The sequence below is a fragment of the Watersipora subatra genome, chromosome 8 (assembly GCF_963576615.1).
Source record: "Watersipora subatra chromosome 8, tzWatSuba1.1, whole genome shotgun sequence".
NCBI lineage: Eukaryota > Metazoa > Bryozoa > Gymnolaemata > Cheilostomatida > Watersiporidae > Watersipora > Watersipora subatra.
The window spans coordinates 49,734,455-49,982,095 of NC_088715.1; the positions used below are offsets into that span (position 1 = coordinate 49,734,455).

The following is a 247,641-nucleotide window of genomic DNA, read 5'->3' on the forward strand; positions in this document are numbered from 1 at the left end:
CACAAGGTTCAAGCGCTTGACTCTAAAAGTGGTTTGTCTGATAATATTCACTGTAAAAAGAGATCTATCCCTTTCTCTGAAGCCACGGTTGAAGCAATAGAAAAAGATTTCATCATACGATATTTGAACTCGCGGCAGTCGATTAGGCAGCCTGTTGCTTTAGCAACTACACTAATCCTTCACCTTTCAGTTGTTATTGTCATAACAACTAATGATTTTGCTTGGTCACTAAACTGCTGATGTTACATACATGTAGTTTCAATCAACACTTTTAATTACAATATATGCTCATGACTTTGCACCATTTGATCCTTGACAAATTATTACTCAAATATGTCACTTCAAAAGTGGCATTGGTTGTCGCTGCTACATCATTAAGTGGTTGTCACATCGAACTGTATCTGACATCTGAAGCTTTGATTGGAAGCAACCAAAATGAAACTTGCAGATAAATGGCTTTGATCTTTGTCACTTTAGTTCCATCAAATACAAGAAAACTTACTAGTGAATCCATTCATGTACCTTATTTCTTGACAATAGGGTTCGGAAAACTGCATAAGAAATCACGTCACAGTAGGAAATCAAATTTTCGGAAGAACACTAAGTTTCTGAATTCTGTTAATATCTGCGCAAAAATGTTATGCAAAGTTCCTTAGCTTTGGTTTAGATATGCTGATTTTGCTTGAAATCAGCTGCCGCATGGCCACATCATTCAAGCACATTATTATATATCACAACTGGCACCGTCACTATGTTTCCATGGTGCGCATGATGCGTGTTTGAAGTTGTGTGCACATGAAATTACCATGTGATAAGTGTTTCAATAAACAGTAGAATGTTACTGATTAATGCAGGAGCTGTATTAATAAAGACGAGAAACATTCTTCACCAGAGGTCATAGCGGTGTTCTTCTGTCTCGTAAAATTGAAAAACCGATCAACTGATGTGTGGAAAATGTTTAGAATGGAATAACTTTGGTGAAATTTTTTTGTGCATCATTCGCAAGAACAGTTATCATCTTTCGTAAGCGTAACCGTGTCATAGAATCATAGCGAATGGTAAATTTGTTCTGTAAGATACTTATCAAGCACAACAAGATGTAGGTGATCAGAATTAAGAACTGAAATTAAGAAATGATATATAATAAATGTACACTATCGAATGAACTCAAAAAATCAATGAGTTCATTGTATGGTGTAATGTATATCATGAGCAACCATTTCATAATTTAGTTTATGCCAAAACCAATCTTAGATTTGTCTCCCCTGATTTGCTTTTAGCATTTGATTTCCAAGAGTTCAAAATATATTTGCAATTATTTTAATTTGTGTTAACGAATCTTTGCATGAAGCTAAGAAATAGCCAAGACAACCAAAACATAGCATATTTAGCGAACTGTTTAGAATGTTAAACAAGTGATGCACATCTGCTACACCATTTAAATGGATAAATCGTTATTCAATCCCGCATGAAGTAAACAGAAAATCTCCAAAACAACTGCTTCTAGCTTGTATAGATACGTTTATTTGGTGTAAAGGATGTCGTCGCTCAAACCTTATTAACTACTAGAAAAAGTGGAGCTTTCCACATTTCTTGAATGGGTGAGTATGGCTGACTATTACGTACTTCGTTTACCCGCATTAAAAATGGATAACCGACGAACCAAGCTAAAAAATAGAATGAAGAATATAGCGACCTTCTTAACACACGCGACGTCGTAGAAGCATAATGGCTTGGAGTTTTCCTTATACGGTAGACCTCCGTCATATGATTTTAATTCATTCCGGTGTTGGCATTGTAAGGCGATAATGTCGTATAGAGGGGTATAAAAGGCTATAGTAATTATTTAATGAAGGTGCCCATGGTAAAAAAATCCAAATGTTATATACGTACTGTAACTTTATATATTAAAAATTAGTGTGTGTGCCATCATAAGGCGAAAAAGCCGTATAACAGAGATATCACAACCGGGGGTGTACTGTACCTCAAATTTCTCGTACACCGGATGACACTTGTACCTCAAGCTATTACTGTAGTAATATATAATATGTATGTAGAAATATGCTATGGTAAACACAAGGACATCTTATAGTATATTATGAATGAATGGCATAGGTAAAGCAGTCCCCATGGTATAATCATCTCCCAGTCAAAACATATGGGTAAGTTTCAAATCAAATCTTGATCAGCAATACAAGTATGTAAGGACTGTTATAGTAATTAATATGAGAAAACGTACAGACTTATGTTTCCATGATGCAGTTAATCCACAAGTTTACGTCATCCACAAGATGGAAACAGCGAAAGCCCGCGAGTCAAGTAAGTTTTGTCACTCGCATATTTTAATCAAATGTTTCATGCTTGCAAAAGATGGAAACGACACTTACGAATGATGCACAAAAAGCAGTGCAAGTCAGACATGAGTGCTCCGCTATGACTTCTGGTGTAGAATTCCTTACCTTTTTTAACAAAGCGCTTGCATTAATCTGCAACGTTAATTGTCAGACGGTACAGAAAGGTAGTTAAGTTTGAATGTATTATAACAACACTATTAATGATTATATTCAATGACTAGCAGTAAGCCTGGCAGTGCACAGGATATCTTCCATTTTCAATCAGATAGCCTGCAGGTCGGTATTTAAGAGGCTGCTTCTCAACAACCAGAGGGAGTTTGAAACCAAATATTTTTTTCAACCTAGCGGAAGACAGGGAGCGAATGCGTGTAATGTTTTGATGAAACCGCCAAAAATGTGTAAATAAATAGCATTTATGCAGACTAACAGACAGCCATACCATGAGACAGATTAACAGACATACAGACGGACTAACGAACACACAGACTAACGGACAGCCATACTATGAGACAAACAGACAGACAAATGGAAAGACAAACATACAGACTAACGGAGAGCCATACTATGAGACAAACAGACTAACAGACAGACAAATGGACAGACAAACACACAGACTAACGGAGAGCCATACTATGAGACAGACTAACGGACAGCCATACTATGAGACAGACTAACGGACAGCCATACTATGAGACAAACAGACTAACAGACAGACAAATGGAAGACAAACATACAGACTAACGGAGAGCCATACTATGAGACAAACAGACTAACAGACAGACAAATGGACAGACAAACACACAGACTAATGGAGAGCCATACTATGAGACAAACAGACTAACAGACAGACAAATGGACAGACAAACACACAGACTAACGGAGAGCCATACTATGAGACAAACGGACTAACAGACAGACAAATGGACAGACAAACACACAGACTAACGGAGAGCCATACTATGAGACAGACTAACGGACAGCCATACTATGAGACAGACTAACGGACAGCCATACTATGAGACAAACAGACAGACAAACGGACAGACTAACAGACAGATGACTAACGAACATACAGACTACTGGACAGACTCACACACAATGACAAAGTGGGATTTACTAATACAGATATACCAAAATTACCATTATTTTACAATTGCAATATTACATACATCATATACATGTAGATGCTCCATATACATTATATGCAGAGAATTGACACCCATATTATATACATGTATAGGAGATCCCTCAGCCATGTTGCAGCACCTGTTGCATGCTGCTGCATAGCTGTTTGGGTAAAAGGTTACCGAGTATGTAATACAGCTGTTTCAAAGTTATCCTAAATGATATACGGATATTATATCTGATCATTTATTTCCATGTTGGTAATTTCAGAATCTCGTATTTGATTTTATTATAGCAAATTAGAAATACATCAAAGAATAGTTTCAGCTAACAGCACCTGAGCTTTTCATAAGAGCGTGAAAAATGAAGCAATAATAGGGATAATATGAAGACATAGCTGAATCATGTTGGATCCACTAGAGACATCAATGCGCACTAGAGACATCAATGTACATAGCCGAAGAAGATAAAAATATGGCACTAGACATAATTTGCTGGAGCAATGTGTTAAATAACACCAGTTTACCATTAGCTGCTCATTCCTGAGAAGGAAAGTTCTAGAATATACTAGTTATCTGACACAATGTTATTTAATCGCAAACGACAGATTTTAAGCACCTCTTCAATTCCGGTCTCCACTTCAGAATGTCTGTCATTGAGAAGACGTTCTGCCATTCCTTTCAGTATCGCGTTTTTCTTGTTCTCTCGAGCACAAATGACAAACGGGAACCCAAACTTAGCTTTATATCTACAAATATCATTAGGAGTTATCCTGCCATCTCCACAAAATACAAAAAGTCATAGCGCAAGCTATTAGATGTTCATAAAATCATATAGTGAAATTAGTTTAAAATACATCGTCCTTGAAATAAACTTCAAGCTTTGTCAGCAGATGTGTAATACAGAACCGACAGACCTCCGAACTACTGTCAAACCTAAACATATGAAGTCAACTTATTCCTAGATCTGCTTTTTATGTTAAAACCGTCCATAATCTATGGCCAAAGTAAATGTAATTCAACAAGTAAGTTAAATTAGTAAATAAGCAATGTAAAGTAAGTTGGTGCGATGTGAGCCGCGTGAAACAGTGTACGCTTCACAAGGTAAGAAATGTTATGTATACTTCCAATGATGAACATAACACTGAGACTAGTAATTAAAGAATCTGCTGAGATATTAGAGTTGGAGTTGCATCCCCTTAACATGCCTCTCACAACTACAGCCATTTGCAAGGAGCATAAGAACAACGCATTTGCTAGTTTCTAGAGATAAGTTCGCTGAGGCATCAGAATCTGCTAGAGTAGGCAAAGGTCAACTGTAGGTCATGACTAGAATTGGACCACAACAAAATGGCTAGTCACTTTTTACATGACCCATGAAACTATGACCCTTGACTATATGAATTTAATAAAGAAATTTAACTCTTTCGCAATGTTAAACCTTTATAACGGCTCATTTTAGTACCAATACAAAAAAAAAAGTTGAGTGTTGGTAATCTAATAGTATTGCGGAGAAGTCGGAATAGTGAACTGAAGATTGTAGTAACGGAAAGTTTATAATTTGAAACATATGATGTGGTAAGGTGGTGCCAGAAAATGAAAAACAAACTGTCACGGAGAAGTGTTAAAGTTAATTTTTGCAAAGAGCACCTATTCAATTCGGTGCATCTGCCCTATATGAGACACAAATCAGCTTTTCTGCTCAGTCCGCCTACAGTATACAAGTATTCAGACAAGTTCTCTAGCAGTATTGCAAATTTCAACTCATGTAATTGATTTATTACTCTGCTGAATAAAAAACTTATTTTGTTATGTTTCGTTTTACAACTATTTTTACTGGTTTTTTATTGTTTGTTGAGATTGAAATAACTCAGATGGGCGTAAACTCGTTCACACACTGATTCGAAGCTCTAAAACGTTTATCGATGATGATCAGAATTTTCTTCACTAGCGGCGTACGAAGTACTAGCATCTGGAGAAGCAATTTTTATTGCTTGCCAAAATCCGTTTTCAAACTCCAAACTTCTTCGGCATTTGCTCAAAACTCTGAAAGCAACACGCTCAAGATAGGTAAGAATTCCATCAATCTAATATGTACTTGATAAAATTGTCCCTTGTTTATCTCCGTCTGACGCTTCGACGTGTATGAAAAACTGATGCGAAAAAAATGCTTAAGTAGGCAAAATTCATATCGCTATGCTTGAAACTGTTCATTATTTTTTCGATAAACTTTGAAAATAACATGATTGAGCAAAGTAAAAACTATATCACTCTAATATATTTTGCACAAAATAGTTTTTTGCTTGTCTCGGTCTGATGCTTCGATGTATATGAAAAACTGATTTTGATAAATGCTAACACAAGCGACATAAATGACGCTCTGCCAGTGAGAGAGTGCATATATAGGCAGCATAATTGTCACTACGCATGGCACAGGGTGATTGTACAAGCCAAAATAACTTAGATAACAAGTAATCTAATAAACAGAAATGCAGAATACTTAGAATATATGATACAATGTATATGTCATTTGTTAATTAAGAAATAGGAGTAGTGTGAAGTAGGCAGCACTGTACTGGGCATTGAGCTGATCCATGGTAACTTTTTCTTCATCTGTAATGTCATCTAGTCCAGCAGCCTTCTGCTCCTCTGTTGACTCTGTGGTCAGCTGACCAAGCGCTGCGATTTTTCCAGCCAAGTCCGGATGGCATCTTAAGATTCCAATTTGACCTACCAATGTTCGAATAGAACTGTATTCATATTAAGGAAAACCTGTTCATAATTTTTTTTGAAATAATTCGCACATTTGTTTTAGAATAATCAGAATTTTGCTGCACTGCCACCTGGTAGCTTAGCGATGCTATCAAGACTAGATTTCTACGAAATCCTGAGAACGCAGCAAGTTCCATTCATGTTTCGGCAAATGCGACGTAAAGAACTATCCAAATGTATTGGAGAGCTACCGCTCTGTAAACAAAATTCATGGATTGATTATAGCCAAAAACCTCTGCGAGAAAGTCCATGAGGGTTTCTAATAAGGTTGGTCTACAGACTTTGGACGGATTTTGCACACGATCTATAAGTTCTAGCGTGGCATCTGTAAGTGGATGCCCTTCATAACGCCACCAATGGTCCTCGGGTGACTTGGACACCGGTCTACTGATTATAAATCGGCGTGCCAATCACTGAACCACTAAATTGTAGTAATCACGAAAAGTATGGTACACGACAGTTTATTAATTAAATCTTGCTAGCACAACCTTCTTTTCAATTTATCATATTCACACATTTGCATCAATCTCATCAAATTGTTGGATCTTCATTTGCATCAATCTAGTCAAATTGTTGGGTCTTTATTAGCACATACAACGGTCAACCTGGAGTTAAGTGAGGGTGTAATTTTTCAATCGGTGTCACATGAAAGTCATATAAAACCGCTCAATCTGACTTAAGTAAGACCAAGAAACTAATTTAAATTAGTATTTTCAATTTTGACTTGAGTAATTTAGAATATTGTCGCATGTAAAAAGTGTAAAAAAGCTAACAATTGATGCCGCAACTTGCTGAAGTGGATGTAGGATTTTTATGTAAGCATTACTGCAAACCTTAAGAGCTTTCATTTATCAAAACATTAAGCTATCTCGCAATACATAAAGATCACACTCCATCTCTCCTCGCGATGAGTTGATCATACCATTCGGGAAAAGAGTTGATCCAGAGTTGAGATTACTCAGCACAAAATGCTGATTTGCAGCGCAAGGTTTACGCTGAAGATTTGCAGCACAAAGTTGAGATTGTCAACACAAAGTGTTGAAAGTGTTGTGTTGAAAATGTATTGTGTTGAGATTCAATACACTACTTTCAACCAATTTTTCCGATGTTGCTTTCGACAATGATCCATGAACAGGTTCATTGAAGGCAATTGTTCTTGATGCATGAGAAGACGAATTCTTGGGTTTCAGATCAGAGAGGTGATCTGAAACGTTAAAAAAGCTTGTTCTCGAAACCAGACGAAGTTCTGAAACAAAATATTCTTAGTGACCTGGCGGAAGGCACGGCATCTGCGAGCGAAGTTTGGATGAAATCAGCAACAAAGTGCATAGCGGATACACAGGCTAACACAAACATGCCACACGCATAGACAAAGTTGGATTTATTAAAGATTTCAGTACATATGTGTTAAATGATGCTGCTAGAAAACATTTTAAAGTTTCTTCATGAAAAGCTATTTATTTTTTTTCACAATCAATCGAATTCCCTGATGCAAATAGGAATTGTCAACTAAACTCGATTGTTTTCATCTATTTGTCATGTTTTAGCATTCTTCCCTTCAGTTTCTATACCTCCATATCTTTTTAACTGGGCTTTGTAACCCTTTCCTTCAAGCAAATGAGTTGTGCTCTGATTAAAGATTTTATAACCCTTAGTGCAACATGCATAAATTTCAATTTAAATATGGAAAGCGTATCACAAATTTCAAATAGTCAGTGTTAAACTTTTACCACAGCCCATCAAAATTGTGCGGTAACAAATTTCAATGAGCAACATCAAAGCAATGTAAATGTTTTTTTTCAATAATTGTTAAAGAACTGCATTGTGCAACACTAAATTTTATAGACAAACTTAATTTAAGCCGCTAAATTTTGTTCAACTATAAGCAAAGTGTGAAACCTTACAGCTGAAAGGATTGAAAAACACTGGGAATTTTGCAGTTTTGTTCATTTTTTTGTTGTGTGCGACAAGAACAAACTCATGGCATGATTGAAAGTTCACAAAAGCCAAAATAATCAACAAAAGAGTCTTTTAGATCATCACAAAAATAGTTTCTGCTCAATTTTGAAAGTGCGGTGGTTGAGTAGAGATGCCACAGATGAACTTTACATGTATATTCACCCTACATGACATAAAATAATTTAAACTTAAGTTAACAATCATTTCAAGGGGATGTAACTCCAACTCTCTAGTAGATTTTGGTCTTCCAACAAACTTATCACGAAACAGCAAACCTGTTAGTCTTATGCTCCTTGCCCATGGCTGTGAATGGGAAACCCATTTTGAGGGAAAGCAACTCCAGCTCTCATATCTTTGTGATCTGATCCTCTAACTATTGGCCTTATTGTTGTTTGTATACTTAGAGAGTATAAATAACACCTCTTACCTTGTGAAGCACACACGTGTCATGCTACTTCCATCTAGCTACCTTGATACTTATTAAACAAAATATAGTAAATAACATCTTTACGGTAATTTTCACCATAGATTATGAATAGTTTTAGCATAAAAAGCAAATCTAGGAACGATTGATTTAAAATGTAGAGGTTCAACTGTAGTTCTGAGGTATGTTGGTTCTGTGTTACACACCAGCTGGCTAGACTTGAGGTTTATTTCAAGGATGATATATTTAAAACTAATTTCACTAAATGATTATTTCACAGACATCTTATAGCTTGCTCTCTAGCTTTTCATATTTTGTGGGAATAGCAGGACAACTCCTTCTAAGGGTATTTGTAAATATAAAGCTAAGTTTGGGTTCTCGTTTGTCATTCGTGCTTGAGAGAATAAAAAGGACGCAATACTAAAAGGAATGGCGAATCATCTTCTGAACGACAGACATTTTGAAGTTGAGACTGGAATTGAAGAGATGCTTAAAATCTGTCAAAATTCAATTAAATAACATCGTGTTAGATAACTATAATTTTCTAAATCGTTCCTTCTTAAAAATGAGCACCTAATGGTAAACGGGTGTCATTTAAAGCATTGCTTCCACAAATTACAGTATATCTAGTGCCAATTTTTTCACTTGTTGTTCGGCTGTGCACATTGATGTCTCTAGATGTCTGTGCACATTGATGTCTCTAGTGGATTCAACATGATTCAGCTATATGGCTCAATATTATCCATATTATTGCTTTCATTTTTCAAGGTCTAAAGAGAGGTTTAACCACAATTACTCGTGCGCAAATCTGGTCACGTCATTGGCGACTAAACCAGCTTCCCTATCTGTGCTCTAGTGTGGATGAAGAGGGTGGCTAGCAACCCTGCAGGACTAAAATCAAAACCTCGCAAATGGCGGAGGAGCTTCTCTGCAAGTAACAGCCAGTTTGCTACAAATGCTGTCTAATGAAAACACCAAACAGAAGGCAATGGCAAACCGCTGTTCAAAACTGCCAAGAAAATTCATGGTTACAGGAAGTAGGGAAGAACCATGATCTACCGTGCCTACTTTCTTGCAGGACATGATACTTAAAGGGAAAATGAGAGGTGCCACTAGCTGAGACTATTCCATGACATCATGACCAATACTTACACAAAATGACAAATCCTTTTTGTCATTTTGTGTAAGTCTGTTTTTCAGTATGCGTAAAAGTTAAATGCATGCAATCTTTCCTTATCTTCTAGTACATGTCTTTGCGGATTTTCTTCTTTTCCTTGAGTCAAGTCATAAGCTAAGGTAATACTAGCTTGGTGAAGAATTGGTTCCTTCATAGTTGATGAGCTGGAAAACTGGTCAAGCATCAAGGACAACCCTGCTCGTAAAGCATGTATGTTAATTGGTTGAAACTAAGTTTAATTTTTTCTTTTAGTAAACTTGACATGCCAAGCGTAGGCTCACCTAATAGGGAGAGAACTGTTACCATCTTGGCACAGTACAACTATGAACATAATTTTACTATTTGAACAAAAGGGAGAGCTCATCCGGTCAGCATTGCCAAAATGTGTAAACTCAAATCTCCCCCAGGTTCAAATTAGCTTCTTACGGTTCTCTACATATGTGGCTAAAGTAAATATTAATGCCTATGATGATTAACAAAAACTGTAATATGGTAGGCTACCAAGCCATACAACTAAATATTGACTTCTGATAAACCAATAGTAAAAAATTCTCAAAAGTTGTGCAGACAACTCTAACCAACTGTCTGCATTACATTAGACAACTTAGACTCTTTGATTAAGACGAACCACTTGCATGATTGCTAAAATTATTTTCTCCTAGGAAATCAGCAATAACAAATCATTTGATTCTCATGAAGTAAAACGTGTGCTAGTGGTCTTGTTTGTTTGAAGACAAATAACTACTGTCAGATTGCGTGACATGGGCGTGAGATGCGTGAGGCATGGAGCAATTGCGTGTTTCTCACGTCCAATGCGCGAGAGTTGGCAGGCCTGTTCGATGTAGCTTCATCATCGATCGTTCTCTTTTATAATGACCATAGTAGGAATATATAAATTGTCTGCAAAATGGAAGATTTAAGTAAAACCTTGTTTCAAATTTTGAACACCCTAGTAAATTATCTGCCAAAAAAAGCTTACCATATGTGAATTGGAATATCTATCATATGCGTAGTAGGATTAGGTCTGTCATTTATAATTGTTGTAGCGCTGACTCACACTCCATCATCTATTAAAGTATTCACGATATGTTTTCATCATTAGTTAGTCTTGCCTAAGGTATGTTATGGTATGTTATTATAAAGCAATTATGATGTGGTTTTCGTAGCTGTTTTTGCTGTTGAGGAGTTATGCTAGGAGCATTGTGTTGCTGGAGTTAGTAAGCTATGTATGCTTGGTGAATAAAGGAGAGTATCACAACAGAGCTGAAGTTGAGAGGCATTTAGTAAGATTAGTAGACCAAGATTCAGAACTTACAAGCTATTTCGGCTAAACAATGGCATCAGTAAAGCTGTCAGATATAATCACTAAGTATGAGGACAGCTCCAGTGGAGAATTCAGTGAGTGGTTGGATAAGCTAGAACTGGTTGGAAAATTACAAAAGATTACAGATCTTCAAACATTTCTGCCCTTGTTTCTTGCTGGAGCAGCCTTCGCAGTGTATAAACAACTGCCGGACAGTGAAAAAGAGGATTCTGATAAGCTAAAATCTGCATTGCTGATGGCTTTTGGAGTTAATTGTTATGCAGCTTATGAGCAACTGCAAAAAAGTGTGCTGCAAGAAGGTGAGCCAGTTGATGTTTATCTGGCTTACATCAGAAGGTTAGTAGCGTTAGTGGGGCAAAATGATGCAGAACCAATCATGAAATGTGCTTTCATGGCAGGGCTGCCAATAGATATTTCTATTCAGCTAAAATGCATGGCATCAGTAGAAAAATTGGGCTTGAGTGAACTTGTAGCTCGAGCAAGAATGATGCTGAGCACCAAAGCATCTGAGATGGCATGCGCAGCAGGTGCGATGATGAAGCACAAACGAGGTTGTTTTACTTGTGGAGGCTCAAATCATTTTGCTCGTGATTGTCCCGGTAATACTACTCCTAGGCAACAGATAAGAAAGCCCCGGGTATGTTACACATGTGGTGAGCCAGGCCATCTGGCAAAGCACTGTGCAGTTGGCAAGGAGACTGCACAACAGGGAAATGGTCAGGGGGAGCGTCAGCACCGGATGTTCCTCCACAACGTCAGTAATCAGTCAGGTGCTGCCATTTATCACCATCAAAATACAAGATTGCATAATAAAAACTCTAGTGGACACTGGATGTCAACAGTCTGTGCTTATAAGTCAGCTTTGTCAAGAGTTGGGCTTGTCAAAACGTGGACCACAAAAGGTAGTAAAAATGCTAAATGGTGAAAGTACAAGATGCTGTGGTGAAGTATTAGTACATTTGTTGGTGAATAATACAAATGTAACAGCTAGATGCCTGGTTGCCCCACAGCTTGTGTGTGATGCCCAGATGATTATTGGAATGGACATTATAACCATGCTGGGAGGAATGTATGTTGGAACTAATAATGATGTGCGGTTCGGAGGACAGCATTGTGCAGTGACAGAAAATGATCCAGAGCAATTGAAGATTGATGAAAGTGACTTTACAGCTGTGTTTGATGGTGTAAAGTGGACGATAGAGTGGAAATGGGAAAATGGTGAACCTACAATGGCAAACCAGTGCAGTGAATATGCAGTGCCCAATGATTGTAGAGAGATCTTTGATGATGAAGTAAGTCAATGGATAAGCAATGGATGGCTTGAACAGTTTAACCCCCATGTTCATGGCAAAGCAGATGGTGTTATACCGTTAATGGCTGCACGGCAGCCAAACAAGCCAAAAAAGGTCAGACCGGTCATGGATTATCGACAGCTCAACACTTTTATAAAGAGTAACCCTAGAATTGATGTGGCAGTGTGCCAAGAAAAACTATGGGCATGGCGTAAAAGAGACAATCAGGCTTCAATTTTGGACTTGAGAAAAGCATACCTACAAATACACGTGTCAGAACAATTGCAAAGATTTCAACTTGTGAAGTTCAAAGGACAACTATATGTGATGAAAAGAATGGGTTTTGGCTTGAGTGTTGCCCCTAAAGTAATGTCAAAGATAATTGCAAAGGTTCTCGCCCAAGACAGCCGCATATCAGAGGGAACTGATCACTATATAGATGAAATTTGGGTGAACGAAAGTGTCGTTACAGCTGAAGAAGTCAGATGGCTCTTGTCAAAGTATGGCTTGGAGACAAAAGAGCCTGTGCTGTTGACCAACTCCCGTGTGCTAGGCCTGAGAGTAATCAAAGATCCAGATAACCAGTACAAATGGTACAGAGATGGTGTAGTTCCCATATTACAGGAGATTCCAACAAAACGTGAGTTATTCTCTGTGTTTGGGAAGTTGATTGGTCATTACCCAGTGGCAGGATGGCTGAGACCTGCCTGCAGTTGCCTGAAACGACAAACTAATGAGATAAGATGGGATGAAGAGATTCAAGTTCCTGTCAGAGTGTTTGCCAAGGAAGTCATGAAGAGAATCTCGCAGCATGATTCAGTCACTGGGCGTTGGAGTGTGAGCAATGTTTTAGAAGGTGTTGTGTAGTGTGATGCAAGCAGTTTGGCAGTTGGTTGTTGTTTGGAGATAGATGGAAATATCGTGGAAGATGCTACATGGCTTAGGAAAGTTCATGGGTCACATATCAATGTCGCTGAGTTGGAAGCAGTGATAAAAGGGCTGAATATTGCCCTGCGCTGGGGGATTGCTAAACTGAAAATCGTAACTGATTCTGCTAGTGTATACGGCTGGGTGCGGTCAATATTAGTGGATAGTAAAATACCTAAGGTCAGTGGCCTGAGTGAGACGGTGATCAAGAAAAGACTCGGGATCATTTCCCAATTGGTAATAGAGTATCACATCAAAATGACTATTCAGTTGGTGCCTTCAACATCTAACAAGGCAGATGTGCTAACCAGGGCATCACAGAAGTAGCTGAACAGCCCGTGCCTAGCTGTAGTGACATTAGATGATAAAACCAAGGAAATAACAAAGCTTCATGATAAGCATCATTTGGGAGTCAAGAAGACCCTGTATTTGGCCAAGAGGATGTGTGGACAAAATGTGGATGAGAAGGTCGTGAAACAGGTGGTAGATTCTTGCAATCAGTGTCGGCGAGTGGATCCCGTCTCAATTAAATGGAATCACGGATGGCTGTCGATTGACAAAGTATGGCAGAGGGTGGCAATGGACATTGCGTATGTTAATAAAAGAGCTTTCCTGACTCTGATTGACTGCTGACCAAGTCGCTTTGTTATGTGGAGAAGACTGCCAAATGAAACTGCTTCCACAGTAGCCAAGGAGTTGAATAAAATATTCTTGGAACGAGGAGCTCCAGACGAGGTGCTATGTGACAATGGGCCATGCTTCAGAAGCTCTGAGATGACTCAATTTTTCAAAGAGTGGGGGATAATGCAGGTGTTCTGTTGTGCGTATAAACATTCAGAAAACCGCGTAATAGAGCGCAACCACCGTACAATTAAAAGAATGGTTGCCCGAACTGGTGGTCGGGTGGAAGACATGGTCTACTGGTACAACAACTCACCCAACTTTGACAATATAGTTCCTGCAGCTAATGTGTATCAGTATGAGGCCAGGCTATTAGGAGCGCCCAAGGCTATTGGGTTACCAGGAGAATTGCGGGATACAAAAGCTAGTCCCTATCAGGCGGGCGATGTGGTTTATGTAAAACCGAGGAATATGCAAACTGATACGACATGGAAGCAAGCTAAAATGACAAGAGTGGTAGCAGATCATGTAATCGAAGTGGAAGGTATAAATAGACACGTGGCCGATGTAAGACCTGTTATAGCTGACTCACAAATATCACAGAGTTGTGACCGCCTGGTGACCAATGGAACTGTAGAATATTGCGTAGAGAATAGTGATGACCAAATCAGTGACTTTGATGTTAGTGAGCCCAGCAATGATACTGACAATAGTGAGAGCAATAGTGACAGTGATTTACGTGAGAACGATACTTTACCCCTAGGGAGAGACAGAAGGTTACCTCCTTACTTGAATGATATTGTTCTTTACTGACATTGCAGGTACATTAATATGATCTAGAGATCAGGGGAGAGTGTGAATTGGAATACCTATCATATGCGTAGTAGGATTAGGTCTGTCATTTATAATTGTTTTAGCGCTGACTCACACTCCATCATCTATTAAAGTAATCACGATATGTTTTCGTCATTAGTTAGTCTTGCCTAAGGTATGTTATGGTATGTTATTGTAAAGCAATTATGCTGTGGTTTTCGTAGCTGTTTTTGCTGTTGATGAGTTATGCTAGGAGCATTGTGTTGCTGGAGTTAGTAAGCTACGTATGCTTGGTGAATAAAGGAGAGTATCACAACAGAGCTGAAGTTGAGAGGCATTTAGTAAGATTAGTACAACAAGATTCAGAACTTACATCATATAATATATTTCGTGCGTCTTTAGCATGAAGCTAATGTACTTTAACTAAACCGAAGCATTACCTTTTTGACAAAGATTTTTTACAAACGTCGTGATAGATTTGTGAAACGTGTCAACACTTTCAAACGGTCGATCATCATATACTCCCGCCACCACAACAGGGCACTTTTCTACGACATTCTCAAATGTGGCCACAAAATCGCCAAAATCTAATTGACTGGCTTCTGAAATGGTTAACATGATCATCTCTAAAATTGTGGGCGTGGTGTCACACCAAATGGTCTCAGAAAATGTGGCATCATATAATAAAAAGCATCTTACAAAAGTGGCTGACACTATTGAATTATACGTTTTCGGTGTGGCCAAATATGCTAACGTATTTTTGTTATTGTTACAACATCATCTTACACACTTCGGGTTATACGTTGACGTCTCGCAAATAAAGGTGAGAAGATTCACCCGGAAACAGCTGGCGCTGGTACTAAGAAAGGCGAAGGCCATCGACAATGTTCTTGCGGGCGTATTGTGGGCGATCGTGAAAACGCTAAAAGGACGTACATGTATAATATGTTGTTCATTTTTAAAAGGTAACATAACGAGCCAAGATTGTAAATTGGATAAATGCAAATAATTTTGTTTAAAGGTAAGATCTCAAACAGGTTTATCGTAAATGGGCAAACTTGTCCTAATCTTTTGTGTCATATATCAATAATAATTGTAAACAATTATATACATTTAGCAATACACAATGGTCTTTTGTTTAAAACAACCTTCTGTGTTTACAAATATGGGTGATTCAATAGAAATACTATAGTTTGTATCTTAGTTGTAAAACAGTATTGGCAAATTTAGCGTAAATAATTACGACCAACAGTTAATGCGAAGTCACAGCTGGATATATACATATATATATGTTAAAACATCTTATACGAAATTGTCCTTCAACTTTTCATTTCTTTAGGCTTTTTATAGAAATACCCAGTTTTTATTTGAATATGTTAAACAACACAATTGTAGTTAGTATGATGATGGTCCCTGTTCTTGTCTTTCAAGTTCAACATTGTAGAGCTTCTTCACTCTCATGGTGTCTGACGCTGTGTATTTCTCTGCGTTAGAAAAATAAGAGCTTATCAAACTGTACGAATATAACTCGTTGTTTTCTGTGGGACATTTGCTGGTTTTCATATTTTTAAAATTAGTTTAGCTGTGTTGTCATAACATTTAAAAACTCTTTTGTGTTGCTAGATGTTTTTTATTCCTCTAAGGTAAGAGCTTTGGAGTTCATCAGTTAAAAAACAGGTAAAATTTTTTAATGACATTTGCTGCTTATTTCAAAATTGTAATTTTACTGCAAAGCTTTACATTTAAATAAACACAACACGAGACAGTTTGAAACACAAACAATCATTTGCTGGTTTCTTTTAGCATAAATTTGGGATGAAGAAAGAACAATCCTTTTATCCTATAAAGCATTCAAGGCAGGAAAGCTGACAGAAAGCTGTTGCTTATAAGATTATGTTTCCAATATTTTTACTTGGATTTTTATCTGGAGTTGCTTGTGCATTGGCCATCTTGCTTGCACTCATTGTGCATCTGACCAATGATTACCAGGGCTTCAATTTACGCACCCCCTTGAACATTAACCAGTTTTCTCCCTCCATCATACCAAAGGTAAGCCTATATATTTGTACTTCAGGGTTCTGTTCGTAGTGCCAGCTTTTTTAGAATGTAGAATTTAGAATTAAATTAACATTGGCTCACTTTGACCTTAGATCTTTACTTTCAACTCACAAATGATAAATAATGTTGGTGTTTAGCGGCTTCAACTATATAGTCAGTAATTTTTCCTACCTTTTTAGTTGCTTCTAGTTTCAAAATTCTCATTGTATAGGCTCATATAGTGGCTTAGGAGAATTTTCCATTTGCTTGTATGTTTGAAGGGAAACCAAATTTTTTATTTTAAAGCAGTGTAATGTTCAGATAGAAGGTTAAGACTTTGTTCTACTGTTTTACAACTAAATGAGATCCATATATAATGTATTTCTTTCTATGTGATGATTTCAGACTCTTAAAGATTTCTATGCTGCCAGAAATGAGAAACCGGAACGAGCATGTCTCGGCATCAATGTACTACTTATGTTTTTATTCCAGGAGCTCAAAAACTCTGACAGCTTGCGCAGGTGTGTGTTTATGCTTCCTTAAGACTATGACTCTCAGATCATTTTCTTTTCAGTGAAATCTTTAGTGTGTTAAAATCCATTAAACTCACAATGTGTTAATTACAATTGAAAAGGCTCAGAACCTCAAAAGAAATTCTGTTGGACACTGAACAGTATTAAGCTTGATGTTTAGCGCAAATTCTTAGCATGTTCAATTTGTAATGCATATACTCAAGAAATCTTATTTGACATCTCTATTTTATATTGATTTGCGACCTTAATTGAGCATCAACTTCTGCTGACAAGTGTGATATTAACAATCACATACCTTCTTCAAATTGGTCTGAATTCATGACAGCATCCATTGGCTGAGATCAAATATCAATAGACCAGTGAAACAAAATGGACATCTGTAGGTGTTGCCAGATGTCATTGGCTTTTATATCATTAGTGAGTTTTGTATTTTGATAAAAACTTTACTTGCAATTCTAATGTGCTCAAAGAATCATGGTATAAAAAGCTGACATATTGAACACTGCATTTTCACGCTGCTACTATATTCTCCATCGACGTCAATATTTTTTTACAAAAGATGAAATGTAACCAAGTTTTATGGTTTCTTGTTGTTTGTCTTGCTGAAACTAAAGGTTGTTGCCTAGCTATAAAACTGCTGATCATATGATTGTGGAAATATTCTATGGATTTTTAGTATTGTATCTAAGGTGTAGCAATATTTAGTTTTTTGGGTTTCAGTTTAAAATTAAAGACAAGTTAGACTAATTTTTTGATGTAGAACTGAAAGTCTGGCTACACACACCACAAAACATGTTTTTTGTGACATCGGTACTGAGTTGTTGACACATCACGTGGAAATGAACATGTTGGTCTTCGTCAGCAAAAATAAAGCTGATGCATTTGTGGATGGTTGAAATCGTCTATTATAGTGATCTCAATTCAATTTTATTCCTTTCCAATATGAGCGTTGGAATACGTTGCATTCAAGATTGGCTTTCAAACAATGTTAACAACAGGACTTAGGACAAACAGCAAGGATCTTTTCACTTTTAACATATATAAAAAAATCACGAGCATATGTTTTATATGTTTATAAAACATTTCAGGTAATCTCTTGTGGTAATTAAATGTCATAATCTTTTTTCTATAGTTTTGCTTATGTCATGAACTTGAATATTTTCATGCTTGGTTATTTTCATTGTTAATGTCTGTCATGTGGTTGGCAAAATATTGTATTGTTAATAGCCACCTTTTTTCGCTCTCGCTACCACTAATTGTTGATCCATGTTACAATACAAATATCATGTCCATATTTCAAGAACGCTGGTAGGAAATTGAACAAGGATGTCACGGCCTTCACACAACTGCGGTTAATTCTCATTGGTCAATCTATTTGCCGACGCGATGCATTGTTTAGTAGCGCTGGTGTGTAGCCACTGCAAGTATCTACTTTACCTTACAACGTGCAATCTTGAACACGAGTCATACATTACTCACTGCTTTCCGAGATCTTTTAAGAATAGCATTTTTCAAAGGATCTGTTGAATAAACGTCATAGTAAGAAATTCCTCTTTTAAAGGTCAAATTTTTGTATTCATGTACAACTGCATGCACAACAGCACGCACATTTTAGGGCGCATATTTCACCCAACTCTAATTGGGTATCTCTGCTTGACGGTATAGAGAAGCAGTTAGGTAATATCTTCTCAGGATTTGTTTGGATATGGGATTTGATGGTTTGTCTCAGATTACCTCATCATCAGTTGCCCAGTTTATTTCTTGCCTTGGACACTGATGATATGTGTAGAGTAGAATTGGGTCACTAGAGCAGTTGTTCTAGAAGTTACAGACAATGAACACTGGCATATACCGCATATCCATTATTTATATTTGCATAAGGCTGTCTATACAATAGACTTGCATAACTCTGTTGGTACTGCATGCTCTTTCCTTGTTGCATTGAAAATATCCTTCCAAACATTCAGAGCATTTCGAATTTGATTTAGTTCAAAGTCTAGAAGTTTGCGCTTCATAAAACCATCTTCCTAAACTGGAACTTATGCAACGTGTTAATTGATTTTATCAGAGATTGTCGACATTTTTCTATCATTTGCGATTGTTTCTGATGTTTGAGGTGATCTGACTGCCAGGATGTTTCAAGATTAAAATCGGTAAAACTTGATCTCGGTTAAGATTCTCAGATCAAGCCAAAGTGCGATTAAGACGTCTATAGTGGCAAAGAGACCGACAGAACAGAGACTTGTAACACTGCAACTTGAGAGCAATAGCTGATATCAAGTATCGCAATGATAACAACTAGTGACACAATTTCACAAACTTTTTTATTCTAAGCATTTTAATTGTGATGAAGTTTTGTTGATTTTAATCTTGAAACATCCTGCAGTTAATCCTGACAATTTCAAATAACAGAAAAGTATCAATAATTTCTGATAAAATCTACTAATATATTGTGTAAGTTCATTTTTAATAAGACTGTAAGAAAGTATATGAAGTCTAATTATAAAATATAAATCAGGAAAATATTGGTAATGTTAAATGTAAGCTATCATTAATTTTCAAGCAAGCTATGTGAAGGGCACAAAGCTGTTCTGGTAAATATTAGGCTATACTGGTGAATACACAATAGCTTTTTCATTATACTCACATAACATCACCATCTGCATTATTTTTGGCTACCTGATAGTTTAGGCATCTGTATTTGCCCGAGCCAGATGGCTTTCCTTACTCTAGGAGCATTCCAGAAAAAAATTTTTTTAGCTAGTCACATGGTGATCACCCATGTAGTGATGATATGTATTTGTTGCTAAATGCGACCACTCGTGTCATAGTGTCATTATGTTTCCATGACATGGTTACTCCACAAGTCTGGTTACTCCACAAGTCTGGTTACTCCACAAGTCTGGTTACTCCACAAGTCTGGTTACTCCGCAAGTCTGGTTACTCCGCAAGTCTGGTTACTCTACAAGTCTGGTTACTCCACAAGTCTGGTTACTCCACAAGTCTGGTTACTCCGCAAGTCTGGTTACTCCGCAAGTCTGGTTACTCCGCAAGTCTGGTTACTCCGCAAGTCTGGTTACTCCGCAAGTCTGGTTACTCCGCAAGTCTGGTTACTCCGCAAGTCTGGTTACTCCGCAAGTCTGGTTACTCCGCAAGTCTGGTTACTCCGCAAGTCTGGTTACTCCACAAGTCTGGTTACTCCACAAGTCTGGTTACTCCGCAAGTCTGGTTACTCCACAAGTCTGGTTACTCCACAAATCTGGTTACTCCACAAGTCTGGTTACTCCACAAGTCTGGTTACTCCACAAATCTGGTTACTCCGCAAGTCTGGTTACTCCGCAAGTCTGGTTACTCCACAATCTGGTTACTCCACAAGTCTGGTTACTCCACAAGTCTGGTTACTCCGCAAGTCTGGTTACTCCGCAAGTCTGGTTACTCCGCAAGTCTGGTTACTCCGCAAGTCTGGTTACTCCGCAAGTCTGGTTACTCCGCAAGTCTGGTTACTCCGCAAGTCTGGTTACTCCGCAAGTCTGGTTACTCCACAAGTCTGGTTACTCCACAAGTCTGGTTACTCCGCAAGTCTGGTTACTCCGCAAGTCTGGTTACTCCGCAAGTCTGGTTACTCCACAAGTCTGGTTACTCCACAAGTCTGGTTACTCCGCAAGTCTGGTTACTCCACAAGTCTGGTTACTCCGCAAGTCTGGTTACTCCGCAAGTCTGGTTACTCCGCAAGTCTGGTTACTCCACAAGTCTGGTTACTCCACAAGTCCGGTTACTCCACAAGTATGGTTACTCCACAATCTGGTTACTCCGCAAGTCTGGTTACTCCACAAGTCTGCGTCATCCATGAAAAGGAAACGGCGCTAATCTACAAGTCAAGCATGTTTTGCTACTCGCAAACTTTTACCAAATGCCTGCGAAAAATAGACATGGAACTTGCAAATGATGCGCAAAATAATGTCGCGCAAGCTATTCCATTTTAAACATTTTCTACACTTCATTCGTTCTTATTTCGATTTAGGCAGTTCCAAATGCGCCACTATGACTTCTTGCCTAGAAATAAATATCTTTTTTAACAAAGCGCTGACATTAATCTGCAACATGCAAATTTTCAATGAAACACTTATTACATAGCAACTCAATGTGTGCACAATTCCAAATCCGCATCCTCCACACAATAGAAACATGCACAAGTGTGACACGCTATGAAGTTTTGTCGTATTTTTCATCTTCGTAGCATGTAAATGGTTTAAGTCGTTGAATCTTTAATTCTTCGAAGCGATTCAAACCTTCATTTCAAGAGGGGTATCTTTGAAAACATCGTATCAACTACGAAGTACTTCGTATGATGTAAACATCAATATTCGTATTATTGCACAAATCTTTGCGATCGGAGGTTGGATTTTCATCGTCTTTATTAGTGATGTCCTTGCAGCATCCCTACGCAGCTCTGTGTTTAATGCATGTGTCTTAAAAGGATTATCTCCAAATTAAAAAATGTTAACGCCGAATTTTAAAGAAAAATTTCTTACACGCTTTGACATGGACATTTGACTTTAGACGCATTTTATGAGTGTCAGACGCGATATAAAATATGCGCCCCGTTGTAAATAAAAGCGCAACAGACTAATATAGAAAACACCGAGTTGTCTGACAATTTCTTTGTAGCGTGTAAACTCGTCAGCTACGAATAATTGCGAGTTGTGCGACCACTCCTGCGTATCATGTAAAGTCGTCCTCCTCATTCTTACGATCAAAACCACAACTTCGAGGCTCAAAAATTCGTAGGTGTAACACTTTCAATTCGAAGCGACGTGTATCTTTTCGAATTGAACATTACTGTCATGAAGCTCAGCATTTTGTTGCTAGGTTTTAGTGAGTTAGTAAACAAGATTACCTATATGACATAATCGTAACCCGAGGGGCACTGTATGACATAATCGAATGAGTGGTAATGCCTCAAGGGATTAGTCCCTCTACGCAATTGCAGCGTCTTTCAATACTGTTGTTTCTTGATCCAAAAGTTTCTGGTTCAACTGACTGGCACATTCTTTTTTATTATAAAATATAAAACATTTTGTCATAGAACAACAGCTTTTTGACAATCTGTTACTCTTTCACTTTGCAGCAATCAATAGGCTCATTCTGTCAATGATTTAAAGCACTCCCTCATAATCTTTTCATTTGCTCTAATAAAGTCTGTCATCCTTGAACTAAGATAAGTACAGAACTAAAAATTCTAACAAATAATTTTTTCTTTGAATAATGTTGTCTTTTGTAAAAAGCGCTCAGTTCTTCACTGAGAATTAAAGGTTTGCTGCCCCATTGGTTTACGGATTCCCAGGCCATCAACAACCTTTAAAGGCTTGTATACCCAAACACTTCCATAAATGAAAGCTGATTGCTGTACACATACCTCGTACATTTACCTCATACTATTACCTCATTTGCATACATCATACACGTACATCATACATGTACCTCATACACATAGGCCTGTTATCACAGAGATTTTGAACATACCGCTAAAGTTAAAACTAGTGTTGCTACAGTATTTTGACAAACACAATCCTAAGACGCTAGTTTCAACACATTACATTCAGTTTGTATTTAATAACTATATTAGCTATTACATCATCCTTATATCGACCTTAGTGGTTTGAAAAGCCTAACAATAAGTTCAATTAACCAGTGATCAATGCTTTTACTCTTTGATAGCTGGTTTCGTAAGAAGGTTGAGATAGAGTTACGAGACCTGAAGAAGCATGCCGCCCTCCGTCTAGTGCTGAGAGATCTCAAACTACGCAGCTTCAACCTTGGCAAAAGCCTTCCAACTATTCACATTGTTAAGGTTAACACGGAACCTAAAGTTGATTCTCAAGGTCAACTTGAGGTGAGTTTTTAGAACAAGAGTTATTCTTACAGCCCAAAAGCATTGCTTTTACGATTTATGCAGACCATATCAAGTATGAACGTTTGCTATTGCAATTCTAGCTTTTTACTTTAGTTGAAGGCTTGGAATAAGTTGTTTTTATTAATACGTTGAACCGCTGTTCATGACTCATGTCAAATTACCGAAGGGTCGATTTATTAAAAGGTCAGGCAAAATATATCTGAGTGCTGAGAACATGCCTGCAAAGATCGGTAAGCATTTGTACATACTATGCATCTGTAGCATACTATTGTTGCTATACCGTTTTAATTGTCGATACTGTTGAGTAAATGCAAAAAATTTGACTTTGAAATTGGAATCTTGTCGTTGTCCAAGATGCAGAGCAGTAAATGACGTTATTACCGTACTTTTCGGACTATTAATCGCACCCCTATATAAGCCGCATCTGCTTTATTTAAAAAGACGATAATCAAACAATACTTAAGCTGCACCTTTGTATAGGCCGCATAACTCAGGACGGGGCTTTTTAATACAGCAGCAACTGTGCTAGTTAAAACGGAGCATTGCCGTTAGGCACTGTTCCGTATTAATCGATGCTTTTTAACCCAGTGCCTAACGACACAGTACCGTAAGGCATTGTTTCATTTTTTTCTTTCACCGTTAGAGGCGCACTAACCGGAGATTCTGGTTAATGCGCCCTAGCGGTGATAGAAGAAACCACAGAATAACCACACGTTTATATAAGCCGCATGGCTCAAAACATCAGAAAAAAGTAGTGGCTAATAGTCCGAAAAGTACGGTATATATTTCAAATAACCAGACATTTTGTAAATGATGGAACGAAAAAAGATAAAGAAAAATGCATAGTATTCAAATTTTGGCTTCTACAATGATGCGTTATAAGTTGAAACATAAACAGACTGCCTTTTTGAGTCTGACTTAACAAATATCATGGGTTTACCATTTAGCTAAGTCGCTCAATTATTATGTCGATCTATTTTGGGTCATGGACAGCGGATGGAAGATATAAGAACATTAATTAGGGTTTATCTCCCTTGACTTGAGTCAGTTTAATTCAATGTAAATCCTAACACTACATGCTTGTATAAACGATTCAGGCGTGCAATAATTATGGACACTCTTTGTGTAAAGCATCCATCAGTCTTTTTCATTGACCTCATTGTATCAACTTTTGTTGATTATGACTAACTTTAGTTAAAGGTTGACTTGCAACAAAATTCACATTACAGTTATTTGGAATCAGTTTATTTCTCTGACGTTGTCATTACATTTGGTTATCGTTTTGTCATGTGATGTTCTCACGCGAATTGAAAGGTCAATAAAAGACTCGGTATAAAATTTCTCGTAGCACTAGTTTATGACAAACACTTCGGGTTTTACCGAAGACCCCGTGTATCAAATATAGATGCTTGCTACTTTACAGTTTTGTTTTGACTTGGTCTAATTGTCTAGTCGTAATCTGATCATGTGACTCAATACTTCGCAAATAATTTCTGCAGCACTTTTCGAATATCACAGGTGACTAACAGGCTCGTCATGATTATCAGACAATGGGATGTACTCCTTCAAGCTAAGGTTAAAAAATTAAACGAATTTTTACGGTAAGTTACGAGATATCAGTGCTAAAAATGACAGCATTACAATGATGATAAAACAGACGCGTAAGAACAATAGACATGGTTTTATTGAATGCGTGAAGTATATTTGTGAAAAAATTTCGACGAATGAGGTTGCATGAAAATGTAAACAGAAACCATCTTGTACAACTACATCCCATTTGAGCCATTTTGAAAAGAGATTCTAATCTACGGCGGTTTTGTGATGGAGACGATTAACTGTTTGTTTTTGAGCTTTTAGGAGCTTGTAATCACATTTCCACATAATTTGTTTCTACAACACAACAGAGTAAAATATGGTGAATCTTTTGATACCAAATAACTGTAATGTGAATGTTGTTGCAAGTCAACCTTTAAGAAAGTGCAGTTGTGATCCAATTTGGCTGTCACAAGATAGCAGACATGTTAGACTGTACTAGTTGATTCTAGCTAACGGTTAGATTATTATTGATTGGTTATGGCCAGTAGTTGTTGGGCCATTGGTCAAATTTAAGCTAGTAGCTGAAATGTTATTGGTCGATTAGTACCTCTGTATGCAATGCCATTGGTCGATTGTGGCAGTTGAAATATCATAAAGGAGTTTTATTCGGTAGTTGTAAATGGTATTGCAATTGTAGATGCTATACCATTGGTTGATTATAGACCACAGATGTGTTCCAATTCGCTGTTTATAGAAAAAATACAGTGTTATGTTGTACATTGCTTAGTTGCATAGCTTGTTCACGCTTTTTACATATTTTATAAGCTTTCGTACAGACGGTAGGTACATCAGCAAAATGGCGTTGCGCTTTCTTTTGCACTCATCAGTACATAATGTCGATGTGATGAACTTGTCAAATTGTATCTTCAATTTTAATTGCATTACTATAAGTAAACATAAAGGACCACGTAATAGGCACAATTAGGGTATTTTCATTTACAGACCTGTAGGATTATATTCCAACTTCGTTCATTTTTCCCTCATTATCACAGTATATATTGCTGTGATGCATACACTCGCTGAAATAGAAAAAAAAGAAATATTCACCGTCATCTGTATTTTGAAAACCATCTAGAAATACTATTGGTCAATCGTTAATTGTAGATGGCCTGTCATTGGTCATCTTCAGATAATGCTGCCAGACCATAAATCGATTACAGATTTGTCATAACACTGAGGGCTATGAACAGATGCTATACTACTGTTCAGTTACGTAGTATGTAAGTGTGCTATGTTGTTGGTTCATTGCAGACGGTAGATGTTACCTTAGACGTCTCGTACGATGGAGAGCTCGAGATGTCTCTTGAAGCTCTAGTCTCTTTTGACAAAAGCGTCATGATAACATGCAAGCTCCGCTCGCTCATCGGCCGAAGTCGACTTCTCTTCACAAGACGTCCTTACACCAACTGGTCCTTCAGTTTTACCTCTGTATGTACCTCTTTTGTGCTAAGATGAATTTACATCAAGTTTTAGTCGATATTTTGCCATCATTAGCTGTTGTTTTTTGATGTTTGAGGTGGTCTGACTGCCAGGATGTTTCAAGATTATAATCGACAAAGCCAATTCCCAATTAAAATGCTGTTTTGATACCATTGGGATATTGCATCATTCACAGAATTGAAAAAAACAATTTATGTATACACAAATGTTTTAATCGCCTCAATGGTGAGCCAATGCTTGAATAATGTTAGCCGGCAGGAAATCCCAGATTCCGGATTTATCACCCTTGCCATCGCTACAAGCATTTATATTTCAAACGTAAACGAAATGTAATCAGATTTTTCTTTTTCATATGCCAGGTATGTGTTTATATTGTCAAATTCATGAACTTTAATGAGAAAATTCATCGCATGCAGTTTCAGTTTGCCTGCCAGCGTTAAAAAACTCTGTCATGATCATCACGAAGACTTATATGAGACCAAAGAATTGCAATATCGCCACCAAGAAGTTTTTAATACTTTTGCATTGAATCACCAATATTGGAATCACAAGCGTGCACACACACTTGAGGTGACTGTGGTAGCACAAGCAGGGGTCAATGCATTTTTTCCATGACAAGGCCTGGGGTGTGCGTGTGAAATCAAAAGTTTCCCAAGTTAATAAACAAATTTTGTGTAAATTAACTCGACTGTCATTGTGATTTTTATTATAGCAAATTACTATCATGGCCAGAGTAGCAGTTGCAGTGTCTAGATCATTCGCTGAAGCCTGCAGTTTTATTAAGTATTTGAGCCATATATTTTATTTTGATATCTAAAATAAAAATGTAAAAACATAATGTTTGTGAGAGATCAACATGGCAAGCATTTGAAAAACGACGAGAATGCTGAGTTCAAGTGCAAAATAAAAAATGCCAAGATTTTACATCTGCTCATTTACAAACAATTTGCTGGTAGTTTACCTTTTTTACTACTACGCAAAAATTGCTATTCTGACCAAATTAATCAAACGGATTTTCAAAACATCAATATACCGCTAGTATTTATGCAATATGTCAAGAATTAATGCAGATACTGTTTTAGTGTAAAATGCATCATATTCAGAACAGAATTTGCTACAAGATAGGTATAAAATCGTTTAGTGAATCCTACTCTCGCAAAAATTCTGACGCTTCCTTTGCATTGAACAAACGCAGTGAGTTTCTTATTGCCATGACGATAGCGATCTGGTTGTCCCGTCTTGAAAAATAATTAGAAATGGAACTACTTAGCAAAAAAGATTTTCGATTGGTTGCACGTGATTAGCAACAAGGTTGTTTCGTTAGACACAAAATTTGATTGGTCTAGCTAACACGTAAGCTTCATGAATAAAAAAAAGTGAAACCCTATTGATAAGCCGCCGATACATCGGCTTCTCAATAGCGAAAGTTAATAAAAAGCAAAAATCCTTGTAAATTGATATTGAAGGTTTACACCCCCCTTAACCTATTGTGAAAGTACCGTAGTCATGGACCCTAAAATAAGTGAAAGTGATAAGAACTTGACATCGAGGTGAGGTGCGGGGTGGGAGCCCTAATTGAACAACATATATATTTTATTCAATGCACAATAAAGCACCCACAAGTGAAATCACTTTGATTTTGAATGTTACTGTATATCAAATGATGGTATGCAAAACCAGCCTTTCAAGACGCTGTGATAGTCTTTTGTCATCGGTTAGCACTGCCTAGGAATAACCTATGTCATAACTCTGGCATATTTATAATACAGTTGTGGTCACTTATGAGCTCAGTGTCTTCAAGGTGCCTGCGTTTTATAATCATGTATTTGAATAATAGCTTTGGTTCAAAGCACACTGACCATTTTTGCTTTTTGTTGTAAAGCCTTTTCGTGTTTCACCTTAGCTTTGTTTGCCCATTTATTGATTCAGAGAAAGCAAATGTCAAAGAGGTTACTCTCCCCAAGAACCTGTTAGAATGAACTTCATTTGAACCCAGTAATGATGAGAACCTGTCACCTGGTAAAAAATTGGCATAGCAGAAGTACACAAGTACAATAGAACTAATAAAAGTGCACAATAAGTTTTCATTTTCGCTGACTTTTTGCTAATTTTTGTTTCGCTCGCGCAATATCAAGCATTTACGAAACACAAAAAATGCTGAACTGTGAAAGAGTGAGAGCGAGAGCGAGCATCGATCTCTCTCAGGCGTTGTGGGAGTTAATCAGGTGAATAGCATATCAGCATTTTCATTATTCTGCACACCGATTGTCAAATTTAGTTCGAGATTTTCGTTGATGTCGTATGGCGGAAAAAACCTGTAACAAGGAGACGAAAAACATCGTGTTCGACACTGGAAGGCGAAAAAACTGTAGAACAGGGACGTCATAACTCGGGAGGTGCACTGTGTAGGGATTTTAGGTTATACGAACAGTGAAGTATCTGTAAATTGCCTAATCCATTCCAAGATCCTCCTAAACTCACCCTATTGGCCCTTCAAAAACAAAAAAATTATACACAACTTCTTGATTCAATGTCTGCCATAACTGTAGTATTATTGGTTTGTAACGACAACTTTTCTCCTTCATCTTACTACTTTTTCACAGTTAATGGTCCATAATTAAGGTAATTTTACAAAAAATTAAGAGGAGTGCACACATTCAGTGTCAATTTACATCAATCTTTGATTGGTAAACTTCTACTAGCAAATTGTTTGTAAATGAACAGATATCAATACTTGGCTAAACTGTGCAGCCAATTGACATTGTGATGACGTAAAATGATCAGGGAGGGATTAAAATAAGAACTTTGACAACTTTATGCTTTTGTCCAATTATGTAACATTGGCATCCATTGGATTCTGTAACCTTGGAATTTATTGGATCGTTGTGGATTCTGTAATGTTGGAAATCATTGGATCACTGTCACGTCTGTAACAGTCGACTTCATTGGATCACTGTCAATTCTGTAACATTAGAATCTATTGGATATCATAACTATCAGCGTGGTAACTAATGTCAAAATGGTCTGTGACGAGATTGCTCAAAGATCACAAATTACCCAATAGGAGAATACTGGTGTTCAGCTAACATGCATAACGGTATCGCCACCTTCACAGCTTCTATTAATATCCATTAAAGGTTGACTTGCAACCAAATTCACGTTACAGTTATTTGGTATCAAAAGATTCGCCATGTCTTACTCTGTTGTGTTGTAGGTGCCAAATATGTGGAAATGTGATTACAAGCTCTTAAAAGCTAAAGAACGAAAAGCCACCGTAGATTAGAATCTCTTTATTTCGATGACGTAACCACGGAATTTGGTTATCGTCTTGTCACGTATGTTCTCACGTGAATTGAAAGGCCACAACAGCTCAATATAAAACTTATCGTAGTACTAGTTTATGACAAACATTTCGGGTTTTACCGAAGACCCCGTATCAAATATAGATGCTCGCTACTTTACAGTTTTGTTTCGGCCTGGTCTTATCGGCAAGTCGTAATCTGATCATGTGACCCAATACTTCGCAAATAATTTTTGCAGCACTTTTCGATTATCACAGGTGACCAACAGGCTCGTCATGATTATCAGACAATGATATGTACTCCTTCGAGCTTAGGTTGAAATGTTTAATGAATTTTTATGGTAAGTTATAAGATATCACCGCTAAAAGTGATAGCATTACGATGACGATAAAACAGACGCGTAGGAACAATAGACATAGTTTTATTGAATGCGTGAAGTATATTTGTGAAAATATTTCGACGAATAAGATTGCATGAAAGTGTAAACAGAAACCATCTCTCACAACTACATCACATTTGAGCCGTTTTGGAAAGGGAATCCAAACTAGGGCGGTCTCGTGTGGCTGCGATTTTCTGTTCGTTTTTGAGCTTTTAAGAGCTTGTAATCACCTTTCCACATATTTTGCACTTACAACACAACAGAGTAAGACATGGTGAATCTTTTGATATCAAATAACTGTAATGTGAATTTTGTTGCAAGTCAACCTTTAACCTAATGAAACACTTGCTCCTACTTATCCCGCTGTTAACTCCTGGCCACCTACCAAGTGAAAGTGAGTCATGCCTTATTATTACTGTAGCCTGGTAGAACGCTTGACCTAGTTCATCTGTCAAGACTAGTCTCAATGATGACAGGCGGTCCTGTCAGAATATGCCCCTATTTTATTCCTTAATTTGGTTGAGCAGTCCATTCATTGTAAGAAAGTGCGGGTTAAATAGTGGAATTTTGGACTCGGCTGTCTTCATCAGCTGTCTCGTCATGAACATTCACTTTTACTGCAGAGTCAGTATATGTAGCTTCACTAACCATCAAGACCTTCCTTTATAGATGGAGGGTTTGTGCCTTTTATCTAAGCAAATTTTTGTTAACACCCCCTCCCCACGTTGATAACTCATGCGCAACTGTTCTGGTTTACCATTTGAAATGTTTAATTTTGGAGAAGCTCTACTACCACCTGTCATTAAAGGTATTGTGGCTGTAAAGTGACAGATACCTACCATGTAGATATTTATGATTGTTTGGTTTCCCTCCGAAGGTTCATAAAAAAGATATGAAATAGCATCATGTGAACTTAACAGCAACTTTCTTGCTCTGCACAAAATTCTGTTAGAAAAAACTGGGTCAGATTCTATTATGAACTCATGCAAATATTAGCCTTCTGGTTTACTACAAGTGTGCTACTGTTCAATATTGAGTATAACTAGTTCTTTAGATGCACCAGAGCATATCCTCAGGCCTCTTATGGAAGGAATGTTAACAAGTCTTGGTCCACGTTTAGAAGCATTTTATCAGCTACGCTACTCATGTTATAGCCTATTTGCTTGATAAAAAAAGTTTTTCCATTCATTATTACATTAAAAGAATAAAACTCTGTCTTGAAATAAGTTACATTTTGCAACGTTTAGTGGAATTCTGTTGCACCTGTTACCAGTGAGTGTCCTTATTGCAGGAGCCATGCATTGTCCTTGATTTGAAGAGCAATATCAATGGCCTGAATGTCCCGCAGATCGTCATTCCGGTATTGACAAATCAGGCAAGTTGTTGTTATCAGTTGAGGTCAGCTCGTGCTACTAACCAGCCAATCAATATTTCAAATGATTTCAACTAATCAATATTTCTATATCGGTTGTAGAGTGACTTGTTTTTATTTGTCAGTTGGATAGGTTTTATTTCTTATACCACTTGCTAGGATTGCTTCTGCTATCCACAAATAATAAAGATTTTCTGAATGGAGCAATTAAATATTGATGTCACAATCTTATGGACAGCGGAATCTAATTGTGTGTCACTCACACCTGTCATGGAATGTTGTGCAATCATGATGATGATGATCTGATGACATGGCAGGTGTAGCCAAGCTGTTGATCATTCTCTTTAGATCACTGCGTTGCCAATGAGACCTTGATGCGAATTTGGAATTGTGCGCACATTGAGTTACAGTGAAATAAGTGTTTCATTGGATATTCGTATGTGGTGGGGTAACACGGGCGCTTTGTTAAAAAAAGCAAGAACGTCTATGCCAGAGGCATAGCGGTGCACTCCTGTATCGCTTAGCAGCACATTTTTGAAATAGGAACAACTGAAGTGTGGATAAGGTTTAAAATGGAATAGCTAGCGAAGGATTTTAATCGTAATCGCTTTTGTAATCGTGAAGCATTCGATCAAAAGTTGCGAATAACAAAACTTGCTTGTCCTGCGGGTTTTTGCCGTTTTCATGTTACAGATGACTTATATTTGTGTTGATCAACCACATCATTGAGACATAGTAATATACAGGTAGTTCTCAGTCGGTAACTGGTTCGCTTAACAACGGCTCTGAGTTGCGATGGCATGCTAAAAATGTGGTTGAAGAAGCTAAATGAAGAAAAAAATGCATTTCTTAATATCGTTAAAGTAACCATGAATGTATAGATGTTGCACATGCACATTAGCCATGACGTTGTTTCTATGCACATGGAGCATCAGGTGTTAGGCTAATATCAACCATCGTTGTAGCATTATGAAAAAGACTTATGTTACATACAAGTACTAAATTCACGCAGAAATTCCAAAAAAAATAAACGAAAAGAATAAATAGGTAAAATATGTAAAATCTACTTCAATGTACTCTACGCTAGCTTAACATTTGTTCATGTGCAGAAACTAATGGACAAGAAAAAGTTGAGATTTAATGTGTTTGCTAAAAACATACTTATATTACAAAATCCAAGAAGACCGATGGATAGTAGAAGCAGAGAAAGGATAAAGGAGTAACGTACAGGGTAAATAATGTATATGTATGTAAAAAGGAAGATGCAGTTATTTAACAATGGAATCACTTAATGACCCGGAGTTCAGAAGGTAACCCGTACCTAGCTGTATTTGAGGACTACCAGTGTTTGAAATTATTAAGGATGTGGTTGCGTCAAAAAATTCGATTTAATGAAATTAAGACCCATAAAAGGCTAAAACATCAGCTACAATTTGATGCCATTTTTGTCTTTGTAGACCAACCCTGTCCAGAGATATATGCGTTTGAATGGGGCCCTCTTTTAAAAAGCTCACGTTCCAGCGGGTGCTTCTTTCGTGACGTCACAAGCAATATATCTGAAAAGAAACCACGAGCGATAAATATGAGGTCGCTTCCTTAGCCAATCATCAGCGCGAAATTTTTATATAGGCCATAATAAATGTTATCACTCGTAAGACGCGTTGGCTGTGATCTCAAATTTAGGAATTTTACTCTATTATTAAATCGCATGGACATCGATATTTACTAAATTAATTAACATCGTTACTTTAATGAATTACTCGATCGACACGTTTTATTGGCGAACAACATAATTGTAAAAATTGCTGCGAAGGTGACTCCGCGTTTTCTTGGCATCAGGTAGTAAAAGTTCTACGGAGGAAGATCGGAGAATGGAGGTAAATTTATCTTTTACTATGAGTCTCTTATAGAGTTTCCTGTTGAGTTTACATTCAGATTATATTTCCATGTTTGAGGCTAAAATGTAATTTCCTGCGCGTGCGAGATACGTATGTACAGTGAGTTCTTGATGGCTTCTTTTTAATCTTTAGCATCTAGCAATACAATGGCTTAGATTGATGATTATACTAAAGGTAATATTTTAGTACTCATTAATACATGTACTAATTAATAAAATTATAACTTTTTGCTATCACTAATCATCGTTTTATGGTTTTTTATCGGTTCTCCTAGCTACATTTGCTTCAAATTTTCTGTGGCAGTTTTATCTAGTAAATTAGATTTGAAGTAATCTAGTAAATGATTTGACTTTAGATGTTCACTTTTCACTTGTAGAAAGTGAAGAAAATCGATTGATCAATGCAAATCTTTAATTTCCAGAACCAAAGCTCCGAATCGTTGGCTTGGCGTACTTGTGCCTTTGTTAAACGTTTATTCGTTTTTAAAATTACACTCGCAATCTATCAAACTCCCAATTTGAAAGCTTTCAGTAGATACGCTTTAGAGTGACATATCTATGAATGACATATATTTATTGCATTTGTTTTACTGATTACAGGATGTTTATGTCGTCCAACCAGCCGAAGCAGCTTTGTCAGTGTGGAAACTGCCATAAAGGGGAAAGAGAGATTTGCATGTGTGCTGCATAAACCATGTTCTGTTTGAGTTTCCTGCAGTAGATGAATTTGTTTTATTGTATCAGCTAAAACTATGTGAGTGGCCACGACTTCATGAATATTTTTAATAAAAGCTTTATGCCGGGATGAAAATCTTTTGCTTGTAAAAATTATATAATAAAATGATATTGTTGAAGATAATGCAAAACATGATTTGCAGAATATTGTAGTGAATTGAATACGGTATATGGATGTCCGCAGAACTGGAGAATGTGAGTTCAAATCCAGTTTGCAGCAGACTTCTCATCCTTAAAACTCTATCCCTATGTATATTATTTTCAAAGGTAGTAAGAAACTAGTTTTCAGTGTTGGCAATGATATACAGCCTCGCCCCAAGGATAGGCGACGGACATAATGTGGGTGGGGCTTTTGGGAGGCTGTATATCGTTAATGTGGGTAGCGGCAGAAGTGTGCTGATACAAAGACCTTATTCTACAGTTAACTTGACAGAGTTACCGTAGGCCGGTAGAATTGGTAGTCGGTACTCAAATGTTTACACAGCATTTAGAGAAAGTAAGTAAGACAAATTTTCAATTTTCGTTATTTGAGGCCTTTTAAACATTCATAATAATGTATCTGTAGTAGGGTTTACAATTTTATTCTAACCAACATGAGCAAATACAAAATAAAATATATGCCAATAGAGCCGCGTAGAACTAAACTTTTATCGCAAGTAGCCGATGTGAATACGAGATATATTGACAGATAAATTCACTCATGACATCATTTTGGGCAAGTCTGGGCATGTTTTTTTGGCCTGAGCGTTTTTACGGCGACCAGATTTTTTCGATTTTAATCTTCAAATATCTTGGCAATGAGATTGCCTAACACTACAAACAACATATCAACTGATAGAAAAAAAAAATTCTTTCTTTTAAGATCAACTCAAATTTGACGCAATCACATCTTTAATGAAGGAATTCAATTCTCAAATATAGGAAGTGTTAATGCTGCTGTCACCAAAAGGCATTTTAAACTTTGTCGTTTTGGAATACTAGTATAAAAAAGAGTATGAATCGATCTATTCAGAACTTCTTCAGATTTATGCCGACCTTAATACATCCTTAATATAGCCTTAGGTGTTTTACTATGCTAACACTCTATTAACAGCAGAATTTAGGAACAACAAACAATATGGAAGTATGTAATTTGGTAACGCATTAATGTCTGAAAGGTTTCAAATTATCACGGATAAAAATATGTTCAATTGACTTTTATAAGTTTTATTCGCAAATCGGATTAGCTGTTTTAATAATTTATTAAATGTATCATAGCAAATAAGTCTAGTAAATTTTTTTTAACTAAGGGAGCCATCATAATGAATAACATAATAAAAATGGTGTTGAGATAAAAACATTGATAAAGGTATACCATTTTGTTCATCCCATTTCATCTCAAATTATCAAAGCGTAAAGCTCAAATATGCATGTTGTTATAAGGTTTTTGGTAAGAGTGTTTTGGCCGCACGTATAAAAATAAGAATCTAGCGCGCTGTGTGAGATCGTCAGGTATCAAAATGTAAGAAGGTGATTCATTGGCGCAGTTGTTACGGTGTCTGTTTACCTTCCTGATAGGTGCGAGTTCTCATCTAGTACGATACAGTCTTTTTCCAACCACCAACAGCGGCTTGGGTCAAACGGATGAACACGGTTTTTATTATAGCAAAGATTAGCATACTGACAGTCTCATGTGCTGTTAGAGGTTGTCGTGTGTAATAACTAGAGATGCCCTGATTCTAAATTCACCAGCCAATTCAGATACCGATTCTCATTGAAAAACAATCCAATTTAGATATTTTGTGTTGCATACATAATTGTTTATTTTATTATAAAAAATATAAATATCGATTTATTTATTTCTTTGCATTTATTTACGGGAAAAGAAATATATATATATATATATTCCAATACTGATGTCCCGTGCATGTATTAACAAAACAGTTCATGTTTCTTGTAATTTGTAATTATTAAAGGTAATTACTGTTGGTGGTACAGCTTTCTCTGCGAGGATGAGGTCTCTCTTTTATTGCTGAACGAACTGCTGTGCCTGTACAAGTTTACAGCAAATCAATGTTTCTTTTAATTACTGTTAGTGGTTCAGTTCTCTCAGTGAGGAGTCTTTTTCTTCTGTCACTATCAATGTAGGAAACGCACTGAAAAGAAACTCACTTGCCACAGATGATTGAGGACAAGCTAAATACCGATAAGCCATGGGGTTTATTTTGTACGATACAATCGATACATAGTATCGTCAGGATCAAGAGAGAGATGGATAACATTATGCATCGTCTGCTCAAATTACTTTCGTAATGCTAGTAAATAGAAATATTACACTGCTTTCTTGTTTCCTTTCTTTGTTATCTTGTTCGTGATTGGGTGCAATAAATCCTATCGCTGTAATTGGAAATACCATACTTTTTGATTACGTCCTAGCTAAAAAGTTTCCTTCGCTGTGTTGATGTGGCCATAGACATAAAATAAATTGTGTGGCAGACCCAAAATTCATTAAGTAAAAGGAAAAAGCTTACAGCTGATGATTTTTTATTAGTGTAGCAGGCTAAAATACTGTTTTCTGCGAAATAGTTGATCTTTAAAAAATATCTGAAATTTCAGATTTTTAAAGAAAAGATCGGCCGATACCGATTTTTTTCAGCGCTCTTACCGTGGGTGTCGGTCTACCATCCTGAAAGCCACTAGTTCGAATCCCGAATCCCGCACAATTCAATCTTTTTTCTCAACCTCCAACTGTTCCTTTGGACAGACGTACAGACACGGCTCTTACTATAGTAAAGATTGTTCATTTGCATTCAGTGTCTTAGCAAGGTTGCTCCACAGTCTGTAAGCCACAGTGTTCATCATATTATAGGGTTACCTTCTTGTACTGCAGATCAGAAGGGTGATCAGGCGCAAGCACACCTTGCCCGCGTACAAGATGCGCGTCAAGCCGTTTTTCACAGACTTGGCTTACACAGAAAAATCGAAGGAGTCAGTGACGGCCATACAGAACCTACAAGTGACTGTGGTGTCTTGCAGCAGATTGGTCATAGACCCGGAGAACAGCTCTGGGCTCTTCTGCATAATATCTACAGGTTAGCCACATTTATATATCAAACACAATATATCAAACTCGATTCTCAAATTTCGATCTAAATCTCCCACAATCTTCCCGTACAGGCCATCGCAGGTGAATTACCAACAGGCCAACAGGGCCATAGAGAAGGTGACCAGTTTCAAGAAAAAACTTAAATTACATCTTTTAAGAAGTGAATAAAACCTAATTACCCATAAAAATTTGACCTTGATTACATGATGAAGACAAGCCCAACGCCACGACTAGCTATGCTAATGCGTATTATGGGCTTCATCACTTTTTCAGCTTTTTTCTTTTGTTTAAACCATAACTGTCACATACAACTGTTATCGTATTTACTAGGTAAATCAGACATGCTGATTCCGATTTTGTACTCAAAATAAAGATTAGTCCAGTAACTTGCAGAGTAATGAAGGCTTTTTTACAACGTTTTAATATCGGTCTCGAAAACAACACGATCGGCACAACAAGCTTCGCCCATAAATACGTGACGTAACCTAGCTTTTTAGGAACAGAAGTTACGTAGGGATGTTTAGACCGATTTAGAATAATAGATATGGGTGTTTTAAAATTCATTAATATCTAAATTCGGCCTTAAAAATAATCTGTCTTTTCTGAAAGGCGGATAAGCTATTTAACATTGCATATTGAAAACAGCGCGATAACAACGCTAGCTTGTGATAAAATCTTGCTTTAGTGAGTTCATTTTTCTCGGTGTTCATCCTATTTAAACATCATGTAACAAGCTACTAGCAATTTTAAATAGTTTATATACCTTTCATAAAAGACTGAGATTATTTTAAAGGCTGGATTTAGATAATAATGGGTTTTAAGACACCCATCCCTATTCTTCTAAATCGGACTAAACATTCCTAAATTCCATTCCTGAAAAAGCTAGGTTTCGTCACATATTTATGGGCGGAAATTGTAACGCCGTTTGTTTTGTTTTCGAAACGGATATTGAAACGCTTTAAAAAAGCCTAAATGACTTTGAAGGTTAGTGGACCAATCATTATTTTGGGTACAAAATCAGAATCAGCGTGGCTGATTTACCTAGAAAATACGAAAAGAGTTGTAGGTGAAGGTTATGGTTTAATTACTATTGTTGATGAAAATGAATCAAAAATTAAAAAACCAAATCACTTCTGTGTTTCTAATGGGAAATCTCCAAATAATTTTGTTGCTATAAATGAAGGGAGATTGTGCCTACTTTGATTTACTGTTCTGCTGCCAGGCAGCTATCTTTAACACATACAGGATGCTGTTGTTATAGTCATAATAAATTATATCCGCTAGTTCATCCATGTCGTGGAAGTTCGTCTGTTTGATGGTGGTTTTTGGCATTTTTCGGATGCTTTTCAAGTTGCCAAAAAATTTGCCATGTAGGTCTATGAAAATGATCAACTGTTAACTAATATTACTAACAATGAGTGAGAGTAGTACTGGTGGATGCTGAATGCTGATTGTGATAAGGCAATCAGCATTATGCCTATATAGTCGCAAAATAGTTCTTTTCAGGTATGTCAAAACGGTCCTATCAGGTTGCAAAAGTTTTTATGAACACACACTTGATTTCATTTAATTTGTCTTACAAATCTTTAAAACGAATGTTTTAACTATGTTAGAAAACTAAATTTAAACAACTAAATTATATGTAGGAAAATATAACAACACAATAAGTATGAAAAGGTTTTATTGTCAGCTCATGTTTATATTAAAGGCAAGCGAATATTGATGTAACCTTAGCAACGGAGCAAACAGGCTGTGTATAAGTAGGTAGAGAGGTTTCCATAGAGCTACAGAGCTGGTCTAACTGGGACTATGAGAACTGCAACAAATTACAGAGTATTTTTATGCAAATCTTTTAGCTTATTAATAAGAACGGGATAAAATAGCTTCATGTGTGCGCTCACTATCCGAATTACGACTTCAATCGGTTCTGACTAGCTATTCGCATGTTGATGACGCGGTCGTACCTCATACTGTACGCAATTAAGGTATACAAGGATATGCTATGCAGAGCTCAAGCTCAGCTCAAAATTGTTTGTGGCCTCGTTATAGAACATTCTGAATGTACCAATACTCTTTGACATATACTAAATAATAAAGCATTAATAAATTAGCAGGATAGGGTAAAAAAGAAAAAAACGAGATTTTTATTGGAAACTAAAAATACCAAGTTGACAAAAATATGTAAAAAATAAAAAATATGCATGTAAAAAACAAAAAAATTATTATCCACTTTTTGGTTAGCTACCCTTTTGAAAGAAAGAAGGAATAACAATAGAAACAATGATTCATCACTATAATAAAGTTCACATCTCTAAAGACAGGTTTACTGAAGGTAAATTGAGGATTCATTCTTTAGGTCAAACCTTCTGGGGAAATGCCCATGAAGTTGAGCTCACAACTTCTCAATTATCACTTATTTGAGAACTTTTAGAGTTCATAGAGTTCAATAGCAATAAGCTAACACAAAATACTAAGTAATTATATGAAGTTTAAGCAGCTAGCAAAGAAAACAGATAATATTAAGCATTTTAAATAATTTATTCACACCATTTTGTATCCTCTATCTGAACTGACCTCACATGTAACAGGTAGTCGTAACTCAATATTACCTGATGAATATTTTAGTCCATATTTTGTTCTTTGTACACGTATTAGTCTTAACAGTACATGTAATTCTTCAGATAATTAAAACTGCAATCAAATACGAAATATATAAGGAAATGGCTATATTTTAATGCTAAAATTAGAAATTTGTGAGCCGAATACGGATACTTTTTGTTATTGGACAACTGCTGTTCAAATTTATATTATTCAGAATGCGTTGATGACACGCTTTAGAAGCAGGTGTGTTTTGTTCATGCGTGATATAACCATAGTAGGGAATTCAGGTGGTAAAGTCACCTTATCCTTCGTTTTTTCGTGACGTCATTTTATCGTTGTCGGCCATCTTTATAGACAATATTTTCGTTAGAAACACGAAGCTTTTGCAATGATAATTTGAAAACGATGTTTTTGTTTGCAATTTTTTTATAATAGTATCAAAACAACATTTAAAAGTACTAATAAATCAAAGAAAAACGATCGTTTTCTACAAAAATGGCGGCGATTTCGTGAACGAGCGCATGTGCAAACGACTTGATGTAAAAAAAAACGATGGAAAGCCTACAAATCTTTTTGTTTAGATCTGACTGACCAGCTGGGTGTAATTTAGCACTAGTTATTTGTGTTGTTGCTACGTATTTGATGAAAGATAGTGACGTGGTGACTTTCTGTTCGCTATTTTTCTATTGTGTGGGTGATGCGGATTTGGAGTCGTGTGCCCATTTCGAGTTACCGTGCGATAACTGTTTCAAAGAATATTGGCATACCGTTGATTAATGCAGGTACTTTGTTAAAAAAATAAGGAATTCTATGCCCGAGGTCATGCGCTCTTGTCTTGTAAATTTGAAATAGTAGCGGCTCCAGTACGAAAAATGTTCAAAATGGAATAGCTAAAGTGGAATGTTAAAAATGGAAATACTAATCAATCCCAAGTGACATTTCCGTGTTTCATAAGCATAAAACGTATGATAAAAATTGGCGAGGAACACAACTCTCTTAACTTGAGGGCTTTTGCAGTTTCCATCTTGCGAATGATGCATTCTTGTGGGTTAACCTCGTCATGGAAACAGTGAGGTAGGGCTGATTACTTAGGCTGTCTTTGAAACCATTTCTTAAGCCATGTTGAGCTTCATTAGATCATTTATGATAAGCGCATAAACCAACATCAGTGCCTCAGTGGGAAGATGACAGCTGTGCAGCTGCCTGCTGTAGGCTACGTAACCAGGTAATATCACATCAATCTCGGCACCAAACAAACTCGAGTATTTTTAGTTTGTCATGGCTACGACTGGGTGTGGCATCACTTACCGTAAAACCGTTATTTGAACCCCTTGCTGCTCTATTTTTCAACCCTTCCTCTATAGTGGCATTTTATTAAAGGTGGCGTTCAAATACAGGGTGGCACTGTATTTTTCAGCTAGATTATCAGAATTTTTGGAAAATAAATTTAACCTCTTTACAGGTGAAAAGATGCTAATGTCACCCATATTTTTCACTCTTCTTCAGCTGTATCGACATTAATGCCGTACGGTGTCAGAATTTTAGCACGTAATTCAATTCGAGATTTTACGGTAACCGAATTTGGACAAGGTCGTCTTTCTGATTATCATAAATAATTAAAAGCCGAAGCAAATGCTGACACATCGAGGCTAGAGGAAGAGAGTAGCTGCTCAGCTTTCTCATCTCCTCATCTTGACCCTGCAACACAGTCTTTTGAAATAACATATTCTTACTAACACTGCTCCCCTTAACCTTTTGAGCCCTAATGGCCAGTTTTCCAGCCTTCCCATGGCTCTTTTTACAAAAGCTGATTCTAAGTAACAGCATAAACCGATCAAATTAATTTGTTCATAGGATGCTAGACCAGAAATTTCACTTCCATTTGTAACAGTTTTCAAATATCTTTACCTACTTCCTTCATTTTAATAATAAATTTTATTAGAACGAGATCGCGAAAAAATTTATATGACTCATTTGTTAGTAGGTCATGAATGATTCTGATGCAAATAAATAATTTTATGATACTAATTATAATGTTTCAGTGTGTTTTGAGTCACGAAATGGTGATAAACAAGTGCATAATGAATATGCTGCTACTGTAAATGCTCAATGAATATGCTGCTACTGTAAATGCATAATGACTATGCTGCTACTGTAAATGCTCAATGAATATGCTGCTACTGTAAAGGCTCAATGAATATGCTGCTACTGTAAATGCATAATGAATATGATGCTACTGTAAATACACAATGAATATGCTGCTACTGTAAATGCATAATGAATATGATGCTACTGTAAATGCATAATGAATATGATGCTACTGTAAATGCATAATGAATATGATGCTACTGTAAATGCATAATGAATGTGATGCTACTGTAAAAGGACAATGAATATGCTGCTACTGTAAATGCACAATGAATATGCTGCTACTGTAAATGTTTTTACTAGTTTTGTAAAATCGTACGAACGTTTATTGTTATAGCCCGAATAATGGTGAAGCACTGTTTTTTTCAGTTTGATGACATTTGCTGTGGGTTGCCCGACTTTTTTACTAGTGTTTTATCAAATATCATTGTATTATGAGCAAATTTAGATATATTTTATAAAGGTTTAAAAACTTCGGATCGTTGGAAAGATTGCCCAAGGTTACTGACACGCATTGACAAAAGCGGCCAGGGTTCCAAGGGTTAAGACCAGTTCCCGTATAGGTTACACGTTCTGATGACATTGTGTGATGGACAGTGCGTGGCGTGGCCGCAGGCGTGATGACAGTGCATAGCAATACGTGACGGACTATCATGAACAGAAATCAGATCTAGCGATTCTTCGACAAAACTTTCAGAAAATGCGCTGAACAGGTAAAATTAGGCACAGAATTGATGTTCGAATATCACAGCTGTTGTGGGAATCATGCTTATCAACTTTTCTCGTCTTTTGAGAACAGCCAATTTCTAAATAACCTTAACTTCCACTAGCAACCTTGCCATATGGTTGCTGACAACCTGGTCGTATGATCGCTGACAACCTGGCCATATGATCGCTGACAACCTGGCAGTACGATCGCTGACAACCTGGCCGTACGATCGCTGACAACCTGGCCGTATGATCGCTGACAACCTGGCCATGTGATCGCTGACAACCTGGCCATACGATCGCTGACAACCTGGCCGTACGATCGCTGACAACCTGGCCATATGATCGCTGACAACCTGGCCGTACGATCGCTGACAACCTGGCCGTATGATCGCTGACAACTTTGTTTTAAAGATGAACTTTCACAAAAACTTAGTAGATTTCTTCAGAAAGTATCAGTATTTTTCATTAGCAATATTTTTTATGTTTGAGGTGGTCTGACTGCCAAGATGTTTTAAGATTAAAATCGACAAAACTCGATCGCTGTTAAAACACTCAAATCAAGTGAAAGTGTGATTGTGACATCTATAGTCGCGAAGAGGCCGACAAAATAGAGATGCGTAACCATGTAACTTGAACTGTAACTTGAACGCAATAGCCGATATTAAAGGTTGCCTTGCAACAAAATTCACATTACAGTTATTTGGAATCAAAAGATTCACCATGTCTTACTCTGTTGTGTTGTAAGTGCCAAATATGTGGAAATGTGATTACAAGCTCTTAAAAGCTCAAAAACGAAAAGCGGCCGTAGATTAGAATCTCTTTATTTCGATGACGTAACCACGTAATTTGGTCATCGTCTTGTCGCGTATGTTCTCACGTGAATTGAAAGGCCAATAAAAAGCTCAATATAAAACTTATCGTAGTACTAGTTTATGACAAACACTTCGGGTTTTACCGAAGACCCCGGTATCAAATATAGATGCTCGCTACTTTACACTTTTATTTCGGCATTATTCAATCGTCGAGTCGTATTCTGATCATTTGACCCATCACTTCGCAAATAATTTTTGCAGCACTTTTCGATTATAACAGGTGACCAACAGGCTCGTCATGATTATCAGACAATGATATGTACTCTTTCGAGCTAAGGTTAAAAAGTTTAACGATTTTTTATGGTAAGTTATAAGATATCAGTTCTAAAAGTGACAGCATTGTAATGACGATAAAATAGACGCGTAAGAACAATGGACATAATTTTATTGAATGCGTGAAGTATATTTGTGAAAATATTTCGACGAATAAGGTTGCAAGAAAGTGTAAACAGAAACCATCTCTCACAACTACATCACATTTGAGCCGTTTTGGAAAGGGAATCCAAACTACGGCGGTCTCGAGTGGCTGCGATTTTCTGTTCGTTTTTGAGCTTTTAAGAGCTTGTAATCACCTTTCCACATATTTTGCACCTACAACACAACAGAGTAAGACATGGTGAATCTTTTGTTACCAAATAACGGTATTGTGAATTTTGTTGCAAGTCAACCTTTAACTATAGCAAAGATAGCAACTAGTGACATCATTTTTCATGTATTTTTTATCGGAGCGTTTTAACCGCGATCAAGTTTTTTCAATTTTAACCTTGAAGCATCAGTCAGTCAAATTACCTCAAACATCAAAAACAAATGCAGGTGATAGAAACAAATACAGATACTTTCTGATAAAGTCAACTAAAACTTTGTGAATGTTAACCTTCAAGTGAATACGAGCCAGTTAAGCCTGGTTTTCATATCGATTGCGAGACCCCGGCGGTAACCTTGCACAGCAACACGCTTGCGACTCTAGGCTCGGCGACTTCTGTTCCCATAAAGCTGCAATGCTGATCACCTTATAAAAAATGTTCACTCGCCATGCCGTTTCGATAATGGTGACCTTCGCCTGTACAGTGCATTTCGGGAAGGTTTTGCCTACGGCTCTTTGCGAAATTTGAACAGCGTTAAACTCTGCATTGACAGCCGGCAACTACCGGTAGTACTCGGCAGTACCCGGCGTGTAGGTTCACATTTCACCGCTGATAGCCTGCGGTGCTGTCGCCGGTGCTTTGTGGCATAACGCATATGGGAACCAGGCTTTAGCCTCATGTCGCATAAGATTGCTGCTGGGCTCTCGTGGCTGACAAGGGAACCACCCTTCACCATACACACCACCATACACTTCACCATACACTTCACCATACACTTCACCATACACTTCACCATACACGACACAACACTGATCCATACTCCTCAATAATTTCACTAAGCCACTCAACATTAGCTATCATCTTAGTATTACACACACTCTTTGTTCATGGTCAATGGCCATCACGAATCTACTTAGTGGCCATTTGCATTCATGTTTATGGAAAATTCATGCGTGGGCACTACTCTGATGGGGATGACCGAGCGTAGGACGGCTGTAATGTATGTAGTTCACCTGAGGTAACCACAATTCCATGGCTATGGGTTTATGTGAGAAGCTTTGTTTTTGGATGATAATCACTGTTTCCATGTTGCGCAGTACTGCGAAGCAGCACCCTTCGAAGTCGAGGGGATTGTACGTTTCCATGCTGCGCAGTGGTTTTCAGCAAATTAGCCAGAGAAGAGAAGTTGTATAAATCGAATCGCCTGATGGAGAAATAGAATCGATCACGGATACCGAACGTCATAAACGGTCTTTTTATGATTCTGTCGTCAATATACTTTTATTTACAATACACATTCACAGGGTTTTACAAACCTTAACACACTTTTTACAAAGTAATATATTTTTAATAAGTATTTCTAAGTAATATATTATTTAAACGTTAATTTAGGACTTGCCACCTATTTTTCGAAAAGTGTTGGCACTTATAACAAAGTCCAGGAAAGTAATCAGCTCATCATCCTCGTGAATGCTTACCATAATTAAATTTAGGTGAAAGAAGATCGGAAGAATAGAAAAAAACAAGATTAGCAGGACAACCTTTGTACTAGTTTATGGCCCTCGAAGAATCCGTCTCCACGGCATGAGAGCTATGTGCAGCCACTGCGCAGTCGCTGTTTCCTTGCTGCGAATTTTCACTGGCTTCGCACTGATCAGTGCGCAGTGATTTCAGTGCGAAGACGCCGTTTCCATGATTCGGAGATAGCGCAACTCCGAAGCACTGCGCATCATGGAAACATAGTGTATCTAGCGATGCCCCGATTTGAAAAAAGTTCAGCCAATCTCCTGATCATAACTAATCACTAATTCTATAAAGATACCATTTCAGACCATTCGAGATTTTTGATTCACTAGTGTTACATGCTACGAGTTTTTGAGCTTCGAAGTTATGGTTTTGATCACAGGAATGAATAGGACATATTTACATGATACGCAGGAGTAGTCGCACAACTCCCAATTGTTCGTAGCTGACGAGTTTACATGCTACGAAGAAATTGTCGCACATCTCGGCATTTTCTATATTAGTCTGTTGCTCTTTTATCTACAACGGGGCGCATATTTTATATCGCGTCTGACACTCCTAATATGCGTCTAAAGTCAAATGTTAATCTCAAAGCGTGTAAGAAATTTTTATTTCAAATTCGGAATTAGTATTTTGTATTTCGGAGATAATATTTTTAAAACATGTGCATTAAAATCAGAGCTGCGTAGGGATGCTGTAAGGACGTCACTAATGAAGATGATGAAAATCCAACCTCCGATCGCAAAGATTTGCGCAATAATACGAATATTGATGTTTACATCATACGCAGTACTTCATTGTTAATACACTGTTTTTAAAAATACTCCCCCCTTGAAAAGAAGGTTTGAATCGCTTCAAAGAATTAAAGATTCAACGTTTTAAACCATTTATATGCTACGAAGACGACAACTACTACTACATAACTTCGTAGCATGTAACACTAGTGATTGATTAGGGTCCATGTTTACCACTTGAGTTACTTCGGTTACTCGAAATGTTTCTAGAAAATTCATCCCTTTGGTTATTGATGGTCCAATTTTTATGCAAATAAAAAGGTCGTAAAACTTCAGGGTTGGATTCTAGCACAGGCTGTTCGACTATATCATTAAGTTAGATTGTATAACCTGATTGAATGTCATGGGAAAGCACTATTGAATTTTACGCTCGGAAAAAATTTATCTATAAAAACTAAGCTATACATCTATGAATTTAGCTGTTTGTTGAAAAAGTATTGTGGGCCTTTTACTCTTTCGCTTCTGCGCTAAAATCGCTATACTGAAATTCAAACAGATTTCTGGAAATTCAATATACCGCTAGTATTTATGCAATATCTCAAGAATAAATGCAGATTTTTTTTACTGTGAAATGCATCTTATTCAGAACAAAATTGTCTACAAGAAAAGTGAAAAATTATTTAGTGAATCCCACTCTCGCAAAATTTCTGATGCTTCCTTTGCATTGAGCGAACGCGGTGAATTTCTTATTGCTATGACGATAGCGATCTGGTTTTCTCATTTTGAACAATGATTAGAAATGGAATTGCTTAGTAAAAAGAGTTTTGATTGGTTGCACGTGATTGTCAACAAAGTTGTTTCGCTGGAGACATAATTTGTTTGGTCTAGCTAGCATGTAGGTTTTGTAATGAAAAGAAAAGTGAAACCCTATTGATAAGCCGATACATCGGCTTATGGTCTGTACTTCTATTACCGCGACAGCCGATGTATCGGCTTACGGTAGCGAAAGAGTTAAGTGCAATTAGTGCAAACACGGTAAATTAACATTTCTTGTGAGTATACACAATTGCCCTTCATTGATAAAACTATTGCTCTCTGGGTGCGTCACCTGCCTACTCGTCACCTGCCTAACCATCTGACTAGTTTCCATGATTTCATCAGGAAGTTACACAACAGAATCCAGCTTTCCAATGTTATGTGGTGGGACAAGTTTGGTGTAACTTTCTAAATTTTACTTTGTGTAAGAGTTTATAGCATCTTGAAGTTAAGTTTAGTCAAAAGGACATTAACAGAATGAAGATGATGATCATGAAGTTTTGCCAGCATACCCGCTCTCATTGGCTTCAATGCTGTTGTGGGGTACCTGTATGTAAGGTTTCTTTTGAATTCCCAACACATACGTAAGAGGTACATGTGGCAATATAGAACAAACTTCTATAATGTAATGGCTATATATGATGATTCATTTAGTCCAATATATATATATATATAAACTTGGATTTATCCTCTACTTGCCACTTTCAGTGATATCCGATCCACATAGTAATTACTCTATTGATGGCCTGCAAAAAAATTCAATGAAATATTTTTACGAGCACATCTGTTATAAATATCAAGTAAATGTTCCGTTGTCGTAGCCTAAAAACATTGAAATATATCTGAAGATGGTGGGTGAAGGCTCTTGCTAATGCATCAGCATGTGTGTGCTATACCCTGTCGATGGACTCTACCAACTCAGTTTTCATCTACCATTGCGTACCCCATCAAGGCAAGGACTACTATATTTCTTGTATAAATTATGTGGAGGAATTAAAATGCAAATTAGTAAATTGATTAGAATTCAAGCACTTCACATGTGTCCAGGCCCGTATTCCCTGGGGCGGCTGGCCGGCTGAGCCGCCCCAACTTTTTAGGAATTTTTGGCGGCTAAGTACAGTCAAACTCGGATAACTCACCCTCGGATAAAATGTAAAAAATTTTCACGAACACAAGGTTAACTTGAACGGATTGGTTTGGTCCGTTCCTACGCAATGATAAATTGCTTTAGATAACTCGACATCAACACCATTAACTCGAGCCGTTATTTGCCCAACGGCTACGAGAACGGTTTTTATTACTTAATTCCAAGCCATAGAGATATGGGTATCTCTTCTTGGGCATCATTATTATCATCATCGGCAAAATATTCTTGTTAATGATTTTTATAAAGGTTTTGCAAAAGGTAAAGTTTTAACAAATATCCGCTTGGCAATGGCCCAACGAAAGCGTAGAAACCTTCGGATGCACTTAGAATAAAATCAGCAAAATTGATCTTTGATAAAACGCTCCAAAAAAAGATGTCTTTTTTTCTGAGCATTTTAACTGCAGTCAAGTTTAGCCTATTTTAATCTGAAGACGTCCTGGCAGTCACATCACCTAAAACAAACAAATCTCAAATATTAGAAAAAATGTTTATACTTTCCGATAAAAAATTTTAAAACTTTACTTGAGATGCCCGGTTGAGGCCCTACATGAAAGAAATCTGTTGGGGGGCTTACACCGCCCCCTCCAAACCCCCAGATTCTCATAACTAGTCGCCTAACATTAGCCGCCCCAACTTGCAACCAAGGAAGTAAACACGATAAGTATTAGAAATTTCCTGGCAATCTGATAATTCATGTTTCTATTTACGATTATTCGAGTAGTTTCCATCCTATGCACATTATTTAGGTTCAACAAAAGGGATAGAGCAACCATACTCAGTTGAAGGGTTGCTAAATTCTCACTGATGATATTGTCATGGGGAGATAATCGACATGGACACTGTTTTACAAATAGATTACTATACAGCCACGCTAGGGAAATCACATCAGATAGGCCTAAGGCTAGAACACTGTAAAGATCAAATAGAAGGCTATAACCAGTATCAACTTTGCGCCTTACCCAACGGAGGGGTACACGCAGGCCGCCCGCACCATTCAAGATTTTTATGATTTAAGGCTTGCCTGTTTAAATGCTAGTTGGTGCAGGTTCAAACCTACCTCTCAACTGTTGTACTAGCCAATTCCTTTGTGAAATATACTGAAGGTGAAAATCCTTTGTCCTTGACATTTTCCCGCCCAAATGTGATAAGCAAGGTTTGTCATATACATGTAATTTTTTAATTGTTATTTACGTTGAGTTACTATAGCCTATATGGTTTTGGCATTTTAAAATCATTTTTTTCAGTGACTTAGATTTCATCATAAAGCACTCACCGACAATTAGAAGCCTGTTGTAACTGAAGAGCAGGCATAAGTTAACCTCTATTTTGTTTACTATCGCCCTAGCTGTGACTCCAACACTTGAGATGCAGTATTTCTCAAATGTCCTGAACGTTAGAGGGTCAAGAGACGCTTAGCACTTGACTGTTTTTACTCTTTTATTCAAAGATTAGCGTGATGAATCATTACGTAACAGTAATCCTAGAATTATATTTAATTGGATTAACTATAATTGACTTGCAGGCTGTTGAAATCCCGTACATGAATGTGGCACAAATCACTATCACAGGAATAATCATCCGCCTCTTAAACATAGTCCCAGCTATGTTTAAGAGGCGGATGATTATTTTAAGCCAAAAATTAATTTAAGCGGATATTAATTTAAGCCAAAAACCTCCGACAAGGCAATTTTAGGATGGACCTAGTATCATGACATTGAGAGTATGTGTCGAAGACATCTGCGATTCCTTCTGTGCCAAGCATTCTCTTGTGTCGTCACTACATTAGATCAGCGTGTGAAGTACACGTTTAAGATGCGCCAGTTTACCAGAATACATGTTTTCTGCGCCAGAGGTCATAACGGCGCACTCTTGTCTTGTCATATCGAAACAGGAATGGCTTAGGTAGCAACAATTGAAAATTGAATAGCTAAAATGGAATGTTAAAAATGGAGATCACCAAATTACTTAGGCTGTCATTAAAACCCTTAAAGGTTGACTTGCAACAAAATTCACATTACAGTTATTTGGTATCAAAAGATTCACCATGTCTTACTCTGTTGTGTTGTAGGTGCCACATATGTGGAAATCTGATTACAAGCTCTTAAAAGCTCAAAAACAAACAGTTAATCGCAGCCACACGAGACCGCCGTAGGTTGGAGACCTTTTCAAAGCGGCTCAAATGTGACGTAATTGTGAAAAATGGTTTCTATTCACACTTTCATGCTTAATATGCTGATATATACTGGTTACACAATGCCTAAAGCCTAGAAAGGTTATCATTTTCAGTAGTAGATAATTGTTATTTTATGATTTTACATCCTTGAGTAGCTGGTGAGGTGGCCTCATGCATCCGGGCTCAGTGTTTACTTCTAATAATTTTTATACCTACAATATTTATGTCTACTTAAAGTAAGATAAATGTAACAACAATATGTAATAATATGTAATAATGTGTAATAATATGTAATAATATGTAATAACATGTAATAGTTGTGTGAGTTGACACTTCCTATCACTAAAGTACTATTAATAGTCTGTTTATATTGTTGAACTTATTTTATCTGGATAATATCTAAAATGAATTGTTTCACAGCCATGTTGTGCCTTCATTTTGGAGTACTGTATATCCCCGCATATAAGCCTATTTTGCACATAAGCTGGCCTTGGAAAACAGCCCTGGAATCATGGAATTTATAAGAATTCGCATACAAGCCGAACCTAAATATCGTAATGCGCCGTAGGCCTACATTCCTCGCAAAGCAAAATGTTGTGAAAATGGAGCAGTTTTTGCAGTTTGTTGCAGTTTTGTTGTTACAAAAACATTTCTGATTGGTGAGTCGTTGTATAATTAGCCAATCGTGTCCCCGCTTAGTCAAAAGGAAACTATCATTTGTTTGCGTTGAGCCAATGGAAAACATGCTTGCATCTCACGCTGACCTTTGTTTTGTAAAAACACATTATTATAGCTATTTCTTCTTCGCAATGATCAGATGCTTTGTAACTATCTATGCTTCACAAATTGTAGATTAATGTACGTCTCATGATTATCTATTAGGTAATAGTGGTAGTTACAGTGAGTATTTATTTTTAACAGTAGTAATAATGCCTTGTCAACCATGATGGTATGAAGAGAATGAAAAATGTCTGAATTCGTTCTGCAACACATTTATGGCATTTTCATGGCATCAGAAAATGTAAAATTTTAGGCTTATCAGTTTAATCAAATTTTATGACAACTTATATGCGCCCGATGTTAACTGTTGCACTTTTATTAATAAAGTTGAGTTAATAAAGTTTCGAGTTGTAGTTGTTGAAATTAAGTTAGCATAATGTTATTTTGTTTGCTTTCAATCAGAGTTACGCACATATTAGCTGGACAGATTAGTTTGGTAAATTTTTATGCGTTCTAGAATTGGCTTATATGCGGAAATATACGGTGTATTTCAGCTGTTTTGATACCTTCAGTTTGTAGAAGTCATATTACTGCTCTCCCTTCCATGCTTCAGCACTTTTTCTGTTTGGCAGCCATGTTGAATTTTCAAAAATTAAAGAAGTTGAACTACTGCGTTGACGTATTTTTGTGCATGAAATTGTAACTCTGCAATTATCGGGTGTTTCAAATCTGAACATCCCGCAGTGTTGTGACAAAATTATTTTACAAAAATGTTATGACAAAGGATATTTTTGACTGATCCTTCTACATAAAAGCCTGTTTCATTCATGTTTATAAGCTGCTAGCTGTGCTACCCGGCGTTGCCTGGGTAATATAAAGTCTTTGGACAGAAAATTAATTTGTATTTAACATATGACAACATTTGCCATTATAACTTTCAAACTACATATCATGAGAGAAGTGTTTTGTTTAGTTGAAATATATTAAGAAAGAAAATAAAAACAACTGTAAAAGTTTTCAAACTTTGTTAAACAACTGTAACTTTCAAGCTATTAGCCATTGCCCCATTGCCATTGCCTGCATTGTTGACCAGCTACAGCTATTCTAATAATACCTATAGCCGGAATGACAGACAGACATACGACATACAGACAAACTTTGAGAAATATATATATAGATAAGAAGGTGAATCTACTGAAGAATGTCTAATGTGAATCACAACAGGCTTCTGAATGTTTAAAACCTTTTAAATAACTCCCTATATATTAATACAGGTGACTAGCATGTTTATTTCGACTAACATATTAGGGTGACTAGTTATGGGTGAACGATTCCTCTCCGATTCAAACCTCAGATTCTCATGAGTTTTATTCGCACAGGATGCAAGACCTTTCTTATCTAGCTCACGAGAATGTAGTTTGTGTCACCTTTGTTCCCAGCAGTTAATGGATGACTGCTCTGTTCATAACCTTGTATGAAACTCAATTCTCTTGTCATTAGCCTTTGGTCAGTCATTCTATTGACCATCTGTCCCTGTAATAACTTGTTAGCTGATTATATAATCGTTTTAACTCCCTGATACAGTCTGACAGTTTTATTTATCAAATGTTGCAAGCTGACTCGCTCGCTACTTTTAGATTTTTTTATGCTTACATTCGGAATTTTCTCAACACGAAAATTATATCTTCTGTACTATCAAGCATTTTGTTTGCAATCGCTCTATGAGTGTAACATCATTTGTGATTAATCGTATAATTGTTCAAGGGAAGAGGCAATTTTGTATGAGTATACCATTTCCAAGCCCTGTATTCCTTCATGAGTCTATAATTAATATATAATTAACATAATGGTTGCATTGCGTAGTATGGTAGATTGTCTGGAGTGACCTAGATTGGTATGAGCCACTGAGAGTGGCATATGAAAAGAGTTTTCTAGAACACTTTTGAAGCATGGTCGTCATTTGGTTCGTCTTATCCGTGTGAAAAAAGTTAGTCAGTTTTTCTTTAGATTATGAAGACATGTTGTCTATTGCCGCATACCACAATCACGAAACCTGAAATTTCGCTAGCCGAATGAGCTCGTAACAACTAACAGTAAGGACGCTTCATTATTAGGATAGAAAACAAGCCAAGCTTCATGAATATAAGCCCAAGGCCCTTATAGATAGTTAATGTTTTGAGGCTACTAGAATCTAATATTAGCCATACAAAAAGTCTTCTGTGCATACTAAAATGTTTCCACTGAATTCTCACACGTCATTCTGTTATCAGTAGAGTAATTGTTGTCACATTCTGGTGACAGCTACGTGTAGAACCACATGTGTTAACTCCAAAGTTGTTGATACACGTAAGTTTAAAAAGTTAATTGACAAAATATTATTGGATTAACAATAGCAAGTGAAATAGTAGATGTGAGCTTGAGTAATATGTTTGTGTAATTTCAACCTAACACCAGGTTTCTTGTCAACAGTTTGAAGTTGTAAAGAAGGACAGAAAAGATTTGCGATCTTTGCAAAATATCGACCAGAAACAGCTTTGATCTAGATAATTGTATTAAAATCGCTGGGTTTTTGACAAGATTATCCAAAAATACAGTCGTTTAATCATTATTCGTGAAAGAAGAGCAGGTTTAACAGGTTTCAAATAGATGATTTCCGATAAAAGCTAATTTTTACAATGATTCTGTTATTAACCATCAAGTCTAGTTCAAGAGCGGAAAGAAATTATACCGGTGTGTGGCGGTAGATCAGGTATCTACTTGCTGTAGGTGCCTACTGCTATACATGCTCGCTCTATCGCCTATGAACGCTCTCTTTCTGACTTTAGATAGTTGCAAGTACACACCAAAGCCTCCATATGAGGAGAATTCATTCACCACCACGCTGGCAGGAGCTGCCAGTCAGCGGATGTACGGCCTTTCTCTTAAGAGACTACGACACGCCCTCCTGAGAAAAGATGTCGTATTTATAGAGAAGGTAAAGCCAGGCAGTCCTGCTTCTCTCGCTGGCCTCGCTAAGGTGAGTTGATTCGTGCTATCATCTGCTATGTGCTTAGTCTAATGGGTCGCACCTGCCTTGTTAAATAACGAAGCTTAGACTAAAGGTATGGCCACATGTGCTGATTTTTTCGTTTGTTCTGACCGAAATCACGAAATGAACGAAAAATACAGAATTATTTGGCCCAAATTCACAGAATTGGCAGAGCTGTGCCTGCACACCGAAGTCGCCGATAAAATGCTGTTAATTGGCTAAAGAAAATATCAGCGAGCGCGATTTTAGCAGCTTTTGCAATCGGTATAGTCCAAGACACATATTACGACACACAATAAAAGTACCAGTGCAATTCAACATAGTGCATGCGATGCAACTGCTTAGATTGCGCTGTTGTTTGGTTTTTTATCGTCTGAACACTATGACTACTAATCGTTTCTTTTTTAATAATAACAATTTTTATTTTAGCAGCAAAAGTTCCGTTGTAAAAGGAGTTGCCATTTTTAGCGCAATCAAGTCAGTTGCATCGTATTTACTATCGCCAATTGCGTCAGTATTTTTCTTGCGTGTCGCGTTATGTGTTTCGGACTATATAGGTCGCAAAAACTGGTAGAGTCAGGCTCGCTAATACTTGTTTAGCCGATTAAAATTGTTTCGTTGACGATTTCGGTGTGCATACACACCTCTAACATTTCTGTGAATTTTGGCCAAATAATTTTGTTTTTCGTTCACTTCGTGATTCCGGTCTGAACCAACGAAAAACTCAGTTCGCGCGGCTGTACCTGTATACTATTGTTTGTTTGTCATGTGACAGTTTTTGGCAGCGATGTTTATTACTGGTCTCTTTTATTGCCAATAGTTATTGCAAGGCAAACAAATGCTTTATTTCTTTTTCTAATTTGCTCTGCATGGCATGCTAACATTCCACGTTGCTTACAGGGGGACATAATTACGCATGTCAATGGAGAGGCAGTTAAGTCTGTCGACATATCCCATATTCGCTACCTTCTTGTCAATCCAACTGCTGATTGGTGAGTAGGTGGGAAACGGCAGCGCTGATTGGCATGCTACTTCAACATAAATCATTCACTGCGTTTCCATGATTCGGTTGGGTTTGGAGTTGCCCACCGCTGATATATTTGCATCCTTCCATCCCATTGTTTCAATGATTTAGAGTTGCATTTTGTAGATCTTTCCAAGATTTGCGACGTATCACTTGAAACATAACTTGTTAAATTAGATACAATAGCGCACAAATTTAGTGAAGTGAAATAGTGTAGAATGCATTCAGACTTTACTGCTTTTATGATGCGGTGTGGAAGCAACTCCAAACCTATTCGAAGCGCGTAAACGCGCACTAACTACTGATTATTATCTCAGTGGTTCCTGTCAGTTTTTATTTCGTGGAAGACTTCTAACAACGCTCAACCAAGGTCGTCTGACTTCAGTCAGCCAGCAGTCATGGAACCGTTCAGTGAGTGGAGCGTAGCCATAACCGCTCCAGTCAGTGAAGCCTTTATGACTACTCTAATGGCTCCATTATCAAGCCTCTTTTTACTATAATTAGGGTGCACCGCATGTGGATATTATTAATTTGTGAGCGGATGATTTGCTAAGAGCATTTACAATTACCCTTAGCCTGTAAAATGCTATTCATAATGGTGTCTGCAAACAGATACATAGTGTAAACAGATACATAGTGTAAACAGATACATAGTGTAAACAGATACATAGTGTAAACAGGTACATAGTGTAAACAGATACATAGTGTAAACAGGTACGAATATGTAAGTTTAAAATAAACACCCAAAGAATTATGTATACTCAGTGTAATATATGTATATATATATATTTTTTTAGACATTTTATCTGAAGAGTTTGATACTTATTGTATCACATGAAACTATTAGTAATAAAATGTTTAACTTATAGAGTGAAGTTCCACTTATACATATTTAATATATATATATATTATGAATATGGACCTGGTTTCTCGTGGACTCCGTTGCATCAACATATTGTTAGTTTTTTTTTTGCCATATTAGTATAAGAGTACCGTAATTGTTGTTCGAAGAAAACAGCATTACAAAATTGTGTTGGGATGATTTACTGGCAGGTGTTGTTTTGGCTAAATTGGGAAGCTCCTGTTTACGTTAAATATCTCTCAGGTGATTGTATTCTTGGTTATTTGCACGATCTTCTATATTTACATTAGAAATTATAAACCAAGTTTGTTCCTTTCGAAGACGTTTGATCAACATCATAACTATAGAGGTTTTATTGAACAAGGTGGAGCCTAAGAGCATTTGTTCATCAAATATCAAATGTTTGTTTTTCTAAAAAATCTATTTGGAGGATTAACTCAAGATCCCTTTATTTGCTAACAAAAGTACATTGATTAAAATATAATTGCTGTACTAATCATTTCATTTTTATGGTCTTGAAGGTTGACTTGCAACAAAATTCACATTACAGTTATTTGATATGAAAAGATTCACCATGTCTTACTCTGTCGTGTTGTAGGCGCAAAATATGTGGAAATGTGATTACAAAAGCTTAAAAACTAAACAACGAACAGTTCGCAGCCACACGAATCGCAGCCACACGAGACCGCCGTAGTTTGGATTCTCTTTGCAAAACGGCTCAAATGTGACGTAGCTGTGGTAGATGGTTTCTGTTTACACTTTCATGCAACCTTATTCGTCGAAATATTTTCACAAATTTACTTTGCGCATTCAATAAAACCATGTCTATTGTTCTGACGCATCTGTTTTATCGTCATTGTAATGCTGTCACTTTTAGCAGTGATATCTTATAACTTACCGTAAAAATTCGTTAAATTTTTTAGCCTTAGCTTGAAGGAGTACATATCATTGTCTGATAATCATGACGAGCCTGTTGGTCACTTGTGATAATCGAAAAATGCTGCAAAAATTATTTACGAAGTATTGGGTCACACGATCAGATTACGACTTGCCGATTAGACCAAACCGAAACAGAACTGTAAAGCAGCGAGCATCTATATTTGATACGGGTCTTCGGTAAAACCCGAAATGTTTGTCATAAACTAGTGCTACGATAAGTTTTATATTAAGCTTTTTATTGGCCTTTCAATTCATGTGAGAACATTACGTGACAAGACAATAAATAAATTTCATGGCTACGTCGGAGAAATAAAGAGATTCCAATCTACGGCGGCTTTTCGTTTTTAGCTTTTAAGAGCTTGTAATCATATTTCCACATATTTGGCACTTACAACGCAACAGAGTAAGACATGATGAATCTTTTGATACCAAATAACTGTAATATGAATTTTGTTGTAAGTCAACCTTTAAGTAAGTTGGTATGCATTAAGAAGTAAAATTTTAAAATTGATATCAAAGTTAAAATTTAGCAAAAGTTTTATAATTTATTCTATGAGCATTTTAATAAAACGGGATTTATTAAAAAATTATTTTCTGAAAACGATTTTGATGAAATGGAAAAAAAATGATTAATTCAAATTTTTACATGTATAAATTTAAATGTTTTTTGTAAATTGAAAGTTAGGATTTTAGCTGTGAAGTTTTTTTAGCTATCTGTAAAGGCAGATAGTGGCAATGAGTGTGGCTTAGAAACAACTTTGATACAACTACACTAATTTTTAAGGGCTCTGCAATATACCTTTTGGAAAAATACAAAAAATTTTACTTGCAAGAAAAGTAATTTCTTGCTGTTATTTTAAGTTCGTTTGTTTTTTAAACAACTTAGAGTCATTCTAAATTAATAGTCGGATCACAGGCTAAGCAGATACTTCCCAGTCTTCAGTACTCGTAGAGTTATTTAGCCTGCTCATTTAGGAAGAACGATCCTGATTCTCATTCGAATGTTTCTTGCAGTGTGACGGTCTCTGTCTCTCAAGTCAGGCCGATCACCAGCCCTTCTGTCCAAAGCTTATCCCCCAGTAAATCAGACCCGACCATCGGCAAGTCTGGTGAGACCAATGGCCAGTCAGCCGCCGCGGACTCTCTGGCATCGAGTGACTCGCTGCCGGCCAACCTTGAGGTACCCAAAGGTCACAGGTGAGATCATCAGGCTGTTTGTATTTAGCTGTCAGTGAAGTTGGCATCGAGTGACTCGCTGCCGACCAATCTTGAGGTACCCAAAGGTCACAGGTAAGATCATCAGGCTGTTTGTATTTAGCAGTCAGTGAAGGTAGTTTTAAATGAAGTTTTATTAATATTTCCTAATTGAAATATACTGTTTATGACATTTATAGAATGTTGTTTAGCACTGAATGGACAGGCTTATGCCGTAACATAAATCCATAGGCCACTCGGCAACTGAATTGGGCAGGTTTTAGCCTGTGCATCTTGAGTCTGTGACCACATGAGTTGGAACTCTAATTCCCATAAAACCTCTATTTGAACACCGTGGTGCTCTATTTTTCAACCCTTCTCTTAGAGTGGCGCTTTATTAGAGGTGACATTCAGATAAAGGGCTGCGTTATATTTTTCAAACACCTCGTCAGAGTACGGAGACGATAACTTTAACCCTTTCGCAGGTGAATCAAATGTCGCCTATATTTTGCACTCTCCAAAATTTTGCTAACTTACCTCCACCTTGTCATAGATCTCTACATGAATGTGAACGGGGAAGCTGATACATGTCTCTACTAGTTGGTATTTATTGCTTGTAATTAACCTACGATGATCTCATAGCCTGCATTGCAATTTGTTGGAGCTTTCAAGTTTTTTAATTCTAAATTTGACGGCATATTTTCATTTTATAACTATATTTAATAAAGTTGCATAAAAGCTCATTGCACTCATTGATATGTTTGCTACAGTTTGCAGCCAAAACTGGCTTTTAAAGTGCAATAGAAGAGCAGTTACGAGCGTCAATCCATTCTAAGCAAAGTTCATGTTACTGCAATGATGCTATCAAACGAAATGCCATAAATCTGCTAATTTATATTTTAGACAATAATAATCTATCAAGTGGTGCAAATATATATTCAAGAACAAGTAAAATAAACTAACCATATTTATAATACTTTCAGAAACAAAAATTAATATTTTTTAAACAAAATTATTTGCATCATTTACTTGGCCAGTTGTGTTCTGATTGTTGCTTTCGTTTGGAACAATTTTATATTTTTCTGCCTGTTTAATACCTTCCACAGTGTCTTCTGGCCACAACTCCTCTTCTGCACAGCTGAGCTAGTCGATATTAGCGTCCAAACAATTTTTTTAGTACAGCAAAACTTGTGCAATGCACTTTGAATATACACTTCTCCACAAATAAAGAGAAACCGTGTAGAAAGCCTGTAATCAAAATTACACGCGGTTATAGCCTCATAGAGAATCAAAATTTTAGCCTCAAAATACGTAGTAGCACAGATTCCATCACGTATGCGAAACCTTTTTCACATACATCGAAGTATCAAGACCGCGTTAAACAAGAAACTAGTACTAGCCTGATACAGTTGCTAATTATTTCTATGGTGTTGCATTTAAAGTTTTAACGAAAAAACCATGAAGACTTAGAGTTCAAAAACGAACTTCGATGCGAACAGATACAACAAATGAGTCATTGTTAGTACGGTTTTGCAGACACTTTTCTACTGATCACTTGCCGTTGTGGGTTCGTAGAGATCAAGAATGTCAAATAGAAGTAGCGCTCAAATAGAAGTGATGTTCAATTAAAGGGTGGCACTCTATTTTCTAGCCCTTCTCTCCTAGTGGCACTCAAATTGAGGTGGAGTTCAATTAAAAATGGCATTCAAATGCAGGTTAAAAAACATTGCCATTTCATTGCTCTTTTGTTTTATGGTTACAATTCTATTTACTGTATTTTCAACAATAAATAAAACATTAGTTGGGGAACAAACATTGTAGCATTCGCTACTAGTATGATGTCCAATAAAACACAAGCTTTGGTACTGTCTGTCTGAACTACAGGTAAATTGAGTTCTGAAGGTTCTGAAATTGAGACTGAAGATTTTATGCTTCAGTTACTTTGATTACTGATTTCAGGCATTGATTCCTATCAGACTATTAATGAGGTTGGGGTGCAACGACCCTCATCAATTAGTCAATAATATGTGTAGAATAATGGGCTAAGTACTCTCCATACTGTGTCTTTAAGATTATATGTTGTTGTACATGTTTAGGTTTGTTCTAATGGCTGTCTGTTTGCAAAGTATCCTTTTATATGACTTAGTTTTGACTGTCAGGATGTTGATTTGACACAGTTAATACACACAGTTTCATCCTGTTACATCTTTGAATTAAATAATACATCATTTTCATTTACTATGCCGGATTTTTCTTTAAAAAAGCTTAATTTTTTGCGGTCGTGATCAGCTGGAAGTTTTGGTTGTAGTTTTGTTGGTTGTAAGCAGCGTTCTGTTTCCCGTGAAGTTTTTTGTGTGTGAATCATTCACCAGAGTTTCCTTCAAACATACATGTACTTTCTGGCAATATAACTAGGTCAAACTTGCTGTTGGTATACTATCTATATCAATAAACGCCGCTTTGTCATTCTGTCTGTCTGTTAGTCTGTCTAAACTCTGTGTGTTTCCACATTTTTGGCTGTTTTCACCCAAACTTCACGCGCATGTGCTCTGAGTCTAAAGCACGGCACTAAAATATTTCGTTTTAGAGCTCCGGCTGGTTTCCAAAAACCAGTCTCTTAAACACCCACATGCGGACTTTCTGATTTGAAAATAAAAGAAATTCCAGGCGTCACCAGACATACTCCTAGTCTGGGGTAGAAAGGGTTATGTCATAAGCATTCATTTGTTTCTAAGTATTCATGAACTTATAGCTCTCCTCAGATTATAGATATAAGCATTCATTAGTCGTATCTATGAGTTGGGAGTTATCTTATCAATTAGAACCCATCTGCAGGCTATCTGATTGAAAATAAAGCCTGGTTCCCATATCAATTGTGAGACTCCGGCGGCAACACGGGCAGCATAACGCTTGCGACGCTAGGCTCGGCAGCATCTGTTCACATAAAAGCCACATCGTTAATAATATCATAAACATAAATGCGTAATCAAATAAAATGTTTGCTCGCCATGCCGTTCCTATAATGGTGACCTTTACCAGTACAGTGCATTTCGGGAGGGTTTTGCCTGTGGCCTTTTGCGAAATTTGAACAGCGCTAAACTATTGCGATGCCGCCGGCAACTACCGGCGGTCCTCTGCAGTATCCGGCGCGTACGTTCCCATTTCATCGCTAATAGCCGGCGGTGCTGTCGCGGGTGCTTTGCGACGTAAATGGAAACCAGGCTTTAGAGAAATTGCAGGCATCGCCAGGTCTGCTGCTAGTACATTATATGACTAGGGGAAACGCGCTGTTGATATAGCTGACCTTGCTTGGCTTCATTCTTGGCTGTATTGCTCATCATGTCTGTATTGCTTATCATGTCTGTTTGGTTTTTTCCCAGGCGCACAGGCAGCAAGCACATGGTGGAGAAGGAGGTGCCGAGAACGCTGTCAGCCATCACTAGCGCTGAGCTGAAAGCCTCCAGGACCAAATACACAACATCTACAGGTTCCTCCTTTTTCCGCTTGTTACCTTCCGCTGTTAGTTAGACTTTTTCATAGAGCCTCTCAACCTAGTCGTGCAGCGATAGCTATTTGATTTCTCTCGTCTGATTTACCCGTAGTTTTGTAGTCGGTCTCCTCGTCATATTATAAAAAAGTTTATCATTGTGTTTTGCGAAACAACGTTGAACTGAACAAAGAACGAAAAAATGAATTCCAGTTATGAGATGAAGTCTTCAGCGACCTTTTAACCTCTTTTGGTTTTTGCTGCCCTGATCAGCATTCCTACCATAGGAAGTCTTGTGGAAAATATCATTACCTGCTTTTATCATAAAATACAGCAGAATAGGGCTTAGTTGACCTACATTCATCATGTATTTACGGTAATTGGTTGTTTCTCTGTGGTTTTTAAGGCATCTAAAGGGAAAAAGTGAGACTGGTTGCAGATAGATAACGTCTAGCGATCAGGGAGAGTTACCAAGTAAATACTCTAATTATGTTTTCATGGCACGGCTGCTGCGGATTTGGAATTGTGCACACATTATGTTCTTGTGCAATATGTCTTTCAAATAGTCATTTGCATGCTGTGGATTCTTTGTTAGAAAAGATAATGAATTTGAAGTCAGGTGTCATAACAGTGCAGTCCGCTTTCGCTTAGCAGCACGCTTTCTCTGTCAAATCAAAACACGAACAACAAAATTGTGGAAAATTTTTAAAATGGAATATTGAACACCTTCTTGCGGTAGGCATTTTTTGCATTATTCTCGATTGCCATATCCATCTTTTGCAAGCATGAAGCATTCAATAAATTTTTGCAAGTAATATAACTGAATTTGCAGGTTTTACCATTCCTGTCTTGCGGGTAACGCAAACTTATAAACAGTCTATTTCATGAGGTTGTTAATACTGGACTAGTCATTCTACCTGCAGTCATTTTCATAGCATAACATTTAATTATCAGATATTTTGCTTATGATGTTCTCTATTTGTCATTGTTTGCTATATTTTTGCACAATTATATTATTATACATCAGCTAACTAATCAGGAGAGTCATTCTTCATTACGTCTAATCATGAGACGACAATTTGAAACTGTTAAAAACAGGTTGTTCTAGTCATAATGTTATCATCGCTGCTTCGGCAGCAATCAAATTGTCTTCAGCTCACTCATTCAAAATAGATCAACATCTTTCAGAATATAAAAATTTGTCTTGTAACGTGTATATGTGGCTACTCAGGGAGGTTGTTGTCTTGTAATGTGTATATGTGGCTACTCAGGGAGATTATTTACTCTAAGAATCCTCGTGTATTTTTATTAATTTCTAAGATACAATGATCTTTTTGGTCCGCTGTACCTACTGATAAAACTTCTCAAAGATTAAAAATTATTAAAACGACCAAAACATCACCCCAGGTGGCTACATCAAATGATGAATCCACTAATATTGTTCGTGTGAAACTTTAAATCAAATTACTAATTTTATTGTTTGCAATCGTTATCTTTTGACCAACCAAGTTGCCAAGTGATGGTTCTTTTCAGTGAATTTGTTTTATTGCATTTGTGGCAAAAAACACAGCAATGACTAGCTTATTATTTTTTCCATTTTCTAAACCTCGCCAATGAGAATCGAGTTATACAAAGTCACCTTTAATAAACACCAACCTGCTTGATGCAGTTACTATTGGCAGCTTGTATGGAACACATTGGCTCTGGCAGCAGTAAAACCATCAGCCTGCTAGCTGGTCTTTTATCAGGGTGTAATTTCACTTTTATATTCGTTAAAAATTAATGATCGATTTATTGTAAGTAACTATTCTATAACCACTTGTTTTATCTGAACTCATAAAAACATAAAAGTCTTCCTACAGTAGCAAAACGAAACAGTTTTAACAGTAGGAAACTTTCTTCATAGAAATTTTCAGATGAGGGTGGGTATACAACAGCCGGGAGTTACTGTTCACAAAAACAAATGTTAGGCTGTCGACTGATCCTAAATATACCTTCTTGTATAGCAACCGATACCTTTACAGGCGTTGCACCGGTGACCTGATATCATAGGTGATTCACCGGGAGAGCTGCTTCGCATGCTATCAGACGCCGGTTAAATAATTGATTGCTCATATATAATGAGAGGAGACAATTGCTCGGTCATTGTCTCCACACAGTGAACAGGCCTTACATGCAGAGCAATTTCTTACTATTATTATCAATGATCTTGCTGATGACCTTGATTAGTGTATTGTATCGCTCTTGATAAGAGATTCTCCTTTCTATGGTTTGAAGCTAATCATGCAACAATTCCAAAAATTTGAAAGGTCTTGTCACGTAATTATTGATTGGTCGGTTTTGTGAAATCAAGTGCTAACTATTAATTGCATTTCGTGTCTGCTCCTGAAGGTGTTTTTGTTATAAACTATTCTTTGTACAAAGAGGCAATTCAGGTCATTTAGGTTACAGCATAAATCGGTCACATTGGCGATCTCTAAGTTGGTTAGTAAATTGTCTCTTAACATTTCAAATTTTTCAATACTGGATACATACCATCAATTCTAAACCATTCAAATGGCCATATGGCACCTGGATCCAAATTTCTGAAATGCGGGTATCTCTGTTAACGGAACTCAAGTTTTTCAGGAGCCGTTTGTTTTGGAGTTGCAATACCCTAGCTAATGAAATTTTATATTTTGTGTTTTGAGTTGTCTACACATAATTGCTTGCAGCGTTCAGCATTATTATGAAAAAAATTGAAATCTGGTAAAAACATTACCTTAAGGCATCGCATTACACCGTTTTATTCGTTAAAACCTAACTTAGAAAATTAACTCTTTCTCTGTTAATCTCTGTCTCAGTCATACGATTTTTCTCTTCATTTTCTGCTGTTTGAATCATTATTAACTCAGTCCGTGCAGAACTTAAGTGAATATTGCGTTCGCTAATAATATATTGTCTAATCAAAGCCAAGTTTAGCATGACTGAAGTCTTCATGCAACAGTCACTTCTGCTGCTTCTTTCAATCGTATCTTCCAGACCCTTGAAGCTTTAGTTTACTTTTCATTCAATTAAAATTTTCAAGTTTAAGTTTGGAAATGCTCGCATTGGTCGAGTAGAAGAATCTATTTCCTGTCGATTTTATTGCAGTAACTTGTTCGTCATCAGCGGAGTTCAGTGAGCGACTAATGGTGGCAGTAGAGAGTGACTGCGTCTACATGAACATCGCTGTCTTTAGCCAATGCAAGGCATCAGCAGACCAGGCTAGCACCGATAACTTCGACTCTCTGATAGGATATGTAAGTGACTTTATGATTGCTCGTATTGTGTACTCAAGGTCACACGAGGTATGCTTATATGACCTTGTGAGTCTTTATGAAATGGCTGCTATGCTTTGTAAGTCCATTAAGCTCATACTTGAGGGAATTTAAGTCTTTAGTCTAGTTGTTATCAATCTGAGGTCTAGCTGGAAGTTTTACAGAAAACCGGATGAAGATGTGGTATAGCATACATGCTATGCACACAGATCATGCTGGTGAACGGACAAATCTCAACTTATGAAGTTTATTTGTTACGAGATTTGTTTCTATGTCAAAGACCTTGTATGTTGTGGCAAATATTGCACAATTCCACAAATATTCTTCAATTCGTTTCAACCAAAAATTTTTAGCAATAAACTCTTCTGGTGATTATGCACGTATATATTTTAATTATTTATATAACTGGAATATTATGTGGCAGCTACAATGCTGGTTCACGCTTGGCACTCATCAGGCTATGATTGACGGTTTGGGAAGATGGCGCAGTGTAGGGTAGTGTCTATGAATTTCTGAGAAGATAACTCTTTACATGTCCGTATGATGTATTCATTCTTTTTATTCAGTGTTGTAGATATGTAGTATTTTTTTAAAAGACATAATTTGCAGCATTTTGCTTTGTTGTTGTAGCTTTAGGTGTGTGCTTTCATTTTTCAATGTCAAAGTTTTTATTGTTTTCAAATTTCATGTCTTTACTTCTGTTTGGTTTTGTTTACTTTTCTGATTGAATGAAGCTTTGTGGCTGTCGTATCGGAATTTCACTTATGCTGCGCACAACCCAGTCTATGATTCTGTTTTCTTGTCAGTTGTATTTGTTACTTCCGCTTGATTAATTAGAAAATGCTATCTTCTTGGGGATTAATAAGCACTCCCTCCCCACACGCTATAGACATATATAACTAACGTTTCTCGTGGCAACGCATCAGCAATACGCATGTTTATTTTATATATACTAGATGAATGTCAGGCCTTACACAGATAATAAAAAAAGTTATCGCACAGAAAATTTATTTTTAATAAACATACATTTACCATTACAACTTTTTAATGAAGGTATTTGTTTAGTTCTGTGGCTCTGGCAAATTCATAATTCAAATATTTGAAAGCTCAAAGAAAACTAAAACAGATTATCGAAAAAAAAACTTTTTTATTTCTTTTGCTACACATTCATTCAAGATTTAAAGCAGCTTACAAACTGTGGCGGTTAATATAGTTGCCATTGGCTAAGTTTCCTTACCTAATGAATTTGAATAACTTAAGCTTTAATAAGAGCCACGTCCATCTTTCCGGTTGTACATTAAGAAAGAAGATTGCGCTTCATGTGAATTAAACCTGTACATTGGATACATGGTTATTAAGCCAAGAGCACTACCACTAAACCGTGCAGCCACCTCACTGCTTGGAATAATTGTGCTTGTAATTGTTACATATCATGGTCTCTAACGGCGGGTTGGACTGTAAGCATTGTTGTTGGTGAAGTCTGGGCACATATTTTCTTTATAATAGTTCAATTGTGCCTCTAATAGTTTGCTTGTAGTACAGATTGCTCTGGTCAGACCTGCTCAGATTTTGCACTTTTTTGAAAAATTAATGTTAGATCAATCCTGAGTAAAGTATCGACAGCGTAACTGTTTTCATGTGTGTGAAATATTCATATAGGCTTGATACTGATTTAAACCATGCAGATTAGCAAATTTCGTTAGCAGAATGTCAGTTCATTTCTATGCATTATACCCTTATAAGTATTACCAAGGCTTTGGGTTAAAATTCCAGCACTGGCAACACTTATAAAAGTGCTCAGTGGTAACAATGATATACAGCCCCCCCCCCCCAAGGATAGCCGACGGCTAGCATATGGGCGGGGTTTAATGATGGAGCTCTGTTAGGATTGTGCTAGCCTGAGTTTCGAAGCAAACACAACTCTCGCGGGGCGGTTGCGTTGCCTTGTTAGGTTTTGGAAAACACGGCTCGCTGTTATCGTTTCATCAGCTCATTCAGTCAGTTGGCCCTGCGGCTCACAATAGCAAACCTTAACTTTCTATAATGTAGGGGTGATACCTAACCAAAATAATAGATCCATGCAAAATAAAACATTTCAAATTACCTACTTTTAGTAATTTTAAAATTGGTAAAGGTCGTAGTATATGCCTAAAGTTGAATCTAGTTACCCGAACAACGGCATTTTTTTCTAGTTTTTGATTAATATTTTGCCACCCCTAATATAAAATGACAAAGTCTTTCATCGTTATCACATTGTTTTACCTGGCCAATAAGATGGGACAGCAGGCAAAGCTGTGCAGTGTAGTTTTCATACCCAAAATCTAAATGCCAAACCGAATTTGAGCTATTTTACGATTGTGACTATTAATATCACGAATTCTTGTGAATGGCAACTGACTGATCATAACGGTGACAATATTGGGATACTATATTTATTTGACAGCAAAATGAATTCAACAGATAAGTAAAATAACCACTATAGTTCATAATATTTGTAAATTTACAAGGTGCTTTATTCAGCATATTTGTTTGTTTGGGTGTCGTGTTCGGGTTAATACCAACAGAGCTCCATCATTAAACCTCGCCCATATGAGCGCCGTCGGCTATCCTTGGGGGGCTGTATATCATTGGTGGTTAGTTATTGCATGAAAATAGGATTTTCTTATTTTGAAAAATAATGGCAAAAACCCAACACAACCTAGGAGTTAGCTCATCTTGTGTTTGTGTGATGAGTGAGAAGACAACTACGAACATGTAGGATCTGTGCCGTTTATTCTTTGAATTTCTGAGTTTAAGTTAGGTTGTGAATAGGTTTTGGAATGTCTGTTTCAAAGTTTTACACTTGATCTCAGGTGAAGTGCCTCAGTTTGAGAAGGATTTCACCGAAGTCATACTGTTCATTGTGTTTCATGAGATTTGACAGGAAATGGCCTGGCACACCTGAAGTAAACCGATCTTGTTACTTTGAGTCGTGGTTTTTCTCTCACAGGGATCGATTTCTCTTCACGATATATTAGGGGAGTGCAGCGCTAGTCCACAAGGTGAAACACAAATGCTGGTCTCTCTGTCTAAACCACCTGACCTTGACTTAGAGCAACTATATCCTGGGGCTAGAGATTTGGACAAGACAAAGTGTTATGGTGATGTCACACTTATGTTCTCTACCAAAAGCATGACTGAAGGTTAGTAGCCTTGCAACTATATGATTGGCTGTCAGTATTTCCATATACTAATGGTCTACAGTCTAGCTCGACATATGACCTGTGAATCTGCACCCAGAAGAAAACAGACTCATTTTCAAACTTCATAACAGTTGCAAAGACTATGCATTTTGCAGTAATGATTACATGACAGATAATTTAAATGCATTCTAGTGATTTTATATAGATCAGCATCTTCAGACCCCAGCAGCACAGGTCGTAGACAAAAACGAGCTATTATTGTCATTGCTGTGCTGGGGACTATCGACTAGGCGAGATGAAATACTATGCCCTGGGTAATTTTTTATTCCAGCCATTTTAAAAGATCTAGGGTGTTTTAAAAAATGTTCATTTAAAATAACCTGATAACATGCAAAATAAAAAAGCTAATTCCTGCTCAAGTTTACAACTTGAAAAACTGTCATAAGAATTTTTTCAAATTTCATTTTTTAAACTAATTGCTTGCTAAATCTTTGTTGCATTTTTTTCAAGGTGTTAGTTGAAAAAACACGATTAACAATTTTTCATGCATTGTTGCTGCTTCATGAAAATAGAACTACTCGATATGAAACATTGCTGTGAGCGCTTCATATCGAGTAGTTCTATTGTCTGCAGTGTGCTGTGAGCGCTTCATATCGAGTCTGATTGCCTCAAGGGTTCATGTCTGTAGGGTGCTGTGAGCGCTTCATATTGAGTCTGATTGCCTCAAGGGTTCATGTCTGTAGGGTGCTGTGAGCGCTTCATATTGAGTCTGATTGCCTCAAGGGTTTATGTCTGTAGTGTGCTGTGAGCGCTTCATATCTAGTCTGATTGTCTCAAGGGTTCATGTCTGTAGTGTGCTGTGAGTGCTTCATATCGAGTCTGACTGCCTTATGTGTTCATGTCTGTAGTGTGTTGTGAGTGCTTCATTTCGAGTTTGATTGCCTCAAGGGTTCATCTCTGTAGTGTGCTGTGAGTGCTTCATATCGAGTCTGACTGCCTTATGTGTTCATGTCTGTAGTGTGTTGTGAGTGCTTCATTTCGAGTTTGATTGCCTCAAGGGTTCATGTCTGTAGTGTGCTGTGAGTGCTTCATATCGAGTCTGACTGCCTTATGTGTTCATGTCTGTAGTGTGTTGTGAGTGCTTCATTTCGAGTTTGATTGCCTCAAGGGTTCATGTCTGTAGTGTGCTGTGAGCGCTTCATATCTAGTCTGATTGCCTCAAGTGTTCACGTCTGTAGTGTGTTGTGAGTGCTTCATATCGAGTCTGATTGCCTCAAGGGTTCATGTCTGTAGTGTGCTGTGAGTGCTTCATATCGAGTCTGACTGCCTTATGTGTTCATGTCTGTAGTGTGTTGTGAGTGCTTCATTTCGAGTTTGATTGCCTCAAGGGTTCATGTCTGTAATGTTCTACGGTTTATAGTTTGAGTCACATTCGACCATTTTTGCGACACAAGCTGAAGGATACCTTACCCTGCTATTAGTTCATAAGTTTTCAGAATTGAATGAAACCTGATAGAGTATATTTGATTTGTTAAAATGAATGATCTTTAGCAGACAGATTATGATTTCAATTGCAATTTTTCCTATCTGAAAACAGCTTCATTTGGGACTCGTTCATGGGGACTCACAGATTCGTAGTTAATAAAATGTGATTTTAAATTCAATGTTTAAATGTCAGAAAGAATAAAGTCTAGTACGGTGTTCCAAGCCTTTTATTTATTTGTCACGGTAGCAGTTGTTTTAAATGTACCTGTACCATCTTCACGCAATCATAAAATTCTGTACATGCAGTTACTTTGATGACTGAAATGTTGGTTAACATGGGGCTTGAATTCATGCTATTCAGTTTATTAAACTGAAGATCTATCCAAGTGAGCTAACTGGGCACCTTCTGAAGCCTCAGAATAACTGTGCTTGTCAGAGAATAAAGATTGCATTGTAACAAAGAAGCAAATGGACAGACGGGCGAACTGACAACAGCCAATAATAATATAGACTTTGAAAGTCAACAAAGCTTATTTCTACTTGATTCCTAATCTTAAGCTCGTCAAACTCACTTAAATACGAGAACTTAAAATATAAAATCTTATATTTTAGCTGCACTAAAAACCATATAATTTCTAATGTCTTTGATATACACATATTGCAGAGAAGAACTACAATAAAGATTACATTGTGACAAAGAAAGCAAATGGGCAGACGGGCGAACGGACAACAGCCAATAATAATATAGACTTTGAAAGTCAACAAAGCTTATTTCTACTTGATTCCTAATCTTAAGCTCGTCAAACTCACTTAAATATGAGAACTTAAAATGTAAAATCTTATATTTTAGCTGCACTAAAAACCATCCAATTTCTAATGTCTTTGATATACACATATTGCAGAGAAGAACTACAGACTTACCTATAGTTGACTTTGAAGGTGCACACAGTAGGCTAGCTCTTCACTTTTTCATGGTTCAGTCTTAGCAGCTTTAGTACTTCACATGGTGAAAAACTTTCATTAAAATTAATCAAATTAAAGAAAAATACAAAAAATACATAATTCTCTTTCATAGTCTGGCCCACTGAAATCCCTCCACTAGCATCATTGTGATAGCAGCCGTCAAGGTTCACTGTTTTTCTATTAGGTTTTTTGTGAAATGTAAAATTTCTAAGTGCTCAAGACTCCCTTTTTCATGCCTCTGAAACGCTCTCAATCCTCGAATATGTTTTAATTGAACCTAAGAAAAAGTGTAAGATGTTTACTATTAATGAAAAGGTGACTTCATTAAATCTATCAGTTTCGATTTAGCGGGTCTTCGCTTTTTGCCGGGCGCTGGTCCCGATGACTAGTTAGGAAATTTTATCACAGTAAACTATTTCATATAGCTGGTAAATATAGATTGTGTGTACATAAAAACCTGCTTTTGTATGAATACAGATGTACAGTACACAATACACATATATCAATTGCCAATACTTGCTGGTTATACATATGCATACATACAGTTAATCATACTGAACCATGCACATACACTGGTATATACACATGCAAGCATGCATACTGAACTATACACATACACCGGTATATATAGGCCTACATACAGATATTCATACTGGATCATACACATACACTGGTATATATACATACAAGTATGCATACTGAACCATACACTAGTATTTATACATACAGATATGCAAAAAAAATAAATTCACACATATTGACACATATACACACTTATATATATGCAGACAGCCATACGTGTCCCCACAGATGCATTTTCACAAATGCTGAAGCCCAATATAGCGGCTATGTGCTGGTTAGAACAGAATGCTAAATATTAAAGGTTATATGAACATGTGTTTCCTCTGCAGACAAAACGATGAGTGCCAGTGAATCACTTCAGTTAAACAGCGAGTACGTTGATGTGGATGCATCACCTCTTCCTACTCCCACTTCTGAGTCACACCCTAACCCGACTTCTAATGGCGATGGCAGGACCACCCGACATGTATTTAGAGAGAAGGGCTTTACTCAGGCTATTTCATGCAGTTTCTGCCTCAAAAAGGTTAGAGAACTTCGGGTTGTTCTAGTTAAGTTTTTATAGAAAACACCGTCACTCGCTAGACAAGTCCCTGCTAGTCCAACAAACTTGTATATTGTAGAAAATACTTGTACAGTAGACCATAATCGTACCGTAAACCCCCTATGACATAAGCTCCACATAACGTAAAAAAAACTTATGTAAAGTTTTTCCATCAACTTTCATAAAAAATTCTATGTAACGTAAAGTGTCATGTCGGTGCAAGTTTTCCAATTCGATCTGATGTACTAGAGTCTCATAGTTAGCCTTAAAAAGATTGGTTTTCTCTCTTGTCACACTCGCGAAAGAAAATGAGAGAGCACTAGTACCCTGGCAGTCTAGTATGCCGTGAGATATTGTCAGATTATTCAGAGACGCCGTGAAATATCGTCAGGTTATTCAGAGACGCCATGAGATATCGTCAGATTATTCAGAGATGCCGTGAGATATCGTCAGATTATTCAGAGATGCCGTGAGATATCGTCAGATTATTCAGAGATGCCGTAAGATATCATCAGATTATTCAAAGATACCCGAGAGTAGTAGATTAGTGCAGGTGTGAAAGTGTTGGTCTACAAGTTAACGGTGTAGAGATGGCGTCTCTTTGAAAATAATCTTTTATCTTCTCATCTTAGCCTCCAACCTTGGCTTTTGACAAAAGGACAGACAGACACCGCGCTTACTGTAGCAGATATATTTTTGTTTTACTCTATTTTAAACATACAATATTTTTGTTTATTTCTTTGCAGTCTAGACCTTGTTGATACAAACCAATACTACAGTTATGGTACATTCATTAAATTAAAAGGTTAAGTTTAGTTGTTCCTATTTAAAGAACCATAGGGGTGAGTTTGGGATGATCTTGGAATGGATTAGCCAATTTACGCGTTTTTACTGGTCGTTTAACATAAATTCATATAAAGTAAACATTCTCGGAACAGATAATTTCTCTACTACATAGTACTATTTATTTGGTTTAATTTATTCTCAAGCCTAAAAACAACAATATTTCAAATAATTATATGTCTACCATTAAAACAAATACATTATACAAACTGTAAAAAACTAAATATTTAATACTCAATTGACACTAAAAATGAATTAAAAAAGGTTTTAATATTATTTTTTCATAGAGTTTGTGTGCAAAATTGTAGGTTTGGTAATGCGTATGTTCAGTTGAATAGTGGTAAAAATTTGGGGAATAACTTATAATAAATTGTACCATATTTAGTTTATTGAATAATTTACTCTAATTTACACTATATATACTTAAAGGAATAACTTACTCTAATTTACACTATATATACTTAAAGGAATAACTTACTCTAATTTACACTATATATACTTAAAGGAATAACTTACTCTAATTTACACTATATATACTTAAAGGAATAACTTACTCTAATTTACACTATATATACTTAAAGGAATAACTTACTCTGATTTACACTATATATAATTTAATGAATAACTTACTCTAATTTACACTATATATAATTTAATGAATAACTTACTCTAATTTATACTATATATAATTAAAGGAATAACTTACTCTGATTTACACTATATATAGTTTAAGGAATAACTTTATTATATTACACCTGGAATTACACCATATATGGTTTAAATTCACTTCATTTATATGTTTTATATTTTCGTTTTATTTGTAATTACAAAGATATGGATGAAGAAGGCAATGCAATGTGAAGACTGCCAGATGATTGCGCATAAGAAGTGTGTAGATCAGTGCCAAATAACGACCAGTTGTTCCCATGAGCCTATCAACCAATTCGCCATCGGAGTTGATGCCAACGAGCACCCCAGCCGAGCATCAAGAGCTCAAAGTTACTTGATGCAAAAGCTGAGTAGAAGAAAAACCCAGGGAAAAATTGGTGAGTGTCATTTTCTATTTAATATTTGTCTATTGTAGTCAACTAATGACTCGTTATACCTTGAAAATACCTGAAATGCAAATATTAATGTCTTACCCATTTTTAAAAGCAATAATTTGAAGGATTTCCAAGTCTGTAGCCCAATTGTATCGGATGTTACAGACCCATAAGAGCTACCCTAAAACTGTCTTCTTGTGCCCTTAAATAGGTCACGGGAATCCGCCATTTTAAATACAGTGAAACTCGGATAACTCGCCCTCGGATAGCTCGAACACATAGTTAACTTGAACGGATTTGTTTGGTCCGTTTCCACGCAATGATAAATTGCTTTAGATAACTCGACCTTAACTTCGTTAAGTTTTTTGCCCAACGGCTACCGAGACGGTTGTTATCGCTTTAGAATATCACTTTATTCCAAGCCATAAAGAAAAACATCAACTTTTAGTAGTTCTTAGGCGTCATCATTACCACTATCGGCAAAATATCTTTTTAACGACTTTTCTAAAGGTTTGCAAAGAATCAAATTTTACCAAACATCCGCTTGGGATAGCCCTCCCTGAGCAAGGAGAAGCGAGATAACCTTCAAATAAACTTAGAAAAAAATCGGCAAAATTGGTTTTTGTTAAAACGCTTTAAAAAAAGTCTTTTTTTTACTGAGCGTTTCAACCGCGATCAAGTTTTGCCCATTTTAATCTGCAAACGTCCTGGCAGTCACATCACCTAAAACAAACAAACAGATCTTAAGTAATAAGAAAATATTTATACTTTCTGATAAAAATTAAAACATTACATGAGAGGCCCCTTACTTGCAATGAGCAATCAATGCCTTTTGATTTATATTAAATAGTTTGTATACGTACTGATGAATACATGCACTTGTGACAGTGTTCTCATAACTTGAACACTCCGATAACTCGAACACTTTCTCTCGGTCCCGTGAAGGTCGAGTTAGCCGAGTTTCACTGTCTTTATATCAGTATCAAGTCTCAATGCTTCTCACAGAGACAAAGTTACAGTCATTCTACATTTTATTTACTATGTTCCCATGATGCGATTAGTCCGCAATTTTGTGTTATCCGCAAGATAGAAACGGCAAAAACCTGCAAGTTTTCTTACTCGCAAATGCTTATCAAATGTTTCATGTTCACGAAAGACGAGCAACTTGCAAATGATTCGCAAGAAAATACCACGCAAGCTGTTCCATTTTAAACATTTCCACAAACTTGAGGGTGCTCCTATACCGAGAGCATGCTGCTAAGCCAGACAGGAGTGCGTCGCTATGACCTCTAGCTTGGATTCCTTTTTATTTAACAAAGCATCTAACTTTAATCCACAACCTACGAATCTCCATTGAAACACTTATCACAGGGTAACTCAACGCACGCACAACACAAACACTGATTATCTATAGAATATAAGGGAGAATTTACGTGTTTTCACTGGTCGTTTAACATAAATCCATATAAAGTAAACGTTTTCGGAACGGATGATTTCAGTTATTGTTTATAAATCATGGTTATGCGAGCCAAATTACAGCTTATTTGAAGAGTGAAGAGTGTGTTTCTCAGCTCAGATAATGGATTATCCAGCAGACTCCTCCGATGGTCTTTTAAAAGTAGTCGTACTTTATTTTCTTATCTAGAAAGGAGACGTCTTTAATTTTAATTCAAAGACTGTATTTGAGAGTTTATTACAATATGTAGATTTATAACTTTTTAATGTATGGAAGCTTTTGTAGGTACTGCCATGTTTTACATGGTTGTTCTTGATAAATGTATACATAGGTTTTGTGCTGTTATTACTGTAGATGCTTTACTCAGACCGCGTTTTCCATCATGTTAGGTGAGAATGTTCAGTGAACTCGTCGCATTAGTAATTACTACTTTCTTGTTTCTGATTGGCCATTGGAAGCCAATCAGTTTACACTAGAGAATTACATCACTATTAACAAATTGTATTATTATTATTACAAGAAGATTTTGGCTGTTAAGACGAAGGCAATAAAAGCCAACAAAGAATTTTTTTGTCTAGATTGATGTTTTGGGCTGCATATAAAAAGATTTTGAGTTTTGTATTGCAAGCTCGTAGTATTTTCAGGTTTTTTCAAGTGTTAGATGCTTTTGAAAATTGCTCGATAGTGTGGAGTTGTTCAGTAATGGCAATTTAGATGTATATGTATGCGCATGCCAGTCTTACGGAAGCTTCTAGAGATTGTTAAGCTACAGTATTTTTTCTAGCTCGGGCTCGCTACGGTAAGCTATCATATCATTAACACTGCTAGTAACTAATTCTAGTCTTAAACCTACCTATTCCTGTCTCCCAGCATAGGCTCACTTGCTCAGGTGTTAACTTTAGAATTAAAATCAGTTTTGGTAAGTATTTCTCTTACTAGAGTTGTCTTTCCTACCATCCGCATGCTAGTATCCTTGGAATGACAATTCCTGTTTATAATTCCTGGTTATGCGAACTAAATTACAGCTTATTTGGAAAGTGAAAAGTTTGTTTCGCAGCCCAGAAAATGGATTATCCAGCTGACTCCTCCGGTGGTCTTTTAAAAGTAGTCGTACCTTATTTTCTTATTTAGAAAAGAGACACGTTTAATTTTAATTCAAACGCTGCCTTTTAAAGTCTTTAAAATGTCTAGATTTTAAGCAGGAATAAAAATTAATTGTGTTTAGAGACGAAAGTTTGCAGTTTAAGAAAGCCTGAATTCTCAGCCTTTTTGTATCCAGCATTTTGCTATTCCGATTTTGAACAAAGAATCTTGTGTTCAATGTTCGATCATACTTTGTATGACAACTATACTAGTCGCTATGGTTGGCGCTCTATTTGAAAGTAAGAAAACGTTCTAAATGCCAAGCTGCGAGATTGTGGTAGACATATGTGCATTTACTACGTGCTGTTACATTGTTGTCATATTGTATATTTTTAATTTAGGGGTTGTTTGCATTCACCCAACACAATTTTAATAAAATCAATTCAGTGCAATTGACTTGAGTAAAACCTCAGAGGTTTGTAGAATTATTCAGACAGCTTTGTGATTGGGAAGCGCAGATAATCTCATCTATCACTTTTGTTAAATAATGATTCAAATGTTTGTCCTTTCATTTGATGACACTAATTGTAGTCGTTGAAGAAGGTGAAAAACATAAGTCAAAAAGGATATCAGAGCTACAGTCCGACAGCAATGCTGATAATTCATCAGGAGATGAGCTCTATGCTGCCTCAGCTGCAGCGATGGAGGACAGTTCGTCTGACGATGATATAGAATTTGACTTCTTAGCAGACTTTCCAACCAATAGTGGTACTAGAAGCTTTTCATATTTAACCTTTCTTTAACTAGTACAAGATCCATCATACCTCCACCTAAATATTAGTCACAAAAAAATTATCTATTTGATATTCGGAAAATTGTAGCGTATTTTGACATTCTTTTAGCGAGCTGATTACGAATACTATAGATGTTCCTGCAATGTTGATAATATGTTTCGAGAACATTTACATTATAGCTATGTTGCGATACACAAACACTAAAATACATGTTCAATGCTTAATTCTTGCTAAAGTCGTCCCAAACCCACCCCTTTTGCCCTTCGAATAAGAAAAAACTAAACCTTACTAATTTAATGACTGTACGGTAACTTGTACATTATATGAGGTTTACGTTGTAGGAGCTACTTCTGTATATTGAAAGCAATGCCCATTATTATATGCAAAATTAAGAGTTGTGTCTACTTTCACTTATACATTATTGGAGGAAGTAGCAGACAACTCTTTGTATCACTGTTATATTCTTATGCTATCAAATGCACTTAAATAAATGCTTGGCCAAGCTCAGTTTTAAAAAATTTTCAAATAAAATATTTAGACTAGCCACTTTTTGTAAACTTGTTAGTATTTAACAGGATATTGTTGAATTTTTATGCTATAAACTATGAAAAAAGGTTTACTCCAATCATTGTTGAGCAAATTCATGAGATTACTAGCATGTTTCACTAGATTGTTTACATACCACTGTCTTGTTGTTATCGCTAGGAAAATGTGAGGATTCTGATGAGCTAGTCATTACACGAGCTAAACTTAAGGGGAAGGAGCTTTTCGCCTCCCTTAGCCTCAAAGATCGGAAAAATAAATTGGAGGCTATGGTATGTGTGAATTAATAAATAACTTTGTGTGAGCTTTCTGACCTAAATTTGATTTGGTTTCTGACTTGCTTCTTATCTTATAACCTTCGTATGTTGGATGAAATATTGCATTAGGAATACACTGCACATCATTCATTTTGTTCTACAATTAAAATCTTGAACCCTGTTGAAGATAATTAATCACACAGAGCTGAAAGCTAAGTCTATAAGTAGTCGATTAATAAAAAGGGTTGTATTACTACCTTACCTCGGAGAGGGGCGGATGAAAGAGCAGACTTAGATATACACTGTGTCAACATAGAAGTGGCTAGTGATTTCGATGATTTATATTAGCTGAAATTTAACTTACCAAAGCTTATATATTTTTTTTTGTTTTTATTGTTTTACATTTTTGTAGTTTCCGTCTCAAGCCTTTTTATTTTCTTTTTCAAACTTTATGCTTCCAAAATATAGAATTTCGTATGTTGCAAATAACCTTGGATGAAGAGCTAAATACCGTATTTGCTTAAATATCACAATATATAAAATATTTTTTATAATATTTAGGCCAAATATTTGCTCAAATTTATTACATTGAATGTTGGAAAAGCTATATAGCAAGAGAATCAGATGTAGAGGTTAAACTCTTTCTGCACGGAGATTGTGGGTGTGAGATTCCTACAGTTATGTGAGTCTAACTGCGTTGTCAACCTTGAACTTTTGACATGTGAGTAATTGTGACAAATTTGAGTAAGTATTTTATTTGATAAAATGTAATTTTCAGCATGTCTAAAATTCTCTCAACACTACAGTATCTGGCGTAAGGTTGAGTAAGTTACCTTGTAAACTTTTATCACTGTCCCAACAAATCTGAGAAAAGCCAAGTCTGCACTCCCTCTCATGTGTCTACAACATAAATTAATGACAAGAATTTCTTTAAGGATTGTAACTTTTTTAATTTAACTCTATGTACAATTTTTCCTTCTATTTTTAGTATTTTTTATTACAAATTTTTACATAATTTATTTGTTTCAATCTTACAGGTAATTTGATTGAAGTATTTTGTCATATGTCGGTTCTAAAACTAATAAAAAGAAATGAAGTGCAGTATTATTGTAGATTGGAGATGTTACCAGTTAGGACCATCCTGTTTTTAACTTTACAGGAGTTAAAATTAAGTTTTAGGTTTTTAAAAACAACATGAGCGTACGTTTGTACTAGCATTACAAACATTTATAGCGGCTATAAATTTATAAGTTTTATAAATCTATAAATTTAAAACCCGATGTTGAGTCTGCTGTTTAAAAATTTCTTACATTCTTTATTTTTTGTCTAACATTCTGAGTACTGTAATGTACATGTATGTACATGACTATACATGTACTGTATGTATGTAGCAGGGAATAGCGGTGCGGATTATAATTTGGTAGCAATGGAATAACAGCAGCTGTGTAATAGTCCTAGTAATATTTCTATGCAGGTTGATAAACTCCAATCAGAGATCGAAATGGTGTCGTTAGTGAGAGATGAACACGAAAAGTCGTTGAAAAACTGCTCTAACCTGTCGCATCGAGATGCTATCACATTGAAGATAAACAAAGCAAATGAGAAAATACAGGTAATACTTGTTTTGCAATTCAATAGTACCTTTCGATCTTACCTCCCAAGTACTTACGTGTAAGTAAGTCCTTACATGCATGTAAAAAAGTACTCGCATGTAAGTACCTCTCAAGTACTTACATTGTAGACTTACGATGTAAGCCTATTCCTTCTGTCAACTTTACGTATGTCGAATCGTTGGTCAAAGGTGAGACCTAAAAGCTCCACAAACTGTCAATCTATGTTAAAAATCAATTTGAGGTTTGTTCTCTCTCTGTCTGCCCTTATGTGATACTGTGTACAAATGTCGCTGAGTACATATTTATACTATTGCCTGTGCAGCACTCTATGTACACATACATAGCAGGCAGTTTAAAAATGGGGCGGTTTATATTTCTAGTGCAGTTGATATGGAATATTCTGCATGCACGGTTTTAGTAATATTTAACACTTTAAAACCTTGGCTTTTCCCACTTGATTCTATGCCCGAGTGAACTCAGCTCAGTAGTTCCCCTTTAGCATTCTGTACTTTTGGCTTACATAGGATTACAAAATTTTTGTAGATTTGGAAAGTAGGCCTATATGCTTTAAATATAATTTGAAATTTTTAAGTCTATTGAACTGTCAGCTCTTGAGATATCGCCAAGATACTGAGGGCACTTCTAACCGACCGAGAAATTAAAAATGGCTGCTGACAGAATATTAGTATCTAATAACACTCTGATTAAAGTTCTTAGTAATGAAGAACTTTAATTTTTCTCATCGCTAAAATAATTTTATCACCTATCTGTTTCCGGTTTCGTTTTCACAACAACTGATAACGAATAATGCCGAACTGAGTGACATCAAGCGTCCTATTTTTTCATTCGTTGTTAGAGGTATTTCAGATATAATCAGCACACCGACTGCCAAAGTTGAATGCTGAGAGAAATTTTTGTTGATTTCATATGGCGAAAATATTTCGTATGGAGAGGACAAAAAATCATCGTGTTCTACATCACAGGACAAAAAAACATTTTAAGATCTGTAAGAATCTTAAAAGTTACATGACTCTTTTATATTTGCCACTGTCTGGAATCACAACTAAGATTTAAGACAATTAAAAGCCAAGTTCTCAAATTAATGGCGATCTAATGCAAGTTATCACAAGTTGGTTTGTTTGAACTTTTAGAATTTGGTTCAATCACAGCATAGAATTTCAAAAGGACTCTCATGACTCTTGATAACAATGTAAATTTCTGTGTTGCTCCAAACACAATCCAAAGTTACTTTTATCGTCATTGTTCACAACTCTGTTAATTAAATCTCCTGCCTTTTATTTTAAAACGGAGACATGTAGCTGTTCAAGTATTAATGTTGACTTACGGTTTCCTAGTAAGTCAACGATTGTCTGTCAAAACCCAAGTTTTGATCATCTCTAGTTGTTCAAGCATTCAATTTTGTCCACATATTTTGTAATCGTGCGCTTTTAGACAAGATGTTGACTTAAATAAAAACTACCAGATTACCTAAGCTTGACAAATCGACAGCAAACATACCATATTTTAGCTAAAATTGATCAGTGTTTCGTTTGTCTATTACAGTGCAGATTTCTTCAAGTCAATTGTTAGCTGCAATATCGGATGGTACTGACTATCGTGTTATGGTTTTGTTTTAGCGCTTTTAGTACAAACTAATTTTAAGTTTTGCCGAATTGTGATGTTCTGAACTGTGCTGATTTCATCATACCATGGAACAGCGATGTAGAAATGTGATTCTTTTGACCTGATTGTTGTAAAACTGCAAACCCAAAATCTGTTACGGAACATTTAACACCAAGGATACTTTTAAATGATGTATTTAAAAGGTGACTCAAAAGATGTTAAGTGGGTATACATGGTTTTTATATATATACATGTACATATACACATATCCAGTGGAACCTCAGTGCTCAATCATCATCTGTTCGGATGTGGCAGTCGAGCAATGCTTTGTTGAAAACTGGGGGAAAAACCCATGACCAAAAATGGTATTTTAATGCATTTCCACCCCTAAGAAAAATACCTCAAATACTAAAGGAACATGTATCTTTCTTTGGACTTATCTTAAACAGCTTAAGTAACACAAAAGATTAGAAAAACTGGCAAAAAAATACTCGAACAAATTGTGTACGTCTTTACTCACCAATGGGTTGAGTCAAATAGACGCTTACCTATTGGTTGATAAGGGCTTTTTCATTAGGTTTCTCCGGCTCAACTCGGTTAATTCGAGCACCGGCAGTCTGTTCATATTCAGATGCATTCTCTATTCACATTTCTGGTTGAGCACCACGTTGTTTGAGTAAGGATGATGTCGCGCACTGAGGTTTCACTGTGTATAGACTTAACATCTTGTGGAAGTCACCTTTTGAAAACATTCTTTAAAATATCTTTATTGTTAGTTTTTGTAACTGATTTGGGATACATATGTAGTGACAATTAAGACCAAAGATTTTATTAAATATTAGGGCCATAGTCAGTTAAAAAGTACCTCCAAAGCTAAATTGGTCAGTTCCAGCTTAGCTGTATTCTACACTCCGCTGCAATATGCCTTATACTTAAAAGGTCAAAGGATGAACCGTGGCATACATTTGGATTGTTGTACACAAATAACTGATTATATAAGATGTTTTTGGTATTCCTATTGGTAGGCTCTTGCTGTTATGTTGGTGCATTACTGCTCTGGACTACAAGATTGTGCTGAGCAAATCCACAAGGAGGGAAGCTCATCACCTTCAGAACCAGATTCGAGAGACACCAGTCCGAAACCCGAAGATGCATCAAATGTCACACTTAGTAACCATTTGTCAGAACTGACAGGTAATCGACAGAAAGACTTGAATGACAATGGTCTTTTAGTAGGAAAAGGTGATACCATGGATACAGTGAATCCCACTGTCGCTGTCAAACGTAGTGAAAAGGAAGAATCGGATTCTGATTCAGAATGGCAGATCGCTTCCGATAATGGAAATGAACTTGCTGAGGGCCCTTTGTAACGGAACTGTATGATACCAATTCTGATATACATAGCTTTTAAAAGATTGGTTTACCTGTAGTTACATCATAGGTGCAATTTTCCAGTTTAGTTCAATGACTAGAGATTTTCTGGTTGGTCTATTACTTATGACAAAAACTATGCATCTCCATCTGGTCAGCAGTATTTAAACACAATAGCAGTTTTGACTGTAATAACGTATGCAGTGTAAGAGAGATCTGTTGGAATGCTCAAACTCGTCATTTCTCTTTTTATTGTTTAATACTGTTTTATCTAAACATAAACTGACTGCATGTGATTGAAGGTTGCTTTAAAAGTTACACAGACTAGTTTGGAAAAACTTGTTAATAAAAAATAATCTTAATATTTTATCTATATTTAATATTCATTGAATATATGACTTCACAAAGATACTGGACCGAGACATTGGTGTTGGCGGTAGTATGAAATAGGAATGGCTGCTTCAAATCTCATGACAGGCTTTATAATTGAACATGTGCTAACATATAGTATGAAAAAACCCTCTATGATATATATGGCGATACGTTCATTCTCTCTCGCTCTCTCCCTCTCTCTCTCCTCAAATTGTCAATAAATTTTGTATTAAGCCCTACTTCTGATTTGATCCAATTATGCGTAGAGACGCAGTCATTATGTGCAATACCTGGGCAAGATATGTAGTCTATGGACATATAATTTATTTGTTTTACTTTTGTGCATAACGTTGGCATCTTTGTTAACCAAACCTATGATGAGTCCAATAATGATATTTGATACATTGTGGTACATTTTTCGCATGTAATTATTTCTACTTCTATTTCTTCTGTTATTTAACCACATGAGCACAAGTTAATGCCATGAAACTTATTCTCTCCACACCCTTGTTTTTCTTTCACCTATTTACAAGAATGTTTGTTTGAACTTTGTGTCATTTATGCCATCGCAAGTTACTGAAGCTGCATGTTGAACAATATATATTTATTTTATCTTTGTGCATTGCGTATGTATATTTCTGGGTCAAAAATAAAGCAAGGCAAAAAGCATTGTTTAAAATTTCAATTTCATTGATCATCCATACTCAAAATGACTATCATATGCATTGAGTACTGCAATGGTAACTACAGAAAATAGCCTTTTAGGAAGATGGTCAAACTATCTTTTATTCACTAACAGTACCAAAACTAGAAAAAGTTTTAAACAATACCAGCTTACTCATTTGAAAAAGACTTGACAGTAACACTGTCCAACATATGACCAAGCTTAACAGCATCATAATCTTTTTTCAAATTAAACAATTCTCTCATAGACTTAGATATGTCTTCATATATGACCTTGTGTTCACTTTTTTCTCTATCAAAATGGCTCCGAAGTTCATCCTGCAAAGACGCTATATCCTTTTCTTTCTGTTTACTTGAAGTTAGCATTCTTTTTTCCTCATTGGAGAGAAGATCATCACTCTTTAGCAAAACCCTTTCCATGGTTTCACTAGCTAAAATTATTTTATTTACGTGCAAAATACAAAACAACATGGTTGACGTTTCTTGTACTGTATCTTTCAATGTTTTCATATATTTTGTTTTCTGAGTTTTTAGACTAAAATCATTTGGATACTATTCGGGTTTAAAATTCAGAACAGGTCTTATAGAACAGTGAATGTATTAGAACTTTTATTTTATCCACTATGTTTATTTTGTCTGGTATTGTCAATCATACCAACAATGACAAGGGGTGGTATGGCTTAGAATGTGCTGTTTTATACATTTTATGAAACAGCACATTCTGTTATTGTCAACTTACCGGAAAAGACATGGGAGCAGAAGCATAGGATAAGCTGGGTAGGTTTGGTAGTAGAAAAAATGTTAGACATACACAACGCAGCTTACTCTAAATTACACTAGATATAGTTTACAGGAACAATGTTTTTTTCATAATTTTGTACTTTCATTCAAATGTTTAGCTTTTTAACTTGACTGAAAAAAAATTTTGTTTCAAAAAAATTCGAGTGTTGTACGCTGGAAATCACTTGGTATGTTGAGTCAAATATTTGCACAAATGTTACATCAAATGTCCTTAAAATTGTAAGTAGAAATCAAAGTTTGGCTGTAATTATGTTCCAAGAATATTACTAATTCAGCCAACCACAATCAAAGCATCATTTCATTGCAAGATTTCACTATCCGTTAAGTTTTCTCCGTTGGATGTGGTGATGAATATAGTGGCCTTGAAAGCAGATGATTAAGACAAATTAATTCAGCTTTGTTTGAAATTGGCTTCCTTTTAAGTTTATGCTTGCTAAATGTGCATCTTCAACTCATAGAGGTATGACTATTTACGAAAACTTTATCAACCACCGCAGAATTACCAAGTCAAAAGTGGGTATTGACAAAATTGCATTAGTTTCCTATTTTAGGAGTTATCCCATCCTGCTACTAAGTATGACAAAATACTTTCTATTTTGAACTATTCCTGATACACTGAAGTTTTTCTGTGATTTTACACAATCATTCATTGCAAAGGTAAAAAGTAGCTAAGATAAAGTTGTATCAACAATCAATGGCAAACAGAAGCTGCGACTCATTATCCCATCATTTATTCTAGAACATCAACTAGTAAAGTGAATTTCTTTAGTTACAAATGACATTAATCCCAGCAATTGGTTTTGTTAGCTAAAAATTAATACACTTGCACAAATTTTTAACAGTCAGTAGTCACATCAAAACAAATTACTAGTCGACTGTAAACCTTGCTGAACCGACCTTCAAAGCTTTGGGTAACCTGGTTTAGCTTGTGATATATTTTTGAACTTTGGGCTTTTAAAGAGTTCAAATGCTGTTCAACCTCAGCAAGCGCCTTGTTGAGCTCAGCTTCTGCTCGTCTCACTTCCTTGTCCATTATCTACTTTAAAACATAAGGAAAGCATGGTTTTAACCAGAGTGCCTCCTAAATTATAGGTGTCGCAAGATTAATGTAATGTACCATAAGGCAGACCCTTTTGAGATAGACCATGATAGACCTTTTATAGGTTAACATAAAAATAAAGCAAATTTCCAACAATTGTCATAAGTTCCCCATAAATTTGTCTATAAGAATTGTGGAAAACATGAGCACAGAGAATTTCAGAGGGACATTTTTAACAAATGCTTACATCACATTCATAAAAATTGTGAGACGTCAGACTTATTTAGCACGCTTGTTCTAGGGCCCTAATTAGCTCACTAATTACTCAAAAAGCAAGCCTTTCAAAGGGAATTCTCAATAAAACTTTTAAAAAGATTCCAACTGGTTCACTGTGCTTTTGGTAAGTATTTAAACGATGAAGAGGCAACTCTAACGAATGACAAGTCTATTTTAGATATGAAAGTTACCAGTGAAGACAACACGTTGTTAAAAAAAATGCTACGCATTCCCTTTTGTGTTAGCGAAAGCATTATCACGCTATTGCTACTGTAGTTATGCTGCAAAGAACTCACGAATACTGCCATAATCTTATTATTGTTGTTGTTGTTGTTGCTGACGATATTCATGTTAACTGAACTGGGAGGCCTGCGAACATCTTCCACGTTAGTCAACGGCGTTATTCCTCTCATAACATAATTATTTGGCCACGAACTATGCTGGAGTTGAAAAGAATGTCAGAATAAAATTTCTGATTAATGCACCGTATCAATCGCTAGTTTGACACTTTAGTTTGTGTTACAGTTTCATCGCAGAGCTTTATCACAACTACGCTTTATAATTCCAACAGTGGTTGGTGCAATGCAGCTCGACATTGAACCATGTTTTTAAGTATTTAGAACAAGCACAATGCCAAATTAAAACTTCAAGCTATCAGGAATATTATGAATATAACGTTGGTTTCATCGTCCTAGCATACTTAATAATAACGAGAGTTTTTAAAGGAATATACCGATTTATACATACGGCTTTTGAATTTTAGAGAACATAAACCGTAAGCGGTTGCAATAGTCTGCTGGACACTACGGTCGATCCTATTGGATTAAAATGTACGACATGACGCTGTTGACGTGAAATTAAGTCGTCGCCACAAACCGAACTAAATACAGTTACCGTATGTCAGACAATCAAAGAACATTAAACGGTCGCCAAACGTTCGTATTAATAAAACTGTTTGCTGTAAAGATGCAGTACGTACTGCGAAGCGCTTCGCGACTTCTCTATCGCGCTTGCAAACTCGCGCACTACTGAAATTTAGCAGCTTTTTGGCAACTAATACCGTATTATGTAAGGTTTTGACACTTGGCTGTTGACTAATGAAATTCAAATAAATTTTGTAACAATTTAATCATGATAGTTCTTTATTAATAATTTTTTATGTAAGGAAGGCAAACATCTATTTAAGAGACTAAATCACTTGCGAGGCAATCAGAAAACTGACGCAAAGGAAATTTTTCGATGAAAGCGTAGACGAAACGTGTTGCCAATGCCTAATGTAAATGCGTAGTACGACTACGCACATATGCGCCGCTGTGATAAATAAATGCTGCTCTCATTCGTGTGAAGCCCATGACGTTTTTGCTGGATTTCCCAGTAGGGCATGCGCGTTCTTAAATATCGTCCGGATATTTATTATATAATATGGCTCACCAAATATTTGTAATAGCAAAAATGCTTGTGGCAGCTATATGCATTGTTATTTTTTGGTTTAAAAAAACTGTGGTAAGTTAATGAGGAGAGTAGATAAGTAACAATTTTTAATGTAATGGTGTAGGTTTTGGTTACTAAAACTCAATTACTAAAACCAATCAGGAGCCAAGATTTTACTGCCATAGGTGAACCTGTTTGGGGAAAAATTTTCGCGCCTTGGGTGCATCTGATAACTGGGACGTCATTGGAGGTATGTGGATATGGTGTGTCATGATCTGGTGTTAATCATTTCGGTGGTTGAGATTATCTGAGGCTGGTCAATCGTCATGGTTAGCGTGATGATCTGAGGTCGCTGTCCCTAATAGGCAATCTTTTCTTTTGTTTTTGTATACAATATCATCAATGCCGAGTGAGTATGAACTGTCCACTGAGTTTTTTTACTAGGTTTCTTTTTCATTGTGGCAGTGATTTTATTAGTCATTCGCCAGTAATGGTTGGCCCTAAGGTAGTGGCTGAAGGTCCTGAGCAGACTTGTCACGGAACATCTAAGTTTTGCATCTCGTCAGTTGTTTTGATCTCCTTGCTGACTGCGTTATGGTATGGCGCCAGACCTGCCAACCCAAGAGTGGGGCAATGCGTGAGATTTGGTTTTAGGGCAATTGATGTATCAATGATAGTATATATAAAATTATTGAAATTGGGGCAAAAATCTCACGCATTTCTCACGCATTTTCATTTTTTCTTTGGGGTGATTGCGTGAGTCTCACGCCCAATGCGTGAGAGTTGGCAGGTATGTATGGCGCCTTACAGAGCCTCGCGTTGCGTGTTCACAACTCGAGTTGTGAACACGCCACGCGAGGCACTGTAAGGCGCCATATTATGGAATCCTCACTCCGTTGTGGCAATACAGATCTTGTTGATTTTTCTGCAGTACCGGGCAAACATGTTCTGCTTCTTCGGGTTTGTCACGATATCAAAGCAAGGCAAACTCAGGGTCCGAACAGTTGGGCAAGATAAGCTTTAAATTTTTCACAGCCGACTCGGCTTTGCCATTATACTGGAGAAAATGGGGTGAACTGGTGATGTGTATAAAGTTGCAATCTTCTCTGAATGTGGCGAATTGGTGTGAAGTGAGCTGTGGACTGTCGTCAGTCATGTTCGCTTTGGGCATTCGAAAGCAGCCAAGACATTCTTTCAGTGGCCTTTTTATTGGTAGTATTGACCGGTAGGTTGGGTAGGTGACTGTACCTATAGTGTGATTATACCTATAGTGTGAGTATACCTAAATAATAGTGTGACTATACCTATAGTGTTACTATACCTATAGTGTGACTATACTACCTATACTGTGACTATACCTAGATCATGACTATACCTATACTGTGACTATACTGTGACTGTACCTATACTGCAACTATACCTGTACTATATACTGTGACCTAAGATTTTAGCTGTAGCAAAAAATAAGTAATGTCAGTTTTTTCATTCGTTAGAGCTAAATTACCTGGTTGTCTCCCAGAATACAAATTAAAAGTTGAGACGTCCTTGAAATTTCTGTGAGTTTGATTACTTACGCCTCAGAAAAACCAGCATCATCTTTCAATTCTCAAAGATGCGTACTCAAAGGATGTAAGATCAATCGCTTACACATCTTGTAAACAGCCTCACGGTTTTAGTATCATACATGATAAGGGTATTTGATATGCTTAGCACTTATTAACTTTTAACAAAACTTGTATGCTACAGCACATCAAGTCAGAAAGACAAACTAAAACTCTTACCACCTAACTAAATTGCTGCTACCTCATTCAGAAGATATATTTGATAGCAGCTATCACTAAATTTGTTATGTGATCCACCTACCAGGGATCATGCTGCGGAAGAAATAGTTTGTTTAGTTTTATAGAAGGGATTAACCACTAAGAAAATGTTTTATTATATACAACTACACACCATAAGAAAAAAATGTGGACTAAAATAATACCAAATACAAAAATAACGCAACCAACTCGGCTACTAAAGCGATTTTGCTTAATTATCGTAGAAAGTCAAAATAATTTAATACACAGTTAATAGAATTTTTCTGTCGACATGTCCATAATACCAAATATGAAGAATCCATGCACCAATTGCAAAAGGCCCATCGTTAACATACAGGATGTATATAAATTACAAAGTATTTCCTGATCAAGAAGTACTATTGGTCAAAACATAACTTTCATGTGATAAGATAACTATAAGGTGAGGATATGACTAGTTTACTGTAAATGTATATGAAGATAAAACAAATGCAAAAATCAAAATCCAGTAATGTTAATGAGCTGTCTACTCTGACAGATAGTAACTCTGGAGAAATGTGTTAATACGACAAACTTGTATGCATGCATAAAAAATTTACTCGGAGGAATCTAGAAAAAGTCGCATGTTTTCTTAGAATGAACTGATCGATTTGACCTATTAGATATTGGGGAATCATTTCGTTTATCTTCAGCAGATATACTCAGTGTCTCATTTGGAGGGCTATATTCATCAGCAACAGCTTTAACATCCGCATTCAACTTTTCAATCGAATTAGGAGACTGTTTTGGTGAAGTCTGTTTTATCATAGTTGATAATTCACTGGCTGCAGTTGTACTTGGAGGCTGGCCAGAATAGGTGCGAGTGGCACGTCCACCAGACGATGAATTGGAATCGGACAGTTTGCTGTACCTGGCTTTCAGCAACTGAATATTGCTTCCACTGGCGACAAATACAATGAATCCAAAGAAACCATGGAGACAACAGAAGATGATAAATATGGTTGACGTAACTTCCGCAGCGACTGGATATTTCTCTCTATCGACGACCCCAGCAATAATTGCGGTAATCCAATTGAAACCAAGCACTACGATCAGCTTGAGACAAAGATATACCTTCTCTTTGTGCGAATCTCTGACACGACTTGTAGATGCTGCTATCTGCATTAGCCTGCGCACCACAACAATGTATATTATTACTGTTACTATCAGGCATATTGCTACAGGAATTAAGAAAAAAATTATATTCCCATATCTACTTTCCATCCAGCAACTCTCACCTCCGTAGGCAGGGGCCCAGATCGACTCTGGGGTAAGGTTGTCGACGAGCAGAGCTGGCATGATAACGAGAAGAATGGGTGCTAAAATGCCTCCCAACCAAATTTGCGCAACTGTGAATGCTGTATATCTAGAATCTAGGTCAACAAACTCGAGTGACCTAATAATAAGTACAGCATAGATGATCATAAATATAAAAGCCGAAATGAAGAAGTAATTTACTAGAACGGCGATGACATAGCAGAAGGTGGCGTCATCAAAATATACGATGAGTCCTCGGGCAACAAATGTGATATATGCCAACAGAAACATCAACATATTACCGGCGATAGTTGAGCCGGGAATATTTCTCATTCTTTTGACAAGGAAGAATACGACGAAAAAAGCGATGAGAAATATTATAGATATGATGCAAAAAATAAAAGTCAAAATATCCTGGTAACTCTGAAATTGAGGCACTTTGGAAGTAGTTGTACCGGCTGGCGGAGTCGAAGGTAAGCACAAATATGTATAGTCGTCTTCATATACCACGAAGAGCCTATCAATGACGCTCGTGTTCAGTTTGATGGAGCCATCGGAGAGTGTAGTGAGATCTTCTTCGTGTCTCGTAGCTACTGTCCGTGTGCATGTATGGCATATCACCTCGCCATTGCTCAGCTCAAGAAAGAAGCCATTGTTATTATACTCGGCTGTGACATATGGGCTCTCTTTCCCTCTCTTTAAGTAATCGTCATAGGAGAGCTAAAAGCAGGATGTATTAAATAATAACCTTACTGAAGCAATAAAATGCATACAACCAAGCCAGCAGAACCAAAATCCAACTAGTATCTCAGCAATAAAGCCTACTGGCCTTTGAACACTATTATTTCAGGACAACGTCAGCTAAAAATTCATTTGGCGCTTTTAAAGGGTTGTCACAAGTATACGTCGTACCAATAGTCATGTCATTCTGCATACCATTACAATCCTCACAGTATTAGCTTTCTGGAAAGGACAAACATGTAATTGTTTGTTCAACAATACCAAATATAGCCTAGGAAAGTTTTTATTGGTTGTCATGCTTTCAAATTGGCTTTCAAATGCTGTCATTGCTAAATTTTAACCCAAAATTTTCTTAGTTTCCATTCTGGGGCACTGTGTAACAGACCTATACATCAAAAACCAAGGGTAGTATTGGCTGCCATGAAATGCAAATCAAATGTTAAGTTTTCAAGCCTATATTTTATGCAACAGTTAAACACCAAAATATCCACTTTTAATGGCAAGTTAAGCAAAATTCTAATTTTAATCTGTAATCTCTTTAAATCTATGTGGCCACCAAAGAGATAGAAAGCCTGTAAAGAATGAAGACATTTTAAGAATGGGTTGGAACAATGATTAACTTAATAGATCACTGCTTCCTTAATAGAAACACCAAAAACTTGCTGTCTATACGGTAACTTACCGATTCATCGCACATGGTCGTGCTAAGTTCATCCTTCATCACGCATAGACCTTTGAAGAGAATGGTACTGAGTGGACAGAGCGGTCTACACGTTGATGTTGTAGTATCCAGGTACTCACCTGTGATAGAACATAGTGCATTACTCTATAGATAACCTGTGATACCATGCATTCAAACTAATGTTATTGTTCATATTTGTTTGGATAAATCAAATGTATTCCAATCAATTTTTTCCTATTAAATTACACATCTGACTAATTACTTACCAATATTACAATTTGGAAGTTGTCCCAACCCCTTGTTGCAATCTCGACCATCACCCTCCGCTATAGAAAAGACAAAGTAGTTGTTATTAAAAATCACAACTCAACTGGCTGCGAGTTTACTTCATGACAGAATTAGGTTTAGGAGAGAGGTTATATGAACATTAACAATCACTGTATGATCAACTAGGCTTGTCAGCTTGAACTAGAAATTCTGAACCATTTTTTGCTGATATAAATCTCCATTTTGTTGAACTTTATTAGAAAATGAACAAGGAAAAGATGTAAACATCAAAAGCATAATAAGAGACTGCATTGTGTTAGCATTGCATCATAATAGGTCAAGTATTTCAAAGACTTTAAAACTGGTTATTATTTTATAGCTATAACATAGTCTATATAGCAATAACTATATTATAGCTATAATACAGCCATGGCTATATTATAGCTATATAGTTTTAATGATCATCGATCGGCATAGACGCACCTTGACAAACCACTCCATTTTCAGACGGATATGGCTGCACTAGTATGGAAAACCTTGGCAAAAAGTCATTTTCTGTGGTCTCAGTTCCCTTCCTGCAGCCAGTGCCAGTACAAGGCTGGCAGACCAAATCATCTACAGTCAGATAAAACATAAATCTTACTACTAGCTTATCTATAGCTGCAGGCAGAATTCCAAACAAACGATGCAAAGTGCATGGGACTAAAGCTATGTCAATGCAATTCCCAAGCTCACCTCTGTATCATTCTAAAAGGGCCAAAGTGGGAACCTACGACACATGATTTTTTTCTCACCGCAGAGTTTGTTACTATATTTCTAGTACTATTGACCAAGGACATTTCAGTATTCCGTAGGCTTTAGGAGTTGATGTGACAAAATGCCAAAATAATATATATTGTGGAACAACAGACGCCATAGGCATATTTTTTGTTCCGCATGCATTCATAAACTTGAATTTATCTTATACATGTCACTTTCAGCAATATGTGACCATCTATCAGCAATCTGTGACCAACTACCAGCAATATGTGACCAACTACCAGCAATATGTGATCATCTATCAGCAATATGTGACCATCTATCAGCAATCTGTGACCAACTACCAGCAATATGTGACCAACTACCAGCAATATGTGATCATCTATCAGCAATATGTGACTATCTATCAGCAATACGTGGCCAACTATCAGCTATATGCGACCAACTATCAGCAATATGTGACCATCTATCAGCAATACGTGACCAACTATCAGCAATACGTGACCAACTATCAGCAATACGTGACCAACTATCAGCAATACATGACCATTTATCAGCAATACATGACCAACTATCAGCAATACGTGACCATCTATCAGCAATACGTGACCAACTATCAATCACCACACTCAACCGATTTTTAAGGCAAGCATTGGGTAAATCAAGAAACACTAGTACCGAAATGGTCCGGCACGCCGTGAGAGATCGACGTGTGTAATAAATAACTGCATAATTATTCCAAAATGCAGCGTACATGGCCGCTAAGCTGAATGTCAGGGTTCACATCCTGTACAATGCAATCTTTTTCACAAGCTTCACCCGTGGCTTCAGACGGATACTGCTCCTATTATAGTGAGGATTAAAACATTTATAAAGGTTTTGGACTACAGTTTTTGGCAGTCCAACATCACAATATTTCTCCTAAATTTGTGAGGAGTCTTGTTTGAAGTCTCAACGCCCAACGCATACCCAATAATGCGTATCCACACGCGTAGGGACTTGAAAGCACAAAAAATGCTGACGAAGCTGAGAAGCAAACATTGCGTACCGTGTGCTACTCTTACCTCATCTGACCTAGTTTTTCTTTGTTTATTTCTGTTTTACAAAGATTAAAAGTCAACTTTTGTATTATTTGCAGCAAAAGAAAACTAGAGACTGGAACGCAGTCAATATTTAAGCCAACTCAAATGCTGATGGAGAGACTGAAGTTCAACTAAAGTTTCATATCATGAGCTGCACACAGCAGGAAAAACGAAAGTTTCTCTCTAGGAAGAAATCTTCCAAGGGTAACTGACCGCTAAGCCTAATCCGATGACATTAATAAAAATCCTTCATCTTGTGATAAATTATATTGTTATTCTCAGTCCCATCTTCAGGAGATGTACACAGAACTGACGTTTCAAACAAACAATAAATGAGATCACATCAGAGTCGACAAAGACATGATGCTGCCTTACCCTTTCCTAGGCCATTGCAGACAGCGCAGTGAGCATTTCTATATACGACTTGAGGGTCAGCATCTGTTGTCACATATGAAGCCACTGTTCCAGTGCAGCTCAAGTTCAGCGCCATTTCAGTTCCTGCAAGACCATGATAAACTCATTCAATCTGCCATAGTTGCTACACCATTTGCAGCTACTAGAGGAACAAAGCACATGTACATGTATTCAATGGAAAACAAGCGCATGTGGTATCAACCAGAAACGCTTCACATTTACAATAAGAATAATTCTGTCCTTGACATGTCTTGCTTAACACACCATTTGCGGCTGAGGCCTTATGGGATTTTTCTATTTGCCTAACCTTGAGTATGCCTTGTAACAATGTTAAAGGATGTGTGAGAAGACAAGAACAGTCGCAAAGCTTTGATGAAAAATACACCAGCTGAAAGATCCTTTCTTTGTGTTGAAATAAGAAAGCTTGTTCATTATTAGCCCTTTAGCCTGAGCATGTCAGATCACAGCAAAAAAAACTATTTTTCTATTGTCTGTAGGACTAGGAATATCCAAATACGCTTTGGCATATTGAAATTGGTCAGAAAAACCTTGATGGAGGGAGCTTGGCTATAAAATATGTTACATTACAGAAATTGGCACTATATCAAAGAGTCAAGTATTACTGCAAATAGGAAGGTTTTTATATTACATGTGTGATGCAAGTGGTAAATTTGTCTAGAGTAAAATATGACATTTGCTTGTTGCTTCAAAAAGTAGTTTAAATGTTAAAAGAAAATAAAACCCATTAGACTGAACATTAAAAATCAAGCGAATGCAATAGTTTACAAGGTTTGCTTTTGGTGGTATGTTTGCTCAATGCCTTTACAAATCATCTGGACAAAATTGTTAAACAGTGAAACAGTAAATTCTCATAGTCTGTGTTTGGAAAAAATATTACCGGTAAATGTGCTGCCAAACTATTGACAATAAATGTAATAGTAGCTATTAGATATTATATGAATGACTCTTCGGTAAAATTCATGATTTCTTACGGTTCAAATTAATAATAAAATTATGGTTAACAACCATCTTGACACTTTCTGCATACAGTGCACCCCCAAGGTTACATGACCCCGTTATACGGTTTTTCGCCTTATAATGTCATATATACAGAATGCTTTTTGTCCCATCCATATGGAATTCTTTTTGCCATATGACCAACAAATATTTCTCTAAATTCAAATTTGGCAGTTGATGTGCTGAATATGTCGGAATAATGACGATGCCAATAAGCTATTCGCTGAAATTCATCCCAATACACATGAAAGAGATACGATGCTCGCTCTCTCAGTTCAGCGTTATTCTTTTAAAGTTATAATGAAAGCGAAACCGGAAACAGATGAAGGATAAAATTTTAGATGATGACAAAGTTTTGTAAAATACATACTAAAACTTAGCTCCGAGTGTGCGTTTTGTAAGCTAAACTCATATAAGTTAAATTCAAAGTTTTTGTTATATGTCTGTTTCGAAGGTAAGAGTGCCCTATGATACATACTGCACATAGTACATTATAATGTTACATTTTAATGCAGATCATAATTGTTAAATGCACTAAATATATTAGAATTACTGTAAGTAACTATAGTTACTAAGGTTAATATACTATTTTGTTACTAATTTTAATATGTACAGTACATGTATAAAATTTTGATGATTTTTACCAGGGTGAGTTTGCATTAGACACTTACTATGGGTTTCTATACCCATTATCTACGACATTTTTGCTTTACAATGCCAGCACGGGAACAAATAAATGTCATATGGTAGAGGGTCAACTGTATTCGTTTAACAATTGATAGCAATTCTAGTATGTTATATCCAGGCCTCTTGCTTACCAAGTGATCACATACAATTGGTTAACAAACATTCAATTGCCACAAACTATCAGTTGTGTGGCAGGATAATTTGAAGCCCAGGCTACCCCTACAATAGGGGCCAAGGCTACCCCTACAATTGGAGCCCAGGCTACCCTATAACCGGAGCCCAGGCTACCCCTACAATTGAAATTCAGGCTACTGCTACAACCAGAGCCCAGGCTACCCCTACAATTGGAGCCCAAGGCTATCCCTACAACCTAACAGTTTCACACCGTTGCTCAAGCAAGCAGTCACGAGATAGTATAAAATTTGGTGTTGGTCAAGGGGAGATAATTCTACTGTTCAAGTTAGTAACAATGTGCATCCTTCCACATTTTGGTTTCAGCCTAGCCTTTTATCAGAGCCAACTGTTACCATTTTTACAAATCTAAGAATTGTCTCAAGAGACTAAACACTCATGTGAATAGAGCATTTCTAAAGACTCATAGGGTTATACCAAATATGTCTAAAGGGTCATGAACTTACCAGGCGGGCAGGTGTCTATGATCCGATCAAACTTGTGACAAACAGTATTTTGGGACGAGCCTGATGACAATAAAGCCCCATAGACAGTGGATATCATCTCTGCAGCTTCTTTAGGTGGCACCTGAGGCGCGGTTAGATCCACCGGACAAAGTTCATTCCTGTAATTGTAGCGTGTCCAATCAGTTATTTATTCATTGATTTATTTAAATACGATAAATGAGCTTTAAGAGCTTTAAAATTTTAAATCAAAATATGGGGAGGTAGAGTAAGTTAACATATGTGTACATTGATATTAATTACTTACATAAAAAATAGGAATTAGATGAGAACAAGACTTGTAATCAAATTGACCTTTACGCGACCTTTACCTTTTAATCAATACTTTTACTTACATTGGCTAGTACATTTATGAAATATTACATTCAATAGAAAAAAAAAATTTTTCGTTTTAAACTATTCATTCGAATCCTAAATAAAATTTTAAAATTCTGCATTTCTTTTTAAATTGAAACCCTTCTAAAAAAATTTCTATAGCACAGCAAATCAAAGTTGATTTCACAAGTTTAAAAACGAGCAACAAGGCAGTGCAAGAGAAGACAACTGAAAAAAAGGGCTGTTAATAGGCAATAGTTGCGGAAATAATGGTTGCTTGCTGAAGAAATATCTAGTCACCCAACAACTAAACTTGACAATGAAGCTGGTGACTACAACGATTTAAATGTTTGACAATTCAACGCATGAGCAAAGCATAGCGGTGAGAGCAGTTCTGCTCGCCAGGTATCACGACAGGAAGCACAGATATACATCATCTGACTTAAGAGATGTGACGACTGGTAATCAGGCAGTAATCTACAGAGGTGGATTAAGAATAGGATTAGAGATAATCTAGGATTATTCTCTAGTGAGTCAAACTGCCTTCTAGCTCGCACCAGAAGATTTTTAATCATGGTTAAATATTAGAAGTATGCCAAAGTACGTCATTGACGGACATGCGTATTTAATGAATGGTGTGATGGATGAAGGCTCAGGGAGCTAGTAAAAACCTATAATATCGCCCAAGCGTACCCATAAGTACACATTTTTAGCCTTTGGGCTACAGCTTGCATTTTCAACGCAGATACCCTTTGCATTTCTTACATCATCGCACTTTTAACATTACTACTGGCGAATAAAGCAAGTTTTAATTAGAATAAAAATATCTGTAATGTTGATAAAATATACTTTTCAATTTCTTTTTGTCTCTAGATCAACATCAAACAAGGCCTGAAGCGAGTCTAAACTGGGAAAGAGGTATTGTATATCCCTCTTGTCTTCTAATTTGGTATGAATAATAATTATTATATCTGTTGAATTACAAAATAACTCCTCACAAGTGATAGCAGTAGCCTACATACAGATAACGACAGCCTTATACATACAGATCAAACTAACCTACATTCAAATAGCCCAGGCTACATACAGATAACACTGACCTACATGCAAATAGCTCTTGTCTACAAACAAATAGTCCCTCCCTTCATGCAGATAATAGTTATCCGAATATACATATATAGCTCTGCCAGCCTGTCAACAGAAGTAGAAGCGCCGGTCAGCAGAAGCAACAGTCAGCAGAAGCACCAGTCAGCAGAAGCACCAGTCAGCAGAAGCACCAGTCAGCAGAAGCACCAGTCAGCAGAAGCACCAGTCAGCAGAAGCATCAGCCAGCAGAAGCACCAGTCAGTAGAAGCACCAGTCAGCAGAAGCACCAGTCAGCAGAAGCACCAGTCAGCAGAATCACCAGTCAGCAGAAGCGCCAGTCAGCAGAAGCGCCAGTCAGCAGAAGCGCCAGTCAGCAGAAGCGCCCGCCAGCAGAAGCGCCAGCCAGCAGAAGCGCCAGCCAGCAGAAGCGCCAGTCAGCAGAAGCGCCAGTCAGCAGAAGCACCAGTCAGCAAAAACACCAGTCAGCAAAAGCACCAGCCAGCAGAAGCACCAGTCAGCAGAAGCACCAGTCAGCAGAAGCACCAGTCAGCAGAAGCACCAGCCAGCAGAAGCATCAGTCAGCAGAAGCACCAGTCAGCAGAAGCACCAGTCAGCAGAAGCACTAGTCAGCAGAAGCACCAGTCAGCAGAAGCACCAGTCAGCAGAAGCATCAGTCAGCAGAAGCATCAGTCAGCAGAAGCACCAGTCAGCAAAAGCACCAGTCAGCAGAAGCACCAGTCAGCAGAAGCACCAGTCAGCAAAAGCACCAGTCAGCAGAAGCATCAGTCAGCAGAAGCACCAGTCAGCAAAAGCACCAGCCAGCAGAAGCATCAGTCAGCAGAAGCACCAGTCAGCAGAAGCACCAGTCAGCAAAAGCACCAGTCAGCAGAAGCATCAGTCAGCAGAAGCACCAGTCAGCAAAAGCACCAGCCAGCAGAAGCACCAGTCAGCAGAAGCATCAGTCAGCAGAAGCACCAGTCAGCAAAAGCACCAGCCAGCAGAAGCATCAGTCAGCAGAAGCACCAGTCAGCAGAAGCACCAGTCAGCAAAAGCACCAGTCAGCAGAAGCATCAGTCAGCAGAAGCACCAGTCAGCAAAAGCACCAGCCAGCAGAAGCATCAGTCAGCAGAAGCACCAGTCAGCAGAAGCACCAGTCAGCAAAAGCACTAGTCAGCAGAAGCATCAGTCAGCAGAAGCACCAGTCAGCAAAAGCACCAGTCAGCAGAAGCACCAGTCAGCAAAAGCACCAGTCAGCAGAAGCATCAGTCAGCAGAAGCACCAGTCAGCAAAAGCACCAGCAGGCAGAAGCATCAGTCAGCAGAAGCACCAGTCAGCGGAAGCACCAGTCAGCAGAAGAGAAAGTACTTACTCTGCAATGTTGGAAGAAGTACTGTTATCAGAGTTGCCTGAGGGGAGTGACTTCGAGTCGATGCACTTGAACTTGAAGCTCCAAGGAAGGAGTTTAGGAGTTGCCTCTCCGTGGCACATAGCGCAATAGACATTGGAGTAGGTAACATACGTAACACTACTTGTCATTCTCACCAGCTCACTCTGTACACCTGCCAAGATAAGACAACATGTTGTAAGGAAAGACAAGCAAAGGGACATATTAGACTGACTGTACAAGTACTTGATCACCTTGACATACATATTCCAACATACAATGTGAAACTAGAGCAAAGATTTAACTCAACAGCCACTGTAATTTCTAACAAAAAACTTTCAAGTTCTGTAAAAAAAGTTTTGACGATGGTAAAAATAAAAAATGTAAAAAGAGTAAACAACACTCAACAGTCTTTTTCTTTTGGCTTATCCCATTTAGGGGTCACCAACACAAATGGCATATCCTTGTACAGAATATACTGTGATCATTTGCTCATGAGATTTGACACAAACGTAATTGTGGTAGGATGCCCTTACTAACACCTCCAATGGTCGTTCAGCGATTCGAACCCCTGACCTGCTGATCGTATGCCGGCGCACTAACGAGTGAGCCATGACTGTTTCATCATATAAATGTTTACAGTAAAAGTAATTTTAAATTTCACCCAGTCTAAGTTGAAGTAAATTACAATGTGTATCCATATCACCACCTCTATCCCCAAGCCTATATGTTGCCAGGCCTACAACACCCTTTGCTTGGCTGTCTCTAAGATAAACAATAACAATCTCATTTCTTGATTATCACTTTATTGATTTAATCTTTTACTTATAGTTTGGTTTTTAAATATTCTTATGCAATGCATTTGTTTTAACGCTGTGTCGCTCCAACATAAAATAGCTTCAACATGCAAAGAAGATCTCAGACTGAAATAATTTCCTATGTAGAGGTTTGACTATAGAATTCTTTAAACAGTTCTATAGTTTCCTTAAACAGATCATTGATTTGAAGAGCAGTTATCAACCCATTGTTAGAGAAGACAACTTCTCCTACACCTCCCTTTTCTACGTTTAACAAGATTCTAGCTATCCTAATGACACATAAACAGAATATCCAATAGAGAAGCACTTACAATTTACATTATCGTAAGCATTAAAATTAGACTTCAATGTTATCATTTTATACAAGTATTAAATAAACCGAATAAAAGATTATTAATTTAATAACAACAAATCGTATTGCTATTAACAATGCAAGCGCCCTGATAGTCCAGTGCACCGTGAGAGATCATCATGTGTACTAGATATGTGCATGTGTACTACATATTACATATCATTCATATGTGCAACAAAGTGGTTAAGTGGTGCGGTTGGTAGTGCGGTTGGTAGTGCGCCTGGCTGCTGTGCCAAATATTTGAGTTCGACTCCCGGGCAATGTATTATTTTTCCTCTCAGGATCGCTCCGGACAGACGCACAGCTCTTGGTATATTAAAAATTTCATTCTACTTCACTTGTTGATATTACCATTAATATTTCATAATTGAACTAATTGTTTTAATAAGGGTTTCCTTATCTAAGCTAGCCTGGCTTGGTTAGTTACCTGTTACATGGAACTGCATCGACCAATTAAAATAAAGCTAAACATCTAGCATTTTAACTGGAGCGAAAATTATTTCAAAAAGACATTCTCTCAACAACAACTATTTTTTTTAGATTATACATTATACATGTCACAAAATAGACATTAACTGCTATTTGAATAATGGCACCAACAGTGCAGTCGATTACTTGCAAAGAATAAAAAGACAATTACCCAAAGCCGGAAGACACTAATCTTTCTTTGAACAGTCTCGAAGACAAAAGCATATTTTTCTGAGAGTACAAATTAACTAGATTGAGCAATAAGTACCTACCACCAATACTCCGTCATTAAACTCACAAGCCTCATGACATTTGGCTACCAATTACGACCAAGCCGGGCGTCGCCCATCTCATTAGCACAAATTGTCAGCCCCACCTGAATCAGTAAGTAGGTAGGGAACTGATGAGGTTACTACGATATTATTCTAAGTGGTTTATGATAATAAATAGAATTACTCTTGCAAGATGTTATTGATTGTAAAAATGTTTCCTTTTCACGGACCTTAATAAATTTGATCAAGTCTCTTCACGATTAGAATGGCACATGATTTAAGTTAAACATGAACTTAAACAAAATTTTTGTAGATTTTAACAAAAAGTATCAGTATTTTTTATCATTTTCGATTGTTTTTGATGTTTGAGGTGATCTGGCTGCCAGGATGTTTCAAGATCAAAATCGACAAGATTTGATCTTGTCGATCCCTGTTAAACTGATCAGATTAAGCAAAACTGTAATTATGATGTCTTCAGTTACAAAGAGACTGACAGAGTAGAGACTCTGAACGCTTCAACGTGAACGCAATAACTGATATCAACTATAGCAACGATAGCAACTAGTGACATCATTTCACACACATTTTTCTTTTTAGCGTTTTAACTGCAATCAAGTTTTATCGATGTTATTATTGAAACACCCTGACAGTCAATTTATCTCAAACTTCAAAAAATATTTGCAAATGATAAAAAATACCGATACTTTCTGGTAAAATCTACTCAAATTTTGTGTAGGTTCATCTAAAGGGTGGATAATTACAAAACAAGCCTTAACTAGGAGAACATAGTGACATCCTTTTACAACGTGTAGAGAGTCCTTCACTATTTGCTCTGGTATATACTCTACCCAGAGAGCTCAAGGCGTTGCCTCTGTGGTTGGATAAATAAGGTGGTGCTAAATTGGGGATTGGTGAGCGATTTACCATCTCAATAGCCTTCCGCAAAATGCTAACATGTAAACAGCACATCTAGCATAAACTTGTTATAATTATCCACAATCCCTGTGAGCTGATTTGAAACACTACCGATTGTACGATCATTTCATCCAATAACAACCTAATAACTTATATTAATAAGTGAATAATCCCACTTTGTCGTAGTGTGTCTGTCTGTTAGTCCACATGAAAGTGGACATTTAACATTTTTTTGGCTCAATTTGATACAAACTTTACACGCAGATGCTCAACGCCTTCTGCCAGGTCAGTGAAAGATTTGGCTGCAAAACTCAATCTGGTTCCTGAGAATCAGCAGCTTAATCAGCAGACTATCTGATTAAAGGAAAAGGAATTCCGGGCATCGCTAGGCCTACCGATAGTTAATTTTGAAAGGACAAGGATATGTAGGAAACCAATTCTTTATCAGCATCAAGGGTTCTATAATGAATGAAATTAGCTGATAACAAATGTAAACAAATCCCATTAAGCGCCGTCGGTGTAAATTGATTCCAATTTGTGTTGCCCTTTTTCGTATGATTTGATTAACAAGGCAGTATCCAAAAGGCCACTGTAAGCTAAACTTTAAGATTGCCTACCATAATTTAAACATGAAGACCAATTCAAAGAACATGCACAGAGACCGACAGAATAGAGATGCATAACGCTGCAACCTAACCAGAATAAATGATATCAATAGCGAGAGAGACAGGCAGCCGCATAACTAATGATGTCATTTCACACACATTTTCCTTCTGAGTGTTTCAACCAATTATGATCACATTTTGTGTATTTTTACTTTGAAACATTCTGGCAGTCAAATCGCCTCAAACATAAAAAAACAATCGCAAATGATAGAAAAATACCAATATTCACAAATAAAATCTACCAGAAGTTCATCTTCAATATCCAGGAACATATCTTCCTAAATCATCTATCACTAGCTCAAGTACTATGTCTACTAACCACTCTTAACTAGCATAGTTGTACAAAAACATCCAATTGTGGTAAACCACTTGACGATTAGTAGAACTGTGACCTATATACTAGTAGTATTAGCTCTGTGGCTGGTTCCAGCTGCTGTTAGTAGACCCTGGAAGGGTAGCATGACATTTCAAACTAGCGAGATGAATTACGAATGAGTCATTTTATTTCTCTGTACATTATTTACGTTGGGTAGCCAAAATCAACAATGTCTTACTTTGTTTTCTACTGCTGGGTATGGCAATCACTAGGTCAGGACTTCCTGATTAAGGAAGCCTAAAGGGGAGCTGTTGTTTTCGATGGTGCAAGAATCAATTGTCAAGACAAAGAAAGTTTATTTGTGGTCAGAACAACTTGCCTATGCAAATCCAGATTTTTATCTCTTCTATATATTAAAAATAAATATCATATCACCATCAATCCTCTAAAATGATCTGTGCATTTCACTCACCCACAAGGAATCATGTTTCAATCGGATAATAGCAGAGAAGAGGCAGGAAAAAATCAAAGATATATATTTTTATATATATTTTTTATATTATGTTGCTGCTGAGTGAAAACGTTATTCTTCTCAAAATTACCTCCAATAACATAATGTTTTCATGTATTCAAACCAGAGGGTAGGAGAGTACCTTTTTTAGTCGCATAGGGCTCAGCAAAAAAATGAATAACGAAGCGTTGCTTGAGGTAGAATCAATAAATAGTAACTGCAAAAGATACCAGTTTTTGCTTTTGGCAGCTTTCCATTAAGCTTTGAGAAAAAAATGAGTATTTTCGCCTTATATTTGAGAAGGTTGGACACATGAACAACAAAGACCTGGCAAGTACAAGTGACAAGCAAAACAAACACTAGATGGGTTGGCACTTGGCAGATGACGCTTTGGTAGCTGAAGGCAAGCAATAAATATTAGTTCACCTATTTTTGTAAATGCAATCATATTAAATTCCGTTCCATGCAATCCAAGTTAATGTGGAAACATCTATGGCCATAAAACATACTGCTCAACATGTTTTTCTTTTTTTTAAATAAATTTTGCACAAACCAAACGAATTATCATATGAAAACATTGAAAACTGATGAAGGCATAATTGCTCATAAAATTGTCAGTTCTTAAATTCTTCAACTAATCACCACCCGTTTACAAAAAAAAACCTGTTGCTAGCAGAACACTTTAGCGGCACATTCATGAAGGGCCTGATAACATTTAGTAGAACTAGCGCTAGGTTTGATCTGCAAGAACAAACTCTACCCACGTATCTCTGGAATATTTTACTTTCTTTAAAGTCTACAAACTTTTTGAAAGAGCGATATTATAAAATATGAAAACGGACAACCTTCCAAGTTCAGGTTGTGCTGACTTATACGAGCTATTACAAAGGCAGCTGTACAATTGCTAAAATGTCTACAGGCAGGTAGAGAGAAAACGAATCTTAATGTGGTTTTAGCATAAAACAAACGATAAAAAATAACTACTTCCAAAGAATCCAATGCGTCATGCACAGGAAGACCTCGAATCTAGGCATAAAGTAATACACTCAGATTTAAGGTAATTGCTGAGCGATTTGAAATCCTTAGGTTTTTACCGAAATTTTTAAAAGTTACGCTCAAATGGTTATGAGATTTCTAGTCATCACCGGATTTTTCTCATTTATAAAACATAATAAAAATGACTAACGAAATTATTTAATAAGTGCGTTCATTTTTTTGTATTAACAAAACAATGCTAGGCCAATTTAACGTCTAAATTGAAAATCTTGCCCAATTTCACGTCTAGACCAGGCGTAACAAAATACCTCAAACCTAGACAAAGACTTTATTACGCCTAGGTCCGACGATTCATGAAAAGATATATAGAACAAAGCAGATAAGATGTAATCTTTGTACCGAGGAGTTGTGCCTCCTTTTAGCAGAATAGAAACAAACTGGAATAAATGCATTTATCATAGGAATAATTAGCGGAAGAAGACGAATGACAAGTGAATGCATCCCTGCCTTCCATGCGAGATGATTAAAACCATTGAAACTGACAATATGGAATAAGAGTAGATAAAAAGAGATTAGCGCCAATAACTTAGAGCTGCGCCAATAACTTAGAGCTGCGCCAATAACTTAGAGCTGCGCTGATGCGAACTCCTTGTAAAATATTTTCAGTTTTCATAAGCCAGTTTTGACTAAACATGCTGGATGTAGCATAGCCTAGTGCAGATAGCATAGCCTCAGTTCTCAAGCCCATTATCATAGAATCTCAGGCTAGTTTTCTTCTAATATTGTGAGGTACTCCCCCTTATATATCGAGTTCCAAAAGCCATTGTGACTCCTGCTTTGTTCTGTTATTATAATTCACTTTTTCCATCGACCTGGCATAGCACTGTAACTTCATAGAGATTGTTTGATAGGTCTTACTCCAAAAAAATATGACGTCTTCAGAGAACTGATTGCGACGAACCCTTATGGCCTTATAAGATATCATTGATAAAACATAAATGACATAGACCCTAGCCACACGATTTTAATTCATTCCAATGTTGGCATCGTAATGCCAAAATGTCGTATAGATGAGAATAAAAACACATAGTAATTATCTAATGCAAACACCCATAAGTAGAAATCATCAAAAAGATTTTCACGTACAGTACATATTGAAAATTAGTAACAAAATAGTATTTTAACTTTAGTAACTATAGTTACCTACAGTAACTTTAGTGTATTTAGTGGTTATGATCTGTAATAAAATGTAACATTACAATGTACTACGTGCAGTACGTACTGTAGGGAGCTTTCGACTTTAAGGCCGATGTATAACATGAGCGTTGAATTCAACTTAAATTAACTTAGCTCACTAAACACATACCTCAAGCTATTTTAGTAAACTTTTTAACTATTTACCAAGCTTCAACTTTCTCATCAGCTCAAATTTTATCACTTATCTGTTTTCGGTTTCGTTTTCACAATATAACTAATAACAAATAACGCTGAACTGAGAGAGATCGAGCATTATATCTTTTTCATGCGTTTGGGAAGGACTTCGGCGAATAGCATATCGGCATCGTCGTTATTCCCCCGTATTCAGCATGACAACTGCCAAAATTGAATTTGAAAATAAATTTTTGTTGATATTGTATGGCGAAAAATGTTCTAAATTATAAGGCAGAAAAATCTTATAACACGATCGTCGTACCCCAAGGGCGCACTATAAAACCAACAGTATTATTTTTATAGAAGTTTACTATGTGAAAACCAGTTTTCTACAATAAATCCATAAAATAATTTTTCTACATTAAGCAATATATATATAGCAATCATTACTGACACCTTCATGTGTGAAAGCTATCAGGTTGGGTGCCTGAAATAAGCCGGGGAATCGAGAATGACGAATAGCGTGTTAAAGGAAAGCATATAGCCATATAAAGAGAACCAATGAAGAGATGACACCCGGAGCCACTGGTGAATAAAATATGTATATAAAGAGATGAAATAATAAAGAATGAAAACACCCTTCCCAAAAGATTGGGCGCCAGTTACCTGCAGTTACCTATTTTGATTGCAAAAACAGCACCCGGCACTTTAGATGACAAATATATTTATAGTTGTCTGTTATTATTCCCTGGTCAATTTATCTTGATTATTGGTTCAAATATCTTAGCTAACAATAGTAAATCCTTCAGAGTTTCTTGCGGGAACAGAAGTGCTACCAGTGCGTTTCTGGTTAAGTATGTTTATATACCAAACACCTTGTAACCCATGAACCAACATTGAGTGTTTTTCTTGTGGTAAAATCTGTTTTCTATACCCTATTAGCCTTCACAGACCTATTAAATGCTTCCTGATGTTTCATCTTATGGTCACCTAAATCTGTTGCCAATAAAAATGTTTGCCAAAAGTTACATACATTTTCTATTTTAGTCAGTGAGCAATTTTTGTACAAATAGGTAAATGTACCCAGCCACAATAGCGTTACCCGATGAGCTGTGAGTCATGTAAAATCATTTCAACAAAAAACAAATGGGTTAAAGCTGGTAGACATTATATCGCGGTATATTGGGCTGATAGCGAAATACATGGGTAATCGTCGGTGATAACAGTGTTCACACTATTAAAAACACGTCTGCATTTGCATCAGTAAATAGTCTGAGGTATAGCGTTCTCATTACAGTGGTAGCCACTAAGAAGATGACATACTAGTCCCGCAGCAACTTTCATGAAGGGAGATAGATTTAGAAATCTGTGAAAGCCAATCACCATCCCCGAAGTGGTGTACACTTCGCAGAGACTGTCGATGCTCGGTAAAATATCTGGTAAGTTTGACAGCTGCAATATTTTCCGACACATTCGCGTCGCCCGAGCTAAATCATCTATTTATGGTGCACAAAGTCGACAAATTATCGACGAGAAAACATGGCGTTATGGTGTGAACCAGTAACTTGTGAGCTCCAGACACCAACACTTGTAGTTATCTCCACATGACTCAACAGATACTGAAAGCACAGGAGCAAAAGTCTTACATGTTTTTGACCAAATTGGTAGGTTGAGGGTGAATCAAAATACAAACATTCCCAGCTAACAAGCAAAAGTTTTGGCACACTCCTGATGTCACTTGAATCTCAAGATCACCTTTTAAAAACTTCTAAGATGGTAATTTCATTGACCTCCGTGCTAGATGCTATCAACCAGTACCAGCTAGCAAACAGCCACAAAAATGGTGATTGATTCTGCCAGCTCAATGCGTATAGCCAGGACTAGTGGACAAAAATAGAACAACAGCTTTATCATTAATCAAAGCCTAGATTTTGAATTGCAAAGTCTGCACGGTACAGGCAGTGCCTCTCACCACCCGCCCCAACTCCAAATTCTGTAAAACTGAAGGCTAAATAATTAAATTAAATCATCAACATAACATGGTACAGAACTAATAAAAGAAGCTACTTAGATAAGCTAACGTGAGATATGAACAGATACCTTGTAATGAGTCATATATAAATTCCTAGGAAGGTAAACTACTATATATACATTATATCAGCAAATAACAGAGCTTTGTCCCTGAGTCAATTTCCCCTAACGTATAATATACATTGTATCATGTTATAGTATTTTATATTTTATCTTGTTATGTTGATATTGATATGAAAATATAATAGAACAAGATAAAATATCAATATAGATATTGATAGTTTATATTTCATTATTGATATTGGAACTTGATAGTTAAAATATCAATATAGATATTGATAGTTTATATTTCATTATTGATATTGGAACTTGATAGTTAAAATATCAATATAGATATTTTATCTTGTTGGGTCATATTGTGCTTTTTATATTATATTACAGTATAAAATTTTATTCTTATTGATATAGCATTACATGAAAAAAACCTGCATGCGATCGACAAGTTAGAAGCACGGACATTTTGCAAGCAATAACAAGTACTGCGATAGCAGCCACAACCAGTTTGAATAAACTTTTTTTAAATTACCTCTCCAAGCAGTTTTAATTTAAGGTTGGTTTACACTATATATCTCGGCGTTGGTGCGACAATACTTCCTTGATCATCGATAATAAGAATGTTCACATTATCACATTAACAGTCCACGATGTACAGTTCTCTTTTTTTTTAATTTTTCGTGAAGAAACCTCTTTGTTTTTGTGTGTGCGAATCAAATACTAGCCCCGCAGCAACTACCATAAATAAAAATAAATGAATCGCGCTATCCGCGACCACGAATTACTATCGCCAAAAATGGTTCACATTGTACAGGCTGTCATGGATGCTTGATGAAATATCGAGAAATTTTGACGGCTGCAAACTTTCCCGACATATCAGGGTTGCCTTGTCGATATTATCGGTAGCCGAATGTGATGAGATCAGATCCCATACAAAGCAAACTTATTCCAACCTCTAACTGTGACTTTGTATGGAAGAATAGACGCGGCTATTATTATAGTAAAGACCACCACCCTTACAGTCCGGTGTGCACCGGTGCACCGCAAGATATGTAATGAGTACCTGCACAATTATTCCCAAAAGCAGAAAAGCCGTTGATTGGTGCAAGCGTACAGCGTCGGTCTACCAAGTTGACTGTCACGAGTTCAAATCCCATTCGATGCAATCTTTTTTCCCAACATCCACTCTTGTTTCGAATGAAACATCGGACACAGCGCTTATTATAGGCCTAGTGAAGATTGATGTATTGTCCATGAAAGTGTGTATGCTGTTAACCTACTAACTAGCACTACTATACATATAGCTGTACTGACGCCAGTAGAGCGGTGATGATTCACCATGGACTGAGGGAGTACAGCAGGCTGTGGTAGCTAGTAATTAGTATCCCATGCATCTAGTTATCCAGTGATGCCACAGGCAGCGTGATGAGTTCACAAGGCGTGGGCCAAAAGGAAATTTGACATACCAGAGTTAATCGAAGAAACAGACATGATGAGTCAGAGATCACAGGGAATGAGTGAAAAGTAAATATGGCATAGAATCCTAATAGCTCCTGTCTTCAATTTGACGGCTCAAATGAATGCAATAGCCACTCATGTCATTGCTCTGTAGACAATAGTCTGATAAGGATAATCTGACCCCTAGTACTGACCTGCTGTTGTTATGGCTGATGCACTCCTGAGCACATAACACATGACAACATCTGAATACGTAACATGAGTCTGAGCAGCAAGTAATGCAGACCATTTATAAAAAGGTTATGCCTGCCTTAGCTTTTTTAAAACAGTTCTATTGGCATCAGCAATCCATTTATCTATTATTAAAGATTAATTTACAGAAAATGTCAGTAGATTTTATTAAAAAATATCGGTATTTTTCTATCATTTGCGAATATTTTTGATGTTTGATGTGGTCTGACTGCAAGCATGTTTCAAGATTAAAATCAGGAATCATTTTCTCATGGAACAAATAAAGCTAGTTTGGCACACGTATGCGAGAGCACTCATGCAGGCCGCTATCAAACACAAGTTAGTGTCATATACTACTATTACCCTGGCAGTTTCGTGTGCTCTGAGAGATCATCATGTGTGCCAATAAAGCGGAGAATAAGTATGCGCACATTAATTCTATATTCTTAGATAAGGTGAACCATTGGCGCCGGGTGGCAAAACTGAAGGATGTGAGTTCGAATCCCATATGATGCAAATTTTTTCCAAATCTCCGATCATAGCTTCATAGAGATGGACACAGACTTAATTCTAGCACACATTGAACCGTCTCTTTACTGAGCTAACTAAACATCTTACAGCTGTTGTGGTACATTATTTTTTTCAAAATAGCCTGCATACACTACTAAAACAAATTTTATGTTGAATATACTTATGGGCACATCGTAATCGCACCTTATTGTTTGGGTACGCATTGCAAAGAAATTCGAGAACAGCTTAAATATCTGGCAGTCAATACGAGTAATAATATCATTAATCAATTAATCAATAATCATAGTCCTTAATATAATAGAAAAGTGAGCAAAGTTTAACTTTTACGTTCTTGACTTTTTTCTGTTTTTGTTCCATTAAAACCGTTTAAAAACTACGGAAGTAGCGCATACAAAATTTCCAGTTTTAGTAGTTGAAAATTCTTCATTTCAATTTTTATTATACACACTTAGAATGTATTTAGTAGATAGTCAGCGATAAAAATGCAGGGTTAGCAGCACCAGAAGGAAACATCAGATAAAGAGCAGATCAAGGTGGATAAATTTAAAATAGGTTTGGTAATAAATAAAAATGTTACCAAGTTATTGCATTATAAATGTGGTAAGATTTTCCTGTTATGTCTTTCTTCTCTAGGGTTGAATGGAAAAAATTGACATCCTATAAAACCTTAACTATCTGTGTCAAAATTTGACTATCATACATGTATTTCAAGAAAAATTTTCACTACCTTGTTTTTAATTGTCGACATGGGCATGCGGTATGTCAAACCCCACAGCATGGTTTCATTTTTATAGGTTAACAAATCATTTCATTTGATAATAAAAATTCATTAGATTGATGATGAAGAAAAACTGATATTAGCTGGTATAAAAATTTTAATATTTTTCAGACGATATCATTTAAATGTCTCCATTCAGTTAGAGTGTCATGAAGTACTAAAATGGTTGAAATACCAGGTGTATCAAAGACTTCTTCAACAATCGAGTTATTGATACGCAAACACTATGTTTCCATTGCGCCGAAAAAGCAGATTTGGAGTTGCGGCCACGTTGAGTTACTGTGTGATAGTTGTTTTAAAGAACATTTGCATTTTTCAGATCAACGCGAGGGGGGGGGGCTTTGTTAAAAAAGATAAATAATACTAGGCCAGAGGTCATAACAGCACACTCTTGTCTCGCTTGGCAGCACGCTTTTGAAATAAGAATGACTGAAGCGCAAGAAATGTTTAAAGTGGAATAGCTTGAGTGGTATTTTCTTGCGCATCATTCGAAAGTATGAAAAATTTGATAAAAATTTGCCGGTAATAGAACATGCTTGACAAGCGTATTTTTACCATTTCCATCTTGCTGATGCAAACTCGCAGGTCAACCGCGCCATGAAAACAAAAAGTAAAACATGTTGACGTCTGGGTGTGCGACATGGAAAAAGACCTGGTGACCTTATACACCTAACGTCTGCTAAAAATACATGTGGTGAGACGTAGGTATCAGGCTTCTCATTGAAATACAAACCACGGTTTTATTTAAAAGTGATCACACCTATAACCTTCTGTTTTTAACTGTCAATGAGCTGAAAATTTGCCCCAAATAAATAATACATCACAAAAAGCAACTAAATCACACACCCATCCGTCTGCTGACATTTGTTAAACAATTATTTACCAATTTGTCGCATGTTCAATTATTTCGACTGCGAAAGCGTGAGAACCAAGTTGGACTGGAACTCGGTGATGAGTTTTAAGCCATTTGATGTAATTTACAAGGGTTGTATAATTTGTATGTTTACCAGAACAATTAAGGATCTGGTCAAATATGTTAATCATTCTTTGTTTGGTGAAGAATGATTGGTCAGCGGCGAGTGAGGAAATTTATGCGCTAAGGCATGCATCTCGAGTACTCAAACTACGCTATGTTTACATCCACAAAATAAAAATGGTAAAAATAGGCAATTCAAATGTTTTGTTACAAAACATGCCTGCTAGTAACAAAAAAGTCAGGCATGTTTTGTTACTGGCAAATTTTTATCAAATTTTTCATGGTTTCAAAAGATGGAAACAGCACTTGCAAATGATGCGCAAGAAAAGCTATTCCATTTTAAACATTTTTCCCATTTCAGTTCTTTTTTTATTTGAGCAATTCCGAATGCACTGCTATGAACTCTGGCGTAAAATTCTTCATCTGTTTAACAAAGCATCCCGATAATCCTCAACATGCGGATGTTCATTCATGTCCGAACATTTATGGCAAATTGCATATTGCAAATCCGCAGCAGCCACACAATGAAAACTCAGTGCCTATCACATCTCATTGGTTTATGAACGGAGTACAGTTGCTGCCCGTCCGACTGCCTTGCCAACGTCTGTATAACCCCAGAATAAAATGTTTAAGAATTTTAGATTATCAGTAAACAAACCGACTTTATTACCCAGCAGAAACATGCAAAACAAAACATGCAAAATATATGGTAAAAAATACTTCGTATTTAATAAAATATTTGTTACAATTTTGTACGGTAGTACTAAACTAAAACTAAATTAAAATACCATCTATAATCAACACAAATTTTAACAGGTTTTCAACAGTCAACCAACATACCTTACCTTCGCATAGCACAAACAATATATATATTTTATACATACAAATAGGATATTTTCGCTATATACAAATAATATATTTTCGTTATATACATAAAATATATTTTTGCTATATACATATAATATATTTTCTATACATACAAATAATATATTTTTGCTATATACATATAATATATTTTCGCTATATACATATAATATATTTTCGCTATATACTTATAATATATTTTCGCTATATACAAAATCACCTCGAACAAAAATATTATTCTAATTAATAATTTATTAGATTTCGCCAAAAGATTGGCCAGAGTTGATTAACTGAAATTATAACTTCAGAAAATAAAATTGGTTTATGATCGTATCAGGGTGTAGCCAAGTTTTTCAACATACATAGATTCCAGCGGTGTAAGCTGTTGGATCCAGAGAGTTAATCAATTGTAATGCGGGATATCAATTTGTGGCATAAATTACCGAACTATCACACCATTGCTCACACTTAATAGCGTCACTATTAGCTACACATATTACATTAGCCCTGTACCAACTGATTGTAAACCTATCGGCTCTATATCTTGGGTACACAGGCTACACAACAAAAGAGTTACAAACCTTGCTCACACCAAGTCCTCACTTCCTCTCCAACCATGGCTGGTAGTTTTTCCGGACACATATCGATAACCGATACGACATTCCAATCGTAATATGCGCAAACGCTGGGTACCTCCTTCAATGTCTCTCCAACATTCTAAAGAAGTAAAAAGTTGTGATACAACATAGACTTAGGTAATATACCCAAGTAATCTCAAAGACTGAAGTTTCAATAGGGCCATATCTTAAAAATTTTAGTCCAATAGAGATACTATCTTTTTGTTGAGTTATACCATAGTATTAACATGTATTATCGGCCAATTGTGTTACAAAAACTAAAGGTCTGTCGGTATATTAAAACTCAAACAGTAATTTTAAAGGCACAACATCTGATAATGAATAATTTGCTAACGAAAAATAAAATAAAGCTAAAAATATCCTTAGCTCTTTCACTACCACGCTAAATTCGTTATGCTGACCAAATTAATTCAAACGAGTTTTTGAAAAATTGGTACACCGCTATTATTTAAGCAATATCTCGAGAATCCAAACAGATATTGTTATACTGTAAAATGCATCTTATTCAGAACAAAATTCTCTACAAGACCAGTATAAAACTGTTTAGTAAATCCTACTCTTGCAAAACTTCTGACGCTTTCGTTGCGTTGAACGAACGCGGTGTGTTTTTATTGCCATGACGATAACGATCTGGTTTTCCCGTTTTGAAAAATAATTAGTAATGGAATTGCCGAGCCAAAAGATTTTCTATTGGTTGCACGTGATTGACAACAAGGTTGTTTTGTTAGAGACAAAATTCTAGCTAATGTGCAGGCTTCGTAATGAAAAGTAAAGTGAAACCCTATTGATAAGCCGATACATCGGCTTACGATCTGTACTTCTATTATAACGAAAGCCGATACATTAGCTTACGGTAGCGAAAGAGTTAAAGGGATTACCTATGCAATTAAAATAATAAACTGGTAAATAATTGGTGCTGAAGACACTTTTATACAAAAATACTACCCTGGCAGCTTATTGCGTTGTTAAAGATTGGCAGGTGTAATAACTGTATGCACAATTATTCCACGACACTAGAAGGAGATAGATTGACACAGGTATTGGAGTGTAGGTCTAGCAAACTGAATGTTGTGAGTTCAAATCCAGTACAATGCAATCCCTTTTCCAAACATGGCTTCAAATGAATCAACGGACACATCTTATTATAGTAAAAGTTGGCTGTAGTAAAACTGATTTAATGGTGCATAAATGTAAACCTTAGAGTCATCATTATTTTAGGATTGTCTCGCCCTAGGCACTAATGCTAGCAACTACATGTAGGTTATGATATAACCTAGTTGCTAGCATATATATTATATTAATTATTATTAATTTATTATTATTATTATTTATTACTAATTATTCTATTCATATATTATATTCTTTTCACCAAATGAATTACCTCACAAAATTAAAAGCAAACATCCTCAACACATAAACTACAAACTAATCTCAAACAGCATCAGAATAACCCACTGATGTCACAGTTATACAATGAGATTGAAACCCAATAATCTTATGAAGCCTTGAAGATTTAATATCTGACAAATAGGTTTCCAGTCGATGAACTTGAAGTTAGATTAAGTATAACTACTGCTCTGTGAAGTTAACATAAAACCCTATATTGATTAGAGCCCCAGTTTCCAAATTAACCAGACTAGTACCCTGGTAGTCTCCAGCGCCTTGAGAGATCATCGGGTGTGTCGATAAAACGCAGAGAATAAGTATGTGTACAAAAATTCTAGAACATTGGATGGCAAACGATTGGGTGCACGAGCTAGTGCACCATGTGGTGTTGCTAAACATAAAATGTATACAGCAATATTTTTTCTAAACTTGCAACTGCGACTTCGGACAGATAGACATGGATTTTATCCTTGCCAAGACTAATACTTGGCCGGACAGTCTCGGGCGCCCTGAGAGATCATCAGATGTAATAACTAAGTGAGCAATTATTCGGCGATATGGCAATGTGGTCGAGTGGCGGCGAATGTCCGAATTAGAATCCCTTAAAGCAACATGTTTCCCGACCTTCAACCATGGCGACCGGCGAGCGAACACAGTGTCAAAAAAAACACCTAATGGTGGGAAGGTATAAGTGGACACAGCTCCTATTATAGTAAAGAATTCCTTTACTGTCTCCATATAATTTAAACATCTGTTACTTCTTGATACCTCGTTTTCTTGTGTGTGACACATAAATAGAAAGAAGCAAAGTTGATCTCCAATGTCAACTCAAAAGGTCAACATTGCAATCATGAATCACTAAAGTCAGCCACTTACATAACGACTGGTTTACACTATATCACAGCGTGTCAGCGTTTTTTCTTTCGGCATTCATCGTCGATTATTTAAACAGTAAACCGATGGCATCGACGAGTCAACGGGGATTCATCGAGAAAGTTTGCAGCTGTCAAGCTTACCCAATATTTCGCCGAGCATCGGTTGACAGCTTGTACAATGTAAACCATTTCGGTGAAAGTAATTCGAAGTCGCTGATAGCGTGATTTATTTTCTTTTTTGATAGTTGCTGCGGGACTAGTATTTGATTCAGGTGCACGAAAACAAAAGAGCTTTCTTCGAAAAAAATTAAAAAGAAAAATGAGAACGCTACATCACTGATGCAAACGCAGCTGGGTTTGTGATAGTGTGAACATTGTTATTATCAATGACCATGAAAGTATTGTGGCATCAACATCGAGATACAGCGATATAGTGTGAACTAGGGAAGTACACGCTATATCGCCATGGTAGGTGGCCATGATAACAGTTGAGAATGCTTTAGTCATGGTTGTGACATACCGGCAGCAGCCCCATGTATGCATCAAGGCAGCAGTTGTCTCTGAACACACAGTTCTCGTCACAGCTGCAGCTTCTCCACACGATTCCTGAAGTGTTGTGAGTATAGTTGGTCACCTCTTCCGCCTCAGCTGCAGTCAGCGAGAGCTGATTCATAAGAGCGTCAGCAGCGGCTGCAGGTGTACAAAACCTTCGCGCTATGCATACGGAAGAGTTGAGCTAGAAAATATGAAAGATTTGTTATTCTTAGCTGGCTCCATGTTGGTGTTAAACTGCAATGATTGCTGACTCTATATCTGTAATAGGCAGAGGCTTCATTTGTAGCAAGAATACTCCTGATAACATGTGACAGCAGTTGCCCTGTGTACTAAGATAAGCAACCTGACACATCTAATTTTAGTTTTTGACAAATGAGGCAAGGACTATGTATAGCGAAGCTGTTGTCTGTCAAGAAGTCATCACAATATGTCACCGATCACTGCATGTCCATACATCAAAGATGTATTTTGTAGGAAAACATATTCTTTTAAAAAAACTACTTTTAGATGGTTTCTACGAAATCAAAAATGATCAAAGGTAGCCAAATTTCATAAAATAAAGCTAAGTGTTATGTCAAAACCAAATTAGGTTTATGACCTAATAAATAATTTACCACTATCAAGGTCAAAAGGTCAATGACTCATTCGGTATCATGTACATTGAGAAGTTTATTAGCAAACGGAGGTTTTTAGTGTTTAGGTTTTTTGAGTAAAACTTTGTTAAATTAATTTTTGTAGAAGAAAGTTCTTCTGGCATTGTTTTAATGGATCGAATTTTTATACCCATGTGAGTTTCCATCAAGAAAGATCAATCCTAGCTACCAGCTTGTTGCACTAAAACACAAATAAGCCCATTTCCTCTCGGCAGATGTGGTGAACCAAGCAGAACTAAAGGGCAACTAATACAACCTGTTCACATTGTTTTAAATTAATTTTATTCGTTAGATCGTAAATGTTCAAACAAACTTATTAGGCTTAATGAATACTCAAACTGAAGTATAAACCTGTTTTTTTTTCAACTAAAACAAATTTAAACGGTGTTTACTGCATGGTATTATTACATTATTGTTTTAAGTGAGCTACCTATAAAATGATTTTGTGAAATATTTGCTTTGGTGTGGAGACTGCAGCATACAAATAAAATATCAAGCATGCGCTGACAACTCCAGCAATGACGCTGCCGTTGACACTAATAAATGAGAGTGTAGAGTGCTGGTACATCTGTGTGTATTGCATGAACACTTAAAGGTTGAGTTGCAACAAAATTCACATTACAGTTATTTGGTATCAAAAGATTCACCGTGTCTTACTCTGCTGTGTCGTAGGTGCAAAATATGTGGAAGCGTGATTATGCGAGGAAGATATGGATTTGGAATTGTGCGCACATTGAGTTATCATACGATAAGTGTTTCATTGGAGATTTGCATGTTGCAGAATAACACAAGCGCGTTGTTCAAAAAGATAAGAACTTCTACACCAGAGGTCAGAGCAGCTCACTCCAGCCTCGCTTAGCAGCATGCTTTCAAAATATAACTGACCATAATGTAAAAATGTTGAAAATGGAATAGCTTGCATGGTATTTTCTTGTGTATCATTCAGAAGTGCTGTTTCCATCTTTCGCAAGCATGAAACAATCGGTAAAAATTTTCGAGTGAAAATACTCGCTTGACTCGCCTTCCAACTTGCGGATGACTCAAACGTGTCGATTAATTGCTCCATGGAAACAATGTTTTATTCCATCATTTATTTTGCTACAATTCTTGGAAATTCTTTATACGATAAGTTACTAGCAAGTTCAACTAGTAACTAGTAAATGTATAGTCATCTGTGCCGACTACTTTAGCAATGAATGAAATGAAAGACGGCACTAATAACATTCATCAAGCGATGAAATAGTATGTTTTTCATTGCAACTGAGTATTGAGATAAAGGTTATTAAATGACACAGCTGCGCGTGAAGGTGGCTGTCTCGACGGACAGAGCTCGTGTTTATTCAAGCGTACCTAGAAAGTTGACCCCTATTGAGCCATCCCAAGAACATATTGGAGAATATCAAGAGCTTACAGCACCTAACACCGCAGAGCTAGAGGTTGATCAAAATCAGACGCAAGCAATGAAAGATATAGCTGCTTTCTTTCCAACTGATCGACGGTTTGACATGTGCAAGAGAAAAATGAGCTCAAAAAAGCGCGATAATAACGTTAGCTTGTGATAAAATCGCACTTTTTTGAGTTCATTTTTCTAGGCGTTCAGTCTCTTAAACACCCTGTAACAAGCTACGAGCAATATTAAATAGCTTATCTACCTTTCATAAAAGACTGAGATTATTTTGAAGGCTGAATTTAGATAAGGGGTTTTAAGACACCCGTCTCTATCATTTTAAATCGGACTAAACATCCCCAACTTCCGTTCCTAAAAAGCTAGCATACGTCACATATTTATGGGCGGAGCTTGCTGTGTTGATTGTTTTGTTTTCGAGACCGATATTGAAACGCTGTAAAAAAGCCTTCATGGCTTTGAAAGTTAGTGGACCTATTTTTATTTTGAGTACAAAATCGGAATCGGCGTGCCTGATTTACCTTGAAAACCGATGAAAGCTGTTCATGGCAGTTATGGTTTAAAGAGCATCGAATTAAAGCACAAACCAGAGTCATCATTTAATTGCAACTGATGAGGGTTTAGTTCAGGCTGACCTTATATCCATACTACCTAAGCTGTGCGGCAACAGTCAGCGCCCACTGCACTTCTCCTGACTGCTGTATAGGGAATCCAAAATCACCCCAACAGCCTACAAATCATCTGAGAGCCGACATGGTAAAAAAGGCAGACACATCCTTCCAAGGATCCACGCTTACTTTAGACCGAGAATGTCAATAATGGCAGAAGATGAAGGAAAATACTTATACAAGTGGCAGGTTAGACTAGACACGTGAAAGTAATCTTTCACCAAGGAAATGTCTTATCAAATTTACATCTAAACGCAAGATCCAGATAAATCTGTATTTAGTAGCCATTTAGGTGAAAATTTTGGGGATTAGGAAAGTGTACTTCATGTCATTTCAAACTAAATCTATACAAATAGCTTGTTTTATCCATTCAATGCACTAAGTAAGCCATGTTGGCTACTGTATATCACCTTATCATTATGATGCATTACAAAGCAAGGAATGTGAAACTGAAGGCCCGGATCTCCGCACAAGAGGTTGTGTCGAAGCAGAGATATCCGATATCCGATTTCATTTGTATCGAGGTTGCATTTCTGTGAAACAGTACTCTCACATTGTTAGGTAGGTATAAAATTGCATGTGATATCCCTTTTGGTTGAAGCAAAAGTTGGAAAGGGTCAAAATGTTCAAAAAATTAGTAGGCAGCAAGTTTTAGTATTGAAAATCAACGAAGGCTGTCATTTCGAGCTGTCTGCTTTGCCAAAGTTTCTGCATCTTGTCTACCAAATGATACATCATCTCAATTGAGGACTGCATAAATATATGGCGTTATTCATGTTTATCAATTTTCATTAAAAAAACATTTGATGGCGGCACATTTTTGCTAGAATTACTTTAAAAAATATGGAGTTATCAAGAAATGATTAAAAATTATATTTAAATGAAAACTGTGGTCTTCAAAAGTTTTTACTCAAATAAATACAAAAATCTTTAATCAGCGGAGACAGCCATTGTATAGAAGCGCATTGTTGAGTTAAACGTGAGTTATCACTCTGTTAGACAATCATGCAAAAGTTTGTGTTGTGATCACGGTGTTAATGTACTTCACACAATAACATGTACTCCATACAGCAACATGTACTCCATGTAGATTATTACTAGAGAATACAGATGCTATGGATGATATTGAGTATCCGCTAGTGTCTATAAGGACCGTACGATCGTACCAACACATTTACATTTTTCTAAATATTGAATGTTATAGTTCCGGTGATGAAATCGTAGATACATGTATGTGATCACTGTATAATTTATGATTATATCTGAGTTGAAATCTAACGATGCCTGGACAGATTGTTCATGGCAAGTGGAGTAGCCAAAGGTGAAGGGAGGGCAGCAAATATGATCTTTAACTGTCACAAAGACTTCACACGACCACAACAGCAATTGATATTTTTGCTATGATTTGAGAGTGACATCCATATTAACGCAAAATACATTTTGTGTAGAAAATTAGTCTGATGTGATTCTGTGCTATATTGATGAACCTGGTTCTTTCGTACTCGGTGGAAAAACTAAAATATATAGACCCGATTTGATACACTTCAGTGGAAGAACCAAAATATATTTGCAGACCATTTTTTGACACACAAACTCATTTCCTTACTTTGGTAAACCAAATTCTTGATATACTATCGACACACTCTCACAATGCGCATGTTGTAGCTCCACCTACTCGCCATTAAGGCTAGCTCACACTGTCTTTATGTATCAGAGTTGTCCTCTCTTTGAAAACTAATCGATTGTCTGCACCGTAAACCAAATGAACCATCGAGAGTACTGCCGGGACACTTCAAGAAAGATTGCGACTGTAAAACTTCTCTGACAGTTCTCCAAGCATCCATGATAGCTCGTGCAATCTCTACCACTTCGGCGATGATGATTGGCTGTCGTGAATCGCTCAATCCATATTTTTTTACAGTAGCTGCAGGATTAGTAATTAATCGCTTCCGCAATCGCATTGTAAAATGAGAACGCTATGCTGCGGACTATTCGCTGATGTAAATGCAGATGGGTTTGGGATAGTGAGAACATTGTTACTAAAGACGATCACCCAAGTATTGTGTGATTAACACCGACATGCGACGATACAGTGTGAACCAGCCTTTACAGTGCATATTGGTCAGCGAGTTTAATCAAGTCAAGTAATTCCATGTGTATCATAGTTCTTCACTATCAATATTACCATTCTAGAAGTCTGTCAGTTTGGAGGGTGAATTAGGTTAAAAATACTCAACGAATTACCATTAAGTCTTTGGCATTGTACACGTTACTTGGTGTGAGCAGACAACTCCTTTTATAGAAATACATCAATCAAACAATATATGGATGTAATCCATTATCAAAAGATTATGTTGTGTTTACTAGAGACACCCAGGATTGCAAATCAACTACAAAAAATCAGTTACTAGAAAAAGCGCTCAGAAAATCTTGAAAGTACAGCTAGTATTATCACGCCTTTAGTGACTCAGCCACCATCTAAACCTCTTGAAGTTATGCCAAAGCAAGCACTGCTCTACACACTATACAAAGCAGGAGTTACTTTCAATGTGTTTGTCAATACCAAGAAAGATAGATAAACAAATTCCGGAAAAGCGTATCACAACTAACAATAGTACCAGCTCGTCTCAAATCATCCACTACGTGGTATCCTCTATAGCTAAATTCATTTCAAGGCTATCAATCATGCCTAGCAAGTGATGATGTAACGATTTGTCATATCAGTAACCACGGCAACCAGCTGTCTGCCTAACCTGCCACAGAACAGGCTTTATATGTCACAGAAAGAGACAAAGCTACTCGGTGTATCCGCGCAAGGCCTACGCAGGCCACAAACTACCATCACGCCTGTAGACTCGCTCGTACCATTCCATGCACCAACATAAATCTAATCTTAGCTTAATACCAACCAACCATTTGACCGTCAATCCTCCATCTGCCAAAAAATTCTACCATGTCATAATGCTGTGATTTATTTTCATTCTGATGCACGCAGTTAGACAGTATTTGCCCGCACCTACATGTACATTCCATTTTAATAATAAATCAGTAAATCACCCAAATGTCAAAGTTAAGGCTTCAGATTTCCATTCTTGATTCCAAATCGTTACAGAGTATCTTTTATATATAACGTGCACAAAAGTTTCACTAGATTTTATTAGAAAGTATCAGTATTTTTCTATTATTTTCAATTTTTTTATGTTTAAGATGATTTGACCGCCAGGATGTTTCAAGATTAAAATCAACAGAACTTGATCGCGGTTAAAACACTCAAATCAAGCGAAGGTGTGATTATAATGTCTATAGTTACAAAGAGACTGACAGACTAGAGACGTGTAACACTGCAACTTGAACACAATAGCTGATAACAACTATAACAACTATAACAACTAGTGATGTCATTGTGGAATTATTTGTCTTCTGAGCGTTTTAACCGCAATCAAATTCTGTCAATTTTAATCTTAAAACATCCTGGTAGTCAGATTACCTCAAACACTAAAAACAATCGCAAATGGTTGAAAAATGCTGACACTTTCTGTCAAATCTGCTAAAACTTTGTGTAAACTCATCTTGAAATTTGGTTGCAGATGCAAAAGCAGGCGATCATTGACAGATATAATGTTTGCCAGCCGCCTTGAGTAAATGAAAATACTGTAGTTTATGATAGACATATTTTCATTTCTGTAAAAATAGAAAAAAAGCATCAACTACAAGAGAATAATCATGTGAAGTCTCAGTGGAGTGTATTGTAAACCTCCGTGCGATTAGCTATTAATAGTGCACTATTTAGTACTTGGCCTCATTGCATAGGATAAGTAGTCTGATGTTTTGAATTCTAATCTAGTAGCTTGGTAGGGTGTCTCATATCAGTGCTCTAGTCTTTGCGCTGAACAACATTTGACAGTAGCTTACAAAAACAGGAAACGCAAATGTAATCACTACGATGCAGTATTGCGGCAAACAATAGCCGATGAAGACATGATTCTGCCCCGTAAAGATAAACTTACCCAAGATTTTTGTATATTTCACCAGAAAGTATCGATATTTTTCTATCTTTGTGATTGTTTTTGATGTTTGAGGTGATCTAACTGCCAGGATGTCTCCAAAAAAGAATCGATAAAGCCTGATCGCCATTGAAATGCTCAAAACAAATATACTTGCAAAATGATATCACTAGTTGTTATCATTACAATAGTTGATATTGCCTACTGCATTCAAGTTGCAGCATTACGCGCCTCTATTTCATCGATCTATTTGCAATTAGCATGTCGGTCTCTTTGCAAATATAGGCATCATAATCACGCTTTCGATTGGTCTGATCACAGTAGAGTTTAGTTTATTGATAACGGTTATCGATTTAATCACAATAAAGTTTTATAAATTTGAATCTTGAAACATCCTGGCAATCAGATCACCTCAAACATCAAAAACACTGCAGATAATAGAAAAATACGGATACTTTCTGATAAAATTTACTAAAAACTTTGTGCAAGTGAATCTTTAAAATCTGATTTGATTGCCACTTTTGGTAATCAGTGAAACATTATTTCATGATTGTCTCCCAGAAAATTCTCCGATCATGAACTTTCTACCAAAAACAAATGAGTTATCTTTTGTGCTTGACAGAATCATCATTGTTTGGTCAATGATGCAGAGACTTACACGCGTAGCCAGTATTGAGAATATCAACTTCAGATGCAAACTATTGAGAGAGGATGAAAACACCATGTAGCTAATAGCCACAATAAAATATTTAACTTTATTCTCTAGAACTGACTCGGGCAGGATAACCAAGAGATTGAGTTCCCTGCGTGAACAAGATAAGTACCAATGCGTCTTTCAGTTGATGAGAAAACAAGTTGGCAACAAGAGAAACTGTTGATGAAATCTGCACGAGTTTGTTACATTAAACAAGCCGACAAAGGAAAACTGTAGCAATTGGTTTTCAAGAACTTCTTGTTCACACAATGGTTCAAGGTTGAATCTGTATGTGATCATTTTACCCAGAATTCCTTACTCAATCAGCTTGTTTCTATGAATGATAAGGTCTATGTTCCAGCACAAAAAACAAATTATGTTTTAGTACAACATTGCTGTATTTTTAAGTATGACGGATAAGGAGAGTATGGTTGTAATGGAACTCTAATGTAACATCCAGTATTAAGGATTAAGCGCAAAGAAGCAAGAACGCTGTTGCAGGCTATCTATAATAACAATCTCTACCACGTCAACTTACAGTTTCTCCACCAACATTGACCAAATCTGAACAGTTTTGGAAATGCAACAGATAGTAAGCTAACTCTAAAATGTTAACTTCATTTATTGTGTTCAAAATGGAGGTACATTTAAATGGAACAAAGTATTATAATGACATAAAAATAAAATGGCAAGAACTCACCTGTCTGTTCGTGTCAATGTCAGCATCTAAACCCCAGGCTGTTGAGAGCAACGCTGACCACAGGAGTACAAGATATAATCCAGTAGATGAAGTCATTGCGGCTGTGGCAGAAAAGAAACCAAATTACCTACTGCTATCAGATCTGATTAGCTACGGGTGAACTTGTTATTTAGCAGGCTTATTGCATAACTAATTAGAGCGCAGAAGCAATGCAACAACCAACTATCTTCAATTATCTAAACAAAATTATCAGGCTTACTGGCAGAGAAAAGCTTGTTAGTCCAGTTAAGGATAATTAATAAGTCATCTGCTACAACTCCTTTCTCAACTCATTGATAGAATGATGAAATATTATTGTACAAACAAAATATACTTAAACCGCGTGACCGCGGTAAATGATAAATAGTTCTCGATGACTAAGTATTTTGTTGGTAAACAGCGGATAACGATCGCACTCGCTACTAGCTTGTTCCGGACTGGAACTCAAATTCTGATTGTAGTCTCAACACTACAATACATGCTACCTCGACCAATAGCATCGCAGCAATAATGATTAATGGTACGCGTCGAATTTTTAACTACTAGAAGAAACCCGCGTTAAACTAATGCAAAGTCCAATTAAATGTTTTCGACACATTTTTACATATTGCTAAATTGGTAAGAGATCTTCAAACACTGCAAGAGAGAAGTGTAATGCAGGTTGGCTAAGCTATTCGCTAGACTAGCTGGGCTCATAAGGATGGGCAGAGAAATTATTTTCTGAGGTGTCAGGGTGTACCTCTGTGTGTGAAAGACTTAACATGCAGTTTCTGGTTACAAAAGATATCTTAAAATACAGAATGCACAAAAAATTCTCAAGCCTGCATTTTCTATCTTTTCCAATGCCCTCAGTCATAGTAAAACTTGGTGACCTCTCAAATGGACCTGCTTTTAAAGCGTTTAGGGTATGTAATATTAGCAAAGCTACTAGGTGAAGCTAGAATGCTTCTCCTCAGCAACAAGAGCTTGTCATTAAAACCATTGGTTTCTTTATCCATAACAAAAATACACACTCTATCAGACTCGGTGTACTGAAATCATTATGTTTCTACAGTTATCTCTAAAACATGACATCTTTGAAAGAGTGTAAAAAAATTACACGATGATATCTGTTTTTTTTAAATCAATTTTACAAGCTTAGAGCCTCAAAATGATATTCCGTTAAAAAGAAATGGTGCTATTCTAAATGCTTTAACAGTTGATGAAAAGCTGTTAATATGGTCTAATACCACGGGATCTACTTATATACAGTGCGCCCTCGGGTTTCAAGGACCCTGTTATACAATTCTTTTGCCTTACGATGTGGAACACATTGTTTTATGCCATCGTATGACATTTATTTCATCATGCGATATCTACTAAAATTTCCCTCGAAATTCACATTTGACAGTTAGTGTGCTAAATACGTCGGAACAACAAAGCTGCTCTTCACCGAACTCTTTCCCACAACACATGAAAAAGATATGATGCCTGCTCTCTTTTTCTCTCAGTTCGGCATTATTCGTTATTCGTTATTAGTTAGAGTGAAAACGAAACCGGGAATCAACAAGTGATAAAATTTTAGCTGATGGCAAAGTGGAAGTTTAGTAAAATACTAGAACTTGGCTTTAAGTATGTGTTTAGTGAGCTAAATTCATTTAAGTTAAATTTAATGTTTATGTTATAAGTTTGTCTCGAAGATAAGAACTCCCTACGGTAAATACTGCGCATGGTATATTGTAATGTTACATTTTATTGCAGATCATAACCGCTAAATACACTAAATACACTAAAGTTACTAAAGTTACTGTAGGTAACTTTAGTTACTAAGGTTAAAATATTATTTTATTACTAATTTCAATATGTACAGTACTTATATAAAATTTTGATGACTTCTGCCATGGGGTGTTCGCACTAGATAATTACTATAAGTTTCTATACCCTGCTATATGACAATTTTGCCTTATGATAGTAATGTTGGAACGAATTAAAATCATATGATGGGAGTTCACTGTATGACGGGAGTCCACTGTATGATGGGAGTTCACTGTATGACGGGAGTCCACTGTATGACGGGAGTCCACTGTACGTACAAGAGTAGGCTTCAAAGTGTTACAGCATTTGGGATAAAGCTTTGGCAGGGTGCTGCCGACAAGACTATGATTGGTCGGAGAGTGTTATAAAACAGAATTTAATGTATGGAAAGTTGCACAATATAACAGAGGACATGGATGGACTGAGTTAGGAGCATCTTGAGAAGCTTCCAAGATGGCAACTGTAACAGTTGGCTGTTACCTAACATAAAAGGCAAAAATTAAAAATTATTTTGACAAGTTGAATAAAAAAATTATTAAAAAAGTTTTATAAATTTTGAAAATTTTTAGAATATAAACTCAGAATAAGGTTTTACTAGTTAGGCTACTGCTCAGGATGCTTTTGAAAGGTTATTAGAAGCCGACAAAAACAAACATCCCTTTATCAGTTCCTTTACCAAGGATCAGATTTAAAAGCGTTCCTGAGAGTGAGAATATACTGAAAAAATTAAAAACCTGTTATTCTTTGTTTTTATTTTCTTAATATTTGGTTAGTTATAACTCGCCTGATTTTTTTTACAAATATTACTGTATAACTATTGTAATTATTATAATTAATGTATAATTATTGTAGGTATAATTTACTTCTAGCATGTAGATCATTGTTGCAGGTTTACATACTTGTTTTAGAATCTATAAAAATAGTGTTCAAGTCTTGGAATGCATTAGTTGATTTCTAATGTAATTATTGTTTTAACTTATGTAGGTTTCACTGTACAATCTAATTTCCAGATTATCATAAGGTAATTTCGCCAATAGTGACACTGACTTTATATTTTAGATAGTTCTTGATGCTTATGCTCCTTGTCACATGCGTACATATTGTGAGAAAGCTGCCAAAGTCGTTTTGCTTAATGATGTGCAAATGCGTTACAGATCAATTTACTAAACATTGTCAAAGCTGTTGTGAAGTCCTCTAAAATTTTATGAACAAAGATGGGAGACAGAAAGCACAAGAACCGTCTAAACATGTATCCACAATTTTTATTGTTAAAGAAAGAGGTATTCTCACACTTTGTGGTCTTTTAGATTCAAGCAAAAAATTTTAACTGAGTAAGTCTATAAATCAAAATGATAAATATATATACTTAAAAATGCTAGAATTCGACAGTTCAAATTTTCTAATCCTAGTTTTATCCTAGTTTTATCCTAGCATTTATTTTTTCTTTCAGTTGAACGTTGTGTGACGATCCAATGAGTCATCGGTTTTGCTTAGTATTCGAAAGCTAAGGTACTAATCACAAGTGCGCACGAAGAACAAAACACGCGCTCATACGAAACGGGTATCGCTTCAATAAGTTATAGTGAATCAGTTCGGCAAAACAATAGACTGAACTCATAGCCATATCATAATAACGTCTAATCACGATTTTCATGATGGTTGCTCATTGCTTAAGTTCTACAAAGCAGACTATTAGGTAATAGAAGCTAATCATGCAAGTGGTTTACAATTGGAACTTGACCTATTACACTTGAGCAAATGTTACTCACTGTCTGGCTCATTTAATTTACGACATATGTTTGTCACTTTAGTTGAACTGTCTTGTCAGACAAGCAAACAACTTCAATCTAGATACTTGGGCTATACAAAGCTTTAATTAAAATCATCATTCAGAAAATTTATTGTGTAAGTTGACAAAATGAATTATTAACTTTAAAGAATGAAAATTAAAGCAAATGGATGGCAAAGTAATGCTTAAAGGTTGACTTGCAACAAAATTTACATTACAGTTATTTGGTATCAAAAGATTCACCATATCTTACTCTGCTGTGTTGTAGGTGTCAAATATGTGGAAATGTGATTACAAGCTCTTAAAAGCTCAAAAACGAAAAGCCGCCGTAGATTGGAATCTCTTTCTTTCTCTGACGTAGTCATTACAGTTTGGTTATTGTCTTGTCACGTGATGTTCTCACGTGAATTGAAAGGCCAATAAAAAACTCAATATAAAACTTATCGTAGCACTAGTTTATGACAAACACTTCGGGTTTTACCGAAGACCCCGTATCAAATATACCGGTAGATGCTCGCTACTTTACAGTTTTGTTTTGGCCTGATCTAATCGTTAAGCCGTAATCTGATCATGTGACCCAATACTTCGCAAATAACTTTTGCAGGACTTTTCGATTATCACAGGTGACCAACAGGCTCGTCTTGATTATCAGACAATGATATGTACTCCTTCGAGGTAAGGTTAAAAAATTAAATGAATTTTTATGGGAAGTTATAAGATATCACTGCTAAAAGTGACAGCATTACGATGACGATAAAACAGATGCGTAAGAACAATAAACATAGTTTTATTGAATGCGTGAAGTATATTTGTGAAAATATTTCGACGAATAAGGTTGCATGAAAGTGTAAACAGAAACCACCTTCCACAACTACGTCACATTTTCACCAATATACGGCGGTCTTTGCGACTGCGATTAATTGTTCGTTTTTTAGCTTTTAAGAGCTTGTAATCACATTTCCACATATTTTGCACCTACAACACAACAGAGTAAAACATGGTGAATCTTTTGATACCAAACAACTGTAATGTGAATTTTGTTGCAAGTCAACCGTTAATATTATAAATAAAATATCTTCTAATCTCAGCCAAATATATTTCGGTAGATAAGGGTTGATTTTTATCTGAATATGTAGGCTACTATTCAGTTTAACTAAATAAATCGCGAGTTTTAGGAGTTTTATATTTATATATATTCCTCAAAGTATGTCCATACGTATGCATTCCGGCTATAGCTATTAAAATCTTGGAAAAAAGAAGCTGTACCGTAAAGATCCGATCTCAGACCCTACCATTCCCCAGTCCGACGCCCTACCCAATAGGCCGCAGAGAATGAGTTTATAGCTTGCGGATATAAGTCAATGTATGGGACACATACCCAACAACTTTGCACGCAGGGTGATTGCATTAGTAAGGGATTGTCATTAGTTGGTTTAATAAAATTTTTCATAAGCAACCTGCCAGGCTAATAGCCATATAGGCCTCAAACACCGCGGCAGCAGCGCAGGGCTATTAGTGATGAAATGTAAACCTACGAGCCAGTACTGCCGTATATCGCCGGTGGTTGCCGGCAGTCAACGCAAGAGTTCAGCGCTGTTCAACTTTCGCGAAGAGTCGTAGGTAAAGCCTTACTGAAATGCAATATACAGGTGAAGGTCAGCATTTTTGAAGCGGCATGGCAAGCGAACATTTTTCATGCGATTATTAGCGACGCAGCTTTATGTGAACAGAAGCCGCCAAGCCTAGCATCGTAAGTGTTTTGCTGCTCAAGATTACCTCCGGGTCTCGCAATCGATATGGGAACCAGGCTTTATATATGCTACCTCCACCTTTTATTTTAGGTGAGGCCAGCTAGTCTTCCTTCAACTGGCTGATCATCATCCAGTTGAACCTTCTTTTAGATTGGCTGACCCAAGCTGATGGCTAGTCGGCCACCAGACGGGGGCCTGTCAGCTACCAGATGGGGCCATTCAGACCCCAGACTGGAGTCTGTCAGCCACCAGACCGGCGCCTGTCAGCCACCAGATGGGGGCCTGTCAGCCACGAGACCGGGGCCAGTCCGCATCCAGACTGGGGACAGTCGGCCAGAAACCAATTATTCGACCAGTCAGCTTCTGACATAAAAGTTGCTGCTCATACTAGAGTCTTCTTATAACGCCTTGCATCACACAAACTATCCTATAATGCTCTGCATCACACAAACTATCCTCTAATGCCCTGCATTACACAAACTATCCTATAATGCCCTGCATCACACAAACTATCCTATAATGCCCTGCATTACACAAACTATCCTATAATGCCCTGCATCACACAAACTATCCTATAATGCACGGCATCACACAAAACAAATTCCTTAAATTCATTACATTGCGCACTCATACCATAAAACTTAATGTGAGGTTTTTTAGTTACGCTGCATAATTTTCTATCAGGTGATTTACGCACAAAGAATGACATTATGCAGATGCTGAGGTTTTCGTTCTAACATACGGATTGATAGAAAACAAAAATCGTTTTGCTACCAAAATATGGAGTGATCCTTAGGGATACATTTAAGTATCACTACTTCACCTTCATGAATGGATTATGAACTTCTCTTTTGGATTTCGACTGGCAAAGAACAAGAAAGGAGACCTGGTCAGGTTTGAACATCTTTGATGAGGAGGAAGATAATCAAGTGACAAGTAAAGTTTATTAAGGTGTCGGCAACGCGCAGTGCGGATATTTGCTTTAGCTACCCATACCAATGCTACTAAATAATGCGCCGCCGTGTTGACAAATAGGTTGACCAATGAGAATTGGTCTCATTTGCGTGAAGACCAAGAAGTCCTTGCTGGATTTATTAGTTTATAACTGAGATTTTGTCAGGATATCTGTAATGTGGGATGTGTAATCAATGGTATGTGATAGCACTAGTGTTTAGCAGTAACAGGGGTAGAAAATCCAACAAGGACGTCGAGGGCTTCACACGATTGAGGCGAATTCTAATTGGTCCATTTATTCGTCGACACTATGCACCGTTTAGTTACGTCGATGTGTTTAGCCACAACAAACATCTACACCACGTGCCAGAAATGTATTTAATCGGTTTGTAGCTAGGCCTTATTTTTGTAGAAACAAGCATACCGGAGGCAAAACAAAAGACTTGTGAATCGCTGGTGGTAGCATCAGTCTTGCAACTAACCTTTTTTGCAAAACAGACTGAGACATCGGACATGCTCGTAAGCTTTTGTTCAAGAAATTGAGAATTGACAGTCGGCAATTGACAGTTGGCAAATGATAGCTGGCAATTGAGAGTTGGCAAATGATAGCTGGCAATTGAGAGTTGGCAAATGATAGCTGGCAATTGAGAGTTGAGAAATGAAAAGTAAGAAATTAAAATTGAAAATTGAAAATTAACAAATCAAAACTGAGAATTGAGAAGTTAAAAAAACATTTGTTATTAGGATGCTTGTAATAAAAAATATAGATTTTTTCGTTTTTTTCTAAGTTTATTCATAAAACAAATTAATTAGAGAAACAAAGTTTTTATAATGGGTCAAACTACTTTCTTGCAATTCATTTTGGGTTTCTTTCTAAAACAAGCTCAGCTAGTCCATCATGACAAAGTGGTAGGCTCAAATATCAAGCACTCCTTATACATGTACAGTACATGTACATACATATATTATACATGTACATGTATAATATATATGTACAATATATATAATAATATAATATGTACAATATACATGTACAGTACACGCGAATAATGCCAGCAATCATCACTAGGGCCAGTCACAACGGCAACACCTGCAAAATCGCCCACCAATTTGCTCGCCTACGGCCCCAGCATGCATTAGTCTTAGTTGTAATTGGTCAGCGCTGAAGTTGGATACACCTTAGTATGACAGCAATGTAGTCCTGTGATTTTTATTGCTGCTTTTAGATAGTGAAAATTCACTTTATCCACCATGATTACAAACAAAAATGGCTCGTAGTTTTCAAAACAACTGTCTGTTAAACTGAATACATAAAATAAATTTCATTTCTCTCATAAGGTCTCTATTAGCAAGGCATAAGCTCAAACACCAGCCAGGTACTAGCTCGTACAAGGAGCGTTGCAGACACATTTTTTGTATGGTACCTTCGGTCAGGCTCACTAGCCCCATTTAGCAACAATATTGGTAGCCATACAAGTCCATCATACATTCCAATATTTTTTCTATAGTCTATCAATGGGCTCAATACTTTTAAATAGCAATTATGCTGCCATGTATTGAACAATCAAGTAACACATTGAAAGCCTTTTGGTGACTTTTTAATGTTTATCAACTGCAAAAAAATTATGGAACTAACAATGTTGTTATTTTATTAATTATGACTTTGCGCTATTTATTTGTTTGTTTAGAACAGTGTATATTCTCCCACTGCCAGATATGGTAACTTACTTTACTTTGAATGTTTGATTCAAAATACTGAATGATTTAACTCCTTCACACATCACTGATATGTTTTAATTATCAAGTGCCTGATATCCATGACGAGATGATTCTATTTTGTACTTATCAAAAGATGCACTCAACAATTGTATTGCTAATTGCTAATTATTTTAATTTTTCGTCCAAAGAGATACAATATATACATAAGCTGAGTAGTGTCAAGTCTTTCTTGTACAAATTTTTACATAAATTTGGTAGTGTCAAATCTTTCTTGTACAAATTTTTACATAAATTCTGTAGTGTCAAGTCTTTCTTGTACAAATTTTTACATAAATTCTGTAGTGTCAAGTCTTTCTTGTACAAATTTTTACATAAATTTGGTAGTGTCAAGTCTTTCTTGTAAAAATTTTTGTTTTTGTGTTTATGACATAACATGGCAATACCTTTTTATTTTTTGTTTGGGTTGGACCACACGTAAAACTTGCTTTCTATAAACTGATTACGGTTTGTCCAATAAAAGTATATATATACAAAAGAAAGTATGGAATTAATCTTGTTATTTTATAGGTTACAAAAGGAATTATAGAACTATTTTTGTTGTTCTATTAATTATAAAAGGAATTATGGAATTATCTTTTCTGTTTTATTAATTGCAAAATGAATTATGGAACTAGTTTTGTTATTTTATTAGTTACAAGATGAATTACATTTATTGAATTAACATTTTTACTTCATTAGATACTGAATTCATTATTGTACAGTGTGTTTACTAAAACAGGTTGACATGAACAGTATTACAAAAGGTATTGCATTGGGTTTATGAACAAACACCAACAAATTAAACTTAGTGGGTACCAATATGTAGCATGGGGGACCCGGCTGTCTTTGGCAATGACCTATATAGCCATCCATTCTCACAACTCTATAAAGGCAATCAAGTCAAACGATGATCCGCACCTAACCTTACCCTAACGCTAATGTAGCCTATCGACTTCGCCGCAGGTAGTTGCACTTTCTTTCGTCTTCAATGGCTCAAAACACTCGCTTGTAGAGGATTAGACGCAGCTGATAAGTCGTCATTATTCTCTGAGCAATGAAAAAGTTTTCTCCGAATTATGAATGCTTCCAGGAAATACTAAAGATCTATAATTATTTTCTTTCATTGAGTTTTATTATTATTGAGCGTAGCAGCCGTGGTCTAGTGGTCCAGAGCGCCTCACCTGCAAACAACAGGTTGGGGGTTCAATTCCAAAAAGAGGCACTGGTTCCCAAAAAACACTCCTGAAACCTGAATCAGGTACACATTCAACAATGAATGGGTACCTGATTCAGACCTAATGAAATGAATGCAGATTTTGATGATATATATACTGTCATTCTTCTATATATTCAGCGATGGGCCAGAATTGTTGGGACGCCTATTGAAATAACTAAAATTCATGTTCATATTGAAATAAACTGGCTGTTAGAGCAGCTAAAGGACTAAAACTATATATTATCTAAATCCTCATACTGTCGGGAGTATGATGAAATCATTTATATTAATTTTATAATTAGCTGGTTTTGTTATTAATTTTTTTATTAGGCAGCATTTTCAACTGCAATGTCTAGCAAGATTTCGATTCTATGACACACAGGTCAATCTATGACACACAGGTCAATCTATGACACACAGGTCAATCTATGACACACAGGTCAATCTATGACACACAGGTCAATCTATGACACACAGGTCAATCTATGACACACAGGTCAATCTATGACACACAGGTCAATCTATGACACACAGGTCAATCTATGACACACAGGTCAATCTATGACACACAGGTCAATCTATGACACACAGGTCAATCTATGACACACAGGTCAATCTATGACACACAGGTCAATCTATGACACACAGGTCAATCTATGACACACAGGTCAATCTATGACACACAGGTCAATCTATGACACACAGGTCAATCTATGACACACAGGTCAATCTATGACACACAGGTCAATCTATGACACACAGGTCAATCTATGACACACAGGTCAATCTATGACACACAGGTCAATCTATGACACACAGGTCAATCTATGACACACAGGTCAATCTATGACACACAGGTCAATCTATGACACACAGGTCAATCTATGACACACAGGTCAATCTATGACACACAGGTCAATCTATGACACACAGGTCAATCTATGACACACAGGTCAATCTATGACACACAGGTCAATCTATGACACACAGGTCAATCTATGACACACAGGTCAATCTATGACACACAGGTCAATCTATGACACACAGGTCAATCTATGACACACAGGTCAATCTATGACACACAGGTCAATCTATGACACACAGGTCAATCTATGACACACAGGTCAATCTATGACACACAGGTCAATCTATGACACACAGGTCAATCTATGACACACAGGTCAATCTATGACACACAGGTCAATCTATGACACACAGGTCAATCTATGACACACAGGTCAATCTATGACACACAGGTCAATCTATGACACACAGGTCAATCTATGACACACAGGTCAATCTATGACACACAGGTCAATCTATGACACACAGGTCAATCTATGACACACAGGTCAATCTATGACACACAGGTCAATCTATGACACACAGGTCAATCTATGACACACAGGTCAATCTATGACACACAGGTCAATCTATGACACACAGGTCAATCTATGACACACAGGTCAATCTATGACACACAGGTCAATCTATGACACACAGGTCAATCTATGACACACAGGTCAATCTATGACACACAGGTCAATCTATGACACACAGGTCAATCTATGACACACAGGTCAATCTATGACACACAGGTCAATCTATGACACACAGGTCAATCTATGACACACAGGTCAATCTATGACACACAGGTCAATCTATGACACACAGGTCAATCTATGACACACAGGTCAATCTATGACACACAGGTCAATCTATGACACACAGGTCAATCTATGACACACAGGTCAATCTATGACACACAGGTCAATCTATGACACACAGGTCAATCTATGACACACAGGTCAATCTATGACACACAGGTCAATCTATGACACACAGGTCAATCTATGACACACAGGTCAATCTATGACACACAGGTCAATCTATGACACACAGGTCAATCTATGACACACAGGTCAATCTATGACACACAGGTCAATCTATGACACACAGGTCAATCTATGACACACAGGTCAATCTATGACACACAGGTCAATCTATGACACACAGGTCAATCTATGACACACAGGTCAATCTATGACACACAGGTCAATCTATGACACACAGGTCAATCTATGACACACAGGTCAATCTATGACACACAGGTCAATCTATGACACACAGGTCAATCTATGACACACAGGTCAATCTATGACACACAGGTCAATCTATGACACACAGGTCAATCTATGACACACAGGTCAATCTATGACACACAGGTCAATCTATGACACACAGGTCAATCTATGACACACAGGTCAATCTATGACACACAGGTCAATCTATGACACACAGGTCAATCTATGACACACAGGTCAATCTATGACACACAGGTCAATCTATGACACACAGGTCAATCTATGACACACAGGTCAATCTATGACACACAGGTCAATCTATGACACACAGGTCAATCTATGACACACAGGTCAATCTATGACACACAGGTCAATCTATGACACACAGGTCAATCTATGACACACAGGTCAATCTATGACACACAGGTCAATCTATGACACACAGGTCAATCTATGACACACAGGTCAATCTATGACACACAGGTCAATCTATGACACACAGGTCAATCTATGACACACAGGTCAATCTATGACACAGTGTCTGCTAAATATCATCTTAAAATAATTTTGAACACCTCTTTGTATAATTGGGTGGCCCTGAAAAGGGCCGTTGGGTTTTTCAAATTGGGGTTAGTTTTGGGTAAACTTTTTTTAATGGGATTAGTAATTTATAATATTATATTTTATTTATTTTTTTATTTATTCATAACAATTACATATTAGTTTACTACATTGCGATGAGAAACTAATGTTATAAAATGAAAATGTGACATTAAGTCAAAATTAGAATTTGGAATTAGGCGTCCCAACTATTTTGGCAAATGTATAATATATATATAATTTTTAAATATATATTGTGTTTCGATTCATATTAAGCTGTATATAGAGCACGTTTATGTTGTAATGTTGACTTTTCATGGACCAGCTAGTTACAGGCAAGATTAAACATCATTTCCTCATAAGAGCAGACAGGTTTCATGCCCTGATCTCCAATCTTATTAGACACCATCCTGCTAGTGCTTGCGCTAAAGGGATTATCTATCGGATTAGACCATAGAGTAGATTAGCTCTTTGATCAGGTCAGGTTTAATCTGACGACGAGATGAGTTGTTCACATCACACACCTACTGTGGATACGCGCTGCGGAGACAGAGGTGCGGTTGTTTGTCACACAAGGCATCAAGTACGCACTCAACAATGAATGAGTACCTGATAACACGATTGGTGATTTAAAGATGAAGTTGCAAAAATTCTAGTAGCTTTTATCAGAAAGTATCGGTAGTTTTCTACCCCTTTTTTTTGACAATCGTGATGATCTGGCTATCAGATTGTTTCTAGATTAAAATTGACAAAACTTGATCAAGCTTAAAATGCTCAGACCAAGTGAAAGTGTGAATAAGACGTTTATAGTTGCAAAGACTTAAAGGTTGACTTGCAACAGAATTCACATTACAGTTATTTGGTATCAAAAGAATCACCATGTCTTACTCTGTTGTGTTGTAGGTGTCAATTACGTGGAAATGTGATTGCAAGCTCTTAAAAGCTCAAAAACGAAAAGCCGCCGTAGATTGGAATCTGTTTATTTCTCTGACGTAGTCATTCCAGTTTGGTTATCGTCTTGTCACGTATGTTCTCACGTGAATTGAAAGGCCAATAAAAAGCTTAATGTAAAACTTATCGTAGCACTAGTTTATGACAAACACTTTGGGTTTTACCGAAGACCCCGTATCAAATATAGATGCTCGCTATTTTACAGTTTTTTTTTAGCATTATTCAATCGTCAAGTCGTAATCTGATCACGTGACCCAATACTTCGAAAATAATTTTTGCAGCTTTTTTCGATTATCACAGGTAACCAACAGGCTTGTCATGATTATCAGACAATGATATATACTCCTTCGAGGTAAGGTTGAAAAGTTTAATGATTTTGTACGGTAAGTTATAAAATAACAGTGCTAAAAGTGACAGCATTCCAATGACGATAAAACAGACGCGTAAAAATAATAGACATGGTTTTATTGAATGCGTGAAGTATATTTGTGAAAATATTTCGACGAATAAGGTTGCATGAAAGTGTAAACAGAAACCATTCTGTAACAACTACGTCCCACTTGAGCCGTTTTAGAAAAAGAATCCAAACTACGGCTGTCTCGTGTGGCTGCGATTAACTGTTCGTTTTTGAGCTTTTAAGAGCTTGTAATCACATTTCCACGTATTTGACACCTACAACACAACAGAGTAAGACATGGTGAATCTTTTGATACCAAATAACAAAATGTGAATTTTGTTGCAAGTCAACCTTTAAAGAATAGAGGCCCATATTGACACAACTTGTATGCAATTGCCTATATCAGCTATCGCAACGATAACAGCTAGTGACGTATTTTGGTTGTTTTTGATCGTTCTAATCGTGATGATGTTTTGTCAATTTTAATCTTTAAAATTTTAATCTTTTTAAATTTAATTTTAAATTTTAATCTTTAAATATCCTGGCACTGAGATCTCTCAAACATCAAAAACAGTCTCAAACGATAAAAAATATCAAAAATAAAAAATGATAATAAATATCAATACTTTCTGATGAAATCTACTAAATTTGGTGTAAGTTTATCTCTATGATGTTTTTTGAAACATTAGGTACAAAATCGTTGTCATTTCACGAACCAAAGCAGCCCAAATGTTAAGGTTGGTTTAAACTAGCTATGAGACTTTTCATGATTTTCGTGTCAACCATTTGGAGATCATTTTGGGCTCGTAACACAAGCTAGGAGCCCCTCATTTATACCGTATTTGGTTTCCTTCTTGTCTTCTAACACTTCAGCCTTTCCTCTAGCAACTTTGTTTTGACTGTTGATGGAGTCACATCAGCATCACAATCAGCTTTTCCACTCTCTTCATATGTGTGTGAGAAGCCTCCGTGAGAAAGTCATACAGAGTGCGATAGCGGCATTCGGTAAAGGATCGGTTTCTTCCTATTTCAAATCTCTTATCCAGCGAATTGATTTCCAGTCACTATTTAATGGTAATTCTAATATCTATTTGTGAATGACCAATCTCATATGCAATCATTCATATGGTCACATGAATATGGATAACTGAATATGGTTGCTCTGATGTGAGATGTTGCGACATTTTTAACACATAATCTTGCAAGCAAATTTTTAGGTTTACACACATATTTACGTAACAAAGAACGGACGTAAGTAGAATTAGTCATTAACAAACTGCATGACTGTGAATGACAAAACATTCAACACAATGTGATGACATCATACATCGCCACATAAGAAATTTGTGATCAAACAATGAAGAGGTAGTTTTAGGGCACCAATTCTATCGAAAAAAGAGAAAAAAAGACTTATTTTAGTTTCCTGGAATAAGGATCAGTTCGGGATCTAAAGATGTATCATATGTGATAATCTAAATACCCTCTATAGAGCTCAGTGTTTGTCATTTGTCGTCCCGATGTCCAGCTATATTGATAAAGTTTTAGGAACGAACAATTTGAACTCTGAATCTCCAGTTCTCCCAACAGGCGTACTACCCTATACGCTAGGAGGCGAATTGGTGATACTATTAATAATTGCACACATGCTTATGCAGCGCTTGCGGAACTACTAGCATAACTGACATGTAACGTCATTATGTGTAACGTCAAGCTGGCTTCATGGCTCTTATTATAGTAAAGGTGTAGACTATCCTAAGTTACCAGCTTAAGTTACTCAAATTTGTCGGGTAATTATTTTATTACCCGTGCAACACCGGGCATTTAACTAGTCTTTGCTATAATATGATCTGTGTCCTTCCGTCCAAGGCCAAAGCTAGAGTCAAGAAAAGGATTGTATCTTATAGGATTTGAACTCTCAACATACAGTTTGGTAAGCCAACATTTTAAGACCTGAGCTAATGGCTATGATGATAATTGACCGTAGACTGAACTTTATCGACTATAAAATGAACGAGAGCTAGTAATGGAGCTAAACTACTCTGTGATTAAATGAGTGGCCCTGTTCAACAAATGGCCCTGCACAGGGCCGTTTGGGAAACAGAGGAGGTAAATTTGCGAAATTCATCACTAAAGGCTGCATGGTTCACACTATATCGCCGTATCTCGGCATTGATGCCACAATACTTCGGTGATCATTGATCCTTGAAATTCAAACTTGGAAGAAATTGACTGCATAGATCTTGTAATAGTCTTTTGTTGTATTATGTTATATATATATATATATATCTCAGTGTTTGTTTCTCTTTTATTTATCTATCCAGTTATAGCGATAAAGTTGTAGGAACAAACAATCACCTCAAACAGGAATTGAACTCTGAAACCCCTGTTCTGTAAACAGGCCTGCTATCCATTACACTACACGTCCAACCGGCCATACTATGGAATACTTGTGCACATCATACTTATTGCGGTTGCCAATCTTCAATGTTGATTGGTTAAAATAGCTTACTTCATGCTTCAGCTTCATGTGTCACACGAAATCATGGCGCAATCGTCCCTAACTCTGGCTTCAGAGTGACATCTCTTATTACAGTGGTGATTTAGACTAGCTTAAGTTACTCTAAGTCAGTGGGTAAACAAACTTGGCTAATTAAAAACACATTTTTTATGCAAAAACTATTTTTATTACCCGTGCAAAGTAAGGCATTCAGGTAGTTTTCATATAATCTTGTAAGGAATGCGCTATGTTCACGGATGTTAACAACTCAATTGTCTGACAAGTGAGCGTATGCGATGTTGAGAGTTTAATAGTTTGTATTGCTGATAAACATTGAGAGGTGGTACGGGTCAAGGTGGTTACATAGAGTGATCCATAATACTTACAATATCAATGTACAGTGGTGTGCATAAACTTGGAATCACCAGTTAAATCTTCAAATATGTATGTTTATATGCTGTTGTCTAAGAAATTCTTTGGAGTTAAGTGCCTCAACCCCATCAATATATATATCATTTGAAAGGGAAAATTCTGAAGAACAAGATGATGCCAAATATTCAAAAATATTCTCAGATTCTTATCGCTGGGGGTGGATCTACCGAAAGGCAGACTTATTGCAGGCTATGAATGTTGTTAGTGAAAATTGATAAAATAGGATACAAACAAACTCTTTTATACAAATTGGTGGCCCTAAAAAGGCCCGTTGGGTTATTGTTGGTCTTCAGAAGGACTGGTAAGGTGTCTTGAGCTAAGCATTAGTATTTTATTGGCAAGCCCTTGTTCTTGATCACCATCTGACACCGTCGAGGCATGCAGTTTACCAACTTTCTGAGCTCTTCAGGAGTGATGATGTGATGCCAAGCATGAATAATCTTTTCTATGAGCTCCCGTTTTGTCTTTGGTTTATTTATGCTGACTATCACACCAATACGCTGCCAAAGATTTTCAAAGGGATTCAGGTCAGGGATTTGTGCTGGCCAGTCTATTACCCTCACATTACTTCTGGTCATCCACTCCTTGACTCTCTTGGCACGGTGGCAGGGTGCATTGTCATCCTGGTAGTACCAGGGTTGGTCGTTGCTGGTGAACAGGCTCCGAGCACTTGGAAGCATGACATCTTCCATGGTCTTGATGTATTTGTCTCCATTCATCGTGCCTTCACAAATGGAGAGTCTCCCCACACCAAAAGCTGTCATGCAACCCCATACCATGACTCCAGTAGGGTGCTTGATGGTTGGTAGCGTACAAGCCGGGCTGTACTCCTCTCCAGGTCGTCTCCTTACATAACAATTTCCAGAGTGGTTTTGGATGGTAAATGTTGACTCATCACTGAACAAGACCCTTTGCCATTGGGCTGTTGTCCAGAACCGTTTATCTTTAGCCCACTCTAGACAACGCTTTCGCTGTTTCTCAGAAACTAAGGGCTTGCGCCTTGCAGCCTTTCAAACCATTTGCAAGCAGTCTTCTTCGCACTGTACTGGGGTGAATCTCAATATCTCTGTTGTCCTTGATCTTCTTACAAAGTTGAGTACTGTTCAGATGTCTGTCAGCGAGGGATCTTTGTACCAGGTACCGATCTTCACAGATAGTCGTCTTCTTGGGTCATCCAGCAGAGTAGGTGGGTTTAAGACTGCCATTGGAGGTCCAAGTCTTGATTGCTGTGTAGACTGCCTTCTGAGAACAACCACATCTTCTGCTGATCAGATTGATATATAATATCTGGCATGGCATCATAATTGACAGGAAAATAGAAAGCAAATGGAAGATCCATTCGATATAGAGTGAACAAAACAATGTGATTCCAAGTTTATGCACACCACTGTATAACTAAAAATGATGTTCACAACAGCTAGTTTTTCATGCAGCAAGCGCACCAGTCTAAGCTAGAGGGAAAGCCGATACACAGGACTCAGCCAGTTTAAAATTTTGGGTACACAGCTGTGGCCCTAGAAGGAAAAAACCACTTTAACCAGCCGGTGCGCAAGACTGGTGTATGATAATATGATGTCGATACTCAGGGCAAGCATATTCTGATGGGACCACAAATCTCCCTTCTTAAATATCTACTGTTGAAGGGATTAGTTCGATCTCCTTTGTTTTCAGCTAATACAAATTCTGGTGATCTTTTGGTGCGCATTGTAAGCGTGCAAAATATAACCAATTTTTATCGAAATTGTAAAATAAAATTTTGCAAAACAGGAAAAAAGACTCACAACAATTGCAAAATTGAAATCAACTTAAGATACCTTAAACTTGACACATTTAAAACTAAAATAGAATATAATAAACCGTCTCTGTATGTCTACAGTCTCTTGTCTGTCGTGCACCATCAATATGGCAGTCGCTTCTCGCATGCTATTTGGTCTGAACAACGCCTTTTCATGATATGTTGTACCATCCCTTGGCCCTTCTGAAAACTACCCATTTCACAAGAACTGTGTTCCACTTCCACAAATATACCAAACTTGAAATTAGGATTATATGGGTCAAGTGCGTTCACCCCAGTGCAGACTTTCAAAATGTAACTAAATAAATTTGTCATATAGAAAACCTTTTACGTGTATAATTATAAATAAACAATAAAATTAAAATATTTAAACAATACAAACTATGCACAACAGTGATAAAAGACTCGTTTCGTTAAATAAACTAAAATTACGAAGTTTTAAATGAAATTTTATTAAAATGCTATTCTGAACAGCTACAAAACAGTCAATGGGTTTACTTCAGACCTTTACAAAGCATCTGTGCTCATCTATTATCCCTCTTCACTACTGCTCTACTGAACTTTGTGATAGTGCAGACAACTCCATTTCTAATAATAAGCAGAACATACTTTTAATTGAATGTTTGAAGCTGCCATTTTTTTATAGTTGAAACTTGAATGACAAGTTTTTAAAGTCATAAATATGCTTTTAGGCAACAACAGATTGTTAGCTACTGTGGTATAATTACGGTAGAAGAGAAGACAACTCAAAAATTTTTTACAAAGTGTGCTAATTTCCGAGTTTACTTAATTGGTTTGTTTAAATAATTATTAACAACTTTAAGATATCAGATATATCTTTGAATAATTTCATAAACTCACGTAAGTTTATCTTTGACTGAATATATAAATTGTTATGTTCAATACAAATACTTTGGAGTTTCTATATAAAAATGATGGTTAACACAAACAAGTGCCTTTTAAAATCTAAAGACATAACAGCTACTGGTTTATTTCTCAACTCGACATTCTTCATCTGTTTGTTTACAGATACTGGTTCAAAAGTTTTCTTTTTCTTTGTATTAAAATCTTTAGACAACGAGCTTCAAGTTTTAAATTAAACAAAACTGTTTTTATGATTTTTCCTAAGTGAGATTAAATGGCTTTGATGTCGTGTTTCTCATAAAAAAGATCTTTTAACATTACAAATTCTGGTAAGCTCTTGTTAATGGCTTTTAGGAAGATTTGACTTTTGCAGATTAAAAGTTTGCAAAATTATCGGATTTGCAGCTAATTAATGATCTTAAATCCATATATCTCTTTTAAATCTGTTAACGTCAGTGGTATATCATGTCAATTAGTATCTTTCATTTCCTGTTTGTTTCAAATAATCATGGCAAGCTTCTTCTTATTCGTTCTATTATCTGGTTGCCTTTCTTATGATTAGTTGGGTGTAATTTAATTTGAATACATAGGATATAGGCACACCTATTTCTGTTTATACAGAATTAAACTCGGTATGTAGTTTTACTTTGTGTTTGCGAATGTGAAATCTGGTATGCTCCAATATATATGCTTAAGTCTTGCTTATCATGCACCTGTATATATAAAATACAAAACCTTCTTTATCCAACTTCTTTTATGTACACTTTTATGCTGCTTCTGTGTGAACGGATGCGTGCAGATCTAATTTATGTGTCTGCACTTGTACAGTCGTACCTCTACATACAAGTGCCCCAACATACGAAAAACTCGGGATACACGTCAACTTAAGACCAAGTTCTTTCCTTGAGATACGAGCATATGAGCCAGTTCTCGATGGCCAAGTATGCAAGAAGCCACTTTCGAGAACGGCGTCGCTCGGCTTTTCTCCTCGAATGAGTTTGAAAAAGTTTTTAAAAGTTGACTAAAAGTTACCATAGTTATATCAAACGCCAGGAAAAAGCATCAAACCGAAAACAGATAAGAAAAAAGTTGAAACGAAAAATTTAAAGTACGTTAGCTAAAAGGTTGAAACTTACCATTAAACCATAACTGTCAAGTACAACTTTTATCGTATTTGCTAGGTAAATCAGACACGCTGATTCCGATTTTGTACTCAAAATAAAGATTGGTCCACTAACCTTCAAAGTAATTAAGGCTTTTTTAAAGCGTTTCAATATCTGTCTCAAAAAAACACAATCGGCATAACAAGCTCCCTCATAAATATGTGACGAAACCTAGCTTTTTCAGAAATGGAAGTTAGGAATGTTTAGTCCGATTTAGAATAATAGAGATGGGTGTCTTAAAACCCAATAATATCTAAATCCAGCCCGTAAAATAGTCTCAGTTGTTTAAGAAAGGTATATAAACTATTTAAAATTGCTCGTAGGTTGTTACACGATGTTTAAATAGGCTGAACGCCAAGAAAAATGAGCTCAAAAAGTGCGGTTTTATCACAAGCTAGTGTAGTTATCGCGCTTTTTTGAGCTCGCTTTTAAATATGCAATGTTAAATAGCGTATCTACCTTTCAGAAAAAACTGAGATTATTTTTAAGGCTGAATTTAGATAATAATGGATTTTAAAACACCCATCTCTATTATTCTAAATCGGTCTAAACATCCCTAACTTCCATTCCTAAAAAGCTAGGTTACGTCACGTAATTATGGGCAGAGCTTGTCGTGCCGATCGTGTTGTTTTTGAGACCGGTATTACAACATTGTAAAAAAGCCTTCATTACTCTGAAAGTTAGTGGACCAATCTTTATTTTGAGTTCAAAATCAGAATCAATGTGTCTGATTTACCTAGTAACTACAATGAAAGTTGTATGTGACAGTTATGGTTTAAGTGTGTGCTTATAAGCTGAACTCATCTAAGTTAAACTCAAAGTTTCCGTTGCATAACATCATATAAGTTTAGTGTACTGAACACATTGCTGTCAAGTCTCACTTAGACCACTGTTAGCCACTATTTCTGTCTTGAAGGTAAAATCACCATACAATAATGTACATAGTAATGTTATACATTTTCTTCCAGATCATAACTACCAAATTAGGTATTTGTTCTTTTGGTAGCGTAGGTACTTAATTACAACAATTAAAACATGTTGTTCTACTGTAATATCTTGGTTTAAGTGTTTTTGCATAGTATTATAACGAATTAATTTACATTTATTTCTTTTATATAGGAAATGGTGCCTTTGGGACACAACCATATTGACATACGAGCTCCCTTTCAGAACGCATTAAGCTCGTATGTTGAGGTATGACCGCATTTGTATGTAAGCATATTTGGTATTTGCATGTGGATTGAATGTAAATAGTCTATCTATTTTTACCCTTTTCACACTTTTCCTTGTTCCTTGTGCCGTCAATACTAACATTGCATGACTGTTTCTATTGGTGTTCTAGTTTGTTTTGTTTACTGTTCCTTTCCTTTTGGACTTCCTCCAAGATTAAGCGTATCAAATCAGGCTGGTGCCAAAACACTGACCATGAAAAATAGTGATGGAGAGATTAGTGTTTAGTATGACAGTTGCTTGCCTTTTTATCTTTTGAAATGATGTTCATATGCTCAGATAAAAGCTTCAATATGAAAAACATTGCATCCAGAACATGTAATAAGTCAACCATCAAAAAGCATGTTTACACTACCCATAGCACTTTTTTCAGACGTTAAAGGATGTACCAAATCGTTAGCACACAAACAAACAGCTTTCCTGAAATGCCAATCTTGGCATTTTCAAAATTATTCATGATTTGCAAATGGAATTCAGTTACTAAAAATTTATAATAGTGTCGATATCATTTATGGTAAACATTCAGTGAGTCGTGTAGCTAAAAATCTTTTTTCCTGAGGAAAATAAACTCATTACTGTTAAAGCTGTGTATTGATTGGCTGCCACAAATATTTCACTGCTCCAATTAGTCAATATTAGATATACGCCGCTAGCGGGTTTTAACAATGTCATTTAGACTAGATACAATTTCCATTGTTTTAACAAGTGGGTTTTGTCTTGAAAATGGCAGAAAATGACCTGAAGATATATTTAGAGTGCATAAATAAAGCTGGAACTTTTGTATAGCACCGGCTGTTGGTCCATAGACATTTAAAAATGGGAACAAACAATCATCTATACACAAATAGAAAAACTATTATGATAAAATATTGTAATATACCATAAAACCTCTATTTGAACGCCATGGCGTTTTATTTTTCAACCCTTCCCCGTTGTGGCGGTCAAATAAAGGTGGCATTCAGGTAAAGGTTTTATAGTAGTTTAATGGTATGTTATGATTGCTGCAAGTGTCATTCGACACACTTCACCATGCTAACTTACTAGTTAGTGTTAAGGATGAGCTTAGATTTTAATAGATTTTATTAGAAAGTATTTGTATTTTTTATCATTTTCAATAGTTTTTGATGTCTATGGTGATCAGACTGCCAGGATGTTCCTAGATTAAAATTGAAAATACGAATCGCGGTGAAAACATTCAGATCAGTTTTAAAGAGTTGCAAAGAAGCCGACAAAATAGGGAGGCGTAATGCTGCAGCTATCAATTATCGCAGTATCAAATAGCAATGTTATCGCTACAATAACAACTAGTGACGTCATTTTGGCACGCATTTTTTAACATTTTAACCGAGATCAAGTTTTGTTGATTTTCATCTTAAAACATCCTGACAGCCAGATAAATCTCAAACATCGAAAGCAATTGCAAATGATAGAAAAGTACTGATGCTTTCTGATAAAATCTACTAAATTCTGTGTAAATTCATCTCTAATAAAACCCATTTTGTCATCTTGTCTGTCTGTTAGTCCACAAAAACGCTCAGCGTTTCCACATTTTTTGGCGAATTGTATCTAAACTTCACACATATGTGCTCCGTGCCTTCCGCCAGGTCGCTAAAATATTTGGTTTTAAAACACTATCTGTTTTCTCAGAATCAGCCTTTTAAACATCCATCTCTTGGCAATCTGATTCAAAATGAAAGAAATTCCAGGCCTCACTGGACATACTCCTAGTCCGTAATAGAATGAGTTATGTCATAAGCATTCATTTGTTCCTAAGTATTCATGAACTTATAGCTATCCTTCGATCATAGAGATAAGCATTCATTAGTCCTATCTATGAATTGGGAGTTATCTTCTGCATGCTGCTCTCAGTAAAATGTAACTGACGCTGTAATTGCTCTATCAATGGGTTACAAACAAATCTAACAAAATATTTTTATGAAACCTTTTCTAACGACTGTTGTTAGGCAAGCATTTGGCTATTGTAAACTACAAACATTAAATCATTTATGTTTATAAAGATTTGGAATGATTATTTTAACACTTTAAATCTTGAACCTGAGATAATTCAGGGAGTTGTTTTCTCTTCAGATCCTACAACTGAAAAAACTTGGCTTCATAGCTTTGCTTTTCTTTACTTCTAGTAAAGAAGTAAAGCTAGGTACAAAAGAATTTTGTTACTTTGTCCGTGATACATTTTCAAAATAATTTTGAAGCTTAAAATCAATTAAACCACTAATTTTGAAGATATCATCAAAATAGTGTGAACAATTCTAACTGACTGAGAAATGAAAAATGGCTGTTGGCTGGACATTCGTTTATAATAACACACTGATTAAAATTCTTGGTAATGTAGCTGCAAAAATAGACAAAGCCAGAAAGTTTGTTTCATCAGCAACAAAAGCTTTACGGTGCAGCCACATGTGCCGGATATTTCGGCCAAAATCATGAAATAGACAAGAATATTCGGAAACACAAAGATATTTGGATGAAACTGACAGAATTGTCAAAGCTTTCAAGCACATCATTGACAAAAATGCTTTCAATTAGCTGAACAAATTATTAGTGAGTGTGATTTTAGCAGCTTTCACAATTTTTATGTTCCGAGACTCATATAACGACACAACAAAATACCAACACAATTTAACACAGTAAATACAATGGAACTGATTAGAAGGGGTGCCATCTCTACCCGCAATCAGTTGCATTGTATTTACTATGTTAAATTGTGTTGGTATTTCTTTGTGTCGTTATATGAGTCTCGGAATATAAAAATTGTGAAAGCTGCTAAAATTGCACTCGCTAATAATTTGCTCAATTGAAAGCATTTCTTCGACGATTTTGATGTGCATGCACAGCTTTGAAAATTCTGTGAGTTTTGGCCAAATATTTTCGTGTTTCCGAGCAATTTCGTATATTTCGTGATTTTGGCTGAAACATTCGGCACATTCGGCTAAAACAAGTTGTTTTTTAAATCATGAAAATATACATCATTTATCAGACTCAGTGTGGTGCAATCATTATGTTTCTTCAGTTACCTCTAAAGCATCACTTCTTTGAGATAGTATGAATCAAGAACTATTTGATTTCTGTCTTTCATCATTTTTTACAAGTTTAAAGCCTCAAAATGATATTCACTTTAAAAGGAGTAGTGCACTGTAGGTGCTTTTACAGTTGATGGAAAATTTGCATTTCGGTCTAGGATCAGGGACATGCATGTATATAGATGACAAGGCTTCAAAGGATTAAATGATGCGTGCGCTCATCTACTGTCAAAAGACTCTGTGTTTGTCATAAAACACAAACTACCATGTCTCCTAAGATTGTGTGGGGTAGGCGCTTTGAATCCGAGCCCATCGTGTACTCCTGCGCATATAGCGCTCATAAATTCAACATAGAGTGTGTTGTCTTTACTTGATTGATGGTTAATTGATTGGTTAATTACTTGATTGATAGTTACACAACCAATCTTATCAATAAGTGATTATCAAACAGGCCTCATATCCTGTCTAGGTCATCACACTAAAACCAGTGACTTTATTTCTGAGATACGGAAGATGGTTGGTGAAGGTGAAGGTCAGAAAAGCATAATCAAAAGTATTCTCTGTCATGCTACATAAATTGGCCAATCACAGGGAAGGAACTTTGCTGAGTCATGTTAATAAAGGCTTGATATGCTAAAAATCGATCCTCTTATTAAAGATGACCTTACACAAAGTTATTGGAGATTTTATCAGAAAGTATCAGTAATTTTCTATCATTCGCGGTGATTGTTTTTGATGTTTGAGGTGATCTGACTGCCAGGATGTGTTGAGATTAAAAACGACAAAACTTGATCGCGACTAAAATACTCAGAAAATGACTTCACTAATTGCTGTACAGTTGATTTCGGCTATTGCATTTAAGTTGTAGCTTTACTCGTCTCTATTCTGTCGATCTCTTTGCAACTATAGACGTCGTAATCGCACTTTCACTTGATCTGAGCATGTTAATCGCAATTAAGTTTAGTCAATTTTAATCTTGAAGCATCCTGGCAGTCAGATCACCTCAAACATCAAAAACAATCGCGAATAATAGAAAAATACTTTCTGATAAGATCTACAAAAACTTTGTGTAAGTACATCTATTATACTCAATGAGCAGTACTTGCAAGATAGACAGAAATTTTCTAGTTTGCACTTATGTTATTCAAACATTAGGGCAAAGAGTTGACAACTCTTTGCAGCAAGTTCATATGTTTGTTAAACTTGTATGAACTCATGGTTGAACCACAAAATTGCTTTATTTCAGCAGTGCTTGACTTTTTATACGGGGAGCCGTACTTAGGGGCTCGATATTTGGACGAATCACGCAGGTCAAAACGGGTGCAAAAATTTAAGGCTAGTATTCACAATATAAGCCCGAGCTGTAACATGGTCCACAACGTATAATCTGAAAATCTTTCAATATTCGCTTAAATTTTGACTCATCATACTTGGAGGCCTCGGATTTAAAGGTGATCAGGAAAAGGCAGCACAGCGGGAGGACACGGAGAACCCATTAGCATGAGAGGTAAAAAAGGATTAAGAAAATTTGTGTCTGGCTTTTGGAAATTGTCAAGGAAATGGAGACTGGGGTGGCATGATGGTACCTCGTCTTCCTTTTAAAAGTTACTTTAATAATATCGCCATAATTTATTGTTCTATTGCGGTCAACATGAGGCCGCTTCATGAGCCGGATATGACCTCTGGGCCACTGATAGGACACAGCTGACTTAGTCTTTTTTAGTTATCAGGTTTGAATTTTAAATCAACTCTTAAATTTCTCCATTGATTACTGTGTTTATCTTTCGTTTTTTTTGTGACGTCATTTTATCGTTGTCGAACATCTTTATAGACAACTTTTATCGTTAAAACATGAAGCTTTTGCAATGAATTTTTGAAAACAATGCTTTTGTTTGCAATTTTTTATTATAGTATCAAAACAACACCAAAAATACTATTAAATAAAATAATAAAGATTGTTTTCTACAAATATGGTGGGTTTTTTGTGAGCGAGCACATGTGCAAACGACTAGATGACATAAAAAAACCGATGAATTCTCCCTTAACCATCACGCTGAGACAATTATAACGAGACAAATTGGAACATGCATGAAAATTCAGAGTGTGTAATAACTAAGGAATGACTATAAAGTGAACTAGCCTTCACTCAAGCTTACACATTAATTATCCTACATGTCTAATACTTCCTTGTTACGATAGCACCACCTCTCTCTACCTGATTGAAAAGGATTATATGTGAATATCTACCGACTTTCACGTGATAGACTGCTGTGTGTAGAGCAGTGTCTGTCATCACTTATGATTTAGTTCTCCCATGTATGTGTGAGAGATTTTCACCAGTTGTTTGCCGTCATTCACGTATCACTGATCAGAGTTGGACAACTCCTTATTTTAGAACTTGTTAGGTCACCTTGTATTCAGAGTCATGAGAACAGGTAAAAATAAGTTGTGATCATTTGCACTGAAAGCAAGAATAGAACCTTCTAGAACTCACACTAGAGGCCACTAGAGAATAGAGATATTACGTAATCCCAAATAATGATTGATCACTGAAGCAAATTTAGTTCAGTGATTAATACAATAAAGTTGTGTGTTTAATATAATAGAGTTGTATGTTTTATATCATAGAGATGTATGTCTAATATAACAGAGTTGTATGTTTAATATAATAGAGCTGCATGTTGTATATCATAGAGTTGTATGTTTAATATAATAGAGTTGTATGTCTAATATAATAGAGGTGTACGTTTAATATAATAGAGTTGTATGTTTAATATAATAGAGTTGCATGTTTTATATCATAGAGTTGAATGTATAATACAATAGAGTTGCATGTTTTATATCCTAGAGTTGCATGTTTAATATCACAAAATTGTATGTTTGCATGTATTTGTAGTTTGTACAACTGAATATGATTGCACAACTGCATATATTTGTGCAATTGGATGCATTTTTACACAAGTGCAGATTTATAAAGTCTTTCACGGTTAGTTTATCGCTGAAACTGTTGTTATTCAACGCTGCAGCATACAAACCTAAACGGAATAGCTGCGAAAAGTGATGATTTAAAATAAAATATGTAAATCTAATTAATATTCAACTGAATATAATACTTTGACTACACTAGGTAGTCAAAAACATAGCAAATAAGGATTTTATATTTGCATGTGTCCATAACGCTTTTAGTTTAGTAATAGTTTCATAATTGAACTGTCATTGAAACATCAATTTTAAATTGAAAGCATTAAAATTCTGATACAGCCACAAACCTTTACTACAATTATAAGGGCTGTATCCGTCTGCCTGTCCAAAAGTCATAGTTGCCCAGTTGGGCTAAAAAAGATTGCATCAGACAGTACTTGAACTAGCAACTTTCAGCATGATAGGATGACACTACCAACTATCCCCCTCCTCTGCTCACTAGCAACTTCAAATAATTGTATGCATAGTTATTCTAACTGACGATTCCTCATGGCATGCTAGACTGCCACAGTTCTAGTCAAATCAATAACTGATTATATTCACAAATAAATCGTCAGTTGAAATTACTAAATTGCTAAACCTGCGCACTCCTCTAAAGTGACCATATCCTAATAATTTTGTTGGCGAACTTTACCACATTTCCTGTATTTACAGCTCAATTAAATGGATCATCAATTTCCTATCGATTTTCTAAATCAATCCTTGTCTATTATGAGACACTTCTCATCAGACAATGGCTTTTATTCATCTATTCTAGACACACGCAGCACACCTGCAAAATGTTGAGTCAGAGCATGGCAGGTGACAGAGCACTGACTCAACCTGCCATGCTGCAAATGGTTGCTATGAAAACTCACCCAGTTGTTAAGCCGTAGGTGGCATGCATGGCAGCTTTTTATGTGAAAGTACCAATACATGTAGCCTCTATTGTGTTCTCAGTAACTTACCAAAGGCGTCTTTCTTTGTTGCATTTCTATCCTCATCGTCATAGTTAACCAAAGCTGTTGTGGAGACGGTCCCACAAGCTCTCCTAAAACAAGGTTCTTTACTTCAAAATTTATCACAAAAGACTTAAAGTATGATCAATTTCTATAAAAAGCACTACAGCTGAAGAACCTTTGAAGAAGAGAGACGATTTCTAGGATGGTAGTTATAAGGGGAAGATGAAATGCAAGAAGTGGAGCAACCAAAATATGGATAACTAAGCATTCTGGGAAAACTGATTATAGTCGATACCCTTTACTAGTACAAACAGTTTCCTCAGTGTGTTCCGTCAGGTTGAGGAATGCAAGTGATAACTTGAAACTTGAAGTGTCTGAAAAAAAGGTTAAAATTCTTTGAAATTATTATTATTAAAGAGATATAAATATAAATTATCTTACATACATTATTTACACCCGTATGCTGGTTGTCCCGCATGCCGCGAGAGGTCGTCATGTGTAATAAGTATGTGCACAATTGTACTCGGGTGGTTGAGTGCTACAGTGGTAGTGCGCCTGGCTTTGAAACTTGATATCTGGGTTTGATCCCTGTGCGGTGCAGTATTTTTTCCTCAACGAACGAACAGACAAACATGTCTCTTATTATGGTAAAGATTCTGAAGATCTATTTATAATTTCTACTTAAAATTTCTCCATGAAATTTCATTTCTATTTGAAAAGAAATTATCGCCAATAAAGTTATATATATACATAAGATTAGGGTATGTGTAATATCCCCTCATTTTAGTAATACATAATATACTTTTTTAGTCTATTAAGCAAGCACATATTACCATCTTTTCATATATTTATCTGACTTACATTTATGTTTTCCTGCTGGTCTGTAAGTGATTATAAGAAGCAAGCTTTACTACTTCCATACCAAACTAGCATACCGCTTTCTACAGTCTCCGCTGTGAATGTAGTAGCACCTAGCAGAGGCGTTCCTAGTGATTCTGTAAGTAGAGAAGTTGGGCAGCAGACACTACTGACTTTATTGCCGACTTACGTGTCTGCCATCTCTTTTAATCTTGAGTGATTTTGTATTTTAAGCTTATGTTTCATAATAGATGTTTTTATGGGTTTCATAGACTAACTTATATTTGATCAGCCATTTTACAAATGACCAAAAGTGCATAGAAATCATTTTGGGACAGACTGGCATATCGAAACATGTTCTTGTGTATATAAGAGATATGTAATCGAAACATAACCAAATATGAAAGCGTTTTCTAGAAGTTTCTTGCTGCTTCTCTATGTCCTGGGAGGACGTAAGAGATCATGGTTCGCCGATGACCTAACTTGATGCAGAAGCAAATGTGGCTGGATGTTCTTTTTTAGACTACCAATTTCCTTTCTGTGATTTGAACCCCTGACCTATTGATCATATGCCAGTGCACTGATGACTGAGCCACAGCTTCTCCTAGTTATATTTTATGCGTAACTTTTCAACAGTAGCAGAAAAATACGAAGAAAATATGACTATCCTTCAAAGTATTTTATTTGTACTATTCAACATCTTTACTCAATTCGAATGTAGATCATGCTTATCTTAGTATGACATACCTAAGATAAGCGTGGTATGTCATATCATGATATTTCTTAAACATACTCTTTGTCAAGAAATCTTATTACATTATTTCAGGCCATAAAATTAATGAAATTAGGCTTGGTCATGAATTCAATTAAAATATGTTTGATCATGATATTTCATCAAACTTCACTTTATACATGTCCTTTAGCCTATAAATCATGTCATGTGGTTTTACTATTGGTAGGTAAACACAGCAAGTCAATAAACTTGTAGACAAGATCAAAGTATTCAAGAATATAAAAATATCATAAACTTACCTTTTACTTCTAAGTGAATGATAATTTAATTGTAGAAAGACAATTCTCAATCTTGCTAAACAAGTCTGCAATTTACTAGTTAAAACAATGTGTAATTTTGCGGTGTGATTATGCTAAAAGTGAAAAGGCAGCATGCGCATCTGTGATGATATCAGTAGCAAAGCGAAAACAAACTACACATAATTGAAAAATAAAAATTGTCATCCATCTTGTATTTCCATTGCAAAAACTTTATTTAATAACCGCTATCTACGTGTAGTTATATAAAATAATATTTTTTCAAATGTTCGTTTTATTGCTAAATAATATTTTTATGGTATTAGTTTTATTAATTCATTTATGCAAAGACTACATTCCCTAAACTTAGTTAGAAACTTTCAGTAGACAACATAATTGCACTGATGGCCGCACTGCGTATCCTCAGAAGTTTCATGTCGTAGAATTTCATATGCTCAGAATAATTGATTTCTGCTTTAGGTATAAAAGAGAGCTAAAGTTAAACTCAGAGGTCTGCTGTTTTGAGAGGCAGCTACATAAGCTGTCAGTATAAAGTGTCAGCCTAATTTTGCTGTTTAAAATATACATGTCCTTTATGTCATAAAAGATCATCTCAAAGCCAAACAACAAACTAAACAATTTAATACTATTAACTTGCTAAAACAGCTCACAAAGCCTTTAACAATATATTACATTGAGCAGATAACTTCTACTTTGAAAGCCCACAAATCAACTTATCATGCAAAATGATTCCATTAGAGATAATACTTCCTATGAAACTTTTAAGAAATACAACTTAAAATATTACTTTTAAAATTAAAACAAAGCTAAAAAGTTTATTTTTAAGCTGAGATAAAAGCTTTGCTCTTAATGATCTCTTCATTTTGGAATGGTAATAAGTATTTTGCTTTTAGCATGCTAGTGATGTCATTCTGGGTGAGATCTTTGTGTTTTTGTATATACTGGTCATTCTATGATAAAGATAAAAACCAAGCTTGCTGAGCATATACTGTAAATCTTACAACCTTACCTATGCATTAAGTGATACCACGCCAGTTGAATGCTATTATAAAGCACTAGCTATAAAATTTTATATTAAGTAGATAACTCCTGCATAAATCAACAGTGGGTATCAGCTATTAGTGGGACAGCCCATGCAATGATGTCAAGAGACAGTCATTTTCTTTTTGCAAAATCATGCATGCTAAATTGTTGACAAACAAGAATCATGTTGGGATCATGTGACTAATTAATATGACAAATGCTCATACAGTGTAATATGATTTTATACGAGCAGGAAATGCAAGTACGTGAGTACATTGCATGTGACTGGTTTATGTATCATATTCATATGTGAGGTGTCCACCAATATAAGTACTCACACGCAATAACAGCGGTTCTCAACAGGCGTGGTCATGCCTAAAAATGGTCATAGTTAAGAATGATCATCCTAAAAGTGGTTAACAGTAAAGTGGCCATCACTAAAAGTGGTCATCGTTAAGACTGGTCATCACTAAAAGCGGTCATCAATAAAAATGGTCATCCCTAAAATTTTTATTACCAAAAGTGTGTTACGCTACAATTAGTCATTGCTAAAAGTGGTCATCACTGTCTCAATCTCTATAATTTGGTGGCGATTATCATCAGTGGAGGTCATTAACGAAGAGCTGACCTCTAGGAGTGACCATTGTCAACAATAGACTTAGCATGTATGACTACGAGAGTAAAGCTATGGTAACCCTTAGTAGGGGTGAGCTTTACTGGCACTGGACTAGCTATTGCTTGCTGACTTCAATTGATTCATAACCTGACCCATCAATGACAAAGATACGCTCACTCAGGCTGTGACATCTCGCAACAGGTGCTTGTATACGTAGTAGAATCATTAGCCTGCATCAAGCAATAATCACTAGTGTGCATCATTCGTGACATTTTACTGGATTATTCGTTGTATTGTTGGCCCTTGGCTTCACCACAGAAGGGCAAAAAGAAGTCCTCCTTTTTCCCAGGCAAAAATGAAGAAGATACAAACTTCTAAGCTGTTGATATCATGTGCTGAAAATCAGTTCCATAGCTAGGCGGAGAGCAGTAGCGGATAATAATAGGAGAAAAAATCTCAACCATAAGTAAGATTTGAACCTACCACAAAGGTGATTGCTGATTGTTTTCCCAAAGATAAGTTTCCTGAGAATTTGAGCCAATGGGTCAACTAATGACTCACAAATGTGATACTGGTTGGCCATACTGGGTGGCCATACTGGGTGGTCATACTGACTCAGTCTACCTGATTGGAGTTCTTCAGTAGCTTATTGTACTCCCAGAAATCGAATGATTTCTTAGTTGCCCTTGTGAACATGGAAACAACACTGGAAACACTTAAAAACTTCAACACAAAATCAATAGACAAACTTATAGTCAAGCTGTTAGCTGCTAGCATTAATATGAATGGTGAAACCAAAAGAGTGATGACATTTTATATTACACTTCTGTCATAAATGACAAAACTTGGATCGTCTCTCATCCTTGAAATGAAACACTAGGACTTGTTAGGCTGCCTTAGTTGATCCTAGCACTGACCAAGGGCTTCTCTCCCCTGAACAATCTCTTGAATCAGAGGACAAACGCAGCCATAAAGTCTTAGGGGAGTTCCATGTACAGGTAGCTCCTGTATCAATGGAGCTCCAGTTCGTTAGCTATCCACATGTATTATACATGTATGAAACCTGTCTATAATAGACAGGCTTCTTTGCGGGATAGCCAAAGTTCTTGGGGATAGACAAGTTCTTTTGGGAATCTTCTGGGGCTATCTCCAAATAAACTTGCCATAGACAGGTTTCTGACGGAAGGTCTATAACAGGTTTTTGGGAGATAGCCCCAAAAGCATTGAGGGTGGGGGCTATCCCCACCCTCAATGTGGCTCCAACTTCGTGTTATGTTGACGCAAAGGAGCAATATAAAAATAAACTTGCACAAAATTTTTATAGATTTTATCAGAAAGTATCGATACTTTTCTATCATTTGCTAATGCTTTTGATGTTTGAGGTGATCTGACTGCCAGGATGTTTTAAGATTAAAATCAACAAAACTTGATCGCAGTAAAAATGCTAAGATCAAGCGAAAATGCAAATATGATGTCTATATTTGTAAAGAGGCTGACAGAATAAAGACTCCTAACGCTGATATCAACTATAGCAACTAGTGATGTCATTTCACACAAATTTTTCTTCCAAGCATTCTAACTGCATTAAAATTTTGTCAATTTTAATCTTGAAAAGTCCTGGCAGTCAGATCCCGTCAAAGATGGAAAACAATGGCATGTTATAAAAAATATCGATAATTTCTGATCCCACGACCAAACGAGCGGAGCGAAGTGTGGGAGTTTTTATGATAAATGCATGTGCACACAACTTACGAAAATTATTCATCAACAATGAGACGAACCCTCGTCAAGAAATTTCATCAACAAATTTAAGCATCGTTATGTAAAGTCGTTAAAGTATAATAACGATACAAAACACATTTAAACCTATTTAAATATGTTACCAAGTTTTTGTAAACCGTCGGTATTATCTTAAAACTTACCCATCTGATCGGATTATACACAAATAGACAGATTAATTTCAACGAAAATCGCCACAAAACACTTGAAAAGCTTGGTTTAATAAAAGTTAAGACCGAAAATTGAAACGCCGAGGGACAGATAATAGAACGATGAAGTCTTGCGCATTTCACGAAAAAATAACGTGTACTTTTCACCAGTCTATAGCATTGTCGAATTGCCGAAGGTTTTGGCAATTAACATAGTAGTACAGAAATCGTTTCATTTTTGCCGATTTCAATTTTTTGATTTTCATTTGCCGACACATTTGAATACTTTCCCATTCTAACTGATGTCCAACGCAATATAAGTAAAGCAAATGACGATGATATTTTTTAACGTTTCTTATGAGATTATTACAATAATTAATTATAAGTTTGGATGACTACAGAACAATGACTACGTAGTACAGACTTTCTAAATATCTAACGCAGTGTAAGTAAAGGCATGACAATGATATTTTTTCTAACGGTTCTAATGAGATTATTGCAATAATTAATTATAAGTTTGGATGACTACAGGACAATGACTACGTAGTACAGATTTTCTAAAAATCTATATAAATATCACAACTTCGTAATATTGTTAGCTATGCCGTTTTGAAATGTATACAAAATTGTGCATTGGTTTTTTATTACTATATAAATAAAATTGGTTATTCTAATAATATCAGTGCATTTTACTTCTAATATTGGCCAATATTGCATTTCTTTTTTTGCAGGAGGAGATATATAAACATATAATCTTTTCCTTTCATTATTGCTATTTGTTGTATATAATAACACCCAGTACATTACAGCTACCATTGCAGTTATCCTATTTGACTGCTAATATTGCATTTCTCAACCTTCAGTACCCTTTCTTTTTTCCAATATCACTTTGGTTGTGGGCTGTACGACAGTGGAATTTCTAGTAAAATACATTAAAATTTTGACTAAGTTCATCTTTAAAACTGGACGCCTTACCTGATATCTCATAGCGAGACTTGAGCCACTGCCCTGTAGCTTCACAGTCTAAATTTTTAACCCCCCACCATGGCTGCTAATTACTCCTTGGGTAAGTTTGGGTGCAACATAGCATTATAGTAAGCATAGGATGACATGTCTGTGTGGGTGTATTATCTATGGTCGTTAGTATGACAAATGACAGATAAATATTGCTTTATTTCAGCCCACGAGGTCTGTAAGAGCCTTGAATGTTACTTCAGTTAAAAGAGCCGAGATACGACTATGTTATAGGTCAGATTCTGTTGGGATTCTACCATAAAGTATTTCGAAAAGGTCCTGAATGTATAAAAGGGTGTATCCAACTTAAGCAATGGTTTGCTTCTACTTGAAAACTTTTATTTTTTCTGTACTTCTTGTTAAACCTCTGAGTTGAATAGAAGTATTAAAATTGATAAAAAAAAATGTTGAAGATGGAAGTGTTTACCAAGAATATAATATACCGTAAAACCTCGAAGTGAACGCCATGGCACTCTATTTTTCAACTATTGCTCTATAGTGGTGGTCAAATAGAGGCGGCGTTCAATTAGAGGTTTTACGGTATACTAATAAATGCCACTTTGTCATTGTGTCTGTCTGTTGGTCCACATGAAGGTTGTGCGTTTCCACATATTTAGCCCAATTTTATGCAAACTTCACACGCATATGCTCTGTGCCTTTTTCCATGCAGCAGGATTTCAGAAGAATGTCAAAACGGTGCCTGCAAAAAGAGTTTCAAAATCTGTCTGGTTTCTGAGAACCAGCCTTCTCAACACTCCTCTGGTGAGAAACTCTAGAACATGCCTTCACACGCAATAAGGACAACTGCCGTTCATAGGTTGTTATCATGAAAGCTGTGTAACATTTTGTGTTAAAAATATAAATGTATGCTGCAGTTTATCTGATTAAAAATGAAAAATGTCCTGGGCAGTACCTGACTTGAAGCTGGTAAATAGGAATTGCAACAGACCACAGAAACACTAAAGACTGTCTAGAGTTTGACTTTAAACAAGCACCTGCCATGGCTGACAACACTAAAGAGAACTCTGATAGCCCATGCAAGCCTGAATAGTTGGTCCTTGCATAGTCACTCAAGTTTCATGCCTATGTGCCAGAGAAACAATGCAATATCAATACATCTGAAAGAAATCACCAATGCAGAGGCTGCTATGGAAAACCGTGAACAACTCTCAAGCCTTCAAATAGATCCCACAATCCCTCAGTTGTCAGAAGAAGCAATCTAAAGTCATATGCCCTTCCCTCCACCCCAAGAGACTTTGGGAAACAGATACTAACCTGTTATATACAACACTCACTATGTTTCCATGACGCTCATGACGTGCATCATGCAGATTTGATGTTGTGCACACGCTGCGTTACCGTACAAATTAAGTGTTTCTATGGACATTCACAAAATGTGGTTTGACTTCAGCACCTGGTTAAAAAAAGGTAAAGAATTGTACTCTTTAAATTAATAATTAGCGACGCACGTGTTAGCGGTGCAAACACGTGAAGCTCGATCAAGAAAAGATGAATGGAAGTATTGAAAATGTTTAACATTGATTAGCTGGTGTGGTATATTAATGCGCATCATTCGCAAGTGATGTTTCCATTATTCGCAAGCACGACGGATTTGATAAAGTTTTGCGAGTCGCAAAATCCGCTTAGCTAGCAGATTTATGCCGTTTCCATGATGCGTATAACTTGCGGATCAGCTCAAATTTGCACATCTTGCGCGTCATGAAAACATAGTGGCTATTGACCACAAAGCAATCTAGACTGCCACATGAGAAGTAACCTTTGTCATTTTTTAATAATCATGTTTTGAAACGATGATGTTAGCTTGCTTGTGTTCTGCTAAAATATAAAACGAAGTTTGCGCGGAAGATACACAAAGCCATAGTTTTTATATAAGCCGCCTTTACAGGAATGAATCAATATTTTGCTGTATGGTTTATAACTGATTGATCCCACGGATTGCTATTATCTGAATAACATTACGCTAATAATATTATTTGATAGATGGTTTTTAATCTGTTATATTGACTGGCGTTTTCATATTTGGTGAAGCAATAGATATCTGCACCGATTTTTGTATCTGGTGAAGTGGTCGATAGTTGTACAGATATTATATACCTGGTGAAGTCATAAATATTGTACAGACTTTGCATATTTGGTAAAACCGTAGATAGTTGTACAGATGTTATATATTTGGTGAAGCCATAGATAGTTGTGTAGATATCATACATTTGGTACAGCTATAGATATTTATACAGATATTATATGTCCGGTGAAGCCATTGATAGCGCAACAACTTTTTAGTGCGGAGACATGCCCAGCGTAGCGCATTTTGTGGAAATAAGAAGGCTGAAACCATGTAAGTATAAATATAGTAGGTGGTAACAGAATGTCTACCACCAAAAAGGAAATACAATCCAGTAATCTAACCAGACTTAAAAATTGAATGATTAGTGAGAAAATCGAAAAGATGATGAAATCAAACTAAGACGAGAAAAGGCAAGGCATGGGGTAGCAAAGAGCTAACCACTCAGTCAAAGCAGATATATATGATAATCACTAAACAATTGGATTAATCTGCCGTCAATCCAAAAGATTATAGACAACAGTGAGGCTAATATTGACATTTGGGATTAAAAAACTTACATGTAGGTAACCATAGATTCATCCTACTGTCACTGGTTACTGTAAGTTTATTAATTACCTGGTACTGGTGGAGATTTTTATGTTTAGAAGAGTTAATAGTTTAGAAGATATAGAGAAATAAGAAAAGTAATCGATTCAAGGCGAGTTTACGTTTTGATTATTAGCGCACATCTGTAAAATTATAATAGAAATTAATGTAAATAATTGGACAGCATCACCTAATCTTTAGATATGAGTGTTAGTGTAGTGTTGGGATTATTGAGTCATCTAGGGTTTCCACACTGTCACAATGATGATGAAATCTTCTTAATTGAATAGCGATAAAAGATGAGCAGTGGGTACACACTTTCGAACCTGAATCCAACCGACTGGGTGTCATCATCTCACCACGCCAAGAACAAAAAACCTAAAACCAGCAGTCAGCAGGCAAGATCACGGTGATTGTGTTCTGAGATGTCACTGGACCGATAGTGGTGAATTTCACACCAAAAGGGCTCACTATTAACTCTGACACATAGTGAAACACTCAAAAGGCTAGATTAGGCCTCACCCTCACATGTCCGACTACAGCTTGAAGATGTCAGACCTCTCAAAAGTTTCATGACTTGTCTGACTCTGTTTAATAGTTGTTTTATTAGCATTAAAACAACCTTTGAAATGCATTTTGGTGAAAACCTGACAAAATGCCTAAAAAATGCTCACAAACCACTGACGACTTAAAATAACTCTGAGTGAACCAATTAGAGCACAAACTGTTAGACTGAAATGTATATTCATTTTTCTGTTTTTTGAGAAGGCAAGGAAAGCTTTAACCCTCAAGGGTCAATTATTCGCTGACCTGAAAACCTGAAAGCATGGTCATCCTAAATCAGGAACTGAAAGTCAACAGTTGGAAGATATTTTATCGTCGACTTTGGATCTGGAATTTTTAAACCAGCATAGCCTCATCTTTATCTGCTTGCTACCAACTCCCTTAACGTAAGACATCAAAAGTGACAACTTAGTAACTACAAAAGTTAAAAGAGCATTAATTTGTTACATCATTGTGCTGAAAAAACGAGCCATAATTTGTTTGCAATCTACATGTACACGGATCTTATTGCACCAGCCTTTCATTATTTGCCGACAGATATTGTTATTTTCAATATTGCCTGTGTTAGGAAATTATTATTTTTTGTTAAAGACATGAGTGTCTTCACTATTGTGCATTCATGTTCTAGTTCAGTAGTTTTGACAATGTGGTTTTCAGTAAGACAGTAGCACAAGGCCCTTTCACATTCTCTATACTCGTAACCGAGAGAGAGGATGGATGACAAAATATGGTAACAAAATTTATCACGAGTTGAAATAAATGATAAGCACTTGTTGTTTCTACCTGAATCTGTAAACTTGGAGGTATCTTTAACATGCCCCTTTGTAATATGTTGGTGATATCCGATCAACATGGTAATTACTCTAAAACTCCGGACAAATCCATGAAAACTTTTTATCATTTACCAAACCCGTTTGTTTTAACATAAGAGTTCGGTTATAATAGTTTAAAACTACAAAAATATTTGGAATGATCATCTTGGGTCATGTCTTTATCTGAAGGATCATCACTTTTGCGACTATCAATAGGCTCTGCCTCACTAGGGTCACTCACACCGTCGTGTACTCTAATAAAAGTAGAAACTATTGTAATTTTCTTAAAATGGTACTACAATTTATGTACCGCCCACTGAGTCAAGAATCTGACAGGGATCGTCCATAGTAGAAGAATAATCCATAGTAGAGGAATCGTCCATAGTAAGGAGATCATCCATAGTAGAGAGATCATTTATAGTAGAGGGATCGTGCATAGTAGAGGAATCGTCTATAGTATAGAGGGATTGTGCATAACAGAGAGATTGTCCGTAGTAGAGGTATCATCCATAGTAGAGAGATCATCTATAGTAGAGAGATCATCCATAGTAGAGAGATCATCCATAGTAGAGGGATCGTTTATAGTAGAGAGATCATCCATAGTAGAGATATCATCCATAGTAGAGAGACCATCCATCGTAAAGAGATCGTCCACCAAGCTAGTAGACTGTTCACAGTTAACAAACCCGCTCAAGAAAGAATGAACATTCATTCAAGCCACTTGGCAATGGTTGTACAGCTTGGATGTTTTATGATTCTCTATGTGCGCTGTCGCTGTCGGTCTCATAAAATAAAAGTGAAAAAATTTATCGTTAAGCGAGGGTATGTGGTAAGCAATCGGTTTAGCCTACCAACATCAATAAATGTTGGAGTTATCCTCTACATGTGGCTTTTAGTGATACCATATCGACACAGTAATTACTTTGTCATTTAGAGGAGACCTGGTGCGCAATAGAATAAGATTATTTTTTGTATTTACTAATTACATTTGCGAAATAGAAAGTGTTAGTTATTTTTGCCTACAAACAGTAAGTATTAATGACAACTTAGGGTGGCAGTTTATATTTCAAACAGGGTCTGACTGACTCGATTAATACACCGCAATAGAAACAAAGCTATCGTAACACTGCTGCTATTTTGAGGGGTGTGTGATTAGAATACTACCGGTAGCACCATATGCATTGGAACCAAGGCCATCCTTAGTAAAGCCAGGACTATTTTTAAAGGTCTCAAATAGTTCTGCTGCCTATCACAAGTCGGAGTTACTTCATTTTCCAACTCTACTTTGCATAGAGCAGTTGCATCTAAGGAAATGCTTTACTGTTCAACAGGCTATTCTAGAACGAATAAGAGATCTGGAATATCGCTTGCTGGTTCGTGTCAAGAAGTACGAAATCTGAGAATCATATTGATTTGTAGAATAACTTGATCATCTCATTATTGATAACTCTGATAATTCGTAACCATGGCAGCTTAGTGCATCATGGAAGATCATATGTTGCTTAGATAAAGCGCAAAGAGTAAGAAGGTGCACAACTATTTTGATATGCTGGAAGGTGGATGATTAGCCAGGTGTAAGAGTGGTGTGCTGCCAAGCTGCATGTCAGGAGTTTGAATCCCGTATGACGCAATATCTTTTCCCAAACATGGCTTCAGACATGGCCCTTATTATTTTAAAAATAGTTATTAAATATACCAAACAACTTTTGGGCAAAAATTGCATGAAATTATGTGTTATGGTTTTGCCATAAAATGCTTTGTATTATACAGAAAACTTCCGGTTCCCTTTACTCTCCACAAGACAGTCAAACAACAGCACTGAGTGTTACGTGCCAATGAAATATATATTTACTGAATAAATATATAATTATGCATGAATGACAGGCAATCAACCAAGAATGTACGTGCAGAGAGCGTGTGCGCAGTACAACTCTCCTCAACAATCGATTCCTTTTCCTGTCATATGTTTATTTACAGTTCAGGCCCTTTTCTTTGTTCGACGCATGGTTTCTTCTCAGTCTCTCGGCTTCCTCTCCGTAGTCCGTGTACTTACCGATGACCGGGCCTTCCTCAGAGTCTCGAAGGCTCAGTCCCACGACCGTGGTGGCTAGGAGGTCTATCGCTACATTCTTGATCACAGTGCTCTTCCATTACAGTATTTTAAATAGTTTTAGCAAATCATGCAGGGCTTGTACTAGCTGATCACACCTACACACTCTGAAGCCTGTAAGGGCTACATTAGACTACTAACAGCTGTATGCCAAGCCAATCTGCATAAAATTGCTTTTATATATAGCCAAAACAACCTATGCCTGGCATAAGTTTTTGAATAATAGCCAAAAACTACATTCCTGTTATTATTATTCACTTAACCAAAATAAATGTAGGTACGATTCCTAGTTAATGATGATTAACAGTCATAAGTTGATCACTTACTCGCTGCCCATGCAATTTAATAGCAAGATAGTGGGCTATCAGGTAGATTATAGAAGTCTATCAACTCCATTCAATTAGTAACCCTTTTCCATTGAGTATGCAAGGTCAGGATTTCTGACAATAGCATGTTTATGTTACATTCTTTTATGTTTATTTTCCCTTGAGAACATCTGAGAGCAACCGATAGCCTTCAGTCTTTACTAAAACCTGGTTTCCATATGACAGCGCAATGATCGTGCGCGGCTCAGTGATCGTGCGCAATGCATTTCTTGGGCCGCGATGCAGTGTTTCCATATCGCGAGTAGACGCCATGCTTGCATTGGACAGGGTGAATAATTTCCTTACTTTTTCGTAGGAAAGACATATTTCTTCGGAAAAAACAGCCCTCCGTTGCGAAATTGCGCTGTCATATGAAAACCAGGCTTACTCTTTCGTACGGGAGACCGATTTCTTCGGAGCCACAGCCCTCCATTTGAATTGTATTGTGGGATAGGCTGAAAAGGTCTAGAGATGTATTGTGGGATACATCATCGCGCACACCCATCGCAAGAATCAATTCTGTTGGATCCTTGCGATCAGCGTAAGCAGGTCGCGCGATCGTCGTGCGCTGACGTTTCTATATCACAGCTGGCCTACGCACGATGTCGTGCGCCTTGTTGCGCGCCTTGCGCTGTCATATGGAAACCAGGCTTATAACAAGAACTGTGTCCATTCACTCCTCTGAAGCTATGCAAAGAGTGTTAAGAAAAATATTCCACCTCACAGGAATTGAACCCCGATACGAGGCTTCTCAGCCAAACATACCACCATTGCACCATTGCACCACCAACCACCTTTCCCCATCTTAGAATAATTGTGCACATACTTATTACAGATGATGGTCAGAGACAGTGCTCTTTCTAGCTGAACTAGTAAACATTTAAAATAAAAGCATAAAAATAATAATGCAATATACAAATAGAATAGATATAAACTCTATCAAGTGTAAGTTAGAATAAATTAATTAGTACCTTCCTATTCCTCATTTTACCACCAAATCTACATATGCATTGCTGAGGCTAAAAGTCAGTTAAGGTCTTTCTATAATTTTTATCTGTTGTTCTCGATGGTACAAGAATCAATCACGAGGGCTGGTTATCCAACTCTCTCAAAGAGATAAAAGGTATTGAAATCTGCATAGAAGTTTTTGCTCCATTTGCAACAACTTGACTATCTGAATCAAGATTTTTATTTCTTCTATATAGACGATTAATATTGTGACACCACTAATCCTGAAAATAATCTGCACATTTCACTTACTCATCAGGAGCCACTTTTACATCTAATAATAGCTGAGACGAGACAGGAAAAAGTCAACCATCTTGAAATGAGTTGTTTTTTATAGGCTCCTGTGTGAAAACATTTAACGGTTCTTAGAATGACCTTCCAAATAACGTATTGTTTCCATATATTGCAAATATGTCAGTCTTTCATTATGTTGGATGGAAGACTTTTTGTCTCATCCTAAACAAGAGGGTACAATATTACAACCGTATATAATGTAATAACAATATAAACATAATATTGTTAGTCGTGGGAGGTTTGGCAAAGATGACGAATAGGAAGGGCTGTGATAACACAAGAGATGCTAAACAACATCCAATGTTTAGCTACTGAAAGGTAGATGCCCACCTAGTCTCATCAGAAAGTTCTATGTAGGAATGTTGTTAGGAATGTGAAGAGTTTTGTAACCTAAAATAGGTTAATACAAAGCTAAATGTGAAGGAATCGTCCACTCCAGATAGCAGCATCAGATATAGTACAGCGTGAACATGAAAATAAATGAAGCATATGATCTTCAACTTGTAAAATACGGTTGAAACTGTATTTCAACGTCGTTTTTATTTGACCGCCCCTCGTGGAGAAGGGCTAGAAAATACAACAACACCCTTTATTTGAACATCACATCTAATAAAGTGCCACTTCAAGAAAAAGGCTGAAAACTAGAGTGCCAAAGCATTCAAATAGAGGTTTTTCGGTATGTGCGGACATATGCACTGGTATAAGACAGGCTGATGTAAATCGCAATTTATTAGGATTAACATCTTAAGACACAAACACCCTCAGCGCTAACCCTTTCACTACAAAAGCCGTTGTAACAGCTCGCCTTAATACCTATACAAAAACATTGATCACATATTATAGAGTTACCAGATCCCCTCAAAATTTTGTCATGATAAATTTAGAATATTGGGCTACCAGAATTCATAGCATAATATGGCAGTTTCTAAATTTTCTATATTCGGTTTAGGGTAACTGAAAAGAAACATTGTAAAAAGCGACTTAAATGTATTTCTGCTAGTGAGATTCTTCAATATTGGTCACAGTCAATATTGCTGATAACTGTATTTTTATATTAAAGATTAAGGGTCTGCGTTTCAGTCAAACTGTGAAATCGACAATGTTTTTCTTTTGCAGCCGGTTACACTAAATTAAAAAAATATTAAACATGCTTTTGTTTGTCAAACGAATAGATTCATGTGCAGAATTTTTTGGCAATTTCAAAAACTTTGGACAAAAGCGTTATGACAGAAACTCTAATTTTACAGCTACAGCGCCAAGTGTATGTCGGCAAAAATGTTTGACATGAATAGTTCCGCAAAACCAAGCAAAAAATTTCATGGTGAATGAGTTAATACTGTTGGCCTTACAGCCTGTCTGGCCTACAGCTATGGTTACTGCTATAGAAGATGATACTCCAAAGAAAGGTATACAAAACCACCCGCCCTGCTACGGGATTAAATTCTACAATTTCAAAAAGAGTAATGTTAGACAAGTGGAACTGATTCAACCTTTTGTTGGAGCAGATGCATATCCTATTGCAGATTCCGGGTTTCTTAAGAGGTTGTTTTATCAGCTAACTCCTCAGACTACATGACTTGATAATGATTCACTCTCGTCACATCGGTCAACTGTTCTCGGGTGAAATAGATAGCGCAACAGACTGAGTAACCCATTAAAGAAGAAAGTTTTGTTTCTGAAGAGCTCCATAGAATGAGCCAGGCATCCAGGATGCCAGAACCAGAGTACCACTTCTGGATTGCTCCGTGTGAGAGAAGAAGTGTGCTCCAAACTCTTGCTCTTTTTATGGCAATTTTGTCAACAAATAAAATAATAAAAATTGAAAACAAGGGTAAAAGCAATAATGAAGTATACAAATTAAATGGATTTAAACTTTATTAAGTGTCAGTTACAATAACCTAAATTATGTGTTTTTAACCTTCCTTTTACCACCAAATCTACATACACATTGCTGAGGCTACAATTCAGTTCATGTGTCTCTATTGTTATCTGTTGTTCGCTGGGCGCAAGAATCCATTTTTTTACGCCATTCTTCGTCCGTAATCGTGGCCGAAGGACAAGATCACACAGAAGTGAAAAAACATACTGAAAATGTGATTGCCGTGTTGTGTGGTACAACAATGCTAAGGCTATATTGATTGACCGTGGCTAACCTATATTGTGTACACAATTTTATCAAAGTTTAAAAGTGATTGTGAGCCATAGAATACTATCCTACTTGTGTGTAAGCCAGGAGTCTGTTAACTTGTCCAACCACCCCCATCATACAGTAAATCTTTTTTCCCCTAAACAAGCTTTTATGTTTATTGATTTCACTTAAATCAAGTTTTTTACGATGATTTTAAAAATTGCAAAACCATATGACAATCTGAGTGCATCAGATACCAAAAACTTCAAATGACTGATATATGCGGTTGATGTATGTTTTATTCACAAATGTTTGTATTTAAAATAGATATCATGAGTTTAAAAGGCCCCTAGTGTGTAATGATCATTTATAAAGCAAGACAACAACATTTTCTATTCAATTATTATATATTAATTTATAATTAAATTTATAACAGATAATAAAGTATATAAAAATAATAAAATAAAAATAATGAAATAATAATAAGCAAATTTATAAAATCAAAATATGTCAACAGTTCTAGTTTTGAACTCAATTTGTTAAGAAAGCTATTAGCTCAATTGACCAAACTCTACATCAACACTTCCAGACTTCCAGCTTTAACGCAGTACTCTTTTATGTCATGCACAAGAAAGAGTTAGGCAACTAATGTTATTGCTAGCTCACCGTCTGACATAAAAAGCACCACATGTAAAATAACTGAAATGATCGTCTCAAAATAAATTGTATGAGAAAAAAAGACAATAAATTTATTGAAGCTGTATATAACTCTATGGTTTGTATAACTCTATGGTTTGTATAACTCTATGGTTTGCATAACTCTATGATTTAAAGCAAAAACCATTTGATGCCTTTTAAAGATCTGTTCCGATTTATTCTGGTTCAGCTTTTTGAAAATGACCAGAGAAAAGCATTTTTGTTATAACTTGGTAATCATTACACGATAAACCTCTGTTTATATATTTTAACCTGACAGTAAACAAATATATCAAAAATTAGTCAGAGTAGGTACCACATCGGTCAGATATCATTAATTACAAATTCAGGTAGAAACAGCAAATACTTATCACTTATCTTAACTCATGGAAAATGTTTTACCACATTTTGCTATGCGTATTTCTTTAGTTTGAGTACAAAACCCAAAAGTGATCTATGCTACAGCCTGGCCCAATACATTATTAAATATACTGGACTTAGAATATTCATGCCTAAGAGTAAAAGTATCAGTGTTATAAAACTGTACTAATCACTTAAACGATAAACTTCTGGTTCAATATATTCGCCTGATAAAAATCAGGAAGCGCCGTGTGAATCTTGGTACACCTGCACTCAGATTAGCCACTGTACTTGATGCCCATTGTTATTCACCAGCAGTAGGCATGATCCCGAAGAGAGGGCCTCATGAGTATGCTGTTTATTTAATCAGTAATAAAACATACATGTAAATAATAACAAGGATTCAGAAATGCTCCATATTTTACCGGGAGAGCTAGAAAATATCTCAGGGCGTGTTATGAAATCCGTGGTGATAGATATACATGTACATATTCATCATCATTGGAAAGCTTGATGATTGCGTCAAGTGCTGTGGTATCAGCAGTATTTTATACACAATAGCGTTTTAGACAGCTAATTTTTTATTAGGGTACCAGTAGAAAGGGCATGCAATCACAATTCTGCAGACAAGTTGTCTCACATTTATGGAGAACTGTTTGTTGATAAGATAGCTGCCAACATAAACCTTCTCGAAACGGAATATTTACCATACTTTTCGGGCTATTAGCCGCTACTTTTTTCTGATGATTTGAGCCATGCGGCTTATATGATGGTGCGGCTATTCTGTGTTTTTTTTCTTTCACCGCTAGAGTGCATTAACCAGAATCTCCAGTTAGTGCGCCTCTAGCGGTGAAAGAAAAAACAAAACAATGCCTAACGGTACTGTTCCGTTAGGCACTGGGTTATAAAGCGTCGGTTTATATGGAACAGCGTCTAACGGCACTGTTCCTTTTTAACTAGCAAAGTCGCTGTCGTGTTAAAAATCACCGTCCTGAGTTCTGCGGCCTATACAAAGGTGCGGCCTATATATTGGTTTATTATCGTTTTTTGAAAATAAAGCATAGGGTGCGGTTCTATAAGGGTGCGGTTAATAGTCCGAAAAGTACGGTATATTGTAGTGGCGTCTACTGTATTACTGTTGTTATGTCAGTGCTTGTAGTTCCTTTCAGTGATATGTATTTGACCATCTGATTCATAGCTTCAGGAAGCAGGAAAAGTAGCAGCGTGAAACTGCTGACAGCTGTTGATTAGCGAGCTGCCTATCAGTCAGCGCTGACAGAGTTTTATCACAAATACTGTTTCCATGAAACAGCATGATGTGCAAATTTCCGTCAATCGGCAAGTCATTCCAACATGAAAACAACACAAATCCACAAGTCAAGTGAGTTTTGTTACTCGCATAACTTTATCAAACGTTTCATTCTTTCAAACGATGGAAACGACACTTGCGAATGATGTGCATGAAAATACCTTGCAAGCTATTCCATTTTAAACATTTTCCACACATCGGTCTTTCTTATTCTGATTTGAACATTCCGAATGCTGCATGAAGTATGACAAGACTGCATTGCTAATTATTGATCTACGACATAGATTTCCTTACCTTTTTCAACAAAGCGCCCACATTAATTCACATCACGCGAATGTCTATTGAAACACTTTATTACATGGTAAGGCGATGCGTGCAGACCTCCAAATCTGCATCGTGTGCGTCATGGCAATATGTTGATTGCGTATTCTTACATCCTGTGCCTGGAAAGGTGATTACAATGGAGGATGTTTTATTCTGATGCAATTGTACAGAATTCATTAATTTTTTGGCGCTTGTTTTTCGTCATATCAGCACAAAAACTAATTTAGGAATTGAATTCTTAATTATAAAATTAATTTTGTTATTATTCTAAATTCGGATTTGCGTACAGTAAAAGAAAACTGGTTTGGTTCACCATTAATGGTTTCTAACATTGTTTCACATTTTTAATTTGCTCATAGCTCTATGTATGTATAACTTTATGTATGTATAACTCTATGTGTGTATAACTCTATGTATGTAGGCCTATAATAACTCTATGTATGTATAACTCTATGTATGTATGACTCTATGTATGTATAACTATATGTATATAACTCTATGTATGTATAACTCTATGTATATAACTCTATGTATGTATAACTCTATGTATATAACTCTATGTATGTATAACTCTATGGATGTATAACTCTATTTATGTATAACTCTATGTATGTATAACTCTGTATATATATATAACTCTATGTATCTATAACTCTATGTATATATAACTCTATGTACGCATAACTCTATGGATGTATAACTCTATTTATGTATAACTCTATGTGTGTATAACTCTACGTATATATAACTCTATGTATATATAACTCTATGCATGTATAACTCTATGTATGGGTAACTTTTTATTGGCATTGGTGATCATCAACAAAATTATGTTTTTCATTAAACGCCAAACGGAAAACATAAAAAAAACAGAAATCAGGAATTAATGAGTTAAACAAGCATATTTTAAAAGTTGTAAATCTAAAAGTATGGTGGAGGAGTCGTGATAGTGTATTGTAGGTTGTAGTAATAACTGTGATGAAATGCCACCCTGTGTAGCTGGCTGAGCAAAAAAATTAGCATAGCAGTTTATGTCATTTGTCATGTCATCTTCATCTTCATTGAATGATTCTATTTGTTCAAACTTCCGTCTCTTAGTGGGGGTGTCTCTCCCTAGTTTTTTAATGTTTTGCTTGATGTTTTTTCTCAATGTAAACTTACTGGGTCCTCGTGACATTTTCATCGACCGCTCGTACATTGCTTGCTGTACTAGTATACAATCAACGAGCGATATTGACAGCTTTTACAGACGAATGCTAAAGATGTGACCTATGTTCGATCAGCTCCACAAATCGGTACACTACGATCAAACAAAGACCATGGAGCAAAGAAATCACTCTAAGAAGACGATGTCTGTATGGCCACGCCATGCGCCTATCTGGTGAAACACCAGTACAGCTAGTACCTGTGTAAAACAGTTTTTATTTGGAAACTGAGAAAAAACATCATTTCTGCCCAATCATTAATGAAATGCTGGATTCTAACGCACAATGAAAAGCGGTAAATCAGATGGAGCTGTAATCAACATGGTACAAAAATTTTGGAGAATGTCTCTAATTTTTTCCTTTACTAGGTAGCCTGTAAGTAGTGGACAACTTGAAGTACAATTAGTTTGTGCAGCTGTTTTGAGCAGTTTACAGAGATGGAGAATCCCAGAGGAGTCATGATTCTCTCATGGTGTGACAAGGGTAAAAGGTTGAGTGAGACTCAACCTATAGCTTGACAACAACTTCGGAAAAAATATTTTTCAGTAAATCATTTTGTATTGACGCAAATATGAGTTTAAGCCAATCCCTGATAAGTAGCTATTGACGCCTATGGAGCGAAAAAGGGCCGGTGAGGTTTTGATAGATAAAGCGAAACTCATTTAAAGAAACAAAAACATCACTGAGATGACCTTATTTTCAACTACTAACCTATGAGGGACAATAGGAATCCATGCATCAATTCACTTTCACAATGGGACCTGGTACTGCAATACTTCAAAAACACGTATCGCCCTCGCACTGTACAAACAAAACGAAGCGCGCAATACTAGTGATGTCACTGCTCGCGAAATCAACAACGATATGAAACAATACGTGATTAATACGGGGAATGTTGATGGACACAGGCTCTCTAAACGCGATCTATTTATAAATACAACCCAGCCTTAGAACTATATCAGCTGATACATATACGGACGCGCTTGAGTAAGCATCAAATATTGAAGCAATAATATCTCTGAGGCTACGCAATAGGAAAGCGCTCGACACGCTGCTTTGCTCTCATTAGCAGTGAGTCAAGAATACCATCCAGTCGCTACTAGAGTAAATCCGGAGTTAGTATTATACTATTATTATTAGCAAAGAGCTCTCATACAGGACCTGACCTATTACTAATAGAGTGAAGAAAGGAGTTATGTAAATTGTCAGCTATATATATATTGTAAGTATACACTTGAAAGCTGGAATTCATACAGCAAAGTTACACCAGTGGGTTTGCTTAAAGTTCTTTGTTCCACGCTAACGCTGTATCAAAAGCTGTTATATTCGTCCATGTACCATTCTTTTCGATCATTGTTATGTCATAAATTACTTAAACGGATCCTGCAGTTTGCAAATTAAACTAAAAGTTTATTCGAGCTGAATGATTCCATATTGAAACTTTCTAGTGACAGCAAGTGGCAGAGGAAAAATTGTCCATTATATTTGCTATTGACCATCGGCTCTCGTAAATTTGCTCTTTATGTGAAAATGTTAGTCTAGTTTTTAACCTAGTTTTCATCTCGCCTGTTCTTGTTTCAGATATTCTTGGGTCTACTATGCAGTTTTAAGCAGGTTTTCCAATGTTTCACTTACCTTTACCAATCGACAACCAACTAATTTTGTCTTTCCTTTTTGTTATTTGGTTTCCAAAATATTTTTAACAATTAGTTTCCATTTTCCTTTGTTGTGAGCAGTCAATCGATCTCCTAGAAACTGACCTGTACAGGTGCCTCCCATAAACAAAGGTCCGTAGATTAATTTACAGACAAAAACCACAACAATAGAAGTTTTTGGTATGGAGCTTTAGTAATTGCCTTTAGATATTTAAACTGACTATAAACAGGAGGGTACAAAGCAATCAAAATTATTTAAGTCTGTCTGTAGCTGGACTTTATTTAGCTTTAGCTCCTATCTTGTCTTGACTCAAACACAGAAAAAATTCTTAATTAATTTTTAAATTGCAATAAATCATCAATAGGATTAAAATTTTGCTGTGTCATGTCTACGTGATGAAATCTTTACTATAATAAGAGCCGTGCCTATCTGTCTGAAGCCATGGTTAGAGGCTGAAAAAAAGATTGTATTGTATGAGATTTGAACATGTGACATCTGGCTTAGCTGTCGGACACGCTACACCCCATGTCAATAACTGAATTATTGTGCGCATACTTATTTTCTGCGCTTTTTTGGCACATCTGACCATTTCTCACGGCACTTCAGACTACTAGGGTACTAATATGTATTTAACACATAGTATTCGGCTTGCGAAAGGCCTTATCCAGTTTCGCTCATCATGACACTTTGATGAGCAAAACTGAATTGCGTCATGACACTTTGATCATTACAGCTAGACATAAGTATTATCCAATTTTTTTATCTTGAGCTAAAAGCCAATTTACTCGCAGTATTTATAATATATTTAGTTTACTGCAACAATATTAGTAACAACATAACCACAGTCAGTATTCTATAGACGCCCAATACAAAACACTTGTCAATTCAGTTTTTAGTCTAAAGCTGGTTAGACACGGTTTAGATATCATGGATTTGGTCATGTTTGGGCGAATTTTACAAAACAATGAACTCCAAATTTGAATACTTAGAGCATCTAGCCTTTAATACTTCTCGCAACTCACCTTTAACACTTAGCGCAACTATCCATTAATGCTTGGCGCAGCTATCCTTTAACGCTTGGCGCAACTAGCATTTAAATTTTGGCAACCTGCAAATTTACATAATTTGGAAAGCGGAGAGCTTTATTATAAGAGCGGATAGAAGTGGTGATCAAGATAGGTTAGCCTGTTAATTTATGCTTGGTGTTTAGAATATCTGCATACCATGAGCTAAATCTGTTATTATAGATGTTACAGAATTAGAGCTGTTAATCTTAATTGGTTGTTACACCGACAGTATGAAGCCAGATAACTTTCGGGATGTTGCGCAGACGAACCAAAGAGAAGTTCACATATAGCTTACACTCTTTGAGTGTTAAGACTTACTGTTATTGTCTGCGAATGTGCAGCTGATAGAAAATACTTGCTCTGGGTTATCCCTTTAGGCGTGGATGATTTCACCCACTACAACCGCTATAAGCATGCATATATTAGGTGTGACCACAGTATCAAATCTAATTACAATGTATAGGTTAATGAGATTTCTGACAACCCAAAGAGGTCATCACTTTTCAAATGTATTAAGCAGTGTCAAATAGAGTGACATTCCATTTAAAAAGGCGCATATACTTGCTGCCCATATTCATTGTTTTCATTGTGTGGATGGTGCGTATTTGGAGTTGTGCGCTCATCGAGTTACCTTGCGATAAGCGTTTTAATGACCATTCGCATGTTGTGGAATAATGCCGGGCGCTTGGTTAAAAAAGATGAGGAATTTCAGAGGTCATCGCAGTACCCTCATGCCTCATTAAATCAAAATAGGAATGACTGAAGTATGAAACTGTTTAAAATGGAATAGGTTGTATGGAATTTTTTTGTGCATCATTTCCATCTTTTATATGCATGAAACATCTGATAAAAATTTGCGAGTAACAAAACCTGCCTGACTTGCGGTTTTTTGCCATTTGCATCTTGCGGACGACGCGAACTCGCGGATTAGTGACATCATGGAAACGGTGATAGGGAGTGTTGAGTACTCAGTATACACGAAGCAGTAGCAGTATGCAATATAATATATAGAATACTGCACAAATACAAACAGAAATATTATTTCTGTTTGGTAGATTAACTAAGCTTTTTCATGAGCGTATAATGCTGGTCTGGTTAAACGTTCACAAGTACTTGCTAATGTCTGTCAAGATGACAGGCTTGGTTTGATGCAGGAGTACAAATCACTGGCTATGATAACCTCTGCTCATTTGCATATTACTAGGGACTGTTGTGTAGGTTATGCAGACTTCCAGTTTAGCATTGTTCATCCAACCATGGAACATTAAACATTTTATCTGATTAAAAGCTTGATGCACCAGTCTGTGAGTAGCAGGGCAATTACACTGTAAACAGTTGCATGGCTTTGCATGGTTGGCTCTCAATATTTATAGAGACCATTGATTACAACAGAAGTTAAAACCGACTACAAGCCCCAAGTTATATGAAAATAAGGACAATGTACACTTTTTGGATTACAGCTATGTTCGTATGCTTTGCCAGTTATGGATCTGCAAACAGGAAATTGGTAAGCATTGAATGTATATTTCTGTTGAAGTGAATTCTGTATAAAATGAAGATGGTTCCTTGTAGGATGGAGTTTAAAAGATTTTACTATCTTTATATTTGTATCGCATGCTTGCTGGTGTGTTTACACAAGAATAATACGTCGGAGTTGTATTTTCGTTGAGAGAGTTGAGGAAAGTTGTAGTCTGTTTATGATTTGAAATACATTTTTGGAAAGGCTTTATAGCAACTAAAAACTCCGACTATACAAAAAGGTCACCTATTTAGCCAATGAAATGCAATATCAACATCAATATCCATTCCATTGATGTATTTTCCACACCTTTGCAAGATGTGAATATTCAATTACATGTTTTACTCTTGCCATTAAAAACGGACAAACATTGAATGCAGCTTTTCACCAATCTTTTGTTGACGGCTGGCACAAAGCTATTTTTACAACCATTTTTCGTTTTATACCAAACCGACTTTGTCGGTGTGGAAGCAACTCCGGATAAATCATGCTGGTGTAAGCACACTTTTACAGTTGGAGTAGTTTTGTAATTCCTTGTTTAGTAGAGGGACACTGAGCTGAGTCAACATTTAATATCGCTGACCTTCGCTATTCGGCCATAAAACTGTCACCTGCTAATGATAATAATCTAAAGATGACAAAACCTATCAGATTTCATGGCATCTAACTATAAGCGCCTTTGAATTTGCTAAGCATACCTGATGAGGGGTGGCTTGCTCATACCATGGTAAACAAAAACAGCTAGAGTGAACTGAAGTGAGCACATTCATTAACTTCGATTTTTCTTCTGTATTGTACTTTTACAGCCATGCTACACAGTAACTACTCTATTGATTACGTTCAAATTTTTTTTTACATTTGCCGAACGTGTTATAGAAAATGTTCGATTGTGTTAGTCTGAAACATTAAAATTTTGATGAAACTTTTCGTGCCATGACTTTCACTGATACACTATGACATTTCAATGTCACTGGTGCGACTTGATTATCATCGTACAACCGATCAAGGTCATAATTAACGTGCTTCTCCAAAACAATTACCGTAAAACCTTTAATTGAACACCACCTCTATTTGAATGCCACCTCCAATTGAGTTTATTCAAATGGAGGTGGCAATTCAATTCACCTTCCAATTCAATTAAAGGTTTTACGGTATGTTGGAATCTTTGTTACAACTAGATAGGATGATAGCAACAGTACCTAAAGAGAAAACTAACTAACACAAACTATAGGAGTCTCCAGTGATGAAAGGGCATCATCTGGTCATCATCATTCACTATGTATCCATGACACGATTAACTGTAAGTTTGTCATCATCTGCGAAATGGAAACGGCGGAAGACCTGCTAGTCGAGCGAGTTTTTTTAGTAGCAAATCTTTATCAAATGTTTCATGCTTGATTTTTTGAAAAACTGCCAGCGTTAATTTACCAAATGGTAATATCCATTGAAGCACTTACTTAGCGCATGCTAATCATGGAAACTGAAACTTTCTGATGACGTGAGTCAGGGAGATTGTGCAAGCACAAACCCTCATTCCTGACTGTTCCACATGTGTATCAACTCTTGCTGGAACCATTATCTTACCCAGGGAGAGGGCAGGGCGATGCACCGGTTGCGGTTGATTTGCCGTTAGCCAGTGTAGATAGGTTAGGCAGTTCACACACAATTACTGTAAAACCAATCTTTGGCAGCTTATGTAACACAGTTGGTGAGTGGTGCCAGCAGCTGGTATTGACACCTACAAGCTTTGTGGCTAGAATTGCCTGAGTGTGTTTCAACTCCATGATTACTAACGTATCCTATAAAGCTAAGGCTATATAGCCATAGAAACATTTGTCACTCGGCATGCATACACGCTACTATTTTCAATTAAAATCGGCCGGTTGATTGAAAACTGTTGCTTATAGAGATACATAGATGATGGCGAGACATGAAATTGAAAAGCTAGAAGTTAGACTCGATGTGGGTTTTTAAAAACCTCGGGTTATTTTTGCTGTAGAGCATTGCCGCTAAGTGACATTTACTAAGTTTCCACACCGATACCCCCATATGGCGCCGCAGTGCCATCATGGAAACAGCTATGTCGCTCTCATCCTATCATGATTTGGTGTCGCTGTTTGAGAGCGAAATACTAATGCGATCCATCATGTTTGTGTCATGGACATGGCTACCAACAGCATTGCACTTGCGCATAGGTTAAAGATGCAACCATGGCAGAAGGGTGGCACCACCATTGCTCTACCAAAGCACACTATGGAAGCATGATCTGCTTGTCGGCACTGCGTAGCGCTTCAGCACTGGCGTAACTGGGTGTCGCTAAACTATCATCGTATGGAAACCTATTAATTAGTTGAAATGACGCAATCGCTAAAAAGTATTTCTGATAAATATTACAGCTTTAAGGAAAGACTAATGCAAATGACTAGATAATTTGGTAGCTTATGAAGGATTTGCTAAACTGTGCTATGCCATGTAGGCGACTAGTTTATCTTACATGTCGATTCCACAGCTTGGGCGTTTCCTGAACGAAACAAAGCGCCATTTGTAAAATAATTACTAACAGCATCCTCTGTTTTGCAGGTAGGCAGTAAGGATTGTATCGTATCGCAATATTGTGAGGAAGAGAATGCTATCATGGCATTGCAAACTACTTTCGGCATGTCAGAAGATGCTGCTGCCAGTTATATTCAAAACAGAACAATAGTTCGAAGCTGTAGCTGCCACAACTCATGTGTTTATCTAGGATTATGCTGCCAGGATAAACAAATTGTTGTACCAGAAGAGCAGCGCCCCATTGTAAGTGTTTTAGTAGTTTGGGAACTTTTGTCTAGTACTGCTGAAGTACTATTCCTTGACAGCGGAACCGAGGGTGTTTGGTTTAGTAATTGAATAATGTGTTGGCTGTGCAATGATTTGATGAATCAAAAGGTTATGCTGTCAGTAAGGCAATAGTTCTGTCTCACGAGAAGATATCATCTGACGTTCAAGTCGGTGATTGGTCGGCTCCGCTACAATCACCGATGTTGGGTTTGATAAAACATCTTTACTTTGATACATAACCGTATGGCGAGCAGACGGACACGATTCAGCATTTGAATGATAGTTATTAGGCGTGTGTCCATCAGGTGCAAAGGCTTGGCAATGTGATCCAACAGAAATGTGGTTTTATCTGTACTGCTGAATCAGCATGTTCCATTCCCGTTGTGATACAAACCAGCAGAGGTGGTCAAGCCGGAATGCGAGATCATGAAAAAGGAATTTGTTACCTTTGGTTAGTTGTAATGATGGTCTATTGTGGAAACTTGGCGGATGTTCAAAGTGAGATGCCATTTTCCATCCAGTATTTAGTATCACAGGAATGCTTGCTATCATCCATAAATCATAGCTCACTGATCAATGCTTGATTGATTATATATCATATTTCAAATGAGAAATGCATTTAGCACTCGCCTTGGCTGTTTGAGATTGTATCCGATCATATTCCGCTCTGTAAGGTCGGGCAACTTCTCATTTTGTAGTAAAATGATGTGTAACACTGATGTTTGAGCATGGTAGTATTTATTTGAAATGCAGGCATCTCGATTGATGGAAGACCGGAGCTCGTACGAATGCCGGAAGACGCTGGAGCGAGACACAGTGGTGGTTCATACGTGTCCTCCTAACGCTCAAGCTGCCATGAAACAAAAGTGTGCGAGAGGTGAGCCAAGTCTAAACATAGATGTATCATCTTAATTAGATCTTGTAATTAGTACTCTGTAACAGAAACGACCAGGATCATTGTCGGAGACACAGGTGCTTCTCTTACCAGCACTTTTTAGTGCTTTCTTGTTTCTTGGAAAGTAAGTCTAGACCCCAGATGGCGGTATTTGTTTTGGAATAACTTGAATATCGCCCTCTTGTTATGGTCCATATTAATCCAAGAGCGTGCTTGTTTGTTCGCGCGCTCGCTGTGTGTCCACAGGGTTTTCAGCCACTCCTAAGCCTGGTTCCCATATCGATTGCGAGACTCCGGCGGTAATATTGTGCAGCAAAACATTTGCGACGCTAGGCTCGGCGGCTTATGTTCACATAAAGCTGCATCGCTAATAACGACATAAAAATGTTCGCTCGCCATGCCGTTTCAATAATGCTGACCTTCACCTGTATAATGCATTTCGGGAAGGTTTTGCCAGCGGCTCTTCGCGAAATTTGAACAGTGCTCAACTCTTGCGTTGCCGCCGGCAGCTACCGGCGGTCCTCGGCGATACTTGGCGCGTAGGTTCCCATTTCACCGCTAATAGCCTGCGGTGCTGTCGCCGGTGCTTTGCGACGTATATGGGAACCAGGCTTTACAGTTTGAGATAAGAACATTGCTATAGGAGAGATTTGCACTTAACCAAGAAACTAGGCTAAGCTGTAACACTAGTGTGGTTGAATACAGCTGGTAATAGAGTGTCGGGCTAAGAAATAGTCAATTTCGTAGCCTGACACTCTGGTGTTAACAAAACATCTGCTGTTCATCACTAAAAAGGTGATTTTTAGTTGAATATTTTCAGTTGAATTTTAGTCACACGTCTGCTGTAATAAAGTTTTTGAAGTGCTTGTATTTCAGCCAGAGTAACCAAGATTTGCAGTGAGCAACCACTCTGGTCTAAAGGAATTAACAGCATCTTTGAGATTCTATTGATTTAGTACTTATATACAGCATTTCCCTATGACAAGCCATTCGGATGCTAGGGTTTTAGCTTCTGTTGGTTCGACCTTTCTCAACGGAAAATTCTGATGCCGGCATCATTGGTTCTGTTGCAGTAGAGCCCTTACAATCTATTAATGTTATTATTTTCCTGTCTCATAATCTAAAGAATCTTGCATGAGCTAACAGTAATTTTACTGGACTTTGGACGTTTGAGTTGCAACGGGCTGAAACGAATCAAATTATAGTTTTCCTTATCATTATACATTAGAGCTCACTTCTTTTTAAAGAATTTCAGTAATTTTATGACTTTGGACTACTTTTACTTTTACAAACTAAGTGATAACTAGATGTCTATGTTTGAACATGAGAGATGTGCCACTCTGTAGCTTCACATGTCTATGTTTGAACATGAGAGATGTGCCACTCTGTAGCTTCAAATGCAAGTTAAAAATAAACCAAATGTGACAGTTGAGTCTTTTTGGAGGTTTTTATAGGTACAGACAACACTCGTTTGTTCGAAATAGTACAGACTGGGTCATGGCCAAACATTGAAAAATTTGTACAGTACTGTGCTGTAAACAGCCGCCTATATTGTCTTTTACACATAGTCCTAGGCTACAATATGGTACAATATGCATATACAGTACACACGAGGGGATAAAATACCCTAGGACACTTATATTTTGCTAGTATTTAGTTTCGTGAGTAGCATACAGAGTAAAATTTCGCTGCAACTTAATTTCGCAGCTCTAATGAGTGCGAAAATATAGTGATGTGAAAATAAATGCAGCGAAACAAACATAATTAGATTCCTCAGGTTCGGTTCACCGGTAAGAAAAAAATTCTCAATTTGGGACTAGTTTGTAACTGTGAACCGCAGGTAGAATTGTGTGGGCGAGATCGATAATGCAATTTGATCGCTTGCTGCCATTTGTTTCTTGGACTACCAATGAACAAAGCTATTTAATTTCGCGTTTCGCTTGTTCGTTATGATAGTTTAGTTTCGCTCATGAAATTTTCGCGAGAGGATGACTCCGCGAGAACGCGAAAGTTAGATGAGGCGAATACATAAGTGTCTTAGGGTGTGTTACACCTGCAATAGGGTACAATATAATATTAATAACAAATTAAATACAACAGTGCAACACTCATTACGGAAAACTTACGCGCATGATTCGCTTGCGCAATCTATCATGAGAGCCACTTATCGGTCAAGGTTGTCATTCTTCAGATAAACACGACCGCATCGGACACCTTCCAGACCCTGAGCCTTTTCTGTGCAATGTAACATCTGGGGAGGTGAAGTTTGAAAAAGCGGTGGTCGACTGTACTGAATATTTTTAACATCAGAAACATCACTTCATGAAACTCTTCTATTATTCTGGCTAGATAAGTTTGGTGCTGTGTTTGTATGTTAAAAGGATGATGAGAGAGTTTTGTTTCTTCCAAGAAACCCACATAAAAAATGACCAGCCGTCACTTGTGTTATCATTAAGATCTTAAATGGCGCCGCTATAGCGACGGAAGCTGAGTTTATATTCGTCTCGCAATCAGACTTGAGAGGAAGTTGCTGTTGATAATTTCTTCTGACACGTTGATGGGCTGCAGCAATAACCTCCATGCTAAGCTGATTATACCCTTTCCTCATTGTACTGGCTGAAGCCTGGCTCAAACTGTGTCGAGTCTGCATACAACTGTTCGTTTCTTGTTTCAGACCTTTTTATCATCTATAAAAATTACCATGAAGAATTTTTAGTTTTTTTTTAGTTCAGTATTTCAGTCTATTTTTTTGAAAAGACTATTAATAATACTACTAGATACCGCAATACTATTATATTACCAACTTTGAAAATGCATTTGTTCAACTCACCTAATAATTCTTGATTTTTGTCTCTTCATTCTCTTTTTTCTTTTGATATGTAATGAAAAATATCATTTTATTGATGGATGCCAATAATAAGTTATACAACACGATTTTATAGAAAAATTTGCCACTTTACTAAATTTATCTATTTTCAGTTGCTGAGCTGGATTTGCTCGTGACCAGCAATGTGACGTTTCTCACATACAAGAACATCTACTGCGGTCTCTGCAATGGGGAGAGATTTGAGCAACTCATGCCTTGGTCCATCAGTTATGACTGCAAATTCAAAACATTACCACAAGGGGTGACGCCTGACCAAAGTGGCGGCATCCAGCAACAGGCCACGTGAGCTATCTACCCATTATTTACATGTACCTAAAAAGTAGACCCATATATTTAGATACTAGCTGTGCTACCTGGTGTTGCCCAGGCTATAAAAGTCTTTGGACAGAAACTTGACTTGTATTTAACATATAACAACATTACATAACAACAACATACATATCATGAGAGAAGTGGTTTGTGTAGTTGAAATAAATTAAGAGAGAAAATAAAAACAACTGTAAAAGTTTTCAAACTTTGTCAAACAACTGTAACTTTCCAACTTCATATCATGAGAAAAATGTTTTGTGCAGAACAACTAAATTAAAAATAAATAAAACAACTGTAAAGGTTTTCAAACAACTGTAAGCTTAAAAGATTCTTTACGTATGGTTGTTGGCACTGATAACGGTGTTTGCATTTTATAGTAATTCCCAATAACATATAGAAACATATAGAAACTATCACCTAAAGTATGTATAGATGAGCCAAAGTGCTATTTTCCTTCTTTGTTGCAATAAAGTTGCAGTTCATATTTATGGCGACAAATTACCAGAAATAATATGAAATATCTGCAGACATTTTGACGAATACAAAAATTTATGCTTTTTTTTTAAATTTGCAAATAAATTTTTAATACAAAATGACAATTAATGTTACTATCTTGTTTGCAGCTTAGAGAATTGCAGCTCAAAGAGCAATTCAGAAAATATACATTTAATTTTTATTGTAGTTTATATTGTAGCTTCTCATTACATCCCATAGTTTTAAAATATATTCTATTGTATAATATACAATAATATAACATAATAGTATATTGTATAATATACAATAATATAACATAATAGTATAATATATAATATACAATAATATAACAATATAGTGTATTATATAATATACTATAATATTATAGTCAGCCTTCAAAGAGTTAATTAAGAAGCATACGTCAGCTACAACGTTACTTTGTTGGCTTATACCTAATAAAACCATAACTGTGTGGATCCAACAAATTAATATATATTTTTAATCAGTTGTTACAGCTATTAATATATTATGTATTACTTTATTGGCAGTAATTTTATTTCAAATATATATGATTTCTCAATTATGCCATACAAAAATCATAAACAAACACAACAAGAGCAACAGTTAGCCAATCAAATAAATAGTTTGACAAATATTTTTTAATATACCTTTCTTTGTTAAGGAAATGGATATTAGATGGAAGATTGTTAAAGCAGCGAGCAATGATATTTTTAAAATGATTGTTTGACGTTGTATACAATATTTATATGAGTATACATGTAGGTTTTCACTTTAGCAATTGAATTTTGTTTCATCAAGATGTTGTGAGCGTACTTGCAAGGCTATTTTATGGTTTACAGAAACAGTGGTTGCACCTTAAATCAGACAGCGCCATTGATCCCTCCAGCCTTGATAGAAATCCACCACTCTGTAGGTAAGTCTGTCTATTCCAGGCATCCGCTACTCCTCCCGTTCAGTGAAAATTATTGGAATTTGAAACAAAGAAATCACTAAAAGCTGGCCTGTTGCTCTGCGCGCAAGAAACACACCCAAGATGGTACGCAATGAATAAAAGAGATTTGCCACCCTTAATGTTTTGCGTTTGCAGAACTGGTAATCTATAATCTGCTACCTATAATCCAGCCAGCATGGTCAGCGTAAGGCATTAGTAGTTTTTACCTAACCATCATATGAAATAACGTACTGTGTGCTTAAAATGCGTAATAGTTTCTTCATGTTTGCTTCTTATCCAATAAGATGTAAGGCAGCCATTTTCTAATTATCGTTTTAATAGCCAATAATAATTGAGCTATCAGATAAATTGAACGACATGGTATTCTATTTGACCTGAAAATATATTATTTGCTCCCTAGCAGACGGCTTGACGTGACAAAGTGAAATAATTTTTCTCTCTTTGCTGCCTAAATATAAAAATATGCCTGGTAGCTATTTTTCATTCTCATTTTCGTAGTCAATAAGATTTTGAGTTCTTAACCAAGTAAACCACATGATGTTCTATTTGGTAAAATTGGAAAGATAGTGTTTGCAGAGGGTTTGACGTGACAACGTGTAATAATTTCTCCATATTTGCCGCCTAATTAAAAAGAACATGCCAGGCAGCCATTTTTTGTTTTAATTTTGATAGCCAATAAGATTTGAGTGCCAGATCAACATAATAGAAATGATAGTTTCTCAGGATTCTTCACAAGGAAGTTCTTTTTAATAGTGAGATTAATAAGAACTGCATTGAAGTAATCCTGTCTTTATGTTGGTTTTCAGATGTCAGTCAGCGTGTACGTGCAATTGTAAATGCGCTCGGTACGTTGTCTTTGCTCTATGTGATTGTGATTAGAGGCGTACAAGCGTAATCTACTTATATTTCTTGCTTGTGACATCGTGTGCTTGACCAGAACTATTCACTAGATCCTAACCAGCTAACGCTTGATTTATTGCCACCATTTCGCACCACGCACTCCATATTTCTATAGTCTCCCTTTCTACCTTCAACTTGTCAGTCTTGCACCGTGTCTTTGGTACCTTGCGCTTAGCCAGGCGAGCATATCAGCAGCATGGCTAGAATAGCTCAGCGCATGGTTCTGTGTCTCACCATTTGTCCACCAGTGTTTCTCCTATGTAAGTTTTAGGGATTTTCATGGGTTTTTAAAAACTTTGCATGAAAGGATACGTCTTTAGGGGTTCGAACAAGCTTGCCTTAAAGATGAACGTGCACAAAATTTCAGTAGAATCTATCAGAATGTATCGTATTTTTCTATCATTTGCGATTGTTTTTGACATGATCTGATTGCAGGATGTTTCAAGATTAAAATTGGCCAAACATGATAGCAGATTAAAAAGCTCAGAAAAAAAACGTTCCGAAATGATGTCACTAGTTGTTATTATTGCTATAGTTAATATCAGCTGTTATTGCACCGTTAGGCGTCTCTATTCTGTCAGGCCTCTTTGTGACTATAGAAATCATAATTGTACATTGGCTTGATCGGAGTGTTTTAACCGCGACCAAATTCTGTCGATTTTAATCTTGAAACGTCCTGGCAATCAGATCACCTCAAACATCAAAAATAATCGCTAATCATATAAAAGTACTGATATTTTTTTTTTATAAAATCTACTAAAATTTGAGCGAGTTCAACTTTGGTTCAATCTGAAATTGTATTACTTTTCTTATTTTAACTTTTTTTACGTGCTGCTATGAATAGATCCTAACCAAAAAATTGTTTTTTTTCAAGCTCCAAAATGATACATGTATTGTTTACGAAGCACAGACGAACTTTGCTAATTGTGTCTACTGATTCCTTTGACAGGAGTGTACATGGACACTGCGAGCCTTTGCAGTTCTCCGCCCGTCTCAACGTGTCCGGTGGGAGCTGATAAATCCCATGATTGTGAGAACAGACCGGTATCACTGATATTCTATGGAAATAAAGTATACAGGAATGAGCACTGCCTACGTTGTACGGAAGGCTCTTCTGCAGTAAGTTTGTTAAAGATGGCTGCCTTCTTACATCATGTTTGTATTTGATAGATACAGAATGGGCTTTATTGAAAATTTTTCAGCTTGCTTTTTCCATCAAACCAAGAAGCAGTATTGTTTTAGCTTGTCATAGCTGGTTTAAATTTTTCCATTTTTGTTGTTGTCAGGACTGTTGCACTAATCACTGTCTTTTCTGTCACTATTTTTATCGGAAAAACCTCACCTTTGATTGCCTATAAAATCCCTTCTTGAGTCTGGATTTCCTGAGTCCTTTTAGCTGTGAGTCCTAAAGCTTACAACTACATGTACTTTGTATTCTTGTTAAATTGTTATGATTTTTTTCCAATCTTTGAGTCGAACAAGTGAACACTTATACCAATTTCTACTATAATAACAGCCGTGCCTGTCTATCCGTACAATGTCATGGTTGAAGATTGAGAAAAAATATTACATCATACAGGACTTGAACCCATGGCATTAAGATTTGCTACTCTGCATGCCCACACTTGCACCAATCATTGAACTGCCATGATTTAAGAATTATTGTGCACATACTTATTCTCTGTGCCTTATCGGCGCACATTACGATCTCTCGCGGCACGCCTGACCGCCAATGTGCTAGTCTGATATAGCGTGAACAATACATCTATCATGAAGGGAATGTAAAGATTAACATTCTCCATGATGATTTGCTAGTAGGTCACTCTTAATGACTTACTAAACTTGCAGTGTTTTTGCACTCTGCTTAAAACTCACGATTTTCCTCTGGGAATGTAGGAATTGTAGCTCAAACTTTTGTGAGTTTCGTAGGTATTTTTTGCATGCACAATCGAAGGCTTGTCTTCTGATTAGCTGATTAATACACAAATGGTCGAGTTAGTTGTTTATGAGCCACATGAACTGTTTTAGATAGCTGAGGCGATATGTGAGTCGTGCGAGTACGAAGGGTGCGCACACAAAGAGCTGCACAGTGAGGACTCTTTCTTCAACTCTTTTGGTATCTTGGTGCAGCCGTATGACGACAAAGATGTCGTTTCGTGCAAAAGTAAGTGTATATTATGTACGACCATTATTAGCGCTGACAACCAATGAACGCATTGACTACCATTCAACTCAAACTTTAACATTTGAAAATTTTTTAACTCTGTAACATCCTTATTTTTTGGGAGAAGATTCTTTTGACACTGAGTCAATATCAACTTTGTACTATTTAAACGTTGAATATTAGGCGAATATCTCAAGATTGTTGCGTATCGATCTTTTATAGCAATAGCAATTTACCCCAGACATAACTTCATTTAAGGCAAAAACTTTTTATCATTTAAAAAGCTACGATATTCTGAATAACATAAAACAAAAATATTTTTGTCACTACAATGATTTGCAGACCTAACCCACACTATTAAATAAAGCTATTGTAAAGCATTTGGCTAAATTTTTTGAAGTTATCCGATCCACTTAATCTGTTTTTGTTATTTAACGAGAAGTACACAAGTTTCGAGCAAAGAACTACTCCAGTGCGATGAAACAAACACGCAATACAAATATCTGATCATTTCTTAGAGCTAGGCGGTACCTATCTATTCCTCATTCTTTAATGGGTTTAACATAATGCTCATAAATCTAAATTAATCGACCATGGCTGATAGGCTATACCATAATGTTATACTCGACTATCCCAACGATACTAACTAGTTTGGCAGACCTTTAGCCGTCTGCGCTAAACCTCTTCTAGTCGTTCGTATGGATAAGCAAACCATGACTCAGTGTCATGATTATATGAGTCATTGTTGGTCATGTCTAACAAACTGGTGGGACGGAAGGGTGATTAGGTGCTGTGATGTCACGAATCAGTGAGAGGTCTCTGACGATGACAGTCTGTTTATTCACCAAGTCGCTAGGAGAGGGTGTTCTTTGGATAGTTTTACCAGAATTCTCAATATTTAATGTCTGTGCGTACTTCTATGAGGGTTTTAATAGTAAAGTGCTTTGGGTAGATATGTGTAGGCTACTGAATCATATACAATAGAACATCTAAATATGAAATTAATTAATTGCAAATTCTACTTTGTGTGATAAAACCGATGCACGTTGAAGTAAATATTCATATGAGAATACACTGTAATTTGTTTAATTCGTTCCAAAGCCAGAAAAACTACATTTACTCTTTAGCAATGATTCAGCGTAATTACACATAACATTAAAACAATCGCACACATCAAGTAGAGCAACATAAAAAGATAAAATTGAATTACTAAATAGTAAAATGTTTTACTTGACCCTACAGACTCATCATTGGTAGTGTCGGTTTAAAACTGAGGTGGTGACAGGGTAGAGTAACTTACGCTAGAATAAGTTTAATAAATTTAGTTTATAAGTTTGTTATTAGTTTTATATTTTTCTTTTTAATTTTCACCAACTTCTTCACTTAAGGAAGACGCTGTCATGATTCAAGAAACTTCTAACGTCGAATGTTAGAATTTTACATCAAATTTTAAATATGTTGGCGTGAAATATATAAGTCGTGAAGGATACTGTGTAAGCTTTTCACATCCCATAATTCCACAGGACCAGATCTCGTATATCGATCAGATATTTGTCTCAGATTTAGGTTTTTTCGTTGATGAAGGGTGTGCTAGATCATACAGTGGTCATTATATAGAAGGATTGATTTTATAGAATGTTTATTCCTTTGTAGCTGCAAACGAAGAAGATTGTGGTGAAATTCTACAAGAACTAACCACCTGTGGACATGGAGAGTATCTCGAATACCAGACCGCCACATGCAAGAAGGTCTGTCCCGATGGATTCCAACTCTCCAAAGGATTATGTGAATTTGTAGAAGAAACATGCGAGAGATATTTAGACGAAGACTCGTACAAAGACCTCTCTATCAGCAACAACTCGACAAAGCAACTTGACGGCGATACATTCATTATTATTGGAGAAACTGTCACTCCTTGTTTCACATGTAAAAATCTGACTGCAATAACGAAAGAAACCGAAGGTTTTGTTATTGGACAGAATGACCAGATTACTTACAAAGCAAACGTGATCGGAAAAAACTTTATATATAATGTAGATAACATGACTTATTACGTATGCTTGGACGATGTTCTCAGAATTGACCATATTGACTTCACCTCGGAAGAAATAATCACAACTATACTGCTGTCGATGTCGATAATCGGTATTCTGCTGTATTTCGTTGCTTATCTTACATTTCGACGATTGAGAAACATACCTGGCAAAGTAGTAGCCGGCAACATGCTCTGCCTATTTTTAGCATACGTCTTGTTTTTACTACGCAATCTGGCAGAAGTTCGAGAAACAAGCGCCTGTTCGGTAATCGCTATTGCTATTCATTACTTCTTTTTGGCATCGTTCATTTTCAACATTATATACGCTGCCTTCATCGTACATTCATTGGACTCGATGGAGTATGAATCGAACACCACGATATGGACAGCTTTGTGGATGTGGGTCGTAGGACTTTTGGCACCATTTCTTGTAATAGTACCTGCAATAGTTTTGGACTATACACCAGGTCACCCTCTCAGACCTCATTATGGTGGGGAAACCTGCTTTATCAGCAATGGGATTGGACTAACTTTATATTTCATCGCACCAATAGGAGTCAGCCTTATGATTGCGATTTCACTCTATATAGCAATTGTCGTGAAACTCGTCCGGTTGGCCAAAGAGACTAACATGGTACGCACAGATCATTCAGAGAAAATATCAATAGCTATTAAACTGCTAGTAGTTTTGGGCTTTAACTGGATATTTGCTCTAGTTGCTGCGATTGACAGTGGTCGTATTACGACTTTCATTTTTATAGTCGCTTGTGCTTTGCAGGGCTTTTTTGGATTCGTTGTTTTTCTTTGTAATAATACTACGCTAGTTGATGTTAAGAAATGTCTCAACAGAAAGGCGGGCTTCAACTTTGAGATGAGCTCATCAAATCGTTTCGTAAGCAAAAAAAGCAACAAGACAGTCAGTTCTGATGGTCGATCGATCAAAAATCCGTTACATCAGAAAAACAGTTCAACCGAGCTGCTATCTGCAAAAGCAGTTCCTGTATGACCGTAAAAGCTCACTGTCTCCTTGGATAAATGTGCCAAATGATGTTAATGCTTTTTTATTTATTTTTTCTATATTTTTCTGTATATTAATTTTTATTGTTGCTGCATAAAACTCAATGTTCACAAATTGCGTTGAAATTGCCAAAATATTTACTTTTGTTTACTAAACAGTATAAGGTTGTCTTAGAGTAGGCTAGTCATTTGTATGCTGATTTGCAGTTATAAATTATTACTTGAGTACAGCGTTAATTGCAGAATCTGAATAGGTTTCTCTTGTGACACACGAAGATACTTCAGTGCGCTAGACATCCTGCTATTATTGATGCTTTGAAAAGCTCGCGCAGTTGTTTAAAAGTTGCACATCCTAGCTTGACGTTCTTCATGAATGGTTCTTGATAGCTTGGGATTATCACATACTAAACAGTATACGATGCCTCCATCCGGCTTAGTCTTCAGTGTAAACAGGATTCGCTTTACTTGTAAGTGTAATCCAATAATCTTACACTCCGCAGATGTATTCAAAACTGCTCGCAGGAAATCACTGAATCACGCAAATGGGCAATTTCACTTAGAGATCTAATCCGGATATCTAACAAGTCACTTGTTATTTGACAGCCGAAACCAGCAGTAGCCTATTAATCTTTGACCATGAAATTGAACCCGATGAACTAATGAAGTAATAGCCTTAGTTCTAAAAATTTAGTCTGAAAAGGGTGATATAGAAAATGTAAGCTGGTCACTTTCTATAAGTGCAGAAATCCTGGAGATCCTGTGACCTATTCACAACATAAACGTTGCCTTACGCATGTTGGAAGGTTCAAAATTTCATTGGCTCTAAATAAAGTACAAAATAAAATACAAATGAAATATGATTGAAGAACATTTGGGAAACATCAACTGAAAAGATAAAATAGATATGAATAGAGTGGACAATGTCATTTGATGGAGGATTTTTCATAATTTTCATGATTTTCGTAAGACAGATATTAAAACTCGATATTCTGTGCTAAAAGATGCATCGTCACATAAGCTGATCTATTTAAAGCCTCTAAAAAATCTGCTATTTAGTGAGAACAGAACAAGAGCTAAAAATATGACCTTCTTTATCTCTACATTGCATCGTATCTTGTTTTAAGAATTCCTGTTACTATCCACATCATTGAGAAACTTTGAAATTGTCTGCTCTTACTGGAATGAGCACACATTTGAAATTGTCTGCTCACACTGAGGTGAGCGCACTTCTTTTAGCGATATTTAATAACAGTTAAATGGTTGCAGACATGCAAATGGAGGTGTTTAATAAACATCTTATATTTGAAATATATAACTAGTAACCCATGTGTTCAACTTTCTTTTTCTAACGCTTATTTGGAAGGCGCAATGACAGTTGTCTCTGCAAATATTTGGAATTTTTACATTTTTCGTCAACCAGTTCACAAGCTCGCAATCGTAAACAACTTGGCATAGCCACAGAGTACATTACCATATAGAATTGCATTGCCATATTTTTTCCTAATTATTTTTTTCAGCTCTCTCACAACGTAATGATCAGATCTCATCACAAGTTGAGCTAGGTAATACAATAATAATAACTTTTGCCATCGTGTTTGCTTCGTGGCAGCTCCCAATTTTGGGTAGCTACAGTCGACAAATACGCATTAGAAGAAAAAGCGATTTAAAAGTTAGATTCATTTTTTGTAGCAAATAGTTGACTTTTTGGAAAACAAAGCCTCTGATCAGTGAAACAGAGCAGCTACCAATAAGTGACCATAACCTGGCAAAAGCCGAATGTTTTTTGACTTTTCAATTCTAAAAATAGTCTCTTTTAAGCGATGTTAGTAGATGAACCACAAAAGCTACCGATTTTTAAGACACTATGAGGTAACAGATTGCACTCGCTTAGTATGTTGACTATCATGAAGTGGTGAAAAATAGTATTAATGACTAGCTGTAGATGGGGTTGAGCAGTCTGGATGGCATAGAAGTTAACTTGAGCAATCAAGTTGCAGAAATGGCAAGTTGCAAAGAGGGCAAGTTGCAGAGAGGGTAAGTTGCAGATAAAGTAAGTTGCAGAGAGGGTAAGTTGCAGAAAGGGTAAGTCGCAGAGAGGGTGTGTTGCAGAGAGGGTAAGTAAAAAAGAGGATGACCATAACATTATGATAAAAAGATAAACAGACTATTGGAACAAATCGGCGAATGGAGCCATCAGATCAATAGAGTCCATACGAAACTAGGTCTGAATGAGATTCCTACATGTAGGGAATGTGGGCAATCCCTCAAACATCGAGTAAAACACCTGCTTTGCTTGCCACAAGCGTAAGCTGTACATTTGTAAGAGCATTGCCCTGCACACACTGGCTCTGTAATTTTAACTAGATATGTTTGAGCGCAATAGCAAAAGAATCTCAACGACTGGAAGCATACCTAGTTGCAGAGGGCAGTTTAACCCTTTCACAATGAGAGAGACATTTCCGTGGTTTTGCAAACTTACCACGGCGAGTATAGCTGCTATACTGAAAACATTGTTGCTATGCTATAGCAACAATGTTTTCCTATCTAAGGGTATCTTTTTGTAAGGCTAACTATGGTTGGTCAGTTGCCCTTATTGGTTTGTATTTTTATCTAATAGTAGCATGTGATACATTAGCTCTAAAAATGATGCATTAGTAGTGCCTCATGGCAGTGAATATTTGTTTCACTTGCTTATAATAACAAAAATTTTGAATATTTCGTTGCAATAAAACGGTAGGCCTACTTACTTTTTCATAGTTGGTTAGTTGTCATTAATTTATGTTTGAGCAACCTTAAAAGCTATTTGTTATATCATAAAGACACCCAGACAAAGATTGATGTGTAGAACTCTGCAAGGGAGAATGATTCCAAAAGCATCATACACGACATAATGTGAAACAATCAGACTAACCATGGCGCCAGCTTTTCTTTATTCATAAATACTGTCATATTCTGTATTATAGAAGCATAATGCATGTAAATAACTATAGTAATCAATGTGAATCAACAATGTTGAAAGATTCCATTTTATTGATGAATTAATTCACCCCCACCTCCTGATAGCCCAGCATAGTCTTATAAACCTACCTGTGAAATAGTTAAGATCAGGCACCCTTTTTGTCATCACCAATAGCCTTGATTAGGAGTTGCACCAGCCTGTTGTTCACAGATCTGGTGCCCTAAGTTTCTAGATGACGAGTGCAGGGAGGATATGATAGAGGTACATGTATATGCGAGGCGTTCAGATTCCAATAATACCCCTCATGGGTGTAGTAGGAGAATTATGGTAACTTTTAATTTGATTTTGGTACATGAGGGGGTGTGATTACTGAGTCAGGTAAGCTTCCTTGAGAGTGGATAACTGGATTAATATCCTAGCCTGAGTTCTTTAGAGATGATTCCAATGTTCGTAGGCTACTGTGTTTAAACAAGTGACTTATAACAATGTATAATATTATGTTAGAAAAAGTTTTTACTGTATTTGTAATTGACGGACTACTTACCCTACTGTGTCAATAGAATAAAGGAATGCAAAAATAAACACAAAAGCGTAAGCTTAGCAGTGCATAGTCATGGTGTTAGAATAAGTTAATTAGCTGGTATAACTTATTTCAACTTACACTATAAAAAATACCATAATGGTACACTATGTTGTTTAAAATAATTTAATGTATTTTTATCACTATTAGATTATATTTTTATGTTTTACAAGCGTTTTTATTTTTTCTTAAAAAAATAACCTTTTGAGAAATTTTGGTGGCATAATTATGTTGTGCATTGCTACATGGGTGAAGATCAATACTCGTATGTTGATGTATTGGAAGCCATGGTCTGACGTTTTACAATTCAAAACCCTTGCAAAGTAACCACACACCCTTTAATTAAAGCAGGTTCAAACTGTATCGCAGTATATTGGAGTTGTCCTCTCAGTGATTATTTGTAGACTGCGCACGTAGACCAATGGCGTCACTGAGGCAATGCGAATATGTCAGAGAGCGTTGCACTTTTCAAAATTTCCCAAAATTTTACCGAGCATCCAGGACAGTCTGTGCAGTGCGCAAAAGACCACTACACCTCATACCAGACACCAACAGTTTGCCAATTTACATTATAGTATATCTATAATGCATATTGGCAATCTATATATATGTATATGTATATATATATAGTATGCAAAAGGAGCTTTTTCTTTCAGTTCACATAATTTACTTTAGTATTATTTGTTTTTCCTTTTTGTCTCATGACCTAATTTGCTTAAAATGACATTGTTAAGTCATAACAAAGTTCATATCTATTTATAACTGAATTCTCTAAACGCCCACATTTTTAGACAAATTAATGTATAAAATGATCGCCCTTTGCAAGAAGAGTATGTAGTGCTGCACTACATTAGCGTAATGCAGTAATGCGTGATTGTAATGCTGTACTATATAAATGTATAACCGGACTAAACATACAATCATAAAATATGCTGAGCTGCTCACAAAAATCAGTAACTTGTTTTAGTAAAGTTTTGAATACCTGAGATGGAAATCACAGAATTGGTTCCTACTAAAAAAAACATTCTAAAAAATATATGTGACACCTGAAATGCCCAAGGCCATTAAGGCAGCATTGAAACAGGATTATGAATTGTCATAGTAACTCCTCCAATGGGTAGTTGAAATGAAATTGCCAGAAATATCCTCAGTTTATAAAATTGTAGATATTTATAGGAATTAGCTTATAAATATTTATAAATAACAGTTTATAAAAAGTAGATTGACATTAGCTAAAATGCTGCCTTTTTGAAATACCCAATTTGATGATTTTTTCTACAGCTGATCAAATTTCTTTTGAACAGAGAAGCATAACATTCTTTGCAAATTTATAAAAAGCACTAAATAATTCGATCAACTGACCATAGTTCAATTTTCTAAGTCAATATTTGTTAAGCGAAGTAATTGGCCAGTTATGCTAGACTGAAAACCTTTTAGAACTCTAACGTGTCTAGAATTCATGTTCCTGGTCTCCTGTGTCACTTGTAGAAAAACATCGTCTGTTGAATTGTTCCATTTTCCTTACTGTGACTAGTGCTGTTGTATTTACTTTAGTGAGTCTCTGTACCTCTAAAACACAATTGATAATTGATAATTGACAAGTTAAAGAGAGGGTCAGTTGAAGAGAGGGTAAGTTGAAAAGAGGGTAAGTTGAAGAGAAGGTAAGTTGAAGAGAGGGTAAGTTGAAAAGAGGGTAAGTTGAAGAGAGGGTAAGTTGAAGAGAGGGTAAGTTGAAGAGAGGGTAAGTTGAAGAAAGGGTAAATTGAAGAGAGGGTAAGTTGAAGAGAGAGTAAGTTGAAGAGAGGGTAAGTTGAAGAAAGGGTAAGTTGAAGAGAGGGTAAGTTGAAGAGAGGGTAAGTTGAAGAGAGGGTAAGTTAAAGAAAGGGTAAGTTGAAAAGAGGGTAAGTTGAAGAGAGATTAAGTTGACGAGAGGGTAAGTTGAAGAGAGGGTAAGTTGAAGAGAGGGTATGTTGAAGAGAGGGTAAGTTGAAGAGAGGGTAAGTTGAAGAGAGGGTGGGTTGAAGAGAGGGTAAGTTGAAGAGAGGGTAAGTTGAAGAGAGGGTAAGTTGAAGAGAGGGTAAGTTGAAGAGAGGGTAAGTTGAAGAGAGAGTAAGTTGAAGAGAGGGTAAGTTGAAGAGAGGGTAAGTTAAAGAGAGAGTAATTGACAAGTTAAAGAGAGGGTAATTGATTGAATAAACAGGGTAAACAGATTGATAATTGAGGGTAAACAGTCTTACAGTTGATAATTGACATTTGCTAATTGGTAATTGGTAATTAGTATTTGGTAATTGGTAATTGACAATTGACAATCTAAAAAGAGATAAAGTGTACATGTATACCTAGGCTAAGTAATTTCAAGTCTCCGTTGTATAAATTTTAATTTTTTTTATTTCTGACACTAAATAGCAATACCTTTCTATTAGTTTTTTGGACACTATATTTATATAAAACATTCTTTTTTATAAACAATGATTATGACTTGTCCAATAAACACAGGTATATACGTATGTACAAACAAAAATAGCACGACTGAGGACTGTCATGCTTGAGTATAACTTTATACGAAAATTGAAGAGAGTGAACAACTCCTTACTTTTTCCTCCTTCACTATATCTATTGAAGAACTGTTGATTTAAATAGTTTTCAGACCTTTAATGTTTGTTCATATTTACTGGTGACAAAAACAACAAGCTATTACAAGAATTATTACATTGCTATGATTTTAAGTGTAATGTTTTAGCAAAATACAACACATTTTGCTATATTGTATATGAAATGTTATATAACTTTAGTTAACTCCTTATCCCTTTTATTGGCTATTCTTCAATGTGGATTTTTTTTGAGGTCTTAAAGTTGTAGAAACAGTTACTTTTATATATTTGTATCTAGGCGTAAATAAAGATGATAATATATATACTTCTATATATACAGTAGACGCTTCTGTAACGTATACCTCCTATAATGTAAATTTCAGAAAGCGTGAAAAATCTATGTGAAATTTTTGCTTCATACTAGCTATAGCTCGCACACGTGTGTTTTTCGGTTTGTCCAGCTACAGCTATTAAAATTTAGGAACAAAATATCCGTTTCACGCTGGAATTGATCTCGGAACACACCATTTGCCAGGCACATGCCTTAGCAATTTAGCTATGCTAGATTGATAGATTCATTGGGCGATATGTGTCCTTATGTGGGTGAAAATACACTACCCCTTTCCGTTAGGCGCGACGTCATTCTATGTATTAGTAAGAGCCATAGTCATCTAGTTTACTTAAACCATAACTGCCACGAACAGCTTTCATCATTTTTTCCTAGGTAAATTCTTTATTCTTTAGTTTTGAAAAGACAGCAGTAAGAATGTGTACATCATGAGCTAGCCTAGTCCCGCACTCAAGGATTTCCGCCACACCCACACACAAAACTCACAGCACAAACAACAGGGTAGACTCACTAATCGGGATCATCCGCACGAATATTCAAAAATGCCAGCTTACATTGTAGCCTTTATTTGGGGCCAAATGTTTATATGGATGCCCGAACTTGATCTACAGAACGGACTACCTCCGAAAGCCGTGAGAGACATTTTGGGGTATGATGAACCCTGGTTATTATTGGCCGAAAATCACGGGCAGGTATATTTCCAGAGAAAACATGGGTATTAACTATTATGTAATTTGGTTGGCCCAGTTTATATGAACTATTCGGATACATTAATAGGTCGCTCATCTATTAGTAGGTTATTTTTGGCCGACAAAATTGACGTCTGTTGGTATTTTTGAATATTCTGCGGAAGACCGCAATTAGGGAGTCTACCCTGGTGTTTGTGTTGTCTGTTTTGCTTGTGTGGGGGTTGGTGGGTGTGGCGGAAATCCTTCAGTGCGGGACTAAGCTAGCCCATGGTATACTTGTAACTGGTAACACTGACAAGTTTTTTTTTGCCAGACCAAATAGAAGTTAGTGTTAGTATAAATTAAAATATGTTTAAAATTTTTATTACACTTATGTCAATCATGTCATCATTACACACTGATCCATCATGTCATCAATACACACTGCTTCATCATGTCATCATTACAGGCTGCTCCATCATGTCCTCATTACACACTGCTCCATCATGTCATCATTACACACTGTTCCATCATGTCTTCATTAAACACTGCTCCATCATGTCATCATTACACACTGCTCCATCATGTCATCATTACACACTGCTCTATCATGTCATCATTACACACTGCTCCATCATGTCATCATTACAGGCTGCTCCATCATGTCCTCATTACACACTGCTCCATCATGTCATCATTACACACTGTTTCATCATGTCCTCATTACACACTGCTCCATCATGTCATCATTACACACTGTTCCATCATGTCCTCATTACACACTGCTCCATCATGTCCTCATTACACACTGTTCCATCATGTCCTCATTACACACTGCTCCATCATGCCATCCTTACACACTGCTCCATCATGTCCTCATTACACACTGCTCCATCATGTCCTCATTACACACTGCTCCATCATGTCCTCATTACACCCTGCTCCATCATGTCCTCATTACACACTGTTCCATCATGTCATCATTAAACACTGCTCCATCATGTCCTCATTACACGCTGCTCCATCATGTCATCATTACACACTGCACCATCATGTCATCATTACACACTGATCCATCATGTCATCATTACACCCTGCTCCATCATGTCATCATTACACACTGATCCATCATGTCATCATTACACACTGCTCCATCATGTCCTCATTACACCCTGCTCCATCATGTCCTCATTACACACTGTTCCACCATGTCATCATTAAACACTGCTCCATCATGTCCTCATTACACACTGCTCCATCATGTCATCATTACACACTGTTCCATCATGTCCTCATTACACATTGCTCCATCATGTCATCATTACACCCTGCTCCATCATGTCATCATTACACACTGATCCATCATGTCATCATTACACACTGCTCCATCATGTCCTCATTACACCCTGCTCCATCATGTCCTCATTACACACTGTTCCATCATGTCATCATTAAACACTGCTCCATCATGTCCTCATTACACACTGCTCCATCATGTCATCATTACACACTGTTCCATCATGTCCTCATTACACATTGCTCCATCATGTCATCATTACACCCTGCTCCATCATGTCATCATTACACACTGATCCATCATGTCATCATTACACACTGCTCCATCATGTCCTCATTACACATTGCTCCATCATGTCATCCTTACACACTGCACCATCATGTCCTCATTACACACTGCTCCATCATGTCCTCATTACACATTGCTCCATCATGTCATCCTTACACACTGCACCATCATGTCCTCATTACACACTGCTCCATCATGTCCTCATTACACACTGCTCCATCATGTCATCATTACACCCTGCTCCATCGTGTCCTCATTACACGCTGCTCCATCATGTCATCCTTACACACTGCACCATCATGTCCTCATTACACACTGCTCCATCATGTCATCCTTACACACTGCACCATCATGTCCTCATTACACACTGCTCCATCATGTCCTCATTACACACTGCTCCATCATGTCCTCATTACACACTGCTCCATCATGTCATCATTACACACTGCTCCATCATGTCATCATTACACACTGCTCCATCATGTCCTCATTACACACTGCACCATCATGTCCTCATTACACACTGCTCCATCATGTCCTCATTACACATTGCTCTATCATGTCTTCATTACACATTGCTCCATCATGTCATCATTACACACTGCTCCATCATGTCTTCATTACACACTGCTCCATCATGTCCTCATTACACACTGCTCCATCATGTCATCATTACACCCTGCTCCATCATGTCATGATTACACATTGCTCCATCATGTCATCATTACACACTGCTCCATCATGTCATCATTACACATTGCTCTATCATGTCTTCATTACACATTGCTCCATCATGTCATCATTACACATTGCTCCATCATGTCATCATTACACACTGCTCCATCATGTCATCATTACACACTGCTCCATCATGTCCTCATTACACACTGTTCCATCATGTCCTCATTACACACTGCTCCATCATGTCATCATTACACACTGCTCCATCATGCCATCATTACACACTGCTCCATCATGTCATCATTACACACTGCTCCATCATGTCATCATTACACACTGCACCATCATGTCATACTTCCTTATGAACAGCTTGTACCCTTCTCGTGTCTCGATATTTTTCAATTAATATTTGATGGCAATAGTTATTTAAAACAAAATTGTCATAAAGTTTTTCATGTTTTTAATTACCATAATTTAATTATAAAAAAAATATTAAGCTGTACAAATTGCATTCTATTAAACTAATTTATTTGTGCATTCTCATACCTTTTCCCAGCTGTTGACATTTGTCTTTGCTTTTCACTAGTTCTGTAACAAAGCAAAGACGCACCTTTTTACTGATGAACAAACACCCAATAAGCATTACTGTAGTTCAGGGATTTCCACCTAGAGAGAAGTTCCCCCTCGGGGGAAATTTTGAATATACAAGGGGCAACAGAAAGGTGTCTGATTTGTTACATTTTTAACTTGTATCCTGCAGTGCCGTGTGAGTTTGGGTTTCATCGTATAAAATTTTGGTTTCATCTATCCATCGTTTTTTTGACATCATCAAGTCGTTTGCGCATGCGCTCATTCACGAAAAAGCCGCCGTTTTTGTAGAAAATGATCGTTTTTCTTTGATTTATTAGTACTTTTAAGTGTTGTTTTAATACTATAATAAAAAATTGCAAACAAAAACATCGTTTTCAAATTATCATTGCAAAAGCTTCGTGTTTCTAACGAAAAAATTGTCTATAAAGATGGCCGACAACGATAAAATGACGTCACGAAAAAACGAAGGATAATACTATAGTTGCTTATAATGAACTACTAGTCAGAACCCAGATATGTGTGAACACATCCATCCAGATTGCGATTGGATAGGAAGTTAACCTAGTAATAAACCAATTCACTGTCATGCCGAAGGTCATGTAATGTTGTGTGTTATATGTATGCGATATAAAAATTAATAATGGCCATGGTTCTCACTATAGTAAAGATTGAATAACCAATGCACTTGTTGAATCTATAAAAGTTTATAATTAAATAGCATCTAAAGTTTTTAAAAGCTTTTCACTTGAGTAGATGAGACTCTTACACACTGACATGCAAAACCGCAGTGATCATTGGTGAAGGAAGTGGGAAATAGTAAATACTTGGCCACGACCTTAGAATCCTTTAGCTTGTGAACCATGTTCAATATATACCTTCAGCGTGATTGATGTTTGACAAGGTTAATTGGTGTACTCGATCTTCCAGCTCTTTAATCCTCTGATTCGCATCAGCAAGACCTTGCAAAATAATCATGTCATTTGAGATATTCAATAGCAAAACAAACTAGAGAGACATTCAGTTACATGATATCAAATGTCTATCATTAGCTTGAATGTATTCTCTATGCATAGAGCTGAGTTGTGAACTTAAGCACCTCTAGTTAGAAGCAACCGGTACCTTTAGAGTTTCTGCTGTTGTCAATGCTAAGTTGGTTTACAGTTTTCTCTAACTCCTTCATGCTCTGGTTAGCTTCCTCTTGCCCTGTTTTCAAATTTAAAACCAATAATAAATGCCTAATGAGTTCATGATTATGAATTCAATAATTCAATAAAGCACAGCAAACTTTTAAAGCTACATGTAAGAATAAAACTGTCAACTCATTCCAATGTTTACTAACATTGGACCGGAGTTTGGAGCAAAATCTATGCATTTTTGTGAAAATTGCGTGCAGCTTTACCTAAATCAAGAGTAATCTTCTCATGTTATACATGTAATTTAAAATAGCAATTCCTCTTGCATGACTTCAGGTTGGTCATGTTTCAGACTCATCGGCGAGATGGGTATTTTGCGAAATCTATAGCACTAAATCTCACTTTGTCATTGTGTCTGTCTGTTAGTCTGTCTTTTTGTTAGTATGCATGAACGCTGTGCGCTTCCACATTTTTTGCCAATTTTGTCCAAACTTCACAAACATATACTCTGTGCCTTCTGCCAGGGCTTTAAAAATATTTTTTTTCAAAACTCTATCTGGTTTTTAAGAAGCAGCCTCCATAAATGTCCACCAGTGGGCCATCTGATTGTAAATTAAAGATATCTCTGCCATTGTCAAGCATACTGCCAGAAACTAAATTCTTTGAAGTATGAGCCATAATTTTAACAGTTCCAAACCCTTCGTAGTACTTAATAGCAGAATTTAACCTTATTACTATACTAGGTAAATACCTGTCTTAACCCTTTCGCAGGTGAGTTTTTGAGCCTATTTCTGATCGCCCTGTATGAATTAATTAAAAAAAAATGAAAATTTTGAAATTTTATTGAAATGATATTTTTTTGCTACACTATGGTTGTATGATAGGTTTGTATCATATAACCAGGCATTTTACAAACAGTTTTACACCCTTTGTGCCTGTTTGAGGTATTTAAACTACCCTTACACATGTAAATTGAAAAAAAAATTGAAAAATTTGATTGTTGTTGTGATAATGTTATATTGTTGAATAAAACATATTCTGTATTTATATTACAAATAAAGCATTTTACAAGTAGAAGCACACTTTGTAATGCATATTAGCCACTGTTTAGACTTGGTCCATAGCACATATCCATAGTCCATACTGTCTATTTGTGATAAGAGTTGAAGCAAACACCTTTGCACAATCCGACTCCACAATCTTTGCACCATGTGCCAATTCTAGAACCTTTGTAGCTTTGACCTCTTGGTTTAGCACATACAGTACAGTACATCGTCATCATTAGACTCATCCCTTATATCAAAGTCCATTAGATTGACATCAGAAAAATTTGAGTCATTGTCTGAGTCATCAGCTATAGAAACTGCAAAAACAAACTGGGCCCTTCGAGTTGATCTAGCAGGTCATTGGGAAGATGAAGCCATGATTATAAAATGTTTTTTTGTGTTCACAAAAAATCAATGCTTGGATCTTATTAAGTAAAAGAGGCACATAGAAAGGGCATCGACAACGTTAATGTTAATGACCCAAAATAAGTTGAAATAAAAAGATACATGTCTAAAATGTAGTTATTGAAGTCCTCACATGTGTTCTTTTACTTTAGAAAGTATCTAATTGAATAGAAAAACGAACACAGACCAATAGCAAGTTCTTTTGTTCACATAAAAGCATAAAAATCAATTCGGGGGAAAAAGGCTTAGTATCTTACTAAGTAAAAAAGGCACATAATATACAAAATAGCAAATTTTGAAGCCAGCTTGTAATCGTTACGTTTCAGTTAATGATCTCTTCACACAACCAATCATGATCTTCAAGTGTGCTTAATAGTAACCAATAATGTTTTTGCAAGCGCTTCAAGCGAACGTATTTTAACCGGTGTAATGAGTATGACCGCAAGTATTCCATTGTGCAACAATGTAGCCGCTTGACCTAGTGGATAGGACAAGCAAAACTGGAGGTTCTAAGTTCAATTCCAATGCAAAGCAGATTTTTCATTTTAACAACTTTATCGCTATAACTGAACACGCACAAACAACAGGCAGATGACCGGCAAGCACTGATATATATATATATACAGTCAAACATGGATAACTCGTCCACGGATAGCTCGAACACATGGTTAATTCGAACGGTTTCTTTGGTCCGTTCCCACGTAATGATAAATTGCTATAGATAACTCGAACTCAACACTGTTAATTCGAACTGTTTTTTTGCCCAACGGCTACCGAAACAGTTGTTATCGCTTTAGAAAATCACTTTATTCAAAGCCATAGAGGTAAACCTCATCTTTTCGTAATTCATAAGCGTTGTTATTACCACCATCGGCAAAATAATTTTGTCAACGACTTTTCTAAAGGTTTGGTGAAATTTGATTTATACGGCTATACGATTAATAGCACGGGCTTGCCGGGTCACGCGCGCAAGGATTTTCGCCACGCACTTACAAAACAAAAACAGCATGTTGTTTTGTATGTGCGTGGCGAAAATCCTTGAGTGCGTGACCCGGCTAGCCCGTGACGAATAGTTTTCCGACGTTGATTCCGTGTTGAATCAACGTCGGAATGTTGAATGTTTAAAACGTCTTAAGTTTTTATTAAACGTATACGTTGTCTTAGCTAAAAAAAACTATTCATCGTTTGACCTAAACGCAGAATACGTGTGTACATTCAATAAGTATCCATTCAAAAAGCGTAAGTGATATACAATGTACCATTAAACCTCGTAAAACTTTTAATTGAACTGCCTCGGAGTGTTGCTCTTAACGAATCCCAGGTAAAGTAAGGGATTTTTTTTTGGTAACTTTTTCTTGAAGTTGCATAAACTTCAAGAAAAATCGGCAAAATTGATCGTGGGTAAAACGCTCAAAAGAAAAAGATGTCTTTTCTTTTGAGCATTTCAACAACGATCAAGTTTTGCCAATGTCAATCTAAAAAAACGTCCTGGCAATAACATCACCTCAAACAACAAACCAATCTCAAGTGATAGAAAAATCTCTATACTTTTTGATAAAAACGTTTTAAACTTTACATTAGAAGCATTTAATTTGAAACAAGCCATTTGTGCTTTTGATTTATATTATAGTTTGCATATGTACATGTAACTACTAATAAATAAGTAAATATATGGACTTGTGACAGTGCTCTGATAACTTGAACGCTCTGATAACTCAAACACTTTTGCTCGGTCCCGTGAAGTTCAAGTTATCCATGTTTGACTGTATATATATATATGTATATATATATACACACACATATATATATATATATATATATATACATATATATATATATATGTATATATATATGTATATATATATATAGATTTGCCAAAAAAATTGTCATGTAACAGTGTTATGCAAATACTTCAAGTTGAGTAGATCATAATTAATTATCATGACTAAAAGTTTGACTTTATGTTGAGGTGAAGTTAAGTCGAGGTTTGAGTGTATGTTGAGGTGATTGTAAGTAGAGTTTTGACTTTATTTTGAGACAATTGTAAGTAGAGGTTTGACTGTATGTTGAGGTGATTGTAAGTAAAGGTTTGAGTGTATGTTAAGATGATTGTAAGTAGAGGTTTGAGTGTATGTTGAAGTGATTGTAAGTAGAGGTTCGCTGTATGTTGAGATGATTGTAAGTAGAGGTTTGACTTTATGTCAAGACAATTGTAAGTAGAGGTTTGACTGTATGTCAAGACAATTGTAAGTAGAGGTTTGACTGCATGTCAAGATGATTGTAAGTAGAGGATCGAATGTATGTTGAGGTTATTGTAAGTAGAAGTTTGGGTGTATGTTGAGGTTACTGTGAGTAGAGGTTTGATTGTATGTTGAGGTTATTGTAAGTACAGGTTTGACTGTATGCCAAGGCGATTGCAAGTAGAGGGTTGACTGTATGTTGAGGTTATTGTAAATAGAGGTTTGACTGTATGTTGAGGTGATTGTAAGTGGTGGTTTGAGTGTATGTTGAAGTGGTTGTAAGTAGACGATTGACTGTATGTTGAGGTTACTGTGAGTAGAGGTTTGACTGTGTGTTGAGGTGATTGTAAGTAGAGGTTTGACTGTATGTTGAGGTTATTGTAAGTAAAGGTTTGACTGTATGTTGAGGTTATTGTAAGTAGAGGTTTGTCTGTATGTTGAGTTGATTGTAAGTAGAAGTTTGACTGTACAGCAAATAATAAACTTATTGAATTTAAGAAATTCCTTGAAACAGCGGTTGACTACTTACTGAGAGAATTCCACAGAGTGTGACCATAAGTCAATTCTGGCAGCTTTTTAATTTTGTCAATGGTTTGGTTGTTTTTGTCTTTGATGGCAAGTAGTTGGTCTCTCTGCTCTGGAGTAACAGCAGCTAGTAGGATAGATAGTTCTTCAGAATGATTGCATCTAGCAGCGTGATGCAAAAGCGTAAATCCATCAGGTTCCTGTTTCTTTAAAATTTCAAACCTCTGATCAGTCGAAAGACCACTTAAAATGAGTACCAGCGTGTCCCAATGATTTTTCCATGCTGCCCAATCTAAAGCCGTACCTCCAACTATGTCTTTTATTTGCAATATTTCATATTTTTGATCTGTTGGTAAACCAGCCAGCATGTACTTGAGGCTCTCCTTATCATTTTCAATGGCTGCTCGATGAACAGCTGTGAAATCGTTTGATGGATTACGTGCTTCCTTCAGGGTACTGTACCTGGTTTCTGCAGACGCATTTATCAGTGCTTCTCTCATTTTATCAGCTCCTCCAACTGATTTGCTATACATCAGGAGCAGTTGATAAAGCTTTGTATCTCTAGCAGCCATCGGAGAGAGTGATTGTAAGAAAGTTCATTAATCGTTAAGTTAACACCTTTGTAGCTGTTGAAACTACTGTGTAGTCACAAGCTGAAAACTTTACTAAACGCTTGACTGGCTAGTGGCTAGAGCTTCTTCATTTGTTTTGGCCAGTTCAATTCTAGTGTCTATGCACTTGCCGGTCTTACGAAAATCCAGATTGTAAAAGAGTTTTTTATTGGTTGAAAAAAAGCATTCCTTGTCTAATATACCGGTGTTGGTGTCCTTTGCATAGCAGTTGTTTTTACAATCAACATTATATGTTCTGATTGCAGCTAAAAGATAATTTCATTATTTTAAATTAATCTGCAGGTTAAAACATTTTGCTGACGTTAAATAAGCTGTAGTCAGTTTGCCAAGCGGATCATACCATTATTGCAATATGTGTACTTTTTATACTCAAAAGAACCTATAGAACACAATTGATGCCTTTCCTTCATGCTTATTTGTGTTTTGAAAAATCCTTCCCACAGAAAAACCTGCCGCACCGCTACGTATTCAGAAGTTGCCGATTTCTTAAACAAATACATGTATATGAAAGTTACTTTTAATGTTATTTATTATTATATTGCTTATTTATAATCAACCCATGCCATGTTCACTGATTTGAGCTAAAAATCAGGACACTGAATTAACTTAAAAGAGAGAACTACTATTAGTTTTAGTTCCAAGTTTTAGCAGTGTGAGTCGGGTTGCATGCTAGCCCAGCCTTAAATACAGCGTTAGTGTAAGCTTACAGCCCGGAACTCTATCCACCGCACCACTCGGCCTTCTCGGCACCTCATGATTCAGTTATGCATATGGTGATTGCTCGTGACTATCTCTCACCACGGTGTACAGGTCGGCGAAGCGTACTGATATTCAATGTAAAGCTCCACAGTAATGAATGACTGACTGGCTAACTATACTGTAGAATGAATACAGTAATAATATTGCTAGATATCCATTATATAATGCGTATGTCACACTACAGCCAGATTAAATATACACTGTTTCTATGACGGGCATGATGATATCCATTATATAATGCGTATGTCACACTACAGCCAGATTAAATATACACTGTTTCCATGACGGGCATGATGATATATATTATATAATGCGTATGTCACACTACAACCAGATTAAATAAACACTGTTTCCATGACAGGCATGATGATATCCATTATATAATGCGTATGTCACACTACAACCAGATTAAATATACACTGTTTCCATGACAGGCATGATGATATCCATTATATAATGCGTATGTCACACTACAGCCAGATTAAATATACACTGTTTCCATGACGAGCATGATGATATCCATTATATAATGCGTATGTCACACTACAGCCAGATTAAATATACACTGTTTCTATGACGATGATTTGTATCCATTATATAATGCGTATGTCACACTACAGCCAGATTAAATATACACTGTTTCTATGACGATGATTTGTATCCATTATATAATGCGTATGTCACACTACAGCCAGATTAAATATACGCTGTTTCCATGACGGGCATGATGATATCCATTATATAATGCGTATGTCACACTACAGCCAGATTAAATATACACTGTTTCCATGACGGGCATGTGTGAGGGGGTGCTGTCCTCACACTTATGGGTTCGGCGTGAAACAAGACGTTCACTCTAAGCATTAAGCGAGATATTATATTTGAGTCAGATACAGTGTGTACATAGCAATCACTTGTAAAATAACTCCTGATATAAAAAAAACCGTTCTTATATACAAAAACTGTGACAGCATGATTGACGTCAAAGTATAAACATTGCCAAACACAACTTGGTATATGTGGCGCACAACATTAGACAAAATATACATTGTATGTTTTAGACACCGATGGCACGACCAAAGTTCACAGGAGAATATATCATTAAGTATGATGAAATGTATCAAGAATAAAGATTGAAGACAGAGACATGATGAGATATCTGGCTTTAGACAGTGTTCATAGTAATTAGTGTCAGCAATGACTGTCAGTATAAATAAAACAGTAAACATTGCATAGTTTGTGTAAATGAGTGTAGTTCTTGGAATGTTACCGCGATGTTATTATAATAAGATAACGCATGTCGTATAAGGCTGACATATTCAGGTCAACTCTGGCGGTCTTCTTTGCTGAGATATAATATCTTACACATGATGATATCCATTATATAATGCGTATGTCACACTACAGCCAGATTAAATATACACTGTTTCTATGACGGACATGATGATATCCATTATATAATGCGTATGTTACACTACAGCCAGATTAAATATACACTGTTTCCATGACGGGCATGATGATATCCATTATATAATGCGTATGTCACACTACAGCCAGATTAAATATACACTGTTTCTATGACGGGCATGATGATATCCATCATATAATGCGTATGTCACACTACAACCAGATTAAATATACACTGTTTCCATGATGATGATTTGTATCCATTATATAATGCGTATGTCACACTACAGCCAGATTAAATATACACTGTTTCCATGATGATGATTTGTATCCATTATATAATGCGTATGTCACACTACAGCCAGATTAAATATACACTGTATCTATGACGATGATTTGTATCCATTATATAATGCGTATGTCACACTACAGCCAGATTAAATATACACTGTTTCTATGACGATGATTTGTATCCATTATATAATGCGTATGTCACACTACAGCCAGATTAAATATACACTGTTTCCATGACGATGATATGTATCAATTTGCAAGTCATCCACAAGATGGAAGCAGCAAAAGTTTGCAAGTCAAGCGAGTTTGGTTACTCGCAGATTTTTATCAAATGTTTCATGCTCGCGAATAATGCACAAGAATATGCACAGCCATTTTTGTTTCGATTCGAGCAGTTTCGAATGTTGATAAGCGTGACAAGACTGTGTCAAGCAACACAGTCTAGTGGCTTTCTTGCATTTTAAACACTCAAGTTAATCTGCAACATGTGATTGTCAATTGAAACACTTATCACACGGTAACTCAATGTGTGCACAACTCCAAATCTGCATCATGCATGTCATGAAAACAGAGTGAAAGAAGATAAAATAAATAAACAGGGGTAGGAAAACAATATATTAGTGCCTTTCAGATGCCTCGTTTTCTGTCTCTATATATTCGGTCCATTGTTTGGTATCATGGAGTTTTATATAGCTGGACAACATAACTATCCTTTGGTATATAGTTGTTTGTTTTTACAGCACAGGGTTTGCTTTGCCTTTCATAACACATCTACTCAGGGTTTAATTACTTGTAATTTTGACACTGGCACAATTGTGGCAGTCGAGTGGCAATTATGCCATCACAAAGACACCCTTTATTAATTTTTTAATCAGCCAAGGTAACGACCTCTTCGCGCCCGCACAGAAAAGACCGACTGAAATCAGAGCCAGTAAGGAACCTTGATGTACTGCACAACGCAATGAACTTTGAATTATTATAGCAAATGCCCAGACTTATTAAAATATTTTTCAAACCAAAATTAATACTAAGCAGTGACTAAACCATTCAATGATAGTTGAATCCTCATCAGTGTCAGCCTTGGTGAAAGGTTTTGGTTTTGGCCTTCTAAATTTAACTGATATCTTCATCAACCAACCTTATTTCACTACAGCCAAAATTAAAGACAAAACTGGGTAGAAAATTTTCAGGCTTCACGTAGCAGATCCATAAAACTTATTGCAAGTGTATGACTAAGGTTTTCCGATTGAGTGATTTTAAAAGCAGGAAAATTGTATCTTTTTATCTACTGTATAACTTGGGCTTTGACATGGCTGGCATAATATTTATGAGATCATACACTCCAGCACTGCTGTGTGATTGCACCACTGCTTAAACAGTAGTTCACATAAGCCTGTGTAAACATGTTGTTTTGGACATAATGCTGTTTTTGTTTGAAAAAATAAGTTAAAAAATCGTAAAACTGAATTTGTTTTGCTGACTTTTAATAATACTTTGAAACCTGAGCTTGAACTTGTTTGGAAGTTGTTTTCCCATCTGATCCTATGCTTGAGAAAACTCAGCTGCATAGTTTTGCATTGTTCTTACCCTCTTCTAGTTTAGCTGAGTAGTTATGTCTCTACGCTTAGATAATTTTTACTTCTATGCTTACTTTCAGTGTGCAATTTTTACTAGCGCAAGGCCGGGTGTGCAATATTTGTACACCTCATTAGTTATGTTGGTCTACGATAATTCTGTGAGCAAACCTTGACCACAACTATGATTGATGCATTCATGATTGCTCTTCTATTGGAGACATTTCCACAAGATACGCATCAGTGATTATCGCTCTGCACAAGTCATGAAACCTACTTGTAGCATTGTCATTACTGGCTGTACTCGTCTCAGTTTTGTTTTGCTTGCTTAGCCTTCTCTTTACTTATGATGGAACCGTTTGCGAGACTCAACTCAATTTGTAGACAATATTTGTTTTGCTCTTTCAGGTCTCTTCAGTGCAGCTCAGAGTTTGATCATTATGCTTTTGTGAGTATACCAATTCTTTTTAGTCTTTCTATCATTAAATGCAGGACTTAAGTTTCATTGAATCAGGCTTAACTATTTCTTTCACTAGTAACATTCTCTCTATGATGCTTTGCAAGGCTGTTTGTATATTAGAATGCTATGTTCATTTCGAGAAGTGGCACAGTAAAGCAGATAAAGAATGTTTGATGTATCTCATCTTTATTAAAACAGCAATTGCAACAGAACATAATAACATAGTGTTTATGTTGTAAATAATAATACCAATGATTACTATTGAGTAATGTTTGTTACCAACTATCCTAAGCATTGGCTATGCTTTGAATGATCAGAGGAATATAAATCACATTTAAACTGCTAGTGTTGATAACATTTCTGTACTTGTGTATTGTATAGCCATAAACGAAATCGTCATTTGCACAAGTATCTCCATTATCATCAAGAAGATTAATAATATGATCTAGAGTGAACCTCTTTGCTATATGCGTTAGAAATAAAGATACAATATTGTCCGCACACAGTAGAGAATGGAGTCTAAAGTGATTTGGCATTATATGTCCAGTCTATGCAATTGGCTAGTACGTCAGTAGTAGTATAGATACCTACCTAAAGTCATATAAGCTGTCATGTAAGTAGTATAGATACCTCCCTTTCGACAAGTTATATTTCCTGACGACTGACTAAGCGATTAACTTGTCCAAAGGATATCATTACAAGCTTGGCTAGGTAATTAACTCTTTCAAGGGTATCATTATCTAACCATCGCTAGATAATTAACTTGGCCATCATTCTACGTACTGGCTGCGCTTGGGCCGCTAGGCTCTACCACGCTTGGCCTGCTACGCTTGGTTCAAAAACAATTTTTCAAAAGGTTAGTGCACTGCTTTGCTTGGATTATTCCTCCATTTCTGTGGTATAGGTATGCTGAGCTTTTCTTTTTGATGTGCCGGTATGTATTGTACATAACTTATAGTTCTCTTCTTCATATTGTAATCCTGTTTAGGACAATTAGCGAGTGTGGTAATATATTAGAGGATCAAAAGAAAGGTCTTTCATCATAATGATTTATTGATAGTAAAAATAGAATATAATAGTGTACCATTAGTAGCCAGTAAAGGCAAATTCTGAACTCATATCCAACATGGTGTGTCATCGAATGAAAAAAAAACAATTATTAATGATGATGACAAATCTTTGGTTAGTACCCGCCAACTAGTAACTGCCCCTCCCTAGCTGATTGTTGATAGATAAAAGGAATGTCAATCACCTTTAGTTGATCTGTGTTAATTATCTCGTTATACTCATGTTTTGTATAACTATAAATGAAAGCATCATTTGCAAAAGTATCATTGTTATCATTTATAGGCATAATAATGTGTTCTAAAGTGAACTCTTTTGCCATGTGGGTTAGAAAAAAGATTCAATATTCTCCACACTGTTGAAAAAGTTGATTGAGGAGGAGTAGTGTTATACATCCAATCGATACAGTCATCCAGAGCATCTCCTACTTTGGGTATGTTGTAAGGTGGATATCCGTAACTATCAAAGTATACACCGGTTCCATCCTTGTTCTTCATGAAACAAACCCAGTGTTCCCCTCTGTCTGTATGGGGTTTTGTATTGATGACTGCGCAAGAAGGAAAAGTGAGCTCCTTATATGGAATTCTGTCAATAGGAAACACTCCTCTAAAGTTTAAAGGTTGACTTGCAACAAAATTCACATTACAGTTATTTGGTATCAAAAGAATCACCATGTCTTACTCTGTTGTGTTGTAAGTGCCAAATACGTGGAAATGTGATTACAAGCTCTTAAAAGCTCAAAAACGAAAAGCCGCCGAAAATTGGAATCTGTTAATTTCTCTGACGTAGTCATTACAGTTTGGTTATCGTCTTGTCACGTGATGTTTTCACGTGAATTGAAAGGCCAATAAAAAGCTCAATATAAAACTTATCGTAGCACTAGTTTATGACAAACACTTCGGGTGTTACCGAAGACCCCGTATCAAATATAGATGCTCGCTACGTTACAGTTTTATTTCGGCATTATTCAATCGTCAAGTCGTAATCTGATCATGTGACTCAATACTTCGCAAATAATTTTTGCAGCACTTTTCAATTATCACAGGTAACCAACAGGCTTGTCATGATTATCAGACAATGATATGTACTCCTTCGAGCTAAGATTAAAAAGTTTAACGATTTTTTACGGTAGGTTATAAGATATCAGTGCTAAAAGTGACAGCATTACAATGACGGTAAAACAGACGCGTAAGAACAATAGACATGGTCTTATTGAATGCGTGAAGTATATTTGTGAAAATATTTCGACGATTGAAGTTGCATGAAAGTGTAAACAGAAACCATCCTGTAACAACTACGTCCCATTTGAGCCGTTTTGGAAAGCGAATCCAAACTACGGCGGTCTCGTGTGGCTGCGATTAACTGTTTGTTTTTGAGCTTTTAAGAGCTTGTAATCACATTCCCATATATTTTGCACCTACAACACAACAGAGTAAGACATGGTGAATCTTTTGATACCAAATAACTGTAATGTGAATTTTGTTGCAAGTCAACCTTTAAGGGTTGCATATCTTTTTCTGACGTGATCGCCTTATATATCTTATTTGTATTCATCCTGTGAAATTTGTGTAAACCTGTCGATTTTTATCAATTTTTATTACTGCATCGCTTTCCGCAAAAAACCACAACATTGACTGGTTCGGTTAGTGCGCTACCAAACTTTAGTTCTAGTCTAGCTACTCCCTTTTTAAGTACATGATAACAACCAGAGTAGTTATGTTACCGCCTCTACGCTTAGATAATTTTCAAGCTTTCTAAGCTTAAATTTTTAACTTTGTTCATAGAATATGTTCATTGCATTCAATTCAGAGATTTCTGTATATCATCATTTTCCACTCGCAGATTGTAGAGTCTAGAATATTTGCGACGCATGCTGTAGTTACGAATCCCTGTCCAATTTCTCCTCAACACTTTGTTAGTTTGATGTTTGTAGATTCCTTTGTAACTAGAAGTGAATTCAGTTTCATCATGAAACCAAATGGGTAAACAATCAGAAGGTTCAACACGTCCGTTATTGTTGGCAGTTTCAGTCTAAAATAGTAACAGCATTTCATAATCTAGCGTAATTATTTACGGCTAACTCGCTGTTCTTTCATAGTGTTTCAGTTGATTCAAAGAAATGAGTTCATTTTCATAAGAATATATGATAAACTAGAAATTCCACTGTCATACAGCCCACGACCAAAGAGATGGCCAGAGATATTGGCAAAAAAATAAAGGGTGCTGATGGTTGAGAAATGCAATATTAGCAATCAAATGGCTCTGCAGTGCAATAGGATAACTGCAATGGTAGCTGTAATGTACTGGGTGTGGGTGTTATTATATACAACAATAAGCAATAATGAATGGAAAAGATGTTTATATTTTCCCCCTGCAATAGGAGAAATGCAATATTGGCCAATATTAGAAATAAAATGCACTGATATTCTTAGAATAATCAATTTTATTAATATAGTAATAATAGAAAAACAATACACAATTTTGTTTACATTTCAAAACGTCATAGGTAGCAATATCGAGAAGTTGTGGTATTTATATAGGTTTTTAGAAAATTTATTTAAAAAGTGTTTGGTCATGACAAACAACAACAATGAAAGGAAAATATTACACGTTTATATCTCTCCCTTGCAATAGGAGAAATGAAATGTTGGCCAATATTATAAGTAAAATGCACTGATATTATTAAAATAATCAATATTGTTAATATAGTAATACAGCAATAATAGAAAACCTATGAGCGTTCATGCGTCTCGAAGATTTCTGCAAACTGCAGCAAAATAAAAGCTGTTATAAAAGTGTTATAAAGCTGTAGGCCTAATTTACTGTAATGTATGTAATTCAACAACAATAAAGAAATATGTTTATTATAACTCTGAAATGCAAAATTAGAAGTAAAATGGCAAGCTACTGTGTACTATACACAGTTTGAAAGTTGGTTGCGTTGAATGTAGAATGGTTTTGATAAGCGATCTTTAACAGAAAGCGAGTAAGAGCATTCACGCGTATAAAACTGTAGCAAAATAAAAAATGTTCTCGTCATGAAGGGGCGTTGTAGTTCGGCCCTAGCTTGTACATAAGTTGTAAAGAATTTCGGCTAACGTTTCAAATAATGAAACCTTCGGTGATTGGACAAAAAACACAGGCTGATAAACTGTGTACCACAATTTCGTACCTGTAAATCGGTCTACGCCTCAAACGGTCTACGTTTATTACAGAAACCTTCGAGTAAATTCGATTACAAGTAAAAAATGCCATAGACTGATGAAATGAGCACGGTTTTCTCGTGAAATGCGCACTGCTAAATAGTTCTACAATCGGTCGCACGGCTTTATTGGCGTTTCAATTTTCGGTCTTAACTTTTATTAAACCGAGCTTTTCAAGCTTTTTGTGACAATTTTCGTTCAAATTAATCTGTCTATTTGTGTATAATCCGATCAGATGGGTAAGTTTTAAGATATTACCGTAGGTTTACAAAGACTTGGTAACATATTTAAATAGGTTTAAATGTGTTTTGTATCGTTATTATACTTTAACGACTTTAAATTCCGATGCTTAAATTTTTTGATGAAATTTCTTGACGAGGGTTCGTCTCATTGTTGATGAATAATTTTCGTAAGTTGTGTGCACATGCATTTATCATAAAAACTCCCACACTTCCGCTCCACTCGTGTGGTCGTGGGATTAAGTGAAGGAGTATCAATTTTATAGCAATTACCTTACAAACGTGCTTAGCTTGCTTTCAGGGAGATATTAGTTGGTTGCAAGTTGCGCATCTTACTTTGTGCACATTTAGGTGTCTTGACAGCCCAAACTGATACTTGTACTTTTTTGTGCATAGGAAACAGTCATATTTGCTCACATCTGTAGCATAAATATTTGGCTATTTATTGATTAATGATGAATACATATTTGCATAGGAATGTGTACGTTTTTAAAAAGTAAACCACCGGCATCAATATTCAATCAGCATTTTATTCAATCATAGATAAGCATAATATAGGGGACTATCCATATATATGAAAAATCAGTTACTCATTCTGTATGTACAGCATAGAAATGTGTTAGCTGTTATAATGGAATACAATCACAAGTGAATTTGACAAAACTGATGTATTCGCATTCAACATTCGCATTGTCTAATAACCAATGAAAAGCATCTGTAAATAACTTTCTACTAAAATACTGGGCTATAATAATCATTTTTGAGATTATATCTAATTGTACTTTTTTTTTTGAATGTTCTTTGTAAACATTCTCTATAGTAGTGAATACTCTCCTCACAAAATGCTCAAAGTTTGGTTCTCTTTGAGGTATCAGTGGTATTACATCCCAAAGCAGCGCACCATCCTCGTATGAAGGGTACCGGGTGATCATCAAAGAAACAAAGGAGAGCCTTTCCATTTCATCATGCGTTTGCGGCTGCGCCTGATACCTTTCATACAACTGCTCTAGGTACTGTTTATGGATTGAAAAAATTGACTCATTAGTTATTGGGTTGTTTTTGATTTTACTGTCAATGAATAGTTTGTAGGTAGAATATGTGTTGCTGCAGGCTGCATCCAGTTTATGCCACAAAGTACAATTTTCTACAAAACATCAACCAAACCATTATAAACATTTATTCAGCGGTTAAAACGGTTTGAGTTATAGCTGTACAATGTTCGTTTACGCTGTAAAGAATCTAAGTTTTGGCTGATCTACTACACGAAAATATCCTTCGTGTCCAGGAGGCAAGTCTTTCAAATTGGCCTCCAAAGTTTGAACTTTCCACTCATACTCTCGTTTAGACTTTTTAAGAATTTTACCAGACTGTAATACAACTTCAAAGTACCCTGTTTTCAAACCAAGCTCGTCTAGAGGAATGAGTTTTTCCAAATCATTTTCAAGAACACTTAAGCACTTTTGCTTTTGCTCATTTTGGATGGTGATAGAAAACACACTCATGCATACGGCTTCATTTTTACCATAAAACGATAATGTTTTGTTCTTTCCAAGCAATCTCTCGACGCATTTACGAATGCGCTCCAAAACCTCTCCCTTTTTGATCAGAACAGAAGGTTAATACTTTGATTGAAACGTTTGCAGCCTGCCTTTGTATGTCCCAGATTTTATATACAATCTGGTATCATTTTGGTATGACAATGCAAAAGTAGTCGGGTCTACTTGACAAATTCCCAACTTGTTTGCAGAAAAGTTGTCGTTCGAATCAATGTATACACCTTTTAGTGTAGCATCTTTTTCATCCTCGGAGCTTTCAGATGAACTGTCATTAAGTTCTTTCATTTCATAATTCTCATCTTCATCTGTAAGTCTGAAACAATTCAATTCAACGCATCAGTTTATTTTTAGATACGAGAATACAAGCATGATATGCAAATAAAATAATTGTTAGCATTTTATGTCACGTTTTCCATGGTATTTTGTGGAACTTTGACCACTTAATAATATCGTGTGCAGCTGTATGCACATAGTATCGCGCGTATCTTTGCATGGTTTATATTGTGTGAAATATCATTCACTTGGTATTGTCACCAACTTGTACACATAATATTATGTGCAACTTTTCTCACTGAATTTGGTGTGTAATCTTTTTACACTTGGAATTATGATTAATAATGGGTTTCAAGTTTGTAACTCACTCGCTTAGCTGCTTGGATGATACTCCAATTTTGTCTGGTATAGAACTTGTCTTCTGGGTTGAGCTCTCTGATGAGATAGATTCTTTGCTAATAATTTACAATTATGCAATGAATAATGGTAACCAAACTTATTCTATGCATGCATAGTTAACCTAAATTTGGTCTGCGAAGAGTTTCAACAACAGATACTCTTGTTCAGATAATCTTAAATAGAAAGTATTTAACGATAATAATAAACTTCTCATCTTTAGACTTTCTTTTCTTCACCGATGGAGAACCATCCACAATATGGATATCCAATATATCCACAATATATCCACAATATATCCACAATATGGGAACCATTCACAATACCACTTTAAGAGGATGCCAATGGGACTTTCCATTTCACCAGAAGCTTTCGTACAGATAGCAAATATTGTGAAAGCACAACTACCACCAAAGAACTACCAGTGCTACATAGATGACTGGATTGTGGCAAGCCCAGACAACTTGCATGACCACATAAAATTACTACAAACTTTATTCGACAGATTTAAGATCGCAGGACTCATGTTGAAACCACAAAATTGTAATCTATTTAAAAAACAAGTCGAGTTCCTAGGATTTGTCTTGGCAAAAGAAGGATCGACACCAGATGACAGAAATGTTGAGAAGATCAAAAAACTAGCGCCACCCACAACAAAAAAATTGCTTCGCGGATTTTTAGGTTTATGCAGCTTTTTAAGACGATGCATCTATAATTTTGCTGCCATCTCTAAACCTCTCACAGAACTATTAAAAATGGATGCTAAGTTGGAATGGAAATCAGAACAAGCCAAAAGCTTTGAAGCTCTCAAGGAGGCCATAACATCGCATCCATGTATAGCGCATCCTAGATTTGACTGCCCTATTCTAATCTACAGTGATGCCTCCAAAGACGCTATTGCCGGAATGTGCGCGCAGAAAGCACTACACCCGATTGGATACTTTTCTTGAAAACTTTCCAGAACAGAAGCTAATTACCCGATTTATGAACTCGAAGCACTGGCCACGGTTGCATCTCTAGAACATTGGATGTCACTCACTAAACATATGGAGATGCACTGCTACACTGACAACATGGCATGTAAGGCTGTGTTAGATACTTGCACTAAACAGCTGACAGCTAGAAGAGCGAAATTAGTAGCCAGATTTGGTCAGTTTGACAATGTGACAATTCATTACATCGAAGGTGAAAGGAACCAAGTGGCTGACTTCTTATCTCGCATGGGCCAACCAGGTGAGCAAGGGTTGAATGAACACGCATCTCCAAATACTACAGCACAAATTATGAGAGAAACTGCTGATCAGCACAACGGGTTAATATCAAGAAAATGCAATCTACAGATAAGCAGTATAGATGATGAAGAAACAAGTGAGAAGGATATAACAGATGAACAGCCAAAAGAAGAACAGCAGTTTGAATTTCTAACACAATTAATTGACAGCGAAATGATAGTTGACAAATTTCGAGAAGGAATAATGACTGACGACTTCAAAGGGGTCATATTAAGATATTTGGAAAGAGGGCAGATGGATTTTGACTTGACAGTATGACTACGAAATCTATTTAAAAATGCAGCAAATAAATACAGGACCGGCAAACGACTTTTGTGGTATGTTTCTAGAGAGGATAAGAGATTACGTTATTACGTTACGTTAACTACAAACCTGCGAAAACTAACTTTACAAACAATGTATTCAAACCTTGGAAGTTGCCACCGTGGAGTAATTGCCACAATAGCGGCTATATCCCGACATTTCTTTTGGAGAATGCTGACTGAAGATGTCAGAAGCTATATAGCGAACTGTCAGATCTGTGGCATGGTGAAAAGAGCGCCTCATCACATCAAACCACACATGAAGCACCTGCCAGTAACTGAGCCCTTCGCGAGGTGGAGCATTGACTGTTTACAAGATCTGAAAATAACACCAAACAGAAATAAACACATACTTGTATGCATAGAAGCTGTGACAAGGACTATGGAGCGGAGCCGATTAAAGATCTGACTGCAAAGACTATAGCCTACACCTTGTTCAGCCGGTTATTCTGCGTATACGGATTTCCGCGGGAAATCAGAAGTGATAACGCTACATCCTTCCGAAACAACATTATGGTGGAGCTAGAAAAGCTAGTAGATCTGGAACACAGTTTCACGCTAGCATACGCATCCCAGTCAAACGGAATAGTAGAATGTGCTATACAAACACTTCAGAGAACCCTTCAGTGTTATTCCACGGAAGCACAGACTACATGGGATTCCTATGTACCTGCAGCAGTGTTAGCTCATAATACTACCATATGCCGATCTAATTCAAGTTTTGAAGACACGCCATTCTTTCTGACCTTTGGAAGGGACTGCAGGATGCCATTATTCAATCTGCTCGGAGAAGCTGCGCCACCAAACATAAATGTAGAGATACATCAGATTGATGACTATAGAAAGAACTTAATGCTAAGAATTTGTGAAGCATTAGAAAGAGCATATCAGACACATGAGAAAATGAATAAACGGTACAAGGAATATTATGATCGACAAGCAACGGATATACCATTCAAAATAGGAGATAGATGCTACCTATTCAGACCTAAGATCGGCAAAAATTGCAGCCGCGTCCTCTCAAGCCAATACCTGGGCCCGTTTCGTATTTTAGATCTAACAGATGTCATGGCAAACATAGTACCGTGTATCGAGCCCTATACAAAACCGAAGTGGGTTTCAATAAAGCGATTAAAACTTGTACGTGAAAATTTTTCACCATCGTACAAAACCAATGCACAGGAGACACCAGATCTAGAAGAAGACACAAGTTCTGAGAAATGGAAATAGACGGAGCCCTAGAAGGAAGACAGTATTATATGCCTGAAGCGACGAATGATGTGCAGCCGAAAGGCAGGAGTTATCAAGAAGAAACCGTACCAAGAAATACATCAACAACAAACAGAAAGTATGAGCTATGAAGCCGTACAAAAAATAAGCGTATGCAAGACTATGTTTACGACGATGAGGGAGAGTATGAATGGGAATAGCTTATAACGCCCAGCTCTACACATATATCAACACACAAACGAACAAAAAATCTTTTTTGTTATCATAAGACCTACAAAAAAGTATGCTTTACGGCTTGATCCTATAGCAAATATACAACTAGATATATATCAACAGTTGAACATGTACAGATCCCTAATAATTATAGGCAACTTACGCAAAATAATAAGCAGATATAGATATATATCCAATACGAATGACCCTCGCGATGATATGAGGGGCCGATATAGACAACCTTGAAAGAACGATCATAATAATTAACTACGATTCAACCTCTTCAGAGGTCAAGATATATCTGATACAGATCATTCGTGTTATTCCTACTACGAAGGCACGCTGCCCAAACGATGGAGAGCCCTCCAATGGCTAGCGTACAGTATAATTAATGACGAATGATGAACAAAACGATGCGATAAGACACGCCCATTATAGAGCTCACTATAGCCTAAACAAAGGCATGACAGAGAAGCGAAAACAGCAACCACTCTGGTATGTCGATGAGTAATATGTAATTGTTAAGTGACCATGGATATGCACAGCAGAATAGATATGGTGGGATGATAATTATAAACAAGATACATAACATTAATTAATAATAATACATATATTTTTAATATGGCATGTGAATTTAGAAACAAAAAGAAAAGGGCATAGCAACAGTATGATCAAGAAAAAAGAAGCAGTCAACACAGTCAATAAGGGCGAGCTCTAGAACGAGGCCTTCTTAATACATCTGAAGGGCTTGTGGAAGGTGACTGGGGAGGAGTACGATGAATTATATGAGCGCGTGGGCTGGGCAGTGGTCGCTCACCCCGCATTACGACTAGACTGTCAACGAGTTGTTGATGAATATCCTCCATGCCATCATTTGTATTACTTGCTTGCAATCTTTGACTGGCGACTCCGGAAAGTAGCCGGTCTGAAACAGGAGAATGAGAGTGAATGGAATGACGATTAAATTCAAATCATGAACAGAGGAAGGATGAAGGAATCAAGAGAAGAAAACAAAATAAAATCAGGAGTACTTATAATGGCCAGTCCCATTGTGACGGCCTAGGATAGGTAACATTTCAGCTCGGCTGGCCAACAAAAGCTGCAGGGTGTCAGTAACCAATAAGTAGTCGATAGCACCCCGCACTGTACTCCAGTAAACCCTCAGTGCATGTAGGGTTGTACCGTGGTAGGGATGCGTATCCCGAAAATGGGTACGCCTCTTGGCATGACCATGGGAGGCCACAAGCTACAAAACATAATTATGCAACTTGAATAGATACAAAAAAAAGAATTGCTGATAGTGACACACACAAAAAAAAGAATTTTAAATTAAATAATAATTGGATGTCTTACCTCTAGAAAAGCGGAAAGTTGCACCAAATACAGAACGGCCAACAAAGAGGGACCGTAATCCTCAGCTACAATTATTGGGATGATCGCCCGACATTCAGGGCAATGAATTTCGTTGCGACGGTGTGACACGTTCTCCGCAACCAAGGCCTCGTGACAGCGGGAGCAGACACTATGGCCACAGCGGTAAACGCAACGCCGAGTCACACCCTCAACGGTGCAAATATGACAATTAAAATCTGCCATCCTTTCCAAGAAGATATCAAGAGAAACAGGTATGGAGAGACGAGGAGGACAGGGGCCTTTTATAGTGAATGGTCATGATGGAGTTGCCAATAATAACCGCCGAAATATAAGCCAGGGTCTGGCTTCACCTGAGGGCCAGTATGTGTCAGGGTTTGAAGCAATAGATGACCAAAAGTCAAAAGAAATAATAAATTGTGGGATCATCTAATACCACAACTGCTGCGAAACATTGCAGCAAGCACTGTGATGCATCAATAAGCAAACATGAAATATATGGCAATTGCTATGCTGCTGGAATATCAAGCATGAGAGTTGTCCAACCATTACAGCTGATGCAAAGCAATTATAAAGGACATCAGTTGGATTGGGAGTTGTCTGACCATTATAACGAAGAGCTTAATGAATGAAAAACAGCATAAAATTGTTACTAAACCACGATTATTATTGATCAACACCACTTAATATGAAAGAGACTAACTGGCTACAACAATTATTAATGGATATTCAGCGAAGCAAACAACTCTACAGAGTATCAGGCAAAAATGGAGGTATATCGCCAATATTACAGGATCCAGCCAAATTTATGACTTGTTGGAGCGAAGAAGCAGTTGGCGTGCACCAGATCAGCAACCAGCCATCAGTGAAAGAATCATTTACAATACTTTATTTAGTATATTTAGTTATAGCTTATAACATCATTATAGTCTAGAAAATGTTGTATTGTGGAGCAGTAGAAAAAATATAGCATAATTATTCATTAACTCAGATATCGTATTTTATGAGAAAATATTGAAGAAATGGTTGTAAAAAGAATGGCATAATATGATAATAGTTTCTCTTGCTTCATATAAATTAGCTAGCTAGTAGCGTCTTAGGACGAGGATTACTTTAAAATTAATTTTATAATGCTGCCACTGTTAGTTTTTGAGTTATGGTCAGTTTTGTACAATTTGCCGATTAAAGATCTGACTGCAAAGACTATAGCCTACACCTTGTTCAGCCGGTTATTCTGCGTATACGGATTTCCACGGGAAATCAGAAGTGATAACGCTACATCCTTCCGAAACAACATTATGGTGGAGCTAGAAAAGCTAGTAGATCTGGAACACAGTTTCACGCTAGCATACGCATCCCAGTCAAACGGAATAGTAGAATGTGCTATACAAACACTTCAGAGAACCCTTCAGTGTTATTCCACGGAAGCACAGAATACATGGAATTTCTATGTACCTGCAGCAGTGTTAGCTCATAATACTACCATATGCCGATCTAATTCAAGTTTTGAAGACACGCCATTCTTTCTGACCTTTGGAAGGGACTGCAGGATGCCATTATTCAATCTGCTCGGAGAAGCTGCGCCACCAAACATAAATGTAGAGACACACCAGATTGATGACTATAGAGAGAACTTAATGCTAAGAATTCGTGAAGCATTAGAAAGAGCATATCAGACACATGAGAAAATGAATAAACGGTACAAGGAATATTATGATCGACAAGCAACGGATATACTATTCAAAATAGAAAATAGATGCTACCTATTCAGACCTAAGATCGGCAAAAATTGCAGCCGCGCCCTCTCAAGCCAATACCTGGGCCCGATTCGTATTTTAGATCTAACAGATGTCATGGCAAACATAGTACCGTGTATCGAGCCCTATGCAAAACCGAAGTGGGTTTCAATAAAGCGATTAAAACTTGTACGTGAAAATTTTTCACCCTCGTACAAAACCAATGCACAGGAGACACCAGATTTAGAAGAAGACACAAGTTCTGAGGAGTGGGAGAATGATGACTATATGGAAGAAGAATACGCAGCCAATGATAGGAACAGGAGACAGGATCTGAGTTTACCGCGACTATTGTACCCACCAAGTAGCCCACAGAACCCGGATGAAATAGACGAAGCCCTAGAAGGAAGACAGTATTATATGCCTGAAGCGACGAATGATCTGCAGCCGAAAGGCAGGAGTTATCAAGAAGAAACCGTACCAAGAAATACATCAACAACAAACAGAAAGTATGAGCTATGAAGCCGTACAAAAAATAAGCGTATGCAAGACTATGTTTACGACGATGAGGGAGAGTATGAATGGGAATAGCTTATAACGCCCAGCTCTACACATATATCAACACACAAATAAACAAAAATTTTTTTTTGGATAACATAAAACCTACAAAAAAGTATGCTTTACGGCTTGATCCTATAGCAAATATACAACTAGATATATATCAACAGTTGAACATGTACAGATCCCTAATAATTATAGGCAACTTACGCAAAATAATAAGCAGATATAGATATATATCCAATACGAATGACCCTCGCGATGATATGAGGGGCCGATATAGACAACCTTGAAAGAACGATCATAACAATTAACTACGATAAAACCTCTTCAGAGGTCAAGATATATCTGATACAGATCATTCGTGTTATTCCTACTACGAAGGCAAGCTGCCCAAACGATGGAGAGCCCTCCAATGGCTAGCGTACAGTATAATTAATGACGAATGATGAAGAAAACGATGCGATAAGACACGCCCATTATAGAACTCACTATAGCCCAAACAAAGGCATGACAGAGAAGCGAAAACAGCAACCACTCTGGTATGTCGATGAGTAATATGTAATTATTAAGTGACCATGGATACGCACAGCAGAATAGATATGGTGGGATGATAATTATAAACAGGATACAGATATTTTTAACATGGCATGTGAATTTAGAAACAAAAAGAAAAGGGCATAGCAACAGTATGATCAAGAAAAAAGAAGCAGTCAACACAGTCAATAAGGGCGAGCTCTAGAACGAGGCCTTCTTAATACATCTGAAGGGCTTGTGGAAGGTGACTGGGGAGGAGTACGATGAATTATATGAGCGCGTGGGCTGGGCAGTGGTCGCCCACCCCGCATTACGACTAGACTGTCAACGAGTTGTTGATGAATATCCTCCATGCCATCATTTGTATTACTTGCTTGCAATCTTTGACCGGCGACTCCGGAAAGTAGACGGTCAGAAACAGGAGAATGAGAGTGAATGGAATGACGATTAAATTCAAATCATAAACAGAAGAAGGATGAAGGAATCAAGAGAAGAAAACAAAATAAAATCAGGAGTACTTACAATGGCCAATCCCATTGTGACGGCCTAGGATAGGTAACATTTCAGCTCGGCTGGCCAACAAAGGCTGCAGGGTGTCGGTCACCAATAAGTAGTCGATAGCACTTCACACTGTACTCCAGTAAACCCTCTGTGCATGTAGGGTTGTACCGTGGTAGGAATGCGTATCCCAAAATTGGGTACGCCTCCTGGCATGACCATAGGAGGCCACAAGCTACAAAACATAATTATGTAACTTGAATAGATACAAAAAAAAGAATTGCTGATAGTGACACACACACAAAAAAGAATTTTAAATTAAATAATAATTGGATGTCTTACCTCTAGAAAAGCGGAAAATTGCACCAAATACATAACGGCCAACAAAGAGGGACTGTAATCCTCGGCTACAATTATTGGGATGGTCGCCCGACATTCAGGGCAATGAATTTCGTTGCGACGCATTGTAGATGTGTACAAATCTCGAAAATTCAGAATTGTTTGCACGAGTGAGAAGACTCCTTATATGACCAACAGAACTAATTGTTCATAGAGCACTAAACAGTAATTATTATTAGATGCGGGGACAACAAGCTTTGGTTTAACATTTCATATACTCCAGTTATATTTTCAAAAACCCCAACACCTAGTGTAATATAATATTAGAAAATAGTAGTCAGCATCAGCCAAAAGGCTTTGTCCAGATGAGGCAACCACAATTATCCATGAAGTTTTACTCTATACAATATATATATAATTGATCTAATCAAAAGTATGCAGTGTCCCCTGGAGTCTACCAGTGTATTAGATTAAAGTTTTCTAACAGCGTGTGTTCTTTCGTATGGAGTTTCGTTTTTCCTTCAGCATTCTCCCAATGTCCACCCCTTACTTTGTAACAACACAATACAATTTACGTGTAGCCTGAAACTCTGGTGCCTTCTCTCACTCAGTGGTGCTTCGTCATTAGCAGTGACTGGAAACCAACTGAAGAGATGTGTACAAGCTCTGGGTTTTTATACAATTCTACACGGATCTTGCTCAAGTTTTTTGCGGCGTTGTGTGGTATCTTCTGTAGCATTAACTTGGATTAACGCTGACGTCGGTACCACTCGTGACTGTGACTTTGCACAAAACCGCTCCTCAATTCCGGCTTATGTGGTTGAAGGTTATAACTCGAAAATACGGGTTACAACGTCAAGCCGCCCAAAATATTGAGTATCGCAATGTTCAAGGGTCAAGATTAAGATATCTTACACCTTCCTCCTTAGATGACGTCACAGGCGTAATTCTCTTCTAGAGGGGTTGTTGGTTGTTGATCTGTCATGGTTATTGGTGGGCGTCATGTGTTGGCATAGCTGAAGTATCGTTTGTATAATGACTTCTGAATTGTTTGTATAGTAACTGTTTGTTTGTTGTATGTCTGCCATTGTACGGTAATTTTCGCGAATACCCAAACTTGTATGCTACAGGATGTCTCCTGATATATCTTGTCAATGGCTCACGAATCACCATGTGCTGTCAGCATGTATCTTGTAGATAAAGTTGCCGCTTCCTAGGAATAAAAAATAAGAACAACAGTATACCCAAAACTAATATTCTAAGGGAAGCCTTACCCTACTTGTCAGGCTTCAAAGTAAGGTTATAAAAAATTAAAATTTTAAGCATATGTAGCGTTTGATTCTAATTACTCCTTTTTTCTTTTTTTTTACTTCCATCCACTCACAAAAATGGCACATAACAAGTAGATATGTCTAACACAAAACAATCCATAGGCAATAGCTCAAAAATCAAGTATAGTGGCTGCACAGCTCACTAGAACCAACCCATCATTTATGTAGTGTTCAGAGGGGGTGTTAAAGTTAATCACGTAACCCTGAAGTGATGGCAATTTTAACTTAACTCAGATTTGAGTGGTCCTGCAGAATGTTGTCATTCCATTCGTCAGATGGCTGTGAACTCACTGATACTGGTCTGGTAGGCTGAAAATCTTCCGCTTCTATATGTTGGTGTCTAGGTTCTTATTGTTGAAGGAGGGGAACCGAAACTGCCAGCTAATTCAGCTGACAATGAGAATTGTGTGCTCTTTACACACACGAATTTAGAGGACCAATTTAGACTGAGATTCACCTCAGATAATTAAATTTCTCAAATAAATCAATCCAAATAAGCCATTTTGTGGAACCCATTCATTACCTCTGCAGACAGCTAGATTTTCTTTACGTTTATAGAATTTACTGTAATAGGATAAAGATGCTAAGTGTGTCATGGTTAATTATTCAAATTTGCCTCGGTTATATCAATGGTTTACTGTATATATCTATCTCATTGTTTGTTTGTCTCTTACAATCTATTTGAATATTTTTTGTGCATCTTAAACTTGCACTCTCCTTAATTAGCCTTCAAGACACCTGCATATCATCTTATTACAAGGTCTATGTGTAACGCACTTTATCTAGACAATGAACTGAGCGTCCGGCTCTGCTGTTGGTTGTGTAGCATTGTAGATGTGTACAAATCTCGAAAATTCAGAATTGTTTGCACGAGTGAGAAGACTCCTTATATGACCAACAGAACTAATTATTCATAGAGCACTAAACAGTAATTATTATTAGGTACGGGAACAACAAGTTTTGGTTTAACATTTCATATACTCCAGTTATATTTTCAAAAACCCCAACACCTAGTGTAATATAATATTAGAAAATAGTAGTCAGCATCAGCCAAAAGGCTTTGTCCAGATGAGGCAACCACAATTACCCATGAAGTTTTACTCTATACAATATATATATAATTGATCTAATCAAAAGTATGCAGTGTCTCCTGGAGTCTACCAGTGTATTAGATAAAATTTTCTAACAGCGTGTGTTCTTTCGTATGGAGTTACGTTTTTTCTTCAGCATTCTCCCAATGTCCACCCCCTTACTTTGTAACAACACAATACAACTTACGTGTAGCCTGAAACTCTGGTGCCTTCTCTCACTCAGTGGTGCTTCGTCATTAGCAGTGACTGGAAACCAACTGAAGAGATGTGTACAAGCTCTGGGCTTTTATACAATTCTACACGGATCTTGCTCAAGTTTTTTGCGGCGTTGTGTGGTATCTTCTGTAGCATTAACTTGGATTAACGCTGACGTCGGTACCACTCGTGACTGTGACTTTGCACAAAACCGCTCCTCAATTCCGGCTTATGTGGTTGAAGGTTATAACTCGAAAATACGGGTTACAACGTCAAGCCGCCCAAAATATTGAGTATCGCAATGTTCAAGGGTCAAGATTAAGATATCTTACACCTTCCTCCTTAGATGACGTCACAGGCGTAATTCTCTTCTAGAGGGGTTGTTGGTTGTTGATCTGTCATGGTTATTGGTGGGCGTCATGTGTTGGCATAGCTGAAGTATCGTTTGTATAATGACTTCTGAATTGTTTGTATAGTAACTGTTTGTTTGTTGTATGTCTGCCATTGTACGGTAATTTTCGCGAATACCCAAACTTGTATGCTACAGGATGTCTCCTGATATATCTTGTCAATGGCTCACGAATCACCATGTGCTGTCAGCATGTATCTTGTAGATAAAGTTGCCGCTTCCTAGGAATAAAAAATAAGAACAACAGTATACCCAAAACTAATATTCTAAGGGAAGCCTTACCCTACTTGTCAGGCTTCAAAGTAAGGTTATAAAAAATTAAAATTTTAAGCATATGTAGCGTTTGATTCTAATTACTCCTTTTTTCTTTTTTTTTACTTCCATCCACTCACAAAAATGGCACATAACAAGTAGATATGTCTAACACAAAACAATCCATAGGCAATAGCTCAAAAATCAAGTATAGTGGCTGCACAGCTCACTAGAACCAACCCATCATTTATGTAGTGTTCAGAGGGGGTGTTAAAGTTAATCACGTAACCCTGAAGTGATGGCAATTTTAACTTAACTCAGATTTGAGTGGTCCTGCAGAATGTTGTCATTCCATTCGTCAGATGGCTGTGAACTCACTGATACTGGTCTGGTAGGCTGAAAATCTTCCGCTTCTATATGTTGGTGTCTAGGTTCTTATTGTTGAAGGAGGGGAACCGAAACTGCCAGCTAATTCAGCTGACAATGAGAATTGTGTGCTCTTTACACACACGAATTTAGAGGACCAATTTAGACTGAGATTCACCTCAGATAATTAAATTTCTCAAATAAATCAATCCAAATAAGCCATTTTGTGGAACCCATTCATTACCTCTGCAGACAGCTAGATTTTCTTTACGTTTATAGAATTTACTGTAATAGGATAAAGATGCTAAGTGTGTCATGGTTAATTATTCAAATTTGCCTCGGTTATATCAATGGTTTACTGTATATATCTATCTCATTGTTTGTTTGTCTCTTACAATCTATTTGAATATTTTTTGTGCATCTTAAACTTGCACTCTCCTTAATTAGCCTTCAAGACACCTGCATATCATCTTATTACAAGGTCTATGTGTAACGCACTTTATCTAGACAATGAACTGAGCGTCCGGCTCTGCTGTTGGTTGTGTAGCATTGTAGATGTGTACAAATCTCGAAAATTCAGAATTGTTTGCACGAGTGAGAAGACTCCTTATATGACCAACAGAACTAATTATTCATAGAGCACTAAACAGTAATTATTATTAGATGCGGGAACAACAAGTTTTGGTTTAACATTTCATATACTCCAGTTATATTTTCAAAAACCCCAACACCTAGTGTAATATAATATTAGAAAATAGTAGTCAGCATCAGCCAAAAGGCTTTGTCCAGATGAGGCAACCACAATTACCCATGAAGTTTTACTCTATACAATATATATATAATTGATCTAATCAAAAGTATGCAGTGTCTCCTGGAGTCTACCAGTGTATTAGATAAAATTTTCTAACAGCGTGTGTTCTTTCGTATGGAGTTACGTTTTTTCTTCAGCATTCTCCCAATGTCCACCCCCTTACTTTGTAACAACACAATACAACTTACGTGTAGCCTGAAACTCTGGTGCCTTCTCTCACTCAGTGGTGCTTCGTCATTAGCAGTGACTGGAAACCAACTGAAGAGATGTGTACAAGCTCTGGGCTTTTATACAATTCTACACGGATCTTGCTCAAGTTTTTTGCGGCGTTGTGTGGTATCTTCTGTAGCATTAACTTGGATTAACGCTGACGTCGGTACCACTCGTGACTGTGACTTTGCACAAAACCGCTCCTCAATTCCGGCTTATGTGGTTGAAGGTTATAACTCGAAAATACGGGTTACAACGTCAAGCCGCCCAAAATATTGAGTATCGCAATGTTCAAGGGTCAAGATTAAGATATCTTACACCTTCCTCCTTAGATGACGTCACAGGCGTAATTCTCTTCTAGAGGGGTTGTTGGTTGTTGATCTGTCATGGTTATTGGTGGGCGTCATGTGTTGGCATAGCTGAAGTATCGTTTGTATAATGACTTCTGAATTGTTTGTATAGTAACTGTTTGTTTGTTGTATGTCTGCCATTGTACGGTAATTTTCGCGAATACCCAAACTTGTATGCTACAGGATGTCTCCTGATATATCTTGTCAATGGCTCACGAATCACCATGTGCTGTCAGCATGTATCTTGTAGATAAAGTTGCCGCTTCCTAGGAATAAAAAATAAGAACAACAGTATACCCAAAACTAATATTCTAAGGGAAGCCTTACCCTACTTGTCAGGCTTCAAAGTAAGGTTATAAAAAATTAAAATTTTAAGCATATGTAGCGTTTGATTCTAATTACTCCTTTTTTCTTTTTTTTTACTTCCATCCACTCACAAAAATGGCACATAACAAGTAGATATGTCTAACACAAAACAATCCATAGGCAATAGCTCAAAAATCAAGTATAGTGGCTGCACAGCTCACTAGAACCAACCCATCATTTATGTAGTGTTCAGAGGGGGTGTTAAAGTTAATCACGTAACCCTGAAGTGATGGCAATTTTAACTTAACTCAGATTTGAGTGGTCCTGCAGAATGTTGTCATTCCATTCGTCAGATGGCTGTGAACTCACTGATACTGGTCTGGTAGGCTGAAAATCTTCCGCTTCTATATGTTGGTGTCTAGGTTCTTATTGTTGAAGGAGGGGAACCGAAACTGCCAGCTAATTCAGCTGACAATGAGAATTGTGTGCTCTTTACACACACGAATTTAGAGGACCAATTTAGACTGAGATTCACCTCAGATAATTAAATTTCTCAAATAAATCAATCCAAATAAGCCATTTTGTGGAACCCATTCATTACCTCTGCAGACAGCTAGATTTTCTTTACGTTTATAGAATTTACTGTAATAGGATAAAGATGCTAAGTGTGTCATGGTTAATTATTCAAATTTGCCTCGGTTATATCAATGGTTTACTGTATATATCTATCTCATTGTTTGTTTGTCTCTTACAATCTATTTGAATATTTTTTGTGCATCTTAAACTTGCACTCTCCTTAATTAGCCTTCAAGACACCTGCATATCATCTTATTACAAGGTCTATGTGTAACGCACTTTATCTAGACAATGAACTGAGCGTCCGGCTCTGCTGTTGGTTGTGTAGCATTGTAGATGTGTACAAATCTCGAAAATTCAGAATTGTTTGCACGAGTGAGAAGACTCCTTATATGACCAACAGAACTAATTATTCATAGAGCACTAAACAGTAATTATTATTAGATGCGGGAACAACAAGTTTTGGTTTAACATTTCATATACTCCAGTTATATTTTCAAAAACCCCAACACCTAGTGTAATATAATATTAGAAAATAGTAGTCAGCATCAGCCAAAAGGCTTTGTCCAGATGAGGCAACCACAATTACCCATGAAGTTTTACTCTATACAATATATATATAATTGATCTAATCAAAAGTATGCAGTGTCTCCTGGAGTCTACCAGTGTATTAGATAAAATTTTCTAACAGCGTGTGTTCTTTCGTATGGAGTTACGTTTTTTCTTCAGCATTCTCCCAATGTCCACCCCCTTACTTTGTAACAACACAATACAACTTACGTGTAGCCTGAAACTCTGGTGCCTTCTCTCACTCAGTGGTGCTTCGTCATTAGCAGTGACTGGAAACCAACTGAAGAGATGTGTACAAGCTCTGGGCTTTTATACAATTCTACACGGATCTTGCTCAAGTTTTTTGCGGCGTTGTGTGGTATCTTCTGTAGCATTAACTTGGATTAACGCTGACGTCGGTACCACTCGTGACTGTGACTTTGCACAAAACCGCTCCTCAATTCCGGCTTAGGTGGTTGAAGGTCATAACTCGAAAATCCGGGTTAAAACGTCAAGCCGCCCAAAATATTGAGACATTTGCATGAACCGTGAGGAATCTGTTTATTTCCAGAGTTGACCAGGTCTAGCTTGTGGTCTCATGCAGGTGTGACCCTCTCGTGCTAAATACATGGATACCGCTCCATTATATTCAGCTGATGTTGCAATTTTTTTTATGTTGTACAAGGCAATAGATCCTTTTAGTATCTATTGAGTCTTTGCCTCGTGCACTACCAGTAAACCTGATAGTGACAAGCAGTAAAGATTTTTAAACTCATGGCTGCTGTATAATGGCTATTGCTAGTGTACCTAGCAATACACAAAATACATTGTGCATCAGTGTTGGATATTGCAAACGTGTTTGGCAATACACAATATAGCTATATGGCACCTTATATTACCTTTCAAACTATTTTCATTTACTATTACAGTCATTTTATCTTCTGAATCATGCTTTGTCCATTCTTAGTTTTATGCTGCTGCTCCATGACTGTACTAAAAATTGATTGTTTCTAGGGGTCTCTGTAAAAATTGGAGGTCACGCCTAAATGTTTCAACACTTTAGCTTGGTGTGAAGCTGAACTAGTTCAATCATTTAGTGAAAACTTATTTCTAAACGTGTTCCAATCATATAGCAATAATTGATGAATCACAACTTTATCTTGTTCAATGCCAACCGCAGAATAGTCCAAGAAAATCAAGTTAATGGAGTCAGCTTTAGTAACGGGTGTAGTAGACTCTATATACCAGTAGTGTGATGGTAATAATACAATTGTTCATGCAGTGAAACTGGAATTTCCTGGTTTAATGCGCACTCGCCATAATCCTTGTCATGAAAAACCATATTGGTATGAGTATCCAACCATACAGATTGATTGACGCTTGCAATATTGACAGTGGTATTCTATGGGAGCATGTGTCGCTTAACTGAACAGAATAATTTTCAATTGGCTCACAAGGATATACCGCAAGAAACTTGTGTGTCAGCTTAGCATATACATACGTATTATTCAGCAGGTGCCTGGCTGCGAGAGTCGGGTTACGCACAAGTGAATTAATGACCAGCTCCACAAGTTATTGCATAGAATGACAATTGCTTAGGAAAAACGCTTTGAAAATAAGGTTGTAGTTATTATGAGTTTTTAATTCCATTGCTTGCAACTTCGTATTAAGTTCGCTATCTGTTACTTGCCCATCAACATCTCGTTTACTGTGTGAATTGTCTTTTACTCTACTGCAGGCAATCCCTTGGTCTGACAATTCGACATCACCACCACAAATTGCTTCTTGTTTTACAACTTTGTTTTTGGAAAAACTTAGAGCCAACTCACCATTATCTGACATCCAAAACCTGTCTTGAAATTGTCCAGAGAACACCTGGTGTGGAAAGTACTGACACTCCTCTTGCTGGTTAGGTTCCCACAACAGAGCTGAGCCATCTTTGAGGTCACAAAAACCAGAGAGGTAGGAGCAGTGACCCACCACACCAGCTAGACTCTCTACTTTTTCCACTTCACCATGTTGTTTGAAGACGGTTGTTTCATATAAATAAGCATTAAATACTTCAAACTCATATTCTGTACAGCATTTAAATTCAGTATGAAATTCCGGTTCTGCTACATTGTCAGTCTGAAACATTGAACCAATTTGCATTAAGTCACCATGTGGAGAGGTGTGCCAGTTGTACATAGAGTAGCAAGTGTCACGTGTTACCAGTTGGTCAAGGTAGTCGCCGGGCCTAGTTTGTCCATTGCCAAAAAATCCGGAGTATGTCACTATCTTGGTTTTCACAATTTTGCAATGAAAAGCAGAACTTCTATATTGCACAAAGTTGGGTTTATAAAGTTGTAGCATCAAATTGTATGGGTCATGTGCTGCCGTGGTGTTTGGCAGCACACAAGCTGGTAACTGAGGTAGTTTGCCACAGTATGTCCCGTTCGACATATTATTGGGGCCTGTGCATAGCATACTGTAGAGTTACCAAAGAACATAAAGTCAACATGAAGAGCATAGATTGTGACACGGTCAGTTTACCACCAGAGCATGCATATAAATTAGGTGGTCTATTTGGGTGTCATGACTTGATCTCGTTCACATTACCAACACTTGTTGATGCTTTGTTTACTTTAGGAGCGCTAGTTCCTGGCTCAGAGCGCTTAACAGTGTCATCTTCAAAGGTTACGAGGTCATATATCTTATCTAAACTTACCTTGAAACTTTTGACATGGGCCTTACTCGATGTTTCTGAAGCCTTGTGTTTTGGTGGGAGGCTATTTGGAGTGACCTCTTGTTTATTTACGAAGTTTTCGTTGTCCACATTACAACTATTTGAATGGGCCTCACTTACCTGTAAATAGGTTTCTACCCCATCTACTGCAGCGACTTCTAACTCAGCATACTCTACTGTTATGACTGGTGTGATCATTACAGGAACCAAAGGTATGACCTCTGCTACTTCTACATTACCTGCCTCTACCTGTACCTGGCAGAGCTCCGCATGTTCCTGTACATGTTCAACATCCATATTGTCATAAATTACCGTATTGTCGTCACTTACCTGGTTGGGTTTGGATGAAGCAATGGGGGCAGAGGGTGTTTCGGGTGTGGACTTAGCGACTGCAGTTGAAGTATAGGCTCCTTGGGGCTGATAGGTGAAAGGTTGGGATATGGGTGGCTGTGAGCATTGGCTGGCGAACCAAGCCTGAAACCATTGTGGCATCTGGCTCTGGTTGCTACCTTGTCTATCTCTAGGGGAATGACTAGGGTGTGACTTACCTAGTTGGTTCTGAGTGAACCTGATCTTATTAGGGTGTTACTGTCTAGGCTGCTGGTATTTAAGATTACTGGTTTTTCTGTCACAGAATCTAGCTATATGATTCGGCGATTGCCATATGAAGCATTTTCTTGCTGGTTTATCAAAGCGTTTGTTTACACTCGGGTTAGGTCTGACTTGATTGCTGAAGTTGACAGATACATCAGCCACATTTTTGTCAACCAGCAAAACTGTTTCGATACTAACTGCAGCTTTTAGTATTTCCGAAAGGGTTTTTCTCGTTGTGCCCAGGATTTTGTCTTTTATTTCCAGCCTCAAACCCGCTTGAAAATGTAAAAGAACATGGGGTTCTCTTCCCCCGCAGATCCACTAGCAATTATTTTGTGGAACTTTTCGTAATGTTTTCTGACTGTCTCATTTCCACCCTGCCTCACTGCAGAGACTTCCATGGCAATTTTTTGCTTTCCTTTAACTGCGTTTAACTTATTTTTCATAAGGATTTTTACTCGCTGGTACGAAACTGAACTTCCTTCAGTCTTAATTTTGTCTTTAAGGTATGCCGCTGCTAGATCCTTAAGGTAAAGCTGTATGATTAATACATATGACAATTTTGGGACTTTTTGCAGTAAACAGCAAGTTTCAAATTGCATGGCGAAGCTCTCAAAATCATCATCGAGTGACCTACTTGTGAATTTTAGGCCAAATTTAACCCATTCTCTTCCTAAGTTTGAATCACTTTTACTAGGCTGAGGTATATCAAAACTTACCTCTGAATCATGGTCTTTCTTGGCAACTTGTGTCATCCGAAGCTTGATCATCTCCTCGATTTTTCCAGTCTGTTGCGCTACACCGGCCAAGGCATCTCTCTGTTTGTCGATGGCTTCTCCCACGCCGGCAAATCTTTCATTGACTTGATCTCTGAACTCGTCAGCTGCTGGTCCTTCAGCATCAGATCACTCCAAATCCTCATCACGAGCGATTTGTGATCCTTCTCTCTCTGACATCTCAAATTCTGGCAGTGTCCTTGGGATTCGATCAATTCTATAGAATCTCACTTCTGACACCAAATGTGACAGCGCGCTATGCTGCCCTAAGGCGGTTTTTGACTCCTAAAGCCTAAAGTACGCCAGAGATAGAGTGAGAGTCTTGTCTTACGAGCATTTATTAATAGACTGACAACAAGTACGAGGATTATAAAACCGAAAGTGTTCTTCTAATAAAAACTGCATGCTTTTATATAGTTTTGACAGCACAAAACACGTGATTCATACTAGAAAAATGAGCCAAACACAAGATATATTAAGGAGACAAGAATGAATAATATGTTTATAATTTTGTCAGGTCACAACGGCCAGACAGTGGAGATTTACATTGGCACAGAGGGCAACTGAGTGCTTTGCAGCATCATGGTAGAGCTTACACAAGCAGTCAGTGCATTGACGCTATAAATGAGGGTATTGCTTACATCAATTCTAATCCACTGTACACAGATTGTGGTCACAACCTTCCGAATGGAGTTTTAACTGTCATATAAGGGTAGTATCGCAATGTTCAAGGGTCAAGATTGACATATCTTACAATTCCCATACATGATAAACCGAATTTCCTAAATCTTTCCATAAAGTATCTTAGATGTTTATACACTTTGGATCTGTTTTCTTTGTCTTCGCGTTTGTTTTTTTTTTGTATTCCAACAGGCGCGCGTTGGCACATGTGACTGTGGCACCAGCATCCGCTGTAATTTAGCACTATTTCTTCACCTCTTTTTGATATGCCGTATCCATCTACTGGGATATTTAATCCTCCGATTTTTTTTCTGTACTATGGAATTGGTGTGGTAAACGTATATTAAGCTGTTTACTCATCCATTCGATTCACTCAGATACAAAGATACAACATCTAGTTGTATGTTCTCTTGCACCAACTTTTCTTAGATTTTCTTAACAATATCAAATACACACGACACAAAGCTTGTATGTAGAATATGTATTGGTGCAGTCATCATTCAGATTGTACCACAACATGTAGCTTTTTGTAAGATTCAGATTAAACATTCCCTTGTTTATTTAGCTAACAACCAGTTTATCTCTCTTTAATCAAATGCAAACTTTGCTATTATTAAGTCATTTGTTTTGATAAACGATTATTGTCATAAACTACGTTAGACTAGACATCATTCGTTGTATATTGTACAATGCATAAAGCAAAATAGGTATATAAAATTATACACGCATCAATACCAAAAGCCTTACATCACCACTGCAATCATCTAAAACACAAGCTCATGTGAAGTCTAGGATTTTGATTTTAGAAAAATATGGTTTTTGGTATATTGTACACTCAAAAATATCTTTCAGACCCTGGGGGCAAGTCTTTCAGTTGTGTCTCAACAATGTTTACCTTCCATTCATAATCATGCTTTGGTTTTTTTAACAATTTTGTCAGATTGTAACACAACCTTAAGAATGTCAGTCTTCTGATCCAGGTCAGCTAATGGTATTAGTTTTAGTAACCATAATCAGAGACGTTTAAGCATTTAGTTTTGTCAGAATTTTCGACAGTAATCGGAAACCCAATCATACATGTTGACTCAGTTTTTTCAAAAATCTTTAGTTTTTTGTTTTTTTCCAAGAAGTTTTTCAGCACACTTTCTAATATGCTCTAGAACTTCACCTTTTTTGATCAAGATCAAGTGAGAAGAATACTTTGATGGGAAGGTTTGTAACCTTCCCATGTATTCCCCAGACTTTAAAAATACTCGTGTATCATTCTTATGAGGAAGTGTAAAGTTATTGGCATCGATTTGACAGATTGTCAATTCGCTCGCCAGAAAATGCAGCTCGTTTTCAATAAATGCACCTTTTGATAATTCCTTGCCTTCTTCCTCCGTGCTTTCATCCGAGGATTCCCTCGATTCCAGCTTGTTATCTTCATCAATCATTCTAAAATATATAGAGTCTACATACTGTTTCATTGAGTAGTGTAAGTATGACTGTTATCAATTTAAATTTGTAAAAACAATGCTCAAGGTTTCTTATTAGATATTAATCAAAGTTATGTGCAACTTTATTTACTTACAATCAATATTCTGCACAATTTTATTCACCAACACAATACTGTTTGCAGTATTTTTTGGAATTATCACCATATACAATTTTGTGCACTTGGCACTGTGTACAATTTTGTGCACATGGCACGGTATATAATTTTGTGAACACGTCATGGTGTACAATTTTTCTGCGCATACCACTGTATACAATCTTGTGCAGACTGCACAGTGTACAATTTTCTGCACATAGCATTCTGTACAATTTTCTGCACATAGCAGGGTATAAAATTTTGTGTACATGACACGATGTTCAATTCGTTCAGCAGCAACCAATGTAGAATAGGAATTATACACATAATCAAAATTGGACATCTGCACATCCTAATAATGTACTTTATGTCATCTCTCGCAGGTTTTTCAATATCAAGAGGCGCACTGGTTTCACAGGCTCCAACAAAACTTTCTTGATTGCTTCGCTTTCCCGTTCAAACGTATTATATATTTATGACACAAAGTGAATTAAAATTTTACATTCATTAGCTTACTACTTATAGATAAAAACTATATAAAATTTCAAATGGATAACCTTTAAAAGTATACTTACTTATCATCAGCAACCTTTCATTTTTTTACTCGTAGTCGGAACATCATCCCTTTTTTGCTTCCTATAGTAGACAATATAAATATACACTAGCATTTTTTTTACTCTGCTACACATCGCATAGAGTAAATGATATTACAAACTCTGAAATTAAATTAGCTAAAAAGATAAATAAAGCATTAACAAATGATACTTACATTCTCTGTCGATTCATCTCTTTCCGAAAGAGTTTTCGTTTCTCAGAAAACTCTTTCTGCAATGACTCTATCGATTCCTTGCTAATGTCTATTGATGCAGCAGTTTCACAGAGTGGTGATGCAATGTGACAGGTTCGAGATATCTGGTGTTGTGATTGTATCCTGATGTCTGCACAAGATTAAAAGCTAAGACGTCCGGGTGTAATATTGCGGCTAAGTAATGTAGTGTCTATATAACAATATGCAGGATAGTACAAGATTGCTGTGAGAGTATGAAAGAATCCTTTATTGCTGACTTGTAGACATGTACACTGTAAACTGAATTGTTATGAACTGCTCTGTATTAGCTGCAGTCAGGCTATTTATACCTCCTTACAATTATTCTGAAAAATCCATTCAGGAAAAATCTAGTAATAGAACAATATTCTAAATTTATGATCATGACTCATCAAAACATGTACATCTACATTTATAGAGAGCTAATAATAATCCAAGGTGCTACTACTGTTTGATCCATCAGCGTATTGCGCAATAGCTATTGTCATGCTATAACTTTGTTTACTATACTACATGTATACTATATATACAGTACTCAGAATCTGTGACAACTCCCCATTCAAGAGGAAATTTATAGTCAAATTTCCAGCATTAAGATTCTGAGTCTATTCTGCTCATGTAGTCCGCTCCGACGTTGTCTTTCCCTTTGATCGATTCCACCGTCATGCGATAATCCTGTAGATATAGTGCCCATCTCATCACTTTGCTGTTCTCATACTTTGCTCAATTGATGTAGGTTAGTGGTTGGTGATCCGTTTGTAGTATGAACTTCACGCCGTAGAGATATGGTAGATATTTCTTTACAGCCCATACAATTGCCAAGCACTCTTTCTTTATTGTTGAGTAACTCCTTTCGTGGTCCGGTAGTTTTCTGCTAGCATAGCTGACAGGAAATAGCTTTCCATCATGTTCCTGTGGCAGTACTGCTCCGAGTCCAGTGTCCGACGCGTCAGTCCTTAGGTGAACTGCTTTGTTATATCTGGTAGTTTCAGAACTGGTTTCTCGGTTATGGTTGCTTTCAGTTTCCGGTATGCCTTCTCTTGTGCATCTGTCCAGATAATTTTATTAGGCTGCCCTTTCTTAGTCAAGTCTGACAGAGGACTTGCTATCGCCGCGTAATTTGAGACGAACTCTTGGTAGTAGCCAGTCAATCCTAGAAGTGACCGTACTTGAGTCTTGGTCTGAGGCTTTGGAGCTTCAGTGATTTTCTCCACATTGTCTTCCATCGGTTTCAGTTTTCCCTGATCGATCTTGTGACCTATGAACTCTATAGATGTTTCACCGAGGTAGCATTTCGTTAGTTTGATTGTGAGCTGTGCTTTGGCCAAACGAGTGAAGAGTTCTCACAGTGTGTCCAAGTGATCCTCCCATTTGGCAGTGTGTATGATGATGTCATCGATGTAGTTGTCTACTCCTGATAAATCCTCTAATAGCTTCTTCATGTCACGTACAAATGTTGCTCCAGAGTTGACCATCCCAAACGGCATCTTGATGAACTCGTATTGTCCATCTGGATTGACAAATGCAGTCTTTTATATATCACTCTCCTCTACGGGAATTTGCCAGTAGCCCTTAGATCTATTGATTATTTTGTTGGTGACAATATCCATTTTGCACAAACACTTTCATGGTCTGGATTAAAAGTCATGTAAGCTGTCATGTCGCTGTCATGTAGCTGGATTGAAAATTTTATTTTAGCCAACATGAGCAAATACAAAATAAATATAAGCCAATAGAGCCGCGTAGGACTAGACTTTTATCGCATTGGCCGAAGTGAATACGAGAGATGGAAACAGGTTGTATCACACGTTACATCATTTTGGGCAAGTCTGGGCATTTTCTATTCCATTTTCTTACAGGAAAGTTTTCGTGCACTTCATGTTTTTCTAAAGCGGCACCCTCTAATTTTTGCCTGGTCTTGCCTGTAACATATTGCTGCAGTTTGAGCCATTTTTTGCCTGGTGTGCACGAGCTAAAATCAGAGGTTTCAAAAAATGATGCTTCCTACTAGTAGTACTAGTACTACTAGTACTACTAGTACGTGAGTGTCACACCCTTGAATATGGGTGATTCACCAGGACGCTGGTGAGCAATGTTGTTTGCTTCAGCAAGGGTGTTAGGATCAAAGACTAGTAGGGGCACCAACAATCGTGATGGGAGAACTATCTAGGGAAGTTCTTGGAGCGCGCAGTGGTGTGATCATCTTATTGGCAAGCAGTTGCGATGCTTGTCGGAATAACTCATTTGAACCTCTTAGCTGTGCTTGTGCTGAATTTAACTTATTGGTGACAGCAGGACGTAGCAATGACTTATTGTTATCTTCCAATTCTTCTGCTATTGCTTGCGCATAAATCTGCTCACGTTGACGCTTGGCTTCGAACTCCGCTTTTAATTTAGTTTGTGTTATCAGACTTTTATTATTTTGAATTTGTGTCTGAAGTTGAAAGTTTTTTTCTTCAAGTTGTTGAGATTCTATCTCGGCTTGAAGCTGGGATTGTTTTGTTGCAGCTGCAGCCTTTGTCGCGGCTTGCATGATTCTAAGTGACTGAAGAAGTCTGCTCGAACCTGATTTGTTAGACCTGAATTGTCTAAAGGAACGAAAGGATGGGTTTTTGGATTTCATGCTTTTCATGCTTGGTTCATGTTACAAATTTATTCATATGGGTTTTTAACTAGTTGATAACCTTTCTGTTATCAGCAAGCACAGGATCTATTTCTACAATGTCTTCCTTGTCAGGTTGTAAGTCACTTTCATTAGCTTTTTTGTATGCACTATGCACCTAATGTAATTTATCCATGCATGCTGTCAAGCTGTTCATAGGGAAATTCAATAGATTTATCTCGCAAGCTATTTAATGCAGTCTTTGGACTTACACTAAGATTTTCCATGGTTGCTTGTAATGCAGACTGAATAGGCTGTATTTTTAGTCTTGCTGAACATCTCCTACTAGTAAATTTTTTACTGTGAACAAAATTGAGGTCTTCTTTATCAGACAAGATTTAGCCTAAGAGAAAAAGATTCAAACTTTACTCGTATTGCTTTAACCTCATGAATCAGAGAATACAAAAATGTGGCTGCGTGATCTGCACAATGGCTAAAACCTGCCACAAAACTTTTACCAACAATGTTCTATTTTCCGATTTGTTTATAGTTATCTTGCAAAAAATTGCCCAAAATGTAGGCAATGCACTATATTTAATAACCAATAGTTTTTACATTATTGTTTATTTATTTCAAGGTTAATCCTTTAATCAATAAATGATTAACCTTTAAACTCATTCCCACTCATTTTCACTGTGAGAAATCAATTGAGACTATCACCCTTGTAGGATTCGCTGCCTATAAGTTTTTAAAAGTTTGATTACCATATGACATATAACTAATAAAATATAATGTGAAGTGTTGACAAGAATTGCAAAAACTAAAGACATTGATAAACAACATTAATCTAAAAAATAAAAGCATACATACAGACATACCTTTTTCACCCCTTTCCAGGAGAGAGTTAGGTGTACAATAAGTTTTTGTTCCATCTACTGTAGTTATAAAGAAGTCTACACTTTCTAAAAATATAATATGAAATGAATAAGAAAATGGTTGCTGGAAATTTACTGTACTTTGCTTTACTATCCTTTCTAGTTTTTTTAGGCAAAGACTTCACTGTGGACACATTTGTCCCACTTATAAAACTTGGGGTTGTTTCAAGAAGGTTTGAATTCCCTGCTAGCCTTTATTGTACTAAGACTACCGTGAAGTCTGTATAACAAACTTCAAATAAGCAAAAATGTTACATAACGCTAGTTGAAATTAATTTTTAAGGACATGAGATGTACTGGCATAGCAGAAAGGGCATAATCTTACCATAATGACATGAATATAGTAAGACATAACACTTCATATATAACATTGTATATGTAACATGTAGTCATGAAAATAATGTCAGTTGCTGCATAATCTCTGTTAATTATTACTAGATTAGACTGAGTTGCTATTAAAACTTACCTTTCCAACAATTAAAAATATTACATAACAACAGACAAACTAAAATAAATTAACTCAATTTCGCTTTCCTTATTACAACCTTTGTTGATAGTATGAATGAACAATCATGTTCTGTGTAAAAGTTCTATTTACCGTTGCCAGTACCAAGTTGCCAGTATCAGGACTTCTAACTGACTGCTTATGAAGGTGGCTGACTTATTAGAATTTGAAACTTAAAAAAATAGATGACCAGTAAAGTCTCAAGATTTGTCTAACACTCCATGATGCAACCTGACAGTCCAATCCAGACCAAAGCACGCAGAGGGCGGTAGCAAAAACATGGAATATCACACTGACTGACTCGGAAAGACTAACAGAGAAGGTTTACCTTATTCAAGTGTTTGTAGCTGGTTAAGTGATTGTCAGACAGGATTGATTCAAGAAAAACATTTATCTTTATTTCCTTTAAAAACATTTCACACAGAGTGTACATGGGGTGTACGTATACTATTCGAGAAGTCTCTACAGGTTTTAGCTTAGGGTTAGTATCTGGCCCTCTCATCGCCATGACCAGTGTTCGATTCTCTGTCTGGGTACCAGATGCATGGTATACAGGATTAATAACTGTAGGAACATAAAACCATTAAAACCAAAACCATTTCTCGGGACAAGAGTTGTTTCTGACTTGTCGAATCCGATTTGTTACGCAAGCGTGAAATTTTTGTTGCGGTATTTTTAGATAGTCTAGAACTACTTATAAGTTCATTTAAAAAGTTTTGTAATGGTTGGGTGCGATGTGTAGTTGTTAGACTACCAACTATCTTTGTATCGAATAAGATATGTGTTTTTGGATTATTATCAAACTTTATTATATATTGCTCTCACAGCTCGCTTACTAATTTACACACACTAATGATTCTCATACACAGCCTTATATACTATTCACAATAACAATAGAGTCCCAGAACCGAATGGTTACGATATTAATTAAATAGAAAACCTTTGTTCATACAGGAAGCAAGATACAAAGACACTTGAACGGATTGAAAGGATGACCACGCCAGACTATAATTAACATATCATTATAACAGATTCGATCGTAAAGATTATGGAGAGGAAAACCTTTGTTGACTTCCTCCGATTATTTCATAAACATTGTGCTACCTGTTGGTCATTGTCTTCATTGCAACATTTAGGTGGTGACAGTCTAATGAGATGTTTCTAACATATCCATTGTGTGGCAATAACCAACCGGATTTTCGAAATGAGTCTAATGAGTCAAATATGTAGTTTATGTGAACAATATGAATGTCGTAAGATAGAGAAAATAAAGTGCTATTAAATTGTATTTGACCTCTATCTTACACTTCCTCGATTAAGAAGGTTTCCAGGTGAAATTGTGTGATTGCTGATATATCTTGTGATGCTTGAAGTGATGTTAACTCTGTAAGGAAACGAGATGTCTGGCGGTGATGAATTTAATCTTTGGTCATTTTGGATGAAGTAATGTTCTGCCATGTTGTGTATCGATAATTCGTGCCTTTGTGTCTTGCTTCGCACAATGTCTAAACTCGCGCATAATTTCATTTATTGTACTGCATAGCAATTCGTTTCTGGGACTTGTTGAACAGCATTAGGTTGATAATTGAGAGGCTTCATGATCTGAAATCAAAATAATAATGCCTGGTAATCTGATATAACTAACAAAAAAATAATACATAAAATAAAAGACAAAAAGTATAAAATGAAAATTAAAAACAGAGACCCTAACTACTGATCAGGTCTCAAACTAATTACAGAAAGTGAAAAGAAAAACTACAAAAGTCAAAACCTAAACTAGTTCTTTTTTTGTTTTAGCTTTACTGCCATATACCTTTCCCCATAAAAAAATTGGGAAAACCCTGCGTCTAATACAAGCCCAATTTACTATTATACAAATTTGCAAAGGTTGTTGGGATCACTGAATTACGATTGCGCTCGTGTAACAAGAGGCAGAATCCTGTTTTTTTTTAAAATGTAGTATTAATGAAGGATAACTTAACTAATAGGATGTTTGGTTAGAAGGCTTCTTGATCAGTGAGTTTGTTGTGTGATGCAGGCAGAAGGCATTCTTGGAATTGTGTGGCACGGCATTCAGCATATCGAGCATCCGTCGCCATGGGGACGTTAAAATAGGTAGTTCAGCTCATATAGGATAACTCCTGATGAACTACAAGAGAACTGAGAACGCCGAGACCTGGCTGTCTTTGCATCTATATGCCCCTCACTAACTCACAACTAGCTAAATGAGTTAAATTGAATTTTCTAACAGTTATTGATTTATTTAGTCATTTACTCTTTTTGTAATATGCCAAAATTTAAAAATAAAATGATGAATTCGCAATATATATTTTGGTATCTTCCCAAAGTCGTCTTTTAGCAGAAATAATTTACAGCTTAAACTGTCTCGCTTATATCCACAACATCTACAATGGCCTGTGTCATAGCCTGAACTGTCTTACAAAGCATTGGTGATTGCGCTCTAGCTGTAGAGCAGAGTACAAGCAATGTCAGCAAAACCGGTCAAATAGTAATGTTTAATTTCTTTGTCAGTCCGCTATAGTTGTTCTCCGTCAACGGTAAACCATGGCGTGCTACAAGTGTGCAGTCATCCGTACAGTCCAAGACAGTTGTCATACCAATAAAGTCCTGCTCGCTAATGAGCTCATTGTCACAAGCTTTTGTTGTACACAGGTTAGAAAATCCTTCTGGCTTAGCCATCTCACGCTCTACTGCGCCTACAGCTTCCCTATCAGCCTCAACTGCATAATTAATCACAACATTTTCCAGTTTGGAATGCACAGCTGCGCTAGGAACTGCAGCTGCTTCCCTAGCTACAGTTGCCTGCTCCTCTTCATTTACAAACACAAAATCAACAATGTCTATGTCTGCCAAACTGGGTTCAGTATCTACTGGTTCACTAGCAATAATGTCAAAAGGCATACTATTTTCAATTACATTGCTATCGCCTTCCCTCATACTTGACGCAGGTGGTGGTGGCTGCGCAGAAATAGCATTTGATGCTACAGGGCGGTTACTGGCCATCCTATTT

The 247,641-nt window shown here is 36.7% G+C and overlaps 6 protein-coding genes and 1 long non-coding RNA gene across 9 annotated transcripts; 3 read left to right on the forward strand and 4 right to left on the reverse strand.

Moving 5' to 3' along the window:
- Window positions 1–3,749: 3,749 nt before the first annotated feature.
- Window positions 3,750–15,419, reverse strand: LOC137401769 (2-oxo-4-hydroxy-4-carboxy-5-ureidoimidazoline decarboxylase-like). The gene is made up of 3 exons (XM_068088252.1): window positions 15,228–15,419; window positions 6,055–6,208; window positions 3,750–4,227 (listed from the first exon to the last, which is right to left on the reverse strand). The coding sequence occupies exons 1-3, from the start codon at window positions 15,409–15,411 to the stop codon at window positions 4,047–4,049; spliced, it is 519 nt and encodes a 172-aa protein (XP_067944353.1). The 5' UTR covers window positions 15,412–15,419; the 3' UTR covers window positions 3,750–4,046.
- Window positions 15,420–15,708: 289 nt separating this feature from the next.
- LOC137402089 (PDZ domain-containing protein 8-like) lies at window positions 15,709–83,354 on the forward strand. The gene is made up of 20 exons (XM_068088553.1): window positions 15,709–15,752; window positions 16,591–16,836; window positions 17,230–17,345; window positions 23,076–23,250; window positions 26,119–26,295; window positions 31,280–31,339; window positions 36,862–37,063; window positions 53,933–54,123; window positions 55,036–55,127; window positions 57,975–58,157; window positions 61,535–61,641; window positions 64,774–64,922; window positions 67,930–68,122; window positions 71,482–71,675; window positions 73,369–73,582; window positions 75,820–75,834; window positions 76,710–76,886; window positions 77,618–77,727; window positions 79,187–79,324; window positions 81,974–83,354. Exons 2-20 carry the CDS (start codon window positions 16,681–16,683, stop codon window positions 82,316–82,318), a joined length of 2,994 nt encoding a protein of 997 aa, XP_067944654.1. The 5' UTR covers window positions 15,709–15,752; window positions 16,591–16,680; the 3' UTR covers window positions 82,319–83,354.
- A 105-nt stretch (window positions 83,355–83,459) lies between these two features.
- Window positions 83,460–86,298, reverse strand: LOC137402112 (uncharacterized). Its single transcript, XM_068088577.1, has 3 exons — window positions 86,239–86,298; window positions 85,074–85,215; window positions 83,460–83,806 (listed from the first exon to the last, which is right to left on the reverse strand). Exons 2-3 carry the CDS (start codon window positions 85,207–85,209, stop codon window positions 83,526–83,528), a joined length of 417 nt encoding a protein of 138 aa, XP_067944678.1. The 5' UTR covers window positions 85,210–85,215; window positions 86,239–86,298; the 3' UTR covers window positions 83,460–83,525.
- Window positions 86,299–88,834: 2,536 nt separating this feature from the next.
- On the reverse strand, window positions 88,835–124,796 carry LOC137401468 (uncharacterized). The gene is made up of 11 exons (XM_068087822.1): window positions 124,591–124,796; window positions 124,332–124,432; window positions 116,173–116,388; window positions 113,335–113,470; window positions 99,132–99,321; window positions 96,305–96,462; window positions 93,924–94,046; window positions 92,191–92,322; window positions 91,707–91,766; window positions 91,441–91,559; window positions 88,835–90,737 (listed from the first exon to the last, which is right to left on the reverse strand). The coding sequence occupies exons 2-11, from the start codon at window positions 124,425–124,427 to the stop codon at window positions 89,331–89,333; spliced, it is 2,637 nt and encodes an 878-aa protein (XP_067943923.1). The 5' UTR covers window positions 124,428–124,432; window positions 124,591–124,796; the 3' UTR covers window positions 88,835–89,330.
- Window positions 124,797–174,027: 49,231 nt separating this feature from the next.
- Window positions 174,028–191,778, forward strand: LOC137401495 (uncharacterized). 2 transcript variants are annotated; one of them, XM_068087873.1, is made up of 10 exons: window positions 174,028–174,166; window positions 177,041–177,174; window positions 179,767–179,982; window positions 180,760–180,883; window positions 183,881–184,070; window positions 185,432–185,505; window positions 186,351–186,389; window positions 187,394–187,563; window positions 188,473–188,608; window positions 190,262–191,778. In XM_068087873.1, the coding sequence occupies exons 2-10, from the start codon at window positions 177,091–177,093 to the stop codon at window positions 191,647–191,649; spliced, it is 2,421 nt and encodes an 806-aa protein (XP_067943974.1). In that variant the 5' UTR covers window positions 174,028–174,166; window positions 177,041–177,090; the 3' UTR covers window positions 191,650–191,778. The 2 variants fall into 2 exon arrangements, with proteins under 2 accessions (XP_067943974.1, XP_067943975.1); XM_068087874.1 differs by lacking the exon at window positions 186,351–186,389.
- A 4,303-nt stretch (window positions 191,779–196,081) lies between these two features.
- On the reverse strand, window positions 196,082–207,612 carry LOC137401787 (uncharacterized). 2 transcript variants are annotated; one of them, XM_068088272.1, is made up of 5 exons: window positions 207,018–207,612; window positions 202,784–202,867; window positions 202,540–202,623; window positions 201,620–201,661; window positions 196,082–196,768 (listed from the first exon to the last, which is right to left on the reverse strand). In XM_068088272.1, the coding sequence occupies exons 1-5, from the start codon at window positions 207,583–207,585 to the stop codon at window positions 196,650–196,652; spliced, it is 897 nt and encodes a 298-aa protein (XP_067944373.1). In that variant the 5' UTR covers window positions 207,586–207,612; the 3' UTR covers window positions 196,082–196,649. The 2 variants fall into 2 exon arrangements, with proteins under 2 accessions (XP_067944373.1, XP_067944374.1); XM_068088273.1 differs by lacking the exon at window positions 201,620–201,661.
- Window positions 207,613–211,957: 4,345 nt separating this feature from the next.
- LOC137401675 (uncharacterized) lies at window positions 211,958–245,898 on the forward strand. The gene is made up of 2 exons (XR_010979370.1): window positions 211,958–212,127; window positions 245,565–245,898. It is a non-coding gene; the product is annotated as an uncharacterized lncRNA (long non-coding RNA).
- Window positions 245,899–247,641: the final 1,743 nt, after the last annotated feature.

Excerpts from the sequence above, each read along its gene's own strand:
- LOC137401769 (XM_068088252.1), bottom strand. The coding sequence starts at position 15,411 with ATGATCATGTTAACCATTTCAGAAGCCAGTCAATTAGATTTTGGCGAT. Across the intron at positions 6,209-15,227 it reads AAAAAATCTTTGTCAAAAAG|GTCAAATTGGAATCTTAAGA; the intron begins GTAATGCTTCGG and ends GAACATTGGTAG. Across the intron at positions 4,228-6,054 it reads ATGGATCAGCTCAATGCCCA|ATATAAAGCTAAGTTTGGGT; the intron begins GTACAGTGCTGC and ends TGATATTTGTAG.
- LOC137402089 (XM_068088553.1), top strand. The coding sequence starts at position 16,681 with ATGTTTCCAATATTTTTACTTGGATTTTTATCTGGAGTTGCTTGTGCA. Across the intron at positions 17,346-23,075 it reads AACTCTGACAGCTTGCGCAG|CTGGTTTCGTAAGAAGGTTG; the intron begins GTGTGTGTTTAT and ends ACTCTTTGATAG. Across the intron at positions 79,325-81,973 it reads AAGCAAATGAGAAAATACAG|GCTCTTGCTGTTATGTTGGT; the intron begins GTAATACTTGTT and ends TCCTATTGGTAG.
- LOC137402112 (XM_068088577.1), bottom strand. The coding sequence starts at position 85,209 with ATGGACAAGGAAGTGAGACGAGCAGAAGCTGAGCTCAACAAGGCGCTT. Across the intron at positions 83,807-85,073 it reads GGTTACCCAAAGCTTTGAAG|CTAGTGAAACCATGGAAAGG; the intron begins GTCGGTTCAGCA and ends AAATAATTTTAG.
- LOC137401787 (XM_068088272.1), bottom strand. The coding sequence starts at position 207,585 with ATGGCTGCTAGAGATACAAAGCTTTATCAACTGCTCCTGATGTATAGC. Across the intron at positions 202,868-207,017 it reads CACTCTGTGGAATTCTCTCA|GGCAAGAGGAAGCTAACCAG; the intron begins GTAAGTAGTCAA and ends ATTTGAAAACAG. Across the intron at positions 202,624-202,783 it reads CAACAGCAGAAACTCTAAAG|GTCTTGCTGATGCGAATCAG; the intron begins GTACCGGTTGCT and ends TTATTTTGCAAG.
- LOC137401468 (XM_068087822.1), bottom strand. The coding sequence starts at position 124,427 with ATGACTTCATCTACTGGATTATATCTTGTACTCCTGTGGTCAGCGTTG. Across the intron at positions 116,389-124,331 it reads ACATTGACACGAACAGACAG|CTCAACTCTTCCGTATGCAT; the intron begins GTGAGTTCTTGC and ends CATATTTTCTAG. Across the intron at positions 92,323-93,923 it reads CTGCAATGGCCTAGGAAAGG|ATGATTTGGTCTGCCAGCCT; the intron begins GTAAGGCAGCAT and ends ATCTGACTGTAG.
- LOC137401495 (XM_068087873.1), top strand. The coding sequence starts at position 177,091 with ATGAAAATAAGGACAATGTACACTTTTTGGATTACAGCTATGTTCGTA. Across the intron at positions 177,175-179,766 it reads GATCTGCAAACAGGAAATTG|GTAGGCAGTAAGGATTGTAT; the intron begins GTAAGCATTGAA and ends TCTGTTTTGCAG. Across the intron at positions 180,884-183,880 it reads GAAACAAAAGTGTGCGAGAG|TTGCTGAGCTGGATTTGCTC; the intron begins GTGAGCCAAGTC and ends ATCTATTTTCAG.